The 216,173-nt window shown below is 38.7% G+C and overlaps 1 protein-coding gene across 38 annotated transcripts; it reads left to right on the top strand.

The window, feature by feature from the left end:
* Window positions 1-706: 706 nt before the first annotated feature.
* Window positions 707-214,724, top strand: NEB (nebulin). Of its 38 annotated transcripts, none has more exons than XM_070507711.1 (175): window positions 707-827; window positions 1,454-1,538; window positions 2,067-2,131; window positions 5,692-5,733; window positions 7,383-7,586; window positions 9,413-9,520; window positions 9,993-10,097; window positions 10,797-10,901; window positions 11,562-11,666; window positions 16,530-16,634; window positions 21,687-21,791; window positions 22,426-22,533; window positions 25,291-25,407; window positions 27,055-27,159; window positions 27,246-27,353; window positions 27,451-27,555; window positions 27,963-28,061; window positions 29,146-29,250; window positions 30,228-30,335; window positions 30,437-30,550; window positions 31,775-31,876; window positions 31,971-32,078; window positions 32,168-32,272; window positions 33,281-33,379; window positions 34,998-35,102; window positions 35,673-35,780; window positions 35,866-35,979; window positions 38,484-38,681; window positions 40,960-41,067; window positions 42,778-42,876; window positions 43,670-43,774; window positions 43,862-43,969; window positions 45,473-45,784; window positions 45,890-46,096; window positions 48,236-48,340; window positions 49,034-49,141; window positions 51,163-51,474; window positions 52,451-52,657; window positions 54,477-54,581; window positions 56,102-56,209; window positions 57,179-57,490; window positions 58,014-58,220; window positions 58,683-58,787; window positions 58,945-59,052; window positions 59,709-60,020; window positions 61,186-61,392; window positions 64,145-64,249; window positions 65,386-65,493; window positions 67,009-67,320; window positions 67,448-67,654; window positions 68,105-68,209; window positions 69,272-69,379; window positions 72,051-72,362; window positions 72,555-72,758; window positions 76,050-76,154; window positions 77,383-77,490; window positions 77,812-78,123; window positions 78,572-78,775; window positions 79,074-79,178; window positions 79,265-79,372; window positions 80,447-80,758; window positions 81,056-81,259; window positions 81,745-81,849; window positions 84,554-84,661; window positions 86,309-86,620; window positions 88,622-88,825; window positions 89,145-89,249; window positions 90,323-90,430; window positions 92,139-92,450; window positions 92,772-92,975; window positions 93,697-93,801; window positions 98,072-98,179; window positions 99,648-99,959; window positions 101,490-101,693; window positions 102,159-102,263; window positions 103,192-103,299; window positions 104,622-104,933; window positions 106,431-106,634; window positions 107,496-107,600; window positions 107,744-107,851; window positions 108,220-108,531; window positions 109,237-109,440; window positions 110,311-110,415; window positions 111,519-111,626; window positions 113,000-113,311; window positions 114,095-114,298; window positions 115,010-115,114; window positions 115,698-115,805; window positions 116,653-116,964; window positions 118,954-119,157; window positions 119,514-119,618; window positions 123,038-123,142; window positions 123,244-123,555; window positions 124,341-124,544; window positions 125,255-125,359; window positions 125,950-126,057; window positions 126,886-127,197; window positions 129,443-129,646; window positions 129,994-130,098; window positions 133,770-133,874; window positions 133,976-134,287; window positions 134,988-135,092; window positions 136,038-136,136; window positions 136,338-136,439; window positions 136,579-136,686; window positions 137,177-137,488; window positions 138,833-138,937; window positions 139,048-139,152; window positions 139,509-139,616; window positions 140,405-140,512; window positions 140,617-140,730; window positions 141,188-141,385; window positions 141,786-141,890; window positions 142,590-142,694; window positions 142,789-142,893; window positions 145,770-145,877; window positions 148,305-148,418; window positions 148,742-148,939; window positions 149,266-149,370; window positions 149,969-150,073; window positions 150,934-151,041; window positions 152,171-152,278; window positions 153,500-153,607; window positions 154,163-154,267; window positions 154,369-154,473; window positions 155,127-155,225; window positions 155,575-155,685; window positions 159,706-159,810; window positions 160,464-160,568; window positions 160,828-160,932; window positions 163,022-163,126; window positions 163,283-163,387; window positions 164,034-164,138; window positions 165,156-165,260; window positions 167,333-167,437; window positions 169,134-169,238; window positions 169,608-169,715; window positions 171,812-171,916; window positions 173,486-173,590; window positions 174,047-174,151; window positions 174,821-174,925; window positions 175,014-175,124; window positions 175,824-175,934; window positions 176,170-176,271; window positions 176,380-176,484; window positions 181,092-181,202; window positions 181,771-181,875; window positions 182,433-182,537; window positions 184,522-184,626; window positions 185,979-186,089; window positions 186,501-186,611; window positions 187,205-187,318; window positions 188,077-188,181; window positions 191,298-191,402; window positions 191,971-192,075; window positions 192,729-192,821; window positions 193,916-194,008; window positions 196,024-196,116; window positions 196,619-196,711; window positions 197,740-197,832; window positions 198,845-198,937; window positions 199,941-200,033; window positions 201,044-201,136; window positions 202,871-202,963; window positions 203,907-203,999; window positions 204,581-204,673; window positions 206,308-206,400; window positions 206,696-206,788; window positions 207,120-207,212; window positions 208,083-208,190; window positions 208,297-208,480; window positions 208,814-208,906; window positions 209,853-210,002; window positions 210,305-210,408; window positions 213,920-214,724. In XM_070507711.1, the coding sequence occupies exons 3-175, from the start codon at window positions 2,096-2,098 to the stop codon at window positions 214,091-214,093; spliced, it is 24,204 nt and encodes an 8,067-aa protein (XP_070363812.1). In that variant the 5' UTR covers window positions 707-827; window positions 1,454-1,538; window positions 2,067-2,095; the 3' UTR covers window positions 214,094-214,724. The 38 variants fall into 38 exon arrangements, with proteins under 38 accessions (XP_070363812.1, XP_070363813.1, XP_070363816.1 ...); XM_070507712.1 differs by lacking the exon at window positions 167,333-167,437 and adding an exon at window positions 166,592-166,696; XM_070507715.1 differs by lacking the exon at window positions 196,619-196,711.
* Window positions 214,725-216,173: the final 1,449 nt, after the last annotated feature.

Genomic DNA, 216,173 nt, shown 5'->3' with positions numbered 1-216,173 from the left:
GAAATTGAACCCTCTTGTGCCTGCATTCACACTTTGCTTCTAGGAACCATCTGAGAAAATGGAAAATCGGTAATCCAGTTACGGATGAGAGAGGCTCTGTATTCCTAGCAGCCGGCTCTACGTAGGGAGGGAGAAGAAATGAATACGATCTTGGCATGGCCCCCTGGTTTAGTGATAGAAAAATGATGGGGCCTATTTCTCTAATTACACCCTGTGGATATCTTATCTAACGTCACCACCAAATATTTCACCTATCACTTTATTTTATCACGTTAAAAAAAACTGTTCTTGCCAACTTGATGTTTTCTGGATCTTATTCCTCCATTTCTTTCAAAACACCTGTAATTTGCCTGTAGCTCAGCTGGTGAGCTGTACGAGAGCAAGCATGTTTACCTCCGTGAGGACTGGGCAAATGACATGAAGAAAGCAGTTAGAGAAGGGTCAGAACCCCTCAAAGTTGTGCTAATTTTCTCCTAAATTCTTTCGCATGAATGTGGTATTCAACAGGACTACAGTAAAGGAGAGCTCGAACCTAAATTTTAACCCCAACATGCTGGAAGTTAGGTAAAATGCCATTCTGTCTGGAGAGTTCTAAGCAAGCAATTTGTTGCCCTTGATCCTTTAGTGGAATTGATGAACAGGTGCTTTTCAGAAGATCACTCAGTATATTTAGCTTCTGAAATTTGAGCGACTCCAAATCTGATTGGCCGTTCTCGCCACATGATAATTCGGAGCCCAGGCACCACACTGGCTCTTGTCTGGGGTTCTCAGGAGGGGAGAGTTGAGAGAGGCTTTGCTGCTGAGAAAAACTATTTGGTAGATTGAAGGTAAGGCCAAATTATGGCTTTTTCTGTAATGACTTTTCAGGAGATGTTCCGCAACTTCCCTCGAAGTATTTTCTAACATTTTGGGGCTTAACTGGGGAAATTAGTGACGGCAATGTGACTGGGAAAGTCTGTGACCCCATTGCCCTCCTCAGGCCCTACTAATATCCGACAAGTAGTGTGTGATAAGAGTGAAGCCCTCCACTAACCAATTTAGTGCTTGACTGAGTTGCCTTTCTTATCTAACAAAATTGGTGGTTTTTTTTTTCATTTTTTGGCTTTGATTTTTTTTTCTAAATATGTTATTATGAAAAACGATCTATGTTTTACATTCCTATATTTATCCTGTTCTACTGGGCTTCCTTTGCCTCAGAAGGAGCGGCAGTTTCGCTAGCTTAACAAAACCAGCCACAGCGGGGTATTGGTTTACATGGCGAATATCTTTAGGCAAAGGAACAGCTGCTCCAACTCATCATCCACTTTTGTCAAGAGAGACTCTGCCTCTCTGGCGTCAAACTAAGAAGGGCTTGGGAGATCCTTATGTTAGTTCCTGAACTGCAAACTTAGACCAAAGATCCACAGTCTTACATGCTTTTCAATCAATGCTTTAAAAATTTGTTATTTTCCAGGTTGGAACGGGAGCTACAGAAACGAAAGAGAAAAATTCATACAAGCCAATGGTTTTCGGGAAGAAAATAACCCCATTTCCTTGAGGTTTCTATTTTTCTTTTACAATCTATCAGCAGATTTATTTTCACATGTTCTAATTTGAAGCACAGGATATACTGTGTCCCACGTATTAGAGCAGTACGGAGACCTAACTCAATGTGCTTAGAATTTTGGGGCTGGGGGAGAAAATTCCAACTTCTTCCAAAAGGCTGAGCTGAAGTTTCTTTCACTATAGTTATTGCCTGAAAATATTTTTCTCCAAGTATTTGGGAACTTAAATACTTGTTCCTTTGAATCCAAACCCTCTCACTCCCTTCCTCTACTTCCTTTACGCTAAATTGATCCTGTAGCCGGAAGGCTCAGTACTCAACACGTTCCTGAAGAAATCAAGAGAAAGAAATTGGAAGCTTCAGTTTTTCAGACCTGTGTTTAAATGTCTTCTCTCATTAGCCCGCAAAAATATATGACTACGTAGAATAGATTAGTTGTAATCCTATTTTTATAATGTTATAAGATGATTTCAGTCCTGGGGAGAGATTTTAATGTATTTTCATTTGTCTGGAATGTGAAAAGTTTGTAGGTGCCACTACTACTCTGGGAAAATGGCAGATGACGAAGAGTATGAGGAGGTGGTGGAGGTAAGATTGAAAAACCCCAACTCTGACAGCAAAGTATTTTCTGTAGTGACAATCAGAGCCTTGTAGGTGAATTAATCATTCGAAAAATACATTGTCTATTATAACTTCACAAAGAGTCATCATTAAAGCACGAGAAAGGAATATTTTACATTCAGTTTCACTATAATTATGTGGGATTTAGAACTGAAAAGAAATATCACTGTTTCTCACTTTTGCTTTTCTTTAAACTCTCTAAAAAACAAAGTGTGGAGTAAAGGTGGATTTTAATTTGTATTCTAAAACTACCTTTTTCCCTTACTGCCAACCCTCTGATCAAACCGACAGAGAAGATGAAAAGAAAATTCTGAAAAGTGAGCTCTTTTTCTTGGTGTCTGCATAGCAACAGAGGAAAACAGCTACTTACTCTTTGTTTCAGCGAGCTGATTATCTATAGGGCGATACAGATTAAATGATCAGAATAATATGTATGTGAGATTATATGCACATATGAGATTTTATATGTGCACTCACACACATATATAAAAATAAACTCATGATGTCAAGTGACAGTAGGAGCCACACTTTCCCACCAACTCCATTACATTTATCTAAGGGAACAAGACTAGCTTTTGTGTTTGAATTTTGAAAAAGAGCAAAGACAATAGTGAGCATCTTGATTATTGGTGGACATCTGACACATTTTACAAAGTTGCTAATTGTTTATTTCATATAATTTTGTTTTTATTATGTTACGGTTTTTCTTAATCAGCTCTTGCCTTTGCAGTCACATACATATAAATACATTGCCATTGAATCTGAAAGTGCTTAAGAATTACCAATTAATCATGATGATCTAAACATAGGAAAAGCTCCATGTGCCCAAGACACTTGGAGGCAGTTTTGAAAATCTGTGCTTTTTAGTAAGAGTGAAATTAACCTAGAATCAAATTCCAAATGAAAGTGCCAACATTTGTCTTTGGAAGATTATTTTATGGACAAGGCTATATTTAGATGAAGAAAACGTTATTTTATTCTACAAATAAAATTGCTTTTATTACTGAAGAATATGAAAAAAAAACAGAACCAATCTCATACAATATAACATTCAACTACTCTGGCTTAAATGCCAAAGGCCACATCCTCAATGTTCAATATTGTCACTAGTGTGCATTTTACATACATCCCTAAGGGTCAGAATAATCACCATCAAACACTAACACAATAAAAAATTAAATTGCCTTCCCTATGCTGGTAATACTGGGAATACGTTTTAGCCGCCAACTTAAATATCCCTTGTCTTTCTTAAAATAATTGTATTCATCAGTCACTGGAAATTGTCCTTAGTGCTAGACTTGATTGATTTAACTAGATGTCATAAAAATGGAAGGGGCTATTTTTAGGCATCTCATCCTTGCCATTTTTTTCCCATTACTGCTTCTGGGTCTGACCAGCAGGTGCTAAACTAATAGACTTCCTGCCAGAGATTCAGAACCAAGGTCTCTCTGACCTCAAAAACGATGCCTTAAGAATGGGATGGTGGCAGATTCGAGAAAATAGTCAGGGAAGAGGTCACAGAACAGGCAGGAATTAGTTTTAAGAATATATTTCCTAGGGATCTTGGACATTTAAATAAAATTGTGCTGTGACTTTCTACTCAAACTTAAACAGACTTGGAAAGAAAGGAAAAGAAAGAAGGATGTACCATCTAATTAGTGGCACAGCTCTAAAAAAACCTGAGATTTGGCAGAGAGTTAATGCCGATCATTTGGATAATGTTGCCCTTTTTTTTGGAGAAAGATTAACTCTGAGCTAACATCTACTGCCAATCCTCCTGTTTTTGCTGAGGAGGATGTGCCCTGAGCTAACATGCGTGCCCATCTTCCTCTACTTTATATGTGTGACGCCTGCCACAGCATGGCTTGACAAGCAGTGCATAGGTCCGTGCCCGGGATCAGAACCAGGGAACCCTGGGCCACTGAAGTAGAGTGTGTGAACTTAACCACTACGCCACTGGGCCAGCCCCTAATGTTGCCTTTTTTATAAGCTTATTTCTACAATCTATTTACCAATGGTGAGAGCCCAGGAAAGGTAATATTGGATGGCAACCAAAGAGCTGCTTTTCCTTGGATGCTAAGAAAATCCGAAACAGTTGTGAATCATTCATTTTAGTTTAATATTTCTTCTCAAGTCACTGATGTCTTGTGTGGCCAGAGGAATGGTTCCAAGTGGATCAGCATCAATAGTATATTCTGAAGTGTCCAAATGGTATTTCCCATGCGATGAAGGCACAAGCATGTAAAAGAGAAATTTTCTGTCTTTTTAGAGCTTATGATTTCTGTTGCTAGGTGTAAGGACACAGAGACAGAATTAGATTTCAAATAAAGAAAGAAATGGTACGGAAGCAAAGAGAATGCAAGAGTGAGGGACATTGGGCAAGTCTTCCACTAATTTTGCTGCAAGTGAAATAGAGCATGTGGTCTATTGACAGAGGTTAAGTAACTCGATGAGAGTTCACTGAACCGAGGAAAGAAGAAAGGAGGCCTTGGAGGGAAATTTTGCATTCAGTGTTTTCCCCTTTGTCTGAGTATATGTTTTGGTGGCAGAGAAAAGAGAAATGAAGCACAAAATGTTATACATTTTGTTGACTGAGAAATTGAGCCAAGTGTTTCATTTTTATCCCTTTCCTCGTGTGCTGTGGCCTAAACCAGTCTTTCCTTCTGTTCGCCCAGCTTTCTGGGTGAGACTGGGGGCAGGATTCCACTCTCCTGACGCATCTGAAACAAAATGTCAGCCAGTTCCTATCCGAGTCTATTTGTTGCTGGTGATGTCAGAAATACAACAAAAGTAGATTTGATTTCAGATCCAGCCTGCAGGCACCTCAGAACCATCAGTGGCAAATTGCTGCCTAACTTTCCCACATTTTGTGATGAGGAATCTTCTCATTTTTTCCTTCTTCCCTTGGCATTTGTAAACTTTCCTCTTAGCACCCCTTTTAGGACCATCACACTACTGGAAAGGATTCACCCATCACCCCAGAGGAAGCTCTCATTTCTTAGTGATCAGGATGGTATAGGAATAATTGACATGCATATATGCCTTTGGATCTATTATTTCCATGGCACAATCCATTTAAAGATTTTATTCACACTGAAGTTTCTGTTTGGTTTTATTTTTGGTCAGCTAACAGTGAGTTTTATCACAGTTCCTCTCTACCCAACTCACACACTCAAGACATTGTTATTATATTCTTTTCTCAGCAAATTCTATCTTAGGTACCATAAGGAAAAGTTTTACTTGTCCCAAATAAAATAGCTTTCCCTGATTAATAACCAGCCTCAGACACGTTTCTCATCACTCTGTGTCTCCTCGTCCAGTCTGATGGCGTTCTCTTTAGCTTCCCTGAAGTTTTCACAAAGTTAAAATGAGTTCCAAAACATGAAGAGGCTCCCTCAGCTCCTTCCTTCCCACAGATATAGCAAATTAACGGGGCAAGTGAAACAACCCACGTGGTTCAGTTGAAGCAGAGGAGAAGTGATTTCTGCTTTGGTTCTCATGACAATACTTTTGTGCTCTATTTATAGTACTACACAGAAGAGACAGTCTACGAAGAGGAGCCGAGGGAGGTAAGACCCAGCCCACAGCTGCATGGGCTGCATGCTCATTAAAGCAGGAAGAGCCTTCTCCCCTCTTACACTCCCAGGGCCACAGCTCTGGCAAAAGGGAGAATCTAAGGAAGGATATCTCATCTGTGTGTGCCCAGCAGCTGGTGGTACAAGAATGAACGTTACCTGTTTGACAGGTTTTATCACTGTTTTTGCTATTCAACATATCCAAGATGGCTGGGGGATGGTTTTCCCCATTGCCTGTGTGGTATTTTTGGTGTAGGGGATGCTAATTAGAGTAATGACAGTGGCTCTAACCACTCTGACTGCAGCAAAGGGGTGACCGTAGACTTGTGATTGGCATAAGGACCAGCAGTTTTATTGTGTAGAGCTGTAACTTGTGGGGCACCATCTCTGCCAACAGGGATGATGCCTCCAAGCCTTTGTCCCTGATGATGCCATGAAATGCTACTTAGATTTTAGCACATTAACAATTCTGAGAAAACCATTCCCATAAATATTCCACGTTGGAACTTTTTTTCAAGGTGAAATACCTCACTCATTCTTTTCTGCATGGAGCAGTTTCTCCTGAGCACTACAAACAATATAGATGGCTAACCCTGAAGCCCACTCAGAGAGCCTATGACTGCATGAAAACTAATGTCTGTAGATGCTGTAAACTGGTTAGTTTCCAAGGTCAACCATACGACAGTAAGAAGAAGCAGAAAGCAACTTATTCGCAATGATCTGACAATGCTAGGGGGAGTTATCATATTTGTACAATTTCCTTGTTACTTAAGTTTCTCTTTCCATAATTGATGCTAGAATTCTTCCTTTGATACAGATGAAATTAGCTGTGAAGGAAATTATACTGTGAGATGGATTGAAGACTTGGCCGCTTATTTTCTTTTCTAATATACAGTGTTTTTAATCTTGGACTAGACGCAAACTTTGGGCCTTAGTTTCTGCCACTACAGCCTATTGTAAGAAACAGTAATTTGCCACATACACAGGACTGTTGTGAGGATAATTACCCCACTATGTTGTCATCATTATTCTTGTCCACCATTTACTAATGTAAATGGCACTCCAGTTCACATTAATTAACTGACTAATCCCAGAGAATGATAATCACTTGTAATATTGATGTGATTCTTTTTTTTTTTTAAGTTCTTTATTCTTGGTCTGATACTACAGGGGCGAATGCCTAAAAGACTGCAGAACAACAGCTTTTTCTTAGACTTATTAAAAAGTTAATATAAAGTCCAGAATCTGAGCTTTATTTGTCTTAATCTTTTGTTCCTTCATCCCAAGTTTGCTTTTACTTTACTCAGACAATTTAAGACGATTTTAAATGTTTAAGAATATTTTACTTCTGATTTTTATCCTACCTTAAAATGTTTGAATTCCTTTCTGCAAATGGTGTTTTAAGGTAATGTTGCAAATTAATAAGGAGTAACGTTTTTACTCCATGCAATCTTGAACAATCAGCATTAAGATTTATGTAACATAATGTGCCTTCAAATGGCTCCAGTGTGTGATTTTCTGCTTTGGCTTGTTTTAGATATGGATACCAGGAATGTAAGTCTAACTTGAAGTCAGAATATCGAGATCATGGTATCACAGTTTTTACTTTCATAACTATGTTGAATCGCTTGTCAAATTTTCAGACAATAACACATTTCTATGAAACTACGACAACAAGGTCAACATCTGACTATGAGCAATCGAAACCTTCCAGACCTGAGCTGGCACCGCCAGAAGCGGCAAAGCCAGTGCAGAGGAAGAAGGTCATCCGGAAGAAAGTTGACTCTTCCAAGTTCATGACCCCCTACATTGCACACAGTCAGAAAATGCAGGATCTATTTAGCACAGTAAGTTTCAAAACGACTTCTGCTAATCTGGTTTCATTATTGAGAAATTACTCATCTCAACCAACTCCGTTCTGGATGCTGGCTGGATTTCATTTCTCAACCTTGTATGAGACAAAACTTATTTTGCAGGATTATAAGCCCTTGTGACTCTTGAGTTTTCCTTTCCTGTAATTCATTGGTACCCTTGCAGCATCAGGGAAAGCATCCTTATTGAAATTATTCCTGCAAAATAAGCAAAAGGCCAAATATAAAGCATTTACTGGTATTTAATCACTATTAGCCAATCAGAATAATGAAATCATAAATATAGACTTAGTTGAAATCAGTTCATGGAAGCTAAATAACATCTATTTAAACTATATCTGAGCAGGATGCTTCTTAAGCAGTCTAGCTAACAGTATGTAAAAAGGCCTCTAAGAGGTGTATAGTGAAGAAGAACATGTAGTTTAGAGAACCTGGAGCAGACTAAGAACTCTGCAGAAACTGAGGGTCAGAATGTTCGGCTGTACCCTAGAACAGTGGTTTTTAACTGTGGCTGCTCACTGGAACCCCCTGGGACCTTTAAAACTGCTGATGCCCCAGCCATTCTGCCTCAACCAGTCTGGGTTTGGGACCTGTGTGGAAGGAGTTTTGAAAGCTGCTCAGGTGATTCTAATGTACAGTCCAGATTGGGAATCACCACTCTGGATGCTCCCTGGTCCTTAGATTTCCACATATGGTTCTGTAAGTTACTCTGACTGGCAGCAGATTGAGACCCATTCGAATGGATGTAATTTGTTGACCGTCCGTCGTGAGCTGAGATCTCTCTCAGTAGCCTGATTGCACGCCCTCTGGAGGCTTGAAAAAAATGAAAATTTTTTTCATTTCAGACATTGGGTACATAGGACTAGTGCGTATGTCAAAAACATCTTATTGTGGTTGGCCAATAAATATTCATTTTTGGTTTAGCATTAACTCTTGGGGACTGTTTGGTAAATTTCTAGTTCAGATTCTTGAATGATCTAAAACTTAGGCTACTAAGACAGATTTCTAAAAACAAGATTATCTTGCTTCTTTTATCATGGCAGTGTTTAGCGAAGATAGAAATTATTTCTGTCAACTTATTGCCATAAAATCTCATTAATTCAGACACTACTATCCTAGAATTTCTGGGAATATGAATGAAGTGTTGGCAAAGCCTTATAACATTTTTAAAAAGTGGTTAGGAACTAAATCGATAGTATAATTTAGATTGTTGACTACTCCACTCAAGAGTATTCTTGAAGCATTAATAATGATAAATTACCCACATTATTTTTAAAGCAAGAACTCATTATATATTTAGCAGAAATAATAAAATTGCATTCCTTTTCAAAGTATCCATAATTTAGACTTTCCGTTAATTCAGCTGGTGTCTCAGCTATCCAAAGCACTGAGATTTAGTTGCAACTTCTGAATTGAATATTTTTGCATTGTATTAGCAAGCCAATCTTTTCATCCTTGACTCAATTTCTAGATTTATTTGCTAAAACTATTGAGGTTCAGGCTTTTTATGTGTGTATTCAGACAATAACAACATTGAGAGAATCATTTTAGGGCATTTCCAAGACAATAGTCTGTAATAAGACTACTGTCTCCAGCATCCAACCATGTTTAGGAAGAGCAATTAACAAATCTATTTTAGTTTTTGTCGAGAATCAGGGTAGGGGACAAAAATAAAGCTGTTACAACTGATAATTGTCATAACTTGCAGGATTGTTTTTTAATCAGGCGGGGATGAGTACTTTGCCTGAAATTTCTGCTGCCATCTTGTCAGGTTTTAGGCTAATATCTGATATTCGTTTCAGAATAAATACAAGGAGAACTACGAGAAGGCAAAAGGACAGCCATATGCCATCACAACTGATACCCCAGAACTTCGCAGAATCAAGAAAGTACAAGACCAACTCAGTGAGGTAGGCTGCATTGCTAAAATAAAAGAGAGAGACATTTCAAAGATATGCCCAGCACTAGGAATTTCAGGCTTTAAATAGGTGTAGAGAGACTAAGGGGTCGAATTACTGTGAGCCAGTCCAGAAATCAAGAGGAAGCATTGGCCATAGCTTATGTGGCTCTAAATGTCAATCCAAAGAGATTTCTAAAAGCGTGGCTTAGCAATTTAGCTTAAGAGGTTATACGAGATGGAAGTTCCGACTCACTGTGGTCGTCCGTACTGGAGCATAGGGTGACTGAATTTCAGCCAGGAAAGCAGACTAGCAGTAAATGCAGGTGCTCTGTGGATCTTTGGAGATCACAGTTTTCTATCTAAAATGCTTTGTGATGCAGACATAGAGTGATTGGGTCGATGCTCTTTGATTGTAATTCATTCTTTAATATACACACATGTTCGTACCTGTCGTGAGCTCTAATAGTGCATTATTTCTGCAGGTTAAGTATCGAGTAGATGGCGATGTTGCTAAAACTATCTGTCATGTAGATGAAAAAGCAAAGGACATTGAACATGCGAAGAAAGTGTCGCAGCAAGTCAGTAAGGTAAGATCTTGGTATGGATGGCTGGGATACTAAATAGCATGTGTATTACCTCTGCCTGGCCTTAGAGGGGAAAACTGTGCAGGCCTGATCCTGCTCACCGGTCCCACTCGGGTCCCAGGCGCTGTGAGCTCTAACGCCCACACATGTCAGGGAGGTTGCACAGATGACTGTGAGCCGTAGGAGCTACGGTGGATTGCAGACTCTGAGCCCTGCGAGTTGGCTCCAGGCAGTTGCTGCACAAAATATGGTCCCAGTGTCCCCAGAGCCTCTTATTTATTTTTTAAAGAAGTTGGGGGCTGAATTTTTATGGGAAATCTCCAAATTTCACATATACGCAACTAATTAAAAACACTTTTAAAAAATACCGTGTGAGTCAAAAGAAACATGTCTACCATCCAAATTCAGCCAATGACTGATAGGTTGCAATCTTTGAAAGGAATCTACAGAGAATCAGAGTCACGATTCAGTTTAAAAAAAGTACACTTTTTCAAGTAATGCAGTAATGCAGGAAGAGTATTATGGGATGTTGACAGGATCAATGTTTCCATAATTAATGCTAGTAACACATGGGCACCTTGGTAGCCTTTGTGCGAGGACATCTTGGGTATGAAAGATCTTCCCAGTGCTCTCCTTTGTTCTCTAAATCCTCATGCCCTTGGGGAGACAACAAGCCACAAGTCTTCTGCTCTTTCTGTCTAGGTTTTATACAAGCAGAACTGGGAAGACACCAAGGATAAGTACCTGCTTCCCCCTGATGCCCCTGAACTTGTCCAAGCCGTTAAGAACACAGCCATGTTCAGTAAGGTAAGGGCCTCTGCTCCGTCGTCACTTCTCTCTTCCTGTGCCCTCCCACTACGTCATTTAGAGGAGTATGCAGTAAATTCTTGATAATCCGAAATACAGTTCCCCAGTCTTTTTGTGAGTAGCCTTTGAGACGTGTGAGGTTGCAGGGGTAGGCTTGGCAAGGGGGAACTGAGAAGAAAGCTCTTGGGCAGAGTGGAGGGGAGGGTCCCCTGGGGGACCTGAACAATCTGGAGGAAGAAGATGCACCTGAGATCCAGCTCTGAGACACCCACAAAGTAAGGTTTTAAGTTTTCCTGTAGACCCTGTGCTACACTTTGGATATTCCTTGCTATTGACAGAAAGTACACTAAGCACCTTCCTGGCTCCTTACACTTGTGTTGGTACTTGTTGCAGGAGGAAGGCAAAGTGACAGAAAGGAAATGAAACAAAATCAGACCCATTTGCCCTTCTGCAAATAAGATCTGTCAGGAGAAGCGGGATACGCTATTAATAAACATGACTTGGATTGAATAGAAAGGGGGAGGTTCTCTGTGAGCTCCGTCTACCTTTGCTCCACCTTGCCCTTGGTTCTTTGTGCCACTGATGAAGGAATTGAAAATTATGTATTTCATGTAAGTGTGATCTCACTTTCTCACAACTTTTCACTCTCTTCTGATTTAGAAACTGTACACTGAAGACTGGGAAGCAGATAAAAGTTTGTTTTACCCATATAATGATAGCCCGGAGCTGAGGAGGGTCGCCCAAGCCCAGAAAGCTCTCAGTGATGTAAGTGAAACACAGTCAGCACCATTTGGGAGTGTGGAATCAGGACACCTTGAATTACATCTTCGGGCCGGATGTTCATTGAAGTTCTTCTTTAAAACAGACTAAATTCCATCATTGCAGAGGAAGCATCTAGAATCAATATAATTTATGACATCTAATTTAAATTAGATTTTATAACTTATATTAGACATAATTTAGTCCAAGCCCCTCTTCTTACAGGAGGAACCTGAGTCTAAGGTCACACAAGTAGTTAGTGGCAGAGCCCAGACGGCAAGCCTGGTCTTGTGATCCCATGACCAGGGTTTTTTCCACTAGAACACGTGCCTTTCTGTCCCCTTGGCTGGAGTTGAAGTTTTTCTGTGAAAGAGAATGGCATTTTGAAAACCTATTGGAATCACAGCCACCTTCTCAAATTTATTAAGTGGATAATCTTATTGAAGGATTTTGATTTGCTATCCTAATCATAAAGTCTGAATTGTGGTGTGTCACCCTTTTTCTGCATGGGAGACCGGATTGACATACTTGTCCAAACATGTGTGTGTAATTATCCTACACAGAGTGCTTGCCACTGGTGTACACAGAGGATATTTCAAGGTTAGGAAAAATCAGCAGTCACACCGGTCACAATTTTAGTATCCTAGACCTTGAAAACTGTTTATCAGAGGAAGTTAAAAGGTCTAATAAGTCCTTAGGGTTGAAAGCAACAGCAGCAGAGAGGGCCCAGCTCTTCCCCTTGTTTTGAGGTACTTTATTTCTTAATCCCTGGATTTTCTAGAGGCCATGTTGAAAATTCAAAGACTACTGCTCTAGCCATCAGGAGAGCACTGTATTATGAAATGACAAGTTATTTTTTCTTTAATTGTCAGCTAAATCCCTGGAACCTCTTACGTTCAATATGGACTTAACCAATGAGTTGACATCTTGAGACTTATTGGGATTTACTTCCAATGGATCTTAGGATTCCATCTTGCCATGAACTGAAATTATACATACTCATTTGATGGAGTATCCAACTTTTGAGGTCTAATTTTTATTGCCTCTCACTTGATATCACCTTCAAATTTAGTAGACACATTTCTTATCCCAATTTGCATGTAATTGGTTAAAATATAGCACAGATATACTGATGTCCTTCCATAGGGTAAGTTAGGAACTAAAGAAGAAATTTTAAGGTCATCTAGTACATGGCACCAATTTTAATGTGTAGGGACCTCCTGCTTCTCTTTTCAAGTTAGCTTTTTGATTCTGTATCTCATGAATGCATAGTATTCTGTGACCTTTATCAACTGATCAATGTTATTTATTGAAAGTTCATTGTGCATGCATACCTGGCAGGACAGAAAAGTACAACAAGAAATTTTCATACTTTCCCTAGAGAATTTATAATCAAGATGATAAGAAAAAAAGTGTTATATATCAAACAATAAGAAAAAAGTTAAAAAAAATCTCTACAGTCTAATATTTGCTAAGAGAAAGATGGGACACGTATGAATAATCATAGAAGGCCATGTGCAGGTTGTGATCCCTAGGGAATGGGCAGTGACTGATGAACAGGCAAAACATTTCAAGGAGAGAGCACGCAAACAAAAGGACAGAGGCGAACTGAGTCTGGACTTTTAGGGGACAGAGAAAGTGAATGCTGTGGGTGCTGTGTTAGGACGGCATGTGTAAGAAATTGGCAGCAGTACCTTGAAAATCAGACAGAAGAATTTTGACCTGACATAGTAGGCAATAAGAGGCATCATAAGATTTTGGAGAGAAAAACAATGTGATAAAAGCAGAATCTGGAGAAATTTTGATGGACAATATGGTGGGTTGGGACTAGGAAAAATAACGATAATTTGTAGAAGACTATTTTACTAATGCAGATGGATCAGAAGGATGACAGGGACAAAGGAGAGAAAGAAAGGAATCTGAAGGTAATAAGTATTTAAAAAACGTTAATGACATTGGATATTGGAGACAAAAGAGAGAAAGGAGCCATAGATGAGTTTATGACAAAGACTGGTAGCCTGGCTGTGTAGGAGTGCAACTGGTAAAGGAGCGCTAGTGAAAAGAGAAATAGAGTTGAGATAATGGAAGGAACATTCAGATCAAGACATCCTATGGATAAATTAGAAATTTAGTACTATTGCATAGATGTGAGATCAGGAAAAGAGATTAATATTTGAGAGTCTTCAGATTAAAAATGACAGGTGAAGACGTGAAAGTGTATGAGGGAGGCAGAAGAGTGTATGGCCAAGGGCAGTTTTGGAGGACACCCACACTTAGGACATCTGGAAAAGAATCAGCAAAAGATTAAGGGAACAGGCAGAAGTTGAAAGAGAACCAGGAAATGCCATGCCATGTAAGCCTAGGGAGAGGTTTCCAAGAAGACACTTAATCTCCTAATGTCTCCTTTATCCATAAAATGAAGAGAGGAAGGGTTACTTCTATGCCATTCTAGTGCTACAGACTTTGAACAATTAAATTTGACCACATTTTTTTGAGATATCTCAATAGAAGATATAACAAAGGAGAATATATAATAATGAAGTAGAATCTTCCCGCCCTTCCTTAGAAAGATTGGAAGTTAAAGTATGGCTTTTATTTTTATTGTAGACCAAGTATGCACTAAGTGTCAGATTACTAACACGCCTATTAATACTGTTGGCAGCAATTTTTGGGCGCTGAGTCCCAAGCAGGCTATTGTTCACAGAACATACCACTGGGTAGGCATGTAGATTTCAACCTCAGGGCTTGGGTTCAGAGGCTCCCTCTCCTCCTCCTGTGCCTTCTTCCTGTGTCCCTCCTTAATTATCATGCTTTTGTTATTATCTAAGTAGAGACCAAAAACTTTGCAAACACTAAGAGAGTCTTTAAGCTGATCCAGAGCACAGATTTCTAACTAGACAGAATTCTGACCAAGGTTCCTGAGAAATTAAGACTTCTGGATCTGATTTCTCTGAAAGTTCTAGACAAGGTGTCATACTTAATAAGCATTTCTCCTGGCAGAATGTTACTTTCTCCCTAAGGACTTAGTCAGCCACGGAAAACACAGGTTGCCTTATGCCTAAAATACGTCTTCACTTATTTAAAAGAAATTAAGCAGTGGAATTAACATAAATGCATTTTAAAATCTGTCTTTTGTATCCCAGTTGATGTCCATGAAAACTTTTGTTATAGGCACTGTAGATATTATAAGGATAAGATATAGTTAGACTTGGTTAAAGCATGAAGAAGATGGTTGGGGCCTTGGAACTCTGCAACCTCTTTACTTTGTAAATAAGAATACTGCCACGTGGAAGGAGAAATAATTTGTAGAAGTCTCACTGGTGCATAGTGGAAGAATTGGAAGGATAATTCTCTTCTTCAGACTTTCCCCAATGACCTCAGTGTATATAACAGACATTCAGAAATCAGTCATTGAACCCTTGCTTTAGTCAGGTACTGTGCAAGCCACAAGGGTTCCCAGATGAGAGAGCATGTTTTCTGCCACCCCAGAGAGCTCACAGTCTCAAGAGGGACAGACACGTAAACAGCCAGTTACAGTGTCATCTGATAATTCTTTCGAAGAAGTGAGGGCCAAGTTCAGTGAGATCCCTGGAGAAGGTCACTGAGTCAGGGAGGATACAAGAGTGGAAACTGTGTTTGTCCTGAGACACAGAGAAGGAGTAGCAGTTTGCAGGCAGATGGGGAGAAGGTGACATTGGGGCGTTCTAGAGAAAGGGAGCAGCATGTACGAGGTCCAGAGACAGTAGAGGGCTTCATGTGTCTGGGGATCTATGGCTAGTTTTTCTTTGCTGGAGGCAGGGGTCAAGATTGGTGGAAGAAAAAGCCAGAGGAGTCAGTGGTGAAGAAAAAGGGAGAGTGAGAGTGAAGGGGATGCATGATTAATGGACATGATACTTATTTTAAGGCTAGAGAGGCATTTTATAGGCTGAAGGAAGGGAGTAATGATGAGGGAGCAGTGGAAGCTGTAAGACAGACGAGGGGTAACTGATAAAGCTAGGTACAAAGAGCACCTGGAGGGAAGAGCCCTCTGATGCAGGACTCAGGCCCTGCAAGCGATGCTTCTCTGAGCCACACAGCAGGTGAGAGAGGCAGGGATGAAAATGGAGAAAAATAAGAGTCTAGCTTTTCTTTATTCTATGAAAGAGGAAGTTGAGGGTAAGGTGGAGTTGACTAGGGGCTTAAGGACAGTATTGGGTTTAGACCAGCCACTGGGAATAGAGACTGACCAGAGATACATAATGGGATGTTCCAGCTTCAGTAACAGCAAAGTGGCACAGAGCCCCAAGCAAGCTGTTGTTCACAGAACATATCCTTCGGTAGGCACATAGATTTCAAGCTAAGGGCTTGGGCTTAAAAGGCTATCTCTCATCCCTCTGTACCTTCTTCCTGTGTCCCTTTGAGCTCTGGTCATCAAGTTATCATTACTGAATCCATGGAGTTGTGTGATTTTCTTCAGTAGCACTCAGCATCTTGGATGTAAGAACAGAGGAAGTATGTGGCTGAGTTGACCCAGAGCTGGGGGTTTTGTCAGCAGGTGTGATGTAAAGACAAGAAGTTGGGAGTTGAGAATGCTGGCTAAGAGAATGATTTCAGTCACAATCATAGTGTGGAGATGAATGGAAGGAAACCGATCTAGGGCCAATAGTCTTGGAGAAGAGGAAGACTCAGAGAAATCAAAATTGCTAATGCTACTGAGAGCAAGGGCAGGTAACATCTAAAAGGGTAAATAATGGTTATGTGGTACACTAAAATTTAAAACTTCAAATAAAGGTGAAAACGTAGTCTTTTTAAAAAATGCCAGCAAATGGGATATAGGAAGTAGAATAATTTTCTATGACTCATGAGCATCCCTGTCTTTGATTTTGTCAGATTGCCTACAAAAAAGGTCATGCTGAACAGCGGACTCAATTCACTTCTCTACCTGATCCTCCAGATATAGAGTTTGCCAAGAAAGTGACCAATCAAGTGAGCAAGGTAAGTAAATAAGAATGGGACACTGATTTCTCAAAAACTCACCTTAATAATCTCAACCAAGAGAGAAAAGAAATAAGGTGAACCTAAAGACTCAATACCAGCACTAAGAGTATTTTTTGCCTATGACCCTAAAAACGCAACAGCAAAAGCAATACATCCCTTAACATCATGGAACCATGTTAATTTATACTCAGCCAACTTGATGACTCAGTTGATTGATAAATGATAAATGATTACTGAGATGATTGATAAGTGTGAAAGCTTCATTTTGAAAACAGAAGCCATGTCCTAATGTTATTTGACATTTTGACTCATGGGAGTGATACTAACGGAATAACCAAGGAACCACACATTTCCACGGAGGATCTGGTTGCTTTAAGTCAGTATGAAGATCCCGTATAGTTTTATGTCCTCAGACAGACTTAGAGAAACTAAGAATGCATGAGTGGTCTCTCAGACATAGCTTATTTTGACAGCCGTGGGCAGTGTACCTCGTAACTTTTAAGGGCAGCTTAGTCTGCCTATATTTAGACTAGTAAACCAGCTCTGAGGAATGCAACCCTGAGAGCGAATGCAGAGAGACAGATGTTCAGCTGATGAATAGACCCATGCTAAATTCCTGTTTAAAATTGGTCCAAATCAGGCCACTTTCTCTTGGGATACAGCTGCTTTTAAATACTTTTCTTGGCCCTCTGTGGAGTTGTCTTAGTTTGGTCTTTTGCTTGAATTTTGATGGAACTTCAAGATTTCTGTCTTAAATATCCTTTTTGGAAAGTATGTCTCCAGTAAAAGAGAACCGAAAAAATTTATGGATTGTGAAGTCTATTGGGTGATTTTTTTTAGTGTCTGATATTGCAGGTTACCTACCTGTATAACCAGGGGCTATTTGGATAAAAGATCTAGTAAGTACAGTAAAATTTCACTAATAGGAATCCATGAACCTGAAATTTTGCCCAGGGCTAAGCAGAAATTAACTTTAGAACTGTCTGTAAAAAGATGACCTACTGAAAGTGTTGATATTGTGAGTAAGATTGGGGAGCATGGATGATTTATCTTTTTGGAAGGGAAAGAAAAAGATGTTTTCAAGTGGTCATTTAGAAAGAAAAAGAAATCTATTTTTAATTTTTATTTAAAGCATATTAAAAAATATCTTACTAAGGCAACATTCTTTTACCTTATTTGAGTATGCAATGTGGGTACTCGAAAGTGATTTAAAAGATCACTTTCAAACTCCTCTATAATCACTCTGTCCACTAATTTAGACTTATCAGTTAGTTTAGAGCTGTGGTCTTTAATATAGTAGCCAGCAGCCACAAGTGACTATTGAGCACTTGAAATGTGATCGTGTGAACTGACTGTCCTATATGTGTGAAATATACACTGGATCTTGAACAAAGAATGTAAAGTAGCTCATTAATTATTTTTACATTGATTACATGTTGAAATGATAATATTTTTTGGATCTCTTGGGTTAAGTAAAATATATTATTAAAGTTAATTTCCCACCTGTTCCTTTTTACATCTTAAAATATGACTACCAGAAAATTTAAAATTATAGTGGTGGCTTGCATTATATGCCTGTTGGACTGTACCACTCCAGTATGATATGGTGACATCATTGGGTACTTTGAAAGCATTGCCAGGGCTGGATTTGCCCTTGTGGCATAATAATGTCAGCCAAGGGAAGGATGGGTATGGATGAAGGTCACCAGATTTGACCTTGATGATGTTATTCATCCCAGCCTTATCCAGATTTCCAAGTTCTTAATTGCTCTTGCGCACCCAAAATAATAGTCACATTGTAGGGAATGCTTGTGATTGGTAGCAGTCCATCCAACAAGAAACCATCCAATAAGATAAGGGTAGGGCGGCCAGGGATGACTTAGCTGTGGGACTCATTTCCTTTCTCTTGAAGTCTTCCCCACTATCAAGCTGCTTTGACCCATGCTTCAGTATCATCATTTCCTTTCTCTCCAAAATAAGCAAAATCGCCTTTATCTACTCAGTCTCATGCATTTAAACTCTTTGCGTTTCCTTGTTGAGTCATGTCTTCCAGATCCGTCCCTTTGTCTTACAGCCTCCAGGTCATATGTTAATATGATGATCACATAGCTGTAACGATTATATTGCTGTTTTATTCTGTTTACTGGCTCTCCTTACTGAACTTAATGATTCCATGCATCCAGTTCACCCACCTTTGTTTTGGTCAAGGCTATCACTTACATGCCAGCACCTCCTCCTCGCTCAGCTGAATCTCGTAGCTCCAATGGGTGGGCAGGCAGGCAGAGCTGTGTATGTAAGTGGACATTCTGGGTGAGGAAACTATGCAGACTACAATCAACTGAAAGTGGGTCTCTGAGTGCAACACTGGGAAGACCCTTTAGTTTCTCTGTGCCTGCCTCTCTGCTTCCTTCCAGATTCACAATAGGAAAAATACAAGATTTCAGGTTTGAATTTCCAGTTGATACCCAACTGTGATCTAGGATTGAAAGAAAAAACTGTTTCCTTTACTCTCTACTCACAACACTAATTTGCTTTCCTCTGTTAAATGAACAAACACAAAATCCCAGAGAAAGTTAAATGGATTCTTGCCTCCAGATTTACATCTATCAACTCCAAACACGACAGATTTGGAGAGAGGGTTGGGTGGGGTTGGGGGGAAGTTTGGATGTTGGACCCCTGCTGTGGCTAACTCATCTCCATGTACTGCACAAACACTCAGGCCTCACTGCCAGACATGAAGAGTGAGAACCCTTGGCTGGTAGATGTGGTCCCTCATGGACACATACCTGTCTCTCCCTCTCATTGCTCTAGTTACAAGCCTTTATCCTTTCAAATTCTCTCCTATCCACACGTGAACGGGAAGGCCATACCTTCCTCAGCAGTTAATAAGCTCTATCCTCCTCCCTTGTAGTGAAAATCTTCCCAGACTTGGGAGTGTTCAGAAGTGGGCTATGAGAGATTCACCTCTTCCCTGACCCATTTCGGCTCCTGGGCGGGAGGAAAAAGCAACCCTTGGTTCCTGAAGGGGAAGAAGGGAGGAAGGACTTCGAATGAGGGGACTGGATGGTCTTATACTTTTGTTTTGCATCTTGTTTTAATACCTTTAAAAAAAAAATCAGACATTTATCTCTGACTGTGAGAATTAATCTCCTAATCAATTTTTTAAACAAATCTACATACAGGATTTCTATTTCTCTAGAATGGCCCAACTTGTGGACCTCATTGAGAATATCTGCTGCCTTTTCAACTTTAAATTATACCACAAAGTTCTTTGTATCTCAGTTTTGGGATGCATCAGGCCCACTTGCCCTCCACCCTAAATCCTAGAGTTTTCTTCCTTTGACAGTAAGTGGAGGACGGGCAACATCCCTACAGAAAATTGAGGATTGGGCAGTCTTAACCTGGAGTGTGTGTACATCAAGCACCTCTGAGGTTGTTAGTGTTTATGGGCATTCTATATCTTTCCCAGATTCCTGAAGAGATCTATTCCCTAAAAAGATTAGAAGCACTTCTAGAGGCAGTCTTAGCAAATCAAAAAATCCATTTTATTGACTTCAATTCTTTAAAGCTTCAAAAGAGGAGGGTAGGCAAACTAATTGGCAGCACAAAGCAAATCTTATCTCAGCAAAGATTTCCAATGAAGGATCCACACACACACACAACACGAGTGTACACACACAATTTTCTCTTTTCCAGAGCGTCTTACTTTCTGTTATGACAATAACAATAATAATGATAAAAATAGTAATAGTGATTATTATTATACAACTATCGTACCCTACATTTGTTTAGCTCTGTAGAGTTTACAAAGCACTCTTCAGTGTATGATCTCATTTAATCTCCCCAACAATCCTCTGCGTAAGTATTATTATTATTGCCAGCACTTGCAGTTGAGAAAACTGCAGCTTGGAGAGGCTAAGTCCCCCCTTCGGTAATGATGGAGTCAAGTCTTGGGCCCAGAACTTTTGACCTCAGGTCCAGGGCTCTAAAATTTATAGTTATGAAAACCACTTGGCTGTTAATTAGCATATTAACCTTTTGAGAACAAAAGATACAGGGCATTTGAGAGAGGGCTGGGATTTCTTTAACTCAAACTCACTGGCTTTGCACTTCACTCACCTGTGGTCCTAGCTCTGTTAAAGGTGTACCAGAAAACCACTATCTTTCTCCTTGAAGAGTGTGGTGGGGGTGTAGGCATGCAAGCACCTTGAGACCCGTTTGCTGTGTCTGTTAACACATTTCTGGGAGCCAACGAGGGGAAGGTGCTCTAACCCAGCTCTGGCTCTGGCTCATGTGCCCAAGTTTGGGGTTGGCTGGGTTAATTCTGTTCTGAGAACACTCAGGCCAATGTAGTTCAAAACCACATATCATGGACTTGGTTCAGTTTAGTGTAATTGAACGAACATTTACGAGGTAACTTCTGCATGCTGATTTTTGTGTTAGATTCTGAGGATACAAAAATGAAGGAGACATAACTCCTCTCTTCAAGATGTCCGTAGCCTGAGATTCAGGTGGGGTTGTGTTTGGGGTAAGATGGGCTAACAATTCAATATTTGAATTACTTGCCAGTTCTCATTAAAATTTCTTTAAAGCCTAAACTAGGAAGTATTATTCATTAGCCTGGAAGCCCAATTTTGTTGTGATGCTGCTTTCTGGATAAGTAGGAGTTTTGGTAAGGTTTAGAAATTAATGGCTAAGTTCATCTGGTATGGAAATCTGAGGTTGAGTGGTTTTATTATAACTCTGAAATACAAACAGAGGATGCCTCTGACTCTCCTGCCTCAAAAATCAGGAAACATTCATGAGTTCTGAATGACCTGAGTCCACAAACTCAGCAAGAGGAGGGGGAATTAGTACCTCTACCCCACTCACCCAACTTTCTTGTTGGGTAAATTGACATCATCCTGGAAGATCTGAAGACATCTATTCAAGATCCGAGAAGTGCCTAGTCAAGATATTTTAAAAAGCTCACCATTACCACTTAATTTGCTGTCTTATTTGTCAATTCCTGGGTTTTTCTTGTCTTAGTTTCTTTTTCTTTTCCACCAGCAAAAATACAAGGAAGACTATGAGAATAAAGTCAAAGGCAAGTGGAGTGAGACACCTTGCTTTGAAGTTGCAACTGCCAGAATGAATGCTGAAAACATCAGCACAGTAAGTAGGAAGGGATGGCTGGATGTCCTCAGGTTGAAAGGGTGACGCTTTCCCTTGTGGCTTCTAGCCATCTCCTGCTCCTGAAATGGTGCTGAACAGTTGAGTCCAGGCACCTCTTTTTGAGGGCAAGACCCGTGTAGAGTTCCTATTAAGAAAGAATTCCCACCATCTTTTCTTCTTTTTGAGATATATTGTTTTGATCAGATTCCATTATTCTTGCCTCAATTTTCATAGGAACAATATAGTTTCAAAGTGAGTACAGGTGAAAGGGGCCCTTTTTAATTTATTCTTTGCCTGGGAAACCCAAACCATACATTTGTGAAACTGATTCATTTCTTCAATTTTCCTCACCAGAAAACAGTTCATCTTTTTCCTTTCTCTTAAGTTCTCTGCCCCTGGCTTTTGAGAGCTCCTCCTTGGAGGCTGTCTTTTAGCCTATTATAATTGCTCCAAATCTCTGTTAAGTTGCTAATTGTTTCTGTGATGGCACCACAATCTGTCATTGTGATCTGACCTGCATAGCCAAGAGAAGGAAGGCTTTGGGTAACTTCTCCAAGGGTCCTCTGTTCTCCGTGTAAGACCCTTGTGCAGTTTGTTCCCGCAGCAGTTCTCCAATATGTTTAATGTCTTACAGAGGAAATACCAAGAAGACTTTGAGCATATGAAAGACCAGATCTACTTCATGCAGACCGAGACACCAGAGTACAAAGTGAATAAACAAGCTGGGTTGGCAGCAAGCAAGGTATGAGGAAATTCTCTCATTTATCTTGATAATCTTAGAGTGGGCAAATTTCTTATAACTCTTGCTTTGAGTACAGTCATGTGCCATATAATGACATTTTGGTCAATGACAGGTCGCGTATACAGTAATGGTGCCATATGATTGGTACCATATAGCCTAGGTGTGTGGTAGGCTATACCATCTAGGTATGTGTAAGTACACTCTATGATGCTTGCACAACTACATAATCACCTAATGAGGCATTTCTCAGAACATATCTCTGTTGTTAAGAGACCCATGTCTGTATAATGAAAAAAAAGGAGGGTTCTTGGAGGAACAACAAAAAGTACTTTGGGATTATAATAAGGCTACCAAATTAAAAATAATTGCCATGTATGAGCATTAACAACACCCAATGACCATCTTCAGTATTTCATAAAGGACCTTTTGATACCCAGAAGTAGAAAGGCTGTAATCTCAGACAGAAGGACCCCTCTAAAGGCAATTGGCAGCCTTATAGGAGTATAGACACTCCCACATTCACCACTACCATTATTTTTCTTATTTTCCTACTAACTGGTGAAAATCTAGTCACAGACTAGATACATGAATTCATGGATATGCTCATATATAGAGTGACTTTGGTAAACAGTCAGACTCCTTGGCATTCTAAAGCAGACTGGGCATTAGAAAGAGCGTAAACTTCAAAGCCAATCAGACTTGATTCTAACACTGGAGTTGGCCTTGCTGGAGGAGTGAAAGCAGGAAGATCACATCACTCAGGAGGGTATTTCAGTATTGAGGTGCAAACAGTGATGTTTTGGACAAGCAGGTGGCAGGGCAAGCGATGAGAAGTATTTTGAAAGTAGAGCCAAGCTGATTTGCTGATGAGTTAGATGTGGGATATGAGAGAAAAGTTTTGGTCTAGGCAACTAGATGGATGGTGTTTCCCTTTATTAAGACAGGAAAGACTGTGGAAGGAGTGGATAATATTTTTTTGAAGGGGAGACAGCTCAGCCTCAAACATGTAAGATTTGAGATGCCTTTTAGACATCCAAGTGGAAATGCCAAGTGGGCAGTTGATTATGAGCCTGAAGTTTCAAAGGAGATATCTGGGAAGGTTTTATAAATTTGGGAGTCATCAGCATGTGGACAATATTTAATGTCATAAAACTGGAGGCCATCAAGGAGCAAGTGTAGACAGAAAACCGTTAGGACTGAACCCTGAAGTGCTTCCATGTGAAGACATCAGCAAGATGAGGAAGGAGCAATGGCAGAAGAGAGTGATGTCTTGGGAAGCGAATGAAGGGAGAAGGGAGGGCTCAACTGTGTCCAATGTTTCTGAAAAGGATTTATCAATATATAGTCTCTGGTGAATTTATCAAGAGCAGTTTGTTTGAGTCTGCTTAGAGAGGGTTCACGAGTGAATGAGAAGAGAGCAATAGAAGAATATGAGTATACTCAACTCTTTCAATGTATTTTCCTGAAAAGAAAAGAAGAAAATGAAGCAGTAGCTGGTGGATAACTGGATGAAGAGGGGATTTTTTTAAAGACAGGAGACAAAAACATCACTTTTCTATGCTGATGGAAAAAAAACCCAGGTTAGAGGGAATATGTGATGGTGCTGGAGGAGAGCAGAGTGACTGGAGTGACGTCCTCAGCAGTGAAAGGGGAAGGGATCTGGTGCTTAAGAGGAGGGGATGGCCTTGCCACAAGCCCTGACAGTTCATCCATAAACTGAGAGGAGTCTGCATATCCCAGATGCAGGTAGGAAGTGTAGAGTTGGTGAGATTTCCTTTCTCGTTGTTTCCATTTGTCAAGGAAATACGTAATTCTAGAAGATAGAGAAGTTATCTATGTCTTCCATTACTGTAGAGAATCCCCTGTGAGTCATCTGTGTGGGTCATAGGGGAGATGCATCTGTGTTTTAGTTGTTTGTCTCCTGCCTTTGGATACCAAGCTGATTGTATTTGTTTCCCAAGGTTCTGAATTGTTGATAGATTATCGGGGATTCTGTGAACTCGTCTATAGCCTACAGTCACAGTGCCCGAATAAATGGCTGGTACTGGGGACCATGGTCAGAACTAGGATCAGTTTCTTGTTCTCCTCCCTTTGGACGTGCTCTTGACAGGGGCTTTTGGGACCATACTTACTTCTTCTTCAGTAGCCGGAATTAAAGGTGCAAGGTGGACAGGACAGAAGGAAAGGGTGAGATTGCCACCATTTGTCCCACCCCAGCCTCTTCCTCCTTCTCTTGCGTGTGCATTAAATACACACGTGCTCATAAAGCTGTCACAGATAAGGCATAAAAGGGTGGATTGATGATGCTTCTAGCTTTCTTTCCTTAAAAATGTGTTGGCAGATAGGCAGCTGGAGGTTAAGAGCTGAGCAGGGGTTCTGGAGCAGCAGGCACCCGGAACATGATGTGCTGTCATTATTTGTGTATCTTTTTCTCTCCCATTACTTATATATCTCTCTCTCTTTAAGGGCAGGGACCAGGTGTTATTCTCTCTTGTACCTTTGCCAGAGCCAGGCATGTAATGGGCACCCTGTGGATATTTTTGAATGGAATGAATGGGAAGAAAAGATATCCTGGAAATTTATGCAGTTTCTCTGCTGCTGTTATGAGTTACTATGAGTATTTTGTTTATAAAATGTCAAGCTGCCATTTTTCTCCAGAGAAAATTGATTTGTGGAACAATGACATAGTATCCATAATAAAGACGAGAGCAAAAATAAACTGGAGAGTTACTTTATGACTTTATTTCACTGCTACAGGTAAAATACAAAGAAGACTATGAAAAGAATAAAGGAAAAGCAGATTATAATGTGCTTCCTGCTACGGAGAACCCACTGCTCAGACAGCTGAAGGCGGCAGGAGATGCCCTAAGTGATGTAAGTATATTCTTGTCAAAAGTGTTTTTTAACCTCCGCTGCAAGAGCGATGAAGTCTGTCTCCTTCTGTAATGACTAAATGCAAATATAACTTTGCAAATACTTTAAAGTTATCGTGTGGCAGTTTTGGAACTATCTAACCACAGGAAGGCATCAGTGCCTCTGAGTATGAGGTGTGTCAATTTGGGGGAGCCTGTGGAATTAGTTCACTGGGCAGGGAAATCCTCATTTGCTTATAGGCTCCAGGTGCTGGTGCCTCTGTGGGCAGAGCACGTTGTAGGAGATGTGATTTTAAGAGAGGCAGAGGAGATTTTGAAAGGGGAGGAGAGAGAGAGAGATGAAGCAGTTCTTCAAGTCTGCTGCCTGGAAAAGGAAAATATCCTGTGTTTCACAGCTTCTCTCCCCCACCTCCACCATTTTCTAGTCAGATCTTGGCCCCAGAAACCCTCATTTGCAGACAACAGGACTTAAAACATGGCTCCCTAAGTCTGCACAGGAATTTCCACTTTAGGCATTGTTGAGGGCTTGACTAACCCATTAGATTTAAAATAGGCAAGTGAGAACTGGGCCTGGCATTAAAAGACTAACAACCCAAGACCACTTTGACTATAAATATAAAGAGACTGAACGTGTGATCAGTTGAATTTTTCCATTATGGTTAGATTGTACTAAGCTTTCCTAATATTTGAGAATTATATATGTCTCTCTGTGTGGATTAGTTATCTTTGTCCCTTGAATTAAGTCAGCACTGCAGAAAAGCGTCCAAGTGATTGAGGGGTGGGGTGAGTGGAGTGGTAGGTGAGAGGGTGTAAATGGACCTGTCCACGTAGTTCTGCTGGGAAATCAATGTAAAACATGTCTCTTGCTTCCTGAATGGAGGTCATCTTTATCCAACACATATGGGCCCAGGTTCAAATCCACTTTATTGATAATGACAGCAATATAAGAATATTAAAAATGAATAGCACTATTTACAATTTCAAAACCAAACATGAAAGAGTGACCATAATCCACTGTATCAATTGTACATTTCAAAACCCAATAATCATTTATTGTTATTGATAGAGAAAAAGATAAATCTTAGCAGAGAAGAGAAGAGCTAGTAGATTCATGATTTTTTATATATACCTTATTTTTAAGGTATACTGTCTGTTTGTATGATAAGGGATTTTTCCTTCATAGAAGGAAGAAGTGAGAGTACATATTTCTCAACATATGCTAAACTTTTTCTATAAAGGTTTTTTTTTTTTTAAAAAAAAAGCAATGAAAAATTCAGTGTTCAGAATATTACGGTTGTGGTGGCGTCATCGCTGAGGGAAGAGCATGTGAGTTGGGAGATGGAGAAGGCAGCAGTTCAGAAATACACAAGAAATACAAGAAATACGAATCTCTGCAACTAAGGGCTTGGGCTGAGGCAGCATATTGGTTTCTTAATTTTTTGGAGAATGTTAAAAACTTAGGCTTTACAATAATTGCTAATAGAAAAGGCTTATCATTCATGACACCCCGATATTTGGTTGTCAGTTTCTAAGACAGTTGACAGGTAATATCTTTTTTCTTCTTCTTTTGTTTAGTGTTGAAAATACGAGTGTTATAATCACTGTGGGAGTGACAGGAATCTACTTAAACCAATTTTTTCTTTGACAGAAACTATACAAGGAAAACTATGAAAAGACAAAGGCAAAGAGCATAAATTACTGTGAGACCCCCAAATTTCAGCTTGATACAGTTCTGCACAACTTCAGTAGTGATGTAAGCAATCCTATGGTCGCTTCTTCTATTAAAGAGAAGACCCATCATTTTGCCAATAAATAAATGAAATACATTTTGTCTTTCAGACTAAATATAAAGATTCCTACCTAAAGAATATTTTGGGACACTATGTAGGCAGCTATGAGGATCCATATCATACGCACTGCATGAAAGTCACAGCCCAAAACAGTGATGTAAGTTCTAAGACAATTGTATAATTTTCCAAATAATACATTTTTAGGGCATGAATTCATTGGTTGCATTCTTATGTCTGATTTCTTTTCCTCATAGAAAAACTACAAAGCAGAATATGAAGAGGATAGAGGCAAAGGCTTCTTCCCCCAGACCATAACTCAAGAATATGAAACAATCAAGAAACTAGATCAGTGTAAAGATGTAAGTCTGTAGCGTGATCTTAAATGTTGCTGCCCTCCGTAGAATCTAGTGGTCAAGATATGTTTAAGATTTTGACACTTTTACAAATGAATGCAAGCAAGGAAATTGTAAGAAACAAAATTTATTTTGTAGTGGATATACTATTTTTCCATATTGTCATCCACACTTTTCAAGAGCTAATTCTAGCTTATTTTCCCAAAGAAAAGTTATCGGGAATCTGAAGATATGGGAAGGTTTCTTATACAGATGTAAGAGTGGCTCTCAAAGAAACTGCAGTCTAATTAGGAAAAACAATGTGTTTTATTTACTATAAGTTTCTTTTCTTTTGGGGGATGGGGTTCTGCTTGCTTGGCCAACTTGGACTTGATGGATGACACTGCCAAACCTGGTTTCCTTTCCCCCAACAGCATGCCTACAAAGTCCATCCAGATAAGACAAAGTTCACTCAAGTTACCGACTCTCCTGTTCTGGTGCAAGCCCAAGTCAATTCCAAACAACTGAGCGATGTAAGTTCCCCCAAATATAAGGAAACCCAGTTACAAGGGGTAACATATCATAGCTCTGAACATAAAATCCAGTAACTCGTCACATTTATAAAAAAAGCTATGTGAGTTTTAGCAAGTTTAACTTGTACATATTTGTAATCACCTAAAATATTTTCCTATTAAGCCTTGCATCTTCTTGGGTGGAAATGATTCTATAAAGGAAACTAAGGTAGCTTAATGCACTGGAAAGAGCATGAGTTCTCAAGTCAGACAAAACTGTATTCAAATTCCAGCTCTGTCACTTATGACCTGGCGGCCTAGGCAAATTATTTAACCTCTCCATACCTCATATTTCCCTTTTATAATTTGTGGTTGTTTTGAAGATTAAGTGAAAGGAGAAATGTGCATAGTGCATACCATGGCCCAGAGCAGATATTCAGTACATGGGATTTCTCGCTCTCAAATAAGTTTTTGGAAAATGGAGTCTTTGAGATAAACTTTATCATGAATTTTAAAATTTTAAGTATGAATTTCAAAACTTGTGTTGAACTAATAAATAAAAATAAAAGTAACCTCAGTAAATTTATAACCAGAAATGAAGGCTTCAATTAGAGTATCAAGAAACCATAAGGGACGTGAGGGGACATCACCAGATTTGTTAGAAAAGATTCTCCAGTAAGTGAGCATTGACAACGAAAAAGAGGAAAAGGCTGTCACTCTCAGAACCTATAGGGCCGACTGTGATATGCATGGAGGGGAACATATATGGAAGAGCCATCTCCTTCCATTAGGGTCCTACCATGGTGACAGATGTGGTAACAGCTGTTACGTATTCAGCACAGAGGTTGTCAATAATGCAGAGTGGTATACCTTAGCTCTGGATTTCTCTTTTGATCTTAACAACTTTGCCAGTTGTCATTTAACTGTTATTTAACAGTTGATATATTTAACTGTTAGTAACTGTTATTGTTATTTAACTGTTGTTATATTTGTTATATTTTATCTTATGAAATGTACCACGTAAGATTTTTTTGTATTTTGAAACAGTTCTTATTCAGAACTAATTGGCTCTTCCTCTTTATTTCTCCCTCCCTCTCTCTCTCAGTTAAATTACAAAGCGAAACATGAAAGTGAAAAGTTCAAGTGCCATATACCTCCAGATACTCCTGCCTTTATCCAGCACAGAGTCAATGCCTATAACCTGAGTGATGTGAGTTCCTTATGCACTATGCCATGTGATATGCTGACAACCTGTGCTTTTATTTTTGAATTGTTTCATGGAATAAATATTTCAATACTAAAGATGGGGATAACAGTTAACGTTTGTATCATGTTCCTATGCCTCTGCCAAGGTAACTTTGAACTCACCTTATAAAATGTGTGTAGCAGTCTTGTAAGTAGCTTCATACAATTAGCCAATCTTAATATATTTTAACCAAGCCTCAAATTAAGAGGTATGCTTAATTGCAAGTCTTAATGTTAGAGCTTTTAGCCATATATTCATTTATGGCTATACTATAATTAATTTTCTTTCAGGATCTGATTTTTTAAAATATAATTTCATGTCACTTATCCCCGAGGCCTATAATGTCCCTTATTTCACACAAATGATACTTATTTCTACATGTAAGAGAACTTGCACTAACCAAGATATAGGGTATTCAAAAGGCATAAGGCCGGGTATCCATTGTTATCTTTCATTTCCAAATTTAATTTTATGGAAAAGTCAAATTACCCTTGGATGTTTCAATTTCTTCAGCAATTCTATAAATAAGTACTAAGATTATCTACCATCAATGAGTATCATAATGATTCATGAAATAACCTTTGCAGAGGATTTTGAGGTCAAGTGAAAGTGATGCCTTTATATTATAAAAAGTAGGTTAACTATAGAATATTTATGCCACTCTATAAAATATTCAGTGTTAAACATCAAATATGAGTATGATAACTGGAATGAGGATAATTGGATGAAATATTCTAATGGAGAGCAGAGAAGCTTAATCTTGGAAAATTAGAAGCTTCAGCTTCAGGAGAATTACCTAAAACATGCATGATTTCCTGGACAAAGAAAATGGTCTATTTATTCTATATTAAGACAAAGTATTGAGTTACCTTTTAGTCTTTGAAGTGTGATAACATGCATATCGCTTTTGTCAATTGCTTTGCTGGAATTTTCCTATCCAGAATATTTATAAGGAAGACTGGGAGAAAAGCAAAGCTAAGAAGTTTGACATCAAAGTGGACGCCATTCCCCTGCTGGCAGCCAAAGCCAACAGCAAGAATACCAGCGATGTGAGTATGGCCTGGGCACCTGGGCACCTGGGCACCTGGGCAAGGGAGCCTCAGTGACATTTCCTGATGGGTGGGATCTGGCATGTGTGATGTCTTTGCAGGTGATGTACAAGAAAGACTATGAGAAAAACAAAGGGAAAATGATTGGAGCCCTCAGCATTAATGACGATCCCAAGATTCTGAACTGTTTGAAGGCGGCCAAAAACCAGAGTGATGTGAGTGCTTTTGTAAATCTGTCTTGTTTTCAGATGTGGCTGCACTTACTGTTTACCATAACCTTGGATAGGTTGTTAGCCTAAATGAAATCTCAGACTCAGGATGACAAACTGAACACGAAAGCCCAGTGGTCAAGGATTAACTTCCTCACTCTGACAACGTGTCTGTACGTTGAGACACCAGTGAATATTGTAAAGGTTCTCTTAATCTCCTTAATGCCCTCTGTTTTATTAGGGGCAAAATATACTAGCAATATCATTGTTGTTTTTCCGAGTAATGGGTTCAATATCTCAGTATGTATAAACACATATTCACTCCATACCATGACTTGACTTATGGTACTTTGCCAAAATGCATACAGAAAAATAAAAGGAAAAAAGTGAGAAAATCAGGCTAAAGGCAAAGTATGAAAAACTAGATGAAGCATAACTTCAAAAGAGAATATTTTATTTTAAGAAATTTCTTAAATATTGATCTCATTTTAAATACTTTAAAATACTTATTTAAAATAAAATAAAACTCCTTATAAATATTGCTTTTCTAATTTATAGCAAAAAGGAAATACTCCCTAATCTGTGTCATTTATAAATATCCCAGTCTTTATTGAGTATATTTTTGGATTTCTATATGGGAGGATTAAGGGGAATGTAAAGGAATATATGATATGTACAATAAAATGGAAAAACGCTCTTTTCATGTATTATTGCTATAAAGTAAAATATTAGGTCTTAATGATAAAAGCCAACTTCCAGAGGCATTGTAAAATGTGTTTCATCAAGTCCTGGACTGAATACTTTTCTAGAACTGTGCTTAAGTATCTAGGTACCTTATACCTTTTATATCATTTTGCACCAACTGTTACAAAATTCATTTTCCTTCAAACACATTCAAGTGGAAAGAATTCTTTTAAGATCAAAAGTTGCTTAGACAGCAGAGTTGGTATGCTATGATTTATTCTGACTGAGAAATATTAGGATAAGTAACATAAACATTTTTATGGTTATAGCAGACCGGATCATATAAGACATGAGCCTCTAATGTATTCTACATCCATATTCACGAATATATGAACTCATTTTCATTCTACTTTTTGCTCTGTGGAAAATAAATGCTGAAAAAGTACAATATTTGTTCTTTTGACTAAAGTGTAGCAGTGATATGAATGGCTTTATGCAGCGAGATGTATTTTTCTTTTATTTGTCTGATTATTTTTCCTTTGACAGAGATTATACAAGGAAAACTATGAGAAGACAAAGGCAAAGAGCATGAATTACTGTGAGACTCCTAAATATCAACTTGATACTCTGCTGAAGAACTTCAGCGAGGTTTGCAAGGCTGTGGTTACCTCTGGGGTTTGAGGGCTTTTCTAATGTTTGACAGATAACTGTCAATTTGAGTCACATATGTTTTCTTTTTCAGGCTAAATATAAAGATTCATATGTGCAGAATGTTTTGGGACATTACATAGGCAGCTTTGAGGACCCATATCAAATACACTGCATGAAAGTTTCAGCTCAAAACAGTGATGTAAGTTTGAAGACAATTGTTCATGCCTCTCAGCGACATTGTTGGGAATGATAACAATCATGATCTATTTTTGTTCTTTCTCATTATAGAAAAATTACAAAGCAGAGTATGAAGAAGATAAAGGGAAATGCTACTTCCCTCAGACAATAACACAAGAATATGAAGCAATCAAGAAGCTAGACCAGTGTAAAGACGTAAGCCAGCTGCCCTGAATTCCTCAGATTGGGTTTGGGATTCTTGTGCCATCTAGTGATAAATTTAGCAGGAGTTTAAATGCTAGCATCTAGTGGTTAGCAGATGTTAAATTTTAAATTTTGATTTTTGGGTGGAATTGGGGAACACAAAAACGCCTATTTGTTACAAAATAATTTCAGGTTTTATAAATCTTTGTCTCTGTTAGTTTATATATACGTGGTTTCAGGGGAAAGGGAAGACATGGGGAATTGTGAGAGATGTTTATTCATCCAACAAATTTACATGAGGGAGTAGCATGTGCCAAACACTGTCCTCGGTGCTGAGAAAGATGAGGGGACAAGGTGGGCTGCCTTTTGTGGAGCACGCCTTTGAGAGGGAGAGAAGACAATAAAGGAAGAGAACACAGAAACAAGAAAGATACCAGGCAATGAGAAGACAGCTAATGTAGAATGATGCTACAGAATTAAAATAGGATGATGTGGGAGAGAAAGATGGGATGGGCACTGTAGATCGGGTGGTCAAGGAAGCTCTTAGGCGGGAAGGTGCAGCCATGCCAAGGTCAAGGTAAGAGCAGAAGGAAAAACAGCCTGAGGAGAGAACAAGTTTGGCATTTAAGGAATTGAAGGGATGAGGTGGCTGAAGCATATGAGGGAGGGGGACAGTAGTGAGAGGTGAAATGGAAGGAGATGAAGGAGGGGGTGGATTCTGTAGAGTTGAGCTTGTAAGCCAAGGTACAGTTTAGATTGAATACCAAGTCCAGTGGAGAGCCATTGTAGGGCTTCAGCAGGGGGAAGATGAGTCTAGTTGCTGAATTGCAGTGGGGAGACCAGATCAGAGGCAACTTTAGAAGAGAGAGATTGAGAAAGGAGAGGAAGTGAGAAAACACCCACCCAGTTTTCAGGAAATCAACTATTTTTGGCTGGAAACTTTCTACATGTTAGCGTGTATATGAACAAGAATATAAAGATACATTATGAAATTTCATTAAAGAACATCTTCTTTTCTAGCACACGTACAAAGTTCATCCAGATAAGACCAAATTCACGGCCGTCACTGATACTCCTGTGCTGTTACAAGCCCAGCTCAACACGAAACAACTTAGTGATGTAAGTGCCTTGATTTATGCAAATGAGTGACCCAGAATGTTTTGCTTATTTGAAACGTAAGCATTTAAATGCTTAATCTTCATGGGCTCATCTGTCATCCCAACAGTGTCATTTTTCAAAATTTGTTTAATAAAATGCAAATGAAGCTGCCAAAATGAGTGTAGCCTCAGGAAAAATGGTGTTAGGCAATAATAAAAATAACTAATAATCTTCAATCACTCATTGATTTTTAGTGGGAATTTGTTCATTAGATCTGTCACATACCAAAATAATGCAACTAAAACTTCATGGCAACTTAAATAAACAACAATGACAATAAAAGCATCCGCTTGGGTAGGTAACAAGGCAAGCAGTTCCCATTCTTGAGTTTCCTAACAAAGACATTACAGAAAGAAAAAGAACACAGAAACAAGAAAGGCATCAGGCAATAATAAGAAAATTAATACATGATGGTGATACTGAATTAAAATAGGATGACCTGAGATAGAGTGACTGGACGGGCGCTTTAGATTGCATGGTCAAGGAAAATCTCTGGCAGAATGGTCCAGCCATGCCAAGATCAAGGCAAGAGCAGCAGTGCTTCTGAAACATTCACGGTCACGTGCATCACCCAGTGACCCTGTTCAAATGCAGATTCTGATTCAGTAGGTCTGGAGGAAGCCAATGTTCTTACTCGCTAGTAAGTTCCCAGGTGATGCCAGTGCTGCTGACTGGTAGAGCACACATTGAGTAGCAAGGTGCTAACACAGCTAAATCCCAAAGAGCGATGCATCCTTCTCAAGACAGGAAAATAAAATGTACAGTTTGTCCTACTACAAATTGTGTTTTAGTAACACAATTAGCTCGTGTGCATATAATAAAGAATGACATCAGTATGACCCAGAAGTCATCGTGCTTTATGTGTAATTTTCCCTAACATATTCATACTTTGTGCCCCAAGAAAGCACAGCTAAACACTGACATCATTGGCAAGCTGCAGAAGAAACGGGTGCTGGATGCAGTGCTCAGTCCCCACACGCCCCTCTCATCAGCCAGGTTGGGCCATGGGCTCTGTTTTGAAGGTGTTTATTGTGCAGTGCTTCTCAGTATTGTGCATTTGCCTTTAGCTCCAAAATTCAGCAGTCCCATTCCTTCTTTACATTCTTTTCCTTCCACCTCATGTCCCTTCAAAACATTTTAAATAAAGTCCTATATTTTTTAGGACTTTAAATTTTGTAGGACTATACTTTCTTTAGAAAGAATTTACATATCTTTTTAGCTGTGCTAGCTTGTTATTTAGAATTATTATTTTTGTTAGTGCTCTGATTACAGAATTTCATAGATTTTGAGTGTTAGTGCCTTTGAGGTGCAGCCTGGAACTTTAGATCAGGCAATGAGTTTCCCATATATGCGTTGTGATAGTATTTACAAAACGACAAGCCAAAGTTTGGTTGTATGACAATCTCTGAAAGAGGGAGTCGAAGTCTGGGTCCTGTGCTGGACTTTGACTAGATTGACTATTTCTTTGAGGCATCTTTCTAAGAAGAGTAGAAATGGCTTAGCTATATACACTTTCCTGTGTGCATTCCTACGTAAGTTCCTACCCTGAACTGTTTGGCTACCCTCTACTGTTTTTCAGCTGAATTACAAAGCAAAACATGAAGGTGAGAAGTTCAAGTGCAACATACCAGCAGATGCTCCACAGTTTATCCAACACAGAGTCAATGCCTATAACCTGAGTGATGTAAGTACCAAAGCCACAGAGGCCCATGCTTGCATGTGCATGGAAAGAGGAAATGTTATAGGTGTTTAAAAAGACAAGATTAGGAGCTGTGCAAATAAACAACTGCTGAGATTGTTGCCAGAGTTTAAGTGGAGCTTTTAAGGCATAAAAGCTTTTAAGACTCTTACTTGGCTATCAGATTTCCTTTTCCACAGTCTCTGATACTGTCAGAAACATTCTCTCAATTACCTCTCTGTTAATCCCTGGAGTTTTACAAGGTCTCTCCTGTGTAAATGTCACATTTTGCCTTCTTCAAGTGGTTTTCATTTTATATTATCCTTGAGACCTCAGGATAGCAGAGTCTAGGAAGTTCACGAGCATTAGAAAGAGTATGTTATACTTTATTTGGTAGTGAGGGGAAGAAGCTGGATGATAGGTAAATTAATAGTTATACTACCATTTGCTAAATACAGTATTTATAGGTGAAATAAGTCTACGTATACAAATTTTCAATCTTTTTAAAATTTTTACTGGATTAATTTGTGTTAGATGTTGTTCTTACAATTCCTTTGTTGAAATGTTCCTGTCCAGAATGTTTATAAACATGACTGGGAGAAAAGCAAAGCTAAGAAGTTTGACATCAAAGTGGACGCCATTCCCCTGCTGGCAGCCAAAGCCAACACTAGGAACTTTAGCGATGTGAGTATGGCCTGGGCACCTGGGCAGGGGGTGGCTCAGCGACATCTCCTGATGGGTGGGTCTGGCATGTATGGTGTCTTTGCAGGTGATGTACAAGAAAGATTATGAAAAAAGCAAAGGGAAAATGATTGGAGCCCTCAGCATTAATGACGATCCCAAGATGCTGAACTGTTTGAAGGCGGCCAAAAACCAGAGTGAGGTGAGTGCTTTGTAAATCTGTCTTGTTTTCAAGATGGCGTCCCTGTTAACATGCCCCAGGGCAGTAGCATGTAAATCGATTCCACATCCATGGGCTCTCTCAGGTTCACGACAACAAACTGCTGGGGAGAACTTTAGAAGCAGAATGATTCCCCAGATTCTTGCACCTCTCATGTTTGAGGAGAGAAATTGCTGATTCGTACTTGATGTCCGTGTCACTTTGAAAAATGTGTGTTAATATTTAATAGAATACCAATTGTAATTCTTAAAACCTTTTGGAAAACATTACTAGATGTTTTCATATTTTCTTCTAATTGAAAAATAACCTTTAAAATGATGATTTTTAAAACTGTCTTTATTTTGGAAGAAAAACCATGAGTCAAACGTGAAAATCTTAGTATAGCTCTTTGTTGATTTTAGTAATTAGTTAGTATTGGCCTAGGTCCGAGAAAAATATTCCATTGATTATAGGCCCCTTTGAGAATCTGATAAAAGATTTGGAAAATCCGTCTAGAAAAACAAACTTTTTTTTCATGCGTTTTTGCCTAAATGTCAGAGAATTTATAAATTCCCTAAGGCTGGTCTATGGGTCATCTATCATTTTTTGGTTAAAATTCTTACTATAGAGAAGCAAACATCTACTATTGCAAATTTCAGTATACATTATGTTTTTAAAATGTTCAGAGAATCTCTTAAGAGGGGTAAGAACATTCAACATGGCTTGCAAATAATAGCTTTTCATGATTAAAGAGAAGGATGTTTGTATCATTTGCTTTCATTTTAACCATGTGTTCGTATAAAGACCTATATATACATTCTTTAACTCATTTTGCCTTTACCGTATAGTCATACAGCACTTTAAAACATCCTAGTTAGTGATTTTCTCTGACAGCTTCACACCGAATTATGTCATATACACTGCTCAGGTATGTAATGACTATCTTGTTCCCTAGTTCCTTACCCATTCTTAACTTAAAAAAGGTTATAGCTCTCCATTGACAGCACATGTATCTTTATCTTTTGTTTTTCATCTTATCACGGAACCCATTAGAACACTAGGTACAGAGTAAGTTTCCAATAAAAATGCTTGTTGATTGATATTGACAACCAAAAGAAATAGTCAATGATGAGTCATTCTTGCATAATATCCACACTAAATGCTGAGCTGCAGGTATAGACCATGCATAGCTTTTAAAAAGAACCTTTTAAAGCCCTTTGGACCTTTGACAACATTTTATATGTGCAGGTATGTGTGAGCTGGTATGAATATGAACAAAAGAGTCAAAACAATTTAGTCAAAAACAGTTCCACACACCAACTGCCGTTGCAACATTGCTTTATCTGTTTATTTCTAGTAAAGACAAATTGTCTTTTATTTTTTTCGATGTTCTTGTATACCATCAGAATGTTTCCATATTTTGTTTTCATAAACCAGGGTCTAGATTTTATAATTAAGTGATAAATTTATCCAGTGAAAGTGACTAACTACAAAATGTTAGAAGGAAGATCACATTCCCTAAGGAAGCTAAGAGATCAGATTACTTGCAAAAGGAATTTCAACAGAAAATTTGTAACATGCATCTACACTAGCTAGCTTGGGTCACTGTCTTTAATGCTTAAGTGATTGTGGGGACATATAATGGGTTTAGAATTTTCCTGAAGACACTGAGTCAGAACTGTTCTCTCTGTTAAGGTAATTGGTGAGCGGACATGAACAAGCTGGGACTTTGACCTAATTAGCACCCTGTCTAACCATTCCAGAAAACCAGCCAATGAAAGTGCCTTCTGAGGCCCAGTCAGGACATTTGGTTTATGAGAACACTGTGCATAAGAGCCAAGGCTACTTTCCTAGCTCAGTTTCACAAACTTTTCTCCTTTGAGGTCTTATAACTGCTGCAATTGGGAGCTTCTTTTAAATTATTACCAAAATTAAACTTGGTACAAAAAAACCTTTGGGATTCTCAGTGGGGCTTATCTACTATCCAAAGTAGAAGAGTCAGTCAGATTGAAAAATCAGTAACTATCCATTTAAAGATGACGTTAGAAACGCCAAGAAGTCAGGTGTACACTTCTATGTATGAAGGAGTCGTTTTATAAAATCAGAAGTATAAAATGATTTCATGTGATTTTCGTCAATTAAAAAGTACTTCTTTATTGAAAAACTCTTCAAATGTTAGATTACCTTAGTAGAAACAATGCTTGTTAGTGGTCCTTGAAAAGCTCTGTTTTAAAATAATCCCCGGCTGAAGCAGAAGCTGTGGCCCGTTCCTCATGTCTGACAGTTGCTCTTTGATCTAAAAAGAGATTTGAGAAGATTTGTCCATGTGTAATTTTAGGGGGAGTTTCAACAATGTATAACATATGAACAAATTTTAGGAAAAAATAACCACTCAGATGTTTGGATCCGTTTCTTTAACTCGTATTTATTGTTTATGAGAGATCTCTGTGCTTTTCTGGGAATCCATTGAGGATTTGTGGTAATAAGTGGTAATTCCCTCTTCACAGCACGAATATCGTAAAGACTATGAAAAGGGAAAAACTATCTACACGGCACCTCTGGATATGCTCCAAGTCACTCAAGCTAAGAAATCTCAGGCAATTGCCAGTGACGTGGACTATAAGCACCTCTTACACAATTACAGCTACCCACCTGATAGCATCAACGTGGACCTCGCCAAGAAGGCTTATGCACTGCAGAGCGATGTAAGTAATCAAATTTTCTCTATTCACTCTTTTTAAGGTGGAAACTAAAAAGGATTTCTAAGTTGAGTGATGTTTTTGGCAATTCTCAGAGGTATCTGCACTGTCTTTTGTAGGTACCAAGGACGTAATGGAAAACTTACCCTTGTGCTTCTATAAGAGCACACCCTTCAGAGTTAGGGAGCCTAGGTCTGGCATGCATGCCATTGCTGTTCACTTTGGGAAAGTTATCAACCTTGCTGGGTCCAGAGTCCTCCTTGTAAAATTGGAATAAAACAAAAGAATTGTTTTGAGAATTTAATAAACGCAAAGTACTTAGCGTGGTGCTAGGCCCTGGTGAATTCTCAATAAGCATTCAAGATTACTATCATCACCACTGTCATAATGATCACATTCATCATCATTAATAATTTTTACATAGATTACTATCTTGTCTGAAAATAAAATATATCATTTACAGCATCGATTTTTTTAATAGCTGGGTTTTTTTTCTGCAGATCAAAACTTCTTTATGAAAATTAGTTTGTCTGAGCTACACAATTGAATACTTTATCCTAACAATCCTATTTTTTTAAATGTGGTAACGTAAAATTTACCATCTTTACTACTTTCAAGTCTACAGTTCAGTAGCAGTTACTTGTGTGCACATTGTTGCACAGCCAATCTCCAGGACTTTTTCATCTTGCAAAACTGAAACTCTGTACACATTAAACAACAAGTCTCCATTTCATCCTCCCCTCAGCCCCTGGCAACCCCCCTTCTACTTTCTGTCTCTATGAGTTGGACTACTCTAGAGACCTCATATAGATGGGATCATACAGTATTTGTCTTTTTGTGACTGGCTTATTTCACTTAGTATTATGTCCTCAAGGTTCATCACTGTTGTGGAATGTGTCAGAATTCCCTTCCTTTTTGAGGCTGAATAATATTCTATTATATGTATATACCACATTTTATTTATCCATTCATCTGTCAGTAGACATTTGTATTGCTTCCATCTTTTGGCTACTGTGAATAATGCTACTATAAACATGCATATATAAGTATCTTTTTGAGACCCTCCTTTCAGTTCTTTTGGGTATACACTCAAAAGTGGAATTGCTAGATTGTACAGTAATTCTATTTTTAATTTTTTTTCCCCAAGGAAGATTAGCCCTGAGCTAACATCCACCACCAATTCTCCTCTTTTTACTGAGGAAGATTGACCCCAAGCTAACATCTGTGCCCATCTTCCTCTATTTTGTATGTGGGACGACTGCCACAGCATGGCTTGATAAACAGTGCATAGGTCTGCTCCCATGATCCCAACTGGCAAACCCCGGGCCACTGAATCAGAGCATGTGAACCCAACCACTGCGCCACCAGGCGGGCCCCTATTTTTAATTTTTTGAGGAGTCACCATATTATTTTCTGTAGCAGCTGCAAAATTTTACATCCCCATCACTAACAATTCCATTTTATGCATTGTTGTCTTATTTATTTGTTTAATTTTGCTATGTTTCTTTCTCCCAAATAGATTGTAAGCCTCTTAAAGGCAGTTACCAAATGATTTTTTGATTTTTCATTCCAATTAAAAGGCCCAAGCTAAAGAACAGTGATTTGAATTTTGTACCTAGAGCATAAGTATTAGGTACCACCTAGAGCCAGAAAACAAGAGTAGTTCATTGTTTTAATACCATCAAGTAACTGTCCTCAAAATAGGGCCAATTTCAGATGATAACTGCTCTCTGTAAGCAAATTATCAAGCGCACCTCTTTTAAAGAGCATCGTTAGCTATTGTAGAAACACTCCTAAGCTGACCATTACACATGAAAGGCAGTGTGCAAACACTTAATATGTATAACTACCATCGAGTCTTATCTAATCAGAAAATGAGCAAAATTATTCATCAACATGGCCTTCAGTCCTAATTTGACCATAGAAACATAATACTTAGAGTTCCCATGAGCAAACCTCTCACCTTTAATTATCTAAATATCACAGTTTCAATTATTCCTTGAAATACAACTTTGCATTTAGCATTTTCCAGATTGGAATTAGAGATTCACATACTTCCATTCAGTTGGAAATAAGGATGAAATGGGACAAATGCCTACTAGAACAGTGAAAACCTAAGGCCTGTTAAAAATCTCTCACCAAGGAAATGTTTAAAATAACCTTAATATATGCAATAACGAAGCTGGTCAGAAATCTTAAAAACACTTTGGATAAAGTGTTAGTGATTTTACGAATAAGGATGATGCTGAGCAAAAGAAATGTAACCTTTCTCTTGGTGTTTTAGGTTGAATACAAAGCTGACTACAACAGCTGGATGAAAGGTTGTGGCTGGGTTCCATTTGGGTCCCTAGAAATGGAAAAGGCAAAGCGAGCTTCAGACATCCTGAATGAGGTAAAGCCAGCATGCGTGTCACAGAGAGAGATGTGTGAACGTGTCATGTTAAACCCTCAAACCCATTCGACGTGCCTCCTTTACTGTTTTCTTCTCTAATAATTGTTGCTGAGGAAAAACTTACCACGTGCATAAATTATCCAGGTGGACAAGCATACCTCTTTACATCACCAAAATCATTTATGTTAACCATTCTCGAGAAACAAATTTTTAACAGCTTTATCAAGGTATAATTTGCATTCCATAAAATTCACCTGTTTCAAGTGTGCACCTTGGTGGGTTTTAATAAATTCGTATGGTTGTACAGCCATCACCACAATTGAATTTTAAAAGGCTGCTAGTATCCCAAAAATTTTGTTTCACAATTCCCGCTCCCATCTTCACCCCAGGTGAACACTGATCTGCTTTCTGTTTCTATAGTTTCGCTTTTTCTAGAAATTTCTTTTGTATCAGACTTCTTTCACTCAGCATGTTTTTGAGGTTCATCCATATTTCTACATGTGTCTGTAATTCATTCCTTTTTATTATAGAGTAGTATTCCTTTGTAAGGTTATACCACATTTTGGTGTCCAGTTGGTGGACATGTGGATTTTTTCCAGTTTTTGGCAATTATGAATAACGCATATAATGAATATTATAGAAATTTTCTTTGACGTATTATACCCTATCAAATCTTATGATAACTTTGAAGTAGCATATAAATCATTATTCAGTCATAGAAAACAATAGCTATCTTGGGCTCTCGAAGCAGCCCGGTTATCCGTCCGTCCTCTGCCAACAGCTAAACATCCCCCACGTGGTGAGGCGAATCCGTCGTCAAGGAGGTTAGACTGCATAAAGAAGGGCTGAGTGAGGTTGTCTTCACACTCAAGCTTCTGTTGGTCTCGTGTTCTGTACTTTTGTTTGTTTTTGATGAAAACCATTTTATCTACTCAGAGATCTTTCAGAAAAAGTTCTTCTGGGTTAGTGGTTTTCAGGAGTCTGAAGCTGGAAGAGCGATGCTACTATATACGCAATAGGGGGATGTATAATATGCACAAAGGAAGAGGAGTGGGAAAATAAATGGAGAATATAGGAATAAGTGTAGCTAGAGGTTGCCAGCTCCCAACTGGGACACCTTCCCCGTGTCCCCTCTCCTGTGCCTTCTCAGCACTTAGTGATAACCTACGTGCTAACCACAGCAAGGCTCGCAAAGCAAAAGTCCTCCCTCTCCCTTTAATAATCCCGGGCTGTTTCCCTCGTTCCTCAGTTACTCCTCCCTCAAACGGAGAGCTTCTTTACTTGAGTCGCTGATGGAGTGATGGGGAAAAGAACATCTCTGAGAACTTGTCAGCATCGTGCAAGGACACTCCAAATCTCTTTGCATGCTTTTCTGTTAATCCTTGAGAAAACTTTGTGATGTTCCTGGATCCTGCTTAGCTGAGAGTGCCCTCTTTCACATCATAAGCAAGAAATTAAGAGAGTAAAGTCTGGTTCCTGAAAGTTGTATTGGTCTGTGCTGCCCCAAACAATCCAAAATTAAACCAATATTTTTAATGCTGGCTTTTGTATTGTGTCCATTTTTTTTCCCCAGGCCAAACAAGAATCTAGGAGTTTGCATTTTAAAATCAGAAAAGATCCTTGTTCCTTGAAAATAAATTTCAAGGATTTTGATATATTAGCCTTCGGTGAAGTTAATAGTATTGTTTTTCTCTTTAATTTGCCAAACAGAAAAAGTATCGCCAACATCCGGACACTCTCAAGTTTACCTCTATTGAAGATGCTCCGATTATAGTACAGTCTAAAATTAACCAGGCCCAGAGGAGTGATGTAAGTGTTAATCCTATCTGTATTTTAAGAAATGTTCACTAATACGAACACGTTTGTATTCCAAATGCACTGATCACTTGTAATTATAATGTAATCTAGAGAGACTCAATTACATGAGCAACTGCATAATTCCCCCAGCTTTTTGTTAAAAAAGCACACCTAATTCGTATCTTTAGAGTATTAGGTATATTGTGCTGACCATCCTTTCAAACCTTGGACATTGCTTTCCAAGGAAAAGGTAAGAGGGCCTTCTTCTGATGACAAGAAACACAAGCCAATTTCTAGGAAAGATCAGAAAATGAATATAGCCACCATATCATGTGGAGGAGTTATATTTTAAGTCAGAGCTCAGATAAAAATCATATATAGTAAAAAGTACCCCTAAGTCCCTTTAGTCGCCCACAAAATAGAATATAGGCAGTTGGTGTAGCCCACCCTTTTAGCCTTTCCTATGCTCAGGAAAGTGTCTGCAGGTTAATGCTTTCATCAGGCCAGCTCCCTGGGTTGACTTCCCCAAGGTGCCCCTGTCTAAGTGCAGAATTTCCTAGTGCGTACCAGGGGCCTTTGCCAAGGCTGAACCAGCACCAGGATAGGACCCTGTGCAACTGCATATGAGAACCTAAATGCCTACAGATATTTTCAGGTGAAAATGCGGCTGACACAGAAAGTGTCCTTTGTAAAAATCACTTCTGTGCAATGTGATCCGCTCTGAAATTATTTTCCTGAGCTGTTAAACACTTTCCCCTACTTTGCTTGTTTTTTTGTTTGTTTATGCATTTCCTTTCTCTTCCAGGTCGCCTATAAAGCCAAAGGAGAGGAAATTCTTCACAAATACAATCTGCCAGCAGATGTGCCACAGTTCCTCCAGGCTAGACTGAATGCCTACAATATCAGTGAGGTGTGTGTGTGGGCTCAGCTGCCGATTGCGTGTTAAGCCTTTTCTAAATGTGGCCTGAGTTATATTGAAATGACGTTTTTCTTTCAGAATATGTACAAAGCAGACTTGAAAGATTTGAGCAAGAAGGGATATGACCTGAGAACTGATGCGATTCCCATCAGAGTTGCCAAAGCTGCCAGGCAGGCAGCAAGTGACGTAAGTCCAGCTGGTGGTCACCTGTGTGTAACTGGAAAATGTGGGCGGGCTAGACTTGTTATCTGAAAGTCACCTCGTCTTCTGTCCCCAATTGGAAGCGAGTCCAGTTGAAAACTACGTGGAAAGGAAAGGTCCCTAAACAGATCTGAATTTTGGGGGAGAGTAAGGATTTGTATAACCTTTACTGATCAGTTCTAATCGAGCGCCTTAATTCTAAATTCTCATGTATGCTTCTACACACATTCACATTATTCCTCTTGTGGAAATCAAGGAGTGACTATTCAAGTTATGTTAACCTCCTATGGTAAAACTTTATCTCAAAACTTCCTTAATTTATATGAATTCCCTCTTCCCTTATTCTCTTTTTACTTCATTGCTTCTACAGACTGATGAACTGGCTTCAAGTGTCAGAGCCCGTAATAGTCAGGCATTAGGCTCCGTTAAAGTTAACACTTGTTTCTTTTCCTATCTTGCTTTAACCCCGATGTGAACTGAAGTCACTTTGCTCTTTGAGATTTAAATAAAATCGACTCCAGCCCCCATCTGTTGTCCTATAGGCAGTGAGCTCCCCTCCCCTGTGGTTGCTGCAGATACTCTGAGGTTTTCGGTTTTCTGATCACCTCTGGCTCCTCGTTTGCACAGGATAGTTTTGCTCTGGCTTACCTGGGCTCTCCTCCCCTGGATTTACTTTTCTTTCTGCTCTGCATAATCCGGGAATGGAACACAGCCCCTTCCCCTCAAGTCCCAAGGACAACTTTACTGATTGAAATGAAGTTTGCATGGCACCAATGTAAATATGTTACAATCGAATAATAAATGTCTGTGTCCTAAAATCCCTGCTCTAGAGTTTGTCACTGATCCGCTCTGTCTGTGGATGCTGTCTTCTAGCCACTCTCCACCCCGCCATATGCACGAACCTTCCCTCACATCTCTGTGTCTCAGTTTCTGAGGTTTCTGCCCAGGTCTCCCCAAGGAAGCTCACTTCTTCTCACTTTCTTATTCAGAGCCACTTAGTGTGTACACCACTGGCTCTGGGTCTTCCTTTAAATATACAAAGACTCATTAAAATTCTACTACTCCTCCAAAAATTCTACTGTTACTACTACAATTCTACTACTAATAAGAAGGCTAGCTATTTGGAGTCTCCTTCTTTAGCAGCACAATATAATCGGTAGAAATTGTGAAATATTTATCTTTTCATTTTTCTCTACCAGTGTATAAATGGAAGGCAACTTATTTTACTTTGTCACTGATATGAATTATGTAATGCCCCCACCCCAACCACTCTTGGGTGGCAGAAACAACTACAGGCAATCAAATGGTCCAGAAATAACATTTTTATTTTACCAAGTTACATTTCAAAGTATTGACAAGTGAATATCTAATTGTTTATTGAAGTAAAGTAATTTCTGGGAAGCTCAATTGCTTCAATTCATGGTCCCATTGTTCAGTAAAATCTTCATAAACAACATTTAAAAATACACCTACTTTTGTTTCCAATAGGTTCAGTACAAAAAAGATTATGAAAAAGCCAAAGGGAAAATGGTTGGCTTCCAAAGTCTCCAAGATGATCCTAAACTGGTTCATTATATGAACGTGGCCAAGATACAATCAGACCGGGAGTATAAAAAAGACTATGAGAAGACAAAGACGAAATACAACACGCCCCATGATATGTTCAATGTTGTGGCGGCTAAGAAAGCTCAGGATGTTGCCAGCAATGTCAACTATAAGCATTCGCTCCATCATTACACCTACCTGCCTGATGCCATGGACCTGGAGTTGTCTAAAAACATGATGCACATACAGAGTGATGTAAGTGATGCTTACCCCACAAGACAAGCCCCCTCTAAGCTGGGAGAATGTCATGAGAGAAGCCACTGCCTGGGGCACTCATCTTCTTTTCTCTCTTTGCTGTAGAACGCCTACAAGGAAGACTACAACAATTGGATGAAAGGTATAGGCTGGATACCTATTGGCAGTCTGGAAGTAGAAAAAGTTAAAAAGGCGGGTGATGCCCTGAATGAAAAGAAGTACAGGCAACATCCAGACACACTCAAATTTACCAGCATCGTGGACTCGCCAGTCATGGTCCAGGCAAAACAGAACACAAAGCAAATCAGTGATGTGAGTACAACAAAAGAGAGGCGGCAAAGGATGGAGGGAAGTTTAGAAAAAGTCAGCATTGGCTCAAAATTTTTATTCTTCTGAGCCAATATTTTTTCCTTGTAGAATTATTATTTTGTTTATTTAATCTAAAATAATATTTACAGTTATTTTTAGTTTGGGCACTAATATGTTCCTTTTCTTCCAGCTTGCTTTTTACCTTCCTTTTTAAAATGTCTTCCTTTTTAACTGCCTTGAAATACTGTTACTGAATACATTTGACATGGTGCAGAAAGTTCTGTTCTAGTACTATGCATGCAAACACACGAACAAAATATAAGCTTAAATCCCAGACACTTTGCTGTGGCAAATTCATCATATTCAATTCTCTGTCAAGTTGCTCATATTTGCTTTGTATATATAAAATATTAATACAGGGAACTAATGCACATAAGTTTATGGTTTTACTTCTCAGAATTCATCATATACAATTATTATAGAGACTTTTTTTACTTGTGTCTTGGTGGAGATTAGTACATCGTTTGCCTGCCTGTCCAGGAGCAATGTATATGCTCTGGCTAAAGTCAAATCTACAGGAGAGTTTGGTGTATAGAAGAGTTAAATGGACATCAAAAGCGTTCATTTGTTAATTCGTTAAATAAATGTTTTTGAACACCTTCGGTGTGCCAGGCATTGTAATATGTGCTGATGATGCAAAGATGAAACAGACGAGGGTTAGTGGGACATGGGATATAACAAGGTTATAGGACAAAAGTATAAGACGAAGGCATGGATTGCCATAAGGAGAGATGAACGTTCCAGGTGAGGTGTGTGCTAAGTAAGCACAAGGGAAGGGGGTAACCGCCTACCAGAGCTTTCCTGGCAAACAAGGAAAGGACGCCTTCTTGGCAAAAGGAAAAACATGATAACAGTCAAAAAGTAATGAATGGAAGGACAGCAAAGGGTTTGGGATTGTAACCTGATCGCTGAGGGTCTTGCATGCTAATTTATAGTCTGGGGTAGGTAACGGGAGGTACTGAAGATTTTTAACCCATGTAGTTGCATTATTAGGTCTGTGTTTCAAAAGATAATTCTAGCAAAAAATGCAGAGACTGTATTGGAGAGGGGAGAGAATGGAGGCAAGGAGATGAATTAGAAAGCCGTTATAGAAATGCAACAGAAAGCTTATTTGGACTCCAACTAAGGCAGTAGCAATTGCAAAGGAAAGGTTTAGAAGGTCAGATTAATGAGGTTCTGCGAATGCTTAGATGTGGTTTCTAAAGGTAGTGAGGAAGTAAAGACAGCGCTTAGATTCCTGGAAGAAATTATTTATTGTTTGGGGATTCATTTAGATATTGGCCATTTCAGACTTGATTTATGATACATCCACACCAGTTTACATTTGATATTCCACACAGACATGCCTGGGAAATGGGGGTATATGTGATATGGCTGTATGTATGTGATAAATGATGATTAAGAGATTGGAAATCTATTTGTGATTCTAGTTCTGTTTTAGTTTTAGAAATTTCTTTCTTTTCCATTACCAAGAGGAGGATGCAATATAATTTCTACATCCTACTCTTTGATGTCTTTCAGATGTCTTTAAAATGCAAATTAGGGTAAATATGAAATGGTCCCTCTTTTGAGTATAAAGGATTTGTGTATGAGCACTTTTACATTACAAGAAAATTATGATATGCTTTTACTGGTAGAATTATAATTGGAAAGTTTTTAGCAGAAGTGAAAGACTCATACTAACTACCATTTTCTCTCTAAGAATAAAAAATCAAAAACCAAAGATAAGACTTTAAGAACTATTACCTCCACTAGCAAAGCATGAACTTTTCTGGCTTTGGTGAATTCTGTTATTCATGTTAGGGTTTCACGTCTGAAATTATTTTCCATTCTTCTCTGGCAGTCAAAGATTTCTATTTTCTTAAGGATTTTTTTCTTCTCCATTTTAATTACATGGAGTTTTTGTGTCTTCCTTTAACAAGATGCTTGAGTTTTTTAAAAATAAGAAAATGCCTTTGATAGTTTTAACAGTAGAGAGAGTAGGGGATTGTGCCAGGAATAGCTCCTCTAAGCATGCAATTAATGTATTTGCCCTTTTGTGCTACTTGTAATGCATTTTATTTTTGTGACTATGTGTTGCAGGTCTTGTACAAAGCTAAAGGAGAAGATGTGAAACATAAGTACACTGTGAGTCCTGATCTTCCTCAGTTTCTCCAGGCCAAGTGCAATGCTTACAATATAAGTGATGTAAGTAGGGTCTCTGAAATCCAAACCTGACAATAAAATAATAGAATTATAGATTAGGATGGGGCCTTGACAAGTATTTTGGTCAACTTCCCACATAACCCCCAGTGGAGCACATCTCATGATGATGGCTCTGCCTCTTGAGTCGGCCTTTTCAAATGTAGGACAACTCTAAAGGATGTAACATTCTTCTTTACATAGAGCACAAGATCCCTGCCTCTAAAACTTCTTAGTTTTCCTAGTTTTGCACCTGGAGGAGGTTATTATCCTCTAAAAAAATAAGAATAAATGAAATCCTTCTTTTTTACAACAACTCTAAAATTTCTAGAGCTAACCACCTGGTCTTCCCTTGACCTTCCTTTCCTAAGACTGACTGACTTCCTTTTCTCCAGTTGGTCCTTGCATAGCATGGTTTCCAGAACTTTTATTACTCTCCTCTGGATCCATTGTAGTTTCTCAATATCCCTCTTCAGTATGTGCCAAAACCAGATTTGGGTAAATAATTAGTTCAGAGTCCAATAATTTCATGCTATACAAGCCTGAAATTTGTTGACATAACGTCTTAAAACAGTACGTGCTGTATGAGATTCCTTTAGCTTATACCTGGAAAAGAACAAAACAATCCTAGCAATTGAGGAATCACTTTAGGTGATTAATACACAGCATGCTGACAACCTTTTTTCTTTTCCATCCCAGGTCTGTTATAAACGGGACTGGCATGATTTAATAGCCAAAGGCAACAACGTGCTGGGTGATGCTATTCCCATCACTGCGGCCAAAGCATCAAGAAATATTGCCAGTGATGTGAGTAAAAGTTTTAGGTGAAATCTGGGTGGTTGCCTTTTTAAAAAGTAATCAAATGTGTGCTTGTTTAAATGATACCACATTGAAAACAATAGCCTGAATTAATGACATTCAAATTCTCCACAAAATATTGTTTTGAAAACCTGTCACTTTTTCAACATTTTGTGATTCTTTTCAGTTGACCCCACTTGGTAGAGCTGTCATAAATCTGATAGTGGCTTTCTCCCCTGATTCATAGCCCAAATTACCTTCACTGACACATTTCCCTGACAACCCACATTTATTTTCAGTGAGAACACCCTGAGTGACACTAACACATTAAATTCAGATGACTGCCTGCATTATGATTGTACTAAGAAGATTGAGGAGATGTTATGTAAAATGTGTAGGTTTTACAATCCAAACGGGAAGAAGCCCACTTTTCTGGAATATAATTTTGATTTATGTAAATTGATGCCTATTTCACCTGTGATAGAAAAAGTATACACTTAGACATCTTCCCATCATTGAAAAACAAAATTTTCCAAAAGCACTCATGCGGGGCCAACCTGGTGGCATAGTGGTTAAGACCATGCACTCTGCTTTTCCAACCTGGGGTTCACAGGTTTGGATCCCAGGCATGGATCTACACACTGCTCATCAAGCCATGCTGTGGTGGCATCCCACATACAAAATAGAGGAAGATTGGCACAGATGTTAGCTCAGGACCAATCTTCCCCAAGCAAAAAAAAAGAGGAAGATCAGCAACAGATGTTAGCTCATGGTCAGTCTTCCTCACACACACACACACACACACATACACACACACAAAAGCACACACGCCCTGCAGACTTCGTGTCACACACTATTCCAGGGGCTACAGTCTTGATTTGAGAGAAGAGAAGAAAGAAACCGCCCAGGTGTACAGACCTCATGGGAGACAGGGGTGTAAGAATTCTCCAGCTTTCCTGCTAGAGATGATACTGAAAATGTGTTCCTCAAAGGTTTGCATATCACCATGAAATACATTTCTAGTTTAAGGACAAAGTAGAAGTATGACATTTGACATTTTTTTTTTAGTGCTTGCACAGAGCTTTTTCTAACATGCCTAGAAATTGGTTAACTATCCTTTTATCTGTTAAAGTCTTGTTTATAAATCAGTGCTTAAACAGCAGGAGCAGAGTGTCTGCAGAGTTTAGGTGGACTTGAATTCTCCCATATAAAGATTGAGATTTTGACCTGTTTCATACAGTGTAGCTCCGTCGACAGCCCATTGCCAATTCCATGTGTGGGAGAGCTTGAACAGCAGAGCTTCTGTGGTTAGGGTTTTACTGATGGAGAAAGCTCCCAGTGGTTCCTGCCATTACTGTAGTTTCTTAATTCATCTGCAGCTGCTTCAGCAGTGAACTTGGAGAGTAATTGCTAAGAAATTGGGTGGGTGAAGGTCCAGATACCTGCCTGTGCAGCATCTAAATTGATGCTACCTAGAAAGAAGAGTATTTTCGTTTTAACCCTATTATGTCAATCTGAGACAACAAACACAGTCAAGTTTTCCACTCCTCACCCCAAGAAGATCTGAGTGTAAATGTCTTGCCTGTACATTATTTCTTTAGAGTTTCTTCTGCACCTTTTGTGTACATATCACTAGGCCAATCGGCATAGAAAATAGAAGATTTCCTCAATAATTTCTAATATTCCATGATGTGAAATAACATATTAGATTAGGAAAATTCACATCCCTGGAAGAACCAAGAGATATTGGTCTTATATGTGGACTGTGTCAAGTTTACATTGTGTGACAATTCAATCGGCTTTAAATAAAGTTCTACATGCAAATTATCTATAGGATTTATAGCCGAGGAAAGAAACTGATCCTGAATTTATTATGATATCCTTTTGTAACCTGGCAGTGTTGGAAATAAATGCTTTCACTCTGAACTTTCTGGGGGTGGGGTGGGGTTTGGGGTATGGTTTGCATTATAATTGCTGCATCTAATGTTATCAATGCCTAGGACTTGGCTAACCAAATTCTGTCTTTGCAGTATAAATACAAGGAAGCTCACGAGAAGTCAAAGGGAAAGCATGTGGGTTTTAGAAGCCTCCAGGATGACCCCAAGCTGGTCCACTACATGAATGTGGCAAAGTTGCAGTCCGATCGTGAATACAAGAAGAACTATGAGAACACCAAAACCAGCTACCATACCCCCAAGGACATGGTTAGCATTACAGCTGCAAAGATGGCCCAGGATGTTGCCACCAACGTCAACTACAAACAGCCAATACATCATTACACATATCTACCTGACGCCATGAGTCTCGAGCATACCAGGAATATGAATCAAATTCAGAGTGATGTAAGTGTGTATGACATAGCAGACCCAGAGATGTTGGTACTTAAAGGATGATCATTTCTTCCTATTTTAGCAGAGCTTACAAGACAGTAAGATATTTGAAAAATGCACTTTAAAATAAACAATCGTTATTGAAAGGCTAACAAAGGCAGGGTACACAAGCTGTGTTTTCACTGGTTTTCTGTGCCCCTGTTGTAATCATTGACCTTGTCTTTAATAACTTATGAATCAAAGATAAAACTATATTCCACTAAGTATATAAGCCTCTTTGATTCTCAGCAAAAGGAAATGCTTGCTCCTGGCAGGTCTGCTTCAGTAATGATATGTATAATGCAAACTAGGAGTATTCTCTATGCTTTCTGAATTCAGGAAAGTTATTTTTTCTTTTTTTAACTCAAGGTCACAGTCTCATGCATGTAAATCTATGTAATGAATCATCTGAAATGAGCCAAGAAGGCTTTGTGATGGCAGTATGACTCATGGAGAGGTGCATGGGGAGGGTGTTTAATATTCAGGGCATTTTCTTCTGCAGGAGTCAGATTTCTGTAAGAATTGTCCTCTGTGAAGGGAAGAAATGGTGTTCATTTATTGTTGCTCAATGAAACTGTCTCTCTCCAACTAAGATTAGGAATAGCCTAGGTGGACAGTGTGGGTGAAATTCAAAATTGTGGAGTTTTCAGTGAAATCTAAAGGAAAGCCCAATTTATTGTCAAAAGAGAGTTTTTCTTTAGCAGTACCCATGGAAATATGTGGCCTAGATTCCTTCTGTGTTGTGTAATGCACTCTAACAACAGAACTGCTTTTTCTTACCAAATTCTGGGTAAGAAGCTCTGTGGCAGACATAGTCAAATGCTGCATTATAGACACAAGCATGCTGAAGGAGTTACTCTTCATCTCCCAGGGATAGAATTGCAGATTTCAGAAACATCCCTTGAGTATTCACTAGCATATCTCCTCACATGAGATTACTCTTTTACAGAATGTATATAAAGACGAGTATAACAGCTTTTTCAAGGGCATTGGATGGATCCCTCTTGGTTCTCTGGAGGTTGAGACGGCCAAGAAAGCAGGCGATGCATTAAATGAGAGGAAGTACCGACAGCACCCAGATACCATCAAGTTCACAAGTGTACCTGATTCCATGGGCATGGTTCTGGCTCAGCAAAACACAAAGCAGCTCAGTGATGTAAGTGGTTTCCCTTCAAAAGGGTTTGTTCATGAATAACCCCTGTGACAGAGCCCCTCCACCACCCTTCTTAATTCAATATGTGAGGGTGCATGTATCTTACCAAATCAATTGCTTTCAGAGGTGTATTTGAAAGGTTTTACTTCCAAAACAACTTGGAACTTGAATATAGAGAGAATGGGGAGGGGAGAAGGAGGAGATTCCGGATTTGCTTTATTTTCCAAATGCAGAAAGCCTGCGCTATTTACAAGCAGATTCCTACACGTTATACATATGAAATGAAATTATTACTATTAGCATCCGTGACTGTCTGAATTGCAAACCACGCTATTTATTACTCTGAGTGCAACCGTTCTACCTAGCTACATGGAGAGAAGGCATACTGTCCTACTCCCTCTTGCATAACAGCTCAGTGTTCTGAGAGGCGAACTAGAGAGAGGCCTCGGCGGGTGGAGATAAGCAGTTCACTTTCGGAGTCATCCAGAGTCTCATTTCTGAGCCCAGTCTATCCAGACCCTTATTCTTAGCCAGAGGCTAATTACAGTGTGCACTGCTTCACCTCATTTGGTAATTTCAGAGATCTATTAAAATACCTCCATCAGAAAGAGAGGGGTAGGTCAAAAGCAAAGAAGGGAAGACCTTTTGTGTTTTTAGCCCCAGATATTGGAAGGTGAAGAATGCTTTGCTTGGGTCAGATTTGAGGATTATCTGTGGATTTTATTTCTCAGGACAGTCCCTGCTTCCACATTACCACAGACATTTCAAGATTAATTCTAGTTTAGTGGTAATAAAGGGTGTAGATGCTTCTTATTTCTTTTGTACTAATGGAGGTGTCACTTCTCCCTGTGTTTTTCCAGTTAGCTAAGAATACTGTAGACTCACTAATTAAGTTTTCCCCATCGCAGCAAATGCCATCAGCATCTACCTAGTTGCTCAAGCCAGAAACCTAGGACTCACCACTGACGCCTCCCTGGGTGAACCGCTACATCCAATATATCTGCTGAGTCGAATGTATTGGCTAATCTCTCTCAGCCATCCACCAACCCTAGTTTTGGCTTCCATATCACGCAAATGGACAACTGCAATAACCGTCTGGACTTCCTGCCTGGGGTCACACACAACAACCAGAGAGACTGCCTGAAAACATAATTCAAATCGTGTTCCTCTTCTCCTTAAAACCCTGTAGTAACTTCTCCTTGAACTTAAAATCTAAATTTGTTAACTCGGGTTAAAAGGCCCTCAGCTCTGTGGCCCTGCTCCCCCTCCTGTCTAACCCCCTCTGTGCCCCCTTGGCATACTCCAGCCCTGTGACACAGGCTGTCTTCAGTCCCTCAAGCTGGCCATAGCCTTTCTAGACTCAGAGTCCTGAACGCTCTTCTTCTGCATGGACCGCTCCCCTTTCTTCAAGTTTGGGCATAAATGTTATCTCCTTAGAGAGCCTTTCCTGACCACACTTGTTTATTTCCTACAGTTATTCTGTTTACAACACATCACAAATCCTAGCTGTATCTCGTAGCTTGTGTATTTATTGTAGGTCTCCCCTATTGGACCATAAGCTCCAGGAGAACAGGTCTACCTTTTTCAACACTTTAAACACAGAACCTACCACTCTGCCTGGCCCACAGTGCTGTCCAATAAATGTTGGTGGAACGAGCAAATGAATATGTGTCCTAACACTCCCTGTGTGTAACAGTATAGGTATTTGCCTTCTATATGGAAAAACACAAGTGATAGCCTTCCTTTTTAAAGGAGTGTATGCTTGAAGAAACTTACATTATGTCAGCTAATGACATTCGCATGCTGCCTCCTTTGTTTTTAGTTGAACTACAAAGTGGAGGGGGAGAAACGGAAGCACAAGTACACTATGGACCCTGAATTACCTCAGTTTATTCAAGCCAAGGTCAACGCCCTCAACATGAGTGATGTGAGTATTTGGCCTGGTGCCAGTCTAGCATTGGTTAAGGGGGCCTCTCCTTTCCAGTTTTGCATAACTCTTGCACTGAGAGTTTTAAGGGGAGCAAACTAGTGTGGACCCTTTGAGTCTCTTTTGGAGGAGGCCATCAAGAGGATGTGACTGCTGGTTGATCCGAGAGCCGGACCCTGGCAATTGGAGGCTCCTCACTCCCTCCCCTCTGTTTGGAATGTACACTCTGCCCACCGTTCCCACAGTGGGAACCATTTTCAAAGGCACAGCCTTGAGAAAATAAGGTGTTATTGAGACCATCTGGATGATATTTGTGACTGACCCCTGTTAAGTCCTCCATATAAACATTTAAGAGTCTGGTGGGCAGCTGTAGAGATCTACTCGTTTTGTGGCTGCCCCAGACAAACCTCATCTGTAAGTTCCCTTGCTTATCAAAACTGCCACCTACCCATCTGGAGTGGTCTGCCTCTTTCTTTAGTCCCTCCTTGCCCTCCGTGTACAGGGGCCTACCAAGAGTCTGCAGACTGGACCCTTATCATAGAATATGATACTGCAAGCCACCACAAAATTTTGCTTAATGAAGAGTTTTCCAGACTGTGGGCTATGACTCACTGGTTATAAAACCAATTGAGTACGTTGCATTCCATTTTTTAAAAAGTGGAACAAATTGAGATAGACAAGATTGGAAAATACAGGAGCGTGTAGTCTGCAGTAAGGATGAGTACGGCTTTATATAACTTTTGTTTCAGTTATTTGTTAAAAGTTCTAAAAAAGTTTGCTGTAATTTTCTTTAGAAACTCTTTTTTGTATGTAACTAGCCTCTCTCTCAGGTAGTCTAAGTATGTAACTGGTGGTGATGTTTAAATTCACTATTATGAATTGTTTCATTTTGCTTTTTTAAAAAAAGAGTTGGTAAATTTTAATTTTAAAACATAATCAAACCTGGATAAAGTTGGTAATTTCTTAAAAGATGTCTAACATTTTAGGCTCTCTTTTATCTCCAAATAAGCACTTTTTGGTACTCATTTTTATGCTTTTGGTTTATTTAAAATTTCTTTCCTGCTTTTCTAAGTAATATTTAAAATTAGTGTAAATTAAAACTGGGTAGTATTACATCTGAATTTCTTATTTTAGGATCCATACCTTTCTTTAAGTTTAAAATGCTTCGTTAAAAAAAATAAGAAAATAAAAGTGTTTACATGCTTATTATGGAAAAGGTGGAAAATATAGAAAATTATGAAAAAATTAAAAATCTTCTGTTGTCCCACATTACCTTTCCATTGTTTCATTCTGCAAGCATGTATACATTTTTAAAGTGGTTGAGATCATACTGTGTATATGGTTTACTAATTTAAAAAAAGTCAGATAGATACACAGAAGATGAACGAATAGACCTAACTGTAAATTTTCTTGATAGAAAAGGATGTATCATGACATATTTTATAAGAAAGGCTTTGGTATCCTGTTTCATTCCTCTTTTAATTATGTCAAGTAATAAGGTAATCTTTCCTGTTTTCAAGGCTCATTATAAAGCAGACTGGAAGAAAACCATTGCTAAGGGCTATGATTTGAGACCAGATGCCATTCCTATTGTTGCTGCAAAAAGTTCGAGGAATATTGCTAGTGATGTAAGTCTAATTTGAAAGTAGTAAACTCTCTTTCTCTATATTTTTAAAATCTTTACATGGTCTATGAGGCTATATGAGCTCTATTGGAAACAAAAAACTATAATATAAAAATATTTTGTAATAGCCAAAGTGCCAATGATTTTTTTTTATGTTGCTTCACTTAAAATCTTTGAAAACTTAATAAAGTTGTTACAAAGAGGACAATTCTTTTTTTAAAACTGTGAAATATTTGGAACTTTCATTGGTATCATTGTTGTGAACTTGAAAACTGCTTTTTTTTTGGATTTTTCATAAAAAAAGCCTTGATATACTAAAATGTCACTAAATTTAAAAAGTCTCCAAGTATTTTAAAAGAATACAATTTTTTAATAATATCATTTTTACAATGAAAGGTTCTGGTGAAATATGGAAAACCAGGAAGAATTATAGGTTAAATGACATGATTTTAGCTATTTTCCTACTTACTTACTTAGTTACTTTTACAAAGTAAGTTGTATTTTCTGTATGAATTCATATAGAACCTTGATAGAGTAAAAAACTCATTCATTTGGAGCCCAATATACTAATTTGTATAAGGGCTTTGCTGAAAATTACTCAGGATTATGCAAATACTTTATAAGGTAACATAAATTAATTATGGAAACTGATAGTAATAATAAAAAAAATACACCAAATCCTTAATAAACTTTTCAGGAAGCTTTAAGCGTATTCAAGGAATCTACTTATGAATCATCTAGATACAAACTACAAATTATTCCATTTTTAATTATCCCCAGAGCAGATCTCAAAACCACCTATTAGAAATATTTTGCTAGTTGTTTATTTAAAAATACTAAAAACCTTGGACATTACCTAGAGTCAGACTGAATTTGGCTATTGCTTAATTTTCTATGTAAATTTGATTTAACACTTTAGTGTTTCCTACAATCTACCCTATTGCACTTCTGTCTGCCATTCTTTTCCATATAGTTCAAATATAAGGAGGCCTACGAGAAAGCCAAAGGCAAGCAAATTGGATTTCTCAGTCTTCAGGATGACCCTAAACTGGTTCATTACATGAATGTAGCCAAAATGCAGTCAGATCGTGAGTACAAAAAGGGCTATGAAGTCAGCAAGACCAGGTATCACACACCCTTGGATATGTTCAGTGTGACCGCGGCCAAGAAATCTCAGGAGGTTGCCACCAACACCAACTACAGACAGCCCTTCCACAGCTACACTCTGCTGCCCGATGCCTTGAATGTGGAGCACTCCAAGAACGCGATGCAGATTCAAAGTGACGTACGTAACAGTCAACGAACTGTTGACATAGAATGAGTTGTCCATTTCTAGCTGGCGGGAGGGGGGAACAAGAATTTGGCAATTCCACTTACTCCATCCTAAACCTGGCTGGACTTACTCTACTTAAGGATCACCTCCAGAATTTGGAGTGTTAGGATTTCACTCATTTGAGCTATATGTAGCTTTTTGTTGTTGTTATTATGTATGTATATATATTTAAAGCTTTGGATGTTAGACCTAATATATGAAAAGCTAAGAAGTTCAATGAATGCTATATAATATCTGTTTTCAGTGCAAAATTCTGTTAACTTTTCCCACAAGAATGTTAATTTTTTAGAGGGATTATTGAGTCAGGATTTCCTGTTCAAAACCACCATGAATACAATCACTTTTGAAGTTAATTTTTTCTAAAATTTTACCCTCTCCTTTTTTCTTTCTTTTTGATAATGACTAAATCATCTAGCCTAAGAAACCCATGCCGTGACTCCTTCTGAAATAAAAATATCTTCTTTTGGTTCTAAAGAATCTATACAAATCTGACTTCACCAACTGGATGAAAGGGATGGGCTGGATCCCAATACAGTCGCTGGAGGTGGAGACGGCAAAGAAAGCCGGAGAGATTCTTAGTGAGAAGAAGTATCGCCAGCACCCTGAGAAGCTGAAGTTCACGTACGCCATGGACACAATGGAACAAGCACTTAACAAAAGTAACAAACGGACCATGGATAAGGTAAGTACTTCGTGTTGGCCTCAGCCTGTGAACCCTTTAGTGCTCATGCCGTCGAGCCTGGCAGTCCCACTATGGTCTTCGTCAGCATTTTAATCTTTCTGATGGTTGTGGTGGTGGTGGTGGTGGGAGGGGGCATTCTATAACTTCATTTGTCTGGAGAGCTCTTATATTGACCCTCAGGCTGTCTATCAACACCATGCTGAGGATGTGACACAACCACAAAATTCCACATGGTGTGAGGTTGGGGCAAGATGGCACTTGTTTCAGTGCAAGAGGATTCCCTTGTGTGATGATGTTTTTCTCACCGCGTGTCTAGTCTCATCAGCCCATCTTCGTGCTATGGCATCTGTTTTCCAAAATCAGATATAACCCCTTCTACCATGGAGATTGGGTCTCTTCCTCTTGATAGCACATTACAACCCATCCTTCTGTATAATCATGTGCCTATCCTTCTTGTTGTAGAGGCTCTACACTGAAAAATGGAACAAAGACAAGACCACTATTCACGTCATGCCCGATACTCCAGACATTTTACTCTCCAGAGTAAACCAAATCACCATGAGTGATGTAAGTAGATTAACAACAAAACAAAAGTGGGGAAGAAGATCGAAGGGAACTAATATTTATGGAATGTCTGTCTTCTACGTGTCAACCACTTTGAAATCAGGATCCCTATTCTAACACAAATAACAAGATGCTGGTGTTTTTCTATTTCTTCATTTAGAAATTGTACAAAGCTGGCTGGGAAGAAGAAAAGAAGAAAGGATATGACCTGAGGCCTGATGCCATCTCAATAAAGGCTGCAAGAGCCTCTAGAGACATTGCCAGTGATGTAAGTTCTTCCACTGGCCTTCTTTCGACTGAGTGAATAAGAGCAAACGAGCCAAGCACGTGTGTATACGAGGAGCTGCAGTCAGCTCTACCCAGTGTTGGTGGGAACTTCAAGCCATGTAACACCCAAGGCACCTCCCTTTGCCCAGTCCAAGGAGGCTCTAATCATTTGTTCATTATTTAATGTAAAAAGTGACTGGGTCTTGTTAACATCAGTTGCTTTTAGAGTATTCAAATCATTTATAGGCAATTCTAAGCAAAGGCAGGGAGGGATGCAATCTACGCATTTTACCTAGTTGACCTTTGGGCAGTCCCCTTCCTGAATCTAAAGATACTCCCCAAGAAATTGTGCCTGCAGCCTTTCCTACTGGCCAGACTGCTGAGTGGGGAAATCTACTTTCTAAATCACCCTCAAACAACTTATTGACATACTTCTTTGATTAACTCTGAGGTCATTTTCTTTACATGGACTCAAAGCTGGCAAGAAATTTGAAGTAAAAAGATTTTGCTCCCTGCCCCAAGTGAGTTCCTCCCTTTCTAAGATTAGAGCAGCTCTAAAACCCTATGTGTATTACAAAGCTAATGGCATCTAGTGAATTAGATTTTGTTCTCTTTCCTTCACTATCTTCATGGCTAAGCTTTGTTTTCCATCCACAGTACAAATACAAGCAAGCCTACGAACAAGCCAAAGGGAAACACATTGGCTTCCGGAGCCTCGAGGACGACCCCAAGTTGGTGCACTTCATGCAGGTGGCCAAGATGCAGTCGGACCGGGAATACAAGAAGGGATATGAGAAGTCCAAGACATCCTTCCACACCCCGGTGGACATGTTGAGTGTGGTGGCAGCCAAGAAGTCTCAGGAAGTGGCCACCAATGCCAACTACAGGAACGTGATCCATACCTACAACATGCTTCCTGATGCCATGAGCCTTGAATTGGCCAAAAATATGATGCAGATTCAAAGTGATGTACGTGACAGCCACAACATTTGCAGAGCGTTTACTCTGGATAATAAGCAAACCATGAATGACCATAAGTCGTGATATTTTGAAAATCCTGAAAGAAATTCATGTGCAGTTTCCCAATGATGTGTTTCATTTTTTACTTAGATCGAATTTATTTCCTTTAACAAAAGAGGAACAGTTCTAGAAACTAAAGTCTATTTTCTATATTATTGCTATGAGCATTGTTGGATGCTGGATTTAGCAACAACAAATGAAATTTGGTTTCAGAAAGAATGTATTAAAGGAAATATGTCCAGCAAAGAGAGTTGGAAGAGTAAACGGCCCCTGATAAAGGAGTAAGACAGAAAGCAGGAAGTCAGATAACTTGATACAAGCTCCTGCCCCTCACTTCCAAGCAGCTTTCATTCCCTTACTTCCAACTTTGTAATTGCCTCTCTTACTTACTGATGAAATATTGAGGAGATGATGGCTGAGGCAGCTGTCAGAATGAGTGTGAGGAAGGCACGGGGAGCAGAGAGCCAGGAGTTCAGCTACAGAAGCCATTTGGTGGCTGGGAAAAGTGAATTTAAATTAGGAACCAAAGGCAGGCCATGCTAAGCCTACATTTCTCTTTGGGAATGTAAGAGTTGAACTGTTCATTGCCAGGGAGCTGTATAAGTGCCCAAATGAAAGCAACCAGGATAGAGTGATAGAAGAAAATGCCCGAGCTGAGGAGGAAAAAAACAACATTTGCACAAAATACCAGTGAGGTTTCTGTCATACCTGAGGGAAGTTGCAACAGTGGATGATCAAAGACTTATAATGAAAGAGAGAAATGGGGTCTCTTAAGTCATCTGTTATGCAAGGGAACTTGGGAATTTTTGTAAGAAAGTTGGACCAGCATAGTCACCTGTCTTGAGATAATAGTCACATGGTAGATTAATCTATTTGGTATTCCTTAGCATTTTTTCTTTATGAAGGCATTGAGAAAAACAAATAAATCACAAAGATATTATTGTTTATTTTTAATTTCTCATGAAAGAAATGTTAAAAAGATAGAAGTTTAGGGATAAAAATAGTTCAATATATTATTGGTTGAAAACTGAAGAGAAACTTATGGAATTAATTACGCACTCATGGTTCTTGAAAGTTTGGGGTTTTTCACTCTTGAACTTTCCCTCCTTTGCAGAATCAGTACAAAGCTGACTATGCTGACTTCATGAAGGGCATGGGATGGCTCCCTCTGGGCTCCCTGGAGGCTGAGAAAAACAAGAAAGCCATGGAGATTATCAGTGAAAAGAAGTACCGGCAACACCCAGACACTTTGAAGTATTCCACCTTGATGGACTCAATGAACATGGTTTTGGCCCAGAAAAATGCAAAAATTATGAATGAAGTAAGTCTTTGAATAATGTAGGGTTGCATATGTGTCAGGAAGAATCCAGGCATATCTTAAATTTAATCTATAGGTTTTGCTAACAGTTTTAGGGCATCATAATTAATGTTCACTCTACCTTCCAAAAGGGCCTTGTAGTTAAAAAAAAAGATGAAAATTGGTTCTAATTAGTGCCCCTCCAAATGTTCAATGAATCACCCTATCTAATAGACATAACAAAATAAATATGAACGCTTTCCTTTAATGCAATTCTTGAAAATTGTCTAAGGTGGGGTTGAGTAGAAGTTCATGACGCTGAATTGGCAGATTGTTTGGCTGATAACAGCTGGGTGTTGCAGCCCACCCGTCGTTCCTTGCTGCTTTGATGGGATAAAAGAAAACTCCCAGATTACGTGGCTATAGCAGTGTTCCATGCCAGGACCATCTCTGGGCAATCCCGAGAGCAATTGTTCTCCACCAGCACTTCCTTGAATCATTAATGATTCCAGCCTTCAGAGAAGCCTGACTGTAGTTTTACATTTCTTAGCCCTCAGTAGATTTCAGGACCAAAAAGCACATCGACGTTGGGCATCTGTTTTTAAATTGCAAGTCATAAAATAATTGCAGCAGCATTGGCTATATTGTGCAGATCACAGTTACAAATGCTATTATTAGCAAAAAAGGGGAAAAAATTATTTGGACCTGAACATGAAACAGTTGCAGAAAATGATGGTCCTAGTTGTGCTAGAAAGATCAAGCTGTATTATGCTCAGTCTCTGAGTAAATCCCCTGGAGTCTTCTAAGAGTAAAAACAGACAGGTTTGTCAAGAAGATCAAACTCCTTGAAAGGAACTTGCCTAAAAGACAAGGCACAAATATCAATGCCCCCTTTAAGATTTAGTGTTTAAACTATCACAAACATGTGTTTATTTTTTAAATATTAAATTAAACTTTTCATTTTTTTCAATGTTAATGATTACCATTTCAGAATAATAATGCCAAGATGAGAATCATAGAAATAGCAATACTAACACTCAGAGATTCCTTGGTGATCATCAGGTTGAATCCCCTCATTGCAGAGTTGAGGAAAGTGTGGCCCAGAGAGGCAAGGCAACTCGTCTAAAGACACACAGCAGGTCAATGAGTGGGTCTGGACTAGAACCAGGACTCTGATGACTAGCTATTGTTCTTTCCACTAGAACTGCACTGTCCAGTACTATAACCAATAGTCACATTTGGCTATTTAAGTTTACATTAATTAAAACGAAATAATATTAATAATTCAGTTCCTCATTCACATTAACCACATTTCAAGTGACCAGTAGCCCCATGTGGCTAGGGGCTGTTTTACTGGGTTGCGCAGAACATTTCCGTCACTGCAGGTAGCTCTATTGGATTGGGCTGGTCTAGAGCAGAAGTCAGATCATTTTTGTAAATGAAATTTTATTGTAACACAGCCACAGCTCTTCGTTTGCGTGTTGTCTGCGGCTGCTTTTGCGCTGCAGCAAGAGAGTTAAGCAGTTAATAACAGAGATTCTATGGCCCACAAATTCTAAACTATTTACTATCTGGCTTACTGCAGAAAAAGTTTATTAAACCCTCGTCTAGAAGAAGACTCTAGAAGAATTTTGTTTTTGTTTTTTAATTAAACCTGGCTAAAACAAAGAAATAACATTTTTCCACTTACCTAATTTGCAAAGATTAGAAAGTTATGTTATATATAGTATTGGCAAAGGAGTTAATGCAAACTTTTAATTAACATTTTGTTAATATTTGTTAAAAGTAAAACATCAGGTACTCCATACCCTATAGAAATCCTTGTGTATGTGCAAAGATACACACATATACAAAGACGTACATACAAATATACACGCAATAATATTTTTTGCAGGTTAGGGTCTCCGAAAGGAGAGGCTGAGATGGAATTTGGAGTATGGGACGTTTCTTAGGGATTGGTACCTGTGGGAGGGAGGACTGGGCAGAAGGAGGAGTGGACAGTGCTGCAGGCCATACCAAGCCTGGGCCCATCCCACAGAGGGCTCTTGAGTGTGTGCGGCCTGCCAGAAGTGTCCTGCATTGGGCGGAAGTGGCCAGGCCCTCGTGCCCCTACTTTGATGAGTCTCTGGATGTGGCCACCAGGGAAGAGCGTGCTCTCCAGTGAGGCAGCAAACACTGACGCAGGTGACAACTGGAGCTATCTGCCAATAAGCCCTTCCTTGAATGGGGTCTGGGTGGTGCATCTCCATGTCCACCTCAAAGATCATGGCACCATTGCTTGCAGCAGAAAAAGACTGCAAAGAACGTATTAAATTTCTGTTCATAGAAAACTGGTTAAATCAATTGAGTTCCACCTGCTCCTGGAATACTATGAAGCTCTCTAAGTGAATGAAGTACATTACTTTAAGAAGAATAAAAGATGTCTTACCTATATTATTAAGTCAAGAAGCAAGATGTAGAACATTATGTGTTATATAACCTCATCTATATTAAAAAGGGACCACATGTGGGATTTAATATGCATAAAAAATTTTAAGGTGGAGATGCTACCTCCAGGCTGTAAAAGAGGAGGATAGTGCATTTTACCTTCCATCTTACATCCTCCACACTGTAGTATTTGAATAAGCACCGTTTCCATTTAAATTCTTAAAAATAAAATCTAGCTAATAAAAATGCTTAAAATATTGATATTTATGTACAATGATATATATATGTACTAAGCGAGCTCCTTTTAAGATTTTAAATGCTAACTTCCACTGTTTCTTTCTCTTTCTAGCACCTGTACAAACAAGCATGGGAGGCTGACAAGACCAAAGTCCACATCATGCCTGATATCCCCCAGATTATTCTGGCAAAGGCAAATGCAATTAATATGAGTGATGTAAGTATAATTCTCCCTGTTGTCATCTTTCTTTCTTGCCTATTAGAACCAGTAGAAATAAAGTAACTAATTAATGGCCCTCAATTATATGAGTGAATGTTTTGAAAATAATAGCGGGACTCCACAAAGGAGAATGTTTCTCTTTCTAATCTTTCTTTGCTAAGAATTGGAGTAGGCCTATTGATGGGGCTTGGGCCCAGCAGTTAGGAATTTGAAAGGCGGTTGGATTTTGTTTTAGGGGCAGACACTCCTTATTAAACTAAGAGACTTGGCAGGAAGAGAAGGGCTTGGGAGCCAGGAGAAGAAAAAAAGGAAAAGAGAATCCTAAGCCTTCGTTCTTAGAGAGTCCCTCCACCAAGCTTTTGAGACGATCCTAAACAGTGGATCTTAGGAAAAGTTAAATGGAAAGGGAAGATGAACATTTTGAAGAATTTGGAGCAAGCCTCATGATAAGGAATATGCACAACTTAATGTTAGAAAATGCATAGGTGTTTTCTTTCACTTCTTTTTCATCCTAACCAGAGTTGCTAGGAAATCCTCTAATACTACCAGATTTTTTTTTCTTTCTTTTATATGAATTCTGTAGGAATTTGGGATGGCTGACTGCTTTTTGGATTGTAAATCCACACAATTACATAAATAAAAATGTCAATTGCAAAACAGTGACGTTTTCTTTTGATGTAAGAATATGGCTGTTTTGTAGTCTTCCCTTGACTTTTTTTTTAATAAAATGCATCAATAAGGATCTACTGGGCTTTCATATTTTTAAAGCATATTTACAGCCTAATAGAGACTAGTAACTTTTACTTCTTTTAGCGATTTCTTGAAGATATGTTTGAGTTTGTACTATATTTTTTTCAAACGCAATTATGTTACTTGTGAGAACATTCAACTGTTGAACTGCATGAAGCATTCCGCTGAAAGATAAAAACGATGCTGTGGTGCTAGTTTGCTCTTTTAAAATAAATCCAGACTTTCCTATTTAGAAAACTATTAGTTTTATAATATAATATGTTTTCTAATAGTTTATTAATTTCTATTAAGTTTCTAATAAACTATTAGAAAACTATTATTTCCTGTTTAGTGAACTATTTCCTGTTTAGAAAGAAAACTATTTCTTTTACCTCTTATTACAGAAACACTACAAACTTTCTTTGGAAGAGTCTAAAAAGAAGGGCTACGATCTTCGAACTGATGCAATTCCTATCAAAGCTGCCAAGGCTTCAAGAGATATTGCAAGTGATGTAAGTCTGAAGGGGAGCGGTCACCTGGCTGGGGCTTGCTAAGCTACGGAAATAATAAGTGCTGAGTTCTGGAAACACGAAGTGGATAAAATATGCAAAAAAGTGTGCCTACTAACAATAGCCTCATTCTCTTCCGTGATTGCTTCTTAGACTTGCTCTTGTGTTTCCTCTGATATTTCTGAAAAAACAGAATGCTACCCACATGATGACCACATAAATGTCAGCTCCCTGACTCGTGAAATCTGGGTGAATTTACTTTGAACTCCATCACCAAGGCTGTGGCCTGTGGAAACACAAAGCCCTTCACCCAAAACCCGAGTTTTCCTGGAGAAAGACTTGTGTTGTTTTGGCCTCTTACCTCTTAGGGTCTGTCTTCCTAATGGGATGTATCATGAAGTGGTTTGCTTGGGGTGCCGATCTTTTGGGCTCATGACAATTGATTACTAAATAATGGAGAATTTTGCAAATCATTTGTTAAACTATTGGTAGCTTGACATCAACCACGGTGGGAGTATTGATACCACAGAAACTGACAAACACTACACATTAGGGCTTTTTTCCCCAGAGAGCTGGTGTGCCAACACAACACTGCCGTAACACATCACCTGTATGAAATTTAATTCTTTCATTTGGTTGTTTCCACAAGAAATTCACTTACAGTGAGCCTTTAATGATTTTGGGGTAAAGAGAGGAGCACATTTCAGGGCATGTTTTCCTTAGTTCCCCACCCCCAAGTTATACTTTCTCTCTCCTCTTCCATCTCTGTTCTTCATCTTTCATTCTTATCCATCCCTGTGCCGCTCATACTGTCCTGAGGTCTCCAAATTCTTCTCCCTCTGTTATGCTGGAGTAATTTGGCTCTCCCAGTTCCTACTGCCTAACTTGCTCACTCAGAGCCACGAGAGAGAAGCAAAATAAGATTTCCATGTATCAGGATGACCCCTCTATGGAGGGAAGTTGGGAGATAAATAGTAAAATTTCTTTCCCATTGTACCAGTATAGAGAGTCTTAAGAGAAAAGAAGTGTCACACATGGTAAGCCACTTTAAAATTATACTGTGTATCTCGTAACTGAGCCTATTCTCATCAGTAAAAGACTGGCTGGATGATTTCTCAGGACAGCATTAAACTGCTTAGAACATTCTGCTTTTTCTCTCATTTGCTGTACTCTTATTACCTACTAAAAATCTCTTTGGCACTAACAACAGAGTATGTGTGGAAGTCAGAATGGTGTATCATTGCAAGAGCTGGGTCTAATTCTTAGTGACCTTAGCAAGCCACTCACCTCTCTGGGTCCCAGCTTACTCTTGTAAAATGGGGGCAGTAATAATAACTTTGCTATCTACCTCACAAGGTGTTGTTGTATCAAGTTACACAAACAAATGCAAAAAATGTGTTTTGTGAACTGTAGAATTCCGTACAAATATCACCTTTTCATGAAATATAGACTATTAACACTAGAATGATTTCCAGCCAAGGGAATTTCTCTGAATAAATATTCAAATTTTCTTCACAGTATAAATACAAACACAATTATGAAAAGGAGAGGGGGAAAATGGTTGGTTTCCGTAGTCTTGAAGATGATCCCAAATTAGTCCATTCCATGCAAGTGGCTAAGATGCAATCTGATCGGGAGTACAAGAAAAACTATGAGAAGACTAAGACCAGCTACCACACCCCTGCCGACATGCTCAGTGTCACAGCTGCCAAGGATGCCCAAGCCAACGTCACCAACACCAACTACAAGCACTTGATTCACAAGTATGTCCTCCTTCCAGACGCCATGAGCATCGAGCTGAGCAAGAATATGAATCGCTTACAGAGTGATGTAAGGCTCTCTTCTTTTTGGGTGATAGTTGGATTCCTGGTATGGGAAGGGAGATCACAGGATTTTATGCAACACTTTTGTGTCTAAATTGACAAGGTAAAGTAGAATTTGCCTCTTCTCTTTATAGAATGAATATAAGCAAGACTACAACGAATGGTACAAAGGGCTTGGCTGGAGTCCAGCTGGTTCCCTAGAAGTGGAGAAGGCCAAGAAAGCAACTGAATATGCCAGTGATAAGAAATACCGCCAGCACCCTAGTAACTTCGAGTTTAAGAAGCTGCCAGACTCCATGGACATGGTTCTTGCCAAGCAGAATGCGCATACTATGAACAAGGTAGCCAGAGCAGTGGTCCTTCCACACAGCTCCCAGGGAAGCAGGCCTAGCAGCCTCCGGTTCTTGTTTGGGAAATTTGATTTGGATCCACCACTGCCATGCAGTGGCAAACAATTCCAGAACATTCTCCCACACATTTTCTTCTGCTGCCTACCTCTTATTTTTATTTCCCTTTCCCTTCTAATTGAGTTAGAAATTACTTGTTTTTTAAATTATTGTATCTTAAGTACTTTCAATCCATTCTAGAAGATAGAAAATATCTAAAAAATTATTTTTTTAAATCTGAGTTTGTTTTTGGTGTCTTTTCTGAATTGTATACTGCTTTAGTTACTAAATTAATTTAATCTAATTGAAATTGAGTGATTCAAGTGCTCTGTTATACTTTTTCTTTCCTATTTATCCTAAAAAGTTCTTCAAATTTCAAGTGTCTTTTTCTTTTTAACTCTCTAGCACTTATACACCATCGATTGGAACAAAGATAAGACGAAGATTCATGTGATGCCAGATACCCCAGATATCTTACAAGCCAAGCAGAATCAAATAGCATACAGTCAGGTAAAGCTACATAAAACTTTGGCTTGAAACGAATTAAGCATATTAAATGATGTAATGGTAAGTAATTTATGTAAATGCTGAAGCAGTGGAAATGAGTGACAAACTGGCTAGCCTAGGGATGTTGCAAAGAGCTTCAGCTGCGACTGTTTGCTCCCTAGGGGCAGGCGCTGTGCCTGTTTTGTTTGTCTCAGCATTCATTGTGCCTGGCACAGAGCAGGAAATCAATCAATAACTGCTGAAAGAAAATATTGCATCCAACAGACCTAGTATGAGTTTTGGCTTTGCCATTTATGAGTTTTAGAATATTGGATCTAAACCTTAGTTTCTTCATCCTTAAAACTGGGACTGTAAAAGTGCCTATGACATTGAATTGCTGTGAGGACCAAATGAGAAATTCCACGTATGGCTCTCAGCACAGTGCCTGACACATAGTAAGTCTTGGAAGACTTTCAACTATTTTTATTATTATCCAGTTTTAACACACACACATCCATTCAATGAATCTGACTCAGAAAGGTTAACTCCTTTATTGTACCTTATAAAAGGTATTTCATCATCCATACTTTTATCACTTAGATAATTAACACTTTGTTAATTATCTGACTTTTTTTTTTTTTTGAGGAAAATTAGCCCCGAGCTAACAGCCGCTGAAGCAGAACCTGTGAACTTAACTGCTGGGCCACCGGGCAGGACCCATTACCTGACTTTTTTTTGGCTATCAATTATTTTAACATCTGTGTTCAAAATAGTGAGGCCAGACTGTACTTAGCAGCAAGGGGAAGGTACCTGATAAAACTGATATGCCCGTATTGTTTCTGAACAGAAAAGGTCCTGTTCAATTATACCACCAGGAGGTCTCAGAGCCAGGAATTGCAAGCCAGATCATGAGATGCTTAGTCACTGCCCTGTTAAACAGCTTGTTTCATTTTTACCCATATCTTTAGAGATAAGGTAGATGATGTTAGAATCTGACATCTGCTCTCTAGGTAAACTTTTTGTTCAATAATCTTTTGGAGTTTTAATATACATCAGATGATGCTACAAAATTTCTTTAATTTTCAGAAACACTATAAACTTGGATGGGAAGAAGCTTTGAAGAAAGGCTATGATCTCCCAGTTGATGCAATTTCTGTACAGTTGGCCAAAGCTTCAAGAGACATTGCTAGTGATGTAAGTACTAGTTTGACTTTTATAAGGATACATATTTGTCTGAATCAGGTACCTTAATGCTGGTAAGTATTTTTACAGATAGTCCTTAGCTTTTAAAATGTAATGCTGTCCCCTTCATTTTCTCCTACCCTCTTCATTTACCCAAAATTCACTCTTCTTTCTCACTGATCAAATATAAAAAAAAGGGGCTTCCTGAATAGAGGTTGAGCCAGAGGAACCCTAAGATCCGCCACACTAAGATGCTGTTTCTAGAGGTTACAAAGGAAGCAGAGATTTCAGTTTTTCCCTACTCACTTGAAAATAGTTTTCCTGGTTTCTATTTGTCTATTTTAGACAAATTCAAAGTGCCAGAAAACCAACCTCAACAACTGATGTTCAGAGATTTTAGTATGCATATATTTAAAAATTAGCTGCCAATTCTTTTTATTTAGCTTGTCCTTGCATTTACGTAATTATGATAAATTAGCTTGGGGTATAGAAAATAAAGGAAGTTTCAGGAATTTAGGTTTAAGATCCAGAGGCCTTAACTTTCTGCTGGATATCTGGACCAAAGTTCATCAAATAAGGATATTCACTCTCCAAGGCAACTTCTGGCTGTGATTGGAAGGGGTAGTAAATTTGGTGAATAAACTAGATATAGTGCCTATTGATCAACTAAATTTTTACAAATATTTAACTTACATATTCTGCATGTAGATAAATGTATCATTTTGTTAATCCCAAGAATTAACAACAAAAAATTCAGAGGACTTGGATTATAGAGACTAAATTACCAGAATTTCATAGGGAAGCACAATCTCTTAATCAAAATGTTTAAAACATAACGAAACAAGGATTTTGTTTGGAGAGGAAGAGTGTTTAAAGACAGAACCTGACAACAAATTCTAAGAATATAAAGGGAGATTCGCTCTCATTCAGTTAATTTGTGGCACTCTAGAAGTGTTGGAAAATTAATTAGATGACACATTACCCATTCTCTGGCTTGCAGGTCAATACCTCATTAAAATGAATCAATGTGGTGATGAACCTAAGGAAATAATGATACTTGAATGTTCCCCAGAAAGCAAACTCATTTTCATTTAATGTTATGTGCTCCCCATAATGTAAAGGTAGTTTAGGAGTTGAAGAAATAGTGTCAATAATTTCCTAACAACACATTTGATAGTACCTAATTTCTTTTTGTGTGAACCTATTAGTTAGAACCTTTTGAAATCTTATTCTAAAATTAAATGAACTACAAATGAATTTTCCCACTATTGTAGAGATTGTATCTTCTCTCAGTTTCACATGGTTCTTATATGTGTCAAATTTCAGGAAATTAGAGCTATTTTTATGAATACTTAATTTAATCTATTAGAATCACAGAATTTAGAGTTAGAAGATAACTTAAAGGTTGTTTAATTAATCTCTCACTCAATGTCCTACCTTCTCTCCATCTCCAACAGGTAGTTTTCCAGTCTGTAGATACTCACAAACAGAAGGATTTTTCTGTCCTTCAGGGCAGGTCATTTCCTTGTTGGATTATCCCTGATTGTCATTATCTATTTCCTTGTTTTGAACTTAAATATGTTACTGATCAGCTCTAGGTCTGTGTTCTAGAACACCACAAAGTAGCTTATTTCATCTTCCCCCTGCTATCTCTTCAAACATTTCGAGTTTCTTACTCATTCTGCTTTGGTTTTAGTTTTGTAAATCCTCCAATCTTCTGATCATTCTACTTGTGATTTATTCTATTTCTTCTCAAAACAGAATAGAATGCTTAGTGTCGTATTCCTGTTACAGGAGATCAGGCCAGAGTTAATGAGCTTCTGACTTGCTCCTACGGAATCTATGACACTACTTTTTTTATGAGCCATTTTGTCACCTTTCCCGTAATGAGCTTCTAGTCAACTTAAACTCCTGAGTATTTTTAATATACATAACCATGAAGTTGAGTATCATGAGAGAGTAGAACCTACTTCCATGAGGTGTAATGTGTGCTCAGCATCTAGCTTCAAGTAAATGCTATTATTACTGTCATTATTATTATTACTGTTATTGTCATCTAGTACTAACGCAAGTTCTCCCAATTGAATCTAAATACTGCATTTCACTTTTACTCTCCTAAGTTTATGTAGTTCATTTTGACCCATCTTGGCAATATATTGAGATCTTGTGTAATTTTCTTTCTAATCTAACATATTTAGCTATTTGTAGACACATGTGCATGAAGATATGGATCTTGAGCAGAACAAGTTTATATGGCATAGCCATATAACAAACCACTAAAAATCTTGCTGCTTAATAAATTAATCTATGCTATTAGGCCTGTTCATCAAGTCCTGAATCTTCCTGACTTTTCTGCCATTCAGCCCTACTTTTCCATTGTTCCCATAAAGATATCACAAGAGCTTTATCAAACACTACCCTGATGTAGCATACAAAATGTCTAACACATTCCAGCATATATTTCTGCCTCTAGTTGGAATTAATTGCTCCTCATAACCTCTCTTGATACTCAATGACATTACATTTCTTTGAAAGCCTCCACTCGTTTTACATTTCTTACTAAGTTAACGTAGACATCCCTACTCTCATTTCAGTTTCGGAAAACAAACGTGAGAATAAAGCAAACTGAGCTTAACTTGACCTCTGTTTCTGTTAATAAAAGAACTGTTTTCTCTGATTCCAGTTTAAATACAAACAAGGCTACCGCAAACAACTCGGCCATCATGTTGGATTCCGGAGTCTCCAAGATGATCCAAAACTTGTGCTGTCCATGAATGTAGCCAAAATGCAGAGTGAAAGAGAATACAAGAAGGACTTTGAGAAGTGGAAAACCAGGTACACCAGCCCAGTGGACATGTTAGGAGTGGTGCTGGCGAAGAAATGTCAGGCCTTGGTCAGTGATGTGGACTACAAGAACTACCTGCACCATTGGACATGCCTGCCCGACCAGAATGACGTTATTCAAGCTAAAAAAGCTTATGACCTACAGAGTGAGGTCAGTTTCTATTAAATCTAATGTTTGTATTTTACCTCATCTGTCGTATGAGTAGCCATTTAGTTGTAAAAAGACAGAAACTAGAAAGAGGAAGTATTACTGAATATCTGAAATGTTTATAATGTGTAGAATCATTTGAGTCAAGAGTCCAGACGAGGATGGGATTTGATGGCTTGCTTTGTGTATTCACAGAATCTGTATAAGTCTGATCTTGAATGGCTGAAAGGCATAGGATGGAGTCCCCTGGGTTCTTTGGAGGCAGAAAAAAATAAGCGGGCTTCAGAAATCATCAGTGAGAAGAAATATCGTCAACCTCCAGACAAAAACAAGTTCACCAGCATTCCTGATGCCATGGATGTAGTTCTGGCAAAGACAAATGCCAAAAATAGGAGTGATGTGAGTAACACTTCGGAAATAAGTAAAATAATCTGGCCTGATATCTGGTAGGTGCTCGGTAGCACTTGCTGGATAAATTAGTAGAATGCACAGCATTGCATCACACGGGATAGCACAACACAACATAATGCTTTTGCTTAATATTTGCAAATAGCATAATATTTGGTTGCTTCATTTGAATTACCAACTACCTACACTAGATTATGTAAAACTGGGTTAGTATCAATTTGTGTCACCCAAAGCTTGCTTACTTACTTATTTATTTATTTATCCAAAATGTAATAAGAAAACTATTGAACATACTTTTTTCTTTGAAAGTTGAATACATTAAAGACCCAGATTTTTTTTGTTGGAGTAAAGTGTATGATAGGGAGATATTCTGAATACCTTACACAGGCACAGTGGAAATGTTATAAAGAGTGTATTTTCTGCCAAGTGACTATAATGCGTTTCCTTTGGCTGAATCAAGATAAATAGACAATACTATAGATACAGTGTATATATATAGTATATATATCCCATCTTCAACTTATTTTCTTCTCTAGCACTGACATCAGTGTCTGGCAGGTAATAGGTGCTCAGTGAAAATTTATTGAATAAAATAAATGAAAGATAGCAGCGTAGAGTTATTACATGCAGAGAAGGAAAACATTACTCATCATTGCTCAGTTAAAAGCATAACCCTGAAAATTACAGAAAGCTGAATTATGTGCACTGAGATTCTGGAATTGATAAGAAAGTTTAAATTGAGACATAATAATAAACGTTTGCGTCTTAGAAGGATCTAAATATATATAATATGATATATATTTGATATATATTATATATTATATTATATATATTAGTATATTATATATATATTAGGTTTTATAGAATAAATAAAGCCCATGATCAGCTTATAGTAAGCATTTGATAAACCGTAGCTCCTCTCTTCTCAGTGAAGCCTTCACAGACTTCTTGCAATTTTGATATCCAAAATTTATAGTAAATGCTGGGCTGTCACATTTATTATGAATGTTCAAGTTTTCATTTCTTCTCTTTTTTTTGTTTTTATGATGACAATTTGAATCCAACAGATTGACTAATAAAGCAACAAATTTATGCAAAATATTTCCCCTTTTGGAATCCAAGTTTCTTTTCTCTCCATGAAACAGGGCTATTTACAAAGCGCTGAACTAATAATGTGGCCAAGAGAAAAACCTGGGATCAGGAAATTTCTCAACATCAATGCCTCAGGACAGACCTCTCCAATGGTGTGCCTTGTTTACAGGAATGCTAAGACACTGATCCCCTCAGGCATCAGAAAAGGGCCACCTGCGTCCTTGAGCCTGTTGTCTCCCTTTTTAAATAGACGAGTACATCTGTCCTACTATAAACAAATATTAGCATTTTTCTCTGTTTTCCATGGGGTGAAAGTAACACATGCCATTGAAGAAATGGTCCAGCTTAATGGTTTTCAACCAGGGACAATTTTGTCCCACAGGAGACATTTGGCAACACCTAGAGAACTTTTTGGTTGTCATCTTTTCGGTTGAGGGTGGCATGCTACTGTCATCTAGTGGATAGAAGTCAGGGATGCTTCTAAACATCCCAAAATGTACAGGACAGCCCCCTACAACAAAGAATGATCTAGTATACAACACCAATAGTGCTAAGGTTGAGAAACTCTGATTTTTCTTAATCAGAAAGGTTAGTGCAGAACCAGGACAAACACCTATAGGAATTCACAAGACTTGCTTTGTTTTGGTCCTGAAGGTCTTAATAGGCTTCTCTGGGTTCTATGGACTGTAAGGAAAAAAGCGCCTACCCCGCATGCCCCACACTTCACACCTCTGAGAGAAATTGACAAGGCCAAGGAACCAATGAGACTTTTAAAATTTTTATATTAAAATAATTTCAGGCATACAGAAAAGTTGCAAAAGCATACAAATAATTTATATATGTTTACATATATATATATATATATATATCAGCCAGATTCCCCAGTTGTTAACATTTTGCCATATTTGCTTTTTTTCTCTTTCTCCCTCTCCCTCCCTCTCTTTCTATCTCATGTATGTATGTATGTGTATATATATATATATATACACACACACACACACACACACACATATATATATATATATAAGTTGCTTCATGACGCCATTCTATCCCTAAATACTTCAGTGTGTATTTCCTGAAAACAAGAACATTCTCTTGTATAACCATAGTGCAGTGATCAAAATCAGGAAATCAATGTTGAAACAATGCTAGTTTACAGAATGTATTCAACTTTACCATTAATGTCCTTTATACAAAATAAGTATTTTCTGATCCAGGATCCAATCCAAGATCACATGTTGATTTGTTTGTCATATCTTCCGTCTCCTTTGATCTGGACTGGCTCCTCCCTATTCTTTGTCCTCCAAGTCCTTGATGTTTGTAAAGAGCGCTGGTCAGTTATTTTGTAGACTCTCCCTCAGTTTGGATGTGTCTGGTGTTTCCTCATGATTAGATTCAGGTTTTGTCTCTTCAGCAGGATAACACACGTTGTATCCTCCTCCATGTATCACATCAACAGACACATGATATCGATTTGTTCCATTACTAATAATTTTAACTTTGACCACTTGGTTAAAATAGTGTTGCCAGGTTTCTCCACTGTCAAGTTACTATTTTATCCTTTTTAATTGACAAGTATCTTGTGGGGAGATTCTCTGACAATGTAAACATCCTGTTTTGTGTCAAACTTGCACCCCCTAGTTTTAGTAATCAGTGAAATTTTTGTTTGGGTCCCCTTGTCTTCTGTTGAAGAACGACAGGGACATATGAGAGATTTTGATAAATTCTCATACAAAATCCTTTGGGGAATCCTAATTCTCCAAAATAATTATGAGGTACAACTATAAGTAATAAACCACGTAGGAAATGAGACTCCCTAATTTCTAGACATAACTTGAATCTGTCACCTTTTGAAAAGGCAAGGCCGTCTCCCAATTAAACAATGGGGGAGACTTTTGCAATCCAACAGAATGGAAAACTGCTGCTCCATTTGATGATCTTGGCAAGGCTCTAATTACTTGGGTTGATTTCTTACAGGCAGGATTATCTGTAACTTTGAAAAGGTAATCCATAATCTATGTTTTGAAAGTCAGTTATGTCCCAGATAAGTCAAGAAATACATTACCTATATCTTGCTTATGCTATCAATTATAACAGTTAACTCATTTGAATTCAGTACTCCTGTTTGTTGTTAACTATGTCATTCACTAATTTACGAATACCACTGAAAAACTCTTATTTCTATTTTAGAGACTCTATAGAGAAGCTTGGGACAAGGACAAGACTCAAGTCCACATCATGCCTGACACCCCTGACATTATTCAGGCAAAAGCAAACTTAATGAATACAAGTGATGTAAGTTTCCAAATTCAGTGTATGTTTTTAGAAAGCTCATTTTAATTGCTTCCAAGGCAGTGAATTTATTTGGAAGTAATTTTGAATACCTGAATCATTTTAATTAATAAACTACATGTGACTTAGATTCCTCATTTCGTGGCTTTTAGCTTGAACATCAAAAATAATTGGCACTCTCCATCTCAGGCAGAGTTGGAGGGAGTGCCGTCTGTTCCTTGTAGTCCATTGTTACACATATCGTCATGTGTAATGGTTTATATTGCCCTAACCTATGTGGATAGGAGCTCCTTGGCAGCAGAGTCACTTCATGTTGAATCTGCAGTGCTTAGCTAGTGTAGTGACTGACACACATGAAATTTGATGAAATTTTGATGAATGAGCATTAAAAAACCCATACAGGAGAATCTCATTTTTATTTTCACTGTCATCATAGCATAATCTCCTGAAATTTATAGATGTAAAAGTTAAATACTTCGAGATAAATGGTAAACTCTAATGGACTTTAACATTAAATGTCTTAGAGTAGTGCCACAAAGGACTTAAATGTAAACACAAGTCCAAGATCAACAGGCATTTTAAACAATCTGATTTCTGGAGAAAGTATGCATAAAGTAAATTATATTCTTAATTATTTAATTATGTAACAAATCTAAAGAAACAAATTATTTCACTTAAGCTTTGTCTAATTCAACATTTAAATTTTCCTCAAAAAATTTTACATTTAAAAAATTATGAAGGACTTTGTTTCTTCCCTAGAGATGTGGATCCTACTGAAGTAGACTGAAGTTGTGAAGTAGGCTGTCTTTCACAATGCGTTAGCTACATGGAAGAGACACAATTAGACACAATTGTTCCCCACTAGAGATTTTACATAAGAAGGCATTGCTCTTCTCTAACAAAAACTTCTAATGAAACACTCAAAGTTAATTGGAAAGCAGCACTTAAATGATATTAATTTCATTTCTCTATCAATTTACTTCTCCCTCATTCTCATAAGAATTTGGGAAGAGCTGACGTTTAATTTTGTTGATCTAAGTAAATGAAGAGCTTTAAAGTTTAAAACAGGATCAGTAGCAATCACTGGGCATAATTTCCAATTACATTTGAGTATTCTCGAGCACAGACACTATTCTCATGGACTCTTAAAATATTTAGCACGTTGGATCCTTTATTCTGCAGTTGTTTACGGAAAACAGTTTTTCCCAAAGTGATTTTCATCTCTTAACAGAAACTCTACCGAATGGGTTATGAGGAGCTGAAGAAAAAAGGTTACGATCTTCCCCTTGATGCCATCCCAATCAAAGCAGCAAAAGCATCTCGAGAAATTGCCAGTGAAGTAAGACTTTATTCCCTGTTCATACTGATTTGATTGTAATTTGTCACTTCAAAGCAGTCTTAATTTAATTTTAAATTGAACAAAATCTTCATAACAAATTAAAACAGAATGAAATGATCCCAGAGATGCAATATGAGATGAGGATAAGCTCAAGGGTGCATTTATTATGTATGGAATTTGTAGCTGGATTTAGTCTTCAGTCTTAACCTGTGGCTCTCTAGGTTTAGTGAAATATTTGGAGTTAATGTGCTTTGTAATTTGCCACAAAGATGGCAACATAAGTTAATCTTGAACGGAATAAGACGTGTTTTTTTCCTTTAGTACAAGTACAAGGAAGGCTTTCGCAAGCAGCTCGGCCACCACATTGGAGCCCGGGATATCAAAGATGATCCCAAGATGATGTGGTCCATGCATGTGGCCAAGATCCAGAGTGACAGGGAGTACAAGAAGGACTTTGAGAAGTGGAAGACCAAGTTCAGCAGCCCTGTGGACATGCTGGGGGTGGTGCTGGCCAAGAAGTGCCAGACCTTAGTGAGTGATGTGGACTACAAGAACTACCTGCACCAGTGGACGTGCCTGCCCGACCAGAGTGACGTTGTCCATGCTCGGCACGCCTATGACCTCCAGAGTGATGTGAGTCTAAGATTTGCCTTTGGCTAACAAAACACCGTGTCTACTTTCCTTAGTATCAAAGTTCCCCCAAAATGAGGGGAGTTGAGTTTACACAACTGAGTTCCACTTCCCTGGACTAATGCTCACGCTCTATCCAGTCATCAAAATGTCTGGAGGCACCATTATTCCACAAAGAAAGAGCCAACAAAGCCCTCATTGCTTTGATGGAAGCTTCTAGATTGTTGATTTAGAAGAGTTGTCATTCTCTACATGCTGCTGTTTAAATGTTTTTCAAAACATACTTCTAATCTGAATATTTTGATGATTCACAAAACATACCAAAATGTTAATATTTTCCAAGAATTCAAGCATTGAAATGTTTAGTTTAGTATAATATAACATGATCGTTTATTTCCTTGGGGGTATATCGTTGTGCTTATGTTTAGTGGTTTGTCACTTACAATTTCAGAATTTGTACAAGTCCGACCTTCATTGGCTAAAAGGCATTGGCTGGTTACCCAGTGGTTCTCTTGAGGATGAGAAAAACAAGAGAGCTACCCAGATTTTGAGTGACCACAATTACCGTCAGCACCCAGACAAATTCAAGTTTTCCAGCCTCATGGATTCCATTCCAATGGTTTTGGCAAAAAACAATGCTATTACCATGAACCATGTAAGTCCTTTCTTTACTTGAGGAAGGTATTAGTTTGTGTGTGTGTGTGTGTGTGTGTGTGTGAACACTGAAATCTGTCTCTATAAAAGAAAATTCACATTCAATTTTTTTACTTGGTATTAAAGTGGTTTTTAGTTAAGTGTTGTGCTTCTTATTGACATGAGATATCTAGACCTGAAAGTGTTACAAATACCAACTCACAGAGCAGATTCTCTTTACTTTCGTTAAGAATCAGATTATTCTTATGTATCTACTCATTACTGGCCTGCACTAGTCATGTCTTTTTTGTTTGTTTTAGCGCCTCTATACAGAAGCTTGGGATAAAGATAAAACTACTGTCCACATAATGCCAGACACCCCTGAAGTTTTACTAGCTAAACAAAACAAAATAAATTTCAGTGAGGTAAGCAATATATTCATGGTGCATGAGATATTTTCCTTACACTGCACTTTCCAAATCAAACTTATGATGATTTATCTCTATTTCAGAAACTGTACAAACTTGGTCTAGAAGAAACCAAGAATAGAGGCTATGATATGCGGCTAGATGCCATTCCCATCAGGGTGGCCAAGGCCTCCAGAGACACTGCAAGTGACGTAAGTGCACCTGGAAAGTTCTTTGCCTTAGCTTTGGCTCAAAGATTCTTTCTCTCTCCTGGATATATAGTAGAGTGAGTAAGCTATGAGGTCAAAGTTCTTGCTAACAGTTTTTTCTCAGTAAATAGTTCAAAATAATGGTAAGGAAATTCTCAACACAAAGGCTAAATTCTAGCTATGGTTGAGTCCCTAGCTACATGCATTTCAAAATATTGTCCATTTCTTGCTGAACAAAAGCCTTGGATACTTGACTATAGTTCAGACATCCTTTTGGCTTTTCCACGTGATGTGTCTCTTACATACAACCGAACTCATTGTAGGATTCCTTCAAAACCCAGCCAATACCCTGTGGACCAATGAACCCACAAGGGCTGAATGAATAGGATACATTATTCTATTTGAAGTCCAACCATCCACGTGGACTGTGTGTTTGTATCTACATCCAGTGATTGGTTGCGGCTATTTACTTTCTTTAAAGGATGGATTTGCTCACATTTCCAGAAACCTTTATCCTTCTATTTCTTTTGTCCATGAAGTCAAACATATATTTTTCTTTTATTTCCATAATATGGAAATTAACCATCATAATTTTAAAACTAATGTTCAACAACCACAGGAGGGTTAAAAGTATTAATATATACCAATATAATGGAATATGTGCAGCTATTAAAATTCATGTTTGTGGAGCATATTTAACAACACGGAGAAATGCTTATTTAATAACTGAAAAAAGCAGGCGCAAACCTGTATACAGTATGACTCCTACTCTAATTTTGTTCTCTGTCTGTCTCTCCCTCTCTCTCCCACACACATGTGCATACACACACACACACACTGCTCAGAAAGCAGTTTTATCAGTGGTTATCACTGAATGACGGAATAATGTTTTAATTTTCCTTTCTTTTTTGTATATGTATATATGCTTTGTTTTCTAAATGGTTTACAAAATGCATGTATTATTTATATGTTCAGAGGAAAATCTTTATGTTTTTAACGAATAGAAAAATCTGGGCCTAGTAATTGCTTTTTATTATAAGTTAAAATAGGCAACTATCAGTCTTTTTCTTCTTCTAGTTCAAGTACAAAGAAGGCTATCGCAAGCAGCTTGGCCACCACATTGGAGCCCGAGATATTAAGGACGATCCCAAGATGATGTGGTCCATGCATGTGGCCAAGATCCAGAGTGACAGGGAGTACAAGAAGGACTTTGAGAAGTGGAAGACCAAGTTCAGCAGCCCCGTGGACATGCTGGGGGTGGTGCTGGCCAAGAAGTGCCAGACCTTAGTGAGTGATGTGGACTACAAGAACTACCTGCACCAGTGGACATGTCTGCCTGATCAGAGTGATGTCATCCATGCTCGGCAGGCCTATGACCTCCAGAGTGACGTGAGTAACTGAGGATCACAGTGACAGCAAAGGTGGGAAATCAGTGAATGAACACCCTTTGAGAAGGTAGAATAAGTGGCACCAAGCTCACAGGCCTCTGCAAAGGGGGGATAGCAATTCTTCTTTTCTTGTGAGAGTTAATCCCTTCACCCTGCAGATCAAAAAGGAGTGTTGTCTGATATCCTGCCTGTCCACCAAACTATATTTTAAGAGAGCTTTTACTTTATTTCATTTTCTCCAGATGAAAATGTCTTCCCATTGCAGGGATAAATATGTATTGACTATTTGTATTAACAGAATATGTACAAGTCAGATCTCCAATGGCTGAGAGGCATCGGCTGGGTTCCCATTGGCTCTTTGGATGTGGAAAAATGCAAAAGGGCAACTGAAATTTTGAGTGATAAAATCTATCGCCAGCCTCCAGACAGATTCAAATTTACCAGTGTGACTGATTCTCTGGAACAAGTGTTGGCCAAGAATAATGCCATCACCATGAACAAGGTGAGGCTTCAAAATTCAATGAACCAAGGTAGGACTCCTAAAGCTGAATCAAAGAAAAGGGAGTGTAATTAAGAAAAGAAAGAAATAGAGCATTGAGCAACAAAAGACATCTGTCTGTCTACCTATCATCTGTCTGTTTGTCTATCTCTCTATCATCTATCTGATATGTCAATTATATTTTAATATTTACTTCAGTAATTGTTTCATAGTTTTGATAAAAAGACATTTTTGTGGAAAATCGTCTTTGCATAAAAGATATTCTCAATTTCCTTTTAATTGTTAACATACATTTCAGATTATCAGAAGGCTCTTATAGATATCTGTTCTACTATGAATTGATTACTTAAAGATGTGCATAAGATACATAATGTGTACAAAATGCATAACCTTTTGTTATTTTATTTCTAAAGTTTTTATGGCCCGAAAATTTCTGTTAATTACACAATGAATTTTTTCCTGATGCCATTATATATTTTCTTTGATAGCGTTTGTACACGGAAGCCTGGGACAAAGACAAGACCCAGGTCCACATCATGCCAGACACACCAGAAATTATGTTGGCAAGAATGAACAAGATCAACTACAGTGAGGTGGGGGCACATGTTAATTCTATAACATTTGCATGCTGTTTGTTATTTCAATTGATCTGTTCCATGGTGATAAAATACTAAATGACAACTTTACAAAGAATCTCTTTTCTTGTTTTATATGAATACCAACTCTTGTATTTCTCAATCACCATCCTAAACTTCAAACTTCAAGAAATACAAATGATCATTAGGAAGTGCAACTTGTAAGAACTAATGATTTAAGCAGTAACCATGAGATTATAAGACCTTGTTCTTTAATTAATTTCTTCAATTGGGAACGTAGCAATGTACCAAATATACATGCATCTCCCCCTTATGCTCTATAGCTGTGCTAAATACATTTTCCATGTGTGATTTATTTTTCCTAAATTGTAGTTTAGGGTAAAATTTTAAGATTTTTAAGTATAAGATTAAAGTCAAGGACTGAAATCATAGTACTATCAAATAACACTGAGAGAGAGAAACAGAGACACAGAGAAAGGGAGAGGACTTGTCTGTGGGCATATTAGCAAACTCATTTCCTTCTCACTCCGTCAGCATAGAACCCTGTGTCACCATTTCAGAACCACAGATGTCTAGGCAGAGAGATCAACCTCTAGCATAGGAGTCCCCACCCAACACATTGTCATCTTGCCTTTGCTTAAGTGTTCTCAGTGAGAAGGAGCTTATCTCAGAAATCAACCCATTTGTTCTGGAAAATTCCATTAGCAGGTGCTTCTGATGTGTTGTCACAACACATCAGAACACAATCAGTCACAAGCTTTCTCTCTGTAGACCCACATAGTCCCCTGAGGCTATGCAGAATCAATCTGTGCCACCTCCATGGAGTTGGAATAGCTACCATGGGACTCCCCTGCTACCTCACCTCAGGGGCTCTTTCTAATCCAAACATCCTAAATTCGTGGGCATTCCTCACATGACATTCCTGCTGGAATGTGGCTCTCAGAACTGAACAAAATCCTGTGAGTAAGGAGTGGCCAGTGTGGAACACAGTTGACTGTCATATTTCCTCTTCTGGACACTTGACCCCCATTGTGCTCCCTGTGCCTCAGGGCACATTGGCTGCTATGTCACTGCTGGTACACATGGAACTTGGGATCAACTGAAACCCTAAGACATTTTACCTGGGCTTAAGCTAGGTTTCCTCTGTCCTGCATTTATATATTTTCAATTTAAATCTCAATTCAAAGATTGACATTTATCTCTCTGCAATTTCTTCTCAAAATAAACCTATTGGTTTAATACTGTGGAGATTTTTGTGAATCTAAGAGCCTCTCAGCTGAAGTATTAGTTGTTTCCCCCAGCTTTGTGCTATCAACAAGAAAAATAGTATTTCTTTGACAGCATGAATCAACAGTACATTACTCTTCTGCAGAATGTAACTTAGAAATTTTAAATAGATTAGCCATCATCTTAAGTTATTTTATTTTTGGGGTGCAGAGTATAATTTGGTAATTGTATAACTAGCTCTTAATTGTCACCAAAAACTAAAATTATCAGGTGCTACTCTCGAATAGAAAAGGAGTGAATTTTAAGTTAAACCTGTGATAGAGGTGCCATATTGTTACAGAAAAGTATGTATTGTATGTGCAGGAATTAGGAGACAAAATGTGCCTGGAACCAGCCACTCAGCATTTCTGGAATTCTCTACTGTGTCTTTACTGCAAAGGCTCAGAGATGCTAAGGTGTTGCTGTTGATTGGAAGGGACCCAGGGAGATTGCTGACTGCCTAACCTGCCTCGTCTGCTTTCTCTGTCTTTTCCCCAGCAGCTGAGTTCTTTTCTATTGTTTCCTTCCCATTCAGGACAGGAAGATAAAATGCAAATTTGATTATGTCACTCTTCTTCAAAGATTTTTGTTCGTTTCCTATTTGCTGTAGAATTAAATGCAAACATCTTATCCTCAAGCATCATTCTTTTCTGTCCTCTCTTGCCACTTCTCCCTGGGCCCGCACCCCCCTTCCTTTGACACTCCTGCACTTTCACTCCCCTGTGCCTTAATTCATTCAACTTCCTCTGCCCTTGACTGTGACATCAGTCTATTGAAACCATACTCGTCACTCAGGGTCAATACAAAGGTCACTCCCTCTGCAGAAACTTTCCTGATTCTCAATTCAGAATAAATTATTCCTTCCTGGAGTTCTTCGTTAATAATATGGTTGAATCAGCTCTTGTAGTTTGACTTTTTGGCAGCTTGTTCCATAGGTTTTGAGTCTTTCCATCAATTCTTCCAGAAATCTTGAACATGGGAGAGGTCGCATACTCATCTTTGATTCCCAAGTACCCATCACAGTCATGGCATAGAGTCAGTGCAGAATAAGAGTGAATCGAATCAATTTCCATGATCAATAGTTAATCAAGTCTTTCTGATTCACATTTTTACCACCTTAGGCCTATGAGTTTCGGAGTAATTTTTCCAGTTGTTTTCAAAACTGATTTATTGTAAGTAAAATTTTTTAAATGATATATAATATCTACGTATAGTTAATTCAACGTAAGTTTTAAAATAAAAAACAAAGATGCGATGTTCTCTATAGGTATCATTTTTAAGTCTTCAGCAAAATATGTAGAAGGGCTAGAACTCTCAAAAGTGAGATTATTGTAGGCACCTACCTGTGTAGAACTTAGTGGATTATTCCAGTCTCCTGTTAGTTTTTGGATATTAATGTCAACATCCAACTGATTTCTTTTTCCCCCAAATGTAGAGTCTGTATAAACTTGCCAATGAAGAAGCAAAGAAGAAAGGCTATGACTTGCGAAGTGATGCCATCCCGATCGTGGCAGCCAAGGCCTCCAGGGACATCGTCAGTGATGTGAGTTGTCAATTTTATTCTGAGTACGTGATCAGTCTGAAGTGACATTTTCACTGAACTAAATCTTTAAAAAGAACTTTCCTGGATCTTTGAAAATATATCCTGATGCGTTTGTGTGGAATTTTTCAAAAACCTCGTTTTGAGGGAAATGAAAAATTTCATGTTGATAAAAGGGGTTTGTAACCTTTAGGACACAGTATCTTCAGTGAAAACTGATTCACCAAGAATAGAGAAAGATCCATTCTTGTGGAAACAGTTGGAGTGCAGCTGCAGGCTTGGAGATGTTTGTATAAAAATGATCACAGTGCTGATAGAAAGTGTATTTCATAAACTTAAGTTCTCCCCAGGAGAGTAAATGCCTTACTTTACACAGCACTTTAATATACAATATTCAAAAAATGCTTATGATACTTGCCATTGCCATTTGCCCTTGTAAGATTATGAAAAGAAGGCAATAATCAGTACCCGAGGCGGCTACCAGCCCAAGTTCTCACCCTTAACAATAGCTCCTGGCTGTGTAGCTCGCAGCTCCCAGAAGAAAACCATCATCCTTTCCTGGTGCCACAGGGAATCGGAACAGACCACTGGTCTAAAACTCAAGTCCCACTATTTGCTGTGCTTTCTATTGAAAGATCATGTCAATGACTCACTTTAATCTATGTAGGTTGGACCTTCCCCACAAATGGATTTGTGCCAGTAATAATAAATAATGAAATAATAATAACCAAGATGTATTGAGAACTCTGTGCTAAGAGCTTTACATGCATTACCTCACTTACTCTTCATAATTACCCCAGGATGTGAATATTGTTGTTGTTCCCATTTTGTGGATTGCTTCAGCAACTTGCCTAAAATCAAACTCTTAGTGGGTGGTGGAGTTGAAACTCCAAACAACCTTGTTCCTTTCCACTGTACCACTGCCTCCTGCTGACTCATCTATACTTTCTCACTCAGCTATTTTTGAGACTAGAAGCACGTATTTTGAGTAATTGGCTCAGATTGCAGGCCGAAGTCATTGGACATGGAGTAATAAAAACATTCTTGGCCCATGAGAGACTAGAGACCGTGACTTTATTAGGAGCATGCTCTAACCAATTGGGCTGTTACATCAGCTTCACCAGTATAATCAGGTTTCAAAATGAGGCCAAAAATTTGCCACCCCCACTGTATGCCTGAACCCATTATGAAATAATAAATTCTCCTCTGCTGCTGCTGCAGGTAGCCCTTGACCTAGAGCATTTCATCCTCGCAGGAACCAGACACTCATTTTACTGCCTGTTCAATGCACTGTGTTACCAAGTGCATCTCTTTCCTGACATGCTTTTACAGAATAAGCTCCATTTCTCTAAGTTCCCTGGGTCGAATGGCCTCTAGCACACGTCCACAGGTGGCCTTTCCTCACTGTGTGAACTTCCCGCCTCCAGAACTATTCCTCAGTACCAGGCCATAGGTGTATACACTACAATTATATGGATTCCATCTATTTTTACTACCTCTATAAGCTTCAAGGATGAAAGTCAGGACATTGGCTTGAGCTAGTGCTTAAGCAAGTCAGCTTACAACTGTGATGTAAGCAAGGTGATTTTGTACAGACTTTGGGCCTCTGAGGATTACAATAAAAACCTGATTTGTGTGTTTTCATCTCAGTACAAATACAAAGATGGTTACCGCAAGCAGCTTGGCCATCACATTGGAGCCCGAGATATTAAGGACGATCCCAAGATGATGTGGTCCATGCATGTGGCCAAGATCCAGAGTGACAGGGAGTACAAGAAGGACTTTGAGAAGTGGAAGACCAAGTTCAGCAGCCCCGTGGACATGCTGGGGGTGGTGCTGGCCAAGAAGTGCCAGACCTTAGTGAGTGATGTGGACTACAAGAACTACCTGCACCAGTGGACATGTCTGCCTGATCAGAGTGATGTCATCCATGCTCGGCAGGCCTATGACCTCCAGAGTGACGTGAGTACAGTACCTATAACAGCGCTGTGTGCAGAAATAATTTCACCTATATAAAAGTTATCTTTTATACACAATCCATTGGCCTACTCAAGCTAGGATTTATTGGTCAGTGAATGAGATTTGAATCAGAGTATAGTTTTATTGCTTTATTGTGAATATGTTAATAAGCTTTATAAGGAAGTAAGGTTTACAAATAGGACTTGGTGTTATAAAAAAAAAACAAAACTGGAATTAAGCAATGTTAGAATTCAGGGTCCACCAGAGGGAGACATTTTCTTTTATTTTTTTAAGGAGGAAGAAACATCACATTTTTATTAAAAAGAAAAATTACTCTGAAATTTTTTTTAGCATCCTTGCAAAACAAATGAGGTTATAATTAGTAAAATACTGATGCCTGCTACAATGCCAAATGTTGTTTATATGAAATAAAACAACTCACTCTGTCTATAAGCTATTGGATCATTTCACTGATGCTTCCTCCTCTTGGCACGGCTCTCTTTGTGGAGGGGTCACGTGGTGATGACAGAGCCTAGTTCCTATTAGAAGCAGATGCACCATCTCACATCTGGGTGTGAGAAGCACATTTCCTGCAGCATGTATTTATAAATGTTTGAAGGAGTTATTAAGCATGAGAGGACTTTGGAGAATACAATGAATTAATAATAATTATACATTAATTTGCTCTTCCTAGAAACTGTACAACCCACCTGTGAAAACTCCCACATCTGTTCTGTAGCTTTCAACATATAGAACTCTGTGCTTTGCAATTCTTTCCAAAAACAAAAGGCTTTGCCTGCACATGAAAGGTGGTTAAAAATGGTTAATATCACCCGTAGAGTGACAGCATTGACAGATTTCTCACATCCATCTATTTGTTGAGTGACTTTTGGAGATTGCCTCCTTCACACTGTGATATGGTCTTAATGAGGTAGGAAGCATTTGAAAGTAAAAAAAGCCCTCCAGAGGTATAAAATGTTATTGTTTTCATTCTTGCTGTTGTTATTGAGGGGGCAATTAATAGTCAGCATAGGACAATTCCAATAGGCTTTTTGTTTAGACTGCAAAATACCAGCCTATATTTTCTACTGAGTTTCTGTTACTGGAGAAATCCTTCCAAAGAGCTGAGCAAAGGTCCAACTCCGTTGTTGTGCAGCAGTTATGAAAATTTAATGGGTACACAAGAATTTTTAGCAGAACAAAATGATTTAAAATAAAGTGAGAAATAAAATATGGGAAGACAATTCTGGAAAGGAGCCCATGCTTTCTGTCCTGAGAACTCGGTGTGGAAGAGACTGGGGCCCTGGACCAATGAAATTTATTGCCCTGAATCTTAGTGTTAAAACCATCACAGGTCTGCCTTGGGGCTTTAGGGGATCTACATCATTATTTTATTTTAAATTCTCTCTCTTTTTTTTTTTAAAGAGCTTTACGGATAATTTTAAATATAAGAAAAAGAAAATCAGGTTATAATAACCCAAACACTGAAAAAGCCCACTCCTGCTCATATAATTTATCCACACACATTGTTTTATGTGCTATTTTTTCATTTAATATTATATTAATGACTTTTCTATGTCATCAATATTTTTTAAAATAGGGCTTTTAATAACTGCAGAGTATTTAATTTGACTAGGATTGACATTTATTTGCCGATAACCTGTTGTTGGACATATGTGTGGTTTCTCTCACTCTGAGTTGGCATTCTTTTCCTGTGCCCAAGGACATCATAACAACATTCACTGACCTGAGTGATGGAGATTTATTAGTTTGGGTCACTCCTCTCCTAACAACCTGAAATATTTGATCACTTTTTGTTATGGCTAGGAGATATTTCTGGGTTGTTTTTGAACATAGATCCTCTTTTAGTCTGTCTAATACTTGTTTTCAATGAAAAAAAAAAACCCAACAACCAGAATTGTAGTTTGTTATTGATTTCATTTGTATCTTTACCCTAAATCCTTTGGTCTTGCTGAAGAACTTGTGGCTTTTTCCTCTTCACAGAATATTTATAAGTCCGATCTCCAGTGGCTGAAAGGCATTGGCTGGGTCCCCATTGGGTCTCTGGATGTAGTCAAGTGCAAGAGAGCGGGAGAGATACTGAGTGACAACCTCTACCGGCAGCCTCCAGACAAACTGAAATTTACCAGTGTGACTGATTCCCTGGAACAGGTGTTGGCCAAGAACAACGCCATCAACATGAACAAGGTGAGCCCCAGCTGCCTCAAGCTTTGCCAAGATGCCAAAAGACGTTATTATATTTTAATGACTAGTGGAGTTAAAATGATCCATGAAGGTGTATGGTTACATTTACCTCTTAAATGACATACGTGAAGTCCTCTAAATGATTTCTATTATTCCCAGTTTTAAACCTTGATAATGAGCATAAAGACTCAAACCTCCAACTGAATACCTTATATCTAAGTCTGGTTTATTTTTCCTAATTAGAGCAAGAATAATTATGCTTTAATTTGACTTTTTGTAATTTCTACTTCAAATGGTTTTCTACCCACATCTTCTTTGACAGCGCTTATACACAGAGGCCTGGGACAAAGACAAGACTCAAGTTCATATCATGCCCGATACCCCGGAGATCATGTTGGCAAGGCAGAACAAAATCAACTACAGTGAGGTAGGGGCAAAATTCTGTGGTGCTACACTTATTTTGCTGTCGTTGTTATTGTTTATTTTTCTACACTTAATTTTATGGAGATTCTTGGGCCTCAGTGGTGCATGCAGCTTCATGATATGAACACTGAGTCTGTTCATCCTTTCCATCTCTGGGTTGAATATTATATTCTATAGGATCCCAAGGGCAAACTAAAGCCACATTAACTTTTCAGTTTATGACAATTGCCTGTGTGGGTCAGTGGGACTGAGTAGTATTTTTGGCATTTCCAAGGGGTAGGACCGGCAGATAAAATACTGGCTTATTATTTATACTAAAAAATTATTAGTTATTTATCTGAAATTCAAGTACAACTGGGCATGCTATATTTTTATTTGCTAAATCTTGCAACCCTACCAAAGGGGCCTCTAACAATATCCATCTCTTTCCCACCTGAATCCTGAATAAAATTGAGAAGTAAAACAAAAGAGTAGAAATAGAAGTCAAAATCTCACATTTTTTACTATTGAACCTAGGGTAAAGGATACATTGGTATGAAAGCAAAATGTGCCTGCTAACTGAACCCCAGAATTTGTTTCCTCCACAGGCCGCAGTGGAGCAAGGCAATCCCTGCTTCACCGTCCTGAGGGAGAGGTTCTACTTAGAGCACAGAGAAACAGAGGAGGGCCCTGGGCTTGGTCCTAAAGGGAGCAGGTCAGAGCTGAGCTGCTCATGCCCCCTTGTCTCATCCCTACCAATTAGATGAATCAGTAAATCTCTGCACCTCTCCACGGGCAGACAGACTAAAGAGACAGGGAACGGAGAAAGTCCAGAGATAAAATAATGGAGCTCCCTTTATAAGAAGGAAACCTCAGGTGTGAGAAAGAAGTGTTATCCATTAACAAATCTCATTTGTTTCTAAGGCTATATAGTATTTTTGGGTAGGATGTAATGCAATCTATTTACTTTCAAATATTGCTTGAAATTTAGATTGTTTCTAGTTCCTCTCCGTTTTAAAATTATCTGGTATGTCACTTGAAAATCTCCAAATTGTTGCTGTCGAAATTTTTGCTTTAACTCTGACTTGCTTTCTATAGAGTCTGTATAAACTTGCCAATGAAGAAGCAAAGAAGAAAGGCTACGACTTGCGAAGCGATGCCATCCCGATCGTGGCAGCCAAGGCCTCCAGGGACATCGTCAGTGATGTGAGTAGCAACACACCATGTATTTACACGGTTGGATGGAGTGGGGGACAGGATCATTATTAAAATGGGAAGATGCATCTGGGTGCCAGTGAAGGCATGTTTATTGACTTATTTTTCTAAATAAAAGAAGTTATTTTCACTTGGAAAAACTTTCATATTTTTAGCTCCAAAAGACTTTGATAATCAAGTCCTATAGGCTGAGAGGGTGTCCTAAACTTCAGTACAAAATTGAATTTGAATCTACAATCATCCATATCTATAATTTTTTGTTTTGTTTCTTTTTGCTGAGGAAGATTTGCCCTGAGCTAACATCCATTGCCAATCTTCCTCTCTTTTTACCTGAGGAAGAGTAGCCCTGAGCTAACATCTGTGCCAATCTTTCTCTATTTTATATCTGGGTCACCTCACAGTGTGGCTTTACAAGTGGTGTAGGTCTGTGCCCAGGATCTGAACCTGCAAATCCGGGGCTGCCCAAGTGGAGCACATGGAACTTGAATCACTTGGCCACCGAGGCAGCCCCCATATCTATAATTTTGAGACATTCGTCTCCATATTTTGAACACATATCCCTCACAGAAGCAAGAAAATGCCAGGAGAGTTTAAATAAATACCTTGGTTACATGTATTAGTTCAACACCAGAAAAAGACCTGGCACAGCCGAGTTAGAAAAATGCACCTTTCCTTAAACCTGATCTGGATTTTTGCCAAGCCTTTCTCTGAAAAATTGCCGGAAGTTCTTCCTTTTGAGTTCTTTTTAAATGAAAACAGAAAAACAAAGACAAACAACCAAAACCAACAAAATGGTAAACCTGAGTTCTTTTTGCTGTCCCTGGAAGAAGTGAGTCCTTTGGTGGATAATTTAGACTTTTGTAAATTTACGTTTAGATTTGTGTGATGTTGTTGCCTAAAGTATAGAAAAAACATCCAGAGTAGACACTTACCACTACCACCAACAAAATGCTTTCATATAGGTGTACAATCTGTTTCCTTGAGAAATCCCAACGAACCTCAGCTAAATTTGATCTCCAACAGAGCAGGGCTTGCAGGATAAAGAACATAAGCCAGTCCACTTCAGGGAGTCAAGTGACCCAGTGAAAGTCAGCAGAGGCAGGTTTAGGAGGGGTCGTGAGTGGGCTGGGTGGGGTGAAGCGGTACCTGAGGACTCAGGAATAACATGCTCAAAATCATATGTTAGGCTTCAGGGGTTAGTGATTTCACTGACCCAAGAGGAAGAAAAGCCAGTGTACAATACCGATTGATTTGCTGAAAAGTGTTGTAGCCTTTATTTCCAGGGACTTAATGTCCACGAACCATGGGACCATGTAGAAGCCATTGGAATATTGCTGTACAGTCTAATCAGAGTTGAAGATGAGGAGATAAGTCGATATTCAGATGACTCCATGTCTCTGCAAGAATTACCAATTTTAAAGTAATGAAGTTTTATGGGGCCAGCCCTGTGGCATAGCAGTTAAGTTCGTGCACTCTGCTTCAGCAGCCCAGGATTCTCCCATTCGGATCCCGGCCACAGACCTGTGCACTGCTTGTCAAGCCACGCTGTGGCAGGTGTCCCATATATAAAGTAGAGGAAGATGGGCACAGATGTTAGCTCAGGGATAATCGTCCTCAAAAAAAACCAAAGTTTTAAATTAATAAGACTTTTAGCCCTTTCTATTCACTTTTATTTTTAAAACTACCCTTATTATTTCAGTACAAATACAAAGATGGCTACCGCAAGCAGCTCGGCCACCACATTGGAGCCCGGGATATCAAAGATGATCCCAAGATGATGTGGTCCATGCATGTGGCCAAGATCCAGAGTGACAGGGAGTACAAGAAGGACTTTGAGAAGTGGAAGACCAAGTTCAGCAGCCCCGTGGACATGCTGGGGGTGGTGCTGGCCAAGAAGTGCCAGACCTTAGTGAGTGATGTGGACTACAAGAACTACCTGCACCAGTGGACGTGCCTGCCCGACCAGAATGATGTTGTCCATGCTCGGCAGGCCTACGACCTCCAGAGCGATGTGAGTACTGAGATTCACCAAATACTACTGGTGACCACACTCATGATAGTACTGCACAGTAATACGTAAATAATGGTCTGAGGTTAGGTAGAGCCTTCAGAAGGAATAAAATTTCTTCTTTCTGTCCTTCATTCACTGTACCTTACTTTTCTTCTAGAGAGAACGTAATACTATGAGACTATATCCAATTTGGCCTTCATATTTTAAAAGACATAGACATGAAGTTTGGCTATCCAAGTTTTCCAGTTTTTTCCTTTTGTTTTTGAAATCAAGTGTCATAACAGTTTCAATAATAATTGCTTTTGTGTTTGATCGCACCAGAACGTTTATAAATCAGATCTCCAGTGGCTGAAAGGCATTGGCTGGGTCCCCATTGGGTCTCTGGATGTAGTCAAGTGCAAGAGAGCGGGAGAGATACTGAGTGACAACCTCTACCGGCAGCCTCCAGATAAGCTGAAATTTACCAGTGTGACTGATTCCCTGGAACAGGTGTTGGCCAAGAACAACGCCATCAACATGAACAAGGTGAGCCCCCAATTTAGGGGAAAATAAAACAGGGTTGTATGTCCTTGACAATATCTATGATTAATTAAGTTAGTCTTTTTTGTTTTATCTAGTTTCCATCCTGTATGTAATGATTTGGTTGAGTTCTCTATTCAGTTACATCAGGATTCCAAAAACATGTATGGGAATTTCTGTTTTGACATCTCCTGTGAAATGGCCAGAGTTAAAAATAGGACATTGTTTGGTGTACAAATGGTTTGAAGTCTATGAGAGTTATTCATGGCTTGGTATCAAGGTTTCTTTCTTGTTGGGTTTTTATCTATGTTAAGTATAGAACAAACAAATCAGATGCAAATCTCCATAACGTTTATCAAAAACAAATCTGGAGATGGCATATCCAGGGACATTTGCAGTTAATAAACAAACAAAACCATGGGAAGGATTTATTAATACAGCCATGGTACATATGCTTGGAAAAGACTTACTTTTAATTTAATTGGAGTGGAGGCAATCTTGTAAAAAAATACACACCCACATGATTTCTGTTCATATCTTAGTCTACATTTATGTTTAGTGACAATAATACCTTGTAATATCAAAGAGACTGGAGTGGTTAGTGTACAGCACACAACACAGACAGTCAGGAGGCCGGCTCTCCACTTTGTCGTGAACTCTAAAGTGGAAACTCCTGTTTACAACAAACATTGTTTTCCTAATTCATTAACCTTTTTATCCTTCACAGCGCTTGTACACAGAAGCCTGGGACAAAGACAAGACTCAAATCCACATCATGCCTGACACACCTGAAATTACATTGGCAAGACAAAATAAAATAAATTACAGTGAGGTAAGACTATTTGTTTTATTTCCTTGATCTGACGGCATTGATTTTTGCTGATGTAGCAGAAAGGTCAGAATTGTACATTTAATTCTCATGTGGACCAATTAGTTCAGTTTTATTTTTTATGCTCATTACCCTACTCTGAATATGTGTATCCTTGTATTTAAAAAGTGGATAGAAAGATGGAGAAATAAATAAACACAAAAATATCTCCATGTTAGGAGGGGAAAAAAAACCTCTCAAAGCTAAGTATTAATGACTGAAACATATTGTAATTTTAATTTTAAAAAATGATTGCTATTTATAAAATTAATACTTGCTTCAAAATTTGTTCTGTGAGTTTTTCTTCAGTTACCTCACCTGTAAAATGGGATAAAAATGTCTATCTTGAAGAATTTTTGTGATGACTAAATGAGGTAGTATGCATATATTATGCCCAGCATGGAGCCTGGTGCAAAATACGTTGCTTGATAAATTTTCATTTCTTCCCTTTACACTCAAGTCGTCATAAAAATTAGATTTATTTAATATGCACAAATTACTCAGGTTTATTTACAAGAACTGAAATGAGAATTCTTAAATTCATCTATTTCAAAATTGTCTAAGGACAATAAAATACATTCTTTTATGCATTGTCTCCAGCCTCACTAAACTTGTCATCACATATCTTTGAAATGCAGAAACACTAGTGCAGAAACAGCTTCTTGCCCAGTTGTTCTTGCCAAAGTCAAACCTCTTACATGTTTGTGTGACTTTGTTTAAAAAAAAAAAGGAGGGCAGACTTTTCTTCAGTTTGAGAACACTGGAAAATTTAAGTGCTCATTTTCAAGACTTGACCATATTCATTATTTAACCCGGATTAATGACTTTTGCCTATAATAATGTAGCCCTAAAGAAGAGGCAGGCTTGTATCAAATAACCTTGACAAGTGAAATGAAGAGGATACCCTTTCTCTTTCTCTAGCATTATAAAACAGACCCAAGGACAAGCCTGATCATAGGTATTTGATTGACCTTGACTTCAGTCACTTTGCAGTGAGCAATTTTTCTCTTGGCCACTGAGCTCCCCTGTGGGATTAGCTTTTCCCATGAGGTCTGTCTCACCCTGGGCAGAAGTTAGTTTCTATCCCAAATCGTAACGATCCTTCTAAGCCTCCCCCTTTTGTTAAAATTAGGTCAGTTGAGGTACATTTTTTTTTTTTCCAGACTGCTAAAAGGAAATTGAGTTATTTTTTATTTCTAAAAATTTCAGCTGGATTTACCTTCTTTAAAATTGCATGATTATCTTAATTCCCTAAGGACTGTTTTCTGAAGATCACATTTCGGAGTGGCCCACTTGACTTTCTTCTCAACCCATTACCACTGGTACCTTCATGCCATACTTTGTTCAAAAAATGTAAACAAAACAAAGCAACTACATCTTTTTTTCCTCTTAAATTCTCATTTACTGTTCTAGTTCTCTTGGGTAAATAACTTAGTGTTCTCTTTGAAACTCTGCATCTTTTTCAAATATTGGAAGAATGAAAAAAATCTGTTTGTTTGACCTGAAGCCATGAGATGATTCAAGCACATTTTTCCCCACTTATACCTAAAGACAAATTTGAGCATTTATTCTTAAAAGGAAAAATATAATAAAGTATTTGGCTCTCCAGTTACAAAATAAACATTTCCAGAAATTTTTAAGAATAATTGCCCTCAGGATTTTCTCTCAAATGTATCAAATTTATCCTTATTTTTACTTTAGCTTTTCCTTGTGAAATCTCATCTTGAAAAGAATGTAAATTGTCACATATTAATAATCTACATTAAAAACATACAATAATCTCCCTCTGGGACTCTTAAGTCATTTAAAAATTAAGCACCTCTGCAACATGTTTAAAATCCAGATATTATTCCAATATTTTTAATTCAATCTAATTTGACATTGGGGCAAAATAATGAAGCAATTAGTTTTTGTTGTTTCTGCCGCACTTTATTTTTTTTTGAGGACGCTTAGCCCTGATCTAACATCTGCCAACAATCCTCCTCTTTTTTGCTGAGGAAGACTGGCGTTGAGCTAACATCCATGCCCATCTTCCTCTACTCTACATGTAGGATGCCTGCCACAGCATGGCTTGACAATTGGTGCATATGTCCGCACCTGGGATCCGAACTGGCAAACCACGGGCAGCCGAAGTGGAACATGCGAACTTAACCACTGCACCACCAGGCCGGCCCCTCTGCCACACTTTTTAGGGATTTTCCTTACATTTAAGATTTTATCATTACACAGCTTCAACATTGAAAAACACACTGATCCATATAAAGTAGAAAGATAAGGCCCTAAAGAGGTCATTGTTATTTTTTTCCTTAAAACCATAAGTGATTTCTAAATCTTTTTCCTGTATCTTTTAATGGTACTGGGTCTGCTTTCCTTACTCACTAAGTCTCCAAGTAGAGGAAAGGGGGAAAACTGAAATTAAAGATTAAATTATTCCATCGTAGACTAATTTAAGGACTATGTCTCTGTTTGGGGGCTAGAGATGACCTACTTTCAAACCTCAGGTGTCCTTGAGGTTGCACAAAGGCTTTCAATGGGTTTGCAGGCATGCATTGTTTTAAGCAAATTGTTTAGCATAGCTTCAAACTCCAGAGTAGTCTTTTCTAAATTATCCGCCTGAGAAGACCCTTTCCTCCCGTTAAAGTGTGATCCACTTCCTCTTTCTTAGTCACTCTTCTTTCACTTTAAAACCAGAAAAGTGCGGATTAAAGGAGAGGAAGAGACTAGACAGCTAAATGCCACTCATGTTCCTGAAGTGGATTCTAGGTAGAAAAACAACATTGGTATTAAAGACATTTCTGGGACAATTGATGAAATTTGAAGATTCACTCTATATTAGAAAATAATATTATATGAATATTAAATTTCCCAAAATTAATGAATATATTGTGGTTGTGTAAAAATGAGTTTATTCTTAGGACATACATACTCAAGCATTTAGGGGTGAAGGTCACAATGTCTACAATTTGCTCAATCACTTTTTATTGTTGAAAGTAAGAAGGAGAATCAAAAAATAAATATACATACCACACATACGTAAAAAGAGAGATAAAGCAAATAGGGTAAAAATGTTAAGAATTGGCTAGTTGAGAGTTTATTGTACTATTCTTGTAACTTTTCTGTAGGTCTGAAATTTTTCAAAATAAGGAAAATATACATTTTTAAATATTAAAATATATATTAAAATATTTGACTGAGTATGATTATATGAAGATTTTATGTTTAAAAAGAGGAAAAAAAAGAAAAGCGTACCTGCGCCAGCAGTTACTGTGATGTACACCCAAGAGTATTAAAAAAACCACTCTGTATCGAGTTCCTATAAATGACAAAAATACTGTAAGAGATCCAATAAATGTTTACTTTTTATGTTTGAAAATTATTTATCAAAATGTATATTTTATTTCTATTTTGATTGAGTATCAATATTAGCAATTATTTAAAGATTTATTTTGTTTTAACAGTGTGTAGAATTGGTCAAAATTCTTATAAGTGGCTCACAAGCAAAAAACGCTGAAGGCCTCTGGTATAGATGATTTGTTTAATGTGATTCTCAAACTATGTTCCCATGGAACACCTGTGTTCCACCTTTTGTGTGCATCTGTCTTGCTGCAGAAACTGAACAGTGGGTGTTTTCTCAATTCACAGAAAAAATTAACAAATACAATTTTATCAATTTTGTATTTTTGACTCATAAATCTTTAGTACCTGCTATACCCGTTCTGCTGGCAATTTCAAGCAATTGACAAAATGAATAAATAGGGAGCAAATCAATATTAACAAAGATATTCGGAAGCACTGGGTTCTCCTTAGCTTTGCACCATTTGATTGCAGCCACATGCTCATACTGGTAGTAGTATTAATGCATATTAATATATAGTCAAATTCTTTGCTAATAAAATTGTTCCTAATTCAAGTTTGGAGCTAAATAAATCAACATTTCTTGGTTGTTTCATGAGAAGAGCAATTTAAACACATTTGACAACTATTGACTTAACGTCTAATATGGATAAGGATTTATGCAAAGAGAACTTGTGGTGTTAAAACCTGCTGAATGTAAGATTTTAATGTAAATAAATAGCTTGGATAAATAGAAAGTAAGAGAGAAATTTTGTTTGTGTTTTTTAAGGCTGAACATACTAGTACAGTTCTGCATTCAAAAGTAGTCTTCCTTTAACAAAAATACATTTTTAGAGTGAAAATGAGTACTGTATCTAAAAGCTACTACTTGTCTCCTCAGAACCTCTATCGCCAGGCCATGGAAGAAGCCAAGAAAGAAGGCTATGACTTGAGAAGCGATGCCATTCCCATTGTGGCTGCCAAGGCCTCCCGGGACATTGCCAGTGATGTAAGTGTTGATCAAGCCCTAACATTTGTTCCCAACAGACCAGCCCCATTCATAGGGAATCACATTACTGGAATATAGCTGGAAGTCTCTTTAGTCATCATCCATCTTAACTACCTTCATTGTACAGGCAAATAAATTGAGGCTTTGAGACAGAAGGTAACCTGCTCAGGATCACAAGCATCAATAGAGACAAAGCCTGGACTAGAATGTGCTTCCTTTGACTCTTGTTTTTTGGTTTTTGCTCAATAAGACTGAGTGCCTTGATTAAACTTAGATGAACATACGTTGAGCTACTCCAAACTTCATGAGCTCTCCTCAGGATACACTCAAGGCAAAGATGCCAGGAAAGAAGCAAGCTTTAACTGAATTCTCCCCCATGAGTTGAAGAAGGACATAGGAGAGCAAAAAAGCTACAGAGTAGTTCCCCCTTATCCACGGTTCCACTTTCCATGGTTTCATTTACTCGCAGTCAACTGCTGTCCAAAAACACAGTACAATAAGATATTTTGAGAGAGGGAGAGACCACATTCACATAACTTTTATTGCAGTCTATTGTTGTAATTGTTCTATTTTTTATTAGTTATTATTGTTAATCTCTTATTGTAACTAATTTATAAATTAAACTTTACCATAGATATGTGTACATGGGAAAAAACATAGTATATATAGGGTTTGGTACTATCCACAGTTTCAGACATCCACTGAGGGTCTTGGAACATATCCCCCGTGGATAAGGGGACACTACTGCAAGTCTCCTCACTGAGGGGTCCATAACGTCAATATTCCTTTACCCTAAAAATGAAGACCTCAGATTCCTGGACAACTTAAATATTAATCCAAGAGTAACAACATTGCCCATGTTTGAGGTTTTTCTTTTTCTTTTCAATCATGATAAACAACACATATAAAATTTACTGCCTGAACCATTTTCCAGTGTACGGTTCAGTAGTGTTAAGTATATTCTCACTGTTGTACAAGAGACTTCCAGAACTTTTTCATCTTGCAAAACTGAAACTCTGTACTCCTCAAACAACAAAAATTGCCCCTTTTTAAATGACCCTTCCCATATTATTTGTGCAGAGGAAATTATTTCTCAAAATACCCTAGAGAAAAATTAATGAACCATGTAAATATCTCAGATGGCTCCACCCACATGACCAACTTCTGAGACACTGTTAATCACTGTAATTGAGCTCACCCTTTCAATGTTCACTTTGTAATCACTTAATGTCAACATATAATTTTCCAGCATAATATAAGGGAATCGTTGTGGAGTTATTGGAGTGTACAAATGAGCACAACATCCTCTTCTTTGGGAGGAAGCATGCCCCAATGTGTAGCATCACAGCAGCATGTGACGAGACTCCCCTGGTGGCTTAAAGATTTCCTAGAAAAGCATCACCACAGAAAAACTAACAGGGCATAGCCCTTGGTCCTTCCTTCTTATTTACTGGTTTCTCTCTTTCAGTACAAATACAAAGAAGCTTATCGCAAGCAGTTGGGTCACCACATTGGCGCCCGGGCAATACATGATGACCCCAAGATGATGTGGTCCCTCCACATTGCCAAAGTGCAGAGTGACCGTGAGTACAAGAAAGACTTTGAGAAATACAAGACCAGGTTCAGCAGCCCAGTGGACATGCTTGGCATCGTTTTGGCCAAGAAATGTCAGACCTTGGTTAGTGATGTGGACTATAAACATCCTCTGCATGAGTGGACCTGCCTGCCAGACCAGAATGATGTCATCCAGGCTCGGAAAGCTTATGACCTCCAGAGCGACGTGAGTATCATTGATGCTGGTTCTGCATGTTAAAAGCAGATCTGAAAAGTGTCCGTAGGTTCTGACTGGTGCCAAAGGGTGGGAATTTGTTTGTATATTTTAAACAATGTACACTTAAATGTTTGACAAGAGTTTTCCGTTGGAAGCGCTACAATTCATTTCCAAATTTTTTTCCCCAAAAGTATGTAAAAGAAGAAATAAAGTATATATCATCAATTATATCCAGGTATATTTTTTCCTGGTGATTCGGACTTCCCTTGTCTGAGTTAGATGAAACTTGGTCCTCAAAAATATACAGCAACAAACTTTTGGCCAAAAATGTGGAAATTTGTGTGTGTGTTGGTGGAGGATAGTATGGACAGGGTAGGAACAGAAGTATATTAAGCTAAATTATTTGAATAAACATTTGTATTTTATACCTACTTACAGGAAAATACTAAGACATCCTCGTCTTTTTCAAAACCAATCATCTAATTCTCATTAACAGTTAGCGTGTCCTATTGAGAGTAAAATAAAATTAATAATTAGGTAAAATATCTAATATATTATCTTTATAAAAACACATTACACATTTGATATTTTGTGATTTTGGAGATGGAAATAAAGGCAGGAGTTATTTTAAAAGTTCTCATCACAAGCAGAAAAAAAAGTGTAACTATGTGTGGTGATGGATGTTAACCAGACTTATTGTGGTGATCATTTTGCAATATATATGTATATTGAATCATTATTTTGTACACCTGAAACTAGCGTGTTATATGTCAATTATATCTCAATTAAAAATGCAGATAAAGAGTGTGATTTGCAAAACTTAACATTACTATAAGTTAAACTCACCACTATAGTTGAATTTCACTTCTTCTCCCTAAAAAAAAAAAAAAATTAAAAAGGCAAGAGTTTTTGTGACTGTGACACTCACACAGCGTTGGTCTTAGTGTGTGGTCTAATTGGGCACTATTAGAGCACATTTTCCAAGGTGAAAGAAGCTCTGCGCTTGTGTGAAAATCTTGTAATACCTTTAAGGGCAGGACTGTGTCTTTTACGTTAAAAAATATCAGGGACTGTAGTGGCGCAGTGGTTGGGTTCACACGCTCCGCTTCAGCGGTGGCCGGGGGTTCATGGGTTTGGATCCCAGGCATGGATCTACACACTGCTTGTCAAGCCATGCTGCAGCGGTGTCCCATATACAAAATGGAGGAAGACCGGCACATATGTTAGCTCAGGGACAATCTTCCTCAAGCAACAACAACACAAAAACCAAGAAAAATTGGCAACAGATGTTAGCTCAGGATGAAATTTCCTCACAAACACATATACACGATCTCTCATTAGTCTCGGTACAAGCCTCTGTGCCAAGAAATGCTCAGGAAAAGAACATGCTCAGTACTCAGTAATGCTCGTGAATGAATAATCAACTATGTGGGGACCTTTGTTTATTCATCCATACTTTCGTATTTCTCTAGCATGAGCCACTTTGTAACTATGGCTCTGAAACACTAATAAATATATTTCTTATCTGTTGATTTGCAGAATTTGTATAAGTCAGACCTTGAATGGTTGAAAGGCATTGGCTGGGTTCCTATTGGCTCCGTGGAAGTTGTTAAAGCCAAGAGGGCCACAGAGATACTGAGTGACAACATCTACCGTCAGCGTCCAGACACACTGAAATTTACCAGCATAACTGACTCTCCGGAGCAGGTGCTGGCAAAGAACAATGCTATCAACATGAATAAGGTGAGTCTTCACTCCTCACCATCAGATAGCAGATTTCACCATAGAGTAAGGTAAAAATTCTGACACATTAGTGCATTTTAATGATTCTAATAGGAATTAGGATACCTTTTAAAATGATTTTTCCATTATAATACCATAGTTACTTAGTAACACTTCAAAATATTAAACTGACATTAAAAATACTATGTACTGTAATTATCTCATAATTACAGATTTACATATTGCAGCCCAATTATACTTTTCAGAACTGTTAAAGAATTTTAATAAGAAAGAGTAAAAACTCTGAGTCTATAAATTGGGTGAGCTAAACACCCTTGGAAATGTATCTACATGAAAAGTAGGAATTTATGCAACTTTAAATAATTTTACTTCTACGCTGGATAAAAAGAGAGGTGACCGGCACATAGTCAAAAGAAAAATGTCCGTGAACTCCAAAATAATTTTTCTCATCTTTTTTTTCCATAGCGCTTGTATACTGAAGCCTGGGACAAGGATAAGAAAACAATCCATGTCATGCCTGACACACCGGAAATCATGCTAGCTAAACTCAACCAAATAAACTACAGTGACGTGAGTAAACTATTGATTTTGTAATGAACAGAAAGACAAAAATGAACTATTATAACTGTTTCCTTATTGGAATGTTTTGACTAATTTATTATGTGTACTCCAAACTGATATTGTCAGTAAGAGAGAGTTCTCCCTTGATTCAATTTTGGGATATGTGGTAGGTCCACAAAGTAGGCCAGCATTTTAGCCAGAGGGTATTAGGGAATGGCATGCTTATGGAGAAATATCCCAAAAGCAATTATAGTCCTAAACCCTTCCCCTGTAGGTCAGTAAGGATATCAAGTCGTTATTTTATTTAACAACTATTTAGCAGGCAGGCACTGGGCTGGAACCCGGTGAGTTATCAGTCCTGTGTTATTTTACTGCTTCATTAATGTTCTGGTTACCATTTAATGTTATTTGTAAGCACTTTTCTAGGCATCTCTTTCAGAACCAACATTTTCATTAGGACAGTGATTCTGAAACCCTACTGTACAGATTGATCATGGTCTGTGATGATAGCCCACAGCAAAATGAGAAAAAATAAGGACAATGAATTGAGTTTTTCATAAATTCAAATATATCCCATTTTAAACTACTGTCCTTATTCTTTCTCTTTCTCTACTATTAAGATGGCCTTTCTTTTATATTATGGTGGTGATAATAGTTGTTTTTTTACATGTGCTTTTTGGGCAAAACAAAATTTTGGCAGGCACATGCTGATATCTCAAAAATTTTTTGAAATTTACCAATCAACAAAATCCCAAAGTTTAGACCATGTACCTTAAAATCCTTGAGCACCTATAAACCAAAGTTTTGTATAAACTCATCCTAATACTTGACTTTGTGGATTTGTTTCTGTAGTTTAAATGAGGACAGAGAAAATTTAATAATAAACAACTTTGTTTTTTATGAAGGGAGTAATGATTACTCACTCTCTTTTCTACAGAAACTCTATAAACTTGCTTTGGAAGAGTCCAAGAAGGAAGGCTATGACTTGCGTTTGGATGCCATTCCAATCCAGGCAGCCAAGGCTTCAAGAGATATTGCTAGCGATGTAAGTTGATGTTTTTGGAAGAGACATTTCTTACTCAAAGATGTTCACAATGGCAGGTTTTATAGTTTTTCTTGCCAGAATTTTGGTTGTCTTTAGAAGCCTTAATTTCGTTATTGATTTCCCCCATGTACCAAGCTGCAAATGAAAACAAAGAAAAGGACAAGATACTGTGTCCATTACACCTGTTCTTCAGTCAAAGACAGAGGCATAGCCTTAAAAAATAAGTGTTTTAGGGACATAAAAATGCGTTCATATTTTTGAGCCTCAGAAATTGAGCAGCAGTGGACCTAGTTGTTTATTAAAAAACATTGATAGCACATGTAAAACAGCCAGTGCAAATGCAAACTCTTTCCTACTACTTCTATCCATTTATTCTGGCATAAAGGAAGACTAGGTGATCGATGCCTTTTAGAGTCTTGTTTCGTTCTTTGTACCTTTTAGTGAGATTCGACTTCCAAGATGCCCCTAACTGGCTACCAGAACAAATTGAGAAGCAAGAGAAGCCTTTTCTCAGCACCCATTTGTCTCTTCTCTCTAGTCCTTCCCTTCTCATGAGAAACATCCCCTGACGTTGCCCAGTGCCCCCATTCTGTACCAGGGCTCCTTAGGACCCAAATCCGGACTTTCCTTCCTCTGGAATGGTCCTATGCCTTAGACTTATGCTTCGTTCCTTCTATTATCACAACTTTTTTCTGGCTATTAAGCTGGAGAAGCCCACAGTATGATCATCTCATGGTAAAATGGACCATAACGTGTTATTCTTGAAATTTTAAAAGTAGATTGAGTGTTACCGAGGCATGACTCTCTCGTGGTGGAAGTTCAATGACATGGACAGGCTAATAAGGGAAATATTTCCTGGTGAAACTATCTAAATGTAGCCCTTATCCTGGACCAGGAAATAAATTCTAATCACAAGGGATATGTTCTAAAATATTCCTAATATCAACACATTTTTACAAAAAAAAGCCACATCTTTAAGTAGATGCTCTTTTAGTTTGTGCAAGATGTTTTATCTTTATTGTTAAGCAGTTGAATATAAACCAGGTAGCATAGTTTAGCAGAAGGAGAGAAATATTAGCAACCAGAAGCTCTCCATTCTAGTCTCAGCTCTGCCATCTACTTCTGACGTGACCTTGAACAAATCACTTAACCCCTCTAGGTTTCAGGTTTCTGTTTTATAAAGTGGGGTTGATAATGTTAACCTTTCTCCCTCACACTGGTGGTGGGGAAAATCAAAAGAAATAACGTGTGTATGAAACTATGAAATGTGATATAAATGAGATATTCTTATCGTTAGACTCATATCCCTTTTCTTTTTTCAGTACAAGTACAAGGAAGGCTACCGCAAACAGATTGGCCACCACATTGGGGCCCGAAACATTAAGGATGACCCCAAGATGATGTGGTCCATGCATGTGGCCAAGATCCAGAGTGACAGGGAGTACAAGAAGGACTTTGAGAAGTGGAAGACCAAGTTCAGCAGCCCCGTGGACATGCTGGGGGTGGTGCTGGCCAAGAAGTGTCAGATCCTTGTAAGCGACATAGACTACAAGCATCCTCTACATGAATGGACCTGTCTGCCTGATCAGAATGACGTTATTCATGCTCGGAAGGCCTATGACCTGCAGAGTGATGTAAGTGGGGCTAATATTCTTTAGCATATGATTAAAGGGTTTTAAAAGGGGGTTCTAACTTTGTTTATGCCATAGAATCTTTTGGCAGTCTGTTGAAACCTATGGACAACTTCTCAGGACAATGTCACGAAATACATTTATAAAATAAAGTACATGTATATATTGCTTTCAAAAGAAATTGATCACATCGAAATATGCTTTTCAAAATATTAAACTAAATCTGTGATGTAGTAACATATGTGCTTTTTAATTAGCACATTAAATAAAAATATCTAGCAATGGGTGTAGTAACTAGTTTAATTTCAAAGAAGTGATGAGCATAAATGTTTCAAGATGTCTGCAACAACTCTAACAGGATATGAAATATTTGTGATTTCTTTGCTAACAGAGTCCAACGTAGTGTTAATACTACTTTGATCTATTGCCTATACTTATAATTGAAAGAAATGCTATACTTCAGTTAGAGGTTAATGAAAATAAAGATATTATGTTTTTTCCTTTCAAGTTCATTGATGCCAGGTTAAGAATTTCTGGTTTAATACGATCTAATTTTCCAAATGCATTGATTGCATTATAATTTTTCTGAGAACTTATAGGAAATATCTATTGTAACTTGTGAAAGGAAGTTTAAGAATGAATTGTACATATTGGGACAATTTTTCTAAGAGGCTGGAAACAATAGCTTTCTAGGAATATGTTTTGTCCTTTTGTTGTCAACCAGTAGATTGTTCTTGGGATTCACATTCTATCTCATTGGTATAGAACCTCCTTGTTTTTCTTGGTCAGTCTCTGACAAGTAGTTACTGTTGAAAGAATGATAAAAGTAGTGGCATTATCAAAAAGAGTCTCCAAAAAAGCCGTAAAAATAAAAAAGAATTGTTACTCTTGCTTATAAGAAAAATTATCCATCAGCCAGTTATTTAAATTCAAAGAAGGATGAAATATCTAAAATAACACAAGACAGGGGACTGAGGATAAGATAAATAAGAGTAAAAATATATGTACTCTTTGGCTTAGAAGCATGTATGCAGGATCATGTGAAAAAAGACACACTTTTTGTTGTCCCTAGAAAACACATTAATTCAACATGTGGTCAGCCAGCAGTGTTTATCCTTTCTTTATGTTACACGACTGGCTGTGAAGGCCACTGACCAATGACATAGGAACAAACTGTATTCTAACAGAGTATTATTCCCACACAAGGAGGTATAGGCTTCAGAGAATAAACATTTTGTATCAGCAGGCAGGGAGCAATTTCCTTAAAATGGTTTTGTATCAGTGAAATCACATATTCTTAGAGAGGTTTCATGAGTCATTAAAACAGCAAACATTGGCTATCTTTAGGGACCAAGCGTTTGACTAGGGACTCTGTACCCAAGTAAGGCAGTCCTGTGGGTTTTCTCAGAAATTATACATCATCTGTATATGCTCCATCAGGATCAGACACCAGACTGTCTATGTAATTTCTACAAATATTTGACATTATTTCATTTTCAGGCTATTTACAAGGCTGATCTTGAATGGCTGAGAGGCATTGGATGGGTGCCGATTGGCTCTGTAGAGGTGGAGAAGGTGAAGAGAGCTGGAGAAATCCTGAGTGAGAGGAAGTACCGCCAGCCTGCAGACCAGCTCAAATTCACATCCATTACAGACACGCCAGAGATTGTCCTGGCAAAGAACAATGCCCTGACGATGAGCAAGGTGAGTCTCCAGCTGTTTCCACTTGCCTGAGTCATACTTTCCACAGTCTGGGCTCATGAAGCGAGAAATGCCACTCTAAAGGGTTTCCAGGGAAAGGAGATGTAATGAGCTTGATTCTCATGTAGGTCTTCAATAGAACATCTGCTTGAATTCTAGTTGGACCTCCATGCTCTTTTCAACGTGGTATCCCCTAATTTTCTGTGTGCACGAGGAAGCATAGACTGGGATAATTTCTCTGGAAATTCTGCTCAGCGCAGAATATGAAATTGCCTCTCAGATAACAAACTCCAGAGCTTGGCTATTAAAACCCCAGAAATTCTTTTTTATGCCACACCCATCAACAGCAACCATAGTGATCATAACAATAGGAAACACCATAAAATTTGTTGAGTCCCTACTCTGACTCAGGCATTTTGCATATGTTTTAGTTAATCTTTGGAAAACATTCAATGAAAAAAAATGTGATTATTCTCCTCTTGGAAATGAGGAATATGAGGCCTTCTGTGCCTTTCTCAGGATCACACAGCATGGACCTAATAGAGATGAGTAGAACTTGGGATCTCTACTATATCGCAGTTCCATAGACAAACTCCATCCTTGCAGGTCCTATGAGTAACCGTGAGATTCCCTGGATGAAAAGAATTAATCATTGAGACCGTTATATTGCCTCCTATTAGCTGTGAAACTATCATACAGCTGTTTAAATACTGCTATGTTTTACACTTCCCACTACCCTTTTGCTTGCCTCACCTCCAAATAGCCTTATAAAGGCTATTTTTGAAACAGTTACATGTGTTAAATTTGATAATAATTATAATGCATTGGCTTTAACAAAGGGTGTTGCCTCACCTCCCCCCACAGCATTTATATACGGAAGCTTGGGATGCTGACAAAACCTCCATCCATGTGATGCCGGACACCCCAGAAATCCTACTGGCCAAGAGTAATTCTGCCAATGTCAGCCAAGTAAGAGATTTCCTGATTGTTGTTTAAGCCTTTCTGGGACTAATTAAAATACTGTTTCAACCTTACCGCTTTCCTGTCTGGAATTGGCCTATTAACTTTCTAAAACACTTTCATTTTTCTGTTGTGTCTTATCCCCCACCTAGAAACTTTACACCAAGGGATGGGATGAATCAAAGATGAAGGACTATGACCTGAGAGCTGATGCTATTCCCATCAAAAGTGCCAAGGCCTCGAGGGACATTGCCAGTGACGTAAGTGCCTTCCATCTCACCTGCTTTGGTCTCACATTGCTGAACAACTGTAGTGCTGCTGGTGGGCCACACCCTGTCATTGCTTCCACACGTATTCCCCCAGTCTTGCTTCCTGCCCTCTAAGACCTTTCCCTTTGTTGTCACAGAGAAGAAAAACACATTTTGGAATTGTAGTTAAGATATATGATTACACTACAGTTATGTTTATGATAGTAGACGATGTTAGTTAAAAATTGCACAGAGACGGCAAAATGTTTATAATATAAAATTCTTGTCCATTTTCTTGTGGCTTTTCATGTTGTCTGTAATTGTCAGCATATATATAATCTTAAAACTGTGTTGCTAAACCTGTATTTCTGGCATTTTAGTACAAATACAAAGAAGCATATGAGAAACAGAAAGGCCACCACATTGGAGCCCGGAGTGTTGAAGATGACCCCAAGATTATGTGTGCCATACATGCAGGGAAGATTCAAAGTGACAGGGAGTACAAGAAGGATTTCCAGAAGTGGAAGACCAAGTTCAGTAGCCCAGTGGACATGTTAGACATCGTGCAGGCCAAGAAATGTCAGACTCTGGTCAGCGACGTTGATTATCGAAATTACCTGCATCACTGGATATGCTTACCTGATCAAAACGACGTTATCCAAGCAAGGAAGGCCTATGAACTGCAGAGTGATGTATGTAACACGAATTTTGGGAAAGGTGGAATGGGAAGACATAGATTTGTTAATTGTACAGTCAGTGCCTCTGTGGTCAGACCCACCAGTTGTGCACTGCACGACTCCGGGGGGGGGGACCATTCACATTGTTTGATACAAAACTCATATGTAGCATTTGTGTCATGGGAATCAAAGAATATAGATGAAGAACCCCACTTGGGCTGTGTACTTTATTCCATGACCTAGATTCCAGTCTATTTTCTTCATGTCTTTTGTACTTTCTGGCAATGAAAATATATTTCACACAAACATAAATTATTTGAATGTTTTTAAAATAACTACCACTATTGTACTATATCCAAAACACTAAATGGAGTTTCCTTGAGTCAGTTATTACAAGAGGAAAATGGAATGAGATTCAACAAAATTCCCTTTAAAAAATTTTCTCAGTTACATAATTTTTTGAAATGTCAAATAGTCATCATGAAATTCAGCGTTATTACTATTTTATCCCTATTCATGGCTAGTATAAATAATTATGCTTTTACTAATTACTCTATCATCAATATTAAAACCCCCAAGTCATGTAAAATCTCAGATCTTACCTTTTTGGAACCATTATCTCCTATGCTGATCAAGCCCTCGAGCCCACGTACTTTATTTTTCAATTAGGGGATGGTATGGCTAACATTGGAACTAAATTTCGGTCTAATATCTTTGTAGAATGTGTATAAAGCAGACCTGGAGTGGCTGCGTGGCATCGGCTGGATGCCAGAAGGCTCAGTAGAAATGACCAGGGTGAAGGGTGCCCAAGACCTGTTGAATGAAAGACTCTACAGAACGCGACCAGAAGCCTTGAAGTTCACTTCCATTGTTGACACTCCAGAAGTGGTCCTGGCAAAAGCCAATTCTCTGCAAATGAGTGAGGTAGGAACAATCCTCAAACCAAGCTTTCCTCTTGTGGGACTCTGTTTTCAGATGATGCCACCCAAACCGAGCAAGTAGACTGTTGCTCTTCAAAGACTTATAGTAACGGGAGCAACTCTAAGAATCTCTTGACTAGTTTGGCAAAGGCTTGTGCAAAGCAGAACTCTGGTAAATATCAATGTGTCTTTCCCCTGCCATACACACACACTTTGAAGCTCTAAAATAAAAAACGTCACTCCAGTGCAGTTCATGGAAACAAGTATTTATTTAACTCCTATTATATACTAAAACCTGCATACTAATGCTGCATATTAAATGGTATAACATTGTATTAATCAGGGTTCTCCAGATAAACAGAACTAATAGGATAGAAGAGAGAGAGACAGAGAGAAAGAAAGAGAGAGAGGAGAGAGAGATTCATTTTATGGAATTGACTTGCACAACTGTGGAGGCTGGCAAGTCTAAAATCTGCAGGACAGGGGTAAGCTGGAGATCCAGCAACGAGTTGCAGTTCAAGCCCAAAGGCAGTCTGCTGGCAGATTTCTTATTGCTCTCCGGAGGTCATTCTTTTTTCTATTGGGGCCTTCAACTGATTGGACAAGGCCCACCCACATTACAGAGGCTAGTCTGTTTTACGCAAAGTCTACTGATATAAAGTTAATCTCATCAAAAAATACCTTCACAGAAAGATCTAGAATAATGTCTGATCAAATATCTTGGTACTGTGGCCTAGCCAAGTTAACACGTAAAATTAACCATCGCAAACATGGATAAAAACATTTTTCCAGGTTAAACAGTTGCCAAGTCTTAATGTTTCAGATAGCCATTGTCTATCACTGTATTAAAGTAATACTTCTCTTCTCTCCACAGAGGCTCTATCAAGAAGCGTGGAATAAAGATAAAACCAACGTCAGCATCCCTTCTGACACACCAATCATGCTGCAGGCCCAAATCAATGCCTTGCAGATCAGCAATGTAAGAGGCATAAATATGAAGTGTAAATGCCCTTATGGGACAAGATCTGTCAGCTTGTGGAGTGTGTTATCGTGGACTAATTACCTGTCTTAGGGATGTGTACGACTTTTGGTGCTAGAGATTTTCTCTTTAGCTACCATTCCCAATGCAATATGAATGGAAATTCTCTCTTTAAATGTTAGTTTAGATACATGGCTGGGTCCTTGGACTGCAAGAGTTGGGACACCTGAATTCACTTGTTGTCCTCCTTTCAACCTTGAAAGCATTGTCCGATACCCAATGTCCATAGCAGTTTCTTTGTATGTTAATTGAGAATAATGAAATTCCTAGTTAAGTGCCTCTTACACAAAGAAGAATAAGAGGGAACAGTCTCTATTATCTTTACAGGTTTTTGATTGATCCATAGCTTTCTTGTTTGACATTTCAAGGCCATAAGAAAAGCCAATAGACAATTTTTAGATACAGTCATGAGAAAGATGACGATGTTTCAGTCAATGATGGACCACATTAGGACAGTGGTCCCGAAAGATTAGTAACATGTGGCCTAGGTGTGTAGTAGGCCAAGCCATCTAGGTTTGTGTGAGTACACACTGTGATGTTCGCACGATGACATAGCCACGTAATGATGCATTTCTCAGAACATGTCCCCGTTGTTAAGTGACACATGACTGTATGCCCAAAGAGCAGGATATGTATGAATATCTAGGTCACATCCCGTTAGCGGAGACCTCTGAAAAGTCAAAGGGCAACATTAGGAAAAAGCTTATCAGGTCTTATATGGTACCTTGATGAAGATTCTCTAGCTTCACGGCTGAGTCAGTTTCCGATACACTGTGTGGTGAGATATTTTCAGATGTGTATCATATTGTGATGAACGCAAATATTCAAACATTAGTAGATTTAGATGTCTAGCTTTGAAATTTTAATCAGAAGTATCCTGCTTTCCACAAAATAAATAGCCAACAACCAAAAGAAGAACTCAGAAGTGACATTTTTTCTTATGCTGCCTTCATTTACATTACACCTTAGGATTCATATTATGTCCACTTTGAATATATTCAATATTTTCAATTCTTGTAAACAAAGCCGTTTTCCCTCAATAGAAACTCTACCAGAAAGACTGGGATGAGGCCAAGCAGAAAGGCTATGACTTAAGAGCAGACGCCATTGAAATCAAACATGCCAAAGCATCCAGAGAAATTGCCAGTGAGGTAAGGTCCTTCTAGTTCCCTCTATACAACAAATACAATATTTTTCAAGAATTTTGGGGTTTTTAGAAATCTATGCAAACAATTGCATTTTGTCTTGCACTAAAGACTTTCCCTAGTTAAAAACATTAAAATGGGATGAAAAACATTAAAGTTAGCATCGATGAGGTATGTGTGTAAATAACTTGTAAGTGTTTCCAAGTAGAAGTAAAATATCGTGAAGTGTCTGTACCAAATTCTTGGGAAAATTTCGGGAACCAATTCAATGTGTTGTATCCGCCAAATATTTATGACATTCTCCATAAATATAAATCACAGATGAAAGTTTGATATAGGACTTAAGATTGAAATCACATTTTGTATACAAGATTTTATACTGGAAGCTTATATATAAGGCCTTGAAGTTTATTTAATAATCATTTTAAAGCTTACTAACGGTCAAAATAATTATCCTACCAAGCCTTTCCAGATCCAAATCTTTAAGCCAGCTTTGTTCCTTTTGTCTAGCTTCTTCTCCAGTCTTTATCTTATGTATCCAGCTGTTTCTTCCTTCTTATTCCTCATTTTTATCTCTAAAAACCATAGCCAATCCACAGTATCTGCCTTATTCTCAGTTTTCTTTCCCTCCCTCTTGTCCAAACTTTCCTATGTTACCCAAACATAGGAAAGAAACAGAAACTATCTTCCTCTAGTCCTAAGACACTTAGGACAGTGTAGACAAGGTGGAAACTCTGGTCCACAGACCTTTTGTCGTCGTCTTCTGATTCAAACCAGCAGCCTTACTTTCCATTCCTGAAACATGCACCTTTCTAGGCTGTCTCCAAAATCACACGTATGACTTTTTTCTACCTGAGGTACCTTCCGTACTCTTGGGGGACCATCTCAACTAATGTTCCACTTGACAATCAACCTTGGGGGACAATGGTTACCCTCATTGTGCCTTATTTTCACCATCTGAAACGTGATAATAATAGCATCTACCTCATAGAGATGTTATGAGGATTAAACGAGATTATAAGTGGCACTATTCACTATTTTTAACTAAAAAATTCAGCATCATATGGATCAAACTAATACATTTGAGGTGCTCATAATAGTGTCTGGCATATACTGACTGCTCAGTACATGTTAGCTATTATTTTTCTTTATCCCTCTTGTTTACCATTTTATGTCCCTCTCGATTTACTCGTGTCTTCTATGAAACTACCTGAAATAACCCCTATCTAATTTCCTTAAATTGAACTGAAATATACAATGATGGCCATTGTTGGGTCCATTTATGTTAAGACTAAGAAAATATTCTGAAAACATTAAATAAAAACTCCTTTTAAGACATTATTTTCATATGACTTTTATCTGATTTTTCACAACTTTAGTACAAATACAAAGAAGGTTACCGTAAGCAACTGGGCCACCACGTGGGTTTCCGCAGCCTACAAGATGACCCCAAACTGGTGTGGTCCATACATGCCGCCAAGATCCAGAGTGAAAGAGAATACAAGAAAGCTTATGAGAAGTCTAAAGGAATTCACAATACACCGCTGGACATGATGTCGATTGTTCAGGCCAAGAAATGCCAGACTCTGGTCAGCGACCTTGATTATCGCAATTACCTGCACCAATGGACATGCTTGCCTGACCAGAACGACGTGATTCAGGCCAAGAAAGCCTACGAACTGCAGAGCGACGTGAGTATATTATCACCAGATTCTTGGGGAGATGTGTGTCTGTGTTTAATCACAGGGTATTCCCTAGAGGCATAAATTAAAAAGCGAACTGACAGAACCTAACATATTCTGTATATTTCATCAGAGGAGAGTTTTTCTGAACATTTTCTATCTTATAGAGGATTTCTTCTTATCTGTCAAGGCCTTACTCATCAAGATGAAAATCTTCTCTTATTCTATGTAATTAGGTAGAAAATTTCAGTCCCAGTTGCTCTGATCCATTATATTTACATGATGAGATATCTAAATTTCACAAGCAGATGTTAAGTGTAAGGAAATATTGGATTTCAAGTTTATCTGACACAATTAGGAAAATGTGTACATATATATATATATTATATTGAGAGAGAGAAAGAGAGAGAGATGCATCTTTTTTCTCATTGTATGTGCATCTAAGGATCCTTTTCTCCCAAATTCCTATAGATATTATTACCAGTGGTACATAAAAGTCAGATTTTAAATGGTGAGCATAGAAGCTCAATCCTGTATGAAAACAAAATTGTGTCCCATTGCTGTCTGTCATTTCACAAGTACCACTTTCAGCCCTGCTCCAATTCGTGTAGGATACTATGAACTTCTCCCAGAGATGTCACATCCAAATATTAACATTTACTGTTGATCCTTGAGTTTCATGCAATTGCCCACCCAACTGATTTAAATAGAGGTAGTGTGTGGTTTGCTAGCATCTTGCCCAAGGGGGCAGATTTGACCTTTCCACACTCTGTGGTCCTCTTCCTCATGTAGAACGTGTACAAAGCAGACCTGGAATGGTTGAAGGGTATTGGATGGTTGCCAGAGGGTTCGGTGGAAGTGATGAGAGTGAAGAATGCCCAGAATCTCCTGAATGAAAGGTTGTATCGTATAAGGCCTGAGGCCCTCAAATTCACCAGCATTGTTGACACCCCTGAAGTCATCCTGGCAAAGACCAATGCTCTACAGATCAGTGAGGTAAGCCGAGTTGATGTTATATTCAGACAAATGGAAGAAGCCTCCACAAAAATTCTAATTGTGAGCTTTAAACTGCTAATACCAGCGGTAGAATCTTGAACATACACATGTCCAGATGGAGTTTCATATAGTCAGTCAGTTAACAGGATCCACATTTCATTGCTTAGATAACTCTTTGGTCACTATAATTGTGGTAGCATCTTCATGTTCCACAGACTCTGATGACACTTTGAACATATTTTGAAATCTTGACTGTAATATGGGTCCACAAGGTAATACCATGATTGCAAAATTGCCCGTTCCTTATTGCTATTTAATCATGACATAAGTTGAAAAGTCCAAGGCAGCCCCAATATTTTTCATTACGATAGTTATTTGGGCCAAGAAAAGTCGGAGTTGATCAGCAATGTGGATGGTCATAGATACCTGCACTGTGGGCTTACCTGCCAGATAATCACATGTGAATAAATGGAAAATGATCATTTTACTACCGTGTTTCTGACTCATTTTACATGTATATTATATCACACATGAATGTATTCTTCCTGTTGAAGTCACTATAGGAAACTTCTAAATAAAACACTAATGAAAACTAAATATGCTCTACGTTTATATCTGAAAACATCCAAAGAGAACATTTAATTGTACCTATCATTTTATGTGTGTAGTCTCAGACTTATTTACTAATCATCTATTTCTCATTTTTACCAGCCATTGTATCGCGATGCCTGGGACAAAGAGAAGGCTAATGTGAATGTGCCAGCCGACACTCCCCTGATGCTGCAGTCCAAAATCAACGCCATGCAGATCAGCAACGTAAGGAACCGAACATCCACTCACTTTACAGTGTGCTCTGCCTAAGGGAACCTTTCGTGGATACACTCCAGAATTTAGCAAGACATTTCCCTACCATTCCTTTTATTTCTAGTCTTTAAGCTAAGGATAAGTGCCGTGTGTGTGTGTGTGTGTGTGTGTGTATTTGTGCAAGAGTGTGTTTATAATATAAAGATGAGTATTGTTATCTTTGTTGGAAGGAAAAGTGCAATGGTGTCGCCCAAAATACAACATAAAAGCATACATAGGCGTGTTTAGTAATATTTATTTCTCTTTTTCGTGGCCCATCATTGATTTTTTTCCCTATAGCACCAAATAATATATATTTTTTCTCATTTTCACATGATTTACTTCTTTAAAAAAAGTTCCTGGGAGATAAGGCTCCTAAATGTCATAAAAAATTGACTGGAATTTAAGTTCAATATGAAACCAGCCTGTTTTATAAATCTTAAGGGGAGATTAATTTTCAGTATAACTGTTAACATGTATTCTTGAACCCATCAATAACACTGACTCAGTAGTTCCCTCTTCAGATTGACTGTGACATTGCAATCTCCATTTGCAGAAACAATATCAGCAAGCTTGGGAAGACGTCAAGATGACAGGTTATGACCTGCGAGCTGATGCCATCGGGTTCCAGCATGCCAAGGCTTCCAGGGACATCGCCAGTGATGTAAGAGCTCCTCTTTGCCCAGCCTTAACAAGCACTAACTAGGAGACACACAGGGAGTTAATAATGTACAAATCTTTAACTCAATTCCCCAGAAATTACATTTAAGTAGAATGGAAGTCATTGTTATCAGTGTCTTGTTTTAAAATCCCAAATTTGAGAACAACTTTTATGACAATTTGATGACCCTCTTGCATCTCAGCTTGGTTCAGCTCTTCTTATGTTTAAGCACAGATTTTGATTTTCTTTTCAGTATCTTCTGTATCAGCTGGATACAAGCCCTTGCAGAGATTCACTGGGTACAAAGAATTCTGCTGTTTCTTGAAGTGCAGCATGCATAGGTGGTTCTGTGATAATTTTGGGCAGTACATGAACAAGCACTTTTAAAAATAGTTATGTTTGTTTTAATGTGTGTTAGAAAAATACTGATTTTTTCCATTTAAATTGGACTATAAATTTAAAACAAGTTTACACCTTAAAAATACATTTATTTAAATGAGGAATCAAGTACACTTAAAAAAAAGAATAAAGCAAAGATGGCACTTGTTTGTGGCAAAACATATGAGTATGGCAAACAGTGAGTGAAGTTTGGGAAACACTGGACAATCCTATGTTAATAGATAATCAGAAGCACAATTCCATCCTTAGAGGTGCTCACCATGTTTTCATGCATATATACATAGAAGCCAAACCAATGTATCATGAAGTACAGAACCTATAGTATGGATCTATAGAAAATCAGTGCCCAATAAAAGGATAATCTAAGGGAGATAGAGTTATATTGATCAGGCTGTCTAGAAAAACGGAGTTTGGAAAAGCAACTTTTCTTTCTTCTGTTCACATCTACCAGTATCTATACAAAACTACTTATGAGAAACAGAAAGGCCATTATATTGGACTTCCCAGTGCCAAGGAAGACCCGAAACTGGTTTGGGCAGCAAAAGTGATGAAGATGCAGAATGACAGGCTATACAAAAAGGTCTACAATGACCACAAGGCCAAGATCTCCATCCCGGTGGACATGGTGTCCATCACAGCTGCCAAGGAAGGCCAGGAGTTAGCAAGCAATGTGGACTATCGCCAGTACCTGCACCACTGGTCTTGCTTCCCCGACCAGAATGACGTGATCCAAGCCAGGAAAGCCTACGACCTGCAGAGTGATGTAAGTGTGTGCTAGCATGGGGAGCACCAGTGAAGGGGTGAGCTATTCCCCAGGAAGGAAGCCTTCCACAGCTTTGCCTGGTCACTCCTTCCTGTGCTCGGGAAAACTCAGCTCTCCCTGCAGATGCACTTCCCTTTAGAATCATACCAAATTTATTAATTGCCTACCCTACTGCTGGGCTTCTTCAGAAAGTTTTCATTTCCATTGTTAATGGTTACCAGAATTTTTCTACAGATTTGTTGACATGTACAATGTTAGTAGTTTTGAAACGTAAGAATTTCCATGGTCCTTCAATTGAAGAACGACAGGGCTGTCTTCACTGAAGTTAATTTTAAAGGTTTGCAGAATGCTAATCTCACTAGTTTCCCTTAACTTGGTGTTCTTCACAACATGGTGTTTCACTGACTTACTTGAACTATTTTTAGATTTACTCATATTTTCTCCCATTTGATTTGTTGGAGATGATGGATTCCATCAGAATACTTATTTCTTGTGTAGAATGAATTCCCTCTTTTGATTATCTGAATTTGGTTCCCTTAAGCTTCAAGAGATGCTTTCTCATAATGAATGAGTTTGTTACGGGACAGTATATCTGTCACTTGAAATGAATTGCCAACTGGTGAATTTAGGCCAATTTCTAGAGAAATGCAGTCTCTTCATTAAAACTGAACCACATTAGTGTAGTAAGGACGTATATCAACCAAGTTCTTAAAGAATGAGGAAGGGAAACTTTAAAATATGTATATAATCCTCTCTGAGAATCCCTTCTTCTGAATTTTGAGTATGGCTCATATTTTACACACTAACATGGATAATATCATTCTTCATTAAGGTAGAAATTTCCCTCCATTTTTCACTCCTCTTATCTTTTTAGCCTGATATTTGTATCCTATTAACTAGCTATTAGAATACCATTTCTGAAGAACACAATGTTTTTTGATGAAATTAATAACCGGTGTTTAACATAGAGCAAATTTTTCTGGTTAACTACCTATATCTGGGAAAACAGGTTTAGATAAGCAAGAAACACAAATCCTAATTCAAAGGGAGGTGCTATTTTGAAAAAAGAAAACCCAGCTGAGATCAAAACTGTGGCAAGGCATTGAATTCTTAGTTATCCTTTTCAAAATACTTATTAAACACACCATGTGCCAAGCACTAAAGAGATCATGGTGAATAAAGAAGAAACAAGAGTAAGTTCCTGACTTTAAGGAGTTCACACTGATAACTAAGAAAATAACTAAGAATATCAGTAAAAATAATGAGATGGCTGAGGAAGAACGATCCTTGGCTCTATGCAAGAGAGTTGGGGAAAGCTTATCTGAGGAAGTGCTGATTTAGTGAGGATGTGGAGGGACAGCAGGAGTTGTCTTCACGAGGAGGACACAACAGGCATTCCTGCAGAATGAGCAACGTGGGCCAAAGGGGCTGTTTGTAGACCACAAACTGAAAGAAGGCCAGTGTGCTCAGAATGCACAGGTCAAGGGGAAGCACGCACGAGAGGAGACTGGAAGAACAGGTAGAGACTGATGCTAAACCATCAACACCTTCTAGTCCACGTTAAGATTTTGATCTTTATCCCAAGACCAAGGGGAAACCATGGGATGAGGGAATGTTGTGACATCAGATTTGAACTGTGAATTTTGTGAAGATCATTCAGGCTGCTATGTCAAGAACTTACTGGAGAGCCCATTGTTATTCCTTTAAAAGTCCTCTTTGGCTAGTATGATGATTATGTAAATGCTATCCAATTTCTTCCTAAAGAGAGAGTTAGCTTTTTAGAATGTTCACCGGTGCCCCAAAGCAGACCCTCTACCACAGAAAACATAGCAGACAAAACACTGCTGTGCACACGAGGGGTTGTGTTTGTAAGGCCATGCTCAGGTTTTATTATTGTTTGTGGAAGATAAAATATAAAACTTCTTCCTTACTTTACCACAATTAGAAAAAAATCCCACTACTTCTACCTAACTTTGCCCTCTTCCCCAGGCTATCTACAAGGCTGACTTGGAGTGGTTGCGTGGCATCGGCTGGATGCCTGAAGGGTCTCCCGAGATACTGAGAGTCAGAAATGCCCAGAAGATCTTCCTAGACAGTGTCTATCGGACACCTGTGGTGAAACTCAAGTACTCAAGCATCGTTGACACTCCTGAAGTTGTCCTTGCTAAAGCAAATGCTGAAAATATTAGTATTGTAAGTCACTTTCCCCCTCTATTTTAAAATTAAGTTAGTGTTATAAATAAATTACAAACAATTAACCTGGTAATCTATTTGTCAGTTAGTAAGAATATTGATGATAACAAACCTTTTAATAGATAATGTTGACAAGGTTGTTTTATTGTTGCTTATTAATTTTAAACAAAAACTCAAAGTACTAATAAAAGCTTTTAATACAGATTTCATATCAAATTTGAGTAATTTATGTGAAAAGATTCTAGATATTTTTACCTTCATATGAAAAGATTTTGAATCAGAAAAATTGAAAGTTGTGCATTAGAACTAGACAAATTACAAATTATGAAGTAATTTTGTTGTTTTTCTTCTCATAGCCAAAGTACAGAGAAGTTTGGGACAGGGATAAAACTTCGATCCACATAACGCCAGATACTCCAGAAATTAATCTTGCTAAAGTCAATGCTGTTAACGTGAGCAAGGTAAGTACCACAACAAACTGCCATTTTGTTTGGAAAGCCACCCAACTGGTGCTCTGATATCACCAAGGAACTCTTCATAGCCAAGGCAGAGAAGATTGACTGAATGAGGGTGGGCAAGACTGCTTACCATCAGCCCTTGACCAGGAGTGAGGAGAGGAGCAGATCCCTGGCTCTGAGTCACTGGGCAGGGCCACTTATTGGTGAGCCAATGTCAACACTACAGAAGGGAGAAGGGAACAAGGACAAGAAGGGTGAAAGAGGAATGAATAGATACTCAAACAAGAAAGAGAATGAATGACAAATTCAGATGAACTCAAAATAATTATGAGAATTCTTCGCAAAACTTTATACAGATGAATTTAAAACCTGGATCTATAGGGGAATTTCTAGGAAGTTATAAATTACCAAAATTGACCCCAGAAAAAGAAGAAATTAAGGGGGTTATTAAAGACTTTCCTTCCCCTCTCAAATGCCAGGGTCACCCAGATGATGTCATGGGAGAATTCTTTCAGAACTTCAAGAGATAAACAAACTACCCTAGAGCCCAGTGAAAGAAGGAAAGCCATCACGATTACCAAAACTTGTCAAGGATAGTTCCAGAAATGAAACCTGGAGACCAATAATCATGGGGAAAATCTTAAACAAAACATAAACACATGAAATTCAGTAGTATGTGGATATGCTACAATACAAACAACTAGGGTCATCCAGCAGTGCCAAGAGGGTTCCATATTCAGAAACCCGACAATGTAATAGGACAAAGAGAAGAATGACAGGCTCATTTTGTTAGGTTTAAAAGGTGTGTGACAAAATCCAATATGCGTTCTTCTTTTTTTGAAAATGAAATCTTATCAGAGTGAGAATAAATGAGTATTTTCTCGACATGACTAAAAGAATAAATCTCAAATCAAAGGCCAGTCTCATGCTCAGTAAGTAACCTTCTCATTCAAGTCAGGAATAAAACAAGGATGCCCACTAACATCACCATTGTTTAACAGTTTCTGGAAGTACTAAGTGGGTAAGCTTCTCATTGAAGCCAAAATAATTACCAAGTAAGAATAAGAGACAAATATTGGAAAGCAAAAGGCAAGATTGTCATTGTTTGCAGAATAAATCATTATATGTCTGGGAGAAGCAAGAGAATCAACTTAAAAATCTATTAGGTAGGGGCTGGCCCCGTGGCCGAGCGGTTAAGTTCGCGCGCTCCGCAGCAGGCGGCCCAGTGTTTTGTTGGTTCGAATCCTGGGCGCGGACATGACACTGCTCATCAAACCACGCTGAGGCAGCGTCCCACATGCCACAACTAGAAGGACCCACAACGAAGAATATGCAACTATGTACTGGGGGGCTTTGGGGAGAAAAAGGAAAAAATAAAATCTTTAAAAAAAAAAAATCTATTAGGTAAAATGAGAATTGAGTTACATGGTTAGCTACACAATTCACCAAAGTTCGAGGAAGGTACCACCCTCATGGATCACAGAGGTTCCCTGTGTGTAGAATAAGTATGACTTTAGAAGAAGGATACGACCTTAGTGCAGTTCACCGTGCTTTGGAATTTTGCATCTTTCAAAAAATACTAAATCTTTGTGAGAGAAGGAGCCTGCCAAGCAAAGGTTCCTCAGCATGTGCCAAACTGCACCATCAAGTCGATTGTAATGAGCACCCCGGGAACTAATTTTTTCCAAGAGCTGGGAAGAAAACAAAATTTTAGGGCCCTGATAGATTTTTTTTTCAGACCAAATCAGTATTATGGTGCAGTAGACTCTTGTCTCCAAGTGACTGGATGGACAGGCGGTCAGCTCTCCATCCATGTGGCATAGACTCCTCTGCCTCTTCCTTTCAATCCATAGGCATCTTTGCCAGAAGTCTGGAAAGTCTCATGTGCTCTCTTTTGCGTGATCAGTTTCTCAGCTGGAAATACCAGAATCCTCCCATTGATAACATGATGTAAGCAAGACTAGTATTCGAAACTATGCCAAAGTAAAGTTCATAACTTCAGATATTTAGATATTAATGAGAATGGCTTGCATTTTGGAAGAAATCAAACATCCCATTTGAATGCTAACCAGAATGTAGATTTTCTTTACACGTGGTGTCGCCATTACTTTAACCTCAATAAAATCCACTGTTTAAAACTGTTTCCATCATTTAGAGATTTCAACATTTTCAGAATATTTGTATATAATTTTATAGGTAATTAAGAAAATTCACGTTAAATTAATTTATTTCATCTTCACGTTAAGCACATAACTAAGATATTTTATTTTGTGTTTATCAGATGGGAAAGTTGAGACTTAAAAAGATTAAGAAAGTTAGTAGGTGAAGAGTTAGGTCTCAAGCCCAGATTTTTTTAGTTCAAATAAAAATTATATTTGACCACATAAACAAAATGTATTACATAAGGAAAAAGTGTGACAATATATGTAATAAAACAAAGTAAATAAACTAAAAATTAAAAATAACATAATGACAAATTTTCCTCAAATATCCTCTGGTATAATACAATAAAATGTGGAGAATACTTTTTTGTTTTGTTCAAAAAAAGTTGAATTTCAAATAGGCTCATCCAAAATTCATGTGAAAACTTGAATGAAAATTCACACATAACTTGTCCATACCCACAAGAATGAGCACTCATTTTTCAGATATACAAAGACCAGGAAACTGTCAACGATTGAAATTCACCTCTCCTTTCTGCACTGTTCAAGCTCCTGTATGATATACTAATCAGTATGATTTCTGAATTATAGATTTAAATTACTATTTTTGAGTCTTTCTGACATTGTCAATACAGAATGTATCCATTTAAATATGAACATATATGTTTAAAGTTACCTATAAATCAGTCATTACCTTATTAAACTTCTCTTTACAAACAGAAAAGCACTACATTTAAAAAATGGCTCTTCAATCCATTTGTGCTTCAGCAGGAAGATCTAATATTCCCAAACTATATGCATCATTAACTATATAAGAAGATATAAGAAACCATATTGGAGGAGAAAAACTCCACAAATGTAAAAAGATTATGATTCTGAAGATTACAAAATGGAATTGCATTAAATAATTAAACAAATTGAATTTTAAAAATTCAATAATAGCCCATCAATGTCTGAACTTATCCCTGTGCTACCAATACGCCAACGCAAGAAGTAGCTAAACGCTTTGCATGTGCAACTACATCGACGCTATGATTCAAATTAAAAAGAAAGAAATCTTGTCAAGCCCAGATCTTTGGACTCCAGACCTGATTTCATACTCCAGTACAATGGTGAAGATGAGTCTTCCATCTATTCTCTTTTCTTTAACTGGTTCTGGGACTTCAAAACTGCACTCCCATGATGTTAATTCTACTGGAGCACTTGGAGTTATTGGTAAATTTGAATCTGGAATGATACCTTATTTTTTCTCCTCTTCAGAACATTTACCGGGAAGATTGGGACAAAGTGAAGATGAGCTGCGATGTGCGGCTGGATGCCATCCCTATCCAGGCTGCCAAAGCCTCCAGGGAGATCGCCAGTGACGTAAGTGTGGGCTTGTTTAACTTCTCAGCTTTTTAAGCAAATGCCCTGGGTGCATGAAGTGTACACGCTGTGATCCATCTGCTTTGTTTTTCCCTCTCCAGTATAAATACAAGCTTGACCATGAGAAGCAGAAGGGACACTATGTGGGTACCCCCACAGCTAAGGATGACAACAAGATCCGGTGGGCCCTGAAAGCTGGCAAGATTCAGAATGAGAGAGAGTACCGGCTGCCGTGGGCCAAATGGAAGACTAAGTTCCAAAGCCCTGCGGATATGCTTTCCATCACGCATTCTAAACATTCCCAGACTCTGGTCAGTGACATAGATTATCACAATTACTTACACCAATGGACGTGCTTGCCTGACCAGAACGACGTGATTCAGGCCAAGAAAGCCTACGAACTGCAGAGCGATGTGCGTATATTATCACCAGACTCTTGGGGAGATGCGTGTCTGTGTTTAATCACAGGGTATTCCCTAGAGGCATAAATTAAAAAGCAAACTTGACAGAACCTAACACATTTTGTACATTTCATTGGAGGAGAGTTTTTCTGAATATTTTCTATCTTATAGAGGTTTCTTCTTATCTGACAAGGCCTTACTCATCAAGATGAAAATCACTCTCTTATTCTGTGTAATTAGGTAGAGAATTTCAGTCCCAGTTGTTGTGAGTCATTACATTTGTGTGATGAGATATCTAAATTTCAGAAACAGATATTCTGTGTAAGGAAATATTGGATTTCAAGTTTATCTGATACATATAGGCAAAATTCGTATATGCAAATATATTTTTATACTTAGAGAGATATACATAGATAGGTATGTATTTTTTTCACTATACATACTTTTGAGGACCTTTTTCTCCCGAATTCCTATAGATGTTATTACCAGTGGTACATAAAAGGCAGATTTCAAATGGTGAGCCCAGAAGCTCAACCTTGTTTAAAAATAAAATTGTGTCCCATTGCTGTCTGTCATTTCACAAGTACCGCTTTCAGCCCTGCTCCAATTCGTGTAGGATACTATGAACTTCTCCCAGAGATGTCACATCCAAATATTAACATTTACTGTTGATCCTTGAGTTTCATGCAATTGCCCACCCAACTGATTTAAATAGAGGTAGTGTGTGGTTTGCTAGCATCTTGCCCAAGGGGGCAGATTTGACCTTTCCACACTCTGTGGTCCTCTTCCTCATGTAGAACGTGTACAAAGCAGACCTGGAATGGTTGAAGGGTATTGGATGGTTGCCAGAGGGTTCGGTGGAAGTGATGAGAGTGAAGAATGCCCAGAATCTCCTGAATGAAAGGTTGTATCGTATAAGGCCTGAGGCCCTCAAATTCACCAGCATTGTTGACACCCCTGAAGTCATCCTGGCAAAGACCAATGCTCTACAGATCAGTGAGGTAAGCCGAGTTGATGTTATATTCAGACAAATGGAAGAAGCCTCCACAAAAATTCTAATTGTGAGCTTTAAACTGCTAATACCAGCGGTAGAATCTTACATGCATGTATCCAGATGGAGTTTCATATAGTCAGTCAGTTAACAGGATCCACATTTCATTGCTTAGATAACTCTTTGGTCACTATAATTGTGGTAGCATCTTCATGTTCCACAGACTCTGATGACACTTTGAACACATTATGAGATCTTGACTGTAATACAGGTCCACAAGTGTGATCCCGTGATCACAAAATTGCCAGCTCCTAATTGCTATTTAATCATGACATAAGTTGAAAAGTCCAAGGCAGCCTCGATATTTTTCATTATGATAGTTATTTGGGCCAAGTAAAGTCAGACTTGATCAGCAATGTGGATGGTCATAGTTACCTGCACTGTGGTCTTACCTGCCAGATAATCACATGTGAATAAATGGAAAATGATCATTTTACTACCATGTTTCTGACTCATTTTACATGTATATTATATCACACATGAATGTATTCTTCTTGTTGAAGTCACTATAGGAAACTGCTAAATAAAACACTAATGAAAACTAAATATGATCTACATTTATATCTGAAAACATCCAAAGAGAACATTTAATTGAACCTATCATTTTATTTATGTAGTCTCAGACTTATTTACTAATCATCTATTTCTCATTTTTACCAGCCATTGTATCGCGATGCCTGGGACAAAGAGAAGGCTAATGTGAATGTGCCAGCCGACACTCCCCTGATGCTGCAGTCCAAAATCAACGCCATGCAGATCAGCAACGTAAGGAACCGAACATCCACTCACTTTACAGTGTGCTCTGCCTAAGGGAACCTTTCGTGGATACACTCCAGAGACAGTTTAGCAAAAGGCGTTTCCCTACCATTCCTTTTATATCTAGTCTTTAAGCTAATGATAAGTACCGTGTGTGTGTGTATGTGTGTAAGAGTGTGTTTATAATATAAATATGTGTGTCCTTATTTGTGGGAAGGGAAAATGCATTAGTTTTACCAAAAACACAACATAAAAACTTACGTAAGCCTATATAGTAATATATAGTTGTCTTTGTAACAGCACACCATTGATTTTTCCTTTTTAAGCCGAATAATATATATTTTTTCTCATTTTCACATGATTTACTGTCTCCTAAATTTCCTTCTTTAAAAAAAAAAGTTACTGGGAGACAACTCTCCTAAATGTCATAAAAAATTGACTGGAACTTGAGTTCAATATGAAACCAGCCTATTTTAAAAATCTTAAGGGGAGATTAATTTTCGGTATAACTGTTAACATGTATTCTTGAACCCATCAATAACACTGACTCAGTAGTTCCCTCTTCAGATTGACTGTGACATTGCAATCTCCATTTGCAGAAACGCTATCAGCAAGCTTGGGAAGACGTCAAGATGACAGGTTATGACCTGCGAGCAGATGCCATCGGGTTCCAGCATGCCAAGGCTTCCAGGGACATCGCCAGTGATGTAAGAGCTCCTCCTTGCCCAGCCTTAACAAGCACTAACTAGGAGACACACAGGGAGTTAATAATGTACAAATCTTTAACTCAATTCCCCAGAAATTACATTTAAGTAGAATGGAAGTCATTGTTATCAGTGTCTTGTTTTAAAATCCCAAATTCGAGAAGAACTTTTATAACAATTTGATGACCCTCTTGCATCTCAGCTTGGTTCAGCTCTTCTTACGTTTAAGCACAGATTTTGATTTTCTTTTCAGTATCTTCTGTATCAGCTGGATACAAGCCCTTACAGAGATTCACTGGGTATAAAGAATTCTGCTGTTTCTTGAAGTGCAGCATGCATAGGTGGTTCTGTGATAATTTTGGGCAGTACATGAACAAGCACTTTTAAAAATAGTTATGTTTGTTTTAATGTGTGTTAGAAAAATACTGATTTTTTCCATTTAAATTGGACTATAAATTTAAAACAAGTTTACACTTTAAAAATACATTTATTTGAACAAGGAATCAAGTAGACTTAGAAAAGAGTGAGGTAGAGATGGTACTTGTTTGTGAAAAAACATGTGAGTAAACATTGGGAAACACTGGACTATCCTATGTTATCGGGTAATCCAAAAGCACGGTTCTTGCCTTAGAGGTGCTCACGATATGTTCAGGCATATCGACATAGAAGACAAACCAATGTGTCAAGAAGTACAGGACATATAGTATGGATTGAAAGAAAGATAGTGCCCAAAAAACGTAAACTAAGAGAAGGAGAGTTATTTTGAGCAGGCTGTCTAGAAAAACTGAGTTTGGAAAAATAACTTTACTTTCTTCCATTCACATCCACCAGTATCTATACAAAACTACTTATGAGAAGCAGAAAGGCCATTATATTGGACTTCCCAGTGCCAAGGAAGACCCGAAACTGGTTTGGGCAGCAAAAGTGATGAAGATGCAGAATGACAGGCTATACAAAAAGGTCTACAATGACCACAAGGCCAAGATCTCCATCCCGGTGGACATGGTGTCCATCACAGCTGCCAAGGAAGGCCAGGAGTTAGCAAGCAATGTGGACTATCGCCAGTACCTGCACCACTGGTCTTGCTTCCCCGACCAGAATGACGTGATCCAAGCCAGGAAAGCCTACGACCTGCAGAGTGATGTAAGTGTGTGCTAGCGTGGGGAGCACCAGTGAAGGGGTGAGCTATTCCCCAGGAAGGAAGCCTTCCACAGCTTTGCCTGGTCACTCCTTCCTGTGCTCGGGAAAACTCAGCTCTCCCTACAGAAGCACTTCCCTTCAGAATCATACCAAGTTTGTTAACTGCCTACCCTACTGCTGGGTTTCTTCAGAAAGTTTCATTTTCATTGTTAACGGTGCTACCATGATTTTTCTGTAGATTTGTTAACATGTGAAGTGTTTGTGGTTTATTAAATACAAGAACATCCATGGTCCTTTAACTGAAGAAAGACAGGGTTGTCTTCTTTGAAATCAATTTCAAAGGTTAGCAGAATGCTCCAAACTCACTAGTTTCCCTTAACTTGGTGTTCTTCACAACATGGTGTTTCACTGACTTACCTGAAGTATTTTTAGATTTACTCATATTTTCTGCTCATTTGATCTTTTGAGATGATGGATTCCATCAGGATATTTATTTCTTGTGTAGAATGAATACCCTCTTTTGATTATCTGAAATTGGTTCCCTTAAGCTTTAAGAAATACATCTCATAATAAATGAGTTTTCTATAGGAAAGAATATCCATCAATTGAAATGAGTTGCCAACTGGTGAATTTAGGCCAATTTCCAGAGAAATGTAGTCTCTTCATTAATCTGAACCACGTTAGTGTAGTAAGCACTGTATATCAACCAACTTCTTAAAGAATGAGGAAGAGAAACTTTAAAATCTGTATATAATCCTCTTTGAGAATCCCTTCTTCTGAATTTTGAGTATCCATCATATTTTACACACTAAAACATATAATATCATTCTTTAAGGTAGAAGTTTTCTTATATTTTTCACTCCTATACTAACTTTTTAGCCTGATGTTTGTATACTGTTAACTAGCTACTAAAATACCATTTCCGAAGAACACAAAGTTTTTTGTTGAAATTAATAACTGGTGTTTAACATAGACCAATTTTTTCTGGTTAACTACTTACCTACATCTGGAAGGGAAAACAGGTTTAGATAACCAAGAAAATACAAATCCCAATTCAAAGGGACATGCTATCTTGAAAAAAGAAAACCCAATTTAGATCAAAACTGTGGAATTAGGGATTGAATTCTTTTTTTATTTCTTTCTTTCTCTCTTTTTTTTTTTGTGCTGAGGAAGATTCACTGTGAGCTAACATCTGTGCCAATGCTCCTCTATTTTGTATGTGGGTCACTGCTACAGCATGGTCACTGCCAAGCAGTGTAGGTCTGCACCCAAGACCCGAACCCAGGCTGCTGAAACGTAGCACACTAAACTTAACCACTGGGCCACAAGACCAGCCCCAGAATTAAATTCTGAACTGTGCTTTTCAAAATACTTATTAAACATGCCACGTGCTAGGCATTGGGCTTAGCGCTAAAGAGATCATGGTGAATAAAGAAGAAACAAGAATAAGTTCCTGACTTTAGGGAGTTCACATTGATAAGTAAGAAAATAACTAGAGAATATCAGTAAAAAATGAGATGGCTGAGGAAGAACGATCCTTGGCTCTATGAAAAAGAGAGTTGGGGAAAGCTTATCTGAGGAAGTGCTGATTTAGTGCGGATGTGGAGGGACAGCAGGAGTTGTCTTCACGAGGAGGACACAACAGGCATTCCTGCAGAATGAGCAACGTAGGCCAAGGGGGCTGTTTGTAGACCACAAACTGAAAGAAGGCCAGTGTGCTCAGAATGCACAGGTCAAGGGGAAGCACGCACGAGAGGAGACTGGAAGAACAGGTAGAGACTGATGCTAAACCATCAACGCCTTCTAGTCCACGTTAAGATTTTGATCTTTATCCCAAGACCAAGGGGAAACCATGGGATGAGGGAATGTTGTGACATCAGATTTGAACTGTGAATTTTGTGAAGATCATTCAGGCTGCTATGTCAAGAACTTACTGGAGAGCCCATTGTTATTCCTTTAAAAGTCCTCTTTGGCTAGTATGATGATTATGTAAATGCTATCCAAATTTCTTCCCAAAGAGAGAGTTAGCTTTTTAGAATGTTCACCGGTGCCCCAAAGCAGACCCTCTACCACAGAAAACATAGCAGACAAAACACTGCTGTGCACACGAGGGATTGTGTTTGTAAGGCCATGCTCAGGTTTTATTATTGTTTGTGGAAGATAAAATATAGCATAAAACTTCTTCCTTACTTTACCACAATTAGAAAAAGATCCCACTACTTCTACCTAACTTTGCCCTCTTCCTCAGGCTATCTACAAGGCTGACTTGGAGTGGTTGCGTGGCATCGGCTGGATGCCTGAAGGGTCTCCCGAGATACTGAGAGTCAGAAATGCCCAGAAGATCTTCCTAGACAGTATCTATCGGACACCTGTGGTGAAACTCAAGTACTCAAGCATCGTTGACACTCCTGAAGTTGTCCTTGCTAAAGCAAATGCTGAAAATATTAGTATTGTAAGTCACTTTCCCCCTCTATTTTAAAATTAAGTTAGTGTTATAAATAAATTACAAACAATTAACCTGGTAATCTATTTGTCAGATAGTAATGATGATAGGAAGAATTTTAATAAGCAATGTTGGCAGGGTTGTTTTATTGTTGCTTATTGATTTTAAACAAAAACTCAAAGTACTAGTAAAAAGTATTAATAGAGGTATATCAAATTTAAGTAACTCACGTGAAAAGATTTTAAAAGTTTTTGTCTTCATATGAAAAGATTTTGAATCAGAAAGGGTGAAAGTTGTGCATTAGAACTAGACAAATTACAAATTATGAAGTAATTTTGTTGTTTTTCTTCTCATAGCCAAAGTACAGAGAAGTTTGGGACAGGGATAAAACTTCGATCCACATAACGCCAGATACTCCAGAAATTAATCTTGCTAAAGTCAATGCTGTTAACGTGAGCAAGGTAAGTACCACAACAAACTGCCATTTTGTTTGGAAAGCCACCCAACTGGTGCTCTGATATCACCAAGGAACTCTTCATAGCCAAGGCAGAGAAGATTGACTGAATGAGGGTGGGCAAGACTGCTTACCATCAGCCCTTGACCAGGAGTGAGGAGAGGAGCAGATCCCTGGCTCTGAGTCACTGGGCAGGGCCACTTATTGGTGAGCCAATGTCAACACTACAGAAGGGAGAAGGGAACAAGGACAAGAAGGGTGAAAGAGGAATGAATAGATACTCAAACAAGAAAGAGAATGAATGACAAATTCAGATGAACTCAAAATAATTATGAGAATTCTTCGCAAAACTTTATACAGATGAATTTAAAACCTGGATCTATAGGGGAATTTCTAGGAAGTTATAAATTACCAAAATTGACCCCAGAAAAAGAAGAAATTAAGGGGGTTATTAAAGACTTTCCTTCCCCTCTCAAATGCCAGGGTCACCCAGATGATGTCATGGGAGAATTCTTTCAGAACTTCAAGAGATAAACAAACTACCCTAGAGCCCAGTGAAAGAAGGAAAGCCATCACGATTACCAAAACTTGTCAAGGATAGTTCCAGAAATGAAACCTGGAGACCAATAATCATGGGGAAAATCTTAAACAAAACATAAACACATGAAATTCAGTAGTATGTGGATATGCTACAATACAAACAACTAGGGTCATCCAGCAGTGCCAAGAGGGTTCCATATTCAGAAACCCGACAATGTAATAGGACAAAGAGAAGAATGACAGGCTCATTTTGTTAGGTTTAAAAGGTGTGTGACAAAATCCAATATGCGTTCTTCTTTTTTTGAAAATGAAATCTTATCAGAGTGAGAATAAATGAGTATTTTCTCGACATGACTAAAAGAATAAATCTCAAATCAAAGGCCAGTCTCATGCTCAGTAAGTAACCTTCTCATTCAAGTCAGGAATAAAACAAGGATGCCCACTAACATCACCATTGTTTAACAGTTTCTGGAAGTACTAAGTGGGTAAGCTTCTCATTGAAGCCAAAATAATTACCAAGTAAGAATAAGAGACAAATATTGGAAAGCAAAAGGCAAGATTGTCATTGTTTGCAGAATAAATCATTATATGTCTGGGAGAAGCAAGAGAATCAACTTAAAAATCTATTAGGTAGGGGCTGGCCCCGTGGCCGAGCGGTTAAGTTCGCGCGCTCCGCAGCAGGCGGCCCAGTGTTTTGTTGGTTCGAATCCTGGGCGCGGACATGACACTGCTCATCAAACCACGCTGAGGCAGCGTCCCACATGCCACAACTAGAAGGACCCACAACGAAGAATATGCAACTATGTACTGGGGGGCTTTGGGGAGAAAAAGGAAAAAATAAAATCTTTAAAAAAAAAATCTATTAGGTAAAATGAGAATTGAGTTACATGGTTAGCTACACAATTCACCAAAGTTCGAGGAAGGTACCACCCTCATGGATCACAGAGGTTCCCTGTGTGTAGAATAAGTATGACTTTAGAAGAAGGATACGACCTTAGTGCAGTTCACCGTGCTTTGGAATTTTGCATCTTTCAAAAAATACTAAATCTTTGTGAGAGAAGGAGCCTGCCAAGCAAAGGTTCCTCAGCATGTGCCAAACTGCACCATCAAGTCGATTGTAATGAGCACCCCGGGAACTAATTTTTTCCAAGAGCTGGGAAGAAAACAAAATTTTAGGGCCCTGATAGATTTTTTTTTCAGACCAAATCAGTATTATGGTGCAGTAGACTCTTGTCTCCAAGTGACTGGATGGACAAGCGGTCAGCTCTCCATCCATGTGGCATAGACTCCTCTGCCTCTTCCTTTCAATCCATAGGCATCTTTGCCAGAAGTCTGGAAAGTCTCATGTGCTCTCTTTTGCGTGATCAGTTTCTCAGCTGGAAATACCAGAATCCTCCCATTGATAACATGATGTAAGCAAGACTAGTATTCGAAACTATGCCAAAGTAAAGTTCATAACTTCAGATATTTAGATATTAATGAGAATGGCTTGCATTTTGGAAGAAATCAAACATCCCATTTGAATGCTAACCAGGATGTTGATTTTCTTTACACATGGTGTGGCCATTACTATAATCTCTATAAAATCCACTATTTGAAACTGTGTCTATCATTTAGAAAGCACAACTTTTTCAGAATATTTTATACGATTTCATAGGTAACCAAAAAAATTCACGTTAAATTGATTCATTTATCTTCACACTAAGCACATGAGTAAGGCATTTTACTTTGTTTTTATCAGATGGAAAAGTTGAGACTTAAAAGGATTAAGGAATTTGCTCATGTTCTCAAAGTAGGTGAAGAACTTAGGTCTCAAGCCTAGATTTCTTTTTAATTAAAATAAAAAATATATTTGACTACATAATCAAACAAAAGTATATTATGTAAGAAAAAAGAGTGTAACAATATATGTAATAAAACAAAGTAAATGGAAAACAAAAAATTAAAAATAACATAATGACAAATTTTCTTTAAATATTCTCTCGTTTAATACATTTAAATGTGGAGAACACTTTTTTGGACCAAAAACAAGTCAAATGTTAGAATAGATCCTCTCAAAATTCATATAAAAATTGAATGAAAATTCACATATAACTTGTGCATACTCACAAGGACAGAATTTATCTGAGCACTCATTTTTCAGATATGCAAAGGCCATGAAACTGTCAATAATTGAAATTCACCCTCCTGTCTGCACTGTTCAAGCTCCCATAATGATTGGTATGATTTCTGAATTATACACTTAAATTACTATTTCTGAGTTTTTCTGACATTTTCAATACAGAATGTACCCATTTAAATATGAACATATATTTAAAATTTTTCTCCCTCCTTTTTTCTCCCCAAATCCCCCCAGTACATAGTTGTATATTTTAGTTGTTGGTCCTTCTAGTTGTGGCATGTGGGATGCTGCCTCAACATCGCCTAAAGAGCGGTGCCATGTTCTCGCCAGGATCTGAACCCTGGGCCACCAAAGTGGAGCGCGCGAACTTGACCACTGGCCACAGGGCCGGTTCCTGAACATATATTTTAAAAGTTACTTGTAAATCAGTCACTACTTTAACAAACTTCTCTTTACAAACAAAAAGTGCTACAGTTAGAAAATGACTATTAGATCCACTTCTGCTTCAGCAGGAAGATAATATTCCCAATTAATACGATCATCAATCATATAAGAAGATCTAAGAAATTCATTCGGGAAAAAACTCACAAATACAAAAAATTTATAATTCTGAAGATTACAAAACTGTATTGAATTAAAAAATTAAATAAATATAATTATTGAATTAAAGAAATTTGGTAATAGCCCATTAATATCTGAACTTAAACTTTATTCCAGTGCTACTAATACACCAATACAAGAAGCAGCTAAACGCTTTTACATTAATCATGAATAGCTATCTAAGGCTATGATTCAAATTAAAAAGAAATAAATCTTGTCAAGCCCAGATCTTTGGATGCCAGACTTGATTTCATATTCCAGTACAATGGTAAAGATGAGTCTTCCACTTATTCTCTTTTCTTTATCTGGCTCTGAGACTTCAAAACTGTACTCCTATGACATTAATTCTACTTAAGCCCATGGAGTTATTGGTAAATTTGAATCTGGAATGATACCTTATTTTTTCTCCTCTTCAGAACATTTACCGGAAAGGTTGGGATGAAATGAAGATGAGCTGCGATGTGCGGCTGGATGCCATCCCTATCCAGGCTGCCAAAGCCTCCAGGGAGATCGCCAGTGACGTAAGTGTGGGCTTGTTTAACTTCTCAGTTTTTTAAGCAAATGCCCTGGGTGCATGAAGTGTACACGCTGTGATCCATCTGCTTTGTTTTTCCCTCTCCAGTATAAATACAAGCTTGACCATGAGAAGCAGAAGGGGCATTACGTTGGCACCCGTACAGCCAAGGATGACAACAAGATCCGGTGGGCCCTGATAGCTGGCAAGATTCAGAATGAGAGAGAGTACCGGCTGCCGTGGGCCAAATGGAAAACTAAGTTCCAAAGCCCTGCGGATATGCTTTCCATCACGCATTCTAAACATTCCCAGACTCTGGTCAGTGACATTGATTATCACAATTACTTACACCAATGGACGTGCTTGCCTGACCAGAACGACGTGATTCAGGCCAAGAAAGCCTACGAACTGCAGAGCGATGTGAGTGGGCTGCGTTTTAGCATGAGCTGTCCTATCGTTTGCCGTGATTCCCAGAAAGTTTATGACATTCAGTCCTTGTATCATCACTTCATGTCTTTATATAGCCAAATATTTGATTTTAGTTAGACCTATATTATGGTATCAAAATCATCAAAGACATGAAGGACCTAGACTTCGTATCAAGAAATAAATGGTACGGTGAATATAGTTCCTAACTGTACCAGATTAAAGACAACGACTGTGAAAATATTATTTCTGTAGAATTTAGGTAGCAGTTGAGGTTTATACTATAAGTAAAATGTTGGCAGTCCATAGACAGGATGTAGGTACAGTTATACTTTTTTAATTGATGCAGTGTTAAAAATTTTTCAATTAAGTGGCCAAGGTTTTTAAATCAGGAAATTTTGTGTACAGATCTAAGATTTTCCATTTCTCTTGAAAAATCAGAGGATGGAGCTCTGAATGTGCATTACCCCTGGCAACAATAACCTAGAGATGAAACGAGGCTAATGCCCTTTAAATAGAAAAGATGTCCCTCAGTTTGTCATGCTACCTGGCCTCCTAATTAGTTTGCTTGTATTCCCTGCCTGGCTGCTTGAGTAGGTCATCCTTAAATTGTATTTCTCCATCAGACCAATGGATAGAGTAAGTTGGACCATGCGGTAGGGTTGGTGAATTCATGCCCGACTTGTTTTCACAGGCTGTTTACAAGGCCGACTTGGAATGGTTACGTGGAATTGGGTGGTTGCCAAGTGATTCCGTTTCTGTCAATCATGCCAAACATGCCGCGGATATCTTCAGTGAGGTATTCCAAGATTTTATCCTGCCATTCGGTACATTTCCTAAAAGAGTAACAAAAGTCCATGAGCCAAAATGCAGTCATTCCCTATCACCAATCTTAACAATTTCAATTGCTGTCATTTAAGCTTGATATTCATTTTTCCTAAATAATCCCTATCACATTGTGGGACCACATCCATAACATTATATCCAGTGCACTTGTTGATGCTTGGAATTGTGTAAATGAAAAACTTCTTTTGTCAGCAATAACAATACACTTTGGAGAAGTTTGTCCAATTGAAAAAAATGTATTGAGTATCACGATACAGATAATGATCCATTACATGACTTCAGGAGCTAAGCAAGGCTGCTACTTTAAAGTCTGTGGGACATATAACAAGCCCAGCCAGCCCCGGGGGTCTAGTGGTTAAGATTCAACACTCTGACTGCCATGGCCCTGGTTCATTTCCTGGTCAGGGAACCACACCGTCTGTCAGTTGTCATACTGTGGCGGCTGCATGTTGCTGCGATGCTGAAATCTGTGCCATTGGTATTTCAAATACCAGCAGGGTCACTCATGGTTTTAGCAGAACTTCCAGACTAAGACAGACTAGAAAGAAAGAATTGGCCACCCACTTTCAAAAAAATTGGCCACAAAACCTTATGAATAGCAGTGGTGCGTCGTCTGATATAGTGCCAGGAGGTGAGAGGATGGTTCAAAAAGACTGTGCAGGGTCACTCAGGAGTCAGAATTGACTGGACAGCGCTAACACTATCAAACAAGAAGGCAATCCATTTGTTAAAAAATAAACTGCTCAGAAGAAAGCCAAATTGCCAGGAAGATGCCATTGAAATATGGTGCTCTACGCTTCTAGTAGAAAGGATTCTTAAGTCTATAGTATCTTTCTCAGCTCACACAGGACCAGGACCAGGGACCATGACTATCTAAAAGATATTTTCTTTCCCATAGAAAAAATATCGCACAAAAATAGAAACTCTCAACTTTACTCCTGTGGATGACAGAGTTGATTATGTGACAGCGAAACAAAGTGGTGAGATCCTAAATGATGTAAGTACATGGCTGTTTTTCTAAAATTATCCAATTGTGAAGATGTCATTTCCAAAGCCTTTCCACCTACTTACACTCAGCATGCCATCGTTGTCTGAGATACAGATTGTAATCATTGAGACGACTGAGGCTAGCATTTGCTTGAACAATATTTTATTTTCTTAACATCAGGTCACTCACCCCATTGTCTCTTGTTTCTAGATTAAATATCGGAAAGATTGGAATGACACCAAATCAAAGTACACCCTCACAGAAACCCCCCTGCTGCACACTGCCCAGGAGGCAGCCCGGATACTGGACCAGGTAGGGATTTTACCCAGATACCTGGACTTTGTGTGGGGACTGAGGACCAGAATGTAACTATGAGAGATGCATGCACACGAGTTATCCCTCCATTTTGACTCCTTGGTTTAACTCTTTATTGTTGTTTTCTGTCTTTTAGTATCTCTACAAGGAAGGCTGGGAGAAGCAAAAGGCCACAGGTTACATTTTGCCTCCGGATGCTGTGCCGTTTGTTCATGCCCATCACTCCGGTGATGTTCAGAGTGAGGTAATTTATGCTGCTATGAGTGCATTTTGCAAAGGCTGGACCTTATCTGTGCGGAAACCCAGTTATGCTAAGGCATAGCACCTTGGAGCATTCCTTGTCAGCTCGGCAGCCCAGCTGGGCTTGGGGATGGTTGGAGTACCTGCTCCCTCTGGTGCTTTTCCCATGGGCTGTGGGCATTCTTCTTCTTCTTGGCTTCTTTAAAAGCTATTGGTTTTTTTCTTTTTACTTTTTCTTCTCTTCCCTGGCTTCCCTAAAATCTCTAGGCCTTCAAATAAAACATTGCCAGAATTAGAAACAAATATATATTTTTCTACTTTTAAATGGATAGCTCTTCATATTTATTTATTTATTTATTTCAGTGTTTTTTTGTTATTTATTCTTGGGGAGGGGATTGACACAAACAACTGGGAGGCTGACTTTGCTGATGTTTCAAGCCCCCTTTGCCTTGTATGCTTGTCAAAGCTGATGGAATCTCTGTTCTTCTTACCAGCTGAAATACAAAGCTGAACACGTAAAGCAAAGAGGTCATTACGTTGGTGTCCCGACAATGAGAGATGATCCTAAGCTGGTTTGGTTCGAGCATGCAGGCCAGATTCAGAATGACAGGCTATACAAAGAGCAGTATCATAAAACAAAGGCCAAAATCAATATACCTCCTGATATGGTGTCTGTGCTGGCTGCCAAGGAGGGGCAGACCCTTGCCAGTGATATTGATTACCGTCATTACCTGCATCAATGGATGTGTCATCCTGACCAGAATGATGTTATTCAGGCAAGGAAGGCCTATGACCTACAGAGTGATGTAAGTGATCTTTGTTTCTTAATTATCTAGAAATGCATGGTATGCTCTGAGAATTATATGCAGCATCCTGGAATCATCAGTCTTTGAAACTTGGAGCCATAAATATTTAGTTTGTTCCCAGAAGAGAACTGAGGCTGGATATGAAGTAAAGAAAGATCAAGAGCAATGATTGATGGACATCTTTGCCTACTGGCTGTGTATTTCTGAATAACTTTCAAAGTCAATTTTTTAAAAATCTGCTGCGTTTGTACCATCTCTGCCATCAGCAACTTCTCACTCGTGTTTGCATGGAAAATTATCAACTGATTGAATATAATAATTGGCTTGGGTGGGAATTGAGATTGAGATAGGATTTTTCCCAACATTAGATGGTAGTATAGTCAAGGACCTGGGAATGCCCCATTCTTGCTTTGCCAAGCATCTCATTCCTCAAGGCCTTTATAAAGGAGTTGCTTTCAAGGAATCAAAGCAAAAGGGACACAAAGTTCTGATGAGCCACATGAGGGCCCAGAATCCCTCATGCAGAGCTTTTGTAAGGCTAGGAGAGAGAATATGACTTAGGCCACCTTGCACTGAAGCCTGAATCAAGATCTGTACCCGCCACCGGCAATCTGTAGGGAACATAAATGTGACGCTCAGGTGCACCAAGGAGCTAACCCTACCTGGGTCTTCTCATCATTTCCAAAACTGAACCAAGAAGTCAAAGACTGCCTGCAGCGTGGGTGCTGAACTTGAACATCCCACCTCACTGGTTGCTGCAGCAGAATGACCATTGTGGAACTTTAATCAGACTAGCAACTCCTGTTCATTTGGTGTGGGGTGGCCTGAGAGAGCCCAGGAGCTGGGTGGGGGAGGGTAGAGATAGGCTTGGCTGGAGGGGTGACTCCCTCTACCCTTCAATACATGAGCATTTATTCAAATAATTTCCTTTATTTGGTCTAAATGTCCCACATATTTCTATATAACTAAACATACCACGTCCATCTAAAATGACAACCTCGTTGGTAAAACTTTCTCTTATATTCATAGCTGAAAACAACGGCTCCCTGCCCTTGGCTCCCATAGCACTTGACCACTTTCCACTTTGCAAATAGCTTCTCTCCACACTTGGATTCTTTCCTTATACTTATCCCTCATAGCACCTAGCACAGAGCCTCGTGCATGGTAACAGGCTCAAGAAGTATTGCTCAGGTGAACAGATGAAATCATGATTGAATTAATGAGACAAGAGCCATGAGAGAGAAATCCTTAAAACCTTCTGAAAAAAATTGTTTTTAATCTGCTGTTTGTAAGTCTGTGTCTGAGTCATTTATACCTGCATCGTATCTCTCTTCCTTCTCTCAGAATATCTACAAAGCTGACCTGGAGTGGCTCCGAGGCATTGGCTGGATCCCCTTGGATTCTGTGGACCATGTGAGGGTCACCAGGAACCAGGAAATGGTGAACCAGGTATGCAAAGCCTGTTCTTATCTAATGCCTGCCTGGCCTCCTTACCTGCCTGGTGGGAATAGGTACCCTGGAGGGGGAGACCTATCTTAACTGCCTCCATTCCTTTGCAGATAAAATATAAGAAAGATGCTCTTGACAACTATCCTAACTTTACAAGTGTGGTGGATCCTCCAGCGGTTGTTTTGGCCAAGATCAACTCAGTCAATCAAAGTGATGTAAGTGTGTTTTGTGTATAATGATGTCCATAGATGGGGATTCAGTTGTCTATCATTGAGTAGATTTGCTTAACTCCATAATTGCTTGGAAGAAAATGTGGGGGGTAAAGGACAAGATAATCTTTGGAAGAGAATGTTTTAAAAGTCACTAGTAGGTGGTATACTGTACCCACTTTTAGATAATATCTATATTCTTGTCGGAATTATTCTATTAGCTAAAATGAGCTAAAATTCAACCAACTGGCTAGTTTTAATCTCTAAATGTAGACTTATTATTGTCTTGCTAGGTAGATCCAATGAAACTTTAAATAGACATTTAGAGTAACCAAAAGCTTTGTTTTGTTTTCTCTCCTTAGGTAAAATATAAAGAAACATTTAATAAAGAAGTAAAGGGCAAGTATATATTTTCTCCAGATACACCGTATATCACCCACTCCAAAGACATGGGAAAACTCTATAGTACCGTAAGTTCTACTTTATGTGATATACAATTCAGTCCCTAATATTAAACTCTTGTCAGTATTCATATTCTTGACTGATTTTGTGAATAACTGAATTTATAAGGATATTTATTATTTTTGTTCGATTTAGTCTTGTTTATTAGAAGTAGCATATTATTCAGGGCAAGTAGCATCTATTTGGCTGGGGTTTTTTGAGCTCCTATGATGTGCCAGGTACTGTAAGAGGTAGTGAGGAACTTAAAGCCCAATGAGACAAAGCCATCATGAGCCCATACAAGTGAGAGGGGGCGCATATCAATAAACAGATAGACAGTAATGTAACAAGTGCTGTACCAGATCTGGGTGCACATAGGACGGACAATAACCAACAGAGAAAAGAGAGGAAAGGCTGATCCCTCTTTAGCAATCATGTACAAATATCTCCAGCCAGCAAATGGAGGACTTGCCCTCCAAATTTTAATTCAGCTACTCTAAACAATGATGTTTGTGTAGTGTGTATGTGTGTGTGCCAATGGGAAATAATCTTTGATGATTCCCTATGTGCAAATTTGTTTTCACTTTTATTAGAACTGTAAATTTACGTAAACTCCGTTATAAAATGCCTAAGAACGTGTGGTTTTAATTTGCAACAAGCCAAATGACTCTGCCCTGTTCTTAAGTAGGCACACAGATGGCTGTACATAAGGATTTAAGTCTTGCCTTTAAACATAAATGTTTTACCATTTTCTTTTTAGTAGTATCTGAAAGAAGTTGAAGGCAAACTTTTATCGACACACATTTCTTTGTTCTAGATACTGTATAAAGGGGCGTGGGAGGGCACCAAGGCCTATGGCTATACCTTGGATGAGCGCTATATTCCCATTGTTGGAGCCAAGCATGCCGACTATGTGAACAGTGAGGTTTGTGGGACATTTTTTCTCTTACACGTTTGAGAGTCTTTATTGGAGAACAAGAGGCTGGTTAGAAAATACCAGTGATTCTCAATGTTGTACCTACTTCACAGCTTAAATACAAAGAGACATATGAGAAGCTGAAGGGTCACTACCTGGCTGGAAAAGAAATCAGTGAGTTCCCTGCTGTGGTTCACTGTCTGGATTTCCAAAAGATGAGGAGTGTGGTAAGCAAAGTTCACTTTAACAGGGGATTTGTACACTGAAGCGTACTGTCAGTCTGCCCGATTATAGTCCGCCCTTGGGTTCAAGGTTAGCCGGGGGTGGGGCAGGGAGGAGTGAGTCCATCTTGAGATTTTCCCCCACCACTGCCAGTAGCCTTGTGTGTCTTTGATGGCTGTAGGTTTCCGCCCTTTCCCTCCCTCCTCCACTACCAGACACACAATGTGGGCCCTGTATTTTCAAAAAGGAGAAAACAAGGTCAATATTCACCCTGTGTTATAAAAGGATGGGAAATTTAAAAAGAAGAAGAACATATTAAAGTGTCATTTTTTTAACCTTAGTGTATTCTAAAGGTACTCATCTATATTATATTGGAAATGAGACTCTAAAAGAGATTGATATGAATAATTTACATTTTAATTCCTGTCTTATTTTTGTCTTTAAAAAAATATTATTCTTTAGTTGAACTACAGAAGACAGTATGAGGACACCAAAGCAAATGTTCATATCCCCATTGATATGATGAATCATGTGCTGGCTAAAAGGTGCCAGTACATCCTCAGTGACCTGGAGTACCGACACTACTTCCACCAGTGGACATCTCTTCCAGGAGAACCCAGTGTTATTCTGGCCCGAAACGCGCAGGAGATCTTGAGTGATGTATGATGTCCTTTCTGCAGCTTGACTTAGTTACAGGCTTCACCCAGCTCTGCCTTGGGCCTTCACACTCGGATTGTCCCTGTATTCATAAACCCTGCTGCTTTCTAACGCGAAGTGGCGTATGTAACCACTTTTTGGTGTAAGAATCCCCGTTAGGCCGTAGGACACCAAAGTTAAATATTTAATCTGTTTAACACTAGACTAAAACTTAGCTATTGCTCTCCTCCTAAGCTTCTTTCGGCCAGGGCATTAAAGATCTTCCAGCTGTTGAAAGGCCCACCTTATGACCACTAAGCACTAAGCACTGATCACAGCCAAGGACTGAGAGGAAATTACTAAAATGCTCAATTGCAAATTCAGTGAATTCCTGCCACCTTTTACTGTTCCTTCTTTCTTGCAGAATGTGTATAAAGATGACTTGAATTGGCTGAGAGGCATTGGATGCTACGTTTGGGATACACCCCAGATCCTCCATGCCAAGAAAGCATATGACCTCCAGAGTCAGGTGAGCCAATCTTCTAGAAGGACTAGCTCACTGTGGGTCAGGGAAATCCATGCTGCTCTCAGTGGGGGGGATAGCCAGGCTGTCTCTGTGCCCAGGCAGAGGAACAGTTTTAACAGTGCCCGATGTAAGAGAACCAAAGGCCCCCTGCCCAATGAAAGCTCTGCTGGTGGCCTGCTCTGGTGCTGGACCTTCCCAGTTTGAGTCTCTCCTGTGGTTTAAGGTGTTAGACGTTTACAACAGAAAGATATCTCGGAGATGTTTCCTAGTGAACTACTTTTAAGCATCTAGTTGATCAGGTTAACCTGCAGAGAGTAGAATGCAAATGCATACTTTGATCATAGATAGATAAGTTTTGAAGTAAAAAATAGATATTTAGAAAATTTCCCAGTATCTGGTTCAGGTCTGATAGGCAGACTATTGAAACTGAGGGACTGCTGTCAGGGATGGAGTATAGGCTGGAAAAGACCACAAAATGAACAAGGCGACCTGGCAAAGATCCAGACCCCACTCTTGGTCAGAAGAAACTATGAGTTTTGACAGCCATACAAAGTCTGCAGGACTAGAGAAGGTAGCCTCTTTGTTAGAATTAAAGCAGAAACCCAGAAATAAATAAAGGTACAACTAAGTTGGCACAAGCTACTGAAGCCAATGGCAGACCTGTATTTTACCATTTTGCGTGACTTTTGTTTTTCTCCACAGATACAATACACAGCAGCGGGGAAAGAAAATCTACAAAATTATAATCTGGTCACAGATACACCACTTTATGTGACTGCTCTTCAAAGTGGCATTAATGCTAGTGAGGTGCGTCTTCCTTGTACTTCCAGAACAAGTCATTATTGTCTTCATAGAACTTCAAACAACAAAAAAAGAGTAACCCATCGTTTTTTGTCTGTAGGTGAAATATAAAGAAAATTATCATCAGATTAAGGACAAATACACGACAATTCTAGAAACAGTGGATTATGACAGAATCAAGAATCTGAAGGATCTTTATAGCAGTGTGAGTTGAATTTTTTTTACATAGTTACATTTTTCCTGTTTAGAGAAAATAAGAGAATAAAAGAGATAGGCACTCTGACCCTAAAGGTTTTTCTAGTTTTTTTCCAGGACCTTCAAATTCCTACTTTATTTCATAAATCTTCGTAGTTACGATTAAATAAGCCCTCATTTGAATATTGCACTATTTCACGTAGTTGACACAAATTCAGCAACTCCTTCCTTATCTCAGGCGGGTACCACCGAAGCCATTCTTTATTGACCCTGAACTTGTCCTTCCCTGGCTTCTCCAGTGGGCAGTGGCTTACGGACCAACAAAGGCACTCTTTTTCTCCCTCCTCTGAATTGGTTAACTCAACAAACTTTTTTTAACTTCATTTTGAAATAATTTTAGAATTACAGAAAAGTTGCAAAAATAGGGCAGAGAACTCCCGCGTACTTTTCTCTTTAGTATAATGATCAAAACTAAGAAATAAACATTGTTCCAATGTCGAATATAGACTTTATTCCGATTTCACCAGCTTCTCCACTACTATACTTCTCTGTTCCAGATGCCTATCCAGGATCCCATTGCGTTTAGTTGTTGTGAGTCCTCCATCTCCTCCAATGTGATCATGTCTCAATGTTTCCTTGTCTTTTTCTGATCTTGACTCTTTTGAAGAATACTGGCCAGTTACTTTTTAGAATGTCCCTTCATTTGGGTTTATCTGATATTTTCTTGTGATTAGATTGAGGGTATGCATTTTTGGTGAGAATAACACAGAAGCGATGTGCCCTTCTCATTGCATCGTAGCAGGAGGTAAATGATAGCAATAACTGGTGATGTTGACCTTGACCGCTTGGTTAAGATGCTACCTGCTGAGATTGGCCACTGTAAAGTTGCTATTTTTCCCTTTGTTTTTAATAAATATCTTGGAGGAGATCCTTTGGGGCTATGCAAATATTCAGGTTCTCCTCAAACTTTGTCTCACATATTTTAGCATCCATTGGTGGATCTTGTCTACAACAATTATTACTGTGGAATATGCCTGCTGGTGATTTTCTCTTTCCCTCATTCATTCTCCATTTACTAATTGGAATTCTTCTGCAAGGAAAAACTATTACTTCTCCACCATTGAGGTGTTTGTTTATTTATTTATATCAGTATAGACTCACGGATTTTATTTTATTCTATGGGATATAGTCTAATACTATTGTTATTTATTTTGTTGCTAAAATTGTTTCAGCTTTGACCATTGGCAGCTCTTTCAAGGTGGCTCCTATGTCCCCTTGACATACTCCGTCATTGTGTTTTTTGAGCACTTCCGTACTTTCTGGCACCACAAGATGCTCCAGGCTTGTCTTGTATTTTCCTTGCTCTAGACCTAGAATCAACCACCTCTCCAAGGAGTCCTGGTTTATTTATTAAGCAGTGGTATTTCAAAACCCAGATCTAAGCACTAAGTGTGTTCATTGCTACTGGGGTGTCATTGCTACTAGGCCCTCTAAGTGGACAAAGTTTGGAAATATATGTATATACACTAAACCATGTATGCATACATATCTATATTTGTCTCCCTACTTACCTAACCATATCTATATTTTAAAACCATGAGTTCATACTGATGACTCCAATACGATTCAATACCACAGAGTTCATTCCAGCCTTCCCCCTTTCCTTATTTTTCCAACTTATAACTTTCTTTTTTCTTTTCTGGTGAAAAACCTGGCTCATTATCTATAATGTATTTAAGTATTTGATCAACTCTTCTATGCACATAAAGTATTTTCAGAATTGCTAACCCATACCCCTGTGAGAAACAAATTTTCTAACTAGAGTATAGTATTTTGTATGGGTTTTTTTGGTCGATAGCCTTAGAGTATCCAGTCAACATACCATTTTCCAAAATAACTTAATTGTTTTCTTCCCTACTTCCTTCAGTGTAGTCTTGTTATGCATTTGTAATATAATTAGATTTATTTGTTACAGTTTGTGTTTCATTTTAGACTCCTCCCTCATTGTGGTTGATTGTTTTAATTTACATACAGTAAATTTCATTCTTTGTTCTATTTGGTACTATGCCTTTTGACAAATGCGTAGCGTCATGTAGTCACCACCACAGTCAAGATACAAAAAAGTTCTATATCACTCCAAAATTTACTTGTTGCTACCTGTCTCCTCTCCCCGGGCATCCACAGAGATGTTTTCTGTCTCTATAGTTTTATCTTTTCCAGAATGTCATGTAAATGGAATTATATAGTATGTAGCCATTAGATCTGGCTTTTTTCTCTTGGCAAAATGCATTCATGTATTATATTCATTGCTGTATAAATCAGCAGTTTATCCTTTTTATTGCAGAATGGTATTCCACTGCGTGGATGTGCTACAGTTTCTTTATCCATTCAAAGTGGAAGGACATCTGAGTTGTTTCCAGTTTTTGATAATTATCAATAAAGCTGCTATACACATTTGCATATAGGTTTTTGTATGTATGTAAGTTTTCATTTCTCCTGGGTAAATAAATACCTAGGAATGGAAACATTTTTGAGCTCCCACTAGCTACAAAAAAGTAGGGAAGGATAAATAGATTTTTTTAAGTTGGCAGTTTTCACCCTCCAGGAATTCCTAGACCTACGGGGAACGAACACAGCATCAAAAACTCTAATAACTGTCAAATTGTGATAAGTACTATGGTAGAGAACAAAATAATGGGCTGTGAAGTTATGGTCATGGCATTAAGCCAGTTATTCATTTAGGAGTACGTGGATCCTACAGAGAGAGAAGATTCACGGGTTGTTAGGGAGTGTCTGTGAAGGACAGAAGCCGAGGAAAAATCCATTCCTAAAAAATAGCCAGAATGCATTTTTCCATATTCACAAGAAGATTTTTAACCCCTGCAGAACCTGTACAAGGAGGCCTGGGATAAAGTGAAAGCCACCAGCTACATCCTGCCTTCCAGCACCTTGTCCCTGACACATGCCAAGAACCAGAAGCATCTGGCCAGCATTGTAAGTCAAGTATAATGTGACAGTCTTCCACCCTCCACCCTCCCCTGCCCTCCACTCTGAGAACTTTTCTGGCTGATTCATATGCTGCTCAGAAGGACTCCCAGCACTTCCAAAGGGGTGTACCAGCAAGTAATTCTAGACACTCGGTCATCGTAAAGTCTGTGCACTTATTTCTTCCTCTCGAGGGCCCTGAAGTCCAGAGAGAATCACAAACACTTTCAGGAAGGACACAGATGTGATCTTTTAGGCTGCCTGCAGATGGCATGGATGGATAATACCCTGTTTTAGCCAGAAGTGGGAATAGATAGAAGATATACCATACAAAAGAGACTCTTTTCCAATAGAATTATGTGGGCTTTAGTACAAAAATAAACCAGCGAATGTGATAACTAGTTATTACACCATCCCCAAATAAATGATTAAAAAGTAAATAATTATCTTTGTAACTATGAAATATAAAAATCTTCTGAAATTCTACTTTTTTAAAGCAGAATTTTTCTTAAATATGGACATAATTGTAAAAAAAAATCCTAAATCACATGGGCTGTTTAAATATAGTATAAAATCTTGTGACCTTTAACTCTTTATGCCTAAAATATTCTTTTTTTTTAAAGATTGGCACCTGAGCTGACAACTGTTGCCAATCTTTTTTTTTTTCTGCTTTTTCTCCCCAAATCCCCCCCAGCACATAGTGGTGTATTTTAGCTGTGGGTCCTTCTAGCTGTGGCATGTGGGACGCCACCTCAGCATGGCCTGATGAGCGGTGCCATGTCCATGCCTAGGATATGAACCAGCAAAACCCTGGGCAGCCAAAGCAAAGTGTACAAACTTAACCACTCGGCCACAGGGTCGGCCCCTAAAATATTCTTAAGTAAAAGCTAGTATTATAAAATTTCCCATAACTTTCACTGCGGTTCTGATAAACCCAGTTCTCTTTCAGAAACTTTACATCTTTTAGAAACTTTTATCTCTTAATTATGAACATTTTATATAATATTTTAGAACAGTAGCTCTTAAAAATTTTTTCTTACCAAGAGCCGCAGTGAGAAATTTATTTTATAGTGCAAGTCAGCACACATTCACATGCACTGACACACACATGCACACACACACCTCCCTGAAGTTTATGAGTTCCTTTTGACACAATATTTTACAGAAGAGTACTTAACTGCTACACTTAAAGACAATACACTCTGAGCATTTCAATTCTATTTATTTAAAATGATAGTGATCTGGTAAATTGATTTCACTACCCTCTAATGGGCCTAGTTTAGAAAAAGACTTTGTTAGAAAATATATGGAATTAATTTAATTTTACCTGGAGGAAAAACTAAGACATGATTTTGCCCAGCCCCAACTCTATTTGGAAGACTGCAAACAGACTAGCCCAAAGGAGCAAACTTTTCACTTGGGAAGAGAAGTTATTTAGATAGGATTTAGAAAACTCAGCAGAGGTTTATTCCTTTAGTCATGAAAGATGTTATAGAGGCAAGATTCCCGGCAATTTGTTCTTGGAACAAGATGAAACACAAAGAAATTAATTCCTTAAAAGAAGGATTCCAACCGTAGTTAAAAAAAGGTGTCTTTGAATATTATCTTCTTTATAACTAGAGAATTGGTTAGATGTAAGGAGCATATGAACAAATGTTCTGGAAAATTCTGATGGGAATTTTGGTTGGTTTCCAGTCAGTGAAAACCTTTGCTGGAATTCTTACACAAGCACTCTCATCCTCTCTTTTTTTTTACCGAGATGTGGGCCTGTGATTTCTGAGAGAATTGTTACTTTTTCACATGCTAGGAGATTGGATCTCCATCTCTGTAAGGGCCTTACCTCCTAGTTGAAATCATGGATCATTAATTCATAGGCAATATGACTTAAGAGCTAAAAGTTGGTTTTCCCACAGAAGTTGGTTGCATTGTATTTTTGGAAAACTTTGTAGAAACTCAAATTCAAGGATTGTGTCTCTAAAACATCAGGCTTGTCAGTTATTAAACACAAAGAAATTCCTCAGCACATGTTTTTTCATCTTTCACTTATGGTTAAGAAAAACAATGGCATTATCACAAAAGAGAGAATTTTAAAAGTTACGTAATCTTTGAAATGAGTTAGTTGTAGTAGCAATAGAAGTACTAGTATTGGGGTAGGAGTTTTACAAACAGTGACTAAAACTTTATAGCCCTCTATAGTTTAGAAAGTACTGTCCAATATGGTTTCGTTTAATCCTCAGGATGACCCCGTGGCAGGTGCAATGCTATACCTCTACCTCTGTGCACAGATGAGGAAATGAACTCAGAGAAGTGCTGACCCCAAGTGGCTGGATCTCAGAGACGGGTCCTACCTATTAACGCTCATGCTCTTTTAACGTTATAGATAGACCCATTACTCTCTCCAAAACTGTGTTTCTTCCTTGTGCTTTCTCTCTATAGGTCAAATATCGGGAAGAATATGAAAAATTCAAAGCTCTTTATACTTTACCAAAAAGTGTTGACGATGATCCAAATACAGCACGGTGCCTCAGAGTCGGCAAGTTTAACATTGATGTAAGTAATCTCAAAGGGCTTCCTTCAATTTGAAGCCAGGTAATGGAGCTGTCTATTATAACTCAGGGCATTTGCTATCAAACGACGCATATGGCACTGATTGTGCATATGTGAAGAAGCTAAGTGTGATTTCAGCCCATGCTGCTTCCCCCTTCCCCATGAATCTGTAGAAAGTGTCAGAAAATTCCAATCCCCATCCTGCCCTTACAACTGATTGCTGTAAGGTGGCCACCCTGACTTCTCTGGTGCATAAGAAAGTCATGTATTGCCATGACGCCTTGCACAATTTCCTGTGTAACACACATGTTATGTTATCCTCACAGCGCCTATACAGATCAGTTTATGAAAAGAACAAGATGAAAATCCACATCGTGCCTGACATGGTAGAGATGGTTACTGCCAAGGATTCTCAGAAGAAAGTCAGTGAGATTGATTATCGCCTACACCTCCATGAGTGGATTTGCCACCCTGACTTGAAAGTCAACAGTCACGTCAGGAAAGTCACAGATCAGATCAGCGATGTAAGCCCATTGCTTATAAAGTTCCCTGCACCCCGGCTGCACACGCTTACCCTGAAGAGAAGCACACTTACCTATTTCTTCACCTCAGCCTTCTTCCAGCACTGCTTTCCTATATACCCATGGTTTGAATGGAATTCTGAGCTTTCCTTGAAAGCAGGGCTCTGTGTGCCAATGGAAACATTGGCACCCTCGGCCTCATTGCAAAGTGCCCTTTGCTTTTCATGCCACAGAATCATCCTGGGTCCAGAGGGTGTCCATGTCTTTGGTGTTAAAGTTACAGTCCAATTTCAATTTTCTGACTCTCTCCATCTGTTGCAATCCTCTAGATTGTGTACAAGGATGACCTCAACTGGCTGAAAGGCATTGGTTGCTATGTCTGGGACACTCCTGAAATTCTCCATGCCAAACATGCTTATGATCTACGCAACGATGTGAGTTTGCCTTGTTTTTCATTTTTTTTAAGCATGTTTCCTTCTCTTTGTAGTCTAGAGTCAAGGGGAGAGTACAGACATTGTCACAGACTAGTTGTGTCTTAAGTGGTGTTGAGGCTGGCCAAGCTGGTGAAAGATGCTAAGGGATAGAGAGCAGTTACTTCTCAGTAATACATTTGGGATTCCTATTAAGCAATGAATGCAGTTGAGCCGTGCCATTGTTCTCTGGGGGCGAAGGGACTCCTGGCTCTTCTTTCCACTTTTTGGACTATTTTCAGTATTTCATGATGCTATAGATAGGATCTATTTAAAGGATTTGCTAAGCAAATTAACACTGAAATCAATATTTCGGTAAGAAAGTTTAAACGTTCCCAGAAGAGCAGTTTGTTGTCAAGGCTCCTAGAAGACTCTAGAAGCTCTATATGACTATAAGTGTTGATGATGCTGATTGTTATAAAATTCAAATGCATCCTGGTCTGTTGAATAAGTGCTAATGAATGTAAATACCATGAGTTAAAAGCAATCAAAACTTCTGTGAACCAGCAATTTCTAATGTAATGACTGGTCTAACCCAGGCTTATTTTCTTCCTCTCGGCAGATCAAATACAAAGAGCATGTGAGGAAAACGAGGAACGACTACAAGTTGGTCACTGATACTCCAGTCTATGTGCAGGCTGTCAAAAGTGGGAAACAACTAAGTGATGTAAGTGCCCACTAGGCAGTACTGTGGACAGTGATAAAGACAAGGCCACAGTGTAAGCAGAAGTAGCAAAAATGAAAGATGGGGCACTGCCAGGCCTTTGCTAACTGGGAAACCAGAGTTGGTGCCTTAGAAAGGACTTAAGATGCTGCTGTTGTTTCCTGGTGTGTTCAATCAGCTCCTTGGGGGTGAAGTTGTAAGTGATCTAAGTCTATGAAATACGTGGTGTTTTTGAGCTTCCAAAGTTGCTTTTTGTATCCTTGTGTCAAGAGCAACAGTTTATGTCTCACCGTCTAGACATTCTAAGAAATTAGAGCTAACTATGGCAGGATGAGAAGGAAGCCGGCTCTGAAGTTAGAGATGTAGATGGAGTCCAGCCTCTCCCACACGTCATCTATGAGGCTTGGGGAAATCACTTAGGCCTCTGAGCCTTGGCGTTCTTATGTGTACAGTGGGGAAGTGGATGGAAAGCACCCACTGTAATGCCTGACACAGAGCAGGCGGACCAGGCACAAAGCTGCTCTTTTTTCATTAACCCCAGAAGTTAATAAGTAAAAATTAAATCCCACCAGTGAATTAGAATGTTGAATCCTGTCATTTTAGAACTTGCAGTGGTAGAATGCGCACTCTTCCTCTTTTTATCCCTGAGTGGACTTATTCCTCACTGTGGGGTCCACACCGTGGCTCTGACTGTATTGGACAAGGTGCAGTGACATATCAGATAGAGTTATCTAGGCAAAGGGAAGCAGGTTACCTTTTTAAAACATTTAACAGAGACCTGGCTTTCTGTTTACTTTTTGCATCTTTCTAGCAATACTGCCACAGTCTGAATCAACTCTCTCTGCTTCTCTCTCTGCACCCAGGCTGTCTACCACCATGACTACGTGCACAGTGTCAGGGGCAAAGTGGCTCCAACTACAAAAACCGTGGATCTGGACCGGGCCCTTCATGCATACAAGCTCCAGAGTGAGGTGAGCAGGGAGAATTGGACAGAGTGCCCAGCAGAAAGCCAGAGGCCGCCTGCAAATGCCAGGCCACAGGCCTCTGTAGAAGTAACCACAGCTTGAGCATCCTCTCAGCCTGACCTTGTAAATTGTAAAAGCTGTCCAGTCATGTGAATTAAAAATAAAAAAGAACAGAGCAAAAACAATGCACAGCCTGTCTTCCCCTTTGGCTGGCAGAGTCCTCTTATCAAGCAAGCGAACAATGGGCATTTTTAGAGCAGTATTTACAAGTCATCAAGAAGAGGGCCAATCTGCCATCTCTGCTCTCAAAAGGCTTAAAATCAAGATGACAAAGACAAGGCATATAATCATAAAAGACTATTAACAACAAGAGATAAAGCTAGAAATTGCTGTTAGAATTCAGAAGAGAAAGACAATAGATTCCACTCTCACATTTCATGTCCCTATCCTGTTACCTGCTGGTGCTACTTTGGTCTCAGCCTTTCATGCTACTCTCCTACACTCAATGTTAACAGTAATTTGGTTTTTCACATTTTAAATACTATTTGCACTCCTGTAGCTCCCCTGAGAGATTATTTAAGGTCACAGACAGGAGCTCTCTTCCCCTTTCTGCCAGGAATAAGAGCGTCCTGACCTCTTCTTAGACTGACACCAAGACACTGTGTTTATGAGGCGGACAGGATCCCAAAGATGTGCCTTATGATTATGGCTGTTCAGGGATTGGTGATGGCTCGAATATCACCTAAGGGTGGGGTTAATGACAGAAGTGACACTTGGCTTCCTGCTTCCTATGCTTTTCCCAAATTCTTGCTAGATGCCATGTAGTCAACTGGGCATGTGTTCAGAAGCATAAAAGAATGATTTTCTGTAAGCCCCTTCACTCATTTCTCTCTTTTTCAAAAAAAAAAATAGGTTAAGAATAATCTGATTCATTGCTAGACTCTTAGAACTTACTCAATTTCTTCCTGAAATCAATTCAGTGAGCATAAGTATCATTATAAGCATAATACTTGTAAACATAAGTAACATTAAGTATCTAATTGAAAACCTCACATGAGCCCAATGTGACTGGTTTTAACTTAGATCAGTTATTTGATGTAGATGTCATTTAAGCTGCTCTTCCTCATTCCGGCAGAATCTGTACCGAAGACCTGGCCTGCGCTCCTTGCCCACTGGATATAGGCTTCCAGTCGACACCCCTCACTTCAAACACACCAAAGATACCCGATACATGAGCAGTTATGTGAGTGGTCTCCTTCTTTTTAAGATGGGGTCTGAAGTGGGAGGGGGGACACTAATATTTATTAATAGCCTATTCTCATCCCCCCAATCACACCCTGAAGGTTCAACATGATGTAACAATGGGAGCAGAGGAGGGGAGACAGTGTATTTTCTAGGGGTGCTGTGGAATGGTCTTGCTTCTGCAATTCGGCAGTGCTGGGCAGCCCAGTAGGTTAGCACAGGACTTTCATGGGATTGCATCCGCATGAATCAACTACGTTGGCTCAGGGTTCATGGCTGCCATGATGTCTTTACTTTTGCTGCCCTTAGCACAGAAGCATCCTGAACTATCCCAAGCCATATACAGGAAATGCAACTTCATACCACCCACTGTTGATGTGTGCTGATAGTATTGTCTTCCTTCTGCAACGTTTCATTGCAGAAGATATAACATCACTGTGTGTTCCTTTGAAAGGAAAGGACTTGCCCAGCTGCTGGCTTTGATACTTGCCTCACTACTTACCCTCTGTGCCCATTTCATAGAAAGCTCAGAGGGGTAGATAGGCTCTCCTTACCTGTAGCTTACCCAGGTGTTAGCTCTGATACTAACCTTCCCCACTTTTTAAAAGCACCAAAATGGGACTTGATGCATTTACCCTGTGGACAAGCCCTAGAGAACTGTTGGCTATTCCAATGACTCTGGCTTCCAGGTCATACCCACAGACCAGCCATTAGTTGAAGAATAAGCTTTCCCTTCCATGTTGCCCTTCAGAGTCCTAGGAATCAAACCTGCTGGCCAGGCAGGATCCAATTGCCAGTGGCCCAGTAATATGGTTTCCAAAGCAGAGAGTCACAAATTTCATCATCTAACATGTCATTTTTAAAATCAGTCTGTAAAGGCACTCACCAGTGTTAAAAATATTCTCTTGTTTCTTTTTTGAATTTCCTAATTTCCTAGCCATATTGGAACTAAAATTTTTTTCTTACATTTTGCATACCTGCCTACAGAGAGATTTCATCTAGGCAACGCTGAGTTTTACTCCTTTTTGGACCTGGCTTTTTTAGCCAAAAAAGTAATTTTCAAGACTTGGATTACTATCAAAACTTTCTCAGTGGCTTTTCCTTATACTTAATGCTTGGAGAGTAATTTTCAAATGAAAGTGACAACTCTTTTCTATTTGAGAAATGTAACGCTGCTCTTTGTTTACCCATCAGTGATCTTATTCTGACTTTGCTTTCACAGTTCAAGTACAAAGAAGTTTATGAACACATCAAGGCCCATGGGTATACACTTGGCCCCAATGACGTTCCATTTGTCAATGTCCGGAGAGTCAACAATGTTACCAGTGAGGTACTGTGAATCCTAATTCTGTGGGGGAAATATTGAGTTTCAAAGACAGTGGCTTTGCTTGAAATGAGTTAAGAATTAATTGTATTTCAGCTATAAATGTACACATCAGCAAGGAGTAAGAGGGTTCTTTTTGTCACCCTTCTGATACTGGTATCCCTTGATAATGTTTTTCTATATTTGGTAATGCCATTTAGAGACCACATCCATTGATTATAATGCAAATTAATTCCTTCTTTTGACATTTGTATTTAAAAATGTTTAATAAGGTTGCATCTTAGTCTGCTTCATGACTCTGGTTTTCTACATAAACTATTGGTTTATATATCTGTTCCTTCAATCAAACCATCTGATAGAAAGCAGAAGACTTTGTGCTCAAAATTCTTCACCTAAATAAAATAAATATCATTTTTCTCTTTTTTCCTAATCTCAACATTTTATATATCCTTAATCTCTCCTCTCATGGCTCTTTATGTAAAATATTTAATTGTTGCTAAGTCAATAGATGTCTTCATCTTCCTACACTAAACACCTGGAATGGTTTTTCCTCCAATGTAGAGACTTTATCGACAATTATACCACAAACTGAAAGACAAGATTCACACAACTCCCGACACACCTGAAATCCGCCAAGTCAAGAAGACACAAGAGGCTGTCAGTGAGGTGAGTATTTTCTTAGGAGAGAGAACAGGCTATAGAACCCAGGGATGAATGTCAACAATTAAGTTTCTAATGTCTGTGTTTCTGGGCATTTGTTTCTTCAGTTGATCTACAAATCAGACTTCTTCAAGATGCAAGGCCACATGATCTCGATGCCATACACACCCCAAGTGATCCATTGCCGCTACGTGGGAGACATCACCAGTGATGTAAGCATCTCACAGGAGTCTTTCTGGAAGACTCTTACTAAGAGGCAGGCATGCTTTCAGCATTTAAACCAACCAGTGGTCACTGAACAGTGTTTTCAATTGAGTACTCCTAAACCAAGGGTAGAACTTGGAGGTGAAATAGTATGGAAGCAGGACCCCACTTTCTCCAATTTCTCCAGTTATGGAAATAGTAGGAAAAGGACCACTTGGGAAACACAAGAATTGCTGACTACCATTCTACATTCAACACTGAATTGTTACTGACTCCTCACTCTCTAAGTGACCTCTGTCCCAGGTCATGTTTAGTATCTTTCTCCTGCTCGTCCCTACTCCCACCCTCTTTAGCAACTTCCTGCTGCCATTTTTTTTCTCCTTGGATGATTCCTTCTCCTAAAAGACCACTCCACTCAATCTGTGCTTTTCTCCCATCAATATAGAAATAAAATAATAGCAGTGTTCTCTCCTCAGCTCAGAGTTAGCGATTTGAATGTAAAAACCTGGGATTTGGTTGAGTGCAGCAAGCTAAGAGCATGTGGTACACGTGTTGAAGCAAAATGAAAGATACATCAATAAAAAAGCGCCGCTACTCTGTCTTTTTTGTTCCTGATTCACTTTTGCCCATGACCAGCTATATTTCTGATTTTTCCACACAGATTAAATACAAAGAGGACTTGAGGATCCTGAGGGGACTGGGCTGCTTCCTGTATGACACTCCTGACATGGTCCGCTCTCGGCACCTGCGGAAGCTCTGGGTGAGTGCACATCTTCACAACACATGCCTACCAGATTCCATAAACCCCATCACCAGCCTCAAGGAGCTGAGTAGAAAGAATCTTTGCTTGTAGCTACTTTAAGGGGAAATTTACCATTAACCCACTTGAGCAAGTCATGACCCAATTAAGATAATGCATGCCTCCTATAAAAGGGGATAAGTTTAGTTAAATGACAGTTGTCTTTGTTCCTGCATGGGAAGACATCCAGTATACATAGAGGGCCATCTTGGCTTACACATGCCAACCATTTGGAAGAGAACATGTGACCGTGACATACAATTCCTTAAATGATTAATCAACTTGTATTTCCATTTTTTTTTTTTTTAAGTCTCATTACCTGTACACTGATAATGCAAGGAAGATACGAGACAAATACAAAGTGGTGCTTGACACTCCAGAATACAGAAAAGTGCAGGAACTGAAGACACATCTGAGTGAGGTAAGGATGCTTAACCTGTCACTACAAGGGCCTCATTCCTCTAGTGATCCTTTTTCAGGCAACCACACTAGACAAAAGATCTCCCCTCTGCCCTTTGTTAAAGTGGCCACCATGTCTAAGCAAGTCAGTTGACCTCACTTTGCCTCAGTTTACTTATTTTATCCCTTTTGGATAAGATGAGGATAGTGATACTTGCCCTACCTACTAGGGCTGCTGAAAGTTTACATGACTTTATAGATTAGAAGGTCCTCTGTTTTATACTATTGTTGCAGTCTCCAAACTGAATTTATTTCAAAATTTTCTCTCTCTTTAATTCATGCTGTCAGGAACTCTAATCATGGCAGTGCCATTTGAAAAGTCTTCAGTGACTCAGTGACTCCTTGCTCTGCTGCCAGCTCAACAAATTCCAAACTGCTTAGGTTCATTTTCGTCTGCCCCACCTGGTATTGACAGTCCTAATTTATTGTAGTTAGTTGTATATAGATATGATGCTCTCACATAGACTCTTGGTTCCTTGAGTGTTGGCCCTCATCTTATTTCGATGCGTATCCCATTGTGCCTTGGCCGAAATAGATGTCCATATTTGCCAATGACTAAATGTGCTTTGTAAAGCTAAGGGCATTCCACAAATGTAAATGATCTCTCTTATTATAAGTCAGTTGGCCATTCTCATTAAACTCTCAGTTTGTCTTGTGGCTTCATCCATCAGCTTTCATCAAGCTGAACCAAAGCATTAGCTGTCAGGCCACTTCATTGACTCCCCATTCTCAATAGGTCTAATGGCTTCTGATTAGGAATCACTTATGCTCTTTAACATAGAGATGCCCTGGCAAACCAAATGTTGCCCTCAGCAGAGGGGATGTGTAGCTTCCTACATGCTTAGTGAGCCGAAGGCAGAGGATGATTAATTCTTCAGCTTTTACAAAAGCTACACTGAGCCCATTTGCTTTCCTGAAAGTTTCCCTGTGTTATTTCAACCAGTTCTGGCACTCAGATAGGAATGCTTATGTTCTTTGTATCACAGTAAAAATAATTCTCCACTCTGGCTAAGTATCAGAATCATCTATGAAATATTTTAAAACTACCTTTGAGTGGGCTGTGACCTCCAGCCCCACATGAGTCTCTGCTTCTCCATGCCTGGGCATCTGCCTGCTTTTAGCTGCTCCATAGATGATTCTAATATGCAGGCAGTGTTGGAAACCACTGCTCTAAAGTATCACATCTCTCCTTCAGCTACAAAATAATAAAAAATTGCTTGGTAACTTAAAGTTCTTATTGATATTTCTGATACCTTTGCTTCTCTTGGCTGTCTGAGTCCAGAATTATCTAAACCTTTAATTTCTCTTCTTCCCAATTCCTATTGGAATTTTGTAAATATTATGTGTCAACACTGAGGAAGAATAATAGATATTTTCAGGAGTGTGTTTTCTCCCACACTTGCCTCATTGTAGAATGACCTGGGCTTGATAAAATACTGATGCAGGCTACAAGCCTGGATTCAGAAGGTCTTGGGTGGAGCCTGCAAATCTATTTTTAATAGAGACTTTGGGGGTTTTTAGGATCAGGGAAGTTTGGGAAACTCTGGCTTAGTAAAAAATTTGGTGGCCAAAGGAAGTTCAAGTTATGGACTTTTGAATTGTCTTTGAATTGTACAGATGCTTGACACATATACATTTGAAGTACTAAGAAGCAGGGATGTTGCCTCAAAAAGCATAAACAATGGATACCTAAGTATAAGGGAACTATAGTACAAAGAGAATTATAGACATGGCATGGGAGAGTTAGGTCTTTGTCCCAGATTTAACTCTAATTTGCTGTGTGACCTTGTATAATTTACAATGTCAACACCCAACTGCCTGAGCTAGAGAATTGGACTAGATAATGATTCAGGCTTCTTTTAGGGATAAGATTCTGAGTTTTAATTTGCTTTATTCAAAATTTAACCTAGGAGAAACAGTGAGTTTTTATTTATTTTTTCTCCATTTTTTCAGTAGTAACACCAAAAACAGCCCCAAGCAATGAGCTACATTTTGTTTTAACTTGCACTTGTATACAAATTAGATTTAAAGAAATGGACATGTACCTACACATTATTTATTTCCTACATTTTATCTGTTCATCTATTCAACTGGCATTTATATCTGTGATTAGAAATTAGTCGTTATACATTTATACTTTCTAGTTGGCCTCATTATATTAAATTCCCTCAGCATTTATTAGAGGACTACTATTTTTCAGATCTTTTATCTAAGCACAAGTTGATAAAAGGATGATAGAGCTGAGCCCCTGCATTTCATGGGCCCACAATCTGTGAGAAGAAACAGACATCACTATGATAAATGGTATCCTATAGGAATAGTCAAGACAGTATGGCCTCTAAGAGGTTTCCAGGCAGATAAGAGGGGGAAGAACATTCTAGGCAGAAAGGATGGTATGTGAAAATGGCTGTAATAAGTTCTAGAAATTTGGAATAGTTTCAAATAGCACATGGGGAGTGTGGCAGAATGTTGGGAAATGAGACTAGAAACATAGAACAGAAGCCAGGTTATGAAGACTCATGGGTGCTGTATTAAGGATCTTGGGCCTGATGAAAACTCATTGAAGAATTATTTCTGAGCACATTGGATCTGAGCATTAAGATCTGATTACATCTGAGCTTTAAGAAAATCTCTTTCTCAGACTTGTGAAAGATAGATGAGCCAGGTGGAGTGGCCCAATAGAGGATTTGGGAAGGTGGTATAAGAGGCTGTTAAGAATGTGTAGAGAAGAAATGACACAGGAGGCTTAACTAGGGCAGTGGTGGTAGGAAAGGAGAAGGATCAGATTTAAGGAATATCATAAAGTTAGGAGCCCAGGATTCATGACCATTTTGATGTGCATGTGAGGGTGAAAGAGTCTAGGATGACGTCCCAATTTTCTGCCCTGGGTGACTGGGAGATCAAGGAGCCATTTAACAAAACAGAGAAAATAGGAGAAGAAGCAGATTGGGGTTGGAGATGGCATAATATAAAGAATCCTACATTAAATATGATAAGTCACTCAAGTTCAGAACACTGGTGAAAATTTGGATCTGGAGCTCAGGAAAGATCCTGGATACTGTATAGATTTGGAAGTCATCAACCTCAAATTGATGGTTGAAGCCCTGGGTATGAATGAGGTCACCCAAGGAGAATATACGGGGTGAAGGGGGCCAACCCTTGACTCCAGCTAATGGCTGCCTTTGGGGCGGGCAGAACCATAGAAGGAGGCTGACAAGGAGAGCCTAGAAAGATAGGAGGCTGTGTATGGTAGAACGATGGAATGGAAGGCAGAGAAGAGAGTTTTTAGGAATGAAATTGCTCAGTTACTACAGAGAAACGTTCTCGGATTTATTAGTTGCGAAGGTTTTGGTAGTCTTTTTTTTTTTTTTTAACTTTTTATTAAGATTATGATAGTTTACAACCTTGTGAAATTTCAGTTGTACATTATTGTTAGTCATGTTGTAGGTGCACCACTTTGGTTTTGGTAGTCTTGATGAGAAGAGTGACTTCATTGCAGTGGTTGGGTGGAAACCAAACTATCGCCTTGAGAAATTAATCAAAAGAGAGAAAAAGAAAAAACACATAGTCTGCTTGGCTGTGAAAGGAAGGAACAAGGCTGTTGGTGGAGATTGGAAAAGGCTTAATGAAGGAAGGGATTTGAGTCTGTTTGCAGATGAAGGGAGAGGGCCGGAAAAACAGGAGGGTTGAAGATATGAAGGCGACGTGTATAATTGCTGAAACAGAGTCCTAGAAGGGACCAAAAACAAAGTAGGAGTCTTATATCTTAGACAGGCTACAGAGCATCTCTTATTTTGATTCAAAGGAAAAAAGAAAAAGCGGGTTGGGGAGGTAAATAAATTATTGATTTATTGGGCAGAAACTGAGGTTGTTGCAGTGAGAGGGCCCTTGATTTTTCTATGAAGTCAGCAATAAAGGCACCTGCAGAGAACACAACATGTCGATGAAGCAGAAATTATGGTCATGACTCTTTTATGTCCAGCTGGTGTACAGAGCTGCAGGCAGGAAGCAGAAGTCAGTCTTCACTTCCGTTCCTGATACTCCTGATCTGTTAAGAGCCAAGCGAGGGCAGAAGCTTCAAAGTCAGGTAAGATTCATAAATGAATGTTCCTAAGTCTGCTGCGGTACCATCACAGGGGGTGGTTATGTGTGCCTCACCCCTCCTGGTCGGCAGCAGCCTCTTACACTTGACTGTCCTTGATACGCCCTCTTGCCCATTAATTTCAAGAAGAAGTTTTCTTTTGGGCCATCATCACCATGGTTATGTTTGACACGAGCAGGTAATGTCATGCTTTCTAAGTTCTATACAATTTTTGTCGTTGGATGAATGGTGTGTGGACTCCAGGTAGTGATAACCATTGCTTGATTCATTCCATAGAACCTATCTATTCTCCACAGACAAATGAAACCACATTTTATGCATTCAGGCAAAAACGGAAAAAAAATACATTGAGGGCTGTATCAGAATCCTCGTTCTTCTGGTGGCATTCTTTATTGTATGGATTTAAATTGCACCATAGCCAACAGTAAGAATATTAGATAACTGGAGTGCTAATATGTGTTTCCAAATGAGAAACAAAGAGAGAAACAAAAGAACAGAAACACATATAACAAACAAACAAAAAAACAAGGCAACAGCAAATAGACACCACCTTCCCAATTAAGAAGGAAGGGGACTGAATCCTAAATAATAAATGTTTTACCCCTATAACATCTGATCCCTATTCTGTGATTATTTAGTATCTGTATGTCGAACTTGCCACCAAAGAGAGGCCCCATCATCACGCTGGAAACCAGACCACAGCCTTGAAGCACGCTAGAGACGTGAAGGACATGGTCAGCGAGGTAAGTTGGGAATTTGGCACCAAGGCACTGGGTTAAAGAAAAAAGATCCTTCGTTAAAACCTTCACCTGCTGCCTCTAATCAGAGAACTCATTTCTATAAGTTCTGCTCAGCAGCATCAAAACACAGAAGGCAAAGCTATTGTCTTAACAAGCATGACATATGGTGTCCCTAGGCTGAATCTGAGACATGGCTGTGAATTGGGAGGGATGAAAACACTTGAATTTAAGTTTGTCTCTCTTTTCTATCTTTATTTCTTAGACAAAGTACAAGATTCAATATGAAAAGATGAAGGACAGGTACACCCCGGTTCCAGATACGCCAATCCTCATCAGAGCCAAGAGGGCTTACTGGAATGCCAGTGATGTATGCATCCCTTCCTTCTTTCTTCTGTTGTGATAGGGACAATGAAACAGAAGATGTTACAGTCATATCTATAGTTCAAAGTCCTGGCCTACAACATGGGTCAAGAAAACAACAGGAACATTAAAAACAACAACAAAAACAGACAGAAGCAATAGCAGTCAGGCAAAGTAGCTAAGAATAATGCAGAGAGATGCTAAAAGGCTATCATTTTTCTCATTGCACTTCTGGGCGAAAAAGTATGACCCTTTCTTAATAATTCTTTGGTAGCATTTCCTAGGGGTACTTGACAATTAATTGTTATTTAGCCATAAAATCATGGTTTTGGAGTCAGGTAAACATGATTTAAAATCCTGATGCTGTCATTTGCCTACTGTCTGACTCTATATAATTTACCTAATTTTTCTGAGACTGTTTTCTTATATGCGGAGTGATGATAAGAATTGCGATAATTAAATTAGACTAAACAAGATAAGGTATGTAGCATACTAGCACAGTGGTGGGCTCTTGGTTGACACTCAGAAAATGTTTGTTCCCTTTCTTCTCTTAATCGCCTAAATCATGCGAATGACACATTCGTTAGAATTAGGTGGGACAGACTTTCATTTCCCATACCACATGATGAAGGACAGGAGTGCCTTTTAATGGCAATGACGTTATCTGTTAATAAAGATATGAAATTAATCAACCCAGGGTAGATGGCCAATCTTTACCAGTTTTGTGTCTCAGAACTCAACTGCAAATACATTACACCCGTTACTGGAAGCAGAATCTCTGGAAGACTAGACATGTTGGAACTTAAACCCAGCCAAAAGCTCAAGAAACCCTATAACCCCTCAACTTAGCAACATAGCTCTAGGATTTCAAGGCATCTTAAAGTAATTACAGTGCTCCCTAAACAGAAATGTGAAAGGGTACAGCAAATTGGAACAATATCTTGGTTCTGAAATTTTCATTTGGAGCTGAGAGGAGTCTGCTGATTGGAAAAAAGCAATGCCAATTTGCTGAAAGTATAAGCTGAGAAAATTATATACTACTCTCAAAATCTATCCCCTAGGATATTCTTAGTTTTCTTGTGACATCCCCATCTTTATCATTTCCAGGTTACCATTGAATATTAATTCAAACCAAGCTTATTCTGCATCACTGCTTTTTTGAGGGTGGCCACACAGTGAAATTGGCCCCTGGAGCTCAGTGTGCTCTATTGGACAACCCCATCCCTGGGACTTTCTCAGGACCAGCACTGATAACTCTAATCTTGAAATAGTCCAGTGTAACAAGGGTAGTATCTGGCATTAAGTTTGACTTGTCCACAGTGGCTGTCCCCACAAGTAGAGCTAAGCAATTTTATGAGATTATCAACCTGAAAAACAGAGTTACAAAGTCAAGGAAAAGACATCTTTGATTACATGTTAGCTCAGCTACCCAACAAGGCAAGACTTGTTTGAGGTTGAAAACAGACTGTTCAGAGAAGTACCCATTTTATGTAGATGGGATGAATCTTCTGTGATATTCTTAGGTTAAAGTCAGAGCTGTTGTCTCTTGAAATACCATAAAGATTAAAATGAAATAAAATTTTAAGACTGCTTCATGGAGAAGGCATTTTAATACTGGGGGTTAGAAATTAGAACTTTCTCCCCTTTCCATGTACATTAGTATGTCTTGGGCTCAAAAAGGTTATGTTTGGTTTTTTCCTCCTCCCAAATGAGCCTTTTGTTTGTTCCTTTTACATTGAAATAAACTTTTACTAAGTAGTTTTAGATTTATAGAAAAGTTGCAATGATAGTGGGGAGAGTTCCAAAGTAGCCTACACAGTTTTCTCTGCTAACACCTTACATTCCCACCGTACATTTGTCACAACCAATGAACCAAAATTGATACATTATTAGTAGACTCCATACTTTATTCAGATTTCATTAGTTTTCTCCAAATGTCTTTTTTCTCTTCCAGGATGAGAAGTGAGCTTTTTAATCTCTCCTAAATATATTCATGGGAAAACCTAAGAAAGAAGACTCAAGAGAGCTCGGGTTTAAAACAGCTGACTGTTTAGCTTGGTAGTTTTTCATAATGCATGTGCTTTCTCTCTTTCCAGCTACGCTACAAAGAAACGTTTCAAAAGACCAAAGGGAAATACCACACTGTGAAGGATGCTCTGGACATTGTTTACCATCGCAAAGTCACAGACGACATCAGTAAAGTATGTCCCTACATGTTTCTACTTGTAATTGGCTCAGTACCCCACTATCATTTTTTTAAAATACCCTCCCTTTCCTAAAACTCTCTGGAGACAAGTAGACTTTTCTGCATTAACTTTCAGCAAGACTTTATAGCTGTCTGTGTGTTTTCACCGCAGGTGAAATACAAGAAGAACTACATGAGCCAGCTGGGAATCTGGAGGTCCATAGCTGATCGCCCAGAGCATTTCCACCACCGGGCAGTCACTGATGCCATCAGTGATGTGAGTCTTGAAGTCTCCTATTTTTACATATAAATTCATGTGCCCATATGATTTGTGAAATCAAACACTGCATAAAAACTGATTAAACACTTGACTAAATTTTAGTTCTTGTGTATGGATGTTTAAGTTATAAAGCTCATCGCTAAATGAGTGAACTTCAAATTGGGAGGGGGAAAAATATATTCAAATTTATAAACTTAATTTCTCTTCTAAATGTATTATATCATGTTATGTGACTGGAAATGATAGACTTCTTCTAAGCAATAACCTGTTTTTGATCAATTGAAGAGCCAACTTCATGAAGCAATTGAGAAACATAATGCTCACTTAGAAAGAAATTTCAGCTCTCTATATGAAAATACAGCTGTCGAGCTAATGATTTATGCTTTAGGCAAGTGTGCCTGTTAAATTTGAATTGCATTAATTAGTATTAAAAATGAAAATTTCTATATACAATACAACAATATACCATAAAGTGAGCAGAAATCAGTATTACTGGAAACTTCTCTCAAATAATTGTTTTAATACTTTTTTATTCCATATACCTCAGTAGTCAGAGCTTCTATTTGTTCCACTTAGAGCTATCCTAACCTACTGCTATTTAGAAATAGGTTCTTAAAAATCTTTGATGATATTTTTCTCCCAGATAAAATATAAATCAGATCTGACCTGGCTTAAAGGCATCGGTTGCTATGCCTACGATACTCCAGACTTCACTCTGGCTGAAAAGAACAAGACTCTCTACAGCAAGGTATATCTACTCAAGGATGGTGACCACATCCATTCAACATATTCCAGTGTCCACAGAGGAAACAGCTTTTCATATTTCCATCCATCCCCATCTAGCTTCTAGACCCTATAGTTGGAGTACATACTCAGTTGTTCATTCCACTTAGGAATTGTTTTAGTACTGACTTTATTGACTGTAGTCATCATTTGTTTATATCATTTATTTGAATTGGATAAATGGTTATCTCAGTACAACTTCTCGTGGCTCTTCCAGAATGTCCTCCCTATTAATATGTCTCTAGGTGGTTTACCCTGTTAGAGTTGACATGGTAGCAAATATAAAGGGAGATTATTTTAATCCACAAACTTGATGTGTGACTTGAGCCAAATAACTTTGTTTTTATGGCTTTGTTTTCCTATTTACAAAATAAGGTAGTTGTATTAGCTTCCTTTGAGTTCTAAAATAGGAGTCAACAAACTTCTGAAAAGCGCCTGATAGTAAATATTTTAGTCTTTGTGGGCCATGTTCATTCTGTCACATATTCTTTGTTACAATCCCCTAAAACTGTAAAAAACAAAAAAAAAAAACATTCTTAGATCATGAGCCCTTTAAAAACAGGTGGTGGTCTAGAGATTAACCCACCCCTGCTCTAAAATATTAAGATTATCTGCTTAATTACTGGAAAATTATTTCAAATTGGTGGACTAAAAACTGCCTTCAAGTACACATGGAAATTCCTTCAAGGTGAAACAATAACCCTTTTACTATATAGAAGCAAAGAAGAAACTAATTTGGATTTTTGCCCAGTGTGGAAAATAGAACTGACATCCATCCAATGAAAGCATGTATTTTGGGGCTAGTTTTCAAGACATCCGGGTGGGTATACACTTCATTGCTTTGGGAGACAGAGTATGCATTTGTAATTACTTGTTAGCTCTATAAAGGAATTGTCACAACAGTATGGTAAGATAAATGGCATGTCTCAGTCTTAAGATGATCATAGCCTGCTATCAAGTAACCACATTCTGTTTTCTCTAGTATAAGTATAAAGAGGTATTTGAAAGGATAAAGTCAGATTTCAAGTATGTCGCGGATTGTCCAATCAATAGACATTTCAAGTATGCAACTCAGTTGATGAATGAGGTATGTATGACCTGATCCAATTAAGCCTGTTCAGTTCCTTCAGAAGTCTACAGAGTTCTTTGATTAAAACCCAATATATAAAATGATAGGAGCCATTCTAAGTGTTGATTTAAGATAAAGATTTGGAAAGACTCTTATAATGTCACCATCTCATGGGCTCTGCCAAAAGCAAGAATAAGAACAAGTGAAAGGGCTGTGTGGAGTGCTGTGAAGACCCCACAACCATCATTGCCTCTGGTTGCACTAGCACAGGGCAGCACAGCACTTTGGGTGACAAGAGCAAGGAGGTAAAGGATTTTGTTGACTATCAGCTAAACTCCCTGAAACATGATCCTGTGTAGAGTTGGGAGACCCAGAAGTTGAAGGTTAATCTAGTATCCTTTACCAAGGCACAGGGACGGCAGTGGTTGGAAGAGCCAGCCTTAGGGAGATAGTTGTAATTCATGCATTCAAATGTATTACCGTTGTGACTCATACAGTGGTGCAAAGAAGTATCCATTTGCAGCCAAAATATTCTTTTATATTCTACCCAGTCTTTCCTGGAACTGCCTTTGCATTAATTTAAGTTAAATTTAGCTTAAAATGACTGAAATAAGCAAGCTATGAATTAACTTATGTTTGGATGGTTTTATGTTTAATTTCCTATCTTTGGATTTTCTACAGATTTATAGAAATTCAAAGACAATGTTAGAAAATTGGTAAAAATTATCGTAAAACGAAACTGTAGCCAATGGTATATTTATCTCAATATATGACTTTTTTATTGTTTTTAAATTTGACTTAGTTCATTTTCAGTAGATTTCCAGGCGGGACGACTCTGAAGAATTACTATGAGTAGCTTCCTTGGAAGACAGTCTTGATGTATTTTGTTTCTATTTTTCTAATTCATGAAGGATTTTCAGAACTCTTTTTTAATCAAATAAATTAGTTAGCATTAGAAGACTGTTAGAATTTGTCTATGAATATGCTTCTAGATTCTCACAGCCTTAGATAGTTAGCCTGTAGTCTATTGGTGCCTTATTTTAAATACAAGTTAAGATGTCATAAAACTTAACATTGCTGATGGCAGCATATGTAAAGATAGAAAATGTTCAGGCACAAGATACTCCAATTTTGATGTCATAATCAGATCTATTCCAAGCCCAGCCTTCTCCAGATGATCTTCCTTCGTTTCACTCTCTTTGCCTCCCGGTTTATTTTTACCCTCAATGCTTTGGGAGCCCACCTCTAGAAATGACGTATTTCTGGCTCTCTGGAGTGTTTGTCTTGGAACATTTCTGTGTAGCCTTGAAGTTGTACTCTTGCTATAATTTGATATGATGTTTGAGCAGAAAAAATACAGAGCTGATTATGAGCAGCGGAAAGATAAATACCACCTGGTAGTCGATGAGCCTAGACACCTGCTGGCTAAGATCACAGGCGACCAGATCAGTCAGGTACTGTGATGGGGCTGGCTGGACAGCCCAGACAGGACTGTGCTCCGGGTTTCTCATGAGATGTCGTCCCGTCTGCTGCAAGGATGTCATAGGTTCTGCCTATGATATTGAGATGTTCTGTTTCAAAGTATCTGTCTAGCCACCCAAAGAGCCCATGAGCTATTTGAGTGTGCCAGTCCATGCTCTGTGTCCTCACATGTGCTGTGGTGAAGATGAAAAGAAAAGCTGGATCCTCCACCCTTTATTCTTCTGGAGGGCCTGTTTGTAAACTGCAATGGTAAACTGCAAGTTGAGTTGCAAAAGCAAAAACAAAGAAACAAATTAATGGATAGAAAGAAGATAAAACTCCTTACTATATTTTTCTATTCCAATGATGTCTTCTTTTCTATAATGCAATTTTGGTGGGACTAGCCATATCATTCCCCATTCACAAGGACTATGGATGGTCAACTGCAAGTATGACAATCATTCTGCTTGGCCTTTTAATGTATTTGGTGTCTTCACCCACATGTGTATGTGAGTACATAAAGTGTGTGTGCCTACATCTCTTCACTCGGAGGTGATTGGGATATAGAGCCCTGTTCTCTTCTGTCTTCACAAGTCTCTTTTGTGCTTCACTGCTCTTTGCATGAACAGAGAAAATATAAGTCTAGTGCCAAGATGCTTCTGAAACAAGGATGTAATGAAATTCTGCGTCCAGATATGTTGACTGCCCTCTACAACACATACATGTGGAGCCAGGTAATGTCTGATGTGATGCAAAGAAGAGATTTAAAAGCCCTGGGGGCATTCACCTTTATGCTTTCCTTGACTGCCTTCCCCTGCCCCCTGCCCATGCTGGTGTCACATGATAAAGCTGCCTAAATATTCATTCCTTGTAAATGAACTCTGGATGTGGCCAAGTGTGAGACGATGCAGCAGCCATCATGGGTACATCATCTGACACCTTTGAAACTCTTAGTAAGATTAACTGAGACTTTTCAAACTTTATTTCCAAATTGATATGACATTAATTTATATTTTTCAGTATTTGCTCCAAAGAGATAGATTCCTTAGAGATTGAAGAGATTAAGTAGATTTAATAGCATTTAAAAGATCTAAATACTTAATGTTTTCACCTCATTTGTCCATTGTCCAATGATTACTACAATCATACCATTTGGGAGAGATGAGAATCACAGTGCAGCTCTTTGAATATTGTACATCTTCATGGCCCCTCTTTAGTTTGATGCTGAATTTGCTAGATTATTTCCAGCGTATCTGTCCTTATACACACTTCTTAACAACGTTACTGATAAAATTGCCTTTCTACAAGGTCAACTGAAGCACACACCATCACCTTTCCATCACATAATGAAAGGTAAATTTGAAGCAGCGAAAAACAGTGATAATTGCTTAACTACCAGATACAATGTTAAAAAAATGCCATTGCTTCCAGACAGAAAAAGTTTTTAATCACTCTGTGTTATCACTTTACTTTGACATTAAATCAATACGTCAAATGAGGAGGATGGGGTCTCCCTACAAACATCCTGTTTGCCTGAACTTTTTCCTTTGTCCTGGTATGGTCATCGAATAGTTATGCATGAAATTTTGTTGTGCTCTCTGTATTTGTGCTGCTTGAAACAGCTTATGTGCATGAAAAAAAATCATGAATTGGAAATTACAAAAATGAATGTGTTTTTTAAAATGATAACCACTTTAGAGGCCGGCCCAGTGGCATAGTGGTTACATTCCCATGCTCCACTTTGGCCGCCCGGGGTTCGCAGGTTTGGATCCCCGGCACAGACCTAGCACCACTCGTCAAGCCATACTGTGGCGGTATCCCACATAAAATAGAGGAATATTGGCACAGATGTTAGCTGAGCGACAATCTTCTTCAAGCAAAAAGAGGAAGATTGGCAACAGATGTTAGCTCAGGGCCAATATTGCTCACACACACAGAAAAGATAAATGCTTTATACTGTATATACTTACTTTTTATTTTACGTCTATTTCATCTTTGATATGGAAACATACCTTAAGAGATCGTACATATTTGATGCAGCATATTGTGAATGAATTATTACTTATCAGAGTCCAAAGAGCAGGGGTCTAGTCCTGACTCTGAGATTTCACCCTATTATGGGCCCTTACCCCAGTCTCTTAACTTCTCTGGGCCTTAATTTCCATGTGTATAAAATATACTGAAAAATATCATTTCTTCTTTTTCTTTTTATTTGCTCACTCCATTACACTATTGTTATCAACTACAGATTTATATTAAACATTTGCAATTAGGATTAAAAGAAAAAGCTACCATGACGTCATCGCCTACATCTGTGGCTTATATAATAACCCTATTTGCTGTGGGACTCTCTCAGGAGGTAAATTAGATTCCTTAAAGCCCTCTATCCTACTTCTTAGAGTTAACTCCTTCTTCTCTTCCACAATTTAGATCAGGTACAGGAAAAACTATGAAAAAACAAAGGACAAATTTACCTCAATTGTGGACACTCCAGAACATCTGCGTACTACAAAAGTCAACAAACAAATCAGTGATGTAAGTAGGAGAAACACTGAATGGATTCTCAAACTCAGGGGCTATTTGCAAATGTGGATGGGCATTTTAGATTGTCACAATGTCTGCAAGACTCTACTGTCATTTGGTGGGAGGGAGGCAGGGACGCTAATTGTCCTGTTGTGCTCAGGACCCTTCTTTAACTATAAAGAATTCTTCCAACCGTATCGGCAAATGCCCCCTTTGAGAGACCCTGGGGCCTTAGCAGAAATCGTGAAAGCATTTATTGAGTTAATAGAATTCTCTTTCCTTTATATATACTCAAAAAAAAAAAAACCTTTGCATTTATATTCTTACGTTGTAAATTGAGTAGTATAACATTTTTTCTTTCTGCTTTTTTATCTCCTTCAGATACTTTATAAGTTAGAATACAACAAGGCCAGACCCAGAGGCTACACCACAATCCATGACACCCCCATGTTACTACATGTCCGCAAGGTCAAAGATGAAGTCAGTGACGTAAGTACCGGAATGGCTTTGCAATCCCTCTCATCTTGGCCTCTTTCTAATGTGATGTAACAAACCCTGGTCTGGTTATCTATTCCTGTGTAGCACTCACCCTAAAACTTACTGACTTAAAACAACAATCATCTTTTTTTGCTCATGATTCTGTGAGCTGACTGGGCACAGCCAAATGGATCTTTTACTCCATGTTGGCAGCCAGCTGATGCCCAGGTGGGCTGGGACATCCAGGATGGCTCACTCACATGGCTGGCAGTTGATGAAAGAGAACTGTTGTCTGGACAGGAGCTCCTCCATGTGGCCTTTCCCCATGGTTTGGACATCTCACAGCACAGTAGCTGGGTGCCAAGAGGCAGGAGGTAGAAGCTTCCAGACCCGATAAGGGCTACGCCTAGAAATGACACAGTCACTTTTGCCATGTTTTCCTGGGCACAGTGCACACTCAGACTCAAGAGGTGAAGAGAGAAATGCCACCTCCGGATGAACAAATGGCAAAGCCACACTGCAGAGAAACAGGAAGGAGGAAGATATTGTTGAGGCCATTTTGAAAAATGCAATGTACCATAAACTTTATTAATACTCTATAAGCTTTATCTTGACTAAGAGGAACAAGATAGCCATCATATTCTAATACTCTGAATTTGAAGAGAAATTGTATTCACCAATTTTCAGATATATAGCTAGATTCTATGGTTGAAAATTATTATCGTTTTGGTTGTAAAAAAGAGATTAAATATTTTAAAGAACTCCGTGGCTCCAGAGGTATCAGAAAGAATAGAAAAGGCAACTGTGGAATAACTCATCCCTCGCCTGGAGCCTTGACTGTGGCTGGTGCTCAGGAATTCTTTTGTAGATGAATAAATGAGTTCACACTATTGACCCTGAGTAGCCATGAAAACCATTAAGTACATTCGGTGCATTGTTTATGAAGGCAGAAATGTATAAAAAATTTTAAAACTATGAAAAATGTTAAAAGAAGTTTTGGCATTCCAAACATGGACATCAGATATTCATAGTCATCTCTCAGGTAGATCCCTTATGCGGAACAGCCCATTCCCTCTCACTGTGGAAAAATGAAGAATTTCTGCATCCATTTCCCCAAACTTTCTACATATAACAATAACCTGAGATATTGATGAAAAATATGGATTTCCAAGCCTTTCTCCTAAAGATCCTAATTTACTAGGGTCTATGGTAAAGTGCAGAAAATTGTGATTTTTATGGTCAGGCAAGTTTAGTAAGCACTCCTGTGGCTTCTTGAAAATGGTTTTACTTCAGACTTAGCCACATTAAAACCTGGGATCCTTCCGCAACAATTAGTGAGAAGGCCCAGACGGGGTCCCAGGGCTCTGAAATTTGAGAGGAGCAAAAGTGGGTGAAATTAGAAATCCCAGGCCCAGGGTGGGGAAAGTGCCCGTTGGACCTGCAGGCGCTGAGCCTGCTCTGTCCCTCTCCCTCCCATGCAAACCCACACAGCCCCAAACTTGCTAGGTGTGGCTCTAGTAATGATGATAGAGAGACAGCAGCCATCAGTTCGTTCATTCATCAAATACTTATTGGGTTTTTATGTGCCTGATGCTAGGATTGAGATGATGAATGATACACAACTGTGCCCTCAAGGGATTCAGCTTAATGGGAAGACTAGATAGATAAACAAATACTTACAACATGACGTGGTAATGGCCAGAACTGTGTGGGTATAAAAGGAGGGCAAGACTAATTCCATCTGGATGAGCCAGTGGGCGAAGTCTCTTCCATCAGCACTTTTGGAGATGTTCTGAACTTGGGATTTTCTGATTTGAGGAAGGGAAAACACATGGATGGCTGTCCAGCTGGCTCTTCCAGCACAAGCTCAGGGGATGTAAATCCTATGGTGATGCTGGTGAACGTGCTGAATGTGTCCTGGGGAGCTGGTTTTAAGATCTAAGACAGGAAAGTGCATGTCTGCACAGCTGCACGGCTGCATCCCTTCCTTCACAGTAGATTTATTTTGTCTTAAGGAGCATTGTGTACTATAGTCAGCTTTTAATTTCTAGTTTTTTAAAATGCTTAGTAGGCTACCATACAAAATTAACCTGTGTTTCCTCCCACAGATAAAATACAAAGAAGTTTACCAAAGAAATAAGTCCAATTGCACCATTAAGCCAGACGCTTCTTATATCAAAGCAGCCAAGGATGCCTACAAAGTCAACACCAATGTAAGTTCCCGAAACTTCCCCAAGTCTAAGGGGCTGTATCAGCTTCTGTAGGACACATTACCTCTTTCACATCTCTTCAAATGATTGAGCTCTAATGAGTCCAGATCAAGAGTTAGGCCCCGGGAGCATGAGTAATGCTGCAGAAATCTAAATTCCGCCTTTGCTCCTTGCAGAGGGGAATAGGGAAGAGCAAGGTGGCCTAACCCTGTGCCGTGGGTCTTACACCCACTCAGCCTTCATGTTGGTGGCTAAGAAATAGGAGATTTAATTCTGAAATGAAGGTTGCATTTTGGAAAGTGCCTCAACATCTTTCATTGCCTCCACCTTCTGTGTGCTCCTCCTGCCCTGAACTCCAGTGCTTGCTTCTTCTGAAAAAAGAGAACATTTTGGCCACTTGGTGCTGCCAGGAGTTGGCCTAGACCTTCCTCCTGCTCAGATTCTCTCTGAACTGACGGTTGCAGTAGGGCATCTTAAAGCCTCAACCACAGAAACATTTTGTGCATTTAGATGAGTATTGACTTTTTGAAAATATATAAATGGTTAGTAATGAAACCATTATAACCCAACTGGTGCCCACTAGTGCCAGAGACAAGATCTATTTAAAAAGGGCCAACAAACTGAAATTTCTTTAGGGCTAGCAGGTAGCTTACAGGTGTCCTGAGCATGCACTGAGGGATGGGTAGCAGGATAGATGTGAGATAAAGCAAAGGCAGTAAAATGCACATTGCAGAATCCAGGCGGTAGGTGTATAGGTATTCTCTGTAAGATTCTTGCAACTCTTTTGTGTGTTTGAATAAAATGGGAAAAAAATTCATCAAACAGAATATATAAAAGCATATGCATTTTATTGGGTGCAAATTATACCTTGACAAAAAAAAGAGAGATAAAAAGAGTGAGGAAAGAAAGGCACCTGATAGTGAGGGCACTCCCCAAGGATACTCAGATTAAATTCTGTATGCTTCTGTGCCTCAGACTTGGCTCGAGGCAGCCAGTTGTTCAGCTTGGAGGAAAGTCTAGCAAGTGCACAAGCACCTCTGAAGCCAGACTGCCTGGGTTTGAATCCCAGCTCCACCAGTCACTAGCTGTCTCACCTTGGGCAGGTTATTTAAGCCCTCTAGGCAGTTCCTCAGCATCAGTTTCATGCAGTTGTTATGAAGGTTAAATGAGTTAATATTGATAAAGCACTTAGAAAAGTGCCTAGCAAGACATAAACAGTATAAGTGTTTAATAATTTTTTAAAAAATTAAATCTGACTTTAGTTAGAAATTAAAAGTACTTGGACTCTGAAGATGATTAAGCTACACTGACGGAGTTAGAGTTTGAAGAATCATTTGACCTGGAGCCTTTAAAAATTTTAGCCCCTATTTTGAGACCAAGGGGTCCCACTAGATGACCTCTTGAGTGGCTGACTAGCTGCATAAATTGTACAGAAATTTTAATTGGGTCTGTCTCTTGTGTAAAGAACCATGATTTGTTGTATGTTAAAATGCAAGAGGAGCCCCTCTGTGCCATGCATGTGATTATGAATTCAGACTACTGAACGATTTATTTTCATCTTGTTCAAAACAGCTGGACTACAAGAAGCAGTACGAAGCCAACAAAGCCCACTGGAGGTGGATCCCTGACCGACCGGACTTCATCCAGGCTGCCAAGTCATCCCTGCAGCAAAGCGATGTGAGACAGGAGAGACAGACAGCCAGAACTCACGAACACCCGAGACATAGAGAATTAGTGCTTATGCATAACACCTACTGTTGTGGCTGTTAACCCTAGCTCATTTGAGACCCAAGGACAGGAGGGTTGTGAGGAGTAGAAGGCAAGCTCAGGAAGCAGACCTGGCCACAGAGCCTGGTTTCCCATGACTGGACCCAGCCAGACACATGGTTCAGAGTCCTGAGCAAGGCTGGGGTGGGGCTGGAGGCAAGTGGGCTGGGAGGCTTGGTCCTGGTCATGGGGCTGGAGAGGGGGAGCCCAGCCCACAATGAGGGGCCAGGAGGACCCTGCCCTGATTCTCGTACAAGTCCTCATAGTGCCCGTAAGAGGAGGACTGTCTATGGATTTAATCAAATACCAACTTCCTCCCGTGCCTGCCATCCTTTTCCATCTTCCTCTCCCTTTCTTGTATTACAGTTTGAATACAAGCTGGACCGAGAATTCCTCAGGGGTTGCAAGCTTTCTGTCACTGATGATAAAGACATGGTGCTGGCCCTGAGAAATTCTTTAATAGAAAGTGATGTAAGTATCCAGTCCCTTCCATGATGCCTAACCTCACTCAGGGCCGTCTTCTTCCACACAGTCCCAGGGACACCCAGGGAAGAATAGAGAGGGGCTGCTTCTATAGGAGCTCACATGTGGGTCCTGAAATATGACCCTGCCCCCAGTGAACACCAGTGACATAGTAGAACAGGGCGGTAGCAGGAGCAAGCTATTAAATCCTGGTGACCGTTCTTGATTTCTACTGCACCACAAGGTAAATCACACTGCAGGCATTGGGTATCTGAAGAAGTCCCGGCTGGATTCTATAAGGAAACATTCATTTTTATGGGATTGTACTCTTGCTATGCTGCAGTTTCCTCATCTGGAAGGGAGGAATAGTAATGCTTCCCACGGTTTGGGGGAAGGGTCAAATGACATATTTGAAAGTGCTTTGAACTAAGGCTGTAAGTACAAAGATTCATCATGAGATCCATTCTGATCAATACTAAAGCCTCAACTTGCAAGAGATAAAGAAAATCTCTAGTGTGTATTTCACAAGATTTCCAAACGTCAAATCTTTTACTGAGTTTCATGTTCCTACTGCGTCAACGATGCTATTCTCCCAGCTCTATCTAGTGACTTGGGAGCTTAATAAAAATATGCAGGAAACCCAGAAGAGCTAAAGAAATGCCTTTTTCACCCCTGCAGCTGAAATACAAAGAGAAACATGTCAAAGAAAGAGGAAGCTGCCATGCTGTGCCTGATACTCCTCAGATCCTCCTGGCAAAGACTGTCAGCAATCTGGTGTCCGAGGTAACCCTCCAGGAACTCCTATGCTGTTTCCATCTTGGACTAATGTCCCAGGAAAACGTTTTAATAAGCTCTCTGTGGATTCCCTCAGAACAAGTACAAGGCATACGTGAAGAAGCGCTTGGCCCAGGGCTCATACACAACACTGCCAGAGACCCGGGACACTGTTCACGTCAAGGAAGTGACCAAGAATGTCAGTGATGTAAGTGACCAGCCCCATGACTCTGAGTGGTAGCAATGCCACTTTGCCTTAGAATCCAGTGACAGACTGTGGCTGCCTTTCTGCTTACACTTTCTTTTACGTTATTCACTATTACCATCAATACCTGTAGTGGATTTTGAATTCTGGTTTAAAAGATGACTCAATATTTATTGGCTTTCTAATTGTAGCAACTATGGCAGCTGTGGGTTTTGGCCCAGGACATGTTATCTGCAATATAAGATGTTACTAACCTAGTGTTAATAAGGGGAGGAGGCATTGCTGATAAAGAGTAGCCTCTCCTCTCATTAAACTGCTAAATGATTTCAGAGAAGGAAAATCACCTCTGTTTCCTCGCAATCTCTGCCCACTGTATCCTTATCAATAGTGCTTTAATAATCATGGTATTATATTTTATGAGCCCTATGTAGTTCCATATAGTTTTAAAAAGTCGAAATGGTGAATGAAAGGGTTTAATTTGCTTTTAGTCAGTTCTCCAAAGATTTCTGTATGGTTTAAGTGTTGGGTTCCAGAACAGAAATACCAGGGAAGAGCTAGAATATGGATCAGAGGTCCAAGTTCCAGACTGATGCCAAAATGGGGAGCCACGGATTTTCCTGGAGATCTTCTCACAGCTCTTCAAGTAAATCAATTGTACTCCCAGCCTCCTCTGCTCACACAAGTGATTCTGGCTCTTTTTAGACAAATTACAAAAAGAAGTTTGTCAAGGAGAGAGGGAAATCCAACTACTCCATCATGCTGGAGCCCCCAGATGTGAAACATGCCATGGAAGTGGCCAAGAAGCAGAGTGACGTAAGTTTCCCGTCTCCACGTTCTCAGGGGCCCAGCTGAGCCAGTGGGTTCCAAATTGGTGTATGCCAAGCTGGTTCCAGTGAGAGGGTCACCCTAATTTCTTATCTGGTAGTTTAAAAAATATGGTAGTAGAATTGGTTGGGTTTTAATAGAAAGGTTCCTTGTTCTTAATGAGGACTTTTGGAAAGATAGAATTCTCTTGAGTGAGTAAAGACTTTTTTTCCTCCAAATATAGGTCGCTTACAGAAAGAGTGCCAAAGAAAACTTGCATTACACGACAGTGGCCGATCGGCCAGACATCAAGAAGGCCACACAGGCAGCCAAACAGGCCAGTGAGGTAAGGTTGTAGTTAAAATGCACCCAGTCCCCGCGGTCACTGCCAACAAGTGGTACAAGGCACCTACCGCCTAGAATGTATTGCCCATTTTGGTTTTCTTTGATTCAGGTGGAGTACAGAGCCAAGCACCGCAAGGAGGGCAGCCATGGGCTAAGCATGCTTGGGCGCCCAGACATTGAAATGGCCAAGAAGGCAGCCAAGCTGAGCAGCCAGGTAACACAGATGGGCAAGCATCAGCTCTAATGTGAAAAACCTTGCAGGAAGAAATGATTCCCAGAATGAAGGTGCAATTTTAGCAACCAAAGAGATATGGGTCTTTGATAGCACTGCAGAGTTTAGAAAAGTTATGTCATGAGAAGTGTGCTAAGGACCTTCTCTCTTGTTTCCCTCTAACATCTCTAGGCCTTCCTCATTCTCCACTTTTCCATTTATGGTGTGTGTCTAGGTGTTGGTGTGCTTTACTCTCTTCATGTAACAAAAACATCAGCTTGTGAGGTCCTATTGGAACCTCTCCCCAGGCACTGAGAGTTACATCCAAAGGGCCTGATTCATACTTGAGTCACCTGTGGGAACTTGATAACATGAAAAAGGCATGAAATTCTACCTTCTAGAACCCAACCAGATGCAGTCACCTTTATTCTTTCATTCAACATACATATATTGAACACCTGGGCTAAGAACTAGAGGTGAGATGTCCTCAGACTATATGCCCATGGATAAATAAGTCCAATTTGGGGTAAGTGTTTGATTAAGGTATGCACAGGGTGCTGAGGGGGAATGCCTCATTCTAGCGGATTTCCTATTATTGAGAAGATAGACTCAGAAATGTGTTGGCCAAAACTGGTTGCCACATTACCTAATTTCCCTTGTTATACCAATTATCTAGCATACCCCTGAGATATGAGAAGGTTTCACTTTAGTTTAGAGACTCAGGGTCACAACACCAGATCTTTCAGAGAGCAAGTTTTAGTCCTATAGGATTTGAGCTCAAGAATATCTTGTCTTCTCCAATTTAGAGATCCTACCTTCTTCTCCTTCATTGTCTGTTCTCTCAAGTATTTGTTCGAAGACATAGGTTTGGGATACGTTTGGTTGTTGTATGTGTGATTTTCAGCAATACCAAACATGAGATTCCAATCTTTTGGAAGACGTAAATTAGTAATAGCAAGTGACAAAACAAGTCAGAATTAGGATGAGATAAAAGGTTCAGATGACTGATGACAGATAAATATGATTTTTTAAAACTTTCTGAATTTAAAACTCCTATGCAGTATTTTTATTATAAATTAATGACATTGTATAAGCATTTGAGACCAAGATGTGAAATCACCAACAAAAAACAGTGGAATCTCTAAGAGTAATAATGAAATGTAACAAGAGCTTTTTAATGTAAAAAAATTTGGTGTATTTTTAAATTTCCAAGGACAAAGCATTATCAAGTTAAAAACACAGAAATGACTTTGATGTTGAAATTTTGAAGGCTTTGCTGTGTTTGAAAATAGAGAGGCTCGTATTTCTAAACCTAAGTGAATCCTTTGAGGTGGAAAATGAGACCCAACCAGATCCTTTTATGAGCTCGCCTTCCTGGGTTCATCTCCTGTGAAAGGTCTGCCTCAGGATTTACAGCTTCATGGTGCAGCCCCTGGTCCAAGGGGGCTTCACCTGTGTGTGCCCCTCCCCATTCTGACTGTGCTGTCTTGCTGCATGCTCTAGGTGGAATACCTCAAAGGCCAAAGGCAAGGGTAGGGGCATGGCGCCGCATCTTATGACACGCCTATGATGAGGCATCTTAAGAAAATTAATGCACTGCTCAGTGATGTAAGACTGACACCAGCAAGCCAATATCTCTGTCTTTCTCTTTTTCTCATCTACTTTCTTAGCCTTGATCAGGGGACTGACCAAGTTGCACTCTTTTCTGTTGATTTTGTGTTGGAACATGTAGAATGCTGTGGAAATTTGTCAGAGGATATACTTTTGCACACATCCATCTTTTCCTGCATGAAACTTTCCTTCTGGAACATGCCACTTGGAATAGGAAGATAGGATAGACTTGGAGATGGCCTCCCAGTGTACTTTAGGTTGCTGATACCCATCAAATTAAAAGGTGAAATGAAAACAAACTGAGAATCTCATCTCCAACCACGGGGAGGAAACCTCTGCTGATGACTGTTGTTGATGTTTAATACATTTAAGACTGGCATTTAATACAGTCTCTCGGATCAGGCATAGTATGAATCAACAGATTAAACTCCTTAAAATGTTTTCACTCACAGCTCTTTCATCTTACGTTTTACGATCTTAATAGCAAGAAATTGTTTAATTCTTGGACCTGTTCTTCAGTCTTTAGAAGCACCAATATATAGTTCAAGTCCCTGAAAAGCAGCTGAACAACTAGATGTTAGAGCTTTACAATCAATTAAATTTTGAAAGAATAATTGATTCGAAAGCTCTTTCCTATACTGCATCCATAAAAGGCCAGCATCTGAGCCTGATGAGATTATAAACACTGGTGTTGCCACTTGCTGATACATGGCATTGCAATGGCTGCCTCTCAGGCTTCCATGGTCAACAAGAAAAAGAAGCCTTTACCATTCTGTAACACCCCATGTGTGTAGTTTTACTATACTTCCTGCCTAGTCCAACACTGTTCTAAGAATTCCTGGAGTCCTGAATCTGATGAGTGTCCTTATCATGCAAAATGTAGTTGTTCTCAGGAAGATCCAGTCTAAAAGGAAGGCCAAATGTGCTGACCTCAGATTCAATAGATGCACTAGGCTGCATTTGCTTGGGGGGCCTTCTTGTGGAGAGGGGAGGCATAACTTTTCTTCAAATAAAAAGTTGGAAATTTAATTTTACTTGACATTAATAGAAGAAAAGAAAACTGAAATGAGACCAATGGAGTTGCTGCTCTTCAAACAAATATTTCTTCAGAAACCAATCATTTTCTAAAAGATACAAAGAGGGCTTTTGAGGCTGTCCTGATGGGGTGGTGGTTAAGCTCATGTGCTCCGCTTTGGCAGCCCTGGGTTCACAGGATCAGATCCCAGGTGCAGACCTATATACCACTCAAGCCACTCTGTGGTGGCATCCCACGTAGAAGAACTAAAAGGGCTTACAACTAAGATGCACATCTATGCACTGGGGCTTTGAGGAGGGAAAAAAAAAGAGGACTCTTAGCATACTTCTAAAGGAAGCAGATTTTATTCTCGTCTGAGATATGTCTTTGCATCTTTTCTTCCCCGTCTGACTCCACACATCTACTTTACTTTGTTTTTCTGTGTTTCACAGCTCTTGGGATCAGTCCTAGTCCTACGGGGGTTCTATATCCCTTAAGACAAATATCCTTTTGGTCCAGACACCAGCTCACCACCTCCTACTTTCCTTAGCAGGCTTTTCGTTTCTTCATTTTGAGAGCGAATTTCCTTTCAGAGAAGGGCCATTGGGCATTTATTTACATTTTGCTTTCCTATTATATGTGTTTCTGCTTCCTCCTTTGTGTGTCTGTCTCAGTGTGCCTGCATCACGCTGTGCTGTTCTGCGTGCTTATTTTTCCTCTGTGTTTCCACTGTAGATTTATTCAAAATAGATGAGTCTCAGCATCGTGAGTGCATTTTCTCTGATGTGGCAGATTTCATTGTTCTTAGCATTTGAGTGATCTCATTTTGTGTCTGTTCTGCCGGATATGTAAAGTTGTGGGGAAGCAAAGTATAGTGATGCAGCTTGAGGGTACTGATTTGAAATGTCTGCAGAGTGAAATATCTGGGTGACTGGATCCTGGTGTGCTAACTTTGAATGTGTGAGTCTTTCACCTTACCAATAACAGAAACTCTAGGTGTCCTGGAGAGGCAAATATTGCCATTTTAGCTAGGGAATATCTAGAAATAGCTCGTTTTTCACTCTTCCTAGAGTGAATAACCAGTGGCGTTCTACTTCTGGACTTCATCCTAGAACACTATTGACAAAGACATCAGTCTGTTTTTCAATAAGGAAATGTTTCTGTCACTTTTGGTTTATTCTCTTGAATTTTTCTATAAAGAAATCATCTTCTTTAGCTATTTTACCGAGGCATAATGACTGTCTCTTCCTTTCATTCAATCAGATCACATTTATCGAGCAACAATTAGTGCCGGCATTATGCTTATTTTTTAAATTGAAGTTATTTCATCCTTTGCATAGTCTTACTTTTATAGATCCTAAAAGTATATTTAATCTTATTTTTCTCATTGTTCTGTAACTATCTCACTTCTTGCTTTCTTCTAGTCTGAAATCATACTGAAGACATTAACACCCAAATTCTGTTCTTTTTTCACTTGGAAGTTATGCCATTATTTTTGCTGAGTTAAAAAAAATTAAAATGATATATCCTAAGTATTGTTTTAAAATAACAATAAGTTCTCTGAATTTAACAGCTTCCTTACTTTTCGCTCTTCTTGATCATTTACAACCCCTCTCTGAACTCCTTGAAGTAGACCTAAAATGCTTTTGGTTTTGCAGTTAGATGGGGTAAAATGCTCTGAAGCCTTTTTCCACTTATTTTTGTTTTGCATGAAAAAGAAGTGATTATGTTTTATACCTCCGGTTAACACAAAAATGAGCAAGCAAATACGATGTCGCTTGACCTCATTCTTTATTGCTTGTTGTCCCAACATCATTATTAATAGTGCTTCCTTTTACTCATAAAAGTGTCCTAGTTTGCATATTATATCATATGATCTCTTCATGTATAACACATATTCTTTTGCATTTATATTTCCTCCATTCTTCAGTCTTCATATTAATTAGTGTTCAGGAATAATTTGGAGTTTTGCATTTGCCGTTAGGTTCAATACCGAGAAAATTTCAACAAAGAGAAGGGCAAGACGCCAAAATACAATCCAAAAGAAAGCCAGCTCTACAAAGTCATGAAAGATGCTAATAACCTCGCAAGTGAGGTATGTTTTCTTTAATTGTGGTAAAATATATAACATGAAATTTGCCATTTTAACTATTTTTCAGTATACAAATCAGTGGAATTAATTACATTCAAATCTTGTTCAACTACCACCATTATTTCCAAAATGTTTTCATCACCGCAACCAGAAACTGTGTAACTATTAAGCAATGACTCTCCATTCTCTTCTCCCTTGAGCCCCTGGTAACTTCTAATCTACATTCTATTCCTGTGAATTTGCCTACTAGAGATTTCATATAAGTGGAATTATACAATATTTGCCCCTTTTTGTCTGGCTTATTTCACTTAGCATAATGTTTTCAAGATTCTTCCATGTTGTAGTATGTGTCAGAGCTTCATGCCTTCTTAGGGTAAATAATATTCCATCATATTGATATACCACATTTTGTTTATCCATTCGTCTGTCAATGGACATTTAAGTTGTTTCCACTTTTTGGCTACTGTGAATGAAGTAGCGTTCTTCATCAACGTCTCCAGCTTGTTTCAGGATGGGTTATCTTATTATGGTCTCCTATTTACATGATTTTCTTTTTCCCCTTAACATACAGGTTAAGTATAAGGCTGACCTGAAGAAACTTCACAAACCTGTGACTGACATGAAGGAATCTCTGATAATGCATCATGTCCTGAATACAAGCCAACTTGCCAGTTCTGTAAGCTCAACCATTTGCTTCAGAAACAGCCTGTTTCATTCATTCGCAATTAAATTCCCCCTCTGAGCTCACATGCATCTCCTTCTCTGCCACTGAGACACCAGATTTATTAGAAAGCTCTTCTTTTGTTTGAGTGCATTCTTTCAAATTACAGCATCAGTCTACGAATTCTCCACTAACTATAACGCCTCTCAGAATATAAAAATGCTGCTATTTTTAGAATATTTGAACTGTTTTTCCCCAATTAATCAGCTGCTTTTCTCCTTCTAAGGACATAGAATTACCATTTGAAATAATTTCCTTCACTTCTAACTTTTCACTTTTAAAACCTGCTTTGAATAAGCCGTATAACCTAAGTGTTTACAGCCTGTATTAACTGACAATGCTGAACGTGGACCTTCATTCTTTAAAACTTTTTCTTAACCCCCTATTTAGTGTTTGCTAATTTTAATTTGGTCTTGATGATCCAGCTTTGCAAATGTCTAGTCTAAAGAGGAGAAATAGGAGTGCTGAGCAGTTTTTCCCTCAACATGCCTTTTTTGCCACCTTCCCCTCAGTACCAGTACAAGAAGAACTATGAGAAGAGTAAAGGCCACTACCACACAATCCCCGATAATCTGGAGCAGCTTCATTTAAAAGAGGCCACAGAGTTACAGAGTATAGTAAGTTGATCAAGACTGACTTTTTTCCTACTGCACATTCATCTATGATGTCAAAAACTTTCATGGATTCCCTCCCAGACAGCACTTATACCTGTAGTGACCATTGCTTGAGAAAATGCCCAAAGATATAAGGGGCTTTGAATTTTGCAACATTGGGAAACAAAATTTTCTTTTATAAATGATAACAGCATCTACATGTATTGGAGAAAACGTGCATATACATGCAATATGTGTTATTGACGTCACTGACAGATTACCATAACTTATATTACAAGGAAGAGAAACCTCTTACAATAACCCTACTATGCCCCCGTGAATCTGTACCCCAGGTTAGGAAACATTGCAACAAAAGATAGGGAGCCTTAGGAGAGTTTTAAGCAGAGAAGTGATATGATCAGACCAACCATTGAAGTAGTCGCTGGGTGTTTAAGAAATTGCAAAATCTGTAAAATAATTAAGATTATCAGAGGAAAGAACTCAGAGAATGAGCTTACTATCACATGAACTCCTGTATGACAAATTCAGCATTATTTAGGTCACCTGTTGGGCATTAACCAAGAAGCCTAAATTGTTAGAAACATCCTCACGTCATCTGTAAAGCAGCACCTGCCCCCAGACCTTTATTCTAATGTTTTGTTAGAAGAAAAAGAGCTGAGACTGAGAATTGCCATTAAGGTGCTGCGGGAACCAGAGCCTCTGCCTCGCTGTCTTTCAGTTTCTCCTCTGTAAAATATGAATGTCTGTATGGCTCCCCTCATTCCTAATCATGTTAGAAGATAAGGAGATTGTATTTGTAAAACAGCGTTGGGGGTCTTTTGAGAATGTTAGATTTATTAGTAAGTCAGTTCACATGTAAACTAGGTTTCATTTTTATACCAATTTATATTATCTGCATTAAATATGTGACCAGTTATGACCCAGATAGAGTTATTGACTTATAAATAAAGTTGCAGGCATTATCCATTAAAGCAAGACCTCAGGCCTCTGATAAAAGTTCTTATGAAAGGAAAACTGGAGGTTTTTATTAGAAATATTGACTAATACTATGGTTAAAATGTTCACATCTGCACATATCAAATGTTATCAAACCAAGCTCATTTTGCCCACTGCACAGTATGCCAATCACTGAGACAACAAATGTGCAGCAGAGAAAGGGTTTATTTACAAGGCAGCCAAGTGAGGAAACAGGAGAACAAGTGTCAAATCCACCTCCTTGAAAATGAGGATTAGGGATATTTATGGGATGAAGGGTAGAGCGGTCCAAAGCATGGGATTGCTGATTGGAGGTAAGGAGTAGTGAGGTAATTGATGATCTGCACAAGTGTAGACAAACTTCATGGCTCTTCAAGGGATGCATGGTCACAAAATGGTGGCATTAGCATAATCCGAGGATGGAGTTTTCAGCCCCTGGCATCAAGGGGTCACCTACTGGGCATTTGCACAGGCCTAGTTGATGAGTCGATGGTCTTAACTGGTCCTGAACTGGACAAGGAGTTGACTTTCAGTTTCTGAAAAACAACTTAAACACTCATTATCATGGTGACATAAGGCCTCAGAAATGTTATCTATAAGGAATCTAGTGGGAGTCTGATAATATATTGCTTATCTACATGACTTTTAAGAATAATCATTAATGGCTATCTGGCCACTGGCCTAACAAATCTTGGTCAGTCTTCTCTATGGGTGATTTTCCCATGCATTTCCTTGTATCAACATTTCTCTCAGCTGATTTTTCTGTGACGATTCTTTTGTCTCCTTGAATTGAACATAAATCCTGGTTACGCCTTGCAGATAGTAATAGTGTTTGCCCCCCAGGCAGCTACAAAAAGGTTCTGAATCTGAACACAACAGGAAACTGTTCTGAGTGGCAATGAAATGCTACCCATTAAACATAATGTATCAGTTGAAAAATACTATCCCTAAACTGGTCTCTGTCTGTGAATTGAGCAGAAGAGAGATATCTAATAAGGCTTTTCATCACTAGGTGAAATACAAAGAAAAATATGAAAAGGAACGAGGAAAGCCCATGTTGGACTTTGAAACACCAACATACATCACTGCCAAAGAGTCTCAGCAAATGCAAAGTGGGGTAAGTCCTAGAAAAACACACCACACGACAAAGATGCTATCAGACTGATGAAAACCAACTCTGCCCACAAATGTATCCAGCCTTCTGTCATCCAAAAGTTGTTGATGACAGACTGTTTAACATGATCACTAAAATATTTTTCATCTCAGAAATCCTATGGTTCAGTTACAAAAAATGATCTGAATCGTAAACATTTACCACGTATGTTTTATTTTGACTATCATTTTCATAGAGTTATATTCCTCTGCAAAGACCCACCATTAGCTTTGGATTGCTCTTCTCTTAATGGGAAGCCTCAAGCCAAACAAAAGGAGATTAGTGATCAAGATGTTTATTAAAATATTGAAAGTCAAGATGCCACATTTCCTATTCTAAAAATGTAAGCAGAGGCATCTAAAAATTTTCTTTTCTCTTTGTTAACCAATATAGAGAAGAATGGAATCATATTTTGAATCTTAGAAAGTATTTTTATTGGGAAACAGGCTTATTTTGGATTTCTTTTTGCCTTTCCACCATGGGGCATATCTCCAATTATAAAGATAAATGGTTCTTAATAAAAGTAGCAATTTGTGGAGCTTCCTAGTATATAAAATGGCCAGAAAATCAAAAGTTTAAAATAGTTTCAAAAAATTGGTGAATCTTAGAAAAAGATCTATGGGAGTTTCTTGTACTATTCTTGCAACTTTTCTGTAAATTTAAAATTCTTTCAAAATTAAAAATTACAAAAATTGAATTCCAACATTTATTCCAAGCCTCCCAGTGAGACAGCCTAGTCCAGGGATTGGAGAGGAGGTAGGGGAGTGTGTGGCCCTTTCTCTCGGCAGTGGACAAAGCCTAAGGATTTCTCTGTGCCTCATTGTCCACTTTATCTATTCAATGATTAAAAATAATAGGTCACCATTATGAAAAAGTCCCAATATGCATTCAGTTCTCCCAAGATTTTCTTCCCCTGGGTTGTTTTATTTTCCCTTTGAGTCTCTTACTTCTAGCTCAAAAGTAAAATCTTTTGTTGCCTTAAGAAAAAAGTTATCAGGAGAGATGACAATGGATTCAGAGGCTTGATGGCATATCCGTCCTCCCACTCTTGCAGCCGGCCAGCTCCAGTCACAATATTAGACAGGTGAATGAGGAACCCAACAAAATGTCTCAACCTCTGAGTCACCTTAACTCCAGATAAAGTATTTCCAGAACAATTAGGCACATTTCAAATGTGCGACCATTAGCAGAACTATGATCAAGTTAAGAGGCCACACGTAGACAGAAAATGTTATAATTTGTTTCTTCCTAGGATTGAGAAATAAATTGTAATAAAGATTCTTTTGTAACTTGTCTTTCCTTCCTACTCACATTAGAAAGAATATAGGAAAGAGTATGATGAGTCCATTAAAGGCAGAAACCTGACTGGCCTGGAGGTCACACCAGCTTTATTACATGTCAAATATGCAACCAAAATAGCCAGCGAGGTAGTGCCCACGTGGTCTTTTCTTTCCCTCTTGATCTAAATAATTGCACTAATGACACTCATCAATGTCTTCCTTCTACCATTTTCATCACCACCTAACTTTGTGGGTTTCAAGTTGAGTTCACATGTTTGGTACTACCACCTAATCTATTACCCATGTTCATTCTAATTTTTTAATTGAATACCTAATAAAATGTGCTTACTTTAGCATTCTACTAATTTCTAGTTTCTTATTTGATATTTAATATTAACTGATGAAGCTTGTACCCTGACTTTATTCATATCTTTAATTACTAAACTATAACTATTTAAAATTGGAAGGTTGTTTTGTCTTTTGTGTTTTTGGCTCTTCACCTAAGAGCAATCATCCAAGCTTTCTTGTCAGCGTTGTTGCTTTTATTTTGTGATATAGAAAGAATACAGGAGAGATCTAGAGGAAAGCATCCGTGGGAAGGGTCTCAGTGAAATGGAAGACACACCTGACATGCTAAGAGCCAAGAATGCCACTCAAATCCTCAATGAGGTGGGCCCACAGCCAACCGTACGCACACAATTAACAGAGCATCTTCTCCTTTCCAGCCAAGTAACACGAAAAAACCAGAGAAGAGAAAAAAAAGGGGTTTTGAATGTCAGATTCTACATCCATCATGGTTACTAACCATTAAGTGAAATATATCTCAATTTCTGATGAGTTAATATTATAACAGTCTGTGTGTATAGTGGCTATCATAATCTGTTATTTATCTAATAGTATTTGATTTAACCTTGATCTTTTTGGTGTGCTTGTTTAAATTAAAACACCACACTGGAGTGGCGTGCACTGAAGTTCAGTCCTAGTTATGTAGCAAACCAGATGTAAGATCTGCTTTATACTTTAGTTTATTAACTGGAGAATGCTAAAAGTGTTCAAAAGCAGGCCTTATGTTGATTCATGTTGACGTGAGTAGAACAGCTTCCTAAAGTGGGCTTCCGTAGTCGCCACTCCATCCTACCACATGGAATGGTGAAGGTGAACACTAACAACTGAGGTGGCATGTTATGTGGATTTACAGTCACTCTGTACATTCATCGTCTAGCTGTGGAAATTTGGTAACTTTTTTTTTAATGCTCTTATAGAAAGAATATAAGAGAGATCTGGAGCTGGAAGTCAAAGGAAGAGGCCTGAATGCCATGGCCAATGAAACTCCCGATTTTATGAGGGCAAGGAATGCAACTGATATTGCCAGTCAGGTCAGTGTTACATGTCAATCTTTCAAAAAAGTAGTTGCAATTACACGGACACAGTGTTGTCCTTCTATTATCTTACTTGTTGATCAATGACAGTCAAATGCATATAGTGGCCTTCTTCCTGGTGGAACCCGTTCCAATAGAAGGACCAGGGCCCCTTTGCCAGACCTGCTTTCATCTGCCTTTCCAAGTCCGTAGCCACAGGAGATGTTCAGAGCAAGGGGCAGATGTTGGGGAACCAAACAGCTGTTTGGAGCTGGGGTGGACTCTGACATCCTGGCCTTGTTTCTTAGTCAATACATTCCCCATTTGGCACCAAGAATTCCTTGCTTAGAATATTTGGAAAGTTCTGTCTTTCCCTCCTTTCAAGGCCTAAATTTAAAACACAATTTTTAAGCATCCTACATTGTCTAATACTGATTGGTGCAGATCTTTTGCTTACTTGTCCTGCTTCTGGTTCTTATGTGTGTAAACAATCCATGCCTTACTATCTGTTGATTATCTCACTGCTTTCCCATCACCTTCCCCCTGCCCACCCCATGCCCAACTAAATAGTAATTCTTTCAACAGCTAGTACTCAACCTTTCTTTTTGAATCTCTCTCTTTAGTGTAAAGCTATAAACACAATAGGAAAAAAATATCTGTTGAATGTCAAATGAATGAATCCTTTGGAAAAGAAATATTGATCACCTCTTAAACTAATTCAACAAATATTGTACACATTGTAAATATTTATGCAATTGTTGAATGTTCTTTTGCAGATTAAGTATAAGCAATTAGCAGAAATGGAAAAAGCCAATTTCACTTCTGTGGTTGATACTCCAGAGATCATTCATGCCCAACAAGTCAAGAATCTTTCAAGCAAGGTAAGGACATTCATCAGAATATCACTCATTGACCCCAATCATGAGGAACAAAAGTCTTTCCATTAATACCTAAGTAGGTTCTTTCCATACATAATTTTTCCCAGTAAAAGAGAAGGAATTCATCTATGATGCAAGTTAGTGTCAGAGTTGAGATTTCTGTATCAGAATTAAAATAGATTACATGATGGAATATTAAGGTACTGAAGAACTATTACTTGGTACCACCCATAATTAATGAATCAATGTTTTAACATATAAAGTCTCATAATGTGGATGTAAAATTTGTGCGCAAATCTGAAAGAAACAAAGTAAAGAATCCACATTTGGATTATCACTGTCTTTAACAAGATTGAGATTATATAGTCAAGACCAACCACACAATCTAATCCTGATTCCTCCCAAGACAGATAACTCTCCGTCTTCCTACAAATAGAAAAATGAAGAAAAGTAGGATGTCCTTCATACACCAGGCTATACCCTCATTTGTTTTAATCTTCAATGATATCAGGAGTCTGTAATTTATTTGAGTAACCCCAAATTAGAATTTTTGCTTGTCTTCTGATCAGTGAGTTCTAAAGGAGTAGTTACCTCACCTGGCTATGCTTTACAAACACCTGGGAATGTAGATTTTTCTGGCCCCACTCTGGAATTTTGAAGCTAGTAAGCTCTGATTTAAGCCCTGGATATCTGTTTTTATTTGTTTGTTTTGTTGGTCTTAAACAAATGGACAGCTAGTTATTTTTTCAGTAAAAATGGGTTTATTTGGTATCAGCAAAGAATTGCAGTTCAAGGTCTGCAACCATGGGGAGCCCCGTGCAAGTCCGCCAGCAGCAAGGGAGGAGAAACTCTTTCATAGAGGGGAGAGGAAGTTGGGAGGGCTATTGTAAACAAAGAGTCCCCTGGAGGAATTGGGAGTTTGATGTGTAGTGGCCTTTCTTTGACTGAGTAACGACAGTCTCTCATTGGCTGAACTTCTTGCTGGTCAAGAAGAGGAAGTCATTCTTCCTGTTGAATGTGAGAGCTTCCCCTTTTGGCCTCCCAACTCCAGCTTAATGAGGTTTCTGTTTATTAATTTGACAGTTTGCTTGTCTGTACTCTCCACAGACGATCTCTTAATGACCAATCAGGTTGGGGAAATCATGGACTTAAAACTTTTATTAGCAACATGTAATTTTATATTATAAATATAGACATGAAAGATAGTTATTACTAGAGAGTGGTTTAATTAGGAAACAAACATATTTAAATGGGAAAAATGAACCTTTTATTTGAGGGCGGGTGGGAGAGAATTTTATTACCAAAATTATATGGGCCCCAAACTACCATGTTGTGTTCACTGGGGGAACCAGGGAGACCAACACTCGGGGCCTGAGTCTCCAGCCTTACAACCTTCTGCCTTTTTACATTGCTAATCTTTAAGGAAAACCTCAGAGTGCAGGCCTGTTCCGGGCAGGGATTAAGCCACTTACTCTGCTTCCTGGGGTTTCCCCTGGCTAGTTCCTTTGGCTGGTTCCCCAAGGCGGAAGATATGGCCAGGCAGATTACTTCCTTCCCAGTTTAGAGTAGCATTTGCCTCTGAGTGATGGAATGGTGCTGGTTCTTTCTACAAAACTGATTCTCGGTGTCCAATAAGAGAGTATGTATCTTATAACTTCTAACTTCATACTTGGGGGTTAATGTAAGCAGTGTGAGCTGACCCACAAGTTCAGGATAATATACTAAATACTTCTTAATGCTGGGGGGTCTGGGACTCTTTCCTCTCAGAATACCCGCAAGTTCCAAGTGCAGACCAATCACCTCTCTCAGTGACTAGCACTCGCTCTGCAAACCATTAAGGCAGCTTCTGCTTAATCTTAAAACAGAACGGAGGACTAGTTCTACCTTTTTCCCAGGACAAGGAGAACTGTTTGCCTTACATTTGCATAACTAAGAAGAGTCATTCAGGTGACTTGTTCCTGTACAAAAATATCTGTTCCTGGTGAACTGCCCTCTCCTTTCAGAAATCTGCTTTAACTGGCTTCCTGTTTATGTGATCAAAATTTAGGCAGAAATCTCTTGTTGGTTGAAACTACTTCTTTGTTGTGTTTGAGGAGGTTAAATTTTTCGACACTTACAAATGAAATTTGTGTATAATATAATTTAGGTAGACAGAGATAGATAAATAGAAAGAATGAATAGTTTATGCCTATTACAAAAGTGGCTAGTCTCTTTCCTCAGCCCTCAGCTCTATAAACTCAAACTTCCCGGAAAAGAGGGAGAAACTGGAGCTAAATAAAGCTAGAGAGAAACATGGAAAGACTTATTGACAAATGATAGAAGAAAAATCAGACTCTGAGACAGAGTGAGTAGGTGCTCCACAGCAAAGAAGAACTGGAAATACTTAGTTTAGTCGTGGGGCTTGACTGCTAAGTGTCTGCGAGAAGAGCAGCCCCTCTGGGCACATCTCTACCGCCAAAGGCCAGGCAGGGGCAGGAAAGCCCAAGAAAAGTGATGGCTGGCTCAGAGCATCTTGGCTGGTCAGTTGGTCAGTCAGCTGAACATAGAGGGGGCCCCAAGTCTGTTTGGTAGAGCTGCCGGTTCTGCCACACTGGTTTCTGCAGCATCAGAGTTGTGTTCTGGAAGCGCCTGCTGGGCCTGCCATCCTGCTCAGTCTCATAGCCAGGAACCCCAACCACACCTGCTCAGACCTCAGGGAAAATCTCCTCGTCACCAGCTAAGGTGGGCTTTTGGAGGTCTGGTGGATGGCTCTTAACCCTCCTGCTTTTCTCCACCTGCCTGTTGTCTGGCTCCATCCAGTTCACTGTAGGTATCCCCATCTCCCTGCCAGCAGCCTAGTTACTGTCACCTCCCTCATGTGGACCAGCCAGCAAGGGCCTCCCCTGCCAGCTTTACCATGACAGTGGGTCCTATTAAATGTCCAGGCTCAGTTCTCCTGGAAAGGAAAGGCATAGCACTCACTGACCAAAAGGGCTCTGCTTTATAACTTCTAACATCCTTGAACAGTTAAGAAAATACAAAGTGCTTTCCCTCTGCTGAGCAGGAAGGGCTATTTTAGGTCCCATTGGCCCATATCCGTGTGGAGCTCACCATCCTTATTTTTTGGAATCTATTTCCAGAAAAAATACAAGGAAGATGCAGAGAAATGCATGTCATATTATGAGACGGTCTTGGACACCCCAGAGATGCAAAGAGTCCGGGAGAACCAAAAGAATTTCAGCCTTGTAAGTTTTTATTGAATCGAAGACACAGCCCACTGGTACCTGGGATGAGGCAGGGCGAGGAGGATGCCTCTGGGCACACACACTTGAGTATCCCACCTGCAATGGGGCTACGGAGCAGCCCTCCACAGCTCCCACCCACGGCCCAGGGAATGGGCGCTCCCGTCTTCTCTGGGCTCACCTTATATTTCAACCCCAAATCATAGCATGAGGGACCCATCTGTCACTTTGTTGATGGCTTCCTGTCATTGAATATGAGCTATCACCATCGTCCATTTGTGGAGATGTCTGTCTTTTTCTAGGTTAATTCTAAGCAAAGGATACACTAAGAAAACCTAATCTGACATGTTACAAATTTTAGGGTTTTAAAAAATTAGTTTCTCCACAAAATTCTTATTAAAGAATTTCCCTTTGGCTATCAGACCATGATTATTGTGGCATAGAGATTCTTTTTTTAAATATGGGATTTTTAACTTCCTTTACACAATATAGGACAATTGAAATACAGGACAATTAAAAATATATAAAACCATGTTGAAATCTTAACAAGATGTTTACTCTTTCTTCATAGCTCCAATACCAGTGTGACCTTAAAAACAGTAAAGGAAAAATTACAGTTGTTCAAGACACGCCAGAAATACTGCGTGTTAAAGAAAATCAAAAGAATTTCAGCTCGGTATATTTATTATTCATTTTCCACTTACTGCTAACTAATAATTCCATCCTCCTCTTTAAAAATATTACTAGCCTCACGTTGATTCAGACAATTAACATCTAACCTCTTCAGTTAATACTAGTGGTTATTTGTTAAAATTCCTTGTAATTTGCTCTAAAATCATCACTCCTGACACCGTTTGAAATAACAACTTAAATTTGCTAACAAAGTAACTTTTCTTTCTTTTCCGTTTTTTAATCCCAGAGCAGTAACATGTGTTGTCTTGCTCCAGGAAGATGGATTCCTTTGTGACATTGTGATTTCTTTAATTATTCCTCCCCAAAATAACTGATTGATTTTGCATTTCCTTAATGGCCCTTGTGTTTCACATGGGAGGGCTTTTTTTTAATCAACATTTTCTGGGTTTTCACCTTCTCTATTAATACATTACGATGATCTTAAAAGAAATCTCAAGATCTGGAAAGTGCTCTATGTTGTATAAATGGTTTGAGTTACTGATGCTGACGTGGAAGACTTCAGACATTCTAGCACCTGCCTATGAACATTCTCTAGTGTCTTTTATTTTCACAGAAGCCATGTTTCCTAGTCTTTCTCCAGGAATTGCTGGGGTTTCCTTTCTTCTGTGTAACACTGTCCTGATTCTGAATGTCCAGGTTTTGTATAAAGAAGATGTCTCACCCGGAACAGCAATTGGAAAGACACCTGAGATGATGAGAGTGAAGCAAACCCAGGACCACATCAGCTCGGTAAAGACGCCCACCAGGGGCTCCCTTTCAATATTTTCTGCCTCCCTCTGATCATTTACATTGATGTCTGAGTTGCACTCAAAACCTTTGTCACCGGAAGCGGCTTAAGTTGCTAGAATACGTGCCTGTGGTTAGGGTCACCTCATAGTCCGTGCGGTGTCATGGCAGTTTTCATGAGAGGAGGTTGGATACGGAAAATGGAGAGGGTGGTATCCAAGCAAACCAGAGCTGGACAGTATTTAAAGCAGTAAAAACAGATTTTATTCAGGACTGTTGCAACAGGGGAAAAGAGACCTCAGTATAGAACTGGGCTCGATTCTGAATACAATAAGGATAAGTGAGAATTTATTGCCAGGGGTGGGTTGGTGGGGAAAGTATCCGTGAGTGGAAAACTAGTCAGAGAAAACATTAGCGGTAAGGGGCGGGGGGGGTGGGGGGGGCGGTTCTGGCTAAAGTGACCTAACAGGATTCCTGCCATAGGTGGGCCAGGGTGATCAGACTTCACTGGCGGGTGCAGGGTTGGGGGAGGGGGGGTGTGAGTGTGAGAAATTTGGTGAGATATTGAGTGTTGAGATATCAAAGGTGGGAGATTCTAGCTAAATCCTGACTTAGCAGGATTCTTTCTAAAATTGAGCAATGCAAAGATGGACGCGGAAGTCCAAAAGTTGAGGCCTAATTGGGAAGAGGATTCAGAGGAGCCTGACTAAATTTTGTCACTTTTAAGAATATGTTAGAATTGAAAACTTAACCTTTCTGGATATATGTGTGTGATATATCTGTCCTAGTCAAAGGAACTGCTGGGTTTAAAAACTTTGGAGTATACAAGAAACATAAGGGTCCATAGTCGAAGGATGGACCCCCAGCCCTACCCCATCCCTAACTTGACAGGAAAGAGACCAAGTGTCCTTGTCCTTGGCATTGTTCTCCTCTGACCCAATATCATTGGAATGGGGACCCATTCACACTAAGTAAAGAGCTCATGTTATTTAAATTGTAGAAATTGCAGGGCTACTAGTGAAGCACACGCCCATGTTGGAAAGAATAACTATCTAACATGTAATAATACCTTTCATTTCCCATTTTTATATCTGCAGGTGAAGTATAAGGAAGTGATTGGACAAGGAACTCCAATCCCTGACCTGCCTGAAGTGAAACGTGTCAAGGAGACGCAGAAGCACATTAGCTCGGTAGTGGCCCACAAAGTCAGCATGCGTTTGTGCAATCAGCCACGTCCCCATTGCTCCGCTAGCTCATCTCATCCCTCCTTCCTTCTCCCAAGGGCTTCCCGTACTTGGAGGATGGTGTGAATCCTCCCCCAGTCCTGAGAGGGGCGCTAGAGTTGCAACAGTAGATAAGAAACCTCTGTATTCACACAATCAAGGAGCAGAAGCGACTTGGCTTCTTGATTAATCATCATACTTGCAGTTTCTAGAGTAAACGTGCCAACAGTAGTAATAAGCTTATTGGGATGATCTCAAGTTAGTTAAGCAAAAGCATATACATACAAACATAAAAATAACATCAAATGAATTTTTATGTAGACATATACATGGATATGTACGCATGCGTGTGTCTCTCAGGACATCCTCTACAGTCCAGGAAGCCCCTGGGTAGACTGTGATTTCTCTGCAGCCTTCTCCACTCCCTTTCAAGATTTCTTGCCCTATATCCTCTACTGTCTCCTTGTAAACGCAGTGTACGTTTAAGGTGCTGGCTGTCACTTCCCCACAGGGTGTATTATATATTAAGCATGTTCTCTAGTAGGAATTTCAGGCATCTGTGCACAATGTGTCTGTGTGTGTCTGGAGGGGCGTTCTCCACACCTGAAATATTGGGTTAAACACGCATTTCTCCTGACCGTCTGTCTATCTAGCCCCGCCTCTGCACCTCCCCACCCCAAACACACACTTTCCTGTCCATAAACAGATTCTAAGCAATTGCTGGCTACCAGCAAGAGACTGGGTGAAGTTTGGGGAATAGTTTAGGGCCAATAAAAGGTGAGGACCTTGGTCTTAGAGATTCTCCTGGTCACAGGAGGACTGCACTCTCATTCAATTTCTACTAGAAGACACTTGCTATTTCTCTTGCAAGTCGTTCCTATAGTTTAGCCCCCATTCCCTTCTCCCTCCCTGCTCACACTCCAGCTTCCTTGTGGCACAAACTTCATTTAGAGTTTCATGTCCACTAAGCCAGGAAAACTAGCCCACAGCTCTTCTGTCGCTTTTGGTTGCAGCTTCTTGCCTTTCTCTGATTTTGTTTTGCTCTGCTGTCCCTGTTCAGTTCTACAGCCTAGCTGGGTAAAGAAACACAACTCTGTACCAAGGCAGTAGATTTTCAACAGTTCCTGAAAGTTTCCTAGCAAAACAATGATATCAGCACTAGTTTGTCAGTGACTTTAAGAATTAATCTGTGACGCAAACCCCTAGGTTTTTTGTGTTGCTCCCTAGCCCATGCTCCACACCCCATCCATTTAAAAGGAATCCATGCATTCCTTTAGGCTGACAACTCTGAGCATTGATAGGGAAGGAGGAAAGGAAGGAGGTAAAGAGGCTCAGAGGGTCCTTACTTGCTTCACTACAATTCACAATCCATTGACACTACTCCTAACAAATGAGGACTTGCCCCAGTTCAAACACTGGTTTACATGATCCAGCAATCATTAAACATTTCAGGGTAAGATGTTCTTGCTGAAAAAATAAACTATTTAAGTTTCACATTAAATGGACCTACAGGCTAGGGGCCAGCTAGCAATTTTCAGTAGAAATACAAAACAAACGGAAAATTCCCAACAACCCTAAAGGAATAGAGTATCACATGATTAGAAAATTTTAAACCAAGCGACCTATTTATTAAGTACAAATCTACTGTGGACTTAGTATATTCAAGGGCCTAATACTAGATATTATAAAGTGGCTAGATTTTTCTCACTGTTGAATTTATTACCACTATGTAATGCAGTCTAGGAATGCGCTGTGTTGACTATAGAAAATGCCTAATTTAGTAACCAGTGTTCATGGTAGTAAAATGACTACTTTTGAAGAGAGAACATACATGTTTGTGGAATTTCTTTTCCTTGTTCCTTGAGTGTCATATTTGAAAGTGAGATTGTTTTTGTGAGTTTCCACCAGATAGCCTACATGTAGCCGTAATCCAAAGGATTCATAGTCATTTTACCTTTTTTGGGTCTAATTATCTCCTACAGGTTATGTACAAAGAAAACTTGGGAACAGGCATTCCAACCCCTGTCACTCCAGAGATTGAGAGAGTCAAACGCAATCAAGAGAACTTTAGCTCGGTATTTACAAATATATCAAATAATAAGCTTTATTTCCCATTAAAAAAATTACCAGAATAACCCATCACCCTTTTTAAAAAGTAACATCTTAACAACAATTCTGTGTGCGTGTGTGTGCGTGTTTGTGTTATTACTTGACCCAAACCATTTAGACTTATATGAAGGGACTCACTTTTCTCATAGTAGTTTAACACTTTCAGCGACTAAGTGTGAACACTTAGATCTGAAATTCTGTAAGTAGAATTAACACAAGATTCCTCATCCTTATGCTCAGATCGGATAACTCACCGCTTTCCATTGTGCTTTTTCTTTCCCAGAATTAGCATTCTAGAATTCATCATTAAAACTATGAAGAAAAGAGTAAAAGCATTATCCTTACTAAATATTACTCACTAAAAAACTCCCTCCCCTCACGCCCCCCACCCCCACCTGCAAATGTCTCCCTTGTTTAATCTTTGTGCTTGTTTTGAATGTCTTCTGGGTACTTTCTTGTATCTCACAGGTTTTGTACAAAGAAAATTTGGGGAAAGGAACCCCAACACCTGTCACTCCAGAGATGGAGAGAGTCAAACGCAATCAAGAGAACTTTAGCTCGGTATTTCTTAGGGGGCAAAAAATTAAATCCCTGAATTCTTATTTGAAATAATATTTTTAACACATTACAAATATAGGATTTTTCTTCCTGTAAAATTACTAAATTCATTTAATGAAAATAATGATACCAAATAGTACCTGAGTTTTCAACCCAAATCTAACTTTACTTTACTTTACTTTAGTTTTTACTTTAGTTCTGGTGTGACATCTTAACTGTGTTTTTCCTAAAACTTAGCTGTTGATCCCTTTCCTCAAAAATCTATAATACTCAGCGTTTCTTTCCTCAAATCTCCCTCTCATAACACTAGGTGTTTCTAACTGGTGTGGACAAATCAAAAGTAAAATCTAACACCTCTTCAAAAAGGACAATGTTATTGGAATTTTATTGTATTTATTGTGGCTCTGTTTGATGTATATTTTGTGTTTGCAGCTTTTCTTAAAAGAATGCGATTCTTCAATATTTTCATTCAAAAGACAACATAGCAATTCATAGTAACTCAGAAATGCAAACTTACTTGGCTCAGATATCTTTTTGTACCCAAACAAGATATAAATGAGCTTTCTTTTGGAATATTTTCAGGGTCATTGAAAGCTAATATTTATTTAGATTTTAGTATTTATTACTATTTATCTTATTCCCCCAAAGCTTTCTCTCCCTCTCTCTCTTCCTCTTTATTTTGGTTCCCTAATTTAGAGTTACCAACAATTCATTATGGGAATTAGTTTCAATTAACTTGAACGCTATTTAATAAGGCCTAATCCTTCTGTCTTTGAGAGAAGGCCTACATCAGACAGTGATTCCTGCCTGCAGCCCGGCAGCTGAGTCTGTATTAATGCCACTTAGAGACAGACATTGTAGTGCGTGTGACTTAATGTCCAAAGGTGGTCTATCCTGTTTCTGTGTCTTGAAGTTATTAGGCCTCTTTTACATCCTTATGAAAACAAACAGAAATACTTGCAGAGACTATTTTAAAAGTCTACCTAAAGGATGGTTCCAGGCTGATTGGATTGTTGGTTTTGTGCACACAGATTTTGTACAAAGAGAACTTGAGCAAGGGGACTCCCCTACCCGTCACTCCAGAGATGGAGAGAGTCAAACGCAATCAAGAGAACTTTAGCTCGGTATATCTTAGGGGGCAAAAAATTAAATCCCTGAATTCTTATTTAAAATAATATTTTTAACACATTATAAACATAAGCTTTTCTTCCAGTAAAATTACTAAATTCATTTAATGAAAATAATGATACCAAATTGTCCCTCAGTTTTCAACCCAAATCTAACTTTAGTTTTTACTTTAGTTCTGGTGTGACATCTTAACTGTGTTTTTCCTAAAACATAGCTGTTGATCCCTTTCCTTAAAAATCTATAATACTCAGTGTTTCTTTCCTCAAATCCTTCTCTCATAAACTAGGTGTTTCTAACTGGTGTGGACAAATCAAAAGTAAAATCTAACACCCTTTCAAAAAAGACAATGTTATTGGAATTTTACTTGTACTTGTTGTGGCTCTATTTGATGTATATTTTGTGTTTGCAGCTTTCCTTAAAAGAAGGTGATTCTTAAACATTTTCATTCAAAAGACAACACAGCAATTCATAGTAACTCAGCAATGCAAACTTACTTGGCTCAGCTATCTTTTTGTACCACGCAAGATATAAATGAGCTTTCTTTGGGAATATATTCAGGGTCACTGAAAGCTAATATTTATTTAGATTTTAATATTTATTACTATTTATCTTATTCCCCCAAAGCTTTCTCTCCCTCTCTCTCTTCCTCTTTCTTTTTGGTTCCCTAATTTAGAGTTACCAACAACTCATTATGGGAATTAGTTTCAATTAACTTGAACGCTATTTAATAAGGCCTAATCCTTCTGTCTTTGAGAGAAGGCCTACATCAGACAGTGATTCCTGCCTGCAGCCCGGCAGCTGAGTCTGTATTAATGCCACTTAGAGACAGACATTGTAGTGCGTGTGACTTAATGTCCAAAGGTGGTCTATCCTGTTTCTGTGTCTTGAAGTTATTAGGCCTCTTTTACATCCTTATGAAAACAAACAGAAATACTTGCAGAGACTATTTTAAAAGTCTACCTAAAGGATGGTTCCAGGCTGATTGGATTGTTGGTTTTGTGCACACAGATTTTGTACAAAGAGAACTTGAGCAAGGGGACTCCCCTACCTGTCACTCCAGAGATGGAGAGAGTCAAACGCAATCAAGAGAACTTTAGCTCGGTATATCTTAGGGGGCAAAAAATTAAATCCCTGAATTCTTATTTAAAATAATATTTTAACACATTATAAACATAAGCTTTTCTTCCAGTAAAATTACTAAATTCATTTAATGAAAATAATGATACCAAATAGTACCTCAGTTTTCAACCCAAATCTAACTTTAGTTTTTACTTTAGTTCTGGTGTGACATCTTAACTGTGTTTTTCCTAAAACATAGCTGTTGATCCCTTTCCTTAAAAACCTATAATGCTCAGCGTTTTCTTCCTCCGATCCTCCTCTCATAACACTAGGTGTTTCTAACTGGTGTGGACAAATCAAAAGTAAAATCTAACACCCTTTCAAAAAGGACAATGTTATTGGAATTTTACTTGTACTTGTTGTGGCTCTGTTTGATGTATATTTTGTGTTTGCAGCTTTCCTTAAAAGAATGTGATTCTTAAACATTTTCATTGAAAAGACAACACAGCAATTCATAGTAACTCAGCAATGCAAACTTACTTGGCTCAGCTATCTTTTTGTACCACGCAAGATATAAATGAGCTTTCTTTGGGAATATTTTCAGGGTCACTGAAAGCTAACATTTCTTTAGCTTTTAATATTTATTAATATTTATTTTATTCCCCCAAACTTTTCTCTCTGTCTCTCTGTCTTTTGGTTCCCTAATTTAGAGTCACCAACAACTCATTATGGGAATTAGTTTCAATTAACTTGAACGCTATTTAATAAGGCCTAATCCTTCTGTCTTTGAGAGAAGGCCTACATCAGACAGTGATTCCTGCCTGCAGCCCGGCAGCTGAGTCTGTATTAATGCCACTTAGAGACAGACATTGTAGTGCGTGTGACTTAATGTCCAAAGGTGGTCTATCCTGTTTCTGTGTCTTGAAGTTATTAGGCCTCTTTTACATCCTTATGAAAACAAACAGAAATACTTGCAGAGACTATTTTAAAAGTCTACCTAAAGGATGGTTCCAGGCTGATTGGATTGTTGGTTTTGTGCACACAGATTTTGTACAAAGAGAACTTGAGCAAGGGGACTCCCCTACCTGTCACTCCAGAGATGGAGAGAGTCAAACGCAATCAAGAGAACTTTAGCTCGGTATTTCTTAGGGGGCAAAAAATTAAATCCCTGAAATCTTATTTAAAATAATGTTTTTAACACATTATAAACATAAGATTTTCTTCCAGTAAAATTACTAAATTCATTTAATGAAAATAATGATACCAAATTGTCCCTCAGTTTTCAACCCAAATCTAATTTTAGTTTTTACTTTAGTTCTGGTGTGACATCTTAACTGTGTTTTTCCTAAAACTTAGCTGTTGATCCCTTTCCTTAAAAACCTATAATGCTCAGCGTTTTCTTCCTCAGATCCTCCTCTCATAACACTAGGTGTTTCTAACTGGTGTGGACAAATCAAAAGTAAAATCTAACACCCTTTCAAAAAGGACAATGTTATTGGAATTTTATTGTATTTATTGTGGCTCTGTTTGATGTGTATTTTGTGTTTGCAGCTTTTCTTAAAAGAAGGTGATTCTTAAACATTTTCATTCAAAAGACAACAGCAATTCACAGTAACTCAGAAATGCAAACTTACTTGGCTCAGCTATTTTTTTGTACCATGCAAGATATAAATGAGCTTTCTTTGGGAATATTTTCAGGGTCACTGAAAGCTAATATTTATTTAGATTTTAATATTTATTACTATTTATCTTATTCCTCCAAAGCTTTCTCTCCCTCTCTCTCTTCCTCTTTCTTTTTGGTTCCCTAATTTAGAGTTACCAACAACTCATTATGGGAATTAGTTTCAATTAACTTGAACGCTATTTAATAAGGCCTAATCCTTCTGTCTTTGAGAGAAGGCCTACATCAGACAGTGATTCCTGCCCGCAGCCCGGCAGCTGAGTCTGTATTAATGCCACTTAGAGACAGACATTGTAGTGCGTGTGACTTAATGTCCAAAGGTGGTCTATTCTGTTTCTGTGTCTTGAAGTTATTAGGCCTCTTTTACATCCTTATGAAAACAAACAGAAATACTTGCAGAGACTATTTTAAAAGTCTACCTAAAGGATGGTTCCAGGCTGATTGGATTGTTGGTTTTGTGCACACAGATTTTGTACAAAGAGAACTTGAGCAAGGGGACTCCCCTACCTGTCACTCCAGAGATGGAGAGAGTCAAACGCAATCAAGAGAACTTTAGCTCGGTATTTGGGAGAAAGCTCCTTTAACTCGATATTAAAAAAATAATAATACCTTTCCATAAAACCAAAATTCTCACTATTAGTCCCTTTAAAATAATCAATTTAACAACTTCTTTTTTTTTTTTAATTTCAACTGAATCCTTCTGTTTTCCAGATCTTTTACTCACCATTTGACTCTAACGCTTTATACTTTCTGTAATAGTCCCTTAAAACTTTTAATTGGTTCCTTTCCTTCTCTTTTCACCCTTTATGTTACTTCTGGGAATTTTAAACTTCATTGATGTCCAAAAAACCCCATGTAACTCTTATTTACTTGGAACTTTTTTTATTCAATGTTTCTGGCTTAGTCTTGCAAGAAAAGACAGTACCCGAGGCCACACGTAGAAATGGGGCTCTTGCCTGGGAACAGGGGTTACCTTAACATACATCCTGTTTGAATAAACAGCAGCACTGAGAAAGAAAATGGCTCAGTGTTGGAACCCAAAGCAGTCTTATCTTGATACTTGTCCTAAACAAGCAATTCCACAAGCAGAAATCCAGACCCTCTGATTTTTTTTAAATACACAAATCAGAACATGATCTTATATTTAACGTTATTTTCTCTTTTATTAACACTGTTGTTGCTGAAAAACTCTATAATACTCAATATTCTGTGAAACTTCTATGTGAGGATCTTACATTCACTTATGCTTGAGATGGAGAATCAAACGTCATTAGGAAAATTTAGCTTGATTTTTTTAGTGGGTGGGGGAAGTTGGATCCAAAATGCTTTTTAATTGTCAGTTTAAATAATTTCTGAAAGTTTGATTCTTTCACATAATTAGATCAGTAACTTTCTTTGGTCCCACTGTCTTTTTGTTTTGTTTTCCTTTGTTTTTAATTACTACTTACTAATGACCTTTTGATTTTGTCAAGTTTTCATGGTAAATTAATATTACTTTTGGAGTGGAATATTCACTGTTTTCCCTGTGGGTTTATTTTCATTATTATTCCTTTCTTTAGAAAGATTTGCATTAATTTTCAAAACTATTTTTAAATTATGTTCTTCTATATTAGAGTAAGTATATTATTGTATATATCTACTTGAGATCTTAATGATCCTGATGATCTTGGACAATTTCTTTTTTAAAGTTACAATTTGCATTAATTTTTACACAGGCTGCCTTTAGGCAAAATTGTCCAGTGGTGTATGCATAGACCCTTTAAGATATTATGGGAAATAAACAGAAGTACATATTAAAACACTGACTTTTAGACTTGACCACTTTTCTACAACTTGATTTTACTCAGCAAAGGCCAATTTCGCCATATTGCATTGATTTAGTCTGGGGTTTTAAATATCTGTTGTTCTGTAAAACAGGTGTTCTGTGTAGGGAAAATAAATATTTGCCAATCTAATTAAAAATCATCTTTCTGTTGTAGACTAAATACTCTTATATTATAAATTTTAGGCTCTCATAAAATTATTTGTATTTTTTTCCTTAATTCCTGACACAGGGAACAAACATTTAATATATGAGTTAGTGTAAAAGTTGAATATCAAAGGCACTGGCACTTCATCTAAGGAAATATGAAATATGTTCTTGTCCAGATTTGTGCTTGAAAAGACAGGTTGACTTGGTGAATTTGTCTTTCCTGTTTGATGTCTGTAGTCTCATAGGAGCTTTCCTGCAAGGAAGGAGAAAGGGCTGTTTTGACTGCTCTTGTTTTTTCTGGATGCTTTCTTGTGTCATACAGGTGTTGTATAAAGAAAACCTCGGGAAAGGGACCCCGATTCCCATCACTCCAGAGATGGAGAGAGTCAAACACAATCAAGAGAACTTTAGTTCGGTATTTAAACAAACAAACAAAAATCCCTTTACTTTTAAAACCTTCAAAAAGATTCATGGCTATATTTTAAAATCTAATCAGCTTATTCCAATAAAAAACATTGACATATCTTATTTGCAACTTAATGCTGCCATTTCCTATGAGTCAGTTTCCCCATTTTGGTTAAACATTAATGTAATCATTTAACTTAAAAACAAATGTGTTATAGTGCAGCCTTTAAAAACATAACATTCTCGATGTCTAAGCACCCACATTTGTCCTGCTTTGGCAAATTTGAGCTGAATGTAAAGCTTACAAAAATTTCTTCTGCGAAGATCAGACTGTTGACCTTTTCTAACCTTCTCTGTCCTTACTGGCATTTGTACAGATATTTCCAAGTTTCCATTTCCAGCATCTTGTCATTGCTCTCCATTTGCCTTAAAAATAATTCTTCCCAATATGTTCACCCAAACTAAAAATTAAATACTTTGACTTCTTTTGAAAGTTGACAAAAGAAGATTCGTATGTATGTATCTTCTTATATGCAATGTTTATAAAACCCAAATGTCCTTATGTGGTTTATTAATAACATTTCCAAATCAAAAATAACTTCCTTGGTTCTCCTTCTGTCTCTTGCCCTTTTTATTTTTTCCTCCTAACAAGCCAGGGGGACTAATTATTCCCTTTCGTGGTGCTCTCCGTCGCTCAGCTCTGCAGAGATTAGTTCAAACCACAAAAATAACTAAACTTTCCTTTCATATCTCTTCGTTTTCGCTGCTCTTTCCTGCATTCTCTTGCTTTTAAAGATGTCTCTAGGCTCATACAGGTTGGATCTAGAAGCTTCTGGTATTTTCCTTCCTCTAACCCACTCTCTCCCTCTTTGCCCTTCTCTTCCCAACTGCTTCACAAGACAGCGAAAGTGGTTGATGGCTCTTTTTGTTCTGGATGCTTTCTTATCCTACAGGTGCTGTACAAAGAAAACCTGGGGACAGGAATTCCAATCCCCCTCACTCCTGAGATGCAGAGAGTCAAACACAATCAAGAAAACCTTAGCTCGGTATTTTGGAGAGAAAGGGAAAAGAAGATGCCATTTAACCCCATAATTAAATTGATACTTAACATTTTTTCTTTTTTTAAACTCACTTCCTTTCCTTCGCTTCTAATATACCTCACTTAGCAAATGGACCTACTTTCACATTTCTGTGATACTATTGTGGATTCTATTATTTTTTATTTCAATTAATTCTGATTTCCATTCCATCTGGTATTTTAAAATATTTTTTTAAAAAACCCCTTGTCTTTTAGTTTGCTTGGATAACAACAAAACCAAGTTCTAACCATCTCAAATCCCCATGTGATTGTTTAGGTTGTACCATGCTTATGGAAATGAAAAAATAACACGGATAACTCTGACAGCCTTTCCCCGGCAGCTGAGCTCCTTACTGCCCTGCAGAGTCAGTTTCCCCATCCCACAAATGGCTGCCATTAAAGTAATGCGTGCCATCTTATCAGCATATAACTCCTGGCTCCTTGGACCACTGTGTATTTGGTGACAAGGAAGTTGAACTCACCCTTAAAATCTCGCAAAAATGGAATGTTACTTACGGTTGTTTTTCTGGATGCTTTCTCATCACACAGGTGTTATACAAAGAAAACATGGGCAAGGGAACCCCTTTACCTGTCACTCCAGAGATGGAGAGAGTCAAACACAATCAAGAAAATATTAGCTCGGTACTTTGGCAAGAAAGAAAAAACTACTTCTTTGATGATTTAAAATAATACATATTAATCCTACTTTTTAAAGAAAACTTAAACTTTGTGAATTTCTTTATCATATTTATCCTTCTTTACTATAGGGCTACTCCTAGCCTTAACCTCATAATAACAAGATTGCTTTAATCTGTAATTGAAAGTTCTAATATCAGGAAGCAACGGATTTTCCAATAAACCATCCTTTGGCTCATCTCTCCCCAAACTTACTCTCTATCCGCTACCCCCAAGGTCTCTTTGTTTTACATAAGCGTGAAATTTGGGGGGTGGCATGGTAGGTGTAACGGGGATCTTTCTGGAACATTGGAGTTGTGATTTTGTTGTGTTTTTGCACTTATGACTTTAGGTTCTGATTTGCCCTGTCAGATTTGGACAAAGCGACCTTGGGAAAAATAACCCCTGATCCTCTCCTTCAGGAATAATGACATAAATTAAGATCCAGTAGTGGTTTTGGCAAATGATCATCAATTTACTTAAAAAGAAAAGTGTCACTTGAAATGTTTTTTGTTTTACCAATTTTGGTCCTTTTGTCTTTATCATGGTCTTTCACTGCTAACTTTAGTAAACCATTTCCTGTAAGCCTGAGCTCTGTGATGTTATACATGTTTATAGATCACCGGGGGGTGGGGGTTTGCGTGGGGACGACTTATGCTTATGTCATGAAGCACCTTGTGGTCCTCCCCATCTACACTATCTGCAGGTTTCTCCAATACTAGACTGCAGTGCTTCTGAAACGTGAGTGTGTATCAGAATCACCTGGAGGGTTTGTTAAAGCAGACTGCTGGGTCTTGCCCCCATAGTTTCTCATTCTGTAGATCTGGTGTGGAGCCAGAAAATGTACATTTCTAGCAAGTTCTCAGGTGATGCTGACCTTGCTGTCCCGGTCTCCACTTTGAGAACCATTACTTTTACAGAATTCTTCCTCTTGGATGGCATTTCCCAAACCTCTTGTGTCCCAAGAATGACACTGAGGGGAGACATTGAGGTTGAGGATGTGTCATGATGCCGTACTATGTTTCCTATTGATCTAGCATAATAGCGATATAATTTCTGAAAACATTCTTCCTTACTGATCAGTTTGATGTTGTACTAAACTAAAGCAAGAGGCAGAGTTGATAGCAAGGAAAAAAAGAGTAAAAATTGTTTCCTTGTTTGAGGGCCCATGATTTTACTCGTGTGTCAATATGAATTTAAGTCTCGCAAAAATGTCCCGTCCCCTGTTCCTGTATAAGAAGCAGCCTCCACGTTTTCAGTGTTAGAAAAGCCCAGGCCCCAAGTGCTGTTAAGATGATCTTTCAGGTGCCTGACATTCATAGCCTAGCAGTAGAGAGAAGGTGGTCTCGCACCCCTTTTGGGCATGCGGCAGTTCTGTCTTGCAGGCTGCAAGGGTTTCATAGCAGGGTCCTACCCTGAAATGTGTGTCTTGCTATAACTACACTTAACTTCCCTTGGAAACATATTTCTTTCCATCTAACCCCATTGCCCAAATGGTTTGGCACCCTGAGCCTTATAACAAATGATCTGTTCCGTCTAATCTTTCGGTAACTGTAATTTTTTTTTTCTTTTTGGCTTTTGGATCCATTGGACTCTTGTAGGTTTTGTACAAAGAAACTGTGGGGAAAGCCACCCCAACCCCTGTCACTCCAGAGATGCAGAGAGTCAAACGCAATCAAGAAAACATTAGCTCGGTATTGTCTTGAGAAACGAAAATGCTTTTCATTTTGCAAAGTAACCCCTGCAGTTTGGCCTGCTCCTAACTCCATCCTGGCTTAAAAACAAACAAAAAGCCAGTTGTTTAGAATCTCCTCTAAGTGATATACCACACTTACCATTGCCATTAACTGTTTTCAGGCTTTCTTCTTGCGAGCTGTTCTCACTAATATAATAGTTTAAACATGGAGTTTTCTCCCCCAAATTGCACTATATTTAATAGCCTGAATATTGCCTCCTAGTGATTTTTGGGTGCGACTTTGTATCTCACAGGTGTTGTACAAAGAGAACCTGGGGAAAGCCACCCCTACCCCCATGACTCCCGAGATGGAAAGAGTCAAACGCAATCAAGAAAACTTTAGCTCGGTATTTAGAGAGGGGAAAAAGAAACTGTTACACTTTTAACAAGCGTGGCAAAGATGGTTATACCACTAATTTATCTCACAGTTTCCCCAGAACTTTTGTTTATCTTTTAAAATTCTTCTTGACCCACTTAAAAACCATATCCCAACTCTACCAGCTCAAACTGAATTCTTTCTTCACCTTTTGCTTTATACAATAACATTTTAACGGCTTTATCTTCCTGAGGTGTTTCTTACGTAGTGGGCTGTAGTTGAGCCGTAACACCAGCTAGATGATGGTTTTCAGAACTCGTTTTCTGCTCTCTGATGTCTGGATGCTCTCTTGGCTCCTCTAGGTATTGTACAAAGAGAATATGAGAAAAGCAACTTCGACACCTGTCACTCCAGAGATGGAGAGAGCTAAGCGCAACCAAGAAAACATTAGCTCGGTATTTCTAGGATTAAAAAAAGGAGTAGTGCAAAAACTTGGAAAATAACATTTTAACACCATAAAAACGTGCCTTTCTCATTCAACTGAAAAACACACTAAAACGAAAAAAGAGAGAAATGCAACATCTTGGAAAATAACATTTTAACACCATAAAAATGTGCATTTTCTTATTCAACTGAAAATTTAGACTAAAATTAACACAACTGTGCTTTTAAATTCCAAATGATCATACTAAGACATAACCAGTTAATTGCCAATGTTTTCTCTCCCCTTTTACTTTACTCTGAGGTAGTCTTACTTAACCAACTGTAACAAATTGACTTCCTAACACCCTCCATCTTCAGCTCGCCTTTATTTTAAAGGTACTCTATGAAACAGGTAATACTCTGAAATGGATGCATTCTTTGGCTTTGATATTTTGGATTTTTCGTGTCTGGAGGACTTTGATTCCTGTATTAGCATATTGGTGTATGAAATCTGGACATAAACCTATGAAAAATGATAGTTCTTTTGAATGTCAGCGTCACACTTAGTGCCAAATACCATCCAATATGCTGGTGCTGTAATTCCCGGCAAACACAAGAAACCACTTTTTTCTCTTTCCTTTCAAAATTATACTGTGCCCCTTTTCCTTTGAAAAGGAAAGTTACATTTTCAAAGTCGAAATCTTTCTCTCCTGGTGCGAGCCCTGCCTGTCCATCTTCACGCTAACCTGTTCCTCTGTTAGCCACGGGTCTCGCTGGGTCCTTTCAGTCGACTCAAGCATCCCTACCCAGCTCTTTTCATCAGCATCTGTTGGAAAGGTTATAAGGCTTCAGAATTAGGACAGTACCGTGATCTGTACTGATTCATGTCTCTCCTCCGTCAGGTTCTTTATTCTGATAGCTTCCGGAAACAAATACAAGGCAAAGCTGCCTATGTCTTGGACACTCCAGAGATGAGAAGGGTGAGGGAGACGCAGCGCCACATCTCGACGGTGAGTCCCGAGTGCCTCAGGACTGGCTGGCCTGGCTGTTGGAACACGTGAAAGGAGAAATGGTCACACTATTGTATTTTCACAAAGTGAACTCATGAAATTTCAGGTGAAATATCATGAAGACTTTGAGAAACACAAGGGTTGCTTTACACCGGTGGTGACAGACCCTATCACTGAGCGAGTAAAGAAGAACACACAGGACTTCAGTGACATTAACTACCGAGGTATTCAGAGAAAAGTGGTAGAAATGGAACAGAAACGGAACGACCAGGATCAGGAAACTGTTACAGGTAATTGAGCCCTCCGGGTGGGGGGCGTGGGGGGGGGGGGAATCAACTGAAAGGGAAGTAGAAGAACAAAAGTGACATTATCTACGGCAAGGCAAAGGATAAAGGACCTCAATCTGTGTATTCATTAGGTGTGAAAGAACCTCTGTTATTTCACAGTTCGCAAAGCTGACATCTCTTCTACCTTATGCTTAATCTCCTCTGAGGAGAAGACATGACTAGAACCTAAGCTGAAATAGTGTCATTCAATCCTCCTGTGGTTACGTTTATGCCTTGGTTTCCAAGTTATTGAAAGAGTCCGAGAACATCTGTTCTGATCCTTAATCTCACTCTCAGGTTTACGTGTCTGGCGTACTAATCCTGGCTCAGTGTTTGACTATGATCCAGCAGAAGACAACATTCAATCCCGAAGCTTACACATGATTAATGGTATGTTATGCCGAAAAAGGCTTTTGACATAAACATCATCATTTAGTGGGCTGGAGTCAATGACTTTCAGTCTTTGAGGTTCCTGGCCTCCAGGGTTTTCAATTTCCTGAGTTGCCCATTAGCATAAAAACACCTCCTTACCTAGTGGGCCAAACTCATTTTCTAGACAAGTTCAAGTTAGGGAAAGATTGTTTCATTGCTGCAGTGTAAGACTCCTTCAGGCCCTGTTATTATCATTTTTATTCCTAAAGAAAAAACGGTAATACATCTTTCTGTTGGAGAAATAGTGGGAAAAAAAAAATACATAGGCAAAGGGCAGAGAATGGATTTGACCTTGAGCAACTTTCTGAATTCTCTTATGGCAAGGAAGATGTCATTCAACAAAACAGGCAGCATGCCTTTATGCCTTCTTTGCATGTTATAAAACAATACATAGTACTTGTCCTTGAAGGACTTACACTCTAGACTCCTGATGAAGAGAGACGAGTAAATCAGTGGTTACACCCTGACACGTGCAATATTAAAGGTCCTCACACAGATTGTGGAAACGCCAAGAAAAGGCATCTAAATTAATTTGGAAGTTAGGGAGAACTTTCTGGCAAGGTTGAAGGTGGAGCTTGAATGTGAATATAACAATATATTCACTTTGGTAAGCTGGGAAAATGGGCAGGGTGGAGGGAAGGAGTGGTCAAGGACGGACTCCAGGATTTGAAACCTGACTCTATCATGTGTCACCTGACCTTTGGTAATTTACTTAAACTTTCATCTGGAAAATGAAGATGGTACCATATCCCAAGAGTTTTGAGAGTGTAATCCATGGAAATCTACTTAAAACCGTGCTTGGGAACAAATAAACAAACAAAAACCAACTGAGATTCAATTACTGATAGGCATTACTGCTACAGAAGTTTCACCTCTGCTCCCTCTGCAATCTCCTCTCCTCCAGTCCAAGCTCAGCGCCGGAGCCGGGAGCAGTCGCGATCTGCCAGCGCGCTGAGCATCAGTGGCGGCGAGGAGAAGTCTGAGCATTCAGAAGCTGCCGACCACCGCCTCTCCACCTACAGCGATGGAGGCATCTTCTCTGCAACCTCAGCAGGTACAAGTGAATGGCGCTGACCATGACCGCCATGGCTGGCCAGCTCACTGGCGGTTACTATAAGAGATGCTTTGAGTAAAAAAAAAAAAAAAATCTGGATCATTTCTTCTAATGAGAAAAGACTAGAATCTAGAATTGTGGAGAGGTCCAGGAAGTTAGGTGTTTCATTTTTCTTCCTCCTTTCTTGGAAATCATTGTTTTTAAATTAGGGAAAGAGACAGCACTGCTCAGCTGCTAAACACAGATTAAATGATGCCTAGCCACATTGTCTTGTTTTCAACTATTTTTTTCCTTCCTTTCAGCTTACAAACATGCAAAAACCGTAGAGCTCCAACAACGATCATCTTCAGTTGCCACCCAACAGACAACAGTATCCTCTATCCCGTCTCATCCATCTACTGCTGGAGTAAGTAAATAATAAAAATGTGTTCAAATCATTCTTATTTTCTGATATGTGCAAAAACGATTATATAGGTATTCTGCTCTTTCTTTTTTAATGAAAGCTTCTGTTTTATATAATGCTCCTTTACTACATATCTCATGTTAACGGTAATATCAGAAAACCTTCATTACGCAACTCAAATAATTAAAAATCATTATTCAACGATTTAAAAAAAAAAACTAAAGCAAATTATCAATTTGGGCTCTTTGGTCCCACCCACTGTGTTAAACTAAAACATTTGCCGTTTGGAATCATTCTTTAAGAATATTTATATGGGGGCTGGCCCCGTGGCCGAGTGGTTAAGTTCGCGCACTCCGCTGCAGGCAGCCCAGTGTTTCGTTGGTTCGAATCCTGGGCGCGGACATGGCACTGCTCCTTAAACCACGCTGAGGCGTCGTCCCACATGCCACAACTAGAAGGACCCACAACGAAGAATATACAACTATGTACCGGGGGGCTTTGGGGAGAAAAAGGAAAAAAATAAAATCTTTAAAAAAAAAAGGAGATTCATATGTATGCACGTCACATATAAACATGTCATATCTTAGATCTCCCCTATTAATATATATTAAAGAGAGAAGTCAAATCATGTTTGCAATTCACCAGACTACTTTAAAACTCTTAGTTTAAAACCCTGAATCTCATTCATAACATCACAAAAACATAATTCTTTAGGATTGAAATGAACAATGTTTGTATGAAGAAAACTAGCTTTACTAAAGGACATAAATGAACATCTAAATAACTATTCAGACCCATTATATTTCAGGAAGGGAATCTTGTAAAGTTTTCATTTCTCCTAAAATAAATCCATAAATTCAAGGCAATTCCAATCAAAATCCCAACAGCCTATTAAAAAATTTTGTATGTTAATCCTAAAATTTATTTGAAAGAGTAAAGATGCAGGAATAACCAAGTAAATTTTGAAAATGACAACAGAAAAGGACTTAACCATATCAGAGCAAAACACATATAAAGCTATTATAATTAAATATGGATTTAGCATAGGAATAGATTAGAAAAAGATGAAGTGTAGAAATGGACCCTAAAAGAATTACAAATCAGCAGGGGGAAAAAAAGCAAAATTGTAAAAAACTACAGAAAAATAGAGACTACTTTTATAATATTGGGGATGGGGAAAGCCTTCCTTAGCAAGTTCCAAAATCGGGAAATATAAATGAAAAGACTGACAGATTCGACCATAATAATTTAATTTTTTAAACAAAAAGAAGTCAAATTGAAAAATTATTTGCTGCATACATAACAAAAAAGTTAAGATCTAAAAAGCATAAAGCTCTCCAAAATTCTTTGACAAATTATTCCCCTTCCCCTCAAAATAAGAAAGACCTGAAAGCGTGTGAATAGACAATTCATACAGGAAAAGAAGTAAAAATGGCCAACAAAAAAAAATGTTCTTGAGTATAAACCAGGAATATGCAAATTAAAACAATAATAGAGTATCATATTAAAACATTATAGTAACGAACTTTTTAAAAAATTAATATGCACATACCATTTGACCTAATTAATATGCACATATCATTTGACCTAATACTTTCACCTTTAAAAGCTCTTTCTTCTGAAATATTTGCCCAAAGACAAACATTAGGGGGTTAGTGTAAGAAAAGATCGTGAGAATTGAATGTCCAGAAAAATGGAAATGGCTAAGTAATCTGTGGTATAACTAAAACATGAAATTCTCTACAGCAGTAAAAAGAATGAGATACATCTATATTTAGATGGAAAGACCTACAAGTTATATTAAATGGAAAGAACAAGTCAGAGTATTATTTATAGTATTGTTCCATTTACCCAAGGGGAAGGGAAAACCTACCCTTGGATATGAATGTATGTGTATCTATTTCAGAATGCAACAAAAAATATGTAGGTTACATACCAAATTACTAACCAGTGGCTGCTCCTATCAAGAAAATTTGAGTACCTTCAATTTTTATTTATATCTTCAAGTTGTTACAATTTTTAAAAATTCTATTGTATTGTGATGATTACCGTGAACATGAGATCTACCCCCTTATCACATTTTTAAATGTACACTACTTTATTGTTCACTGTAGGTTCAAGGTTGAACAACAGATCTCTAGAACTTATTCATCTTGCTTAACTGAAAGTTTATGTCCACTGATTAGTAACTCCCCATTTTCCCTTCCCTCTATGTTACAATTTTTTTGTTAACATTGTGGAAGATAGCTTTTAGAAACTTTTAATACTGGTATACTCTCAAACTCTGAAAGTGAGAGATGACAGGCAACATTGCTGTGGTTTTTCAAATTCTTCTCCAAAACACAAGACTGACCTCCTCAAAATGGAAAAAAAGAAAGCCCATATATAAATAAACATTTTTTCACACACAGTTTTATGAATATATAATTAACATAGTATTAAGTTCATCATTTGAAGTGTACAATTCCAATGATTTTTAGTTCATTTACATAGTTGTTCAACCATCACCATACTCTAATTTTAGAACATTTTCATACCCTAAAAAATATCCTTGTACCCATCAGCAGTCACTCCCCATCCTGAGCCTGCTCTCCCCTCTCCATCCAATCCTGGGCATCCACTAATGTATTTTCTGTCTCTATAGATTTGTCTATTTGGGAAATTTCATGTAAATGAAATCACACAATTCATGGTCTTTTTGTGACTGGCTTCTTTTACTTAATGTTTTGAGGTTCCTCCATGTTGTATCATGTATCGGTACTTCATTCATTTTTATTATCAAATATTATTCCACTGTATGGAAATACCGCCTTTTCTCTATTCATTCATCAGTTGGTGGGCATTTGGGTTGTTTCTACTTTTTGACGGTTATGAATAATGCTGCCATGAATATGGGTGTACAAGTTCCATTACATGGATATATGTTTTCATTTCTCTTCGGTATATACCTGGGAATGGAATTGCTGGGTCATATGGTAACTCTATATTTAATTTGGGAGGAACTTCCAAAACTGTTTTCCAAAGTGGCTGCACCATTTTACATTCCTACCAGCAGTTTATGAAGGTTCCAGTTTCTCCACATCCTCTCCAACACCTGTTACCGTCTTTCTTTTTGATGATCATCTTTCTGGTGTGTGAAGTGGTATTTCACTGTGGTTTTAATTCGCATTTCCCTGATGACTAATGATTTTGAGCATCTTTTTATATGCTTATTGGCTATTTGTATATCTCCTTTGGAGACTTCAGATCCTTTGTCTCCTCCCCCAACCCTTTTTTTGGTATTAAATTGTTGGAGTTTTAAAAATATATTCTGCATAGTAATACCTTATCAAATATATGCTTTGCAAATGTTTTCTCCTGTTTTGTGAGTTGTCTTTTCACTTTCCTGGTGGTGGTTGCACACTCTCTTTTGTGCAACTTAAATTTGCGGAGTTAAGTCATAAGAGACCTTGAAATTAAGGGTGAGGGTTAATTGTTGCAAATCTAATAAATTTTTTTCCCTCCTCACTAATAGAAAATCTTCCGTGCCATGTATGACTATATGGCTGCTGATGCAGATGAGGTGTCTTTCAAAGATGGAGATGCTATCGTGAATGTTCAAGCTATTGATGAAGGTTGGATGTATGGCACCGTGCAGAGGACTGGCAGGACCGGCATGCTCCCAGCCAACTATGTCGAAGCCATTTAGGCATGTCAAAGCATCACACGTCTCTGCAGGACCTACAACTCCTGCAGTCAGTATTTCTGTTTAAACTCTCCACTATTATCCAAGTTCTCAAGCTGCCTAATGGTTTTTCTGTGTCAGTATGATGTATGGTTCTACCATCCCTTAATTTGTTTCTACGTGAACCCAATAACTCTCCAGTAAAACAAATGTTAGTATCACTGATCTGTCCAATTACTAAACTGGATTTACTTTCTCATTATTTTCTGGACTTGCACATAAAACTTAAGAGACAACATTAAACCCATAGGTTCCTTATGTTTTAAATTGCCATTATCAAATTTTCCTGTGGGTTTTAAAATGTTTAATTTCAGAAGAGAGATTTTAAAAGTTTCTGCAATGTTCTATTATTGCTGCATCAACCCAGAGTCTTTCTCCATTATGAAATGTTTAACATTATTTCTTTTCTAAAACAAGGATTCTGAACATGTTATTAAACACATTAAAGCAAAATGGCAGTGACATTCACCTTTTCCTTGCTTACTGAATGCTGATGCTTTTATTTCTAATCCAGTTCTGAAGTTATAAAGCTGACAGTCAATATAAATTGGTGACAAGTTAGTAACTAATAAAATCTATTAATTCTGCAACAACACCACTGATGGAATGAGCATTATTCATTTTTAATAGTTTTAAGATCTACAAATAAAAAATTTCAATAAGGCAAATCCCTCGCACCAGACGTCGCTAAAAAAAATTAAACTAAAAAAAAAATGTACTGTTGAAAGTGGCACAAGCAGACTTTCTCAGAACTCTATCCGTACTTGTCTTACTTATAAATAGAAACAATCTGTGGGATACAATCCTAACCTCAGGGGATCTTTCTCATCTGCATCCAGTGGGCTGGCAGTATGTGGCAAAGGTGGGATGCCAACCATTTAATGGCTTAATGCTTAAATTAACAGAGTATCCTTTCTAAAAAGCAGAAGATCTGTCCATGTTACTTTAGAGCTGTAGTAATACTGCTGTCCTCAAGCTTCTTAATGTGTCTCTCTCTGAGACTCACAGTGAGCACACTAGTGAAGAGTGCACACTTGCGGATGATCAGTTGACTACACCTGAATGCGAGGCACTGTGAAGATGCTGGGGTTCGAGTGATGAACAAGAGACAGTTGGTGTTCTTATGAAACTTACCGTCGCAAGAAAAAGGCAGACAATGCCTAAGCATCCTCATGGTGGGAGAGTCACTCTTCCCCTCCCAGGTTTTCCATCTTCGCTTACAATGGGTTAAAAATCCAGGTTAAGCTGGGCAACAATCCCACCGTGCACTAGAGATATTCCCCCCCCGCCCCCCCCGCCAAGTTTTGGGAACACCCAAAGTATATCTGTCTCAGTTACAATGAACGTTTCCGTTTTCAGATTTCCTGTTCACTTTATAAGGCTGCCAAAGCACACTATACAGTTGCTATTACAAAGAATAGACACATTTCTCTCTTAATTCTAGGCTTTCTTTTGGAGCTTGGAACATTTTCAACAGAATACAAAAGTAGAGAATCCTGCTACACTCACCTCCTAGCCTCAAAAGTTATCAACTCACGGTTAATTTTGTTCCATCTCTAGCGCACCAATGCCCTCCTCCCATTACCTTAAAATGAATCCTAGTAATCACATTTCTTAAAATATTTATCACAGTTGACAAACCTTAAAACACGGAATACCTAGTTTTCAAATTTTGCTGTTCATCCAACTTTCTAGCCATGTGCATGGGTCATTTTTGTAAGTCCCTGTATATATCTCCACTACCACACAGTCACAGGACGTAAAGCTGCAAAGAACCTCAGTAACTATTCATGCTAATTTCAAGAGGTTGTACAAGAGACAAACGTCTCTAGGTTACACTCAAACCCGGTTCTCTTGATCACCAGTGCTCATAGTACCACCCGATGCTACTTTTGAAATGTACGTTACGATTTTTCATTTCCCCGTCAAATTTTTATGTTGAAGTCCTAAACCCCAGTGCCTCTGAATGTGACTTTGTCAACTGGATCATTGCAGAAGTTGTTAGTTAAGATGAGGTCATTAGTGTGGGCCCTAATCCAACAGA

This window comes from Equus asinus, chromosome 4, assembly GCF_041296235.1.
Source record: "Equus asinus isolate D_3611 breed Donkey chromosome 4, EquAss-T2T_v2, whole genome shotgun sequence".
NCBI lineage: Eukaryota > Metazoa > Chordata > Mammalia > Perissodactyla > Equidae > Equus > Equus asinus.
The sequence above is the reverse complement of the archived record's forward strand: the minus strand, read 5'-3'. Positions and strand labels throughout refer to the sequence as shown.

Coding starts and splice junctions, on each gene's coding strand:
- NEB (XM_070507711.1), top strand. CDS start 2,096: ATGGCAGATGACGAAGAGTATGAGGAGGTGGTGGAG. Junction 25,408..27,054: donor CAGGAGATGCCCTAAGTGAT/GTAAGTATATTC, acceptor TTTCTTTGACAG/AAACTATACAAGGAAAACTA. Junction 148,419..148,741: donor TCGGCAAGTTTAACATTGAT/GTAAGTAATCTC, acceptor TTATCCTCACAG/CGCCTATACAGATCAGTTTA.